The sequence below is a fragment of the Pongo pygmaeus genome, chromosome 1 (genome assembly GCF_028885625.2).
Source record: "Pongo pygmaeus isolate AG05252 chromosome 1, NHGRI_mPonPyg2-v2.0_pri, whole genome shotgun sequence".
Lineage (NCBI taxonomy): Eukaryota > Metazoa > Chordata > Mammalia > Primates > Hominidae > Pongo > Pongo pygmaeus.
Window position 1 is genome coordinate 211,291,819 of NC_072373.2, and position 207,348 is coordinate 211,499,166.

The window sequence follows — 207,348 nt, forward strand, 5'->3', positions numbered from 1 at the left end:
TAGTAATAACAGTGACAGTTATTATTACTGTTTTAATGATGGATTCCTGTTACCTAGCTGACGACTCTGAGGCTCAGAGAGCATGAGTGAATTGTCCAAGGTTGTTTTTGGCAGAGCCGAGCTGCAAAGCCAGGTCCCAAGAGTACCGAGTCTGTGCTCTTTCTTCTACACTTGCTTAAAATGGAATCCTTTTTGTCCTGCTTCCTGCAGAAACAGAGCTAAGATGGAAAAGGGCCCAGGAGACTGGGGAGGAGTGTGGGAAGGGGGGAAATTATTGCTGGTGCCTGGAAGTTTTCACAAGCATGGATTTCCCCTGGTTGGTTGAAGACTAGATCAGAATCTCTCCAGAGGCTGCTGTGAAGATGCTGTGGAATTCCTGGTGTGTCTGATGAGGTGTTGCTGCACTGAGGCTGTCAGACAGCTGGCTCTCTGAGAAAAGCTCCAGACCCTGTTGCTGCCCCAAGGAATGAGGTCAGATGTAGCTAAATGTTATGGAGCCTTTGCTGAGCGTCAGGCACGGGGTTTAGGTGTGCACATTTACTCAGCGTCTTCATGGCCATACACAAGTCAATACTTTTTATTATTCCCATCTTACAGAGGGGGAAACTGAGACACAAAAAGGACAACTTGGGCCAGGCGCAGTGGCTCACGCCTGTAATCCCAGCACTTTGGAAGGCTGAGGCGGGTGGATCACTTGAGATCAGGTGTGCGAGACCAGCCTGGCCAACATGGTGAAACCCCATCTCTACCAAAAATACAAATATTAGCTGGGCATGGTGGCGCATGCCTGTGATCCCAGCTATTCGGGAGGCTGAGTAGCTCCCGGGAGGAGCTACTCAGTAGATCTCTGGAGGAGAATCGCTTGCACCTGGGAGGCAGAGGTTGCAGTGAGTGGAGATCGCGTCACTGCACTCCAGCCTGGTCTCTGTCTCAAAAAAAAAAAAGAAAGAAAGAGAGAGAAAATACAAAAAGGACAACTTGTCTGGGTGCGCATAGATATATGGTCTTCAAGCAGGTTAGCTGGGGTGCGGAGAGCTGGTAAACTGTAACAGTTTAAGCCCGGGGCCTGCAGTGACAGGGCCTGATTTCATGGGCCCTAGGCAATCTTGCCTCTGTGGGCCCCTTCCCTCCATAAAAAAATTTAACTTTATATTTCATGACTATGTCGGAATGAAGTTAAATCTAATCCAGACTGAAGTCACTATTTTTAAAATGTATTTTTTAATTTTTTAATTAAAAAAATGTAATAATTAAAAAAAATGTAATAATAGAGATGAGGTTTCACTATGTTGCCCAGGCTGGTCTCAACCTCCTGGACTCAAGTGATCCTTCTGCTTTGGTTTCCCAAAGTGCTGGGATTACAGGTGTGAGCCATTGTGCCTGGCTGAATTCACTATTATATGCTCATTATTATTATACTTATGTTTTTCTTCCAAATTTAAAACAAATTAAAATAAAACAATGTTATTAGAATAAAATAAAGCCTCATGGGCCCTGTGCTTGCACTGTCTGATGGGGACGTTGGCCTTGTCGGGTGAGTCCTGATTCTTCCACGTGCTGACTGCGCGACCTTGGCCAGCTTCACCTCTCTGTGCCTCACTTTATGTAATGTGGGAATAAATGGTAGACTATATGGTATGGGGTGATTATGAGGATGAAATGAACTAATATATGTAAAATGCTCAGTACACTGCCTGCCATAAATGAAAATGCTCAATCAATTAATAAATGTTAGTTGATATTTTTTGTTTTTTAGTAACTTGTACTGGTCCCACAGCTAGCAAGTGGTAGAGCTAAGAGTGTACCCTAGGTTTAACTGACTGTCAAATCTCTGATCTAACCTCCTCAATGCGGTGAGAGAATAAGTGGCAGAACAGAGCTGAGAATTGCGCTATAGTGAATCTGTTCCCCAACTAAAATACAATCAACACATTGTAAATTTTCCAGCAGGGTCTTCATATATATATATATATATATATATATATAGCATACACATATGCACATACACATATACATCTCTCCCTATGAAGTAGACATTATTTATTTAAATTTTATGTAACATATATTTTACCACTATATATATGACCACTATTTTTTATATATATATATATATACACATATATATCCACTATATATATATTTTTTCTTTTTTTTTTTTTTTTTGTGACAGAGTCTTGCACTGTCGCCCAGGCTGGAGTCCAGTGGCGCAATCTCAGCTCACTGCAACCTCCGCCTCCCGGGTGCACGTGATTCTCCTGCCTCAGCCTCCCGAGTAGCTGAGATTATAGGTGCACACCACCAAACCTGGCTAATTTTTTGTATTTTTTTTTTTTTTTTAGTAGAGATGGGGTTTCACTATGTTGGCCAGACTGGTCTCAAACTCCTGATCTCAGGTGATCCACCCACCTTAGCCTCCCAAAGTACTGGGATTACAGGTGTGAGCCACTGTGCCCGCCCACTATATGTATTTTACCACTATATATATATACACCACATACACACACATATATCTCCCCATGAAGTAGACATTATTTATTTAAATTTTGTTATATTTATTTTATGACTCTATATATAGCCACTTTTTAATATATATAAGTATATATTTTACCACTATATATTTATATATAAACATATACATACCTAGTGGTAAGAATATAATAATATAATATATATAAATATATACATGTTATATATAATATGTATACATATATGTGTATATACATGTTATGTGTACATATAATATATAATACATAATACATAATACGTAGTCTGTATATATACATATTATATATACATATTAATTATATAATATTTATATAATTAATATAATATATATTTATCATTGTATAATATGTATTAATTTATGCTATGTACATATTAATTATTATGTATATTAATATGTATATACATTGCATAAATACATAATATGTATATATTATATGTGTATATTATATATACATATGTGTATATGTATTTACATATATGTGTAAAATATTTATATATCATGAATATTTTAATATGTATATATTATTATATGTATGCTATATATAAATATATACTAAAATTATTTATAAATATATATTTATATAATATATAACACAAAATTTACTATTTCAACCATTTTTTAGTGCATAATTCAGTGGTATTAAGTAGATTCACATTGCTTGCACTATTTGTCTCCAGAACTTTTTTATCTTTCGAAACTGAAACTCTGTACCCATTAAAAAATAATTCCTCATTCCATCCTCCCTTCAGCCCCTGGCAACTGCTCTTCTAGTTTGTCTCTATGAATTTGACAGAACCAAGTACATTATATAAGTTTCATCCTAAGTCATCAAAATCTGTTGTGTATTTTACACTTACAGCATATCTCAGTTTGGCCTCACCATATATTTTGAGTGCTCAGTAGCCACATGTAGCCACCATATTGGACAGCACAGGGCTATAGGTTGGGTGATCAGGACTCTGGGGACACTCCACATCCAGGATAACCTTTACTACTACAATTCTCTCCCATATTCCCCATGAATATATGAGTTGAGGTTAGAAAAATATACTCCCCCTGAGGTTATGGTGTAGGAGTAGAGTCAAAAGCCTGAAATAAGAGTCCATGGGTTTTAGTTGAAGTGGACTGGAGTGAGCTGCCTGGACTTAGACTTATCGAGGATCTGCAGAAGACATGCCCTCTCCATCGCTCTCCCTACCACCACTCTCACTTGCACCCATGCAAGTGAGTGTGGAGTGCTGGAGTGCTGGAGTGCTGGAGGCTGGACAGTGGGATTTCGATTGAGGATGTCTACTACACTGAAATAAACAAGCAACACACCAGACTATTGCTCGTAGGCTAACAGACTTGAAGACTGAAGGGTATCTTAAGCATCATCCAGCCGAGTGGCTTTGAGCTGGTTTGTGGAGTCACTGGGCTTTGAAAAGCTAGAAACGTGGATCCTGGAGTTGAATGTCTGGGTTTGAATCTTGGCTCTGTGACTTACGAGCTGTGTGACCTTCAGCAAGTTGCTCAACTCCATTGGGCTTCAACTGCCTCATGGAAATTGTGGATCAATTATAATGCCCACTTCACAGGGTTATTAAGAAGATTTAAGTGAAATATTAAATTAATGCATGTAATACACTTAGAGCTGAGCTTAAAGTAAATACAATTTAAGTGTTTGTTAAAGAATGATTCAGTGGCTCTACTGAGGGAAAGGCCAGGTCCCTGTTCTCACTACAAGCAGAGAAGCTTTGCTTTTATCTACTTTATATATTGGGCTTCCTTGTAAAATGCCATTGAAAGGAAGAACAACGGGTGAACACTCACTCGTGTTGTAATGTAAGCCTGTACTTTACAAATGGGAAACATAACCAGGACAGCTATGTGCTCTGCCTGAGGTCCCACAACTGAGAGTTGGGTAGAACAGGTGCAGAAGCCAGGGCAGGGCTGTTTCACTGCACTGTGCTGTCTATACTGTGCTGAAAGACTAGAATTTTGGGATCTTGTTTTCCTAGGGAAGTCTCATACATCACTGGTAACAGCTCAGCTCCATGCCGGCTTGAAAAAAAAATGGTATAAATGAGCTCTTTGGCTGGGTGCAGTGGCTCACATCTATAATCCCAGCATTTTGGGAGGTCAAGGCAGGCAGATCCTTTGAGTCCAGGAGTTTGAGATCAGCCTGGGCAACATGGTGAAACCCTATCTCTACACAAAAAAATACAAAAATTAGCCAGGCGTGATGATGTGCGCCTGTAGTTACAGCTACTCAGGAGGCTGAGGTGGAAGAATTGCTTGATCCCAGGAGGTCGGGGCTGCAGTGAGCTGTGATCGCACCACTGTGTTCCAGCTTGGGTGACAGAGGGAGAACCTCACAAAAAAAAAAAAAAGAAGGAAAAAAAAAAAAGAGCTCTTTGCTTCTTCATGGCAAAGGTCATTGAAGGTGGTCCCTGGAGAAGTTGTGCTTTCTTGTTCCATGAATGGTGGAGAAGTTTTCTTGTTTTGAGACAAGGCCTCGCTCTGTCACTCAGGCTGGAGTGCAATGGCATGACTACGGCTCACTGCAGCCTCAACCTCATGGGCTCAGGTCAAACCATCCTCCCACCACAGCATCCTGAATAGCTGGGAGTACAGGGGCGCACCACCACACCTGGCTGATTTTTTAAAATTTTTTTGTGGAGGTGGGGTCTTGCTGTGCTGCCCAGGCTGGTCTCAAACTCCTGGGCTCCAGTGATCCTCCCATTTCAACCTCCTAAGGTGCTGGGATTACAGGCGTGAGCCACTGCACCAAGCTGGTGGAGAAGATTTTGAGCCTGCTGGATGGTATTTCTGGGTGCTAGAACCTTCCCTAAAGTAGATGACTTTGGGCTTGGCGCTCAACATCCTCTCCATCTCTCCTCCACAGAATAATGGCTGAGAGGCTCAAAGAATTGATGCCACCTCTAGGCCTCTGTTTAGTCTAATCAATCACCCACCTTGTTTTTTTTTGTTGTTTTTTTTTTTTGGTTTTTTTTTTGCCAATCTTCAATCTTTGGTTCAGGGATGGCAGGTCGAGGCCAATGTGGGCCAAAGAGATACTGGAAAATTTTGCTAAGTTCTCAGTCTTTTGAATGTAAACTAGAAACACATTGTTCTAGTTTCTATGGGAAGTCCTTCTGCAGTCATGGAAAAGACACCCTGAGAACTAGACAATATTTGAAGTAAGATAGAGAATATCTGGCCTGGTGAAGTGACTGACACCTACAATCCCAGAGCTTTGAGAGACCGAGGCAGGAGGATCCTTTGGGGCTAGGTGTTCGAGACCAGCCTAGGCCAATAGAGCGATACCCCTATCTCTAAAAATAAAAATAAAAACAAAAAATTAGCTAGGAGTGATGGTGTGTGCCTGTAGTCCTAGCTACTCAGTAGGCTAAGGCAGGAAGATTGCTTGGAGCCCAGGAGTTTGAGGCTGTAGTGAGCTATAATTGTGTCACTGCACTCTAGCCTGGACAACAGAGCAAGACCCTGTCTCTAAAAAAAATTTTTTTTAAAAAGAGAAAATCCCCCAAAATAGTGTCTCCAGAGTCCCTATCAACCAACTGTAGCCCTGTGCTGTTCAATACAGTGGCCACATGTGGCTACTGAGCACTCAAAATATATGGTGAGGCCAAATTGAGATATGCTGTAAGTGTATAATACACAACAGATTTCAAAGACTTAGGATGAAAAAAGCCAAAATATTTCAATACTTTTTTATATTGATTACATATTGAAATAATCTTTTGAATATATTGGGTTAGAAAAATTTGTATTAGGCTGGGCACGGTGGCTCATGCCTGTAATCCCAGCACTTTGGGAGACTGAGGCGGGAGGATCACTTGAGGTCAGGAGTTCAAGACCAGCCTGGCCAATATGGCGAAACCCCGTCTCTACCAAAAATACAAAAATTAGCCGGGTGAGGTGGCAGGTGCCTGTAATCCCAGCCACTGGGGAGGCTGAGGCAGGAGAAGCGCTTGAACCCAGGAGGCAGAGGTTGCAGTGAGCCGATATCGTGCCATTGCACTCCAGCCTGGGCATCACAGTGAAACTCTGTGTCAAAAAGATAATAATAATAATTAATACTGATCACTAATTTTACTTGTTTCATTTCTTTTCTTCTTCTTTTTGTTATTATTTTTTTTATTTTTGAGACAGGGTCTCACTCTGTTGCCCAAGCTGGAGTGCAGTGGGGAGAACATGGCTCACTGCAGCCCTGACCTCCTGGGTTCAAGTGATCCTTCTGCCTCAGCCTCCTGAGTAGATGAGACCACAGGCGCACACCACTATACCTGGCTAATTTTTAAAATTTTGTAGAGATGGGTTCTTACCATGTTGCCCAGGCTGATCTCAAACTTCTGGTTCAAGCAATCCTCCAACCCTGGTCTCCCAAATGCTGGGATTACAGGCATGAGCCACCTCGCCCAGGCTGTTTCTTTTACTTTCATTAATGTGACCTAGAAAATTTTAAATTACATATGCTGCTTTCATTCCAGATTTATAGTTATGCAAAACAGGAGAACCCCACTGATTTGCTCTTTTACAGGTAAGTGTGACTTTGAGAATACAGAATTTCCATGCCCTGAAACCAATGTGCTTGGTTATACTAAAGCAAAGCTCAGACATCAAATCTTCCCATTTGCAAATGCATCACAATGTATTTTTGTGTGTATGTGAGACAGGGTCTCACTGTGTCACCCAGCCTGGAGTGCAGTGGCATGATCATAGCTTCACTGCAGCCTTGACCTCCCAGGCTCAAGCAATCCTCCCACCTCAGCCTCCCGAGTAGCTGGAACTACAGGCATGCACCACCACACCCAGCTAATTTTTGTATTTTTCATAGAGATGGGATTTTGCCATGTTGCCCAAGCTGGTCTTCAATTCCTGGGCTCAAGCTATCTGCCTCCCTCAGCCTCCCAAAGTATTGTGGTTGTAAGTGTGAGACACTGTGCCTGCCCTCTCACCATGCATTTTTAAGAAACAAGATCAGCCAGGCATGGTGGCTCATGCCTGTAATTCCAGCACTCTGGGAGGCCAAGGTGGGTGGATCACCTGAGGTCAGAAGTTCAAGATCAGCCTGGTCCACATGGTGAAACCCTGTCTCTACCAAAAATACAAAAATTAGCCAGGAGTCGTGGTGCACACCTGTAATCCCAGCTACTTTGGAGGCTCAGGCAGGAGAATCGCTTGAACCCAGGAAGCAGAGTTTGCAGTGAGTGAGACTGCACGACTGCACTCCAGCCTGTGCATCAGAGCAAGACTCCATCTCAAAAAAAAAGAAAAGAAAGGAAAAAAAAAAAAAGAAACAAGCTCTTTTGTTTTAAAAAATAAAAAATAAAACTATGATACCATTAACACATGAAAAAACTCTGAATATCCACTAATGTCTAGTTAGTGTTCAGATTTCTCTGATACTCTTATAAATGTCTCTTTAGGGTTGTTTTGTTCAAATCAGGATACAAACAAAGAATCACTCTTCATCTATCATGATTCCTCTATTTTTTTAATGCCATTCATTTATCATGTAGAGGCTTGACTAATCTCCTCCTCATGGTGTCTTTTTTTTTTTTTTGAGACAGAGTCTCACTCTGTCGCCCAGGCTGGAGTGCAGCGGCACGATCTCAGCTCACTGCAGGCTCCGCCTCCCAGGTTCACGCCATTCTCCTGCCTCAGCCTCCCAAGTAGCTGGGACTACAGGCACCCGCCACCACACCCAGCTAATTTTTTGTATTTTTAGTAGAGACCGGGTTCACCGTGTTAGCCAGGATGGTCTCAATCTCCTGATCTCGTGATCCGCCCGCCTCGGCCTCCCAAAGTGCTGGGATTACAGGCATGAGCCACTGCATCCGGCCTCTCATGGTGTCTTTTAACATGCTCCTCTATCCCCTGTTGTTCACCACATTATCTGATAATTAAATTGAGAAGATTAATGAGATTCAGCTAGATTTATATTTTTGGCAGAAATACTTTACTGGTGGTGCTGTGTGTAATGGTTAACATTATGTGTCAACTCAGAGGGTGTGTTTGGATGAGATCAACATTTAAATCTTTGAGTAAGCAGGCGGCCTTCCATAATGTGAGTGGGCCTCATCCAATTAGATGAAGGCCTGAATAGAACAAAAAGTCTGGCCTCTGTGAACAAGGAAGAATTTTCCAGAAGACTGCCTTTGTACTGAAACTATACCACCAGTTCTCTTAGGTCTACAGCCTGCCAGCTCACATTGCAGATTTGGGACTTGCCAGCCTCCATAATTGTATGAGCCAATTTCTTATAATGAATTTCTCTCTCACCCTCTCTTTCTCTCTCTGTTAACATTTGAGTATGTTTCCTTCCCACTTAAAAAAATTTTAACACGTTGAGATCACTTTACATAATTTGGTCTTCTGCCTTTTAAATTTAATATTATAACAAATTGCATTTCCTCATATTATAAACCTTGTAACCATTATTCCTCTTTTCTAATCATAAAAGTAGGATTATTGTAGGACATTTGACAAATACAAAAAATTGGCTGGATGCAGTGGCTCATGCCGGTAATCCCAGCACTTTAGGAGGCCAAGGTGGGAGGATCACTTGAGCCCGGCAGTTTGAGACCAGCCTGGGCAGCATAGTGAAACCCTGTCTCAATTTAAAAAAAAAAAAAGAAAAGAAAAAGGAAGAAAAATATTTAAAAATTTAAGAATGAATAAAAACTCTTCTATAATCCCATCATATATTAGTATGTTTTTGTAATACATTGTAGTCTGTGTTCTCTTTGTGGAAATTATATTATAGTATAGCTGGGCATGGTGGGTCATGCTTGTAACCCCAGCACCTCAGGAGACTGAGGTGGGCGGATTGCTTGAGTCCAGGAGGTTGAGGCTGCGTGAGCTAAGATTATGCCACTGTACTTCAGCCTGGGTAACAAAGCAAGATCTTTCTCAAAAAAAAAAAAAAATTAAAAAACAAAAATCGGCTGGGCGTAGTGGCTCACACCTGTAATCCCAGCACTTTGGGAGGCCAAAGCAGGCGGATCACCTGAGGTCAGGAGTTCGAGACCAACCTGGCTAACATGGTGAAACCCCATCTCTACTAAAAAATACAAAAAATTTAGCTGGGTGCAGTGGCGCGTGCCTGTAGCCCCAGCTACTTGGGAGGCTGAGTCACAAGAATTGCTTGAACTTGGGAGGCAGAGGTTGCAGTGAGCCAAGATTGTGCCACTGCACTCCAGCCTGGGTGGCAGAGGGAGATTCTGTCTCAAAAAAAAAAAAATGGTAGTATAATAATAAATTTATTCTACTTTTTTCACTGTAACATTATATTAATATGTTGAGCATTTTATACTCCCATATTTTTCCAATTTGATTTTTAGAAATCTTAATAATAAACTATTATATTAATATACCATGGATTCTATCAGTACACATATAACCCTATTTTTGAAGTGTGAATGCAATTTTTTAAAGGGTCTATAACATATCATAAGTAGTGGTTCCATAAATCACTTGACCATTCCCTTTAGGAAGACATAATAAATATTAGAAATACCAAATTATTTCTCTTTTCCACCAATTTCCTGCAAAACTGGCCCATTTATTCAGTTTACCCCCAACCTCTTTCCTTCTAACCCAACATTCCATACTTGCTTGGCTGCACTTGTCTTAGTGTATAGGATGTATGAACAATCATAGTGGAAGATAAATCGCAAGCTTGCCTAAGACTCTTGAATCTTGGATTTTATTTTATAGACAATGGAGAATGAGCAAAGACTTGAGTAGCAGAGGGCCTTAAGTAGATTAGATCGGTTTTATCAGAAATATCACTGTGGTAGGAACTGAACAGTAAGTGCAGATGGAGGGCAATAAAGGCAGGAAGTCTAGGTAAAAAGTTTTTCCAACAGTTCAATCAAGAGTTGATGAGGCAGGGCACAGTGGCTCACACTTGTAATCCCAGCACTTTGGTAGGCCAAGTTGGGAGGATTGCTTGATCCCAGGAGTTCGAGACCAGCCTGGGCAACAGAGCAGGACCCCATCTCAAAAAAAAAAGAAAAGAAAACAAAAAGAGTTGATAAGCAGGAGCATTGAAAATAAAAACGAGGAAGCAGATAAGAGAAAGACCTTGCTGAGAAAGAATGCACAAGGCTGGTCATTGCTATAGTCTGAATGTTGTGTCATCCCCAAATTAATAGATTGAAATCCTCAACCCCAAGGTGATGGTATTAGGAGGTAGAGCCTTTGGGAGGTGATTAGATCATGAGGGTGGGGGCGCTCATGAATGGGAATGGTATTCTTATAAAAGAGGCCCCAGAGAAACCCCTCACCCCTTCAACCATGTAAAGACACAGTGACAAGTTGCCCTCTATGAACCAGAAAGTGGGTGCTCACCAGACATTTTGGGATGACATAAACATTCAGATATAGCAATGACCAGCCTTGTGCATTCTTTCTCTGCCAAGATCTTTCTCTCATCTGCTTCCTCGTTTCTATTTTCAATCCTCCTGCTCATCAACTCTTTTTTTTTTTTTTTTTTTTTTTTTTTGAGATGGGTCCCACTATGTTGCCCAGGCTGGTCTCAAACTCCTGCACTAAAGCAATCCTCCCATCTCGGCCTCCCAAAGTGCTGGCATTAAAGGCATGAGCCACTGCACCCAGCCTCATCAACTCTTAATTGAACTGTTGGAAAAACTTCTTACCTAGACTTCCTGCCTTGATTGCCCTCCTACTGTTCAGTTCCTACCAGAGCGATGTTTCTGAATCTGTTGGTACTTTGATCTTCAACTTCCCAGCATCCAGAACTGTGAGAAACACTTTCTATTATAAGCCACCCAGTCTATGGTATTCTGTTATAGCAGCCCAAATAGACTAAGGCAGAAATCAACGAGAAGAGAGGAACGCAGTAGAGAGGTCAACAGTGATTGCGGATGGTTAGGTTATTTAAGAAAAACCCTGCCCTTATTCCCAGCAACCTCCAGAAAGGCAAACAGGCAGCATCCACTCCCAGGAAGGTTCCCATCTTATTACAACAACGGCGCAATCTCGGCTCACTGCAACCTCTGCCTCCCAGGTTCAAGTGATTCTCCTGCCTCAGCCTCCTGAGTAGCTAGGATTACAGCTGCCCAATCCTCCCACCTTGGCCTCCCAAAGTGCTGGGATTACAAGTAATCAATTTTTGTATTTTTAGCAGAGATGGGGTTTCACCAGGTTGGGCAGGCTGGTCTCAAACTTCTGACCCCAGGTGATCCACCCGCCTCGGCCTCCCAAAGCGCTGGGATTACAGGTGTGAGCCACCGTGCCTGCCTCTCAGCTAATTTCTTTTCTTTTTTTTTTTTTTTTTTTTTTTGAGATGGAGTTTCACTGTGTCCCCCAGGCTGGAGTGCAGTGGCGGGATCTCGGCTCACTGCAAGCTCCGCCTCCCAGGTTCACACCATTCTCCTGCCTCAGCCTCCCGAGTAGCTGGGACTACTGGCGCCCGCCACCACGCCTGGCTAATTTTTGTGTTTTAATAGAGGCGGGGTTTCACCTTGTTAGCCAGGATGGTCTTGATCTCCTGATCTTGTGATCTGCCCGCCTCGGCCTCCCAAAGCGCTGGGATTACAGGCGTGAGCCACCGCACCCGGCCTAATTTCCTTTTTTTTTTTTTTTTGAGACAGAGTATTGCTCTGTCGCCCAGGCTGGAGTGCAGTGGCGCGATCTCGGCTCACTGCAAGCTCCCCCTCCCGGGTTCACGCCATTCTCCTGCCTCAGCCTCCTGATGAGCTGGGACTACAGGCGCCCACCACCATGCCCGGCTAATTTTTTGTATTTTTAGTAGAGACGGGGTTTCACTGTGTTAGCCAGGATGGTCTTGATCTCCTGACCTCGTGATCCGCCCGCCTTGGCCTCCCAAAGTGCTGGGATTACAAGCGTGAGCCACCGTGCCCGGCCAATTTCTTACTTTTTTTATAGAGATGGCGTTTTGCCACGTTGCTCAGACTGGTCTCAAACTCCTAGGCTCAAGCAATCTGCCTGCCTTGGCCTGCCAAAGTGCTGGGATTACAGGCATGAGCCACCTTTCCTGGCCCCTCTTTCATTTTCTACCCTCCGGCAACCCTCCTCCAGAGTCTCTGGCTCCGTCCAACCACAACCTCAGCCTTTGTGATTGAGGCTAAAGAGATGTACTTCAGTCTTAGTAATAGGAATAGGTTCTTGTAGATCTTTGGGGAATTATTATGTTAAAAGATTCGCCCTCTCATCTCCTTCCAGGTTTGTGAATTGGAAGGTCCAGAGAGGGTAGAGGCACCAGAAAAACCCAATCTGCCGCATAACCAGAGAGGAAACATATAAAGAATCAGGTTTGAAATTCATGATGTTAATTTCCACCTGACTGGGGCACAGCCTGGTCTGCCCCAGTCACAAAGGGAGGCATGGTTGGACAGGGGGTGGAGTGTTCTTGGCAAAGGCAGATGATGTCAATTGTGGTGATTGGATCTGGAGGCAATACTCTCAGAGTCTGTCTTCCTACCTATAAAGGGGTCTGATATGGTTTGGCTGTGTCCCCACACAAATCTCATCTTGAATTGTAGCTCCCACAATTTCCATGTGTCTTGGGAAGGACCTGGTGGGAGGTATTTGAATGATGGGGCAGGTCTTTCCTGTGCTGTTCTCATGACAGTGAATAAGTCTCACGAGATCTGATAGTTTTATAAAGGGAAGTTTCCCTGCACAAGTTCTCTCTCTTGCCTACCTCTCTATAAGACGTCCCTTGCTCTTCTGCTATGATTGTGAGGCCTCCTCAGCCATGTGGAACTGTGAGTCAATTAAACCTCTTTCCTTTATAAATTACCAAGCCTTGGGTATGTCTCTATTAGCAGTGTGAGAACTGACTAATACAGGGTCTAAGTATTACCAGTATTGGAACTATTCCTGAAGGCAAACTTCCTTTTCAAGGTCAAGTTCTTCTTGGGTAGAGTGTAGTGGTATAATGATAGCTCACTCTACAGCCTTGACCTCCTGGGCTCAAGCACTTCTCCCACCTCAGCCTCCCAAGTAGATAGGACTACAGCTGTGCACTACCACATCTAGCTATATTTTTATTTTTTGTAGAGATGAGGTCTTGCTATGTTGCCCAGGCTGATGTTTAATTATTGGCCTCAAGCAATCCCTTGGCCTCCCAACATGTTGGGATTACAGATGTGAGCTACCACACCCAGCCTAGTTCTGCTTTCTGATTCAAGCAGGTGTCATCTTCTTTGCCAAGACGCTGTGTCTGGGTTCCTTGGCCAGGCCTCTCCTTTGCTTCATTCTTCATCAAGGTGTCTGTTGGTGGCAAACTTCCTTTGCTCTGGCTTCAAGTTTTCATGTGGTAGGAGGTCCATCAGAGTAACATCTTAGCTGCTCTTGGTCCCCTCCCTTATTGTTTCCCATGGGAGGAAGAATAACATTCTGGTAGGTGTGGGAGAAGGAACTGGGCATGCTCCACTTAGTTCCTTTTTTCTGTTCTTTTTGCCAACACACCTTCTCTTCTGTTCCCCCATGCCTTAAGTCCTACAGGACCAGGCTCTACCTCTGAGGCATGGGTCTGCTCACTTCAGTACTGGGTAGTAAAGTACTAAGAACTCAAACAGGGTGGCTAAGTCTGCTTAACTCTAGGGTGAGGAATTAGAAACTCCTTAGTTGACCGGATGCAGTGGCTGTAATCCCAGCATGTCGGGAGGCTGAGGTGACAGGATTGTTTGAGCCCAGGAGTTCAAGACCAGCCTGGGCAACATAGTGAGAGCCCACCTGATATGGTTTGGATTTGTGTCCCCACCCAAATCTCATGTGGAATTGTAATCCCCAGTGTTGGAGGGGGGGCCTGGTGGGAGGGTGAGTGGATCCTGGGGGCGAAGTTCCCCCTCGTTGTTCTTGTGATAGTGAGTGAGTTCTTATGAGATCTGGTTGTTTAAAAGGTGTGTAGCACCTCCTGCTTTGCCCTCTTCCTCCTACTCCAGCCATGTGAGACTTGCCTGCTTTCCCTCACCTTCTGCCATGATCCTAAGTTTCCTGAGGCCTCCCCAGCCATGCTTCCTGGTCAGCCTGTGGAACCATGAGCCAATTAAACCTCTTTTCTTAAGGCCAGGCACAGTGGCTCATGTCTGTAATCTCAACACTTTGGGAGGCCGAGGCGGGTGGATCACTTGAGGCCAGGAGTTCGAGCCAGCCTGGCCAACATGGTAAAACCCCATCTGTACTAAAAATACAAAGATTAGCCAGTTGTGGCAGTGCACACCTGTAGTCCCAGCTACTCAGGAGGCTGAGGCAGGAGAATCTCTTGAACCTGGGGTTGCAGTGAGCCGAGATCACGCCACTGCACTTCAGCCTGGGTGACAGAACGAGACTCCTCTCAAAATAAAATAAAATAAAATAAAATAAAACTTGTTAAAAAATAAATTATGCAGTCTCAAGTAGTTTTTGTTTGTTTGTTTGTTTGTTTGTTTTTGGAGATGGAGTGTTGCTCTGTCACCCAGGCTGGAGTGCAGTGGCACGATCTCAGCTCACTGCAACCTCCGCCTCCTGAGTTCAAGTGATTCTCCTGTCTCAGCCTCCCAAGTAGCTGGGACTACAGGCACCCACCCGGCTAATTTTTGTATTTTTAGTAGAGATGGGGTTTCACCATATTGGTCAGTCTGGTCTCGAATTCCTGACCTCAGGTGATCTGCCCACCTCAGCCTCCAAAAGTACTTGAATTACATGCGTGAGCCACCGCGCCCAGCCCAGTAGTTCTTTATAGCAGTGCAAGAACAAACTAATATGCCATCTCTACCAAGAATAATTTTTAAAATTAGCTGGGCATGGTGGCATGTGCTTGTGGTCCAAGCTACTTGGGAGGCTGAGATGGGAGGATTGCTTGAGCCTGGGAGGTCGAGGCTGCAGTGAGCCATTATCACACCACTGCACTCCAGCTTGGGCAACAGAGCCAGACTCTGTCTCAAAAAAAAAAAAAAAAAGAAGAGGAAGAAGCAGCAGCTCTTTAGCCACACACCTAAAACAAATCAAATATCTCCAAAATCAGTTCACTGGAAATCAAGTGATATTATCATTCCCACCTACTTGGTTCCTGTGTCTTCCTTTCATTTTGTGCCAAATTCAAGCAGGAAAAAGTGCCACATTCCTTTTTTTTTTTTTGAGACAAGTCTCGCTCTTATCCCCCAGGCTTGAGTGCAATGGCTCGATCTCAGCTCACTGCAACCTCCACCTTCCAGGTTCAAACAATTCTCCTGCCTCTGCCTCCCAAGTAGTTGGGATTAAGGTGCCTGCCACCACACCAAGCTAATTTTTGTATTAGAGACAGGGTTTCACCATGTTGGCCAGGCTGGTCTCGAACTCCTGACCTCAGGTGATCTGCCTGCCTTGGCCTTCCAAAGTGCTGGGATTACAGGAGTGAGCCACTGCGCCCGGCCAAAAGTGGCATGTTCTTTACTGTGCTTTCCCCAAACCCTAGCAGTCTCAGTAGAGGCACATCTAAGCAGCCTACAATTAAATTAGAGAACTGGACCTCCCAACAAATAGAAATAACACATAATTCATTTTAAGTCTAACAGCAAATAGAGGCAACACATAATTCATTATAAGTCTAGCAGTGAAGTGATGGGATTTCAAAAAAGGTTATGTTCTTTCCATCTGTAGCTAAAATATTTACACGGGGCCCTGGTCATAAGCAAGTGGTGGTTTACAGAGCACAGCTTGTTCAAACCAAACAGTTGCTCTGTTCCCGCTTTTGGAAACTTGTCAAGGAATCAGTGTTTACTTAGACAACTCGGGCCCAAGCGGCCCTTGTGTAGACTGAATTCAATCCAAGGAGAAACCAAGGCCCGGGAACATTCCTCCTTATCCCCTGACCATTGAACCGCAGACCTCTCAGTTCTCCAGGGCCCTCTCAAAGGCATCTGGTTCAGCCTCTGGTCAACTGTCCGGTGCCCAGGCTAGACAACGGAGACTAAGTCCTTTTTTAGAATTCCCAGGCTGGGTGCAGTGGCTCACACCTGTAATCCCAGCACTTTGGGAGGCCAAGGTGGATGAATCATGAGGTCCGGAGTTCAAGACCAGCCTGGCCAAGATGATGAAACCCTGTCTCTACCAAAAATACAAAAATTAGCCAGGCGTGGGGGTGGGCGCCTGTAATACCAGCTCCTCAGGAGACTGAGGCAGAGAATTGCTTGAACCCAGGAGGCAGAGGTTGCAGTGAGCCAAAATCGTGTCACTGCACTCCAGTCTGGGCGACAGAGCCAGACTCAGTCTCAAAAAACCAAAAAGAAAACAACAACAAAAAAACGCTGAGCATGGTGGCTAACGCCTGTAATCCCAGCACTTTGGGAGGCCGAGGCGGGCGGATCACGAGGTCAGGAGATCACCATCCTGGCTAACATGGTGAAACCCCATCTCTACTAAAAATACAAAAAATTAGCCGGGAGTCCCAGCTACTCAGGAGGCTGAGGCAGGAGAATAGCGTGAACCCGGGAGGCGGAGCTTGCAGTGAGATGAGATTGCGCCACTGCACTCCAGCCTGGGCGACAGAGTGAGACTCGGTCTCAACAACAACAACAACAACGACAACAAGAAGAATTGGCCCCTTCGCGCCCAATCTTTTGAGTAATTGTGTGCATGAACATCTCATTTATTTAACTCCCAAAGAGAGAGCTTTGGCTTCAGGGCAAAGGATTTGATGTTTAATATGTGGGTGACTTGAATTAGTCTAGAGCATAATTCAGGAGGTGGGCCCGCTGTGGGAAACTGGCCACAGAGAACCTAGGAAGGTCAAGTCTGAGTGTTCAGGAAACACGATCTGCTATTTCTACCCAAAGCAAGAAAACAAGCCCTATGTTATTGAAGTACAAGTGTGAATATCAACAATTGTGCACATAAAAAGCACATACGGCTGGGCACGGTGGCTCACGCCTGTAATCCCAGCACTTTAGGAGGCCAAGGCAGGTGGATCACTGGAGTCCAGGAGTTGAAGACCAGCCTGAGCAACAAGGTGAAACTGCATCTCTATAAAAAATACAAAAATTAGCCGGGCGTGGTGGCGTGATCCTGTAGTGCCAGCTACTCAGGAGGGAGGGTTGTTTGTGCCTGGTAGGTCAAGGCTGTAGTGAGCCATAATTGCACCACTGCACTCCAGCCTGGGTGACAGAGCAAGACCCTATTTCACAAGAAAAAAAAAAAAAAAAAAAAAGCACATGCCACAGTACCTAGGCTCTGAATAAAAGGTAGTAGTAATCATTATTATTGTTCTCGCTGAGATAACTTGGAAAATTAATGTGTTAGTCCATTTTCACACTGCTGTGAAGAACCACTTGAGACTGGGTAATTTATGAAGAAAAGGGGTTTAATTGACTCACAGTTCTGCAGGCTTAACAGGAATCATGGCTTGGAGGCCTCAGGAAACTTAGAATCATGGTGGAAGGTGAAGGGGAAGCAAGGACCCTCTTCGCATGATGGCAGAAGAGAGAGAACAAAGGGAAAAGGGCCACACACTTTTAAAAATCAGATCTCATAAGAATTCACCCACTATCACAAGAACAGCAAGGGGGAATTCCACCCCCATGATCCAATCACCTCCCACCGGGTCCTTCCCCTGACACGTGGGGATGACAATTCAATATGAGATTTGGGGGAGGACACAGCGCCAAACCATATCAACTAATGAGATCGGCATGTGGGTAGGCCCAGTGGGAATTATACTGACAGAATTAAAGCAGTTAATGGTTTCTGTCTGTCCTATCCTTTTACTTGATGACTGCCTTTCTCTGATCTTAGGTGGTTGTTTTTTTGTTTTGTTTTGTTTTGTTTTTGAGACAGAGCCTTGGTCTGTCATCCAGGCTGGAGTGCATGGCGTGATCTCGACTCACTGCAACCTCCGCCTCCTCGGTTCAAGCAATTCTCCTGCATCAGCCTCCCAAGGAGCTGGGATTACAGGAGCCTGCCACCATGCCCGGGTAATTTTTGTATTTTTAGTAGAGACGGGGTTTCACTATGTTGGCTAGGCTGGTCTCGAACTCCTGATCTCGTGATCTGCCCACCTCGGCCTCCCAAAGTGTTGGGATTACAGGCGTGAGCCAACATGCCTGGCCTGATCTTAGGTGGTTCTAAGGGGACCGAAATTTACAATCTTGAAGAACAATGGAGGTACAAGTGAGAACATCAACCAATAGTGCACATAAAAAGCACATGAGGCTGGGCTTGGTGGCTCACACCCATAATCCTAGCACTTTAGGAGGCCGAGGCAGGTGGATCGCTGGAGTCCATCCCCATCCAAATCTCATGTTGGTCTCCTGGACTCCAACAATCCACCTGCCTTGACCTCTCAAAGAATTACAGGCATCAGCCACCAAGCCCAGCTGTGTGTGCTTTTTATGCTATTGTTGATGTTCACACTTGTACCTCTATTGTTCTTCAAGATTGTAACTTTCCTGAGTCACTGTCTACCAGTACAGTGGTGGACAGTGACCTGGGACAGACCAATCATAATAGCCAAACTTTTCATCCAATATGGCTGGTCCTAGGGATAGGTTTGTTACTCAAGAAGGGCCAATCAGAATCCTTCTATGAGATTTGGAATCTCTCAGGAGGCAAGTTAGTATAATAGAGAAAGCATGAGCTTTGGTAACTGGAACTATGGATTCTGGCTTATGGAGCTGGGCAAGTTTGTTTACTTCTTTGAGGATTAACTGAGACAAAATGGAGTACCTGGCACAGAGTAGATATCAGTAAGTGGCTTCTGTTGATAACCTTTATAATAAAAAACACTACTCTAATTAACCTTCCTCACTGTTTCACCCTGCGTGATCAACCTTTGCTCTGTAAAGCTCTTCTAAAAAGCTATAATTGGGAGACCTGCCTTTTAGTGGGGAGGGCCATACTTAATTTTCCATGACCCTTGAGCTTTCCAGAGAGTAAAGAAGGGATGAGAGAGTAAAATCTCAGAATGGAAAGGTCATTGTCCAGTCCATCCACTGATTACAAGGAACTGGGGAATCTTTCATTCAGCTAGAGTTCTAAAGATGGTCTTCAGCCTAGATGCTAGATCACTGCTGCCTCACAGAACTTCCTTCTCTGATGGAAATATTTATATCTGTGCTGTCTACCAGAGTAACCACAAGCTACATGTGACTACTGAGCACTTGGAAAAGGACTAGTGGAACTGAGGCACTGAATTATTTATTTAAATTAATTTAAATTTGCATATTTTTAATATGCAATGGCTATTATGGGGCAATGGCTACCGTATTGAACAGAGCAGCTTCAGATTGGAGCATGGCCTTAGCAGACAGGCACAGAAGTAGATAAGAATAATAGCCAGTGCTTGCTTGGTCAGGAAAGGTTACTACGGCTTAGAAGCAGGTGAGTCTCCAGGTTTAGAGAGGTACTAAAGAAAAGCCATCCGGACAGGCGCAGTGACTCACGCCTGTAATCCCAACACTTTGGGAGGTCAAGGCAGGCCGATTATTTGAGGTCAGGAGTTTGAGACCAGCCTGGTCAACATAGTGAAACCCCATTTCTGCAAAAATACAAAAATTAGCCAGGCATGATGGCACGTGCCTATAATCCCAGCTGCTCAGGAGGCTGAGGCAGGAGAATCACTTGAACCACGAGGTGGAGGTTGCAGTGAGCCGGGTTTGCACCATTGCACTCCAGCCTGGGCAACAAGAGTGTAACTCTGTCTCAAAAAAAAAAAAAATGCCAATGCTGACTATGTTGCAAGTTGTCATGGCGGGGTATTGGGAAAAGTTTTTAATTAGCAATAATTGTGCCTTGGATAAACTTCATTGGCTATGATACTGCCACAGCACAAAACTTCTTGTTTTTTTGTTTGTTTGTTTGTTTTTGTTTTGTTTTGTTTTGAGACAGAGTCTTGCTCTGTTGCCCAGGCTGGAGTGCAGTAGCTCGATCTCGGCTCATTGCAACCTCCACCTCCCGGGTTCAAGCAATTCCCCTGCCTTGGCCTCCCGAATAGCTGGGATTACAGGCACCCACTACCATGCCTGGCTGATTTTTTTGAATTTTTGGTAGAGATGGGGTTTCACCATGTTGGCCAGGCTGGTCTTGAACTCCTGACCTCAGGTGATCCACCCACCTCGGCCTCTCAAAGTGCTAGAATTATAGGCATGAGCCACCATGCCTGGCCCCTTACATTGTTTTTAGTCATTGCAATAGTCTACTGACTACACTCACTATAAATCACATAACCATCCCCAATTTTTGTATTTTTTAGGATGTTTCCAATTTTTTTCAGAGTGACGCTAGGATGGGTGCCACATAACTTCCCCTGCACCCCCCACCGTTTTTGTAAGGCAGAAGGAGCATGAGTTTTGAGGGCAGATAGAGCAGGGTTTAAATCCTCGGCATTCATTAGTTGGTAGCCACATGACCTCTGACAAGATCATTCATTTTTCTTTCCTTCCTTCCTTCCTTCCTTCCTTCCTTCCTTTCTTTTTCTCTCATACTGTCGCCCAGTCTGGATTCCAGTGATATGATCTCGGCTCACTGCAATCTCCTCTTCATAGGTTCAAGCGATTCTCCTGCCTCAGCCTCCTGAGTAATTGGGACTACAGGCACATGCCACCATGCCCAACTGATTTTTATATTTTTAGTAGAGATGGGGTTTTACTATGTTGGCCGGGCTGGTGTGGAACTCCTGACCTCAAGTGATCTGCCTGCTTCAGCCTCCCAAAGTGCTGGGATTACAGGCATAAGCCACCATGCCTGGCCCACAAGATCATTCATTTTCCAGAGCCTCAACTTTTTCATCTATAAAATAGGAATAATACTACCTGCCTTTCCTGGTTGTTATCAGAGCTGGACATTTATAAATTGCCTCTCACACTACCCAGCACCATGGAAATATTTAATGAATTACAACTAACGCTATTATAGTTTTTGTTTTGTTTTGTTTTGTTTAGACACGCTGTCACCCAGGCTGGAGTGCAGTAGCGCCATCACAGCTAAGTGCAGCCTCAAACTCCTGGACTCAAGCAATCCTCCTGCCTCAGCCTCCCCAATGGCTGGGACTGTAGGCATGCCACCATGCCCAGCTGATCTTAAAATTTTTATTTTCTATGGATGGTGTCTCGCTATGTTGCCCAGGTTGGTCTTGAACTCCTAGTGTCAGAGGCATTTGAACAAGAGCAACTCCATCTTGAATAGGGGCTGGGTAAAATAAGGCTGAGACCTACTGGGCTGCGTTCCCAGAAGGTTAGGCATTCTCAGTCACAGGATGAGATAGGAGGTCAGCACAAGACACGGGTCACAAAGACCTTGCTGATAAAACAGGATGTGGTAAAGAAGCCGGCCAAAACCCACCAAAACCAAAATGGTGATGAAAGTGACCTCTTGTTGTCCTCACTGCTCATGATATGCTAATTATAATGCATTAGCATGCTAAAAGACACTCCCACCAGCTCCACGACAGTTTACAAATGCCGTGGCAATGTTCTGAAGTTATCCTTTATGGTCTAAAAAGCGAAGGAACACTCAATTCCTGGAAATCCCCATCCCTTTCCCAGAAAACTCATGAATAATCCACCCCTTGTTTAGCATATAGTCAAGAAATAACTATAAGTACACTCAGTTGGGCAGCACATGCCACTGCTCTGCCTATGGAGTAGCCATTCTTTTATTCTTTTACTTTCTTAATAAAGTTGCTTTCACTTCACTTTATGGACTTGCCCTGAATTCTTTATTGCACAAGATCCAAGAACCCTCTCTTGGGGTCTGGATTGGGACCCCTTTCCAGTAACACTGGCCTCAAGTGACCCTCCTGCCTCAACCTCCCAGTGTTGGGATTATAGGTGTGAGCCACTGCACCTGGCCTACTTTTTTAAAAAAATCGTAATCATTTTTGTCCAGGCGTGGTGGCTCATGCCTGTAATCCTAGCACTTTGGGAGGCCGAGGCGGGCGGATCACGAGGTCAGGAGATCAAGATCATCCTGGGTAACATGGTGAAACCCATCTCTACTAAAAAAAAATACAAAAAAATTAGCCGGGCATGGTGGCGGGCACCGGTAGTCCCAGCTACTCGGGAGGCTGAGGCAGGAGAATGGTGTGAACCCGGGAGGTGGAGCTTGCAGTGAGCCGAGATTGGCCACTGCACTCCAGCCTGGGTGACAGAGCGAGACTCTGTCTCAAAAAAATAATAATCATCATCATCATCACCATCATCATTCTTAGGAAGTTCAATTTCAAGGACCTCTCCGTTTCAAGATTTCCCGATCTGTTTATGCTAACAGGTCTCATGGCTCATCTCTTCTGATTGGATCAGAATCCCCGACAGCTTAGAGGCTGGCAGGCTGAGGGTCCCCAAGGCATGAGAGAAGAGGGGGCTGTGGGGAACTTGGAGGAAGCATCACAGGAAGCCGCAGGTGGGCGGGAGGGGGATTCGTCCTGATCCTACTAACCAAATGCACAGTCTTCCCCTCAAGCTTGCTTCTCCTCTGAGCTCTTTTGCACCCTTGGTGATGGGTGGGGGAGACTGAGAATGGAGAACGACACAATGGTAAGAGAGGATGGGGTGGTGGAGCCGGGGGTTGGAAGAATAAGGAGGCACCCTTGTGTTTTCCCTCCAGAGGTGGCACCCCTGGGGTGGTAGATAAGGCATTGTGTTTGGAATTCAGCCCCATGGGTGTATGTAGCTGGGGTTCTAGTCTCTCCTGAGCTACCCTCGGCAAATTACTATACCCTCCGTTAGTCCTGTTTTCCTTGTCAGTTAAATGGCAAAGCTAATAATAATGTCCACACAGAATTGGGAAGCTCAAATAATAAACAATAGCACTGTCCCCAGGCATGGAGCAAATACTGCTTGCCAGGTTCTGGGCTGAGTAATTCCCACGCATTACTTCATCCGTTCCTCACAACAGGCCCCAAAGGTAGGTGTTATTGTTTCTATTTTACAAGAAGGAACCCAGGACTCGGAGAGGTGAAGGCTCCTTCCCATGCACCTCCCTCCTTTGTAATCTGGAAAGTCCTGGGTAGTTGTAATTTGTAGTTATGAATTTCTGGAGTTCTCAGCTCATTCCCTGGAGATTTGTGCTAGAACGTTCTAGAAGATTGCAGAGTTTATTAAATAAATTGATTTGACAGGTATTTGTTGAACACTTTGCTATGGTCTGAATGTTTTTGTGTCCCTAATATTCATATGTTAAAATCTTCACTTCCAAGGTATTAGGAGGTGGGCATTTGGGGAAGTGATTAGGGCATGAGAGTAGAGACCTCAGGATTGGGATCAGTGTGCTTATGAAAGGGACCACAGGGCACTAGCCAGCCCCTTCCACCATGTGGGGACACAGTGAGAAGTCACCACCTGTGAACCAGGAATAGGGCGTTCACCAGACACCAGATCTGCTGGCGCCATGATCTTGGACTTGCCAGCCTCCGGAACGGTGAGAAGTAATTTTCTGCTGTTTATAAGATGCTCAGTCCATGGTAGTTTGTTGTAACAGCCCAAATAGACCAACACACCTGCTGTGTGCTAGAAGTGGTTCTAGGTGCTTGGGATTCAGCAATGAACATCATAAAGCACCCTCAAAGAGGATACATTTTTGCATGCAAAGACTGAAAGATCAGCAACAAAGAAATACAAAATAAGACAAGGTAAGGGGGGAGTGCAATTTTTTGTCCAATGGTCAGAGAAGTAGGCTGTGCTCACCACTGTGACAAGATGGAAGCTGTGCTCACCACTTGCATTACAGTGTACAGGAATGTAATCTCCATAAGGACAGGGCCCTGGGATCTTGTTTCCCTTACAGCTCCAGTCCCTAGCACAAGTTCTGGTTTCCAGTAGGTGCTCAATAAATATTTGTTGAATGAATGAATGAACAAATAGCCTCAGTCTCAGATCTGCCGGAGAGATGTCCATTTTAGGGTAGGCATGGGATTTTGAATTTACCTCCTTTGAGCTGACATTTATGGAGAAACTTGCGTGCCCCAGGCACTGTGCTAGCCTCCATGGCTGAGTACAGCCCTTCCCTTGAGCATCTTCACTAGAGAAGATAGTGGCGCTTGCAATTTAGTGGTCTAGAAGAGAAGGCAGCAAAGAGAATAAGGGAAGAACAGGAGTTAAGTGCAAAGAGGAAGCGTTTCAGGGTCAGCAAAAATTCGGCAAGTGTATTGCCTGACATTTTTTTTCTTGATGCAAAAAGTAGCTAGTTCTGCTTTTTGGACTGGGGCTCGCTGAGTCAGGGGTTCAAAGAGAATAGCATGAGGATAAGAGCAGTAAATGTCATCTGCAGCAGATGGTGATACCCCAGAGACAGACCGTGGCCTTGAAGATGCTTCCCTCCACCGACTCTGGCCCAAGAATCAAGGTCAAGGGCAGGCGACCAAGCTCAGCTCCCTGGGGTCCCGACCCCAGCCTCTCAACTGGGCCAACCTTTCCCAAGAACATCACCCTTGTTCCACCCACTTGGACTCCACACCAGGCTCAGTGGAGTCTCAAAGTCCAAGGGTGTGAGAAGAATAATTCCAGCATCTGTTATTAACCATCATTTCTATTTTTTTGGCTTCACTTTCTCTTTGGCCATGAGAACACTGGGTCAGTGCTTCTTTGAGCACAAAACGACTGATGTGCCAGGTCTTTGTTCAGCCTCACAAAAGAAGGGGATGATTATTACAAGAACAGATTTTGCATTCCATATTTACCCCAGATGACATTGTCTTGATCCCTAAAATAACTCCAGATCGCCTGGGTGGAACTTGCTTGTTCCTTTTCATCTTGCTATTTTGCAATTGTTTATGGAGAACATCACCATAGTGATATTATCAGAGCAGGGCAGAATGAAACTCCAAACTCTGGGTTGTTATTGGTTTTTCCTTTGTACCTCGGAACATGACTTTTTCACCTCAAACCTTCTCTATTATTTCATATAAGCATTACAGTTCTCAGTTCCAACTCAGCCAGCATCACTTTCTGACTCATCCCCAGCAGTTAAAACCACAGAGGTGGTCCACACTGGGATGAGGGATGGAAGTGCTTGAGTTGAGTTTCCAAATTGGAAACTATATTTACCAGAAATCCTCTTTCCTTCAGATAAGACTGGAGTCAAAGTACTAGAGTGTTGAAAGAGGCACTAAATAAACTAAGAATCTAAAGGACCTTTAGTGTTTGGGCCAAGGAACATGGTGATAGAGTTCAGCAAATAAACACAGCTGGCGTAGGGTGAGCCTTTAGCAAACACTTATCTTCTTGATTTTTTTTTTTTGGTCATAATTGTCAACTTGGCCCAAAGCCTTTTATTATAGCATTCTCATACACTGCTGCCAGGGGTGTGTATTCGTACAACTTTCTAATGAAATTTGGCAATGAATAGCAAAAGCCTTGACAATGTAGCTCTTCCTTAGATGCAAAATTCTACTTGTGGGTGCTAAAAAAATAATTAGGGATATGAGCAGAAGGATACATACAAAGATGTTTATTGCTAATGATGGTGAAAAATTGGAAACAACCAAACTGTACAACATTAGGGGGTTACTTTTAAAAAATCAAAATCCAGGCCTGGCGCAGTGGCTCATGCCTATAATCCCAGCACTTTGGGAGGCTGAGGTGGGAGGAGCACTTGAACCTAGCAGTTTGAGACCAGCCTAGGCAACACAGTGGGACGCTGTCTCTACAAACAATTTTTAAAAAGTAAAACAAAAAAAAAAATCATGACCCCCACTCCATGCAATGGATACTGAGCCACTATTAAAAATTATGCCGGTTGGGCGTGGTGGCTTATGCCTGTAATCCCAGCACTTTTGGAGGCCAAGGCGGGCAGATCACTTGAGATCAGGAGTTCAAGACTAGCCTGGCCTACATGGTGAAACTCTGTCTCTACTAAAAATACAAAAATTAGCCAGGTGCAGGGGTGGGCATCTGTAATCCCAGCTACTTGGGGGGCTGCAGCAGGGGAATCGCTTGAACCCAGGAGGCAGAGGTTGCAAAGAGCCGAGATCATACCACTGCACTCCCGCCTGGGTGATAAAGCGAGACTCCATCTCAAGAAAAAAAAAGACCAGGCGCGGTGGCTCATGCCTGCAATCCCAGCACTTTGGGAGGCCGAGACGGGCAGATCGTAAGGTCAGGAGTTTGAGACCAGCCTGGCCAATATGGTGAAACCCTGTCTCTACTAAAAATACAAAAATTAGCTGGGTGTGGTGGTGGGCGCCTGTAGTCCTAACTACTTGGGAGGCTAAGCCAGGAGAATTGCTTGAACCCGGGAGGTAGAGGTTGCAGTGAGCCAAGATGGTGCCACTGCACTCCAACCTGGTGACAATAAAAAAGATTAGGAGGATAAATTAAAAAAGATGAAAGTATTTCTTGGGAATTTTCTTTTTTGGCGCTTTTGTTTATAATTTTTCTACAATGAGCATGTATTTCTTTTCTTTTTTTTTGAAACGGAATCTTGCTCTATCACCTAGGCTGGAGTACAGTGGTGAGATCTTGGCTCACTGCAACCTCTGCCTCCTGAGTTCAAGCGATTTTCCCATCTCAGCCTCCTGAGTAGCTGGAATTACAGGTGCACACCACCACACCTGGCTAATTTTTGTATTTTTAGTAGAGATAGGGTTTCCCCATGTTGGCCGAGCTGGTCTTGATCTCCTGACCTCAGGTGATCACCTGCCTGCCTCAGCCTCCCAAAGTACTGAGATTACAGGCATGAGCCACCGTGCCCAGCATTTTTTTTTTTTTTTGAGACCGAGTTTCCCTCTGTTGCCCAGGCTGGAGCACAGGGCGCGATCTCAGCTCACTACAACCTCTGCCTCCTGGCTTCAAGCAATTCTCTGCCTCTGCTTCCTGAGTAGCTGGGACTACAGGCATGTGCCACCATGCCTGGCTAATTTTTGTATTTTTAGTAGAGACGGGGTTTCACCATGTTGACAAGGCTGGTCTCAAACTCCTGGCCTCAAGTAATCCACTACTTTGGCCTCCCAAAGTGCTGGGATTACAGGCATAAGCCACCACACCTGGCCACTACAATGAGCATGTATTTCTGTAGTCAGATGTTTAAAATGCTATTTTTTCAGAAAAATAATAAGCTGTCAAGCTTTTTTTTTTTTTTTTTTTCCCATAAAGAAAGAGCTTAACAGACACAAGGCTGACCACGCCATATGGGAGATGGAGTTAGCACTCATATCATCTCCTCCAAAGTTCCTAGGTTAGGAGTTTTTCAAAGGCAGTTTGGGGAAAGAGGGGAGAGGTCAGGTAACTGGGGCTTGCTGCTGATTGATCGGGGCGGATGAAATCATAGGGAGTCTAAACGGTCCTCCCGTGAGCTGAATTCCTTCTGGGTGGGGCCACAGGAGTGGGGTTGGCAGGTCCAGGTGGAGCCATGGGCATCAGACATGCAAAAACCCACAGGTCAGGAACCCTATACAGGGACTGGGTAGACAAGGTATAAGGCCAGCTTTCCTGAGGAGTTTCATTGGCTCTATAAGTCAACTTTGATTTCTTAGAACAGTCTATTTGTATTTGAAAGCATGCCATTCCAGTCAAAACCTTGATAAAATAACCCGTGTCTTCAATTGCATCAGTTCCACAGGCTTAACAGGAAGCATGACTAGGAGGCCTCAGGAAACTTACAATCATGGCGGAAGGTGAAGGGGAAGCAAGCACGTCTTACCATGGTGGAGCAGGAGAGACAGTGTGTCATGCCTTTTAATATAATCTTGGCCGGGGGCAGTGGCTCATGCCAGTAATCCCAGCACTTTGGGAGGCCAAGATGGGCGGATCACTTGAGGTCAGGAGTTTGAGACCAACCCGGCCAACATGGCAAAACCTTGTCTATACTAAAAATACAAAAATCAGCCAGGCATGGTGGCACATGCCTGTAGTCCTAGGTACTTGGGAGGCTGAGGCATGAGAATCACTTGAACCCGGGAGGTGGAGGTTACAGGGAGCTGAGATCGCACCATTGCACTCCAGCCCAGGCCAACAATAGTGAGACTCCGTCTCAAAAAAAAAAAAAAAAAGGCCTGGCGTGATGGCTCATGCCTGTAATCCCAGCACTTTGGGTGGCTGAGGCAGGTGGATCACCTGAGGTCAGGAGTTCGAGGCCAGCCTGGCCAACATGGTGAAGCCCTGTCTCTACTAAAAAATCCAAAAATTAGCCAGGCATGGTGGCGGGTGCCTGTAATCTCAGCTACTCGGGAGACTGAGGCAGAAGAATTACTGGCACTTGGGAGGCAGAGGTTGCAGTGAGCCGATATCGCACCATTGCACTCAGCCCTGGCCAACAACAGTGAGACTCCATCTCAAAACACACACACACACACACACACACACACAAAAACAAAAAAAAACAAAAAACCTCACAGCAATTGTATGAGATAGGTATCATGCTCTCCATTTATAGAAGGGAAAAGTAGGTATAGAAGGAGGTTTTAGTCACCTGCTCCTTCAACATTTCAGGGAGGAGGTAGATGCAGTTATACAGGTAAGAGAGGGATAGAGCTTCTGAGACTAAATAGTTAAGATAGGAAGGTATAAGTGATGGAGAACGAAGACCTACAAAAGCCTTTTACCTAGACTGGTAAACATTCAGGTTGCAAGCTGGAGAAAATAATAATTTTAACTACCCTGCTTTGAGCGCTTGGGGATGATGTTGACATAAAAATGAGGATTACAGGGTGTCATTATATTCAACCTCACTGGCTTGTGGGAAATGGTGGAAGTTCTGTAGGAATATATAGCACCGATGCGCCAGAGAGTAAATTACACAGAAGCCCAGAGTCTGTTATCATTATGATCATCACTCAAAACATATAAACACCTCTTTGTTTGGGATAAGGCAGAGGAGTGAAAGTGCATAGGCTGTGGGACCAAACAGACCTCCATTGAAATCTTGGCTTACCATCCATGTATTAATAGCTATGTGATATTTGTCCCGCTTCACCAGCTTGGCCTTGAGATCCCTGTGGCACCTTCACACTTTTATGGAAATCCTACTTTGATTTTTTTTTTTTTTTGAGACGGAGTCTCGCTCTGTCGCCCAGGCTGGAGTGCGGTGACATGATCTCGGCTCACTGCAAGCTCCGCCTCTCGGGTTCACGCCATTCTCCTGCCTAGCTGGGACTACAGGCGCCCGGCACCACACCCAGCTAATTTTTTTTTTTTTTTTTTTTAGTAGAAACGGGGTTTCACCATGTTAGCCAGGATGGTCTCGATCTCCTGACCTCATGATCTGCCCGCTTCGGCCTCCCAAAGTGTTGGGATTTCAGGCGTGAGCCACCGCACCCGGCTGGAAATCCTGCTTCGATTTATCATCCCAAACACTTCCTGCTATATTGAAAGCTATCATAGGAGCTCTTCAGACCTGAAGTCATTGGGGGTAATGCTACCTGATGGAACAAAGAACTCCCAACTTCGAGTGGCTTACTGCTACGATAAAGGTTTACTTGCCCCCAAAGGCACAGTCTGGTTGGGTGTTTTCAGTGACTATCATGGAAACAGATACAGGCTTCTTCCATCTTGGAGTCCTCCGTTAGGTCCTCTGCATTCAGTTTATTGATGAACAAAGAAAGAGTGTGTGACAGGACACAAGGGCCATTTTATCGCCATGCCTGGAGATGGCACATGTCACTTCCGCCCACATTCCATTAGTTAAAACACAGTCACATGACCATATGACTATGTTTGTGCCCAGAAAGAGGAAATGGAAAAGGTAATGATGCAGCTTATTAATGCTAGCATACCTGTATCAATTGTAGGTAATGTGGTGTAGAGAATGAAAGGTCATTAAGATTAAAGCTCTTGCTGTGCACAGTGGCTCATGCCTGTAATCCCAACACTTTAGGAGGCCGAGGTAGGAGGATTGCTTGAGTCCAGGAGTTTGAGACCAGCTTGGGCAACATAGGGAGATCCTGTCTCTAAAAAAAATTAAAAGATTAATGGGGTGTGGTGGTGCATGCCTGTCGTCCCAGCTACTCTGGAGGCTGAGGCAGGAGGATCGCTTCAGTTGGGAGGTCAAGGCTGCAGTGAGCTATGTTCATGCCACTGTACTCTAGCCTGGGCAACAGAGCAAGACCCTGTCTCAAAAAAAAAAAAAGAAAAAAAGAAAGAAAAGATTAAAGCCCAAGAGAACTGCAATGGCAGTTGTCCAAGCAATGGTGTGTGACAGACAGAAATCACTGGCAGTCAGTTTTTCTTGACAGATACAGATTTTAAGCTGAGCCAGATCTTATAGGATCTTAGATCACATATGTCTGATCCAGTTTGGCAGTTTTAAGCTGCAAAGAGGCAGCAGCTATGAAATAGACCCTATCACCATTGACATTGCTCTGGGACTCTCTGCTCAATCATCCTAACTCTGTGCCCCTCAGTTTCCCCCTTTACATTTTGTTCCCAATCTGCCAAGGCTTGGTGATTCATTTTCCCCACTTATAGTCTCACTTTACACAGCTGGACCAGATACTCAACATCGTTTCTCTGACCTCTGTTTTTCTTTCAGACCACAATCTGGAGTCTTTCTGACTACAATGGCATTGATTGCCTTATTGATTGCTTCAGATAAATAGGTCATCAGGTCTAGTCTGGTTTTGGGAGTTAAGAATCTCAACAAAGGTCCTTTTATGCTATACACTCCGTTTTTTCACTTAAACAAAAATATTAAGCTGATATGTATGTTTATTTACTTGGAAGGATTGAAACTTACAGACAGAATGCCTTTTCTTCCAAAAAATTTAATGTCCTGTGTATGTTTAAATAATGCTTTACATAGCTCTGAAATCTTTTTCTTAAATGGTATCTTTGGAAGAGCAGAATTTTCTTGTTTTCATCAAGTCCAATTTATCATTTTTTTCTTTTTTAGTTAGTGCTTTTTGTATCTTAAATCTTTGCCAACTCAATGTTGTGAAGATTTCTCATCTGTTTTCTTTTAGAAGTTTTAGCTCTTTATGTTTATGTCTATGATCCATTAAGTTAATGTTTATCTATGGTGTGAGGTAAGGGTCAAGATTCATTTTTTTCTAAATGGATCTTGGGAGGAGAAGGCAGAAGGATCCCTTGAGCCCAGGGGTTCAAAACCAGCATGGGCAACATAGTGAGACCTCGTCTCTATAAAAAATGCAAAAAAAAAAAAAAATAGTTAGGCACCGTGGTGGCTCATGCTTGTAATCCCAGAACTTTGGGAGGCCAAGGCAGACAGATTGCTTGAGTCCAGGAGTTTGAGACCAGCCTGGGCAATATGGCGAAACCCTGTCTCTACAAAAAATACAAAAATCAGCCAGGAGTGGTGGCATGCACCTGTAATCCCAGTGCTACTCAGGGGCTGAGGTGGGAGGACTGCTTGAGCCCAGGAGGTCAAGGCTGCAGTGAGCCAAGATCACACCACTGAACTCCAGCCTGGGTGACAAACTGAGATCCTGTCCCAAAAACAAACAAACAAACAAACAAAAATAGCCAGGCATGGTGGAGCACTCCTGTAGTTTCAGCAACTTGGGAGACTGAGGTGGGAGGATTGCTTGAGCCCAGTTGAGGTCAAGGTTGCAGCGAGCTGAGCTCATACCACTGCACTCCAATCTGGGTGACAGAGCAAGACCCTGTCTCTAAACAAGTAAACAAACAAACAAACAAACCATCTCCAGTTGTCCCAGAATTTTTGTTAAACACTGTTCTTCACCACATCGTTACATTGGTGCCTTTGTCAACAATTATTTTACTGTATATATGAGGGTCTATTTTTGGACAATTATGTTCCATTCATTTATGTGTCTATCCTTCTGTCAATGCCACACTGGGTTGACAGCTTTATAGTTACGTCTTGAAGTCAGGTAGTGTAGGCCCTCTAACTTTTTCCCTCTTTTTAAAGATTGTTCTAAATATTCTGGGATTTCCATATACCTTTTTAAAAGATTGTTCTTTTTTAAAGATTGCTCTTTTTTAAAAGGTTGTTGGCTGGGCACGGTGGCTCACGCCTGTAATCCCAGCACTTTGGGAGGCTGAGGTGGGTGGATCATGAGGTCAGGAGTTCAAGCCCAGCCTGGCCAAGATGATGAAACCCCGTGTCTACTAAAAATACAAAAATTAGCCAGGCGTGGTGGCAGGTGCCTGTAATCCCAGCTACTCAGGAGGCTGAGGCAGAGAATTGCTTGAACCCAGGAGGTGGAGGTTGCAGTGAGCCAAGATCGCACCACTGCACTCCAGCCTGGGCAACAGAGCGAGACTCCGTCCCAAAAAAAAAAAAAAAAAAAAAAAGATTGTTCTACTATCGTGGGATTTCCGTACACATTTTAGAATCAGGCCAGGCACAGTGGCTCATACCTGTAATCCCAGCACTTTGGGAGGCTGAGGATTGCTTTAGCTCAAGAGTTCAAGACCAGCCTGGGTAACATAGTGAGACCTCATCTTTACTAAAAAAAATTTAAAAATTAGCCACGTGTGGTGCCATGCACCTGTAGTCCCAGCTATTTGGGAGGCTGAGGTGAGAGGATTGCTTGAGCCTGGGAGGTCAAGGCTGTAGTGAGCAATGATTGCACCACTGCTCTCCAGCCTGGGTGACAGAGTGACACACTGACTCAAAAAAAAAAAAAGAAAAAGTATCAGCTTGTGAGTTTATATACAAAAACTTGCTGGGATTGTGATTTTAATTGCATTGAATTTATGGTACATTTTCAGGAGAATGAACATCTTGATGATATTGAATCTTCCAATCCATAAATAGGGTACATCTTATTGATCTAGATTTTTAATTTATCTTGGCAATGTTTTCTTGTTTTCAGGTCTTGTACATCTTTCATTAAATAGATCCTGAGTGGCTGGGCACAGTGGTTCATGCCTGTAATTCCAGCACTTTGGGAGGCCGAGGCGGGCGGATCACCTGAGGTCGGGAGTTCAAGACCAGCCTGACCAACATGGAGAAACCCCGTCTCCACTAAAAATACAAAATTAGCCGGGCGTGGTGGCACATGCCTATAATCCCAGCTACTAGGGAGGCTGAGGCAGCAGAATCGTTTGAACCTGGGAGGCGGAGGTTGCAGTGAGCCGAGATCGTGCCATTGCACTCCAGCCTGGGTAACGAGTGAAACTCCCTCTCAAAAAAAAAAAAAAAAAAAAATGTGTATATATGTATATATATACACACATATCTCCTGAGTATTTTATATTTTTTGATATTATTATAAAGATATTTAAATTTATTTTACAATTGTTCATTGCTCTGATCTTTTATTCCAGCCTTTCACTAGATTGTTCTCTAAGTCCTACCACTTTATCAGGTCCTATGTCAGTTCTGCATGTGGTTTAGTTTCACTTGGAACACTGCAATGTCTGATTGGAATGAGAGAAGAGGATTTCGGAGAAGTAGAGGATGGCTGAGGTTTGCATCCTGGATGACTGGAGGTTCTCTGGCTCACAATTTGACAGGCTTCATTCATATTGTGCCATATCCCAGGTTCCACGCTAATTGTTAGTAATATGACTCACAGTCCCTGCCTCAAGGAGCCATAGCGCAGTAGGGACCAACTGAAAAGTGATCTGATAAGGTACACAAAGTATAGGTTTCCATGGGAACACAGAACAGGGGGTCCCAAATCTAGCTTTTGAGGGGACTGTCAGAGACTATTACAAGGATAAGAGGGTGATTATGCTGAATCTAAAGGAAGAGTCAGCTTTAGACACGTTGTAGAGTCCAGCCCAACCCTGGTGGGTGACTGGCTGGCCAGCTTAATACACTAAACGTGAAGTCTCCCAAATATGCATATAAAAACTCCAACAGCTGGCCTGCATGTGAGAGGCCCTTCCATAACTCTGACCAAGACCCCGCAGATGGTCAGGATACAAATACTTCTGGTCCAGCAGAAAGCAGCTGTGAGTTCTCCCAGGTACCTATTAGAAAAGCAAAAGCAAAAACCCTGAGATGATTGTGTCTAACCTCAGAGTAAAGTATCCTCTTGGCACTGAAGACTTTGGGGATGCATTAAAAAGAAGTGGATTGCTAGTGGTCTGTCCACCCCCCTGCTCCCTGCTACATGTTCTTTCAAGATGCTGAAGGTTGGAAAAAGTTGATCTAAGCTGTCTAGCCGAGGCTGCCTCCTCTACAAACCACACAATTTTCTGTCTTCAAAGGAAATCAGCATTTTTTTTTTTTTTGGCCTGTACTCAGTCCTGCTTAAGGTTTCAATGACTAGAAATTTCTGAGACCACAAATAAGTCTGTTTCATTCACTTGCCAGAGCTTACTCAGGATGCCCGTAATGCCCATCTGTTTCTTTCTTTCCTTCTCTCTACTTTTCAGCAGCCCTTTCTCCTTCTTTTTGTAATAGTATCCTGATTTCCCCCATCATCAGGGAAACAGTTTCCCTCCCTGATCATCAGGTCCTCATCTGCCAGCTCGAGGGCTGAGGCCACTGGTAACTGAAGAAATGAACATGGCTGAAATTGTCTAAGGAAAAAGGGCAAAGTTAGAGAAGGAAAGAACCTGCTACCAAACCTCAAGGAACTCCATCGTTTAGTGGGTGTGTGGAGGAGAAGGTGTCTCCAGAGAACCCAGAGAAGGAGCGCAGAGGTAGGATTAAGACCAGGAGAGTCACATGATGTCATGGAAGCCAGCGGGAAACAGTGCTTCAAGGAGGGAGGACGTGGCCAAAGCACCAGAGGCTACTGGGAAGTTACAGGAGGTGAGGATTGAAAATCGTGCACGTGGCCAGGCAAGGTGGCTCTTGCCTGTGATCCCAGCATTATGGGAGGCAGGGAAGGGAGGAGTGCTTCATGCTACAGCCCAGGAGTTTGAGACCAGCCTGGGCAACAAAACGAGACCCTGTCTCAAAAAAAAAAAAAAAATTTTTTAAAGAAAGTTGTGCGTGTGACCTTCCACATGAAGGTTATGGGTGACCTCAGAGCTATTTCAGTGGAGGAGTTACGAAAGCGAATGGGAGGTTAGGAAGTGGAAGGAGGAAACACAGACAATTCTCCAGCTGGGAAAGGGAGGAGGTGGCGGTAAGCTGGAGATGAGGAATTCACGTAAGTTTCTTTCTTAAAAAAAAAAAAAAAAAAAATCAGAACACTTAGCCGTGTTTAAAACCAGAGTAATCATTAGTTGAACAATCTGGGGAGAGACAGGATAATTGAAATGTAAGGTTCTTGAGAAAATAAAATCCCCAAGAGGGAATATTGTTTACAGCATTTCCGAAACTTACTTGGTGAACTGCCCCTCTTCGGGCCAAGTTCGTTTTGATTACTGTTCCGCAGAAAGCACCCTGGCCCAAATTAGGTCAAGGGCTGATCCGCAAACCAATTAGCATGGCCAAGGCTGTACTTTGACTTTGGCCAATCAGAATCCTCTCCTCTAGAGCTGCGGGTGGGCTGAACTCCACCCAAACTAAATGTCTGAAAATGAGACAGGGTTAAGTTGTAGGAAAGAGAGGGTATTCACACCTGGGAGGTACCCCAGCAGTGACCTTGAAGCCAGCTGAACGATGGTGCAGATGGCCTTGCCATGTGGTGTTCCCTCCCTCTTGGAACTCTTGGTAACAAAGATTCTTTTTTTTTTTTGAGACAGAGTCTCTCTGGTCACCCAGGCTGGAGTGCAGTGGCGTGATCTCAGCTCACTGAAAACTCTGCCTCACAGGTTCAAGCAATTCTCATGCCTCGACCTCCTGAGTAGCTGAGATTACAGGTGCACACCACTACGCCCAGCTAGTTTAAGTATTTTAGTAGAGATGGGATTTCACCATGTTGGCCAGGCTTGTCTCGAACTCATGACCTTAGGTGATCCGCCCACCTAGGCCTTCCAAAGTTCTGGGATTACAGGCATGAGCCACCATGCCCGGCTGGTAACAAAGATTCTTAAATTGAATCCCACTGAAACTTCAGTATATGGAGTTAGGATGTTCAGGCAATATGGCTAGCTGTAGAATTCAGTATATTGAGGGGTTAAAATCTGGCTTATTCTAAGAGTTCTCGGGCATTTCTAAAGACACAGTAAAACACCTAAAACCGTTTTAGTAACTTGAGAAGATGCCCAACTTAGGAAGCAGGCCCAGACCTGTTAGACGGGAGGTAATTTAGGAGCTAGGCAATCCCCAGCTCCTGGGATAACTGTGCATTTATTAACCCAATTAATAGATGTAATTGAAGAAGGCAAGACAGATGTTGGGCAACTTCTGGGCAATGTCTGCTTTAATGGGTCCTGTATGAGCTGATCTGGCATCAGGTAGAAGGCTGTCTTTCAAGGACCTCAAGGTTGCTGCCTCCTTCCTCAGGTGATGGTATTATATGGCTTGGGGCTTCCTTTCCACCTCGCCTCAATTCAGAAAATGCTTATGGGCACCTACTATGTGTAACTGCCATTCTATGTGCTGGGATGTGGTAGCACTGCCTTTTGCAGCTTACAAAGCCCTTTCCTACCTATGATCTCAATCTGGTGATTCTGAGAACAGATTTTGAGTCAGAAAGACCAAAGTGAGAATAAATCCATCCACGTATTCTGTGTGACTTTAGGCAAGCCATTTCATCTAAGCCCCAACTTCTTCTATAAATTGGTAATAATAAAAGTTCTGGCCAGGCATGGTGGCTCACACCTATAATCCCAGCACTTTGGGAGGCTGAGGTGGGGGGATCGCTTGAACCCAGGAGTTTGAGACCAGCCTGGGCAACATGGCAAAAATTTGTCTCTACAAAAAATATAAAAATTAGCCAGCAGTGGTGGCTCACACCTGTGGTACCAGCTACATAGGTGGCTGAGTTGGGAGGATTGCTTGAGCCTGGGAGGTGGAGGTTGCAGTAAGTCGAGATTGTGCCATTGCATTCCAACCCGAGACCCTGTCTTAAAAAAAAAAAAAAAAAAGTTCCTAGCTCAAAGGATGGTTGGGAGGAGTCTATAATACATGAAAAGTGTTTAGCACATAGCAAGTACTCGTGAAAAAGTAGCTGTATTATTCATTCTTTGTCTGTTTATTCACACAATAATCTTATCCTGTTGATACTATTATCTTCGTTCACATACCTTCACTGAGCACTGATTATGTTCTAGGTGAACACCTAGGTCCGTAATGACCAAAAGAGGACTCAGATGCAGAAGAACAAGGGTCCCAGAACTAAGCCTTCAGGAAAGGAAGAACCATCAAAGGAAACTCAGGGGAAACTTGAGCACCAGGAGAAGGCTTCCTTTCCACCTTGCCTCCAATCAGGAAATGCTTATGGGCCCCTACTATGTGTAATTGCCATGCTATGTGCTGGGATGTGGTAGCCTTACTGATCTCAGGCAAGCCAAGAGAGGTACATGAAGGAGAAGCCAGGAGAAAGATGAGGCCCCAAAGTGAGCACTGGCTTCTGCAACATCGAGTTCCCAGGTCAGCTTGAGGACAGCAATGTCGCTTCCTGGGCAGGTGGGGGCAGAGGCCTGATCAGACTGACTGGAGGAGAAAATGGAGCAGGTGTGGAATCAACAACTGCAAAGAATTTACAAGGTTTTGGTGTGAATGGGAGCAGAAAAATGGGGTAAGTGGCTACAGGGAGACGCAGGATCCAGGAGTTTTGAGTGGTGGTTCTTAAAACTTTTTTTTTATGATAGGAGCTATTAGGGCATGTTTTCTGAAGCAGATGGGAAGGATCCAGTACTGAGGGAGAAACTGGTGACTAAGGAAGGAAGGATCCAGAGAACAAGTGGAGGAGTGACTCTGATAGGAACAAAAACACTTCATTTATTGTAAAATCTGGGGAGTCAAAGATTGCGGGGAAGGTGCAGAGATGCTGGTAGATGATAAGCTCCTGTCTGGTTCCATTACTTCTGTGAAGTGTGAGGCAAGACCATCTGCTTAGAGAGAAGGATGCAAAGGGGACAAAGGAAGCTTGAGGAGGAATAAGGATGAAAAATCATCATTTAAGAGTGTGAGCAGTGGGCTACAGCAGGGAAATACAGTAGAATTGCTAGGCAGGCTTGAGGGCTCGTTTGAAATTTGTGGACCTCACCTTAAAGGAAGAGCAATCACTTTCAACTTTCCAGCAATGTTCAGATGGTTTTTTGTTGTTGTTGTTGTTTTTTGAGACGGAGTTTCACTCTGTCACCCCGGCTGGAGTGCAGTGGCATGACATTGGCTCACTGCAACCTCTGCCTCCTGGGTTCAAGCGATTCTCCTGTCTCAGCTTCCTGAGTAGCTGAGATTACAGGCGCCCACCACCATGCCTGGATAATTTTGTATTTTTAGTAAAGATGGTGTTTCCCCATATTGGCCAGGCTGGTCTCAAACTCTTGGCCTCAAGTGATCTGCCCATCTCAGCCTCCCAAAGTGCTGGGATTACAGATATGAGCCACCTTGCCCAGCCAATGTTCAGATGTTCTGATGTAAAAAAGGTGGGGGTAAAAGGGTTATGGGCTTTTGTAAGGGAGTTAGTATAATACTCATTACTAAGCTGGGTCAGGTGGGATGTGAGCATGAGGGGGAAAGTGCTGAGATTACAGGTGTGAGCCACTGTGCCTGGCCTTGGACACTGTATTTGCCTGGTGGCCGACTGTCTCCCTGACAACAATCAAGCTCCACAACAATGTGGGTTGTTTTGCTCACTGCTGTATTTCCAGAGCCTAGCACAGTGCTTGGCACATAGCAGATGCTCAATAAATATCTACTGCGTGTGCCACTCTCTTCTTTGAATTTCTGTAATACTCATCCAATACCTTTCTTGTGAGACTTACCCGTATGCTTTTTCTGCCAGTAGCTACCTGTGAAAGCTTTGACTTGTCTATGAGCTCCCTGAGGACAGGGCCTGGCTCAGGAAAACAATTCCTGTCATCTGTGCAGTTTACCATCCCCTCACAGATCGCCTAATTTGATTTAACCAAAGCAAACAGGCCACGGAGGCAGATATTGTTAGCAATCCAGGTCTCTCCTGATACCTAGACTAAGCTCAACAAATATTTGATTGAGAGAGAGAGAGAGATTGGGAGAGAGAAACTTGAGTCACTTTGTGGAGCGAGGAAGCCCTTCTGGGCTAATGGAATGGTTCTCTGTGGCACATCCAACAGTACTCGTAACAGTCAGCATTTGTTGAAGTTAATTTTTTCTTTTCTTTTTTTTTTTTTTTGAGACAGAGTCTTGCTCTGTCGCCAGGCTGGGGTGCAGTGGCGCGATCTTGGCTCACTGCAACCTCTGCCCCCCCGTTCAAACGATTCTCCTGCCTCAGCCTCCCGAGTAGCTGGGACTATAGGTGCGAACCACCACGCCCAGCTAATTTTTGTATTTTTAGTAGAAACGGGGTTTCACCATGTTGGCCAGGATGGTCTCGATCTCTTGACCTTGGCCCGCCTCGGCCTGCCAAAGTGCTGGGATTACAGGCGTGAGCCACCGCGGCCGACCTGTTGAACTCAATTTTCTAATCTCTACCTGTGTCATCCTCACAGCTATTCTGTCTGCAGCTATACCGGCAGGGATCTTTATGTCTTATTCATCTGTTGTCTTCCGGTGCCTAAAGAAGGCCTGGTACATAGTAGGTGCTGAATAAATGGCGTCAGCCCGAGGCTCCTCAATTCGTGCTCGGGCTCAGGTGCAGCGCGGCGCTCCAGATCCCGCCGTAGCGAGCGGCAGCGCTGGGCTCCGGCCCCGCTCCCTGCGCGTTCCCCCAGTGCTGGGTTGGGCTGGGCCGGGCCGGTCCGCGCTCGGCGGTAGTTCCGGGTGCGCCGCAGGAGTGAGCGCGTGCACGGGGTGGGGCGCGGAGGGCCGGTCCCCTCCCAGCCCCGGTGCCTTCCGCATCCCCGCCCGCGGGGACTGTGGGGCGCGGTTCCCTCGCCGCCACTCGCTGCTGCAGGCCCAGAGTCGGGGAATGGACCTCAGACAGCGCGCATACCTTTCCGGCCCCGGCCCACACCCCATGGCCGGGACCCCCGGCAGCCGCGCCGCGCCGCGCCCCGCCCCGCCTCACAGGCCCCGCCCCCCGCACCCCGTCGGCGCCCGCCTCTCGCGCAGCTCTCCATACTTGGCGATCGCCGCAGCCCCGCGCGCTCATTGGCCGCGAGCTGGCGGCGTGGGGGGCGGGCCCGGGCCGGGCCGGGGCGGGGAAGGAAGGTGGCGGCGGCCTGGCGCTGGGGGAGGGGGGTGCTGACCCGGATGTTCACTCCTGGGCACCCGGGGAAGTGGAAGCGCCGGGCCCTGCTGCGGGGGGGACAGCCACTGACGCCGGGACCGGGACCGCCGCCGCCGCCGCCACCATGGTAAAGGCCGCACGGCCCCCTCCCCGACCCGGGGGCCCCTCCGGAGCTCGCGTCCCCCTCCCCCTGCCCATCCCTGGCCCGGGACGGGTGGCTTCCCGGGGTGGGGGAGGGGCGGGGTCCCGGACCCTGGGTGGACCCGGTCCCTCCCCGCCCAGGAGGGTTCCGCCGGCGCGGACGACTTGGGTGGCAATGACCCTGCCTCCGCTCCCAGCCCCCGCCCTTGGCGCAAGCTGGAGTCCCACTCACCACCTCTGTGTTCAGGCTGGTCTCTCCCATAGCCCAGGCTAGACCCTCCCTCCCGAACCGTGGCCCCAGCCAGGCACCCCCTCGGTGACCCTGGCGTGGGCCCCCTTCCTCCCCCGGTCTAGGGCTAGGTCTGCTTTCCCCCGTCTCTCCGGCCCAGGCTAGGCCGTCGTTTCTCCCTGCCATGGCCCAGGATAGGCCGCTGCCTCCCTCTCTCCCTCCCTCCCTTGCCTTCTCCATGGCCTCAGGCTGGACCCCGGTCAGCCCCTTCTGCAGCGGCCTAGGTTTGCTTCCCCTCTTCTCCGTGGCCTCAGCCTGAATCTCCTCTACACTCTGTGAACTTAAATCTGGACCTCCTCGCCCATGGCCCCCGTCTGGACATCACTGCCCCCTCCCCACCATGATCCCCCTCCCTGGACTTTTCGCCACTCCTAGCGTAACCTGCGTCAGCCCCGCTCGGTCCCCGCCCTGACCCTCTCATCAGGGTCCTGACCCCTGCCTGGTGCACGACCCAGGGTCCCCTTCCCTGTACCTGGGGCGCGCCTTCTTTGCAGCCTTTGGGAAGCGAGAGGAGCTCTCCATCAGGGATGGGGTGGTCCCGGTGCTGTGCCTTCTCAGTTGCCCGTTCTAGGGAGGCCGCCTAGGAGCCAGCGAGGGAAGGGCGGGCATCGGTGTGCCCAGAAGGCAGCGCGCTGCTCTGTGGGCCCTTCTCGAGGCCGCCGCCGTGGGTGCTGTGCGTGCGAAGCGTTCTGCAGGGCAGGCCGGGGTCCGCGGCGCCCGGGCCTGAGTGGGAGCCGAGGGGCGAGGGTGGGTGGTCCACAGGACAAGGATGAACGCACAATCGCTCTTGTGAGGCCGTGGCCTTGGGGGGCCACCAGGCCCTGGATCCAGCATATGGCCTGGACACGATGCAGCCAAGCAGGCGCAGCCTCCCCTTCCCTCTGAACTGTCAGCTTGTAAGGGTTGGAACTGCTGATTATGGAAGTCCCTCGGATCAGGTGAGCAGAACGCCTAGGGAGAGTGCTGGCTCCGCTCGTGGTGTTTGTTTTGGTAAAGAAGGCAGATGCTATGCAGACTTTTGAGGAACCTGGGGTTTCACATAGGCCCCCACAGATAGACCTGCCCTCCTGCCACTTGACCCTTCCGCAGGACAGGCCCAGCACTTAGGTTGGAAGGGCCAGAGAACTTCTTCCTGACAGGGTCAAGGGATTTTTGGAGCATGTTTGTATGTGGACTTTGGGCCTCAAAGTGTTTTGAGAACCATGGTTCCTTGTTTAGTCAAGGGATGTTGCTGCTGAACGAGGGTGAGTAGTTGAGATGGGTTAAGCTTTCTTTTGATGCCTTCCTGTATGCTGATTAAAAGCATGGGCAATGCCACTTTTAAGGCCTTCGGATTTGTCCAGTAACTTTGGCTGAAAACTCCTTGTTTGGGGAGGTGGGCCTGGCCCCAGGCCTTGATGGAGAACGACTTCTCCAGGGCAGTGGTGGGTGAGGACTTTGAAAGTGGGCTGAAGTTTCCTGAGTGTGCACTCAGGACAAAGTATAAGGCAGGAAGCAGCAATTCTCGCCAGGTGATGGGAAAGTGCCTCAGTCCCCCAGGAGGAGCACATGACACCTGATGCTTCTCAGGAGTCTTGTACTTAGCTCTCATCTGAAAAGGCTGGAAAGGGTGGAGGAACTGTCTGCCAGTCACTGTGGTGTGCTTCACCTGTACAAGCTGGTTTCATCCACACGAAGCCTTTCTGGGGCTGTCCCCATTTTATAGATGAGGCAGCTGAGGCTCAGGAGGTAGAGTGACTTATTCAGGGTGTTGCTCAGCCAGTGGAGGAACCACCGTTGGTCAGTGGAAGCCCATCTGACAGGCTCTAAACTGTTCTTCCGATTGTACCAAGCTGCTTATATGTCAGAAGGTTTAATGATACCGTTTGAAAAACATAAAATGGGATATTCAAACATGGCAAGGGGGGAGGAGCAGTATTTATTGCCCATGGATTGTATTTTAGATCCTTTGTATAGGAAATCATGTTTATAGTGAAATAGCTGTATGGTGGTACAGGCATATTTAGCATGGGTCAGAATGAGCTCTTGGAGAGCAGAGATTTGTGTCTTGTGTTTTCCGCAGCTGTATCCGTGGGGCCTAGAACAGCACCTGGCGTTGGAAGAAACCACTTGGAATGTTCTCTTTGGTATGTGTCTGTGTCCATGAACTTAACCTGCTTGGATTTCATATTCATTCTCTCAGTCACTTGTTCTTAGTATCCCTTAGGCTTGTAATTTCTGACTGCTTATTGTTACGTTTATCCCCTATTTGAATACTCTGACCATTAAGCCAGTGTAGATGGTTGGGGTAGGACAGAAGTGGTGGTGTGAGGTTGCATTGTAGGTAAATGAATTCAGATTGCCATGTTTTTCATTTTCAGTAGATTTGATGGTAGAGAATCAGCTAGATCTCTGTTATCCATTGAGGGAACTAGTGACTTGAGAATCTAAAATGCATTTGACTTTGGAATGAATTCCATGATTTTTGTTGGCATGAGTTTCTCCTTCCCAGTTAAAATGCATAGGCAAATGGAATTTATTTGCATTCCCTTAGCAGGTAATAATCTTACCACTGTTTGAGTGCTGTACAATTTCAGAGCACCGTTCCTTACGCAGCTCCAGTTTCTGACTTGGAAATTATTCTTAGTTATGATGGTGAGGCTTTAGCAGAACGGGGACTAGGAAGGGCCCCTCAGGAATTGCTGCTCCAGCTCACAGATGGTTTTGCCTGGCAGGAGCTGATGGGAACTTGGTATTGTTAAAGGCGAAACAACATAGTTGACATTAATGTCTCTTGGTGTGGATAAGATACATTGTTCAACTCACGTCCCTCTTGTCTGTCTATACTGCCCTGTTCATTTAAGCCCACCTGGCCTCTTTTTGGTGGCATGCTTATAAAATGTAGGGAGTGATCAGTGGCTTGAGATTAAGGAAATGATAAGCCGTGTCTTTGAAAGCAGATACTCCTATTTATAGCTCAGACATCCTATACTTTTACATTCCATGAGGTGGGGAACAGGACATATGACATATGACAGGGAAATGGTGGCAGGGCAGGTGGCTCGCCCATTAGAAGCCTGCCCTCCAGGCTGGGAAATGCTTATTGTTAGGCAAATACTGAGGCACGTTGTGGGGTACCTGAAGCTACAGGATAATGTTAATTCAGCTTTTTGTGTATTAAGTGCCTACTCTGTGCTGCTTATGTGCTGAGGATGCAAGACAGACAAGGATCTCTGCCCTCATGGCTCACATTGTTGAGGGGTGGGCATGTCACTGTTACCTAAAGCTTAAAGGGGAGAGAGCCTTGTTCAATGTAACTGCAGGCACATCTGCATGAGCTATGGCAGGAAACTGAAGAGAAAGCTGGGGCTTGTGCCAGGCTCCACTCCCAGGCCTTTTGGGGTATGTCTTCTCTTGTGTCTGCCATTGGGTGGAATTGGATTGTACGTGCACGCAGTCCGCTCCTCTGCACAGCCAAGGCTTTCTGGGGCCCCGAAGTGAAACCTTACGGTACCATGGAAGTTCAGCCTGGGTAGCTTTGTCCAGCCTGTCCAACCTGGGTACCCGAGCATCTGCTGTGACCCAGAAACATGACTTAGGTTATATCCCAGCCCCCATTTTACTCACAGGGAACCTGAAGCTTGAGAGCTTGAGTGACCGGTGTGAGCAGCAGGCCTGGGATTCGGATCCCTGTCAGCCTGAGTCATGCGCTGGACCCCACTCACTGTGTTTTCCAGAAGCAGTGAGCAGAGGGCCCCGTAAATACAGGATCTTGTCCCATTTCCCCTTGCAGCAGATCCACCAGTGAGGGTGCGGTGTGGAATTCCAGGGGATGCAACTGCAAGATCACCCATATTGGGACCAGCTAGAGCCATATGCCATTTCCAGACCTAGGCTTTCAAAGATTCATGTTTCAGTGGAAGGAAAGGGAGGCTTAATGGTTATGGAGCACCAGCCACGTGCTATGCACTCTGTTAGAACGGTCCTCACCACAGCCTGACAAGGTAGGTTCAACTTCAGGCTGGAGGCAGCATAGTACAAGAAAATAGAGTTAGCAGCCAGACTGCTTTAGGATAACAGTACCTCCGCATAAGGTCGTAATGAGGGTTAAGTAATATCTGTCAAGTGCATCCAGTAGCATCTGGCACATAATGATATAAACATTAACTATTGTTATTATCACCATTTTCCAAAAGTGTGCAAAGGGGTGTGTGGTTAGTCCCTGTCTAGCTACTAAGTGGAGGAATTGGGTTTTCTGACTCCAGAGCAAACCATTTTTCTCCACTCCGTACTGCCTGCCGATGGCTGCTTTGGAGTTTGCCTGGCTCTGGGTTGTGCCTTGAACGCACAACTTCCCTAATAGAGCCTGGGACTCTTTTCTCCACTAAAGACAAGCTCGCTGTGAGCTGGGCACCATGTGTTGCCAGAGCCTCATGCTATATGTCAGGCCTGCATTCCTTGTTTGTGCCAGTGGAACCCCTTGTGACTGGAGGGTTCTTGCCCTCTTCCAGGCTTGGAAGAAGAGAGACAGGGCTGGGGACAGAGCATATGAGCTCTGTGAGAGCAGGGAGATTGTCTGTTTGGTTCCCTCTGAGTACCCCACATCTTGCACTGGCTGCCTGGCACTTAGCGCCAGCTACATAAACACTGAGTGAGAGCTGAGAGGCGGCTGCCTGCTCCACAGAACATGGTCTCTGCAGTTGGGCACATCTGGATTTGAGTCCTGTCTGCCACTCAGCATGTGACTGTCAGTGAGGCGGCTAATTCTCTCAGTCTCAGTTTTCCTGGTCCGTAGCATGAGGATAACATTTTATAGGGATGGGGAGTAGGGGTGAAATTTGTAATGTACTTACTCTGGTGCTTGGCACACAGTAGCTGTGGTTGTTGCATGTCTTATTCTGCATACCACAGAGTAAGGGACACAAATAGAAGCCATCATCCCTGTCCTCTAATCTGGGAGGGGGAGGCAAGATGTGTCCAAAAAGCCAAGTGCAGCAGGAAGGAAGTAGTATTAGAAAAGACGTAGCCAGGGACCCATGGGTGCTGTGGTCTGCCCATCCCTGCAGGCCTGGCTTGCGTTTCCCTCTCCTCCATGCAGCCCTGCAGACCACTCCAGCCCACGGTCGGCTTGGGGGCTGGGCATGAAGCCCGGGAAGAGTGTGCTCAGGCAGAGAGGACCGGGTGGGGTATGGTCAAGGGGACTGGCACAAAAGCAGAGGTCAGGGGGTGTGGTCACACAAGCAGTAGATGCAAGCCCATGGGGTGCCTCAGTCTCAGGAGTGAGTTGTGGAGTGCCTGAGTTGCTAAGCTAAGGAGTTTGCATTAGATCTGGGACAGTGTGGAGCCAGTGAAATTTTTGACAGGGCAGATAGAAATTCGAGGAGGCTGGCAGAGCAGTGGTATTTTAGGAAGAGTCCTCTGGCTGTGCATGCAGGAGGCCTGGGAAGGTGAAAGAGATGGGAGAGAGGCCTCCACAAGCATCAGCTTGTGAGCTTATGAGGGTCCTGGCCACTGTGCAGCTGTGGGTGTGGAAAGGAAGGGATGGTGGAAGGAGATAAAGGCAGAGTGAGACGGAATGATTTACCACCTCTGGGGCTGAGGGGGTCTGCCCCAGAGCTGTCCCATGTAGGCGTTCTGATTGGACAGTTTATCATTGACACACAGCTATTTCAGGTCAGTTTAAATCCTAGATAGTGGTGTCTGCAAAGCCTTGAGATCCTATTAACAACTGAATGGGGATTTCAGTCTGGGTAGCCCAGTGATCCATCCAGCCAGTGACTCTGTGACTGCAGGTGGCACCAAGTTCAGCCTGATGCACATAGCATTAGGTTCTGGTGCCTGAGACACCAGTCTGCTGAGGGAGATGGTGGGGTGGCTCTGCATGGCAGCTGTAGGAATAACAGAAGCTAGTTTTGTTTGTTTGTTTGAGACAGAGTCTCGCTCTGTCACCTAGGCTGGAGTATAGTGGCATGATCTCGACTCCCTGCAACCTCCATCTCCTAGACTCAGGGAATTCTCCTGCCTCAGCCTCCCAAGTAGCTGGGACTACAGGTGCGTGCCACCGTGCCTAGCTAATTTTTGTATTTTTAGTAGAGACGGGGTTTCACCATGTTGGCCAGGCTGGTCTTGAACGCCTGGCTTCATGATCTGCCTGCCTCCACCTCCCAAGGTGCTGGGGATTACAGGCATGAGCCACTGTACTTGGCCAGGAGCTAGTTTTGACTGATGACTTTTTAATATTCCAGCCAGCCCTACGAGGCAGATTCTCATGTCATCCTCATTATGCAGGTGAGGAAACCGAGGACCACCTGGCAGTCCTGGCACTGCGCTATGCTCCCTTTAGTGATTTTTTCCATCGGGTCATTCATTCCGTGGATGTCTACTGAGCAGTCAGGTAGACCTAATAGAATATGCCATCTGAGTCTTAAGGTTAAATGGAGGAAGCGGGTGGAAGCAAGTATGTCCAAAGTTCTGAAAGACTCAGGAGTGAGTACAGAACCAGCCTGGGGAAGTCCACATCGTCAGACAGGCAGGGAGGCCGCTTGCCTGCGTTTTTCTGTGCTTCCTCCTGTGGTCACCCCACATGTTTCTGACATCTCTGGACGCCTGTGAACAGGAGCCTTTGCCTACAACTTTCTAGTGTTAGGTTTCCAGTCGTGTTGTTCTGTGTCTTGTAAGGCACCAACCCTGGTGGTTGCCATTCACCTGGCACGTAGTGATGATTGTGAGGACTGAGTGTATGTATGGAAAGTGTAGACGATGCCTGGCACATTGTAAGTGCAGTAGGAGTGTTATCTCTTATTATTGTGGTTATTCTATTAACACGGATGGATGATAGGTGGTGTTTCATTTAACTTACCAACCAGCCTGGAAGGCAGGTGCTAGTTCCTTCTTCTGAGACTCCAAGATGTAAAGTCCCTTGCCCAAGGAGAGCGGTCTTAAGGGGCTCAGTCTTTTTAAACACCAGACTGCTGAAAACAGCAGCCCAGGGTTTCTGGTCTCAAGAGCTCTTACCACATTGCAGCTTGCAAGCAGTTGTTACCACCGGCTGAGACCCCGCACTTCTCCACCCTCTGCTTCAATTGCTCTGTGCAGCTTCCTCTTCTAGTGCTGAACTCAGCATGGTGCTCCTGAGTTAGGCTTGGTATCTTATTCAACAGTGTTTGGGCTTGCTGTCTCAGAGCCCTATATAAGCGGATTCAGGCATCGTATTTACCAAGTGAAGTACTTTAACTTAAAATAGAAAGGTAAGCCAGGTGCTGTGGTGTGTGTCAGTGGTCCCAGCTACTCAGGAGGCTGAGGTGGGAGGATCGCTTGGGCCCAGGAGTTCAAGGCCAACCTGGGCAACATAGTAAGACCCCATCTTTCTTTCAAAAAAGTTATGAAAAGATGCTTTTGCATTGCACCCTATCTGCTGGAGCTTCCAATTAGAATTGAGCCAGTGGCATTTTCCGGTGGTACCGGTGCCCTTTTCCCTTCTCAGTGGCGGCAGTGATTGGCAGGTAGATTGTTGCTGCTGAAGGCTTCTCCGTCATGAGGCTTTGACCCTGATGGGCTGTCGTTGGTTTCACACGAGTGGGCTCCCTGCATTGCAGTTTTGTTGCTCGGACACTGGAAGGAGGAGCCTTAATCCACCACATCCTTCTGGTGTGAAAAGTCTAAGACACTGAAGAACTCAGACTCCAAAAGAGCAGCAGCCAGGCTTGGCTGTTAGTTCCTCTGCTGAGAATTTCCAGTGTGAGCTGTTGTCGTGTCCTCAGTGTATACCCTTCAGACACCTCCTATCCTGAAATCTCTTTTGGGCACAGGGTGGTGTGGACCCCTGGTTGTCCTGAGACTTGAGACCTTGTTCAGGCAGAGAGGATGGGCTAGGATGTGGTTAAGCAGAGTCCATTCTTGGTCTTGAGGAGTGCACTCATGGCGCGGGCATTAGAGGATGCCATGAAATGAAGGATGCCTTCAGTCTGTAGGCTGGTATTGAGTGTTCACTCACAGAGTGGCCCCTTCCTTCTGCCAGTATTTACCGGATGCCCACAGTCATTATCTGTAATTCTCTCAACACCAACCCTGTGAGGTCTGTTTCCTCATTTTGCAGATAAGGAAACTGGAGCTCAGAGAGGTGTAGTAACTTGCTGAAGGGCCCCCAGCTAGTTAATGGCAGTTGCCACGGAGGTCCAGGTCCACCGCACTCAGGAGCGCATGCTGATGGAATTCCCCTCTCCTGCCTCTCTGGCACCAGCCCATGGGGATGTTTATTTTATAGATGAGGAAACCGGGGCCGAGAGGTTTCCCTGTATGTCTAGCCACAGTGGCTGAAGAGGTCTGGGTTTTGTTTAGGAAGTTTTTTTGGTTCCACTTGTTGAAATGCAAGGAGATGGAACTTTGTGAACTGCAATCTGTTTTCCAAAAGATAGCCACTCAGCTGAAAGGGCGAGATAGTCTTAGCCTAGTGTCAGCCACTGTGTGGCTTGGCCTCCTGGACAGGATGGTTCTTTGTGCAGTAGTGTCAGTGTCTCTGGCTCTTTCTGCCTGTGACGTGAGTGGCAGCAGCACATCTTAATCATTGTGACAGCCCTCCATGGGGACTGTTGGTTGACAAAGCCTTGCAGGATCCTTTGGCTTTTTCCTATGAAGCCCCATCCCAGCCCTGGTCACCATATACAGTGTAAGATGCAGGGATTCTGAGGGGAAAGACAAAATTGGCCTGGCTGATTGATTGACTGAGACAGGGTCTCACTCTGTCGCCCAGGCTGGAGTGCAGTGGTTCCATCTTGGCTCACTGTAGCCTCAACCTCGTTGGCTCAAGCAGTCCTCCCCCTTCAGCCTCTCATGTAGCTGGGATCACAGGCATGTGCCACAGTGCCTGCCTATCTGTCTGTCTGTCTGTCTATCTATTTATCTATCTACTTATTTTTTAGAGACAGAGTCTTACTTTGTTGCCCAGGCTGGTCTCGAACTTGTGGGCTCAAGGGATCCTCCTGCCTTGACCTTCTAAAATGCTGAGATTATGGGCGTGAAGCCACCATGCCTGGCCAAAATTGGCCTGTTTTAGTAGTTACCTGAGCTCAGGCAGGTTGAGTTGGTTACCCTTGTTCTGCCTGGTAAGTTTGTTTCTTATCCTTAGGAGGGAAGGTGAAAAATCCTGGCTCTCAGTCTTGAGGGTGCTGAAGCAATGTTATACGCTGGCCCTGACACAGCCATTGCTCTACAGGTGTTAAATGAATGACTGAATGTCCAGTAGGTCCTTAATAAATGTAAGAATCCCTCCCTCCATTAGATTGAACCGTATGAAGTTGCCATTTTTCTAGGTAAAAAAGGGTTGAATTACCAGCCTTTCATGTGGTTCAACCTAATACAGACTAAACACTGGGGCTGGGCAATTCCACTGTGAGACTAGCCACGTCCAGATCTCTGGGCCTGAGCTCTCGGCCAAGCCTGGCTTCTCCTAGGGCCTACCCAGTTGTCAGTGTCAGGCTCTCAGTCGAGAACAGAGGAGCTGAGCGGCGTCTGCCCCCGAGATGGGGCAGCGCTCTCTTGAGCGGTTCTGCTGCTCAGGACTGCCCCAGTGGTGCTGGCCTTGTCAGGGTTTGGCCGTGGTGGGAGCCGTGATCCTAACAGCGGCTGACATTAACTGAAGGCTCTGCACATGGTGGGCGCTGAGCGCTTGGCCCGAAGTCACACGGGTGGCTTTCTTGGAGTTTCTATGTGATCCCAGGCAGTCATGATTCCTAGTCCAGGGGCAGTGAAGGGCAGACTCTGGAGCCAGAGAGCCTGGCTTCAGGTTCAAGCCGTATAGACCAGGGCAATTCCCTTCACTCTGTGCCTCCATCTCCTTGTCTAAGAAATGGTGAGCATAAAAGTAGATATTTCTGATGGATTTTATGAGGATTAAATGAGTTAATACGTGTAAAGCCAGGCAAGTGTTAACCATAATTATTAACATTAACCACAACACAATGTTATTATCAGTGACATGGACTCGTAGTGTGTTATTAGAGCCGGAAGGGTCTTCGCATGTGGACACTCCCTTTGCTTTGTGTGGGGAGCTTGGACTTAGTGTGGACACCTGATCTCCCGCCTCCTCCATAGCTCCCTGCGGGTCCTTGTCAGTTCTGGGCCTCACAGACCATGCACCTGCCTCTCCGTGAATAAGTTGTTTGAAATGGTGCTTTTGTTTCAGGTGATAATACAAGTCATTCTTCTGGAAAACAGCTTAATTTTTTTGTTTCTCTGGGTGTAAGTGGCCCACCCAGGCATGCCAGTTTGAGGCAGCCAAAGTATGGTGCCTTTAGATGCTCCTCGTCACCCCCACAACCCCCCAACAGGTACTGTGTTTATTTTCTGGTCCATTTTCTTCTGTTGTGAAGGTGGCAGGTCTTCATAGGCACTCTCAGCTTCTACTAACCCATTTGCATTGGTAAATTGCCCTGTACTTACAAGCTGCCCTGTCTCAGGGTTTGATATTTCATTTTAAGGGCAGGTGTTTGATTCTAAGGCATGCGAAGTGTCAGGGTTTAGGTTTAAGAAGGGGGCAAGATAAAGGAATGCAGGAAGAAAAATAGGGCTTGTTGGAAGGCGGCCTGGGGTAGTATAGTGAAAGGAGCCTCCCAGATCCACACCCCACTGTGGCTGCTTATGAACTGTGCGGGCTTAAACCTAGTCACTTCATGTCTCAGCCTCAACTTCCTGAGCAGCAAAATGGAAATACTATTGTCCTCTTCACAGGGTAGTCCAGAGGATTAAGTAAGAATACTGTAAATAGGGCCCGGTGCGGTAGTTCACACCTGTAATCCCAGCACTTTGGGAGGCTGAGGCGGGTGGATTGCTTGAGCCAGGAGTTCGAGACCAGCCTGGGCAACAGGGTGAAATCCTGTCTCTACAAAAAATACAAAAATTAGCCAAATGTGGTGCCACACACCTGTAGTCCTAGCTACTTGGGAGGCTGAGGTGGGAGGATCGTTTGAGCCTGGCGGGTAGAAGTTGCAGTGAGCCGAGATCACATCACTGCCCTCCAGTCTGGGTGACGGAGTGAGACCCTGTCTCAAAAAAAAAAAGGAATGTACATAAAATGCTATAGTTTAGTTCTCCTGTGTGGACATTTAATACAGGCTTGTGATTGTCCATAGGAATTCCATCATTTGTCATGCTATTAACACCATTGGATTGGGTCTAAAAATCTCTCTCTTTTTTTTAAGACAGAGTTTCATTCTCTTTGCCTAGGCTGGAGTGCAATGGCGCGGTCTCAGCTCACTGCAACCTCCGCCTTCCGGGTTCAAGTGATTGTCCTGCCTCAGCCTCCCGAGTAGCTGGGATTACAGGCACGTGCCACTATGCTCGGCTAATTTCTGTATTTTTAGTAGAGATGGGGTTTCGCCATGTTGGGTAGGCTGGTCTCGAACTCCTGACCTCAGGTGATCCACCTGCCTCCGCCTCCCAAAGTGCTGGGATTACGGGTGTGAGCCACCATGCCTAGCCAGATCTAAAAATCTCTGTGCTGAAGGATACTGTAAATCTAAAATGCAAGTAATAGTGATCACACTAAGGAGAGATTCTGACTTTCAGGCTCTAGGGTGCTTGCTCTTGGGCCGCTCCTTTAAGCTGATCAGGCCTTTGCACTTCTGCTTATGGGGTTTATCATGCAAGGGGACTTGGATTAGGTTGGCACCTGTGCTGAACCTTGTAGGTATTATTTTATGCAATCACTACCATAGCCTTGGCAAGCCCCCATTTTGCAGATGTGGATATGGAGGTCTTGAAAAGTTAAAAAAATACTTGTACATCACACAGCTAGGAAGGGGCAGAGATGGCCTTTCAAGCCATTCCTTTCAGATTCTAAAACTCGTCCCTCACAGGCACCCTGGAGTCTGGTCCAAGGATGTCATTTTCATGTACAGGGGAAAGTGCTTTATGTTGGTGATTGTAACATATGTTCTTTAGAGTTTTTTAAACTTCTGCAGCTGAAAGTGGAGTATTTCTTAGGTGACTGCCTCAGTTTTGCCTTGATGACCTGGAACCCATCTTAAAATGCAGGAAGAATGGGCCGGGCACTGTGGCTCACGCCTGTAATCCCAGCACTTTGGAAGGCCAAGGCGGGCAGATCATGAGGTCAGGAGATCAAGACCATCCTGGCTAACATGATGAAACCCCGTCTCTACTAAAAGTACAAAAAATTAGCCGGGCATGGTGGCGGGCGCCTGTAGTCCCAGCTACTCGGGAGGCTGAGGCAGGAGAATGGCGTGAACCCAGGAGGCAGAGCTTGCAGTGAGCCGAGATCGTGCCACTGCACTCCAGCCTGGGTGACAGAGCAAGACTCCAGCTCAAAAAAAAAAAAAAAAAAAAAAAATGCAGGAAGAATGAACTCACAACAGTTGCAGCTCTTCATCTAAAAGGGAACCTGATTCTCTGCATAGTAACTTCTAATCAGTAGATCAGTAGTCAGGGTCTGGAATCACCTTTGAGTCCCTGAGTACTGCATAGTCCTGCCCCTCACTTCTCTTCCTCCTCCTGTTCTCTGCACACATCCAGGCAGACTCTGGAATAAAGGAGCATAGTATGAGGATAAAGCTGTCATTGGCTAAGCTGGTGTTCACACTCAGGACCAGCTGGTTCCATGCCCTGGCTATGTTACACCTGCGGCCAGGGATGAGCAGAGGCCACAGTCTGCTGCCTGCCTACATAACCGACAGGTTATTAGTTCATGCCCCGAGGGTTTGAGCCACCCAGAGGTGTTGAAAGAGATCCCTAACCTCAGAGGGTTTAGAGCTCTAGGCTGTAGATGGCAACATCTGCCCACAAGATGAGTAGGGTCTCCATGTATGTCCTCAGTTCATGACAACCTCTTTTACTTTTTCATCCTACTTTGCACTAGGTGATATTCCTGGGAAACAGGCTTCGCATTTTCTTAAACACTGATTTCATCTGTCCTTCCTCTAATAACTTTATCCAGAGGTGTTTAGCAGCCTTCTAACTAGAATATCCTTGTCCTTTTGCCTGCCACAGAACTGGTTTTCCCTGTGTGCTGATGGCCCATGGTTTCTGAGCTTTCTGTATTCCAGATGGAGAGCACGTAGGAGAATCCTGGGAATTTCCTCCAGGATCCTGCTTTTATCTTGGTTACATACTATCTGTTAGATGCATATTGGTTGTTGAGGAAGCATTTCTTGACATAACAGACAAGAACTGGTTGCCATGGTTCCAACGAAGGGCCCTCCCATCATGTGACTAATTGTCAGAACGTGGACATGTAAATACTGTGAGTGTGGGATCCTCAGCCCTGCACCCTTGGGCGATGTGCTCCGAGTGCTTCAAGAGGCTTGACTCTTACTCCAGTGTCAGTTTGAGGCATTGGGTTAACTGATAAAATTCCCACTTGAATTTCATTACATGTCAGAATCTAAAGGGAAACAAATGGGGAAAGAGTGATTTCCAAGCCTTAGGTGATGGGCCTCGTTTTGGAAGAAGTATAATCATCCCCCCTTTTTCCATAGTTTCGATTTCTGCAATTTCAGTCACCCGCCATCAACCCCAGTCCAGTATTTTGAAAAGAATACCACATTCTCATAGCTTTTATTATGGTATATTGTTAGAATCGTTCTATGTTATCAGTTATTGATAATAACTGTGCCTGGTTTATGAATTACACATCATAGGTATGCATGTGTAGGAAAAAACAGTATATATAGGGTTTGGTACTATCCAAGGTTTCAGGCATCCACTGGGGGTCTTGGAAGGTATCCCCCGAGGATAAAGGGGGGCCACTGTACAAGCAGCTCACACCTCAGCCTTAGCATTCAGCAGGCCTCAGAGCTAGGAAGGCAGGCCAGGTGGTGGCATTGGTTCTTGTGCACTTCACCTGGTCCTCTGCATGCACCATTCTGTTTCCTTCCCAGAATCCTTCTAAGCATGGGATACTATGAATTTAGGCCTTTCTGTAAATTCAGAATGATACAAATTTAGACTTTATGTAAATTGCTAATAAGTGGCAGTCAGGACTTGCACTCAGCTGCTCTGACTTTAAAAGCCTTTGCCCTCAGCCTCTGCCGTGTCATGGAATTTTACTGCTTACAGGGGTTTGGGGCTTGACCAAGGTCCCACAGTAAACCACTGGAGCACTGGGATCAGGTACTATGTCTAACACTCTAGAATCTGGATTTTGCACTCTTGTGTGAGTCTTTTCTGCCACATAAACTTAGGCCTGTTTCAAAGCTCAAGTTTGAACATGCTTCTTCAGTGATGTGTGGAAAGACCACATTTTCCAAATAGGACATTGTGAGAGAGCTTCGTGGCAATTGGGTCGAACAGTCAGAATGCCAATGGCCTGAGTTCAAGAAGAAATCTAAGGAAAGGTCCAGGATCAAGCCCAAGTCCCTTTGATCTGTAGCTCATGTTGTGTTGTGGGGTACATAGGGACAGGAATTGTCATAACAAGACACTGGAGAAAGTGGTTGTCCAACAGTAGGTAAAAAATGGTGGCACATCTATGCAATGGACTATTTTTTTATTTTTTATTTTTTGGCGACAGTGTCTCATGCTGTTGCACAGGCTACAGTGCAGTGGTGTGATGACAGCACACTGCAGCTTCCACCTCCCGGGCTCAAGCAGTCCTCTCGCCTCAGTCTCCCGAGTAGCTGGGACTGCGGATGTGCTCTACCGCACCCAGCAATTTTTGTATTTTTTGTAGAGACAAAAAATACACTAGTTCTGTTTCACCATGTTGCCCAGTCTGGTCTCCAACTCTTGTGCTCAAGCCACAATGGAATGGAATGCAGCCATTAAAGTGTGACATGCAAAGACGGTGTTGTAGTTTGGAAGATGTGCTAGTGTTGAGTGAAGCACAGTAGTCTGTCTGTCCCGGGCTTGTGGTTCTGTGGAATACCCCCCGACCTGGGTGCTTGTGGGCGTTACAGAAGTGAACAATTTGCAAGCCCTTTACTGTGCTCTCTGTTGTTTGCAGTGGGCGGGCGTGTGTGTGTGTGTGTGTGTGTGTGTGTGTGTGTGTGTGTGTGTATTCTTTTCCTCCTTTTGAATATCTTCCTTCCTTGAGATAAGTCCCTAGGAGGGAGAGTGTAGAGTGTTTTTTCTCTCTGCACCTTCTTGAACCAGTCACTTTGCTCTGACAAATGCTCTCTCCGTGGCCGCCGCCTCACTGCCTGTCCCCAGAGCCCTCTGAGCTGACTCATCCTCTCTGCCTAGCAGGCTTCACTTCACTTCCTCAATCTCCTTGTTCTGGCCAAGTTGAGAGGACTCCCTTCCTGCAAAAATGTGTTGTTCTAAGGTTAGCTCATGGTTTTTGCCGTATTCATCTCAATGCCAGAACTGTTATTTATGAATTTTTTCTTTAAGTTTCCTCACTTTTTACCTTAAATTATTTAGGAAGGAAACTGTCCTTACCATGAATGGAAAACAATATCAATTGCTGTATATAGAAAGTACACACTGAAATAAACATATAGTCATCTACTGATATAAAAGATGTTCATCTGTAGACCACCCACAATCCTCTGGCCACCACCAGCTTGTGGCTCCCCCTTCCCTGCCTGTTCCCTCCTGCCTGTGTCTTTCTCTCTTGCCTTTCAGGGCTTGGCTCTATCCCGTCTTCACCGCCAAGCTTCCTTTGACTACTGCTGGCCTTCGTACCCGTCTCCTTGTCCGTTCATTCAAAGAGACATTGATTAATATTGTGTGCCCAGCTTGGGGGGTAGGCATGAAAAGGTACTTGCCATCGCTACAGGGAGACCGCCAGTCAGACAGATGGATGGACTTGAAGAATGGAAGATAATTGCTGTCAGGGGCTGTGTCTGAGCGCAGCCGTGCATTGAAGGAGGTGTCTCGCTGAGAGATTCAAGGCATGGGTCCCAGGGGACTGATTTTGTTGACGTGGAGGTGAGAGGGCTCATTTGCCGGGAGGAGGAGAGGTGGGCCCAGAGACATGGCAGGCAGAGAGACGGCATGTGCCGACTCAGTGGCCCAGGAGGGCATGGCGGGTGCTGGGGAAACGACTAATTTAAACTCAGAGGAGCCAGAAGAGTGAGGGGTAGGAGGCAGGGCCATGCTGAGAAGGAAGTCCTGGGTGGAAGGAGGCTCTGATTTACCCTCTTCTATTTCAGTACACTCTCCTGCCCTGCCCTGCCCTGCTCCACCCTGCCCCGCCCTGCCGCACAGCTGATACCTCAGAGTTTATCATTGACTTCCTTTTCACGACTCCACCCCCAACCCCTGTGTATCATCATTCCCTGAGTGCCTCCTATGTGCCAGGCCTTGGGGACCCCAAGCTAGTGAAAGGCCCACAGGCTAGTGGAGGGGAGTGGATCGGGGTTGGTTGAGTGTGAGCACCAGTGGCGAGGGACCCCTCTCCCCACCAGGAGGGAGCCCTTTGTAACCTGATAGTATCATTAAATAAAAGTTTATTGTGTTTTTTATTTTGTTATAAAAGCAATATGTTTATTATGGAAAAGTTTGAAAATATAGAAAAGAGGGAAGAAACAAAAATGATTCATAATCTTAGCTTACCAGCATCACTGTTAACCTTTTAATATATTGTTTCAGTGTCTTAGTCTATATGCATAGTTTGGAGTTCGTATTGTCAGTGCCTAGCCCCCTTTTTTAGGAGATGGGGTCTCACTCTGTCACCCAGGCTGGAGTGCAGTAGCTCAATCATAGCTCACAGCAGCCTTGAACTCCTGGGCTCAAGGGATCCTCCTGCCTCAGCCTCATAATGTTGGGATTACAGGCGTGAGCCACTGCGCCTGGTTGAGGGCTCCATTCTTAGGCCCTGCAAGGGTGGAATTGGGTACAGCTCTTGAGAGCTCTGCAGCCCTGCAGTGTTTTCAAGCTCTAGTTCCCAGTGTCTGATGCTGGTGTGGAAACAGATGTCGGGGAAGCATAATGAGGTGTTATGTGAACCCAAATTGTGCTTTAAACCAAAACAGCCTGGTCATTTGGGCTCTTGTGAATGGGGAGGCTTTCGGGGGCCCTCTGGCCTCTCTGCACTGAGAAACATGCAGCAGATGGAAGAGAGTTTAATGGGGACACCTGAATCACTCAGGCAAGAAAATGGATTAAATATCTGAGCTGATACCTGTCCCAGATACTGGAATAGAGGGAGGCCATTCTGATAGTCTCTGGGCGGGTGTTGAAGGGCCATTTGCTCTCCGTGACTGGGCTGATACACAGTGTTTGGACCTTTGGACCTTAGCACGTTTGGGGTGAGAAGAGCGGTGACTTAGGCTAGATAAGTTTGTAGGGAGAATAAGCGTGGCACATCTGTGTCCTCTGCTGTGGGGGCCTCACTTCTCAGCGCAAGAGTGGAGCCGCTGGAGGGGACTGTTCCTCTCTTTCTCTCCCTTCTCCCTTCTGTTTGCTTTATTTTTCCTTTTATTCTTTCTTGCTTTAGCCTGCTGCACTGCAGGAATGAGCCCAGTGTGGTTGTCTACCAGCACAATGTTTGCTGGATTTGTATGCTACTTTTATTATTATTTATTTAAGGCTTTCCTTAAAATTGGCTTGAGGGCTGGGCACAGTGCCCGTAGTTGCCAGGCATGGTGGATCTCAGCACTTTGGGAGGCCAAGGTGGGAGGATCACTTGGGACCAGCCTAGGCAACATAGTGAGACCCAATCTCTGCAAAAAAATAAAAATAAAAAAAAGCTGGGTGTGATGGTGCATCTGGAGTCCCAGCTACCTGGGAGGCTGAGGTGGGAAGATCCCTGGCTGGGTGTGATGGTGCATCTGCAGTCCCAGCTACTTGGGAGGCTGAGGCGGGAGGATCCCTGGAGCCTGTGTGTTAGGATTTTTCCTATGAATAACTCCTGCATTCCAGCCTGGGTGACAGAACAACACCCTCTCTCAAAAACAAAAAAAACTTTGGCCTGAGCCCAACACCACTATCTAGCCTCTTCGTAAGCAGAAACATCTACAAAATATGTTTGATGTGCTAGTTATATTTTTCCTATGAATATTAAATATAGGTAATTATTAAACTGCATTCATCCATACGCTCTCTAAAACCTCCCTTAAACCCCATTGGCCTGCACAGCACGCCGTGGGAAATGCTACAGGTGTGAAAAGAGCACTGTACCAGGAGTCTGGAGCGTGACTTGGGACTGCATCCTGGCCTCTGATGTGCTGGGTGATGTTGAGCTATTCCCCATCCCCCATGCCTCTCTTTCTTCTTTGCATATCAGACCACGTGAGCACCAGGGTCCCTCCAGGCTCACACGTTCTGAGTGACTGCAGGATGCCATCCAGTGGTACCTCGAGGTTACTCAGCCCCTCTCACATCACCTGCGCCATGAGGAAGCTCAGGACTCTGACCTAGACATGTGATCTATGAGCTCAAAAGATTGAAAAATGTTGCAGCTCAGGAACATTTTGTCTTCACATGTGCTGCTTGTTTTTGTGTGGGTTTCAGCTCTCACTGCTTATTAGCCAAGGAAGCAGCTTGGTCTAGTGCAAAGAGTAAGGGCTTTGGAGCTAGGCAGGACCTTGAATAGCTCCATGCATCTGGCTCCGCCTCCCCAGTGTGGGAGTGAAAGACCCTCCTGGCAGAGCTGTGGAGCTGGTGGAGGAGGCCAGGAGCACAGATTCACCTCTGTGTCTGATCCTCCACCCACCACACCTCAGCCTAAGTGGGTGCAGTGATTAGTGTCGCGTCTGTCCCAATAAAAGGGTTGTCCTTGGTCATGGATGGTAGCTGGGCTCCTGGGGCCAGACTGCCTGGGTTTAAATCCTTGTTCCCTTACACTTTTAGCTGTGTAGCCTTGGGCTTCACTTAACTCTCTGGGACTGGTTCCTTGTCGTAGGATAGATTTGAGGCTAATTAAATGAGGTCAAGCAGGTAAGAAGGCCTGTCATACCTAGCATATATAGGACTCCGTACATGTTGTTTGTCTTATCACTGTTAATGAGTTAATGCATGTCAAATCAGTTGTAGCACCTGGGACATAGTAAGTGCCCAATAAATGGTAGCTCTTGTCTTTATCACATGGAGCCCAGAGGCCCAGGACAGGAGGCACTGGCTTCTGGGAGGAGAGGAGATAGATGGTTTTCTACATTCAGCTCTGGTTAGATCCAGAGGCTTTTCATTCTCCCCATCCTCTAAGCTTTTGGTGCCTATATCCCTGACCAACAGGAGCCCAGCAATGGACCACACCACTTCTACCTGAACCACTGCACAGAGCCACCTCTGCAGTTGGCTTTGAAAGAATTAGAGCTCAAGTTTGGAACAGGCAATTCAGTCACAGTTTTCAAAAATAAAAATATATACATTGTCTTAGTCTGTTTGGGCTCCTGGAACAAATACCTTAAACTGAATAATTTGTACACAACAGAAATTGATTACTCACAGTTCTGAAGGCTGGGAAGTCCATAAGCAAGGCCTTGGCAGACTCAGTGTTTGGCAAAGGCTTGTTCTCTGCATCATAGACAGCGCCTCACATGGTGGAAGGGGCTGGCCAGCACCCCTGGGCCTCTTTATAGGGGCATTAATGTCATTCATGAAGGTGGGGCCCTCATGATCTGATCACCTCTTAAAGGCCTCACCTCTTAACTCTTGCATTGGGGATTATGTTTCAGCATATGAATTTTGAGGGGGTACCAGCATTCAGACCACAACACACATAAAACACTGCCTTCTCTTCTCATATGCCCAGTGTCTTCCACTCTCCCCTGCCAACCACAGCTAAGATTTCTAGGGTCTTCTTTTTTTTTTTTTTTTTTCTTCTTTTTTTAAATCAGGGTATTATTTGCAAGTAATAAAATTAACCAGCTTTAAGTGTACAGTTTGAGTTTTGGTACTAATCATGTTGCCACCACCACAATCGAGTTATAGAACAGTTTCCTTACCCTAAAAAGTCCCCTCATGCCCCTTTGGCCCTTTTCCCCCTCCTAGACAGCCTTGTTCCCCATCCCTAGACAACCACTGATCTGCTTTGTCACTGCGGTTTTGCCTTTTCTATAATTGTAAATAAATGGAAGCATATAGTATGGAGTCTTTTGTGTTTGACCTCTTTCGTGTAACATGATTTATTTGATTCATTCATGTTGCATGTATTAATAGTTCCTTTTCTTGCTGTAGAGCATTCCATAGTATTCCATGGTATGGGCATACCATTCAGCAGTTGATGAACATTTAGGTTGCCTCCAGTTTTTGGATGTTGAGAGTAAATCTGTTACAAATCTTCACAGATGTGGCCAGGCGCGGTGGCTCACGCCTGTAATCCCAGCACTTTGGGAGGCCGAGGCGGGTGGATCATGAGGTCAAGAGATCGAGACCATCCTGGCTAACACGGTGAAACCTCGTCTCTACTAAAAATACAAAAAATTAGCCGGGCGTGGTGGTGGGCACCTGTAGTCCCAGCTACTCAGGAGGCTGAGGCAGGAGAATGGTGTGAACCTGGGAGGTGGAGCTTGCAGTGAGCCGAGATTGCGCCACTGCACTCCAGCCTGGGCGACAGAGCGAGACTCCATCTCAAAAAAAAAATAAAAATAAAAATAAAAAAATAAAAAAATCTTCACAAATAAACTTTTATGTGGACTTTTTTTTTTTTTCGGTTTTCTTTCTTCCTTTCCTCCTTTCCTCCTCTCTTTCTTTTCTCTTTTCTTTCTTTCCTTTTTCGACAGAGTCTTGCTCTGTTGCCCAGGCTAGAGTGCAGTGGCATGATCTTGGTTCACTGCAACCTCTGCCTCCCAGGTTAAAGCAATTCTCCTGCCTCAGCCTCCTGAGTAGCTGGGATTACAGGTGTGCACCACCACATCCAGCTAATTTTTTTTTTTTTTTTTTTTTTTGTATTTTTAGTAGAGATAGGGGTTCACCATGTTGGCCCGGCTCAAACTCCTGGTCTCAAGTGATCTGCCCACCTCGACCTCCCAAAATATTGGGATTACAGGCATAAGCCACCGTGCCTGACCTGCTCTCCTCATTTCTTTGGGCATAACAAGCAATTACAAATGTATTTCATTTCTCCTCTTTTTAACATAGAGGGTGAAATATTATCCACATGTTTCTCCACCCTGTGTGCTTTGAAAGGGCCTCACCTCCAGATGAGAAGATGCATATGAAGTCTTTATAACGTGGCCATGTGTTCTAGTGTCCCAGGAGCTAAGGGTACCAAGTGGTCTTCCTGGCTCCTGGAGTGGGTACCAGCTCCTGGGGCCTCAAAGGAAAGTGGTGGAGGTGGGCATGGTGGCCACTGGCCCAGCAGCAAGGCTGGCACCCTGGGCAGTTCCATCTCACCGGGCCTTTTGCTCTCCCAACCATTTAAGGTGGGGAGTAAGGTTATGTGGGCTTAGGTGGGGTCATAGAGTATTTTGGTATTCTGATACCAAAATTTAACTGTAAAGGAAATGAGCCTGTTTACTGACTTCTAAGAAATCACATCCTTTTGCAAAACCACAGGTGCTTTGCAGAAGCAGCCGACCCAGTCTTTTATGGCACTCTGATGTAAGTGAGGCTTGGCCAGCGGTCGCTGAACTGTGTTAAACAATGCTCAGTTTGCTGGTGTGAAGGAGAGCGGCACAAGTGAGGTGTTTGCACAGAACACATTTTCATAACATCCTGTGTACTCTCACCTGCCCTCAGACCCCAGACATTGCCCTCTAGACCCCTGCAGCCACCTAATAATACTCTATTTGAACTTTCTGAGGGAGATTGGACTTCACAGGAATATGCAGATTTGCATAATAAAGCAAGGCTAACGAGGTCTTTCCCTTCCTGCCGCCTTGCAATAGGATTTAGGAAACTAAATCTGCTGGGTGAGAACAGAAATTACACATTAATGATATCTTCTCTTTGCAGCTGTGCTGTCCGCTGGAACTTTCTGTGATGATGGAAATGTTCTATATCTGGGCTGTTCCATAATATCTATTCACATAACAGCTCTTAAGCACTTGAAATGTGGCTAGTGTGATTGAGGAACTGAATATTCGGTTTTATTTCATTTTAGTGGACTGAAATTTCAATAACCACTGCCTTATCGAAGGCTAGTGGCTGCCTTAATGAACAGTGCAGGTGCTGATGAATGTTGACTCCCATTGAGGACTTTTCTTTAAAGAATTCTTCTGTATAGGAGCCAGAGGGAATGCCATTCAACTGGACCTGTTTTTAACTGTTTTGAAGCAGATTACGTGGATAGGTGAATATGTTGTTTCATATGTGGTTATTATTTATTCAATGTGCTTACTTCGTGCCTACTATTTTTTAAACACTGCAGTAAATGCTGTTGGACTATCAGGAGTTATCTAACATGCTTACCCTCCTTGGACCTCAGTTTCCCCACCTGTATTGAGGGTTTGGACCAGATGACTTTTTTTATTTTAATTACTATTTTTTTTTTTGAGACAGAGTCTCACTCTGTTGCCCAGGCCAGAGTGCAGTGGCAGGATCTCGGCTCACTGCAAGCTCTACCTCCCGGGTTCGCGCCATTCTCCTGCCTCAGCCTCCTGAGTAGCTGGGACTACAGGCGCCCACCACCACGCCCGGCTAATTTTTTTTTGTATTTTTAGTAGAGACGGGGTTTCACTGTGTTAGCCAGGATGGTCTCGATCTCCTGACCTCGTGATGCGCCCGCCTCAGCCTCCCAAAGTGCTGGGATTACAGGCATGAGCCACTGCGCCCGGCCTTAATTTTTTTTTTTTTTAAGAGATGGGGTATCTTGCCCAGGCGGAGTGCAGTGGCTCATTCACAGGTGTGATCACAGCTCACTGCAGCCTCAAAGCCCTGGGCTCAGGTGATCCTCCTTCCTCAGCCTCCTGAGTAGCCGGGACTGCAGGTCCCTTCTTGTGCAGTCATTTTTATGATTGTATCATTAATAGAATCAGTAATAGCACATACTTATTCATTGCTGTGTGCCAGAGACAGTATTCAAGACATTAAGTCAATGCATCATCTCATTTAAATGTAGTGATTTAATCTTCATTCATCCCAATGAGCTAGGTGTTATTATCCTAGTTTTATAGACAAGAAAACTGAGGCTCAGTGAGGGTAGGTAATTTGCCTGTTATGATGTTTCTGGTGATCCATAGCATTCGGATTCCTACTCAGGCTTGCCCCATTCCAAACTCTTCTTCAGTTAAGTATTTATGCAGTGGCTTCTAAAAGATCTCGTTTCCATAAACACTTAAAACTCTTAAGTAAAAGTTCAATCAGGTTTTTACAAAAATAGATGTTACCCTAGTGGTCAAGTCAAGGGGGCCTTGGCCCTGCGGGTTTAGGATTTAGGATGAGGTGAGCAGGAAGCATGCGTGGAGGCCAGCTGATGCCCTCATGCGTATTCACGAAGGGCCTGCTTCTGTGAAACACACCCCGACTTGAGTGCCTTTGGATGCCCATGCTCAGCTCAGGCTGGTTGAAGCTCCGCCTCAGCCAGGAGCTCCAAGGAGTGGCAGGTGGGTCAGGGGAGAGAGAAGGAGGCAGAGCCTGGTCCTACAACGTTCCACTTGTCCCTCTGCGTGACCTATGCTGAGGCTTGCCAGTTTGGACCTGAAAGTGGGCTCCACCCCCTGATTACTAGCTGGGTGACCTTGTGCAAGTCCCTTCACCTCTCTGAGCCCATATGAAGATCCATTCTCCCATCCACTAACAATACTTCTGGAGGCTCAGCCCATGAGCCACATGCTGTGCTGGGACCAACCCCCACTCCGCCCCCGCCCAGGGGTGAATAAGAGACAGCTGCTCTGCCTACTTGACACTTGCATCTGAGTGAAGATGAGCTTTCCTTTCCCAGCCTTGAGAGAGGGAGGCTGAGCTCAGTAACTCAGCTCCTGGGTTGATTTTGAACAGTAAATGATCTAGGTACCTGGCCAACACAGTTCCTGGTGCCCCTTTCCTCAAGGCTAACAATGCAGTTCAAATTATATGCTTATGCATGTTCAGAACACAGTAGACATCATGTGTCAGTGGGTGTTGAGCTGTAGTCCCTGCCTGCCCATTGCTCTTAAGGAGTGATACAGCCATCCTCCCTTATCCGTGGGGAATGTGTGCCAAGACCCCGAGTGGATGCCTGAAACTGTGGTTAGTACCGTTGATCAGAACTTGGTGGCTCATGCCCATAATCCCTGCACTCTGTGATGCTGAGGTGGGCAGATCACTTGAGCTTAGGAGCTTGAGGCCAGCCTGGGCAACATCTCCACCAAAAATACAAAAAAAAAAAAAGGCTGGGCGTAGTGGCTCATGCCTATAATCCCAGCACTTTGGGAGGCCGAGGCGGGTAGATCACGAGGTCAAGAGATTGAGACCATCCTGGCTAACATGGTGAAACCCTGTCTCTACTAAAAACACAAAAAATTAGCCGGGCATGGTGGTGGGCGCTTGTAGTCCCAGCTACTCAGGAGGCTGAGGCAGAAGAATGGCGTGAACCCGGGAGGCAGAGCTTGCGGTGAGCTGAGATCGCGCCACAGCGCTCTAGCCTGGGCGACAGCGAGATTCCGTCTCATAAAAACAAAAAACAAACAAACAAATCAATACTGTTCATGTCTTCCACTCACAAATTTAATGCCTTTTCCATCTTAACTAAGCACTTACTACACACTGTGGCTGTAACTTTCGCAGTTTGAGGTGTGACAGTAAAACTAGCATTTATTTTTCTTCTTCACAATTTTACAGATAGAAATTTTCTTCTTACTGTAGATCTTAGCAACCTCAGCATACAATTTTTTTTCGTTCCTTATTAGATCAAGAACTTTCACCTTTTCACTTAAAGGAAGCATTTGGCAACTTCTCTTTGGGATAATGGAATTGACAGCATCACTACTCTTGTGCTTTGGGGCCATTATTAAGTCAGATAAGGGCGACTTGAACACAAGCACTGCAACAGTGTGACTGATCACTAAGAAGGCAACTAAGTGACTACGGGGTGGGCAGTGTAGACAGTGGATTCACTGGATAAAGGGATGATTTACGTCTGGGGTGGTACAGCAGGATGTCATCATGCTACTCAGAGCCGTGGGAAATTTTGAACTTCTGAATTGTTCATTTCTAGAGTTTTTCACTTAATATTTTCAGACCACTGTTGACCATGGGTAATTGAAACTGCAGAAAGTGAAACTGCAGGTAAGGGGAACTATTGTACTCTTCTTCAGCCAAGTGGAAGGGTGAACGATGTGGCTAAAGCTCCCAGCACAGTGCTCGGCCCACAGTGGCTGTCCGGGTACTGGCATTTCTTTCTCCCAGCCCCTATCCCGTTTTTTGGATGAAGAAATTCTGCCCCAGGTGTGGGGGCTGGGAGGCTGAGCAAGGCGTGGTAGAAAGTTTTTAAAAAATCAATCAAAGCAGGTCTCCTGTTTTCTCTTTTTAAAAATATTTTAATCTCCGAATTGTTTTTCTGCCTACAAAAGTAATACTTATTTTATTTAAATAACATAGAACTTTAAGAACTTTAACGACTTTTCATTCTACCCCTGAGATACTGCTAAGACTTTGATAGACATTTGTTGAGGTGTTTTCTGTGCCTGTGTTTGTATGATTTTTAAGTGGCTCTACTCATACAGGTGGTTGTTCAGCCTGTTCTTTTCAGTGTGTTCTTTCCATCCTTTTTACTTTGTTGCGTAAAATTAGCCTTGTCCTCAGGCCAGCGAAGGGAAGCAAACATCCTTTAAGACTCTGGCCTGGAAAAATGGGACCTGGTTGAAGGTGGAGGAGGCCTTTGGAAGGGCAGGCAGGCGGGAGGGTCAGGCCCGTGGGGTGGCACTTGCCCTACCATACCTTCCTGCCAACAGTCTCCTGTGTTTGACTTTGCCTGCTGGCCTTCCTGACCTGGTGAGCTGTTTCTGCCCTTCGAATGTTCCGCATGGAGGTGCCCTCTCCACCTAGTAGTTAAAGAGGAGAAGCCTGCCTGCATTTTTCAGAATTGGGCTTAAATGTGGTGAAACTGACTTTGGTCATTTTGTTTCTGTCAGTTGCTTCACACCTTCTTAGAAGAATTTCTCTCCTTTTTGGATTACAGAATTCTGAGGACTGCTTTTAGACCACTCCACTTGTGTGTCACATGTGTTTACAGATCTGTCCTTAGATATTAAAGAGGGGTGGTAGCGCAGAGCAAGGGCAGATACTGTGAACATCTAAAGTTATTAAACCTTGCACAAGGCTGGGCGTGGTGGCTCACGCCTGTAATCCCAGCACTTTGGGAGGCTGAGGCGAGCGGATCACCTGAGGTCAGGAGTTCAAGACCAGCCTGCCCAACATGGCGAAACCCCGTCTCTACTTAAAGTACAAAAAATTAGCCAGGCTTGGTGGCAGGCGCCTGTAATCCCAGCTACTTGGGAGGCTGAGGCAGGAGAATCACTTGAACCCGGGAGGCGGAGGTTGCAGTGAGCTGAGATCACACCACTGCACTCCAGCCTGGGCGACAAGAGTGAATCTCCGTCTCAAAATCAAGCAAACAAACAAAACAAAACAAAACTTGGATAAATACTTTAATAAAAGTATTAAAGCTTTCATAAAAATACTTTCATAAAAGTATTAAAACTTTCAAAAAATATTATGTTGACCCATATGAAATTGCCACTTGTGTAGGTCAGAAATGGCTGTGTGTTGGCAGTTTCATATGGTTCAACTTAATAAAGCATCATTGTGGAAAGCTTAGATCACAGAAGGAAAAAAGTCACTTGTACCAGTTTAGTGTTTTTTTTTTTTTTTTGACAACTCCTTTTATTTCTTATATACATGAGGTTTTTGATTAGTTGTGGTCATAGGCTACATATAATTATTCATCTTCCTTTTTAAAAATTATTATGACCTAAGACTTTTCCCACATTATCAGGAAGTCCTTACAACCATCATTGCTTACTGGCTGCTCCCGTACTCCTTAAACATCAGATGGCAGGGGGGTAACTTCCCTGATGTTGCCCTTTAGGTTTTTTCCAGCTGTTGTTGTTGTTGTTTTTTTTTTTTCCTTATAAGCGATGTCACAGTGACTGGTCCTTCTGCAGTTGTTTTTGTGTTTGGATTCCCAGGAGTAACGTTATCGTGCCACAGTATGAACACTTTTACAGCTCTTGACAAATTCTGCCAAGTTGCTTTCCAAAGTGTCAGGCCGATTCATAACACCGTCCACAGTGTGAGCATGGGGTTATTGCTTCTTTGGTAACACTGGGCGCTTTTCTCCCTTAATTTCTAATTTAGTCAGCAGTACATCGTCCCTCATTTTTCACTTGTATGTCTTCACTTGGCAAAGTTGAATATTTTTGTGCATATGTGTTTGCGGGTTGCAATGTCATTTCTCCCCACCTTTGAGCCATGTACGTAAATATGCTTGTACCAAATTAGAGAATTATCAGTACGTAGTATTGTAAGAGCTCCCCAAGCATGCAATGGATCACACAGTGCCCTCTGAGCCAGCCTGTGCGCCATTGTTTGGGGAATTAAAGGTGCCTAATTAGTGCGATCAAGCCGGGAAGCGAGCACTGTGGACCTTGTCTGTAGTCTCTGGGGCCCACTGGTGATGTCTCTGTCATCTTCTACCTTCAACTGTGCTGTGAACCCAGTTGAAATTTGATCACATTACAGTATGGCTAGGGGGCCTAATTAGCCGTAAACCTCAGGAAATTCAAAAATTAGAGAGTCCATTAATCCCAAGGCCCCTCCCTTTGTGAATGTCTCTAATTCCCCTTTGGTTTGCTCGCTTTTCCCGCTGTGCTTTAGTTCCAACAAGACTTGGGTAGAATGACTGCCTTTTTTCTGGAACTTCCTGCCTTTCTGGGGTTAACCCTAACCCTTCGGGCTACCCTCCAACACACACAGAGCTAATCTCTAAGTAATAGTTTGGAATGCTGGTCCATTTCCTGGATGAAAATCTTCAAGAGTGCCCTGCTCAAATGAGTATAATGACCTTTATTCGTGCTCGTACCATCTTCCGTCCTGGAGGAACACAGATGACCCATGCAACAGTACCTTTTGCTGAAGTTGTGTTTGAGATTGAAGGATCATCTTCCCTTCTCCCTTTATAACATTATTAGATTTTTGTTAGGTTTGGGATTCCTGTGATCTGAGCAGCCCCTGTCATCGGCCGCTCTGTTTGCCTTTCCCAAATAGACTCCATGGGCAGCCCCAGTGAAATAGTCTGTTCGAGGATGTCACGTTGTGGGATGGTCTGATCCTTAAAGACAGGCTGGGCCTCTGGGCTGGAGTATGCCTTGCTCTGAATTTTTTTCTGTACAGGGGAATTGCGCATGGGTAGGGGGATAGTTCTGCATTCCATGTGAGGCAGTCGATGAACCAAGAACACCTCCGTTGAAGGGAACCCAAGACTGGGATATTGAGGCTAACGTTGGAAAGATGGTCCTGTTGTATACCAGTCTCTGTGTGAAACCAGAGATTATCTTGTGGGTTTTATTTTTTTTAAAAACTAGTTTTCAACGGAATACCTGATCCTGGCTTGGATTTGCACCTGACCCTCTTCTTAGAGGTGTCATTAGTATTCAGATTATTTTAAAATTTCTTTTGTTTACTTCTCAAAGCTCTTGCTTCTCTCTTCAATGTGTTCTGTTTACTATAGCAGCAGATTGTTGGTTGCCCTTAAAATTATGAGCCTTGTGGACCGGGCCTGGTGGTTCACACCTGTAATTTCAGCACTTTGGGAGGCCAAGGCAGGCACATCACTTGAGGCCAGGAGTTCAAGGCCAGCCTGGCCAACATGGCAAAACTCCATCTCTACCAAAAATACAAAAATTAGCCAGACATGATGGTGCGCGCCTGTAGTCCCAGCTACTTGGGAGGCTGAGGCAGGAGAACCGCTTGAACCCAGGAGGTAGAGGTTGCAGAGCTGAGATCGTGCCACTGCACTCCAGCCTGGGCAACATAGTGAGACTTGGTCTGAAAAACAAATAAACAAGAGCCTTGCATATAAGAATCTTATAAAATGTAGGAAACTGGCCCTTGTTTTTCCTGTGTATATAACTTGCTTGAGATTGTGACCTATTCATGGCTTAGAAAGGAAGTGTATGTGTTGTAGCCTGTGGTACTGGATGTGGCAGTGTCCATGGACCTCTGAGTCTGCCAGCCTTTTTGGAAGGACGTGAGATAAGTGACAATTGGCGTCAGGGCCAATCTCATCTCTTTGTAGCTCCTCAGTGATTTTTATCAAGCAGGATTGCAAATCCAAAGGCCCGCAGTGTGGCTGGTAGATAAGAGTAAATAGGCCAGGTCAAGAGACCCAAGATGCGTCAGGGACTGTGACGGATTGGAGGGCACTTGCTGTGGGCATCCCGCTTGTTGGAAACCACTAGCGTGTGACAGGACAGACCATGTGTGTTGAGAAATAATAGTCCCAGCCTTAATGAGGCCAGTGGGGACCAGCAAGGGAGGCCTGCGTGTCTGATCCATCACGTGGCCACCCAGCGATCCTCTCTCATCGTCCTCTTCTAGAAAGGAAAGTGTAATTTTATTTTTTGAGTTAAGAAATAAAAATGGAAATAGACTCTCACTATGGGATCCCAGGAGCCCTGTGTTAGCATTTGCTGATGTGGAATCGTTTTGTTAACCATACTCCACCTTATTCACACACACTCAGCACAGCCAGGCCTTTCATATTTTTTAGATGGACCCCTTTGTTTCCCCTTAACACAGGAACTCTTGCCTGCTCCCGGGACGGGAGGCATGAATTGTCTCTGTCTGCCGCTCCTGGGTGGGTCTCAGAGCTTGTCCTGCTCTGTCTCCACAGCCAGGCTGCCTGCAGGGTTCCAAGCCCTCAGGGCCCTCCGCATCCTGGGTGCTTGGACTGCAATTTGGCTTCCTCTTTGCGGACCGGTGTCCTGTGAATTCAGCTGTAACTCACCCACTCAGCCCCTCTTCCTTCCCTTTACCAAGAGTTTATCTTTCCTTTATGGCTCCTGCTGATGTCTGCAGTTTCTCACCAGAGGCGCTTTCATGCTGCAGTGGGCATTTTAAACATCATTTAGATGAATGGAACAGTAATTTTCTCAGATGTGTCACCCAGAAATGGTTCTGCCTTTGCCTCACAGCCTCTAAGCTCTACTCCTTGAATGAGTATTTGTAAGTATTAATAGTTTGGAGAAGATTGTGACAATTGCTTTCTGAAATGAATAAGTGAAGCTTTTGGCATTACAGTACGGACTGCAAGCTTGCACTCAGGCAGGCCTAGATTTCCTGCTTGGCAGCTCTGTGGCCCTAGGCAAGTCCCTCAGGTCACTGAGCCTCGGTTTCCACAGTTGTCATTTGGGATGATCGTGTGTGACTCAGAGGGTTGTTGTAAGGACCAAGTGAGGAATGTGCATAAATGTGCCACTACTGTAAGCGCTCAGGAGTGACTCTTAGGAATCTTATATAACTTTCCAAAATAAAAGCAGCAGGAAAGCCTCCGAATATCATTTGCTTGACTTTCTCTGGAAAAGAGTTTTAAAGATCAGGATGCAGATATTATGGGGTAAAATAGGGGACCTGATGGGACAAACTTGCTCTTTGGGGTTTACATCTTACGTGGCCAGCATTCCATTCTTCAGCCCACCTGAGGGACTGCCTTAGCCTACCTGTGAGTGCAGGTGTGAATTATCAGCACTGCAGGGATGGCGCTACTCATGGCCAGTCTTGCCTGCCTTTTATTGTAGGGTTTTCTAGCCAAGGCTTCCTTGAACTTCAGTTATTCCTGAGCTTTTATTCAGGACCTCCTGTTGGAGGGCCTGAGCCTGGAGAAACCTGACTAAGATGTGATGCCTGCCCTCCAGGAGCCCTGGCCACTCTGGGGGATGAGTCCGCAGCTCTCCACAGCTCCAGGAGGCAGCGCACTTAGGGGAGGGTTGAAATTGCAGGCCCTGCAGCTGGCTGCCTGGGTGTGAGTCCCAAGAGGCCACTGTCCTTAGCTTCTTTGTTCTTCATTTTCTTTATCTGTAAAATGGCAGTAGGGATGTCTACCAGGGGATGAGTGAATGCATCTAACCTGCATTTCACTGCCTAGCCCCCAGCAAGGGCTCAGTAATTGTTCACTATTCACATAATAAAAGGGATGGATTCAGCAAATATTCACAGGGATGGTGAACAAGACAAAGCCCCTGCTATCCTGGGCGGGACAGATCGTGATTGTGATACAAACACAGTCATTTTGAGTTGTGAGATGTGTTGTGAAGCCGGGTGACAGGGAAGACCTAGGAGGAGAGAGAGGCCTTCCAGGTGGGAGGAGAAGACAAGGAAGGGGCTGCGGGTACAAGGGTTCCCAGATTGAGGTATAGAAAGAGGCGCTGGTGGCCGGGGGCAGTGGCTCATGCCTGTAATCCCAGCACTTTGGGAGGCCGAAGCAGGTAGATCACCTGAGGTCAGGAGTTCGAGTCCAGCCTGGCCAACACGGTGAAACGCCGTTTCTACTAAAAATACAAAAATTAGCTGGCGTGGTGGTGTGCCCCTGTAATCCCAGCTACTCAGGAGGCTGAGGTGGGAGAACTGCTTTAACCTGGGAGGTGGAGGCTGCAGCGAGCCGAGATCGTGCCACTGCACTCCAGCCTAGGCGACAAAGCGAGACCCCATCTCAAAAAAAAAAATAAAAGAGGCGCTGCTAGTTATCAAGGGCGCAGGGGCCCGGTGACACTGGTCCTGTATGCCAGGTTGTAAGTCTAACAGTCACAAGAAGCTGGAAGGTGTCAGTCTGGGCGATGAATTTATTTATGTTAAAATAAATTATTCTGACTGCCAGTCAGGCATGGTGGCTCACGCCTCTAATCCCAGTGCTTTGGGAGGCCGAGGCAGGTGGATCACCTGAGGTCAGGAGTTTGAGACCAGCCTGGCCAACATGGTGAAACTGCATCTCTACTAAAAATAAAAAAATTAGTTGGGCATGGTGACAGGTGCCTATAATCCCAGCCATTCGGGAGACTGAGGCAGGCGAATCGCTTGAACTCGGGAGGCAGAGGTTGCAGTGAGCCAAGAGCGCACCACTGCACTCCAGCCTGGGCGACAGAGTGAGACTCCATCTCAAAAAAAGACCAAAAAAAAAAAAAAAAAAAGAAATTATTCTGACTGCCAAAGTGGGGGGCTTGGAGGGGAGTGGTGAGGGTCCAGTGGCAGGAGGGCAGTGTGGTGGAGAGGAGAGCAGAGGAACAGATGGGGAGTTTCTGCTGGAGTTGAGGACTTGGGCGTTGAGATGGATTCCAATGAGATCACACTTGGGGTTTTTCCGAGCTTGAGTGGTCACCATCAGGCCCCGCAGGATTTGGGTGTGCTGACTGCCTCCAGGGTGTGTACGTGGCAGTGGAAGGGCCTGCCTTGGCACCAGGATAGCTCAGCCCACAACTCAGACCTTGCTCCTCTTTTTGGTGCTCAGGCTAATTTGAGAGTCATAGAATTGTTTCGGGAATGTTTATTCATTGGCTTTGAGCCGAACACTGTGCCAGACTCGGGCAGTACAGAGGCGACCAAGAACAGCCTCTTCCTTTGCTCCCCTGGAGCCTGTGTCCCAGTGGGGGTAATGATCAACAACTACGGAGTCATGGCATCTGGAGGGAGATGTTGCCCTAGAGCCGTTGCGGGGGAGCAGGCTTGAGCTGAGGGGGTGGCAGTCCAGGCAGAAGGAATAGTACATGCAGAAGCCTGGCAGGAAGGAGCTGAGTCGGGGGCAGGAGAAGGCTGGGACATGGGATGGAGGGGGGTGGAGGGATGATCAGGTAAGAGGACTGCAGGGGGTAGGCAGTGAGGACTGGCCAGGTAAGCCTTGGAAAGCTTGCCCTGACCCAGATGTGCAGAGAGGACGGGTTGGGGCAGGTGTGGTCTCTTGGACACAGTGGGAGAGGGTTGGTACTTGGGTGGAGAGAAATAATAAAATAATAATTACAATACTAAAGAGTAAATTTGCTTCATAGCATTATTACTGGCACATAATAAATGCTCAATAAATGTTAGCTGTTATCTGCATGATAACTGCTAGGTTTTGGTGGGGCAAACCCAGTTTGGTTTCAGATATGTTGAGGGTGAGGCACTTTAAAGTCGTCAGAGAGGTGGAGGCCATAATAAATAGATTAGAGGACACATTATTGGCTGATATTTCCACACTGTCCATGTGGAAAGTGATCACCCCCTGGTCCTATCCTTGTCTCTGAGTAGTCACATGTTTCTGGGGACCACTCCTCAGAGCCTCTGTCTCCCATCTGCAGGGTGGGGATGGTGGCGTCTCCCTCACAGTTTTGTCTGAGGGTCAGATTACTAAGGTGGGACACTCAGTAGGCTCCTAGATGACACGTGCCTGTAGGGTGGTATTCATATTATTTTACCTATTACCGTCCTTTCCTCTCCATCCTTCTACCGCATGCCGGTGGGGAGCAGGAATAAAGAGCACATCATATGTTGCCAATTTCAGGATTGTTTATTTCCACTCTGAAAGGCCTCTTGCATGCCATCTGTGTCAGTGATTTCTTTTTATCTGTTGTTTCCCTTCCCTGTTTCTGTTCTCTGCCTCTACGATTCCCCTTTTTGTCCCATGACTCCAGTCCCCAGACCCATGGCGGGTTTCCCTGGGGAACTTATGTGGTGGACCCTGGGCATTTCCAAGCAACTCAACTGCCGAGGTTGATGAGTTCTTGGACTAAGATATGGTTAAGGTGTTAATGCGAAATAGCAACAGCTGGTCCTGAGGAGAGGTGCAATAACAACCCCTTAACATGGCTGATTTGGCGCATATCAGTTTGCCCTGCAGTGTTGTGAGTAACAGTCAGTGATAACGTTTGCAATTCCATAATTCAGCACTCTTTCCTTGGCACCAGATGAGAGCAGTCCTTGCATGCAGGAATGAGTCATGTAATAGCAGAGATCATTCTTACAAATAATACACATCTCTTTCCATTATTCCAAAGACAAACATTGGTGGTGGTGTCACTGGGGTTTTTCATAACCTTTTGTGGGCTCCTGACTGGTCTTTTCCAAAACAAACGTGGTATATGTGTCTGCATTTTATATACTTTTTCCCTCTTGCTGCTTTATCCTTCTTCAGAAGTATACAATTTTGCAATACAAGCCTAACATCAGCTGAGCCTGCACAAGTGTGAAAAGATAGTTTTTCAGGTTTTTGCTTCCCTGGGGCCTTGTGCCCAGCTTCTCTTTTTTGGGATTCACCTGGTCTCTGGAACCAGGCTTCCAGCTCTGCCACTTATTCCCTGTGTGATATTTGGTAAGCTCCTTAACCTCTCCCTACCTCAGTCCCCTCATCTGTGAAGTAGGATTAATAACATAAGCTGTCTTACAGGCATGCTATGAAGATGGAGTTGACACATTTTACATGCCTAAAACAGTGCCTGACACACTCTTACAGGCTGAGTATCCCTAATGTGAAAATTTAAAACCCAGAATGCTCCAAAACCCAAAACTTTGTGAGCACTGACATGAGGCTCAAAGGATATGTTCTTTGGGACATGGATTTTGGATTTTCTGATTTGGGATGCTCAACCAGTAAGTATAATGCAAGTATTTCAAAATTGGAAAAAATTCAAAATCCAAAACACTTCAGATCCCAAGCATTTCGGATAAGGAAAACTAATACTCAGCCTGCATTATCACTATTTCCATGTATTACTACATTTTTTCTTTTCTTTTTTTTTTTTTTTTTTTTTTTGGAGACAGGGTCTTGCTCTGTTGCCCAGGCTGGAGTGCAATGGTGCAATTCCTGCTCACTGCAGCCCCCACCTCCTGGGCTCAAGCAGTCCTCCCACCTCAGCCTCCTCTGAGTAAGTGGGACTGTAGGTGCACAACATCATGCCTGGCTAAGTTTTTAATTATTTGTAGAGACAGAGTCTCCTTATGTTGCCCAGGCTGATCTCAAACTCCTGGGCTCAAATCGATTCTCCTGACTCAGCCCCGCAAAGTGCTGGGATTACAGGCGTGAGCTACTGTGCCCAGCCTACATTTTTTTCTCTCTTTCTTTCGTTCTCTCTCTCTCTCTTTCTTTCTCTCTGTCTCTTTTTTTTTTTTTTTTTTTTTTGAGACAGACTCTTGCTCTGTCACCCAGGCTGGAGTGCAGTGACATGATCTTGGCTCACTGCAACCTCTGCCTCTTAGGTTCAAGGTTTCTCATGCCTCAGCCTCTCAAGTAGATGGGACTGTAGGCACACACCACGCCCAGCTAATTTTTGTATTTTTAGTAGAGACAGAGTTTTGCCGTGTCAGCCAGGCTGGTCTCAAACTCCTGACCTCAAGTGATCTGCCCGCCTCAGCTTCCTAAAGTGCCGAGATTACAGGCGCGGGCCACAGCCCCCAGCCAGTCCAGCCTACATTTTCTTTACGAACCTGGATTTAGCTGTTTCATGCTGTTCCACTGAGTGGACATACCATGGTTCACCCTGAGACCTGCTGGTTCTTTCCTCACCTTAAGGATGCTAGTGGATGGCATAGAGACAAGGTCTGATTCACTGGCAAAATCTTCCCCGTTCCTCAGCCTCATGTCTGACTGTGACTCGCATCTCGCCAGGCCAGTGCATTTCCTCTGGCTGTCATCGGAATTTTCAAGCGTCAGGACCCCACTTTGTTCCTGTTGTCCTGGTTCCGGCTTTGGGAAGCGTGACCTTTCAGATCTGCTCAGAGACACCGCAGTGCACTTTGTGCATTATCAGCCTTACAGAGACTCTACGGTCAGGAGTTTTTGTGGCAGTGGAACTGCTGGGGTTTCATCTGCAAATGAAAACCACCTGGCCAGCTGCTTGGGTCAGATGGAAACCAGATGGGAGCAGTCAGGAGCGGGCAGCGAGCAGCCTGGGGCAGCATCCCCAGTCACGTCATCTTTCCACTTCCTCTTGCCCCCTCGCCTCCCCTGCCTGCAAAACGATTGTTATTAACCCATCACCTCCTCCAATGCCCAGGCAGTTCCAGGATACGGGGTTCCGCCCAGGCCTTGTCCAGCCCAGAAGATGTGACCCAGAACCTAGAAAGGTGACACACACTTTAGATCTGAGGGGGGAGGAGGAGCAACAGGTGGCCGTGGCCATCAGGGTTGAAATGTTAACTGCCAGGGTGAAGGGAGAAGTAAATAGCAAAGCTGATGGAATCCACAAGGCACAGTCTACCCCCAGGAAATGTGTTGGCTAGGTGACAACTTTTTGCCAAAGTAGGGAGGAAAGTTAGTCTGGTCACCAGGCAGCTTCTAATGTGAATCATCTGCAGTTGAATAAGAAAAAACCCCTACAGCATTTATCATGGGTAGGTGATGATGAAACACTGCATCTTTCTCTGGTCCGCAGTGCCCCAACTGTAACCAGGTTTGTTTCTGCGGTTCAGAGAAGAAACAGCTTGTGAGTTTTTACCTCTGGGCTTTGTGGATTAAGGCGGTTGTCAGAGAGGGAAGTAATGTATTATTTTCCATCTCTAAACACTCCTCAACTTAGGGCAACAAAAGTAGAAAAATATTAATCAAATGCTCTCCTGAAAGGGTGGAAGGGGGGAGGAAAGGAGATGTCCCATTAACAGTGGTTGACAGCCAGGAGTGGAGCTCTGCCGCTTGGAAAAGGGAAAAGTCCCTCATGGGTGGGCAGTGCCTGGAGAGAAGCGGGCATTTGGGATGTGCGCAGCGGCGCACCACCCTTCTTGCTTGGAGATATTTTGGCTTCCTAGCCGATAGACTGTGGCCCCTTGATGCGCAGTTGGCTGATACGTTGACTGGCTACTACTTAATTTTCCTCCAAAAGAAAAGCCCCCCTGTGCCAGGCCTGAGAGGTGTCCTGAGCTCCACCCATTCCTGGTGGAGTGTGTTTCACAGTTCCCTCGAGTAAGCCCTCCCTCCGCCCTCTTTTCTTCACACTGACGGAAGCTTATTAGAGTGCAGGGGAGTGAGGGTGTCATTAGAGAGCAACGTTGAGCCTGTTCTAATTCTTAAACCTAAAATGAACTATGCTTTCACTACTGTTAGTTGCTGATTGCTTAGATGGCACCAGTGCATCAGAGAGGCCCAGCATTCTGGCAAGGCCACTGAGGTAGAGAGGAGCATTGTGGCCTGCGAGCTGCTGGGGCTGGGTCGGATGGCGCCAGTGAGCTGTGCCCTCCTCCACCGGCTCCCAGGGTGCTGCTGTGCCGCCCTGGCCCTGATCTTAGGCTGGCATCCCCCAGGTGTATCTGTGCAACTCACCATTTCGCTGGATTGCTGCATCCACAAGACACTTAGGAAGGCACAAAAAATAGATCTTGTGGTTTCAGCCTTCTATGATGATGCTGAGTTCCCTCAAAGATTAGGTCTGGGCCAGGTGCAGTGGTTCTCGCCTATAATCCCAGCACTTTAGGAGGCCGAGGTGGGCAGATCACCCGAGGTCAGGAGTTTGAGACCAGCCTGGCCAACATGATGAAACCTCATCTCTACTAAAAATACAAAAAAAAAAAAATTAGCTGGACGTGGTGGAGCGTGCCTGTAATCCCAGCTGCTCAGGAGGCTGAGACAGGAGAATTGCTTGAACACAGTGAGACTCCATCTCAAAAAAAAAAAAAAAAAAAAAAAAAAAAGATCAGGTCTGGTGCTGCCGAATGTCTCTGTCTAGGTCAGGTTTTAAATTCGTCAATATTTTTCTTTCCAACTTTAAAACAAATCAACAATAACTACAAAATCCTTCTCTGCAGAAGGATGATAGAAGAAAGAGAGGTTGCACCCAGTGAGGGCTGGGATGGGCACACCTCCTGGGGGCCACCATAATCTTGAGTGTGGCAGGTGTCATTTTTTGGGCAGTGGAGTGGTAATTTGAGAAAACATACTCAGTATTTTTTGTTTGGAAACTAAAGTGAAGCCTAGTTTTGCACAGTACAAACCATAGAGGGTAAAACTGACAAAATCCAGTTGGCATGATGGATCACGGATTTTTAGAGACTGAAATCATGTGATAGAAAAAACTTGGAGTTCACTAAATACATATAAAAGGAGGGGAAAAAAATCAATCTTTCCACCTAAAGAAAAACACTGTTAACGTTTTTATATATCATTTCCAGGATTTGGGCATTTTTTTACTCACTTGATAGTAAGTTTTTATATTCAGTTTTGCTAATTAAACATAAAACATTTTCCCACGTTTTTAACACTGTGCAATTGTAAGGGTTACACAGTAGATGATCACTTCCCTGTTGTTGGGGGAGATTATTTCCAGTTTTTTTTTTTGCCGTAGAGCAGTGGGCATCTTTGTTCATCAGCTTGAGTGGTTTCATTAGGGTAGATTCCTAGGAGGGTATGAATATTTTAAACGCTTTTGACATTTACTTGCCCATTACTTTCTAAGAGAATTGCACCCATTTGTACCTTTTCAGGCTTCCAGATTGCCTTTCTAGACTCAGATCATTGTGTCTTTTATGTAGTTCATAATCTTCCACTCGCCTTTACTTCTTTCATGGATCACTGTCATATTACTCACTTTAACTTTTGCCAATGTCTTTTCACCGTAATTGAGTACTTCCAGGGACTAACATGTTGTCAGGGGTGGTTTTCAAGTTTCTGTTGAAACAGAGAAAAATGGTCTCAGTTTTCCTGCACGCAGTGTATCCTGAACTTGGTAAAGTATTTGGACACTCCAGCCAGTGCTGTCTTCCTTTGGCCACCTGGCTTTAAAGCGAGCCTGGCAGTGCAGCCTGAGCCTCAGGAATGCATTTTCAGGGCTGGCGCTCTTTCTGCCTCCCATGTAGACTGGAACTGACCTCGCTGACCCTGCCACCCTCAGGTTATCTGTTGAGCCTCTCTGCCGAGGGCTGTTTGTCCAGGTGATGCTGAGAGGCCTCCAGCTTCCTCTGTTCCTGCTACAGGGTCTTACCATGTGCTCTTGAGGGCAGAGCATAAAGCCATGGACTGCCCTCCTGCACAGCCCAGCACTCCCTGCCTCTCATGGTTGTTTTGTTCTTTTTTCAGCTGCTTTATTGAGGTCTGATTTACATATAAGATTCCCCAGCTTTAAGTGTACAGTGCGGTTTTGTACATTTTTAGGAAATTTACAGAGTTGTGCATCCATAACCACAATCCAATTTTGGACCATTTCCATCACCCCCAGAACACCCCCTGCATCCATGTGCAGTTATTCTTCATGCCCACTCCTGCCCCAGCTCACCATTCACTTTCTGTCTAGCCATTTCATATGTATGGAATCATGCGGATTATTTTTTAGAGAAATTATTTGATTCTAAAAGTAATCCCTGTTGGAAAACATCTGGAAGAATGGGAACCAAGTTATTATTGGCAGTTATCTTTGGGGAGTCTCTAGGTGGTGAGATCACAGGGGGATGTTTCACTTTCTGTAATGCTTTGAATTTCCTACAGAGAGCCTATGTTACATTCATAATCAGAAGGAAAGGGCAAAGCGGGGAAAGTGCATGTTTTACTCTTGGAAAATGCCAAAATATATAAAGAGAATTTAAAAAGTCACTCAAAATTCCCCCTCATGGATAAAACCACTTTTGCTTTTTTGGTGGGTTTTTATTCGAGTCTTCTGAGCACATTTTTAAAATATGGCTCTCAAATTTGCATCCTGCTTTTTCCTATTGGGTCGCATAAGTCTTATTCGCACTTGCTTAAAACACCTTTGCAAACTTCCTGTTAGTGATCATACAGTGCTTCATCTTACAGTTGTACCTTAATTTACTCATGTTGGACATGAAGGCTGTTTTCACTTTTTGCTATCATAAATAATGCTGAAATGGATATCTTTGTGTCAAAGATCTTGTGGGTCAAAAAAATTTTAAAAAGGCCAGGCGTGGTGGCTCATGCCTATAAACCCAGCACTTTGGGAGGCCGAGGCGGGCAGATCACTGGAGATTAGGAGTTTGATACCAGCCTGGCCAACGTGGTGAGACCCCGTCTCTACTAAAAATACAAAAATTAGCTGGGTGTGGTGGCAGTCGCCTGTAGTCCCAGCTGCTCGGGAGGCTGAGGCAAGAGAATCGCTTGAACCTGGGAGGTGGAGGCTGCAGTGAGCCAGGATCGTGCCACTTCACTCCAGCCTGGGCAACGGAGTGAGATTCCATCTCAAAAATAAAAATAAAATAAAATAAAAAAATTTTTTTTCTTCCCAATTTGGAGCTATCTTACAAAATTGCTTTCTAGATCACCTCTCTGAATTTCACCTACACGTTGTAATTGCTTACTTTGGCTGGAGGATTGGCTCCTTTGTGTCAGTTTGAGGCATGAGGTGGGGAGTGGCAGAACAGCCAGGCCAGGGCCTGGGAAGATGGCAGGGTCCTTAGAGCCATTGTGCAGTTATGTTTATAATCTAGACGGGGCTAGGCACGCTGTGTTTTCTGTAAATAATCCCTTTGTGTTCATCATTAGTTTTCAGTAAAGGTTTGTTTATATGAGTGAGAAAATGTTTTCATTGTTTTAAGAGGGTTGGACCCTAGAGAGTTTTGATAAGATACAAGCCCAAGTTGTCACAGGGTAGGGAGGTGGCAGCTGGGTGTCTGAGACCTCAGGGCTGGGGGGCAAGCCCTGGGGCCATGTACACCTCAGGAGAGAGAGGGATTGAGGCCAGAGACACACCTGCCTCTTTCTATGGGAGACACTCCTACTGAAGGTCTTCATTGATGAAAATCTGAATAGAATTTTTTTTTTCTTGAGATGGAGTCTTGCTCTGTTGCCCCGGCTGGAGTGCAGTGGCGTTATCTCTGCTCACTGCAACCTCCACCTTCCAGGCTCAAGCAATTCTCCTGCCTCAGCCCCCTGAGTAGCTGGGATTACAGACGTGCTCCACTACGCCTGGCTAATTTTTGTATTTTTAGTAGAGACAGGGTTTCACCTGAATAGAGTTTTTTTAACCAGAGGGGACGTTTGGGGAACAGAGGGGCACTATGAACCCACCAGATATTTCATTCAGACTTTTGCGTGTGTGCACTCCTGGGGAGAGGGTCCATAGCTTTCATCACAGAGTGCCCCAGAAGGCTTTGAGTCCCTCCTGGGGAGGAAGGCTGAGTCTGGGACATGCTTCACTCTGCGGCCACACACAGCATCTGGCAGGCGGCCTTGCCCAGGTGACCTGGCCTCTGTGTGCCTTGCTCTCATTGTTTGTAAAGTACCTGACACAGTGCCTGGCACACCGGAGACACTCAGTGTCACATCAAAGCTGTTGTCTTTTTTTTTCTTTAAAACAACAACAACAACAATAACTTAAGCATACCCTGAGAGAAAGCTGTTGTTTTAATTTTGGCTCACGGAGGTTTCCAAGGCATCTGTGGACCAGAAACTGATGTCAACAGTCTGAGGTCTCCCTAAAGCCAGGCTGTAAGTCCAGTGGTGCTGCCGTGGCTATATTAATATTATACAGTGTCTTATTTTAAAAAAAGGAATAGATTTTTATCTTTTATTTTTATTTTTTTGAGATAGGGTCTTTCTCTGTTGCCCAGGCTAGAGTAGAGTGGTGTGATCATAGCTCACTGACGCTTTGACCTCCCAGGCTCAGGTGATCCTTCTGCCTCAGCCTCCAGAGTAGCTGGGACTACAGGCACGCGCTACCATGCCTGGCTAATTTTTTTGTATTTTTTTTGTAGAGATGGGATCTCAGTATGTTGCCCAGGCTGGTCTCGGAACTCCTGGGCTCAAGCCATCCTCCAAGCTTGGCCTGGCAAAGTGCTGTGATTACAGGCATGAACTACCACTCCTGGCCAGGAATGGATTTTTAAAATCCTATTATGAAAGTAAGAAAGGTCATTGTAGAGAAGGATGTAATTATGATTTTAAGGTTTTTTTGTTGGGGGAAGGGTATGAAGTCAGTGGTAGACATCTACGTGTTCACCCCTCTGGACGCTGATAGGATGGATGCAAGTAGCGAAGGCCTCCTTTAGCGCCACTGGCGTAGAGGTCGTTTGCGCTGCGCAGAGGAGCTGTATTTGTATAACGTGGAGTAGGCAGCCAAGCTGAAGGCGGGAGCAACGGAACTTTCCTAAAAACAAACCGGAGTTGGAGATTCTAGAGAGCCTGCGGCATCTTTACAGGAAGCCAGGGAAGGAAAAGCTGTCCAAGCCAAAGGGTTTTTGGTGATTTTTGAGGACCCTGTGTTTTTCAGTCCTTCAGAGCAGCTGGGCTGCTACAAAGCTGCATTTAGGGTTTCCTTTGGCCCCCTGCCCCAGGAGGGCTTTCCTGGACCGAGTGCGAGTGTGAGAAAATTGCCTAATGTCCAGTAAACATTCGACTCATACTGGCCTTAAAGCTTGGAAGAGCCTAGGAGTAGGTGGCAACTAGGCCTTACCATAAGGGAACTTTAAGTTAGTGTTGCCTGATTTAAATTCAAAGAAACTTTCTGTTACAGAGAATTTCAAGCACGTGATAGAATGAGCCCCCAGTTATCTGTCACCCAACTTCAGCAGTTATTCTCTGTGCCCAGCGTTGTTTCAGCTGCTCCCGCTCACTCCACACCCCCCCACTCCCCAGCTGGAATCAGTTTGAATCAGATCCTCTGGTGTAATTGTCATGAGCAGTCTGGGTCTCTCCATTCCGAGAGCCAAATTCTAACAGTGTACCCGATGTAAACAACAGGACTAAGCACTGACTTTTGTTTTTTTGAAAATTGTCAGTTAAAAAATTTGTGAGCCTTTTTTTTAGGATTACAGTAATAATGTAGGCTCATTGAAACTGGAAATCACAAACAGGGTTTTAAAGATGACAGAGCCCTTCATCTTTCAGCATTTGGAGCTATCACTGATGCTTTTTAAGGGCTGTGGATACCTCTCCTGTGCTTTTTTTTTTTTTTTTTTTTTTTTGAGATGGAGTCTTGCTCTGTCGCCCAGGCTGGAGTGCAGTGGCACAATCTCAGCTCACTGCAACCTCCGCCTCCCCGGTTCAAGCAATTCTCCTGCTTCAGCCTCCCAAGTAGCTGGGATTACAGGGCACCCACCACCACGCCCAGCTAATTTTTGTACTTTTGGTAGAGATGGGGTTTTGCCATGTTTGCCAGGCTGGTCTCTAACTCCTGACCTCAGGTGATCCGCCTGCCTCGGCCTCCCAAAGTGCTGGGATTATAGGCATGAGCCACTGCGCCCGGCCTCTCCTGAGCTTTTGAGCCACTTGGTGCTGCTGTTTTTTTTTTTCTCTCTGCCTTCTACACTGGGGACCCCACCCAGCATCACTTGGGAAAGATGTGATGTGATGCTGCTTCTTCAGTTCCGTAGTTCTGAGTGTACTGGAGCCACCCTGGGCGTATGTTGTGCAAAAAAAAAGGGGTGAACATGCCCTGCTCTGTATACTAGGTAGGTACTCAGTGAATGAAATTGAATGAATGTGCTATACCCCACTCCCCTGGGGCCAACAGGGTTTTCTCTTTCTTCCTCTGAAACACTTTAAAACTCCTCTTTCCCTGTGTTGGGCTGGGCAACAAAGCTGAGTCCCAGATAAAATGCAGTGTTCCTGAGTACACCCTTATACTTACTTTATTTCCAAGAAATGTCCCCAAGCAAACGGACTCCTTTTGTGCTCAGGCCAGCAGTGTGCCACGTGTCCCCATCCTCTGACTGCAGGGAGAGTACAGACCCAAGGCTGTAGCTGGGTCACAAGCTGCATGGGCAGGAATGCAGGGTGAGCTAACTGGGATTCACGCGTTTTCAGCCTTGCTTATGTTTATATGATGTATATTTTCAAATTTCGTGGACTTTCTGCATAAGGTTTTAGCAGCTATAACTGTTTTTTTTTTTTTTTGGTTGTTTGTTTGTTTGTTTATTTTTTGAGATGGAGTCGGCTCTGTCGCCCAGGCTGGAGTGCAGTGGCGCGATCTCAGCTCACTGCAAGCTCCACCTCCCGGGTTCACGCTATTCTCCTGCCTCAGCCTCGTGAGTAGCTGGGACCACAGGCGCCTGCCACCACGCCCGGCTAATTTTTAATATTTTTAGTAGAGATGGGGTTTCACTGTGTTAGCCAAGATGGTCTCCATCTCCTGACCTTGTGATCCTCCCTCCTTGGCCTCCCAAAGTGCTGGGATTACAGGCGTGAGCCACCATGCCTGGCCTAGCACCTATAACTTTTTTAAAACATGGTTTTACTGTAATAGTCTGTCTTCTGGATGAACTGGAGTAAGTCAGTAGTGTTGGGTGCACGGATGCCTATCCAGACACTAATTCTGAGTCACTCTGCCCAGGGGACCTCAGCTTGGATGTCTGCACAAGTCCCTTCCCCCCACATTGGTCATAGGAGCACAAACCAAACACCTAGCAACATCACAGCACCTTGCTTTGAATCTAGTGGTTGCCATTCAGAACGGTTGGCCTTAGGCTGGTCTGGAGTTCGCCTTTTCACGGTGAGGAAAAATTTGGACTGAGCTGTGAGGGTTGGATTTCAGGGGAAATGCTTAATCTGCATAAGAGAGATTAAATAAAAATAAAAATTGTTTTTACATCATCTCTTCCAGTATCTATTTCTCACATATTCATTACACAGGTATATTTTATGGGCTGGGTGCATGGCTCACACCTATAATCCCAGCACTTTGGAAGGCTGAGACAGGTGGATCGCTTGAGCCCAGGAGTTCAAGACCAGCCCGGGTAACATGGCGAAACCCCGTCTCTCCAAAAAGTACAAAAATTAACCAGACATGGTGGTATGCAAGCAAGACCCTGCTTCAGAAAAACAAAAAGAAAAGAAAAACAGAGGTATTTTGTATTAAGGTATTTCCTGAATGGTTCTGCCTTGAAGTGCTTTCTAAGCAGGTTATTAGATTTGCAGTGATGTATGTATTTTACGTCAGCTGTAGGGAAAACCGGTAGCACCCTCACCTGGCCATGCTGTGGTCCTGTCCCGCTCTCTTCGTGTCTGGGCAGATGATGTGGATGGCAGCCACAGAGACTGCTGAGGTTCTGGATGTTAGGGCCTTGATTCCTGCAAAAAGAAAAAGCACAAACAAAACCAAAACAGAATACTTGCAGGGGTTGCTCTCACGGGAATGAGGGGTGGTTTCTGAAATGGGTGGCACCTATTAAGCACCCAGTGATCCAGTGGCATGAACCCCTGGGGACAGCTGAGGGCGAGTGGTCTCAGAAGCGTGCCATGTGCAGGACACGGCAGAGCTGGGAGTGTCAGCTGGGAGGGAAGCTGCTTGGAAGGAGGCCGAGATGGCTCACTTCACGTGTCTGAGGGATGCCGTGTGGCAGAGAACTTGCGCATCCTTGAGGTGGTTCTGCACAGAGGACCCTCTGTGCTGGAGGCTGCAGTGTAAGGCAGAGCTGCCAAACAGCCAGCACCGCGTGACACAGGCTGCCCGGGGACATGGTGCATTTTCCCCATAGTCAAGATCAAGCAAGGGTCAAAACACCTAGTGCTTTAGGGATTTCATACGGGGGAAGTGGGACTCCAAAGCCACTGAAACTGAGATCCCGTGGTTCTTCAAGAACGAAAGATCTTTAATTCAAAGACTTTACTATTAATAATTGATACCATATTTTCCCATATGAGTACAAATGTACACGGGTATGTTCTACAGGAAGGAAGTTATAGTTGTCTAAGATGGTTTTAAAACTTTATTCCTGTAAATATAGAACATTTACAAGAGTGGGACAGTCTTGTGCTTTATCTCACCTTTCTGAGATGGGAGTTTTGGGGATAACTTCCAAGAGACATGTTGCTTCCTGTCCCTCAGATGGGCCAGCCCAAGCCGGGAGACTTCTTGGCCACAGGCAGTTGTCACCCAGGATGTGCCACCACGCTTCATACCTCCTGAATGCTTGTGGCCGTGGGTGGAGCTCCGTGATGTTTACAACATGTAAGAATGAATCCTAACTGATGAGGGAATCTGGTTTCCATCATTGATTGGAAACGGATTCCTACCCCTTTCCCTTGCTCTGGATTTAATCTTCCTATGAGAATGATCTAAGCCACTTTCCTCTGTCAGAGGACAGAAGGGAAACCAGGAGAAAGGGAGGGAGCGACCGTTCCTAATGATCTCTGAGGCCACCCAGTGCCCGTCGGGCCCGGTGGGGAGTCACACACAGTACCTGTGTCCTTGCCTTCGTTGCACCCCTCCCTGTGTTGGAGAGCTGAGATCCTGACGTGGGCATTTCATGTGGCCTCGTGTGTCCTCTGCTGAGTCTCACTGGGAAGCAGCACAAGAAATGGATGAGGCGGAGCAGACCTGGCCTTGGAATCTGGCCCCGCGCGTAAGCGAGGATGGTCTTCATGGCCTTTCTGAGCTTGGCTTCCTCTGAGTGGCGGGAAGCCTCATTGGTCATTTGAGCTTGGCTTCCTCTGAGTGGCGGGAAGCCTCATTGGTCATTTTTCAGAGCCCCTTGGTCCACTCCTCAGCACTAAGACACTTGAGAAAGGCTCCTCTCTTCACTCAGCATGCTCTGGGGTTACTTAAGTTTATTTCCTAATTGAATTTTCTCATTAAAACCTGCTTTCCCAGATCTGTTTGGCAGCAGGACAGTTTCGAGGTGGTAGAAGAGCGGCCCAGCTTCCTCTGTTTTTCCTTTCCCTGACTTTCTGGAGGCATTATTGAAGCACGCTAAGCCACACGTAGCTGAAGTGCACAACTGGATGGCTTGTGATTGTTTCAGTGATAACACACAACATCTGCCTCCCTGCTCTCCCCAGCCTCCCGTCTCTGATCGCGCACTCCCTAGTTTTCCAGCCTCTTCTTAAGCAGCGATTCCAACTGGCAGCGCCGTGACAAGTGTTTCCGTAAGCATTCCCACGATCCTCTAAGTGAGGAGCGTGACCTCGGAACCATGTGCCTGGTGGTGGTGGGAGGTAAGAACAATACTTGGATGGATGGATTCCCCGTCTGGGGCACTGCCGGAAAGCTGAGCATTCGTAGGCCATCCAAACACGATCGTTCTCCAGGGATTCGAGGGTTAGAAGGGGAAAGCGAATTGATTTCCACCTTCATGTTTAGAGAAAGGAGCCTAGGAAAACAACCCCCTCTGCTTTTCTGAGCTCTCCTTCCGAGCCTTCTATTAGTTTTGGTCACAGAACTTATGAGCTAAGTATTTAAAAATTGGCAAATGAAAGCAAAGATGTTTTCTCTTTGTGTCATGAAGTTCTCCCACTGGTGAGTTTTGAGGCTCGCTTTGCTGAGGTCCCTGGTAAACAGCTTATTCGGTTTCCCTGGGCTGGCAGGAGCAAGGGGAGGTGTGTTCCTAGCTTTGGAATACTAGAAGGGTGTCTTGCTGTGACAGTACCTGGAATGAGTCTCGTGCCCATGGTGTTCTGTTCCTGATTGCTTTTCCAGTTTCCCATCAAGTCTTTAAGACTGTGGAAGGTACACACGCTTTCGAGGCTGGCAGACTTAGCATTCTGTATTGGCAAGACCTGAAGACAGGAAGCAATTGATGATACCGTTTCTCTGCTTTATTGGAAATTAACAAGCAACCCACTCAAACACTTATTTGGGAAGGTGTGTCTCCTGGGACTCAGCGGTGTGTGGCCTTGCCTGTGATTTTCGTTTGTAGGTGAGGAACGTACTGACTGGATGTTGCTAGGGTTATGATATCCCAGTCTTTGAGCCGGTCAGCACCTTCTCCTCAAATTTCTCCCTCTCCCACTCTCAGACACAGGCTGTGAGGACTTGTGACATTTCATATATTCATGGAAGGCCTTCCTAGCTTACGGTTGCTTATTGCAAGACTGTTTGCTTTTAATGAAAGCTCTCAGTCAGCAGATTTATTTGTCTGGATGAGAAACCTTTTTATCTGTCATGAAACAGGAAAACACCCTTCTGAGAAGCTGAGCATTTGGCTTCCTAAAGAATCATCGTATCAGCCATCCCTGGGCTTCCACTTTGTAGAGGTATGTGCTGAAACTTGCTCAGCTTAGATCACTGAGCCTAATCCAGCCCTCCTTGGCTCAGACAACTGAACCATCCAGGCTCCACAGGTCCCAAGGTCTTCCTGGTGTCTGCAGTCCCAGCCACACTGTGGGTACACAGAGTCCGGCACTGTTTTCTAGAGGTTGGCAGAAGGCCAGCGAGGCCTTTGTTGTGAAATTGTTAGATTATATGCTTTTACTTTCTTGTTTCTTCCTCTTTTCTGTTGACTTAACATGTAGAATTTATGGAGCAGTGACTGTGTCCCAGGTATGTGCCAGATGCTGAATGAGGATTACCCCCACATAATCCTTAAAATAACAGTATAATGTATGTATAGCAGTTGTCCCTCCTTAGCTGTGGGGGATATACTCCAAGACCCCCATTGGATGCCTGAAACCACAGATAATATCAAACCCTATATGCTTTGCATTGAGGTGCGACAGCAAAACTAGCACAAATTTCTTTTCCTTCAAAATTTTACAGATAGAAGACTCATTCTTACCATAGATCTTAGTCTCTGCATATAGTTTTTCCCTTCCTTTATTAAATTGAAAAATTACACTTAAAGAAGCCCTTTGTCTTCACTTCGGCATACCTGAATTGCTGGCATCACTACTCTTGTGTTTTGGGGCCATTATGAAGCAAAATAAGGGTAACTTGAACGCAAGCGCTGTGACACCATGACAGTGGATCTGAGAACCGAGCCGTCTCCTGAGTGACTAACGGGTACATAGCTTGTACAGTGTGGATATGCGGGACAAAAAGATGATTCATGTCCCAGGCAGGACGGAGTGGGAAGGCATGAGATTTCATCACGCAGAACGGCGTGAAATTTAAAACTTCCAAATTGTTTGTGGAATTTTCCACTTAGTATTTTCAGACCATGGTTGACCACAGATAACTGAAACTGCCAAAAAACAAAACTGCAGATAAGGGGTGACTACTGTGTTACTACCCTCATTTATAGATGGGGAAACTCAAGGCTCAGAAGAGTTTAGTGACTTTTTCCAAGGTCACACAGCTGGGACCCGGTGGAGTCAGGATTTGAATGCAGACAATCTTGCTTTCAAACTTGTATCCTTAACTAGAGAGCTGTGCTGCCTTCCTCACTTGTAACTCAACTGTACAAAAGTAGGTGCTAAATAACCCGCTCCTCTTCTTTTGGAGACTTTAAAACAAAGAGATGGCAGTGGTTCTTAGCACAGGTGGCCTAGCTGCTGGGCTCTGTGGAGTATTGAGTAGGCACACAGGTTCTGGGGTCAGATGCACCTGCCTTTGGACCCCAGCTCTGCCATCCATTTAAATGTGTAAGCTCACCACTCTCTCCGTACCTCAGTTTCTGCATCTGAGACTGATACTGGCACTTAACTCCTTGGTTCATTTTTAAGATTAAATGAGATATTGGCATATAAAGCACTTAGAAGAATGGCTTAATAAGTTTTAGCTGTTACTTTTATCGCTGTGTTTTAAGCCCTAAGTCAGCGCCTGCTGTGCAGTACCTGCTTAGTGAGAGTTGTTAGTAGCAGTTGGTTGTTGTGCTGTGTTTGGCAGAGCCTGCTTTAGGTGGTGGTGAGAGTCAGTAATACTGTCCAGGGCTGGGCTTAGTTCCTAGTTATCAAAAAGCTATTTTGGAACTGGAACTTGTTGCTTCCCTTTCTTTAATTTTTTTTGCTCATGGAAGGATGTTAAGCTCCTTCCTCAGCCAGCTTTCTTCTTGAGACATAACACTCAGCGTTTGATTGGGGATGGAAAGAAAGAAGGTTTTGAGCTTGCGAAATATGTCTTGTTGGCAAGATGTTCACCAGCTCTCAGGAAACTTGTCTGTTGATGGAGGAATAATGTTTCCACTAGTAAAGATCATTTTGGCTTACCCAAAGGAACCAAAAAGGAGCGGCCTTGACTGATTCGATTTTCAGGCCCCTTGTTCCGTGGCTACCCACTCTTATGCCTTTAGGGAATGTTAACTTACATAAGTGAGAGTGTGTGTATGTTTAATTCCATATTATAATGAGTGGTTTTTTTTTTCCTTTGAGACAAAGGAAAAAAAAACTTTTTGACTGACTTGATTATCAGGCCCCTTGTTCTGTGGCTACCCACTCTCCTGCCTTTTGGGCGTTTTGTCCCCCAGGCTGGAGTGCAGTGGCACAATCGTGGCTCATTGCAGCCACGACCTCCCAGGCTCAATCTGTCCTCCCACCTCAGCCTCCCAAATAGCTGGGACTACAGGCATGCCCAGTTAATTTTTGTATTTTTTGTAGAGACGGGGTTTTACCGTGTTGCTCAAGCTGGTTTGAACTCCTAGGCTCAAGTGATCCTCCCATTTCGGCCTCCCAAAGTGCTGGGGTTCCAAGCATGAGCCACTGCACTTGGCTAGAAACATTATAATCTTATGTTTTCTGGAATTAAGTTCTGTATAAGAGGATGGTGATAATACCTGTTTTGTATTTTTTTAACCCTTAAAAGACAAAACAAAAAAAAGGCTTACTCTGTTGGTCAGGTTGGTCTCAAACTCCTGGCCTCAAGCTGTCCTCTTGCCTCAGCTTCCCAAAGTGCTAGGATTATAGATGTGAGCCACCATGCCCAGCCAATACCTGTTTTTTTATTTAATTGAATATTTGTTGTTTTAGGAATTCCACTAGTTTCTTTACACATATTTTGTGATATTGTTCTCAAAATAACCCTGTAAGATAGGTTTTATTATTATTCCCGCTGAACAGATGAAGGAATTGAGGCTCAGAGAGGTGAAGGAATTATTCAGACCTTAATTGCTAGGAAATGGCGAGTATGGGCTTTGAACTCTTGTGTGTCTTACTTCCAAGGTCTTTCTGCCAGCTGCAGACCAGCAAGGCCTCTGTCTTTGGTCTAGAAAATCAAAGCCCAAAGGATGTCATGTTTCAGGCATCTCCCTGCCCAGTGGGTCCTGACATTAATTGGAAGAGGGCAACATTATGACAGGTCTTGGGTTAAGTTTGCAAAGGTATCATGGGTGGGTAGAGTGTTGCATTGTACATTTCTGTCACTAAAATATGTTAAAAACTTTGGTGGTCTATTTAGGGGAGCCAGCGGGCCAGTTGTTGCAGAATTCTGTTGTGCTCTGCAGTGCTGGGCCCGTGGTTGTTAGTGTAGAGCGTGGTGCTGTAATAGAGAGTTACCCTTGAGCTGGATAGGGAAGGCCGACAGGGACAAGTAGAGATTGGATAGAGTCTTCCATATTGATTCACACACAGGCATCTGAAATTGGAGCCTAGGAGCCCAGGGAAGAAATAGCCCAAGTGCGTTTTTGGATCAATAAGCACTGTGTTCTTTTCCTCAAGCTTCCTTTTGGACATAAGTCAAAAAAGCAGCACCACCCCCTTCTAGATAAAATATTTGGATTGATGGAGCCTTCGTTTTTTCCAGATCCTTTAAACCTTTCTGCTTTCCCATCAAGACGTGCCCATTTGTGCTGTGTTTGCAGGTTGGACCGAAGCTTCTCCCCGATGTCTTTGGAAGCCATGTGCAGGGTTTTGTTGGAGTAAACCTGTGTCCAATATTATAGATTTCATCCAGGCCATCTTATAAATCTGTTTGGTTTATGTGAATTGGCTGCTTCTGCCATGAAAAAAGTAGTTTACTTTTCTTAGCCTTCGTCAGTGAACACGTGGTCGACATTTTTCTGAATTGTTTTTTCTTTTAACTGTTATTTGGAAGACAGGAACACCCTGCTTTACTCAGCTTCCACTTTTGTGAAAGACTTCTTGAATTTCTTGTGCCATCAAGGGGGAAATGAACAACATGTATGGCATCCCTTGAAGACGTCTCAGGATTGCCCATAATTATGTGTCTAACTGCCAGTTGACAAAGTGGAGGGATTAGTCGCTTGTTACATGAAACCAGCCAGGATCATGTGGAGGCAGCAGCTGTAGACATCTGTGAAACATTAATGATCAGACACAAGGTGATGGCGCCTTGCAGATCTTCTCAAGGGGTCCAGGAAACCGTCAACCAGAGAAACTGTGTGGGAAAGGCTTTCTTGTTTTTGACAAATCCACCTGCCAGGGATAGTGTTTGTGAGAATACAGCCTGTAATCCATGGTGACAGATTTCAGAATTTGGTAGTAGATGGCATTGTCCATAGTTTGTTCATCCCGGGAGAAGAGACTCATTGCCCCTATCTGATTTCGTGAGCTTGCAAGTTGTTCCCTACAAGTCATTAGAAATTAATTTTATTTCATTGGGATTGTTTAACATTCTTTGGAGAATGTTTGGGCATGGGAGGGGACTTGTGTTATGTCCTTCTGTGTCATTCAGTGCTCTGGGGCAAGTCACCTAACCCTTCAGGGCCTCACTTTACTTATCTGTGAAACTGGGGTACCCAAGAGCCACCTCCTGCAGCTGTTGCAGGCTCTCCTGAAACCCACAGGGTGCAGCGCCTGGCCCATGCCGGGCCACCCTTAGCTGTTGTTAGTTTCCTTCCCTTTTGCTTTTGAAATTGGTTTGCCTTTTGGATACCTAGTATTCTTAATAAAGATCAATTAACTTAAAAATAAAATTATCTGGACAATATATAAGTATTTTTTTTTTTTCAAATCTCTTTTGAGAGAGGGTCTCACCTTGTCACCCAGGCTGGAGTGCGGTGGTGCTATCTCAGCTCACTGCAAACTCGGCCACCCAGGTTCAAGTGATTCTCATACCTCAGCCTCCTGGGTAGCTAGGACTACAGGCATACACCACCACACCTGGCTAATTTTTATATTTTGGATGGAGATTGGGTTTTGCCATGTTCTCCAGGCTAGTCTCGAACTCCTGGCTTCAATGATCTGCCTACCTAGACCTCCCAAAGTGCTGGGATTACAAATGTGAGCCAATGTGCCCAGTCTGGACAATATATAAATATTCTTAATACTGCCATTGTTAATGCTAATAATGTAGAATTTTATTCAAAAGAGTCAAAGAGTATTTTCTTTTCTTTTCTTTTTTTTTTTTTTTTTTTTTTGAGACAGGATCTCATTCTGTTACGCAGACTGGGCAGCCTCAACCTCAGGTGATCTTTCCGCCCCAGCCTCCCGAGTAGCTGGGACTACAGGCATGCACCACCACACTTGGCTAATTTAAAAAGTTTTTTGTAGAGACAGGGTCTCGCTATGTTTCCCAGGCTGGTCTTGAACTCCTGGGGTCAAGCGATCTGCCCACTTCCGCCTTCCAAAGTGCTAGGATTATAGGTGTAAGCCACTGCTCCCAGCCCGAAGTAGTATTTTCTTGGATAAAATCAACTCTATTCTTTTTTTTTTTTGAGACGGAGTCTCACTCTGTCACCCAGGCTGGTGTGCAGTGGTGCAATCTCGGCTCACTGCAAGCTCCGCCTCCTGGGTTCATGCCATTCTCCTGCCTCAGCCTCCCGAGTAGTTGGGACTACAGGCGCCCGCCACCACCCCCAGCTGATTTTTTGTATTTTTAGTAGAGACGGGGTTTCACCATGTTAGCCAGGATGGTCTTGATCTCCTGACCTCGTGATCCACCCACCTCGGCCTCCCAAAGTGCTGGGATTACAGGCGTGAGCCACTGTGCCCGGCCCAAAATCAGCTCTATTCTTAAATTTTGACTGATGATTAAACTACAGGTTTCTTATCCAAAATGCTTGGGACCGGAAGCATTTTGGATTTGGGACTTCTTTGGATTCTTTTCAGATTTTGGAATATTTGCAGAACTTACTGGTCGACCACTCCTAATCCGAAAGTCCAATATGCTCATTGGAGCCTCATGTCTGCGCTCAAAAAGTTTGGGTTAGGGCTGCTCAACCTGTATAAGCAGAAGCACTAAACTGTGTACTAAAGAGATTTGTTTTCTGATCATGGTTCATTTGCTATTATGTGATGTCTCATTTGTTATGGGTCAGTCCAGGCCTCAATTTTCCACCGTTTAGATGGTTTCTAGGGTCCCCGTTAGTGTAACATCCCTGTGATTCTGTGTTTTAAAGTTGGACAGGTGGAGGGGTAGGCACACCCAAGAGAAAATGCTCCAGCTCACTCAGTTGGCCAGCAGAGCCAAGCACAGTGCCTGAGAAACATGGCAGAGAGTGATCCTGAGCAATGAGTTTGTCGGTCATCATGTGACCCAGGGTTTTTCTGTGCATCAGGTTAGCCCATTTGCTTTGTATGTGTTGTAAAAAGCAGGCAGTGATTGCCTTTAGGTAGAGCTGCTTGGAAGCTTCAGTGCACGGCTAAGGGATCAGCAAGCTCTCTGAGGTGCGGGTGCGGGTGGGTGGCCGCCAGCTATGTGCTGGGAGTGACTAGAGTTGGAGGGTGCAGGGGTAAGAGACATATGCCTTAAAGGGGAAATAGAAGAACAGCAGAATAAACCTCTGCATACTCTTCCTTGCTGGGCAGTGACTCTGCTTTGCCAATTAAAATGTGCTTGTACAGCCACCCTCCTCTGGCTCTCCGGATGGCTAACTCCTTTTTGAGAATTTTTGTCGTTTCGCCAGGTTCACCAGGTAAGCTTTGATCTCTGCAAAGGAACTGTTCTGTGTTCAGCAATTAGAGGTTTCGGAGTGTAAACAGTGAATTGGTTATCCAAAAAATCTACAGTGGAAGTATAGCTGCAACTCCTGAGTGTGACTCATTTCGGATATTTCACTTCCTGGAGGGATGTGTAAGGGAAAAATCAACTGATGGCTGTTGTAGAGTTTGACACAGAGCCTAGTGTGTAGTGTGTAGGTTGCTAAGTTTTCCTCTGGAATAAATATGCCAGGGAGAGGCGCGTGGAAATTTTCCTTGCCGGTGAGGGTGTCAGGGTGTTTGGGGACTCTGCTAGTGCTGCCACAGTTGTCTGGTTTCGATGGCCTCAGATGGGTTTGGGAGCACCAGTAAATAGGGAGAAGGTTCAAATAGATGAGATGGTGGAAATATTTCTTGATGCTGTCCTGGGCTGGGGAAATGGAGCAGAGGGCTTCAGAAAGCAAGCTGCATGAGGGGGTTACTAGAGTGCAGGAAAACAAAGGGAAGGTGATCTTCCGTGGACACATGTGGAATTCCTTCAGCTCTCACTGTCCCTGCCTCTCTTCTCCTTGTGGCTTTAGGGAAGCCATGTGCTCCATCGTACTCAGGGCAGGGGCGGTTGTGTGGAGTGAGTGCTGTGCAAGCCCTCCTTTGCGGGTGCTTAATGACTTGGAAACTGACATAACACTCTGCCTGCCTTTCTAGAGACTCCTGGCAGCCTGAATGGAAAACCTGTGTCAAGTGAGGGAAAAATCCAGGCAGAAAGGGCCCTCTAGCACCTAGAAAATGTTATGTAAAAGTCCTGGCAGATAAGCCATGTGCTTTACTCTCTGGGAGAGTTCCTACCCTTTATGGAGGATGCTCTGTGGGCGGTGCCCTTATGGCCCAGACATGGTACCTTGTTCCCAGTGGCCCGTGAGGTAGACAGTACCATCGGGCCCAGGTTTTAAAGAAGACTGAGGTTCCAAGGGATGAGGTGGTGACTTGCTTATGCAGGTTGTATGGGAAAGTAGGAATTATTAGTATATCGTATCTCTGCCTTTGGAGTCTTGAACTTCTTTAAGAAAAGGAAGAAGTAATCTTCATATAGTGTCAAGGTACTTACAAACTATTTGTGGCCTGTGACTCTGGACCCCAGGTTATCAACCTGATTTATTCCTTCTCTCAAAGTTTCTTTTTTTTTGTTTGAAATGAGAGCAGATTTCTAATTTTCTGGGTTCTCAACCCCATAGCAGATTAGAAGCAACATATTAGTTGAGGAAGTGTAGCTGACAGCCTGGCAGAAGAAGCAGATAAATGTAAAAAGCAGACACAGGGCGCCATTCCAAGAATGGCTACTCATACAGTGTCCTTAGGCTAATGAGAAATGGTTTAGTTGTGTTCATTGCATTGTCCTGTGATCATTTGCATTGTGTAAAAATGTAGAGCAGGTAATACATTTTAGAGAGATTGCTGTCTTCTAGAATTTTTTTTAAAAGTTGATACCTTGATGACCTGGACAAATCACCGGGAGGACCAGTCCTCGAAAATAATGGGGTAGCTGGGATGCTGGGTGTTGAATGTAGGAGGATGGTGTAATTCTTTCCTGCTGTTTTTTTCTGGCTGTCCTCTACCTAGGTCACAGCTCTTTGAGGGCGAGAATCTCATCTCACTGTTCAGCTGTGTTTGCCAGTCACTTACACAGTCCCTGGATGAAAGACTCATGGGGGAGAAGGGCTCGGGGCAGAGCCAGGCCTCAAAACACGAAGAAGATCCGGGTTTAGGTGCGGATTTTGCCTCTGTCTGTGCAGTCTGGCAAAACTTGCGCTGGACCTCATTATGCATCGTCAAATAAAGGAGCAGGACTCAGATGAAATTGAGATGTCAGTCCAGATCTAATTTCTGTGATCCCAACAGAATTTTTTAAAGGAGGGACTTGTTTATTAAAAAAAAAAAAAGAGACACATAAAGCAGTTATGTTTTCACGGTAATCCAAATGACCTTAACATAGCCACTGAATTGTTCATTTTAAAATGGCAATTTTTCTTTTTTTTTTTTTGGCAGGTGTGGGGAGGGTGTGGGGACAGTCTCCCTCTGTCACCCAGGCTGGAGTGCAGTATCATGATCTCAGCTCACTGCAACCTTCGCCTTCCAGTTTCAAGTGATTCTCCTGCCTCAGCCTCCCATGTAGCTGGGATTATAGGCATCTGCCACCATGCCCTGGCTAATTTTTGTATTTTTAGTAGAGATGGGGTTTCACCATGTTGGCCATGCTGGTCTTGAACTCCTGACCTCAAGTGATCCACCCGCCTCCACCTCCCAAAGTGCTGGGATTACAGGCGTGAGCCACTATGTCCAACCCTAAAATGGTTACATTTTATTCCTCAAATGAGATAGGAGTTTATTTCTCATATAACAACAGGTCACCCATTCTGGCTGGTGGGTCATCCACAGAGCCAGCCTCCTCCTTCATGTTGCCCTGCCATCTCCCAGGGTTTTGTGTTCGTCTGTTTGGTCAGAGTAGGACTAGAATGGTTACTTTTTTAAAAACAAAACAAACAAAAAAACCTCAATTTAAAAAGATGACATTGACTCAGCTATGATGGTAGACAGCAGACCCCAAAAGGTTGAAGAAGGCTTGGTCCGCCAAGTGGACTTCCGCCGTGTCTGTGATTCCCTTGACAGCGAGGGTATTGGATTTTCCCATGGGAACAGAAAGTCATCCAAGGAGTATTCGTGTGTTTGTGTTTGAGGCATCTCCCTCCTGCACAGCTATCGTCACATCCCAGAGGACACTCAGGCAGTGGAGGAAGCACTTTTCTTTTTATTAATCCAAAATGTGCAGTTTTCCAGAGTGACCTAAAGATGAGTGGTTGGCTGGGCTGGCCCAGGATTCCTTCTCCAAATTGCCCCCAGCACAAACTGTTCCCGGGCCACATGGCAGAAAACAGATTCGACGTTTAAACAAAGTTGTTTATTGGGTCACAGATTATACAAGACAAACCATGGTTAAGTGAGACTCCATAAATTTGTGGTAAGTCATTCTGGGCGCCAGCAGAGTTTACCTTTGTGCTGTCTATGAAGTTATTTGCTAAGCCTCTCGGGAATGTAAACGAGTGAAGGTCTTGATGAACTTAAGAACAAACTCTGAAGGCCTTGAAGCTTTGGTTGGTTGTTTATGTACAGACAGATGCTGTTAAGCACAAATCTGCCTTAACCAGCCACTACAGCAGGCCAAGCAGGACCTCTGCTTGCAAGCATTAGCAATTTGAGTTACTGCCTGTGCCTGTCTTTGAAATTAAAAACAGTGGGTTTTAAAAGCACACACAAAACATACACACTCTGGTGAGGCTGTGGCACCATCCTCTAGCAGTTGGCCCCAGCTAGGAAACATAGTCATCTCAGGCTCCTTGGGCTTCCTCCCATTTCCAGTAACTGACCTCGTCCTATCTGTTGTGACCTTAAAGTCTTTGGCTCTCCTCCTCTCCGGCCATCCAGCCAGAGACCTGGTTGCTGTAGAGGCTCCTCTGCTAGCTCTTCTGTCCCCAGTTTCGTCTCTGGTCAGGCTGTCTCCCCAAGGTCACCAGACAAATCCTTCTGTGTCAGTTACTATTGCTGTCTAACAAAACCACCCCGAAACCTAGTGACTTAAAGAAACAATTCATTTCATTGTCTCTGATGGTTTCTGTGGGTCAGGAGTTCAGGAGGGCCTTGGCTGGGTGGTTCTGGCTTGGGGTCTCATGCTGTTGCAGTCAGATAGCTAAAGCTGGAACAGTGGGAGCCTGGAGCACCTGGGGTCTCAGTGGGCCTCCCTCTGTCCATGGAGTCTCAGGGACTCTTCTGCACAGGGTGGCCTCGGGGCAGTCGAGTGGGCTCCAGGCCTGTGTGTTCAGCAGGCAGGGAGAAGCTGCGTTGTCTCTTGTGGGCTCACAAGTCATAGGGCATCATTTATGCTGGGCTCTGGTGATAAAAAGTTACAAAAGCTCCTCCGGTTCCAAGGTGGAGGGGACACAGCTCCCCCCGCCTCCGCTCCCCCCGCTGCAAGTGGGAAGAGTGTCACAGTCACGCTGCAAGAGGAGCATGTGGGGTGGGACCGCTTGTTACGGTGATTTTTGGAAAATATAATCTGCTTCGCCTTCTAAGTCACAACAGCAGTCGTCATTCCCCTGTGGAAAAATCTCTAGGGGCTCCAAAACCTTCACAGAAAAGTGGATTTTAAAGAATGTGGCACAGACGCCTTACCTATAAACTGGACAGGAGCAAGGAGCAAAAAACTGCGGGGAGAAGTGAGGTTCTGAGCCTAGCTCCTGGGGCCAGCTTAGCTGCCCCCTGAGTAGTTTGGGTGTGATCTGGCCCTTGTGACAAGGACCCAATCTCCTCCGCAGGCCATGCCCCATGGTTCCCCACCTCCTCCACACACCTGGCTCACCTCTCCTTAGCCTGCTGCACCTGCTGCCTGGAAAGGCACACCTCATCCAGGGCTAACCTGCTCCTGTGGCCCCATTCTGAGACATCTTCTGGGGCTCCCTGCCCTACTTAGTGGGCACCTCTACTCTGACATTGACATTGTTGTGGATGGTGTGTTTACTCTACCAAACTTGGAGTGTGGGGACTGGTTACATCTCACTTGATTATGGTTTCCAAATCAGACTTTGCCCTGGAGTTTGCCTAGTAGGCCAAGTTTTCCTATATGCAGATGATTTCACAATACCGTCAGATGTCTGAACACTGCAGCAGATATTTAGATGGTAGGGTTTTATTTGACTGATTTCTTATTCTGAAAAATTGTTTTAGTCCGTATTAATGGTGGTTTTATTTATTGCAGGGTGATTTAAGCAGTTTTATGCTTTTTCTTTAAATCATGTGAAAACAGGAAGTGAAATATTTCTTATCTCAGTTTATATACCAAAATAAGAAAGTAACACAAAAAACCCCCTAAACCTACCCCTTGGAGCCTTGCCAGCTTAAAATGGGATAACTGTCCCCTCCTTATTATTTGACATCCTAACAAGGACTCTTCCTTGATTTTTTTTTTCCATACTGATTTTGACTGCACCATAAGCTCCATGAAGAGCAGAGACTTTTATGTTCACCACTTAGCATCAAAAACAGTGCTTGTTACCTAGGAAACACTCACATAATGATCAGATGATTAACTGAATGGGCAGAGAATTCCGGAGGATAAGGAGGAATGGTCCTTCTTTTACTATTTACCTTTCCACCTGGAGCACACCATTGGGAGGTGGAACTGGTAAAGCTCATTGTATGAAGGAGGTGCCTGGACCAGTCAGAGTTTTGAAGGAGCTGGCCTGTGGAGAGCTCTTAGCCACGGGGTAACAGTTGACTTCCCCTGACTCGCCTTCTGTTGATTTTGTAGCCATGTGAGGGAGGGAAGTCTGAGGAAAATAATTGGCACAAAGAAGTACAAATCAGTGTGTTGTGAACTGTGCCTTGTCTCGTCTCTTTGTACCTTCTCTGTCTCATCATTGTACACACCACACGACCTTGTGGTTATTTGCTGTTTTATGGACAATTGGTTCCTTGAGGCTTGGGACTGGGTCTCATTTGTTGGGCCGGATTCAGGGCCTGGCCCAGGGTTGGCACTCAGTGCACAGTTGTTGAACTGTAGCCCAGTTGCTGGCCTGCAAGTGGCCAAATCCAGGATGATGGTCTTGTTTTGAAGGGTGTGGCGGTTGGGCATGTCTGCTCTCGCAGTAGGAGGGCACTCCATCTAGAAGGAGTCTTAGAGTTCATCTGGGCCAAATCCCAGGCCGCGAGGTTAAGTGAGCAGTCCAAAGCACACAGACATCTACATCTAGTGACAGGGCATACCTTGGACCCTGGACTCCTGAGTCCTAAGCCCTCTCTTTACTTGCTCTTCCTTGTATTTTTTGACCTGCTCCATTTCTGTCCTGGGCCGGTTCACCCCTCCTTAGGCAACCTGGTGGCTCCCTGCTCCCAGGAAGTCACCGTATTGATGCCAAACTTAGTGCGGACACCTGATGGGCATAGCACACTACAACCCAGAACTCCTGGGCTTGAACGATTCTCCTGCCTCAGCCTCCCGAGTAGCTGGAACTACAGGCACGCACCACTGCTCCCTGCATACTGGTAGTTTTTTCTGTTACCTTTAAAAAAAGTTTAGATATCTGATAATCATAACTTAAGCATCGCGATGATGATGAATACCTGTGAACCTGCCATTCCATGTGAGACCTAGACAGTATAGCTTTCATCTTCCCCTCGTGGCTTCCCTGGAACTGCTCTTCTACTCTTCTTAAATGTTGTATTTATCATTCCTTTGTCTTGGCTTAAAGAAAAAAAAAAGCCTTGTTATATTAGTCTAAAACACATGTCTAAATAATAAGAGTGTTCATGGCCAGGTGCAGTGGCTCACGCCTGTAATCCCAGCACTTTGGGAGGCTGAGGCAGGTGGATCGCTTGAGCTCAGGACTTTGAGACCAGCCTGGGCATGGTGGCTCATGCCTGTAATCCCAGCACTTTGGGAGGCCGAGGTGGGTGGATCGCTTGAGGTCAAGAGTTTGAGACCATCCTGGGCAGCATGGCGAAACCCCATCTCTACCAAACTACAAAAAATTAGCCAGGCATGGTGGCCCCCAGCTACTTGGAGGGCTGAGGTGGGAGGATGGCTTGAGCCTGGGAGGTCGAGGCTACAATGAGCTGACATTGCGCCACTATACTCCAGCCTGGGTAACAAAGTGAGACCCTGTCTCAAGAAAAACAAAAATTAACCAGGCATGGTGGCGTGTGCCTGTAATCCCAGCTACCTAGGAGGCTGAGATAGGAGGATAGCTTGAGCCCAGGAGATAGAGGTTGCAGTGAGCTGAGCTTGTGCCACTACACTCCAGCCTGGGCAACAGAGTGCGAGCGTATCTTTAAAAAAAAAAAAAAGAATGTTCACTATTGCTCGTTATTGAGCTTTATATAAAAGTGACAGCATCCTAGGAAGGCCCTTGGGATTGGCCCCCTCCCTCCGTCCCCATCGTTCCATTTCCTGGGTCACTTACGTTGTTGCTTGTAGCTGAAGGTCATCCACATCTGCTTCATTCTCCAGTACCATTTCCTGTTTGGACCCCTTAGGGTTTGGGATGACTCCCAAGTAAATGGCTCTAGTTAACTCTAATTTTAACGTCTTAAAAGCTGTCGTTAAGCTTTCCTATGTTGCTTCACCTATGGGAAGCATTTAGTCATTTCCTTATTGAATGATAGTTAAACATCCTTAGCTCTAGAAATTCGTAGTGAAACATTTCCAATTAAGATTAATTGGGATTAACGCAAAATATGAGTCAGATCTTTTCGTAGTAGTATTCTAGTGCTGTCAACTAGATACAGGCCTACAGAGGACTGTCCAGCCCCCTTGCGGGGTGGGGATGTGATCAGCATATTGGAACTGGACTTGTGAACAGGCACCGAAGAAGGGTTAAAACAGTGTCTTTCACCTTGAGCTTCTCTGGTCAACTTAGGTCTTTTCCTAGACCTAAGTTCCTGCTCAGTTTTCTAGTTAATCCCTTCTGTGTTCTGTCTGGATCACAGTTTCAAATTAGACAGGCTTACTTATATCTTAATTTGCTTTTCATTTATAAGGAGGATTGCTAATATCTAGTTGAGATACTTTCTGAAGACCAGAAATTTTTAGGGGTTATGTGTGGGTTTGTTGTTGTTGTTGTTGTTGTTTTTGAGACGGAGTCTCGCTCTGTCGCCCAGGCTGGAGTGATCTGGGCTCACTGCAAGCTCCGCCTCCCAGGTTCACGCCATTCTCCTGCCTCAGCCTCCCTAGTAGCTGGAACTACAGGCGCCCATCACCACGCCTGGCTAATTTTTTTGTGTTTTTAGTAGAGACGGGGTTTCACCACGTTAGCCAGGATGGTCTCGATCTCCTGACCTCGTGATCCGCCCGCCCTGGCCTCCGAAAGTGTATGTGTGGTCTTTAAATTAGAATTGTGTATAAAATGTTTCCTTGCATGTGCAGTCTTCCTGAGAGGGACTTTATCATCGATCAGATTCTGGGAATCTGCAGCCCCCAAAGCAATTATTTTTAGCCCAGGGCTTCTCAGCCTTAACTCTGTTAACGTTTGGGCCAGGTGATTCTTTGTTGTGGGGAGGCTGTGTATCGCGTTTTGGGATGTTTAGAAGCATCCCTGGCCCCTACCCGTTATATGTCAGTAGTTTCTTCTCTCCCAGTTGTGACAAAAATGTCTCCATACATTGCCAGATGTCTCCTGGCAGGGTTGTTGGAGGTATGTGTGTATGTGTGTGCACGTGTGCAAAATCATCCCTAGTTGAGAAATACTAGTTTATACCTTTTAACGAGTTTGACTTGAATCATTTAGGTTTTTCTGTTCTTGCTTGGCCAAGAGAATACACAGCTTTGTATTGAGTTTGAACATTGGCTCTAGTTTAAGGGGAGCAAGAGAGAGAGAGATCCAGGGCTGGGTTGAGGGGCAGGGAGGTTGGGCAGGGGAATCATTTAAAATTTTTAAAAATATTTAAAAGCTATATGTTTATTTGTATGCACTCAATATCCCCAATCATTAAACACATACTACTGTGTATTAAACATTTCACATGCATTACTAAATTATTGTAACTCTCTAAGGAAGATACTGTGTTCCCATTTTATGGATAAATAAATAGAGACTTCTAGAGATTAAGAAACCCGCCCAAGGCCATAAGTTAATGAATGGCAGTATTGGGAATTGAATATGTCTCTCTAGAGTCAAATCAGCTTATCTGTGTGTTCTGCCCGAGATGTGGTGTTAAAATTTCCTCTCATGCCAGTGGGCCAAACCCGTCACTGTGGCCTTGGCTGACACATGTTGGCATAGAAATGCGTGGCACAAGTAGGGAATTCATGGTTGCTGGCATTAAGCAAAACAAGTGGTAGAATTTCTGGTGTGGTGTTTTTCTTTTCTCTTTTCAGGGGAGCCAGTTCATTGTGTGTTCCAGGATGAACTGTCACTGATAGCCATCTTGAGCAAGGGACAGGCTTTTTCTTTTCTTTCATTCTTTTTTAAAACAGCCGGCTATATATGCCATGTCGATATCTTTTTGGAAAAAAAAAAATGAAATTGACTGTCCTTAGTAATGTGTTATGTCTTTGGTGACTATGAAGTGGGTCCTTGCCCCACGGCCTACTTGTGGTTAACAGACCTGGAGTATAACTGGTAATATTCAAAGTTGTATTTCATTAAGGCCAAATGTGGCATTTTGAGGATTACTTTGTGTATTTTATGAGACTATAGCTTGTTGATTTAGGCCTTCCAAAAATCCTGAAATTGGTCTGAGCAGAGCAGATTCCAGATACAAATCAGATAGTGGCTCTCTGCTTGGGTAGTGTTGGGGACTCCATCTGCCTTACTTGGAGTCACCTGTACTTCTTAGAGTTGCATACACAGGTCTTCACCATTGTACCTGGCCCACCTTTCTCACTTTATTTCTTGTCTCATCTCCTGAGGTCTAGCCTTCTGTGTTAGAACCCACTGTGCATTGAATTTACTTTGCATTTTACCAGCCTTGCCTGCACTCAGTTCCCTTCCTCTCCCCCTCCCTTTATTTATTTTTTTATATTTATGGTGACTGGTACACGGTGGCTCTTAGTAAATATTTGCAGCATATATACTGTGAGGAGAGTGTGGTGAAGCACAGGATGCATAGCTTTAAAAAGGTGCTTGGGCTGGGCACTTTGGGAGGCCAAGGCAGCTCGATTGCTTGAGCCCAGGAGTTCAAGACCAGCCTGGGCAATGTGGCAAAACCCCATGTTTCCCCCTCCCCCCCAAAAAAAATACAAAATTAGCCAGGTGTGGTGGCATGCACCTGTGGTCCCAACTACTCTGGAGGCTGAGGTGGGAGGATCACTTGAGCCTGGGAAGTGGGGGTTGTAGGGAGCCAAGATCATGCCACTACACTCCAGCCTGGGTGACACAGCAAGACCCTATCTTTAAAAAATTAAAAACATTTTTTAAAAGAGTGCTTGATAAACAAGAGTAATGGTTGTCTTTCCAGTCCTCTGCCGCTACAGTGACATAGTTTACTGCATTTGCAGTCCAGTTTGCTGGGTGGAGTGAGCTCTTGACTGTAGTGTGGTTCAGGTCTTAGTGTCCTAAGTTTCCATTGAATGAATGAAGCATTTTTAACCCCGTGTGCATCTTGCCACTTGTTCTTTGCCTGGCTTTTCCCGCTCGCTTGGAGCTCATCAAGGGACCTGGCCTGGGGATGTTATCTGATGTTTATACCCAGGTTACAACAAAGGGCAAAAGTAATCCGCTACTAGAGTGTGCTCACCATGGAACCAACTGGGAGGCACGACATCTGCAGCCGCCAAGGCCTGTTGAGCAGGAGCAGGGGTGCCGGTGAGGGAACTTTCTGACATCTCCAGCCTGCTTCCACTTCTTTCAGGGTCTTTTGGATGCCCCCACTTGAGACAGAGACTGCTGTCAAAGGGGAGCAGACAGCCTGCACAGTCGCCCCCCTCTCCAGGCTACCGGCACACAGAGACCTGGCAGAGGGCCCACCGCATGGCTCTTTGGGTTTTAGAATGCCTTGGGCAAGCATGCTTTTTAAAAGGAGTTTTTGATATTCCTTCTGGCAAAAATGACTGACGCACTTTTATTTCTCCCTCCACAGAGTGATCAGCAGCTGGACTGTGCCTTGGACCTAATGAGGCGCCTGCCTCCCCAGCAAATCGAGAAAAACCTCAGCGACCTGATCGACCTGGTATGTGCCTCCTTCATATGGTTCCATTTGAGACTGCGGCTAAGAGTTAGTTGTTTTTGTGTAGCTTTTTCCATGCAGAATTCACAACACAAGAAACCTTTTCTCTCCCTGGCAGACCATGCCACTGGACTATGAGATTCCTCCAGGCAGAGAGAAGATGAGTTTCATATGGTGGTCTGTCATTCAGAACCATCTGTGTTGATGAAGCCCAAGTTAGGAGTTCTAAAGTTAATGACAGTCTGCTCCCTCCGCAGCTGCCTTGTCTTCAGTTTCTAGAAGCTTGCATTTAGACATGGTGAGGAAGAGGCCATACCCATCCTGTAGGCATTCAGCAGTGCACGTAGGCCAGACACTATCAGTCTCTGCTATGGTGTGAGTTTCTCCAGCCAACATAGTACAAGGGTCTACCTGTAAGATGCTTCCGTGGCTTCATTTCTAGTTTGAAAAGGTATAACAAGCAAAAGTTGGCTTGTTAAAGGGCCCGTCACATCTAGTTTTTAAATATTCTATTCATTTTCATAGATTTTTATGCTCAGAATGATTGGTCTCAAGATGTTGCCTCAAATTCACTAGCACCATATTATTTGAGAGTGGTCAGAATATTCAAAAACATCTATAAAGCCATAGGAAATATTGGAAAGAAATAAAATCAGGTCCTAAGAGGCCAGTCGAATCACCCTGATCACTTGGCAGTGAGTTCTGGTGCTGGATTTGGACCAGTGAGTCCCTGAGTCTGGTCCTCTGTTTTTTCCACTGTCCTGTGTCTTCTTGGATGTAATTATCCATTGCCAAGCATGGCTCATCAGTGAGGTATCTTTTTAGAGTGGGTTGGGAACTTGTTCATATGCTGTAGTGATTTATTTAATTCCATTGTATGCATTCAGAACATTTTTACTAGGAAAAATATATGACTGCTAGGAGAGGCACGGATGTCATTCACAGAGAAAACTTTATACAGCAGCACGAAAGGTCTGTAGTGCGACTATTTGTATGTTTATAGGGATGCACACTCCCAGCTGAGAGGCAAGCGTGTGACACAGAGCAGAGCCTGTGGAAGGAGTTGGGAACCTGCTGTATCTCATTCGTAGTAATTCAGGAAGTAGGAAGAAAGAGGTTTCTTGAGGTCACTGGCTGCTCAGAGAGACAACTGCATGTGCTTGTGATATAAGTGGAGAGAAGGCAGGTATCAAAAAGAGAGGGTCCCGCCAGACAGTCGACGTTTCAGGGGGGTAGTAACATAGTTGTGATGCAAACGAACCCACTGTGTGCTCAGGATCAGGGGTCCCCGGCCGGGAGTCAGCGAGTGAGGAAGATCATTGAAGCGGGCCTGGTGGGATCTGGAGGCACAGGATCCTGCGGGAGAGCAGCTGCCCTCGTTACTCCTGGTGCTTGTTGCCCTGTTGGAAGTAGAGCCTCTGTTGCTCGTTTTCACATTTTTCTAGAGGAGCCATATATTTGGGGTTTTATGTAAAATTTCCTGGTTTGTGTGTGTGTGGTGGTTTTTGTTTTGTTTTGTTTTGAGACAGAGTCTCATTCTGTCACCCGGGCTGTAGTGCAGTGGGGCGACCCTGGTTCACTGCAATCTCCGCTTCCCCGGTTCAAGCAATCCTCCTGCCTCAGCCTCCCCAGTAGCTGGGATTACAGGCGTCCACCACCGTGCCCAACTAATTTTGTATTTTCATTAGAGACGGGATTTCACCATGTTGGTCAAGCTTGTCTCAAACTCTTGACCTCAAGTGATCTGCCTGTCTTGGCCTCCCAAAGTGCTGGGATTACAGGCATGAGCCACCGCGCCCAGCAGAATATCCTGATTTTTAAACAGTGGCCTGCACATTCGATTGGCTGGGTCCAGTTTTGTGTAGAACCTGGGCCTGAGCGTGTGAAATGTGAGCTGGGGGCGGTTGGGCAGTGTGGGCTGGAGGGGTTAGGGGAGATGTCCTTTGTTGAGAAATACTGAAGTGTAAAGTTGGATAGGTAGGAGGTATCCTTGAAGGTGAGGAGACCTTGGACTTGATGTGGTGAGAATGGTCACCATCATCAGCCCACTGACTGCTGAACTTGTATGCAGCACCTCATGCGCAGCCATATTTAAACTCTCATCAGTCCTATGAGGTAGGACTACAGAATGCGGTCTGGGAAGTGCTTTAATGGCTTTGCATTTTTCTTGGTCAGAAATCTATGATTGATCCTACGTGGAAGAGGTGGGCAAAAGTTGAAGGTGTGATCTGCCTTTAATTTGGTCAGCTGCAGGGGCTTGTTTTTCTTCTAAACTCAGCATGAAAGCATGCTTGGCTGAGTTTAAATTTAGTTTGCCAATTTAGTTATTACTGTATTTTAGAAATGAGCCAAACATGGAAGTAGGAAATGATGAGCACATTTTTCTCATTAGACTCTTCCTGGTGTTTAATAGGCTATTTTGTTCTTATGGCAACTGAAGTGTTTTACTACAGCTGTGTATTTTCTCCGGGACTCCCTCATCACTCTCTCTTTCAGGGATGTGCATGTAGCTGCTTTTATGAAAACCTGGTCAACTGGTTCCCTTGCTGCCCGTGTGGGTTTTCCCTGGGCTCAACAGGGAAATTGCAGCATTGATGGTGAATGAAGGAGAATATCAAGAGCTGTCTTTCGCCATAGCCAGATAATGAGAGAGATCACCTCTGAAGCTTAGTTGCAGGATGGTACTTGGACACAGGTTGAAGTGCCAGACCGTATCTACCACTGATATACGGTGTAGTGTGTGACATTCTATAGATTACTGTCAGAGCATCCTTTTTTTTTTTGAAACAGGGTCTTGCTCTGTCACCCAGGCTGGAGTGTAGTGGTGCAATCAAAGCTTAATGCAGCCTCCTAAACTCCTGGGCTCAAATGATCTTCTGCCTCAGCCTTGCAAGTAGCTAGGACTACAGGCGCCCACCACCACATCGGGCCAATTTTTTTAAATGTTTTATTTTGCATAGAAACTGGTTCTCCCTATGTTGCCCAGGCTGATCTTGAACTGCTGACCTCAGGCAATCTTACTTTTCTGTTTTTAACTTTGTTTTCTGTAGAATGTATGCTAGAGCTGGTGGAGGTGGGCTGAGGTTGAGGTGGACAGCTGACATGTATTGAATAACTGCCGTGTGCCCAGGACTAAGCTGGGGACTTCTGTTTGTGTTGTTTATTATTTCTTCAAAGTCATACAACACCCCTGTAAGGTACATATGGCCACCTCACCTCCTTTAGATGATTTAGCCTCTATGGGGAAGAAGCCAGGATAGGGATGTGGCTTGGGAGCGCCGGGAGGTCTGGTTTCTCCTGCTTGCCAGGTTCCTTTGGGTTAGTCACACTGAAAGCAACAGATTAAATGTGGCGTGTCTATGTGCTGTGTCAGTTTTGCCTGTTGGGAGAGAAACTGTTAATTAAATTCATTAGTAATCTAAAATGTTAACACATAGGTATATTATGGAGAATAATGTTAAATTCACATAATTTAAAAGCAAGAACTACACACGGGGCAAAAAAACCCTTCTCGGAACCAGGCCATTTATGATTAGTGGTTCTCTTTCCTCCACTGCCTCAGGGGGCGGCCTGAGAGGCGCCAGCTCCCCTCACCAGCTGTGTGGAGGCCACCTGGGGCCCTGTCTACTTCAGAGGCTGAACAAGAGGCCGGAGTGGATTCCCATCGTCCAGAGTGGGTTGGGGAAACGGTGTTCTCATTAATTTTTTAATTGAAGTATGAGGAATGTCAAAATGGAAATGGAGCATGACTTTTCAACAAATTAGGATCTGGTAATGCATGCCTCATTAAAACTATATTGATATGCATTGGCCAGGTGCGGTGGCCCATGCCTGTAATCCCAGCACTTTGGGAGGCCAAGGCAGGTGGATAACTTGAGGCCAGGAGTTCGAGACCAGCCTGGCCAACATGGCGAAAACCCATGTCTACTGAAAAAAAACTATATTGACATGCTTCAAAAGCCACTTTCTGATTGATGGCCTGGCTTTGAACTCCTTGCTACGTCTGTTGCTTATCTAAGGGGCAGTGTGCTGGCTTTGTACTGGATCCTGTGACTGATCCTGGAAGTTTCTTCTTTGAATGTTTTATTTTCATCACTGCCATTGTTCTCTGGGAATGACAGTTTTTCTTTTTTCCTGTTTAACTGAACTTACAAAATGCTTTTATTCTGTAAGGATTGGTCTGTGCTGAGTATACTGTTGTGTCGTGGAAGTTTACATGCAGTTTTAGTTTCTTCCCAAAGCGGTAATTTCAGAAAATTCACACTATTATGCACCTGTCTAAAGGCAAAGGATCCGGGCCTTTGTCTCGTGTAATCTGGGATCAGTCAGATGTTTTGAAAGTAGCTAATGCACTGCTGCTCCGTGCAAACAGCAGTCATTCCTCCCTGCTCACCTGCCCAAGATAATGAAGGGGGGGGAGATTGTTGTTTTCAAGAAGTCTCCAGTTTTAAGACAGACGAGAATGTTAGGATTTGCCAGCATTCCCCATGAAGGGAATGGCCTCGCTTAGATGTCAGGGCCAGGGAACTGTGGGGGAATGGATCCAGTCCACCGTGGTCTGATTACAGAGTGATATTAAAGAGAAATGTGAGGGATGCTTGGCAGCCAGGCCAAGGCAGCCCAATTTATCATGCCAGGTCAGCTTTCTTTTTTCTTCCCAGCATCAGAGTTTCTGCTGCCTTGGGATTATGAGGCCTGCTCTGATTGGTGGGAAATGACCTTCCTTTGCAGATGGCCAAAACATCATTTTATTACATATTAATCCCATTGTGCTAGAGTGAATCCAGCTGAAATCCGTTGTTAAGCTGTTTCAAAAATACCCACACATGCATGAGGGCCAAGAATCATATGATGTGAAGATGTTCCCTTGGCTTCATAAACTTGGCCCTTCTATGGCCTTACTCTGCACACTGGCAGCAAGAGCAGAAATGTCTCAGCTGGGGTGTATTTTGAGCCCTGAGCTGAGGAAGGAGTTTGTTTCTGCATATTGGCACCCAGCAGGCCTTCCGTCCTTTGCCTTTTTAAGAGCAAACCAAAAATAGCCATGAATCTGTTTAACTAGGCAAGAAAGTCTCTGCTTGCAAACATTGGTCACTTCATGTTTTTAGTTCCTTCATTTCTTTCTTTCTTATAGTCGCCCTAAGGCTCAGCTCTTGGGTGTCCCCAGACTTTACTCTATCAAGGGGAAGACATCAGGGCTGGGAAAGTATCCAGGCCAGTGAGGTAAAGGTGGAAGAGACATCCTGATTTTTTACCGGGGAGTTGATAACTTCATAGGTTAACTCGTTTCAGCATATTCTTCTTTTTAAGTAGCCAGAACAGCCCTCTAGAAATAGAAAGAGCCAGCTGGGCATAGGTGTTCACACTGCCAGCCTCAGCAGTAGCCATACTTTGAAATTATCCCTGTCACCCCCGCATTGCCACCCACATCAGGGCAGCATGATGTCTGCAGGGAGTGTGATTTGGCAGATGAGAAGGCTGAGTGCTTGGGGGACGTGTCCACATTCGGGCCTCAGTGAACGAGTGAGTGGAGACCTGCTGCTTACGTTTCCAGAAACCTGCTCTCCGTGAAGCAGCCCATGGAGCCAGCTCACACACATTTGTAATTGATTGGTGACGTTAAGGCTGATACTATTAGTCAATAGTTCATTAATACGATTGATTAGCAGAATATCTGATGTCGGCTAAGCAGTGCTGCTCAGTTTTCAGTCTTTAATAGTTAAAGCAATGAAATCTGGAAATCACTTTTCCAGGGACAGCTGTGTGGGGTGAAGCAAAACTCAGTTTTGTCCCCCAGGTGATGAAGGTGCACTGGGCCTGGGACCCAAGACGACTACCCCTGCCTTTGGGGATCTTGAAGGCCAGATAGGATCTGCTTTGTCTGTGTTAATAGAGTAAGCAGGCTTGCATTTTCTTCCTCCCTAGCTTCCCCTTTAGCCTTGTCATTCAAACAATCTCAGACCAGCATTTTTCGTCCTTTATTTCAAAGACAGCATTTAAAATGTCTTCACTTAGACTGGGCCTGGTGGCTCACACTTATAATGCCAGCACTTTGGGAGGCCAGGGTGGGAGGATCTCTTGAGCTCAGGAGTTTGAGACCAGCCTGGGCAACATAGGGAGACTGCATCTCTACTAAAAATTAAAAAATGTTTTGGGCATGGTGGCATGCGCCTGTGGTCCCAGCTACCCAGGAAGCTGAGGTGGGAGGATCACTTGAGCCCAGGAGGTCAAAGCTGCAGTGAGCTATGATCACCCCACTACACTCCAGTTTGGGTGGAATGAGACCCTGTTTTGTTTTTAAGTTTTTGCCTTTCTAAAAGGGTCTCAGCTGAAGTAAGTGAAAAGGTAATGGATTCAGTCGACATTTATTGAGCACCTCCTGGAAATCAGGCACTGTGTTTAATTCTGGGAAGAAGTGCAGCCTTTATTCCTTGCCTTCTCCTCCACAGGTCAAAATGCAAGGATTCTTCAGCTTGATCCCCGAAAAGAATGACCCTAGTTGGATTCTCTCAGGCCATTGGTCATTGACCAGTGCATAAACTCTGAGGATGAGTAGCAAGAGCTGCAGAACTGAGTTATTCTTTCTGCAAGCATTTATTAAATGCACCATCCATGCACCAGACACTATTCTAGGTGCCAGGGTTTTCGTAGAGAACCAGATGAAAGGCCTCGCTCTATGGAGCTGACATTTTGTGGGGAATTAATTTCTGGAAGGAGGACCTAGCTGTGGTCAGCTTTGCATGCTGTACATCTATTGAACAGGATAACTGGCAGCTGTGCTTATTTGTTTTTACTTACACATAAAGGTGTTAGAGGCTCTTTAATGGTCGTGCCCAGCTATCAGTAAATGTTTGTCCACTTCTGTAAGCCATTGCTCGCCACCTTTTAACTGGTTTCTCAGTGACTTGTGCCTTGGTGCTTCTCATTCTTTCCCCAAAGTACTCATGTCAATAGAGGAAAAAAGAAGAGCAAATACACATTTTTGGGGTTTTAGGGGAAAATCCACAGGTGCCTGCCTCAAGGAGAGCATTGTATGTTCTGTCTTATTTAAAAATTGTTTTCTCTCTGGGAGTGTGGCATTCACCTGAAGTTACAGCTACTTGGGAGGCTGAGGTGGAAGGATCGCTTGAACCCAGAGTTTAAGACCAGCCCGGGCAACATAACTAGACCCCATCTCATAAGAAAAAATTTAAAAAATAAATTGTATTCCAATCCATAACATGCCCACATGCAAGACATTTTAACATTAAAAAAATGCTTTTTCCACCATAGTTCCCCATGGGTTTATGTTAAGGGTGGGGAAACTTGGCTTCCTCTCTCCCACCCATCCTAGGGTCTGCCTGGAAGTTTTGTCCTCTGAGCCGAATGTTGTCTCTGGAGCAGGAGCCGCGGAATGGATGGAATCATGGGTAATATGCACCAGCCCCTACATAGTCTCTGTTGTGACTGATGTTTCTGAGCGTATTCTGAGCTTTCCTATAGACAACAACGCTATAGTTCCCGTTTTACAAGGAGAAAAAACATTCCAGCCAAAAGCCTCCAGCAGTATTTTAATGAACTCCATTCCTTGGAAAACTGTGGTGAATCTTTTCACGTGAGCCTTTTGCTCTGTGAATAGGCGGCAGCTGTGGGGACTGAGGCAGGGAGAGCAGGAGGCATGCTCTGGACGGTGGGTGCCAAGCTGGCCGTTTCCTGCCCATCCTGGCCTCTCTGGAGGATGGCGGCCCTTCATGACCCCGGACTGTTATCAACCTGAGGACCTGCCACCTAGTAGTGCAGCCTCTGATTTGTGTCCAGGTGGCAGCCAGGCAGCCCTTCTCCACCAGGAAGAAATGGCATGATTTGCTTAGAAAGAGGAAGTGGGGCTTCCTGGGGTGCTCTTACCTGACCATCTCCCTCATAGATTTGCCCAGAAGTGACTTCAGATTCTGATGAGTTCTGTTACATGCAGCATAATGGTTCCTCATTTTATCCAATTAAGAATGCGATTAATTGCCTCCTGTAAAGGCAATCCAGACAATTACGGTGGAATGAATGAAAGAGAGGAGTGCAAGAGAAAGGAAATGAACCAGAGATTAGTAGGGCCATTGGCTTTATTTTGTGTGTGTGTTCCTTGGGGAGCAAAGACTGTTTCCAGGAGACTGCAACGATATATCCACCAGTCCTGAGCTGTCCTAGAACAGTAACGATTGATTTTCCATTAGGGGAAGGGGCTTGAATTTCTCCAAAGCCAACTATTTTGAAAATTGATGTTCTCCCATCATCTTTAAGATAGCCACGCAGTAAGCTTTGGTTATTTTTCAGAGAATACACATTTCAAAATAGAAATTATTTTTTGTTTGGTCTCAGATTAACAATTTGACTCTTCCCTCTTTCATTCCCTATAACATACTTTTCAATTACATGGAAAAATTTTTTTTCATCTTTTTAAATTAAACATAGAAAATAGAGACAGGGTCTCACCATGTTGCCCAGGTTGGTCTCAAACTTCTGAACTCAAACAGTCCTTCCACCTTGGCCTCCCAAAGTTCTGGGATTATAGGTGTGAGCCACTGTGCCTGGCCAAAATAAGTAACTTTTAATGGATCTCCATCAGATGTCAGCAAGTACTGATAGATGGGTCTCATTATTAATATGCTTCATCCAGGACCTTATCTGTCTTCATAGCCATTCTGTGAAGTGAGTGGGAGGAAACCGAGGAATGGAGGAGGGCAGTGAGTCTCTGACCTGATAGGTGATGCGTGCTGTGGGGTTGGGGGGAAGAGGTGTCAAGCCCACCTCTTGATTCCAGTCAGTGTTTTCCACTGAATTACAGCCTTACAAATGAAAATATTACAGTGTGCCATTTCTTAAATGTCCTGCCAAAGCTAAATCATCTTTTAAAAGTGAAAATGTAAAGGAAATTTATAATGAGGGCCGGGGAAGAATGGTCACTATGGAAGTACCTAAGGGAAAAGGACTTAAACTTCTCTTCCTGCCACTGCTGCTGTGGAGCTCTGGGCAGGCGATGCTCCTCCAGAGCTTGACCAGCAGAGGAGCCGCCGCTCCCTTCAACCGGCTGGGCTGTGGGGAACCCGGGCTCAGTTGGAACAGTGGGGCAGAGGCAAAGCTTCCTATTGCAGCCCCCCACCGCACCCCACCCATACACACTTTGCATTGTGTGTGTTTGGGGGGAAAGTGCTATTTTGAAAGCATCCTGCCCAGACACAAGTAGTATATCACTATACTTTCAGTTAAAACAAATGTAAAAATTTTGGAAAAAGCAGTGCACTGCAAGAACCAAATGGGATGCTTCAGTAAGGGAGCTTATTTCTAGGTGGCATGTCCTTTTGCTGTTACAAATGGGCTCTTGTCCCCCCATCTCCCCTGGCATCTTATCTGTTCTAACTGGTTTATGCTGGAGCACAGGCTGATTTTGGTACATTTAATTTAAAGGCAGTCACCTAAGAGGCAAGCAGGCAGTGCGTGAAGACAGCTGCAGAGCTCCGGGCTGAGTGGCGGAAGCAAATGAGTCAGAATTCTCAGAAACAGACTCAGTAATGGAAGAACTTAGAACAATCACAAGTGGTATGCCTATTTGGGAGAAAAATAATTGTTCAATAAATGTGTTGAAACAGCTAATACTTTTGAAGGAAAACACACTAAAACTCTATTGCAACAGCGTGTAGTCATATTGCATATTTCTCATGGACTGGAGAATTAACTATTAAACGAACATGAAAGACCCAGAGAGCAAACATCAGTATTTGATCTTGAGATGGAAGAGGCCTTTAGAAGGTGCATAAGCCAGTGCCGAAATGATAGCTTTGACTGCATGCAAATTTAACTTAGAAGTTTACACAAAATTATAAAGCAAGGAACACACTCTGAAAAGCATTTGTACCTTTTGGCAAAACACTTCTCCCTTTAAATCTGAGAACACCTGCTGAGGCTATTACAGTTGTCGTCCCCATTGGACAGATGAAGAAGCAGGGCCTCCAGCAGTTTATCCAGGGTCACCAGGTATGATGGTGGAGCTAAGCTTTGAACCCAGACAACCTGACTCCGGGGCTCTTAACCACCACATGGCATTGCCTCCATCAATAGGAAAAGTAGGAATACTTTGTTAGAACAAAGAGCTGGCTACATAGGCAATTCACAGAGGAAGAAATGCAAACGCCTAATATGTGAAACTTTGGTCCTCACTAGTAGTTAGAAGTGCAAAATAAACCGAGATGGGATGGCTGGAAAAGGCTCCTTCACGGATGACTGTTCCTTCTGCTTGGTGGGTGGATTCATTTCTTGTTGGACTGTGACCTGCACATTTCGTGACTTTCTAATGAAGTGGATCCCCACACCTTGGCATTGAGTCTCTTGAGGGATAAAGGGCAGCGATTGACTGAGAGAAATCCAGAAATCTGGAGTCTGGATAATCAGACTCCATTATCCATTAAGAGCATCATCACCCATGTTGGCATATTAAAGGCTCTGAGAAGTCCCACAGTTAAAAAAAGAACTGAACCTGTTATCCCAACTCACTTTCAAGGAATGCACTTTGGGAAACATTGTTTTCCTGGGAAGGATCATAACCTACACACTAAATGGCCTGGATTCTACACCCTTTTTTGACAATGGCCCTAAGTGTGATATTAGCCAAAACTTTTATTTTCATAAGTGTTTGGTAAAATGGGGTAGAAGGAAACATAGCTTTTTTGGAGTTATTTATCTATTTGTGCAAATAGAGAACTGCTTCAGGAAACTTCCTGCTGCTTCAATAGGAGGGACAAAGGTAGATGAAAGCACTATGTCCATTAAGAAGGTGCCTTGGCAAATCTTACTGGAAGTCAGGAGACCTGGGCTGTGGCTTTGAGTCTGCCACCAACTTGCTTTGGGAATTGCAGATCTCCCTGGGTCTCGGGCCCCCACTCTGCGAAGTGTAGGCCTGATGGCCTCTCAGTCTCTCAGAACCGGAGGTCTGTTGCCTAGAACTAAAAGAACATCACCATGGATACCCTTCTGTTGATGTCACCACTTTCAGGCTCCCCTTTTGCTGGCAGAAGAGACCTCAGTTTCTCTCAGGCCTATGAGCTGCCCCATCTGGTAAATAGGTAGAGAGAACAGAGCCGGCAGGGGCCTCCAGCAGATGCTCCAGCCCACAGTCTTTGTCCCTGGGTGGCTCACTAGAGCCAGAAGAGAAGGCTCACTAGGACTTCAATCCTGGCCTGGCACCTTCCAGCTTTGAGACCTTGGGCAAGGCACTTCATCTCCCACAGTTTCCGAAAGCCGAATTCATGAGACGGTTGTGAGGATTCGGGGTGCGTGTAAACTGCAGATGTGAGTGGAAGACAGGCACTTAATTGATGCCAGCTGGTGCCTTTACTGCCTTTGTTGGCTTCCTAGGGCCGGCTGGCTCACTCCTGGGTTCCGCCAGCCTAGAGGCTGTGCCCTGATGCCCCGGGCAGCCTTTTGGGCTGAGTTTTCACCAGTGAACCCAGTCCCAGCCTTGGCTCCCACAGTGGGGCGTTTTATAACCCAGTGCACGTTTGCAAGGACTCGGCTTATATTTAACTGAGGAAGGAGATTAAGAGGCCCTCCATTGAGGCCTTGTAGATAGTCATGAGAACTTGTCAAGGTGAGGATCCCCGAATGGGAAGCTGAAAACGCCACGGCCCCCCACCCAAAGGCGAGTCATGGAGGTCAGAAGGTGAGCATCCAGACTGTGGCTGACTGGTTTCCATTCTGCAGAGATAAGGATCATCTGACACCAGCTGCACAGTCCACCCTGGTGGGGGTCTCTCCCCCTCCTCTTCCTGATTGCTTGCTAGGCACTTTTCTTCCTGCTTCTGCTCCCTGAATGAGGAGCTGACCCCGGTTATCATTGGGAAAGTCTTCGGAAGCCCTGGGAGAGAAAGCTAGACAAGAGCGTGGCTGGATGGTCTGAGGCGGCAGGAAGGAGTCTTAGGTTGATCTCAGTGTCCAAGGACAAGCCAGCCTTGCAGCCTCCCAGGTCATCAGACCCCTCAGTCCTCAGCCTTCCAGAAGTGCCAGGTCACCTGTGAAACCCGGGTCCTCAGGATCCTTTCTGTCGGGTTCCCAGCTTCCTTGCCGTTTACCCTCTTCCTTATCAGCGCTGCTCACCTCTTGCTCCTCTTTCCTCTGAATCTCTTGTCCCCTTCTTGAACCCACATCTCTAGTCTTCCCCCAGATACCCTTTTCCCCAGCTTGAGAGCCCCCCAGTCTATGTGTGAGGGTCCTACACAACCTCCCAGTGATGGGCATCTGTTCCGTATCTCTGGGTCTCTCTTGGGACTGCTTTCTGGTGGGGAGGCTATTTTAGCAGCTCACCTGCTGCTACCTGTTGATGACTCTGATGCAGAAAATGCTTGTGAGGTGCCACTAGCCAAGAAGCAGACCAAGGCTGGAAGTGGAGTCCTCATTTGTTTTGCAGACTTCCTTGGAAACAGATTGGCCATTTAGTTCCCCCTACCACGCCTTTATATGCCAGGCCAGAGAAGCCTGTTTTGGTGTATTTGGGAATTCAAGTTCTACAAAATTCTTGGTTAGGTGCTTCTAGGCTGTTAGTCTGAGGTTGCCTGAAATACTTGGTTAGGAGCATTGAAGTTGATAGTGGAGTGCGTTGAAATCGAAAGGCACAATCCTGTTCAGCTCTTGTCTTTACCACGTCTTAGCTGTGTGACCACTGAGCCTCAGTTTCCTCATCTGTGAGATGGGCATAATGACACTAACTTCAAGAATGAGAGATGGGGAGTGTAAAGCTTCTAGCATAGTACCTGGCTTGTAGTAGCTGTCTACATGGAGTTCTGAGGTCCCGTCAAACTTGCGCAAAATACTCTGCTGTTCTCCCGGGTTTTAAGAGATAACTATCGTGTGCCAGGTACTGTTCCAGACCCTTTGCTTATTTAAACTGCACACCACAAGGTTGATCTTTTATGCCCATTTTACAGATGAGGAAACCAAGTGAGGTTTCATGAGTTGGTCCAAGCCTCACAGCTAATTAGTAAGGAGCAGAGTTGGGATCTACCCCTGTGTGCAAAGCCTGTCTTCTCCGTCATGCTGTTTGTGCCCAAAGCTGCCCCAGGAGTAGCTTTCTCCTTGTCACTGCAGGTCACCAGAGGATGGCTGACTCTGAATGCAGCTGTCTTCACAATTCTTAGCACCGGCAAGAAGTTACTCAGTCTCCGTAGTGGGTAGCTTCCCCCTTCCCACGTTGAAAGGGTGTCCTGTTCTGGCCTCCTGTGGTTAAAGGTGCACTGCTGATGGAGACGGAAGCATCCGTGGTAACAAGCACAAGACCCTGACATCCCAGCTGCCAGCTGCCAAGCAGCAGTGCCGTGGTGGTGGGGGGGTGTTGGGTTCCAGTGCACCCAGAGGCTTTGCATTGCTTACATAAAGGAGCTTCAGAGCTTTAGAAGGGATGCGTTGGGGAGGAATAGTCCCGCCCTCCTCCTTTTTTGGGTCATTGGCCCTCATTGGGCTGGACACTTCTTATTCACTAATCAGACGGTTTGCGGTTGCCCTTTGCCACATCTGTGGCTGCCTTCCTGGGCCTGTTGAGCTCACAATTAAGGTTCATTAGAGACCCTGTCAGTCATAGCACGCACAGAGCCTGCCTGAGAGAGGCCTTGCCAAGGGGCTGGCCAGCCCCATGCCCCCACCAAAATGAGTCCCTTTGCAAATGACTGCCGACCAAATTCTAGAGGCTTTGTGTGCAGGAGAGGGGGTGTGAGCAGCGCTTGTGAAGCTCCAGACTCTTGGGTCCTAGTGGGCCCATTGCCTTTTATGTAATTGAAACCTTCAGGCGAGCTCTCGAATTGATGTTCCAGATGGTGGCGGCGGGAGTGCTGTCAGATGGACGCTTTGGAGGGAGCATCTGACAGCCTCCGAAAAGAGATTTGGAGCCAAATGCAGAAGAGATTTAATGATCGTTAATCTCCCTCTCCCTCTTTCCGGAATATATTGGGACTCTTAATTACTATTGACTGGAAGCTAAAACAACACTCCTAGTTCAGAACAAAACTCTTTAGGAGATTTGCCCCAGGCTGAAAGGATTATCCTTCATACAAGGAGTTTTTTTTTTTTTTTTTTTTTTTTTGCCTCTTTCTAACCATGTGTTGAACATCAGTTGGGAGTAGAGGAGATATGTACATCAGGTGTTTTTAAAGAGGCTTAATACTTCTTCACCCACATTGTTTTCCTGTCTGATGACCTTCCTAGTCCCAAACACTGCCTGTAGGGGCAGCCAAATCTCCACGTTGTATCTAACACACTGAAAGCACTGCTGTGTGCTGTAACGGTACTCTTAGCACTGGAGGGCCCTCTGGCTTCTGAGCACCTGCGGGATGCCATGATGCTCACCTCTATCCCCAGACCCTAACACAGTGCCTGGCCACATGTCAATGCCAAATAAATATGAGATAATGAACCAAAAACCCCGCTATCCCCAAATTCTGAGGGGAGTCCACATTAGACATTCTAGGCTGTGTGATCTGAGACCGAGAGATGAGAAGGGACAGGGATGCCTCGTGGAGCTGGGCTGTGACTCAGGAGACCTCAGCCCCTGGGACTTAAGGGCTGGTGGTCCCGGCAGGTGGCAGTATATGGACAGTCTTTAAGGTCACGGAGTCATGGGTCAGCTGGGGCTGGGAGCATGCACCCTGAATATCTAGGTGACCCTGAGTAAGCTACCTAGACTCCAGGCTTCAGTTTCCTCATCTGTGTAATGGAGAGAATTCTGGATTTGCCTCACTCTAAAAGAGGACAATTGTGAATATTAAAGGAAGTCATGTGGGGAAAATGCTTGGTGCAAATCATCCAAAGAAGGTATTGGAATGCCTGACAGGAGCGGCTGGAATCCATTGCTTTCCTTTTAAGGAGCTGTCCTTTTAAGGAGGAGAGTGCGTGCCCCTTGTCAAAAGCAGCCTGCGTTTCCCTATTTGGCCAGATAGGTGGGTGAATGCTGCTTGATCAGGCTCTGAAAGGTCCTGCCTTCTTCCAGGTGGGAGAGGGACTGTGAGGTGAGCTCAGATCTTGCAATGACAAGCGAGCATTATTCCCATTACCTCTTTTTTTTTTTTTTTGAGATGGAGTTTTGCTCTGTCACCCAGGCTGGAGTGCAGTGGTGTGATCTCGTCTCACTGCAGCCTCCGCCTCCGAGTTCAAGTGATTCTCCAGCCTCAGCGTCTGGAATAGCTGGAACTACTGGCCTGTACCACCGTGCCTGGCTAAGTTTTGTATTTTTAGTAGAGATGGGGTTTTACCGTTTTGGCCAGGCTGGTTTCAAACTCCTGACCTCAAGTGATCTGCCTGCCTCGGCCTCCCAAAGTGCTGGGATTACAGGCATGAGCCACCGCGCCCAGCCATATATATATATATATATATATATATATATATTTTTTTTTTTTTTTTTTTTTTGAGATGGAGTCTCACTCTGTCTCCCAGGCTAGAGTGCAGTGGTACGATCTCGGCTCGCTGCAACCTCTGCCTCCCCAATTCAAGCGATTCTCCTGCTTCAACCTCCCGAGTAGCTGGGACTACAGGTGCGTACCACTACAGCCAGCTAATTTTTGTATATTTAGTAGAGACGAGATTTCACCATGTTGGCCAGGCTAGTCTCAAACTCCCGACCTCAAGTGATGCCACTGTGCCTGGCCTACTGCTGTTACCTCTTGTACTTCACCTCTTGAGTCTTGACGCTGCAGGCGTTAAGCAGGGCATGTGACAGGGAGGAACTGCGGCTGGAGTCCAGGAGGGAGGCAGGCAGGAGGGGCACTGGGTGCAGCTAGAGGCCAGTGGAGATGTAGTTCCACCTGCCCAAAGCGGTCACTTTTTTATAGAGTGCCATCCACCTTATCCAGCCTGTTGGGTGAAGGTATGTCCCAATCCTCATTTTAGAGCATTTCAATGAATGTTCATTGCTACTGCTCCTCCCTGCATTACTGGAGTATCATAATAGCCTGTAAACAGGCCTTCCTGCCTGTCATCCTCTGCCTGCTCTGCATACGGAGTAGTCTTGCCAAAATGCACTTCAGATAATGTCTCTTAATGACTCCACATTGTCGAGATCAAGCCTGGAGAACACATCTAGGTGGAAGAGCTCTTGATCTGGCCCTGTCCCTTCCTCCTGTCGCCTTGTCTTGCACACTCCCAGGCCTGTGCCCTGTCTTATTGCATCTTTGGACATGCCGTTTCCTTGACTGGGACACATGTCCACACCAACTCTGCTCCCACTAACCGCTCATCTTCACACCTCCGCATGGGCCTCACTTCCCTCACCCTGCCCCCCAGCATGCCCCTTGCTTCTCCTGTCTCCTGGAGTTGCTCCATCCTAGGAGCTTTGGCTCTCGGAGGGCAGGGATCTTTTCTTTCGTTCACTTTTGTATCCCCACTGTCAAGCCTGAAGCGGACATTCAGTGAGTGCACGCCTCCTTCAGCCCCCATGAATGCAAGGCCCTGCCTAAGCTGAAGCACCAGGGTCAGAGTGACAAGAGAATAGTTGTGTCTTTAAAGAGCTCATAGCCACGGTGGGAGACAGATAACCCAGGATGGATAGAATGCAAGGCTTCTTTTTTTTTTTTTGGTGATGGAGTTTTGCTCTTGTTGCCCAGGCTGGAGTGTGATGGCGCAATCTTGGCTCACTGCAACCTCTGCCTCCCTGGTTCAAGCAATTCTCCTGCCTCAGCCTCCCAAGTAGCTGGGATTACAGGCGCCTGCCACCACGCCTGGCTAATTTTTTGTATTTTTAGTAGAGATGGGGTTTCACCATGTTGGCCATGCTGGTCTTGAACTCCTGAGCTCAGGTGATCTACCCGCCTCAGCCTCCCAAGTAGCTGGGATTACAGGCGCCTGCCACCACGCCTGGCTAATTTTTTGTATTTTTAGTAGAGATGGGGTTTCACCATGTTGGCCATGCTGGTCTTGAACTCCTGACTTCAGATGATCTACCCACCTCGGCCTTCCAAAGTGCTGGGATTACAGAGGTGAGCGACCGCTCCCAGCCAGAATGCAAGGCTTCTGATGTGAGGAACATGGGCACTGCGGAGCACCACAGAGGACACCATGGCCCACCCTTGGCAGGCAAATCCCAGGGAAAGCTTAGAGTGGGCAGAGCCTGAGATACAGCTGGTGCGTGGTGGGAAGGTACTAGCTGGGCAGGGACTGAGCAGGAGCAGGTGGGTTTCTGCCCGATTAGATAGAGCATGTGAATTGGTGTCTAGTGAGCTTTGAGTTTTGATTCAGGCCACATGGGTCCCTTACCAGAAAGCAGGTGATGGGCACACACTCTGGTTTTGCTGAGGATCAGCTGTTAGTTCCCACTCAGACTTTCTAGATGGGTAAGGGACAGAGATCAGCAAGTTCCCTGCAATTTTAAGATCATAACTGAGAAATGTGCCCTTGTAAACCTGTTGATCCAAGAGCCTGCCTGCCTCTAGAAAAGCCCACATCAGTCCTTTCCTGGGAGGCAGTGGCCTTGTTGCCTCTGTTGAGACAAAGTTCTTTATTGACCTCACAGGGAGCTGGGACTTTCTGAATCAGACCATTCAGGTGTTCTCTCAGTTCCTGTTGACTCCTTTGCAGCCCTGGTGGGAACAGCTGTTGCTCTTGAGGGAACCTGAAGTAAACTCCTGGCTTGCCATTTTCCTGAACTCATAGATTTGGCAGAGGAGAAGGGTGGAGAGTCCAGGCCTTTGTTCCTGATCCTGTCACCCTTATAAGTTAAGATTTGGCAACTCTTCTCATAACTGCTGGGGGCATAGGGTATCCTCAAAAGTAGAGTTAAATTACTGGTTTAAAGAGTCTGTGCTCCAAACTCCAGTGAACTTCATGACACAGAAAGCAAAGAATTGAAAGGGTATCAGCTGTTTGGGGAAAACCACTGCTCCCACCACCTGGAAGCCAAATAAGCAGATGTCCCCTCTGGGTGGAGTAGGGGGCCAACATCACTTTCTTATGTTATTATAGGTCGTCAGCCTATGTGCAGGCCATTTCAGTCTCATTGGAAATACCTGTAAAAATGCCTGGACTTGTAAAAATGCAAACAAAAAATACAGCACATAGCTCTAAAGGGGTTGTTTAGTCCTCCCCTGAATTCTGTTTCTGCCTTAAAACACAGAAGAGCTTTGGCTGTGTGCCATCTGCAGGAAGCACCCTAGGAAGGAGAGGATCTACCCTGGCTTCTCCCAGGCTAGGTGGTCCTTCCTTTTTCACCTTTTTAAGAGGCTCACCTGAGGCTTCTGAAAAGGTGGCAAAAGACAGGACTGCATGCTTCATTCCCAGCAAGAGTGTCAGGCGAAATTCGAACTCCTTGATCACCCATTGGTTTCCACATTCTTTCCATTCCGGAGACCAAGGAGAGATTTGCCGATGCTGATGCTCCCTGGGCTTTGCAAAGCTTTCCCTAATTAAAGGCCTCCCGGCTGTGTGCATAGCTCTTCTGCTGCAAATCTCTGCCCTTTTGTGTTTGTGTTTAAAATTCCATCTTTCCAAAATGTTTGCCCACTCAGCAAGTCTCCTCGAAAGCCCTCACTTTTGTTTGGGGGAAATTTTTTTTTTTTTTCCTTTTTGGTTTTTATTCTGCCTATGTGTAGGAAATTTAAGTCTCTTACGAATTGCTTGTGAAAATGCTCTCTGGTCTTTTTTTAAACCATGATGAGTGTCTCTCACCATGGCATTGGAAGCTGGCAAGGGATGCCCCTGGTGTCCGTGCTGTTAGCTGCCACTTGAGCTTTTAGACGGAGTTACTGGAGTATCATTTTGGTTCCATTCTAAGGAAAATGAACAAAAGAGCTTTTCCCTCCTGTTTAATGTGCAGCAGTGCTACAAGGTGAGAGAAGTACGTTAGCGACGAATCTGAACCAGGTCAGGATCGGGACAAGGTGGTAGGAGGCTGAGCTCTCCAGTGGTGAAAAAGATGGTTCTTGTCACCTAGAGCCAGGAGGCATAATTCAAGTGAAGTGCATACAGGCCCCTTCCTTGGCCTTGTCCTCATAGGATTTTTTTCCTACAAGATCTATCCAGGTCCTTCATTTGGGGAACCTTATGGACTCCTGTTGTTGTTGGAAGCCAGAGAACAGTGTTTGGAGAGCTTCCATTGAGGAGGGTCTGAAGACTCTCCGTTTAAGTTAGATCCTGCCCTCTGGTTGATGAGAAATGTGAGACGTAAAAGTGAATTGGAGAGAGATCCCACTTCCCCATCCAAAAAGGCAGACAGCACTCCCTCCCCAGAGCTGTTAGAAAGCCAACATCTCGCGGTTGGCGGGCACTGGCCCTGGATGAGGAATTCCTGGTTGCCCCCCTTAGAACATGTCTGGTTTTGGAAACAGGTTAAAAATACTTGAGGAGGGCATGGTATGCTCAGTCTGCTTCCCTGATGTTTGAAATAGGCCAGGAATGTGGGCCGGGAAGCCCAGAGGAGCCTGCGTGTCCCGCAGGGTTTTGTAGTTGGAGCCTGGGGTTTCTCCTCTCCATCATCACCCCCTTTAACTGCCAGTGACCACGTGCCAGATTCATGAAGGGCACACTGAAATTGATGAAGACCTGTGCCATGGGTAGCAGGAAAAACTAGGCTTCCTTTAGTAAGCAGGATGGTGCTGAGGTCTCGGAGGCAGGCAGGGGGTGGGCTCGGAATCTCTCCTGGAAGAGAAAAGAGAAAGGAATTTGGATTCTGTATACAGATATAGAAAGTCCCTGAGAGTTTTAAATTTGAACATGGCATTCAGGGGAGAAGATTATGGGTTCCAAGCCTTTTCCTTCTTCCCCTTCTTGTGAATAACTCACTCAGCTGCTTGCGTCTGTGTCCTAAGGCTGTGAACCGAAGAGCTGGGCAGTCCACAGTTGGTTTGAGCCTCAGAGTACCTTGCTCAGTAAAGGTTTGTTTTAGGAAGGATGACACAAACTTTTGATTAACTCTTAAGTCTTGAACTATGAAACTTTGTAGGATGTCAGTACTAAAATGAACCTTACTGATTATCTCATCTAGTGGTTTTCAAACATTTTGAACATTGGTACAGCCCTTTTTTTAAGCAAAATCTTAGAACTTGAATAAACCAGGTAGAAGGTGGTGGGCCCAGACTTCCTCTCCCACTCTTGACACCCTGAGCTCCTCCCTCCGTACTCACAGCCCTCAAGGCGCTCCTCTCTCAGAGAACCATCCATTGCAGAGACCAGGGAGCCGTGGCCCATGCCCCATGTAGCACCGTTTCATGGCAGAACCAGCTCTGACTTCCAGGCCAGTGGCGAGTCCCTGCATTACCTTGGTTTATTTTGATGTAGGAAAAGCTCCGGGTAGTAAGAGTGAAGAGTCAAACAGCTACAACTGAGAGTGAGGAGAAAGACAACACTGCCCATGGTTCCTGACACCCAGGGTCACTTTTTACCAACCTAACTCTGGGTCACATGACATACTCGTATTCTGAAACTGTTGGTTCCCTGGATGTCTGCCTGTGATGTCTTGGATCCATGTGGTTCTCGCTGCCTAAAATATCCTCTCTTGATTCACCTTTTCTTCTTAAACAACAGCTTTCTGGAGATATAATTCACATAACATAACATTTACACTTTTAAAGTGTACGGTCCAATGGTTTTTAGCGCACTCAAGAGTTGTGCAGCTAGCTGGGCATGGTGGCTCATGCCTGTAATCCCAGCACTTTGGGAGGGCGAGGCAGGAGGACCACTTGAGGCCAGGAGTTCAAGACCAGCCTGACCAACATGGTGAAACCCCTATCTCTACTAAAAAATAAAAAAAGTAGCCAGTCATGGTGGCGAGCGCCTGTAGTCCCAGCTACTCGGGAGGCTGAGGCAGGAGACTTGCTTGAACCTGGGAGGTGGAGGTTGTGGTGCTCAAGATCGCTCCATTGCACTGCAGTCTGGGTGACCAAAAAAAAAAAAAAAAAAAAATGGTGCAGCCGTCAGCATTCGGCATCCCACGCTGTCTGCCTTCGACGGACAGATGCTCTCCATCTGCACCTTAGTCCTTGGGCTGCTTTGTGACCTGCCCTAACTTGCCACGCCCCATCTCACTTTCTATAACTCAGCTCAGATGTGACCCCCTGGAGATGTCCCCTCCAGTCTCCCCAGCTTGGTCATTTCTGTGGGTGACTCAGTGAAATTACAGCAAAACCTGATGAGACATCCCTCCAGTGGAAGGAATCCAGTGTGAAACATTGTGGCCAGACAGCCTGGGTGACTTTTGTGCTGAGAACGGGGAAGCCACCCGACTTGTTGAGTCTACCTCAGCACCCGCCCCCCACTCAGACACGTAAACATGGCACAAACACTCCCACTTGAAGGGAAGCAGAAGTATTACTGGAATCATGGTAGGTCATTGAGGTTTAGAAGCTTGTGGTCGTGAGGATTTTTGGAGAATCTGTTGGAGGAAGCCAGACCTCCGCCCTCTGACTCAGTGGCTCCGTGCTCTGAGCTGGTCAGCCTCTGCTGTGGCTTCAAAGGTCATTCGCCTCCCAGGGGGCTATCAGGACCCCTGGGGCGGGGAGTACAGGGCTCAGCACCTCGCCTGGCTCATCGGGAGACTGAGCAGGTGTGGCAAGATGACTGTGGCTCATCTCCATGTGTGGGCCCTGGAGGTCACGGAGTTCCTCGTCGTGGAGCAGATCCTCTCGGACTTGAGGGTGTTTCACAGGCTTTCAGATTCTAAAGTATCCTCTGCATTGCCATTGCCCATGGTGGCCTGGCCGTGTGACTCCTTATCATCACTTTCTGCCTTGGGTGTCTCGTTTCTGCTAAACAGAACATGTGAGATTTCCCTGGCATCCCCACCAGTGTCGACGTGCAGATGAATACCAACCCACAGACCCCGATGCCATTGGTCTGTCCTCCTGGGCGATCATGAGCCCCCCAGATCAGTGGTAAAGAACAGCCCTTCCTATGCTGCCCCATCTGGCTCCTCCCGCATCCGGGTGGTGTGCGCCCTCAGGCTTCCCCCCTGCATTCTTATTTTGTAACTTCCATAGTAGCCCATTCATAGTTTTCACCCTAAACTCTAGGTTTAGACGTGGACATTTGGCACACATGTGGTTTATAAAGCCTGAGGCCACGCCTAACCCTTAGTATCCAGTGATGATGAAATGGATGGATTTCCCATTTCCCTCCCCGCAATTAGGTCTTGATGCTCTACCCTAGGAGGTGGTTGGTAGGAGAGGTTCCGTTCGCGTTGACCTCATTGTGTGAAAACCCAGTCTTGCCAAGTACTTCTCTCTGCCACCATCCAGCTGGTGACTCTTTCAGCCGAATTATTTTGCCTGCTAGGTTACTCACCAGGTATCATTCTAGAATCCACATGGCCTGAGGGTGGGATTGCATGGCTTTCATTGAATTACCTGCTGTGTGACCGTAGCCAAGTTGCTTAACGTACCTGTGCCTCTTTTTTTTCACCTGTAAACAGTAATGTGGGATAATAACACCCCTGTCTTCTACAGGGTTGCTGTGATGATAAAATGAGGATGTGTGTTACATGTCTTTTAAATGGTAAGACTTAAACACCTTTGCTGTTATTCCAGTCATAACTTTGATAGTTCAGTAAGTCCTCACTTAATGTTGTCCATAGGTTCTTGGGAATTATGACCTACAGCAGGCCCTTGAATAATGTTTCATTAAAATGTTGATGAGAACAAGAATTTGGTTTCACTATGTATCTTTTCACTTAAACCAGAGGACGGAGACCCTCTGTGAAATTACAGTGTCTTTGGAGAAAAATCATCTTATATATGAGTTATGTTTGTGTGTTTTTACCTGGTTTTTTCCCAAAAAGATTTCAGGTGACAGAAGAATACAAGCCAATACGATAATCTTTTTTTTTTTTTTAATTTGTTGAGACAGAGTCCTCTCTGTCACCCAGGCTGGAGTATAGTGGCACCATCTCGGCTCACTGCACCCTCCGCCTCCCAGGTTCAAGCGATTCTCCTCCCTTAGTCTCCTGAGTAGCTGGGATTACAGGTGCTCGCCACAGTGCCTGTCTAATTTTTTTTTTTTTTTTGTATTTTTATTAGAGATGGGGTTTCACCGTGTTGGTCAGGCTGGTCTCGAACTCCTGGCCTCAAGTGATCCTCCTGCCTCGGCCTCCCAAAGTGCTGGGATTACAGGCATGAGCCACTGCGTCCGGCCAATAATCCTTAATAAAAATATGGACTGAGAAAACCAGACCGAGGACCGTCCTGGAAGAGAACAGCAGCTACCCTGTGCTTGCCTTCATGCTGGGAAGGCTGCAGGTCTGGCTTTAGGAGGAGCCTGTGTAGAGTACGAGGGGCAGCGGCAGCCCCACAGCAGGCGGCAGCCCACGCCCCGTGGGTGCACACCTTCATCCAACTCAGGGCTGGCAGTCATGAGGATAAAATGCCATCCACGTCAAGGGTCGGTCTGTCTCCCACCCACCGAAGAATAGTCCCTCCTTTAAGGGAGGCGCTGGAGAGTGCTGAGAACTTGCTTCCCACCAAGGCAGGCTTGGGCTTCAAAAGATCAGAACCTGACCCAAGTGGCCCTGGTTTTCCGCCATCCCACACCATCCCACCAACGCTTCAGAAGTCCTGCCAGCATCAAGCCGGGCATGAAGCAGTCCAGACAGCTCATCCCTGCCCTGGGGAGACACATGCATGTCACAAACCTGTGAGGCTCAAGACCGCATCCTGCACAGGGTGCAGGAGCATAGGTGGGGCAAAGGCCTCTGCCGTCGCGGCTTTGGGAGGTTGCAGTGGAAGAGGCAGGCGTGGCCGAATCAGACCCTGAAGGATGACTTAGGTGGAGCACGGGGAAGGAAGGTGGTCTGGATAGACATGCAGGACGCTGGGTGGAGGGCAGGGGTGTGGGGCAGGGCTGAGTCAGGGGAGCCTCCGTGTGCTCCTTAGCCGGAGGCCATCTCCTGGCTGTAGGCGGCAGCTTCTGCTGCCGGCCGGCTGGCCGATGCAGGCAGTTCTCAGCATTAAGTCCAAGATGACTTCCATTCTGGTGACTCGAAGGTGGTTTTGTATATTGTGCTTCATCTCTCAGGGACGAGTCCTTAATTAAAAGCAGCCGGGGAGCTTAGAGAGACCCTGGCTTCTCTGCACACAGGTGATGGGTTGTGTGCCTGGCCAGGAAATGGTTAACTTAATTAGGCTCCGAGGGCCTGGTTCATCCCCTTCAGGGAAGCTTAAGGTTACATGTGGACAACAGGAGCCTTGTGTGTGCCTGTGGTTGACCCAAATGTAGTGATTTTCATTTCTCCTTTCCATTTGTCTTCTTTGTTCTGCCCCTTCCTGACCCTTTCTTTAGGAAACTGTTGTGGCCCCTTGTAGGCTGTGAGCTTCCAGAGGGCAAAGCTTTGGTGTCTGGAGTATGAATGGCTGAAAGCGAGCCCAGGAGGCCTGCTTTTGTTTATTATTTATCTCTGGATGGTCAGGGCACCTGTCTGAGAAAAAGAAAGAGGTGGAGGGGACTTACCATTTCCTGAAAAAGCTCTTTGTTGTTGATGGCATGTGGAAGACTCATTTCTAAGTAGAAGAAATCATTTGTTGGTCAAAAATGGCTTCCTAATGTTGGCCCTCTCGGCCAGCCTCAGTTGCATTAAACCCTAGGTAACCAACCACAACCCCCGCCTTGAGTCGTGTGCCTCATATGAGCGGGTCCAGATGCTGCTGCACCCTCGATGGGGTTACATGATGAAAAATCCACTGGAAGTAGAAAATGCTTTTAATCCCCCTAACCTGCCAAGCATCATGGCTTAGGCTGGCTGACCCTAAACGTGCTCAGAACATGCCTACAGTTTGGTGAAAGCACCTGGCGCGCAGTGGCTGCAGAGTGTCATCGCTCACCTTTGTGATCACAGGGCTTGTGGGGAGCTGTGGGAGCTGCTGTCTCCCTGCGTCATGAGGGAGGATCAGACCATGCATCGCTAGCCCAGGAAAAGATCAAAATTCAAACTACAGCTTCTACTGAATACTATCACAAAGTCAAAAAAAATCTTAAGTCAGAAACATCTGTGTTACTCTGCCAGATGTGCTGTATGTACCATTATCTCAAATCTATGTTGCGTGGCTTGCTCACTTTTTTTGTTTGTTTTGTTTTGTTTTGTATTTTGAGACAGAGTCTTGCTCTGTCACCCAGGCTGAAGTGCTGTGGCACGATCTCTGCTCACCGCAACCTCCGCCTCCCGGGTTCAAGCAATTCTGCCTCAGCCTCCCAAGTAGCTGAGATTACAGGCCTGCGCCACCATGCCTGGCTAATTTTTGTATTTTTAGTAGAAACACGGTTTCACTATGTTGGCCAGGTTGGTCTCAAACTCCTGACCTCAAGTGATCCACCCACCTCAGCCTCCCAAAGTCCTGGGATTACAGGCATGAGCCACTGTGCCCAGCCATCGCTCGCGTTTTAATGTTGCCAAAATTGGGAAATTGCTTCTTAACACTTAATGTGTACACTTAGCGATGTTATAATTACTGGTGCATCTTACAACTTACAACCTTCACAGGAAGAAAGCAGGCTGTGCTTGCACTTAAAGAATATGGCCCTTGGCCAGGCGTGGTGGCTCATGCCTGTTAATCCCAGCATTTTGAGAGGCCAAGGAGGACGGATCACCTGAGACCAGGCTGGCCAACATGGTGAAACCCCGTCTCTACTAAAAATATAAAAATTAGCTGGGCATGGTGGTGCACACTTATAATCCCAGCTACTCGTGAGGCTGGCAGGAGAATCGCTTGAACCTGGGAGGCAGAGGTTGCAGTGAGCCGAGATCGCGCCACTGCACTCCAGCCTGGGCAACAGAGCGAGACTTCATCTCAAAAACAAAACAAAACAAAAAAATATGGCCCTCAGCGCCAAGTGACTGCTTAAAGAGGAGAGAGGCTGGACCTGGAAGTGTCCTCTTGTGTGTGGCCCTGGCAGGCGAGGGGCCCGTTTCTCACCAGGCTCTGCTGGGCGGTAGGCACTGAGCCCCTGCCCACACGCCAGGAGTCCCCGAGGCCCAGAGTGGAAAGGTCACATGTCAGATCTGCTGTGGGCCGTGGTGAGGGGCAGGAGAGCCCAGCCCTGCAGCCCTTCCCAGGCGAACCCAGGCACCTTGGGTCTGCCGTGACTGGGCACTTGGGGGAGAAAGCTTTGGTCCTCACAGTCCCATAGTTCCTCCGATTCTATTCTTTTTTCCTCCCCTGTCCCCTGAGCCTGACTGGGGATGGGGGCAGCTCGCCTTGTTGACCCGGTGGGGCCTGGTCTTTGGAAGAGCTGAGTCAGTCTCAAATTGAGATTCTCGTTCCTCTCCACTTCGTGTTGGCTGGGACAGCCGGGGCCAGCAGCTTCCCCGTGCCTGGGTTTTCTCATCCACAGGTGGGTGGTGCCCTCAATCCTGCCTCCGAATAGATGCGCCATACCCTAGCTCACGTGGCTATTATCCTAAGGAGATATGTTTTGATGCTTCCTGGGGTGAGCAGGAGGCCCTGGGGCCCCCCTCTGGTTACTCAGGGGTACCACTTGCCTGAGTCTCTGGGAGCACAGCTGCTTCCCATCCAAAACAAGCTTGGCCACCCGGGTGTGACTTTCAGGCCCAGTGTGAAGCTGCCGCCTGTGCAGGTGTCTTCTCATTGCAGAGGTGGCCACACTCAGAGAGCCATTAGGCAAAATGGGTCGGAAGCTCCAGCCTTGGCTACATGAAGCTGTGCTTCCGTGGCTCAGTGTTCCTAATGACAAACTGAGGTCCCTGTAACGAAGCTGCCCTTGGGGAGTTGGGGAGCGGGCTTGTGTTTTCTCTACACTGAGTAGTGGTGGTGGGGTGGGGGTTCCTGCATCTCTCATAGGCAGGTGGAGGCCACGTGTCCACGTGGACAGACCGGTGAAGGGAGCCCCACTGAAGGGATCCTGACCTGGAGGCCATCTCCCTAGGCGAGGGCAGCCAGCTTGCAGGCCCTCACTAGGAGGCCTTTCCCAGCACGTGCTCTTGTACCTTTTCGAATTCTGACCTATGTGAATGTATTACCTATTATACATAAGTAAACACTTTTTTTTCTTAAGTCAGGTTCTTACTCTGTCACCCAGGCTGGAGTGCTGTGGTGCAAACACGGCTCACTGCAGCCTCGACTTCCCGGACTCAAACAATCCTCCCACCCTAGCCTCCTGAGTAGCTGGGACTACAGGCACATGCCACCATGCCTGGCTATTTTTATTATTATTTTAGTAGGGACGGAGTCTCGCTGTGTTGCCCAAGCTGGTCTCGAACTCCTGAGCTCAAGCGAGCCACCGCAGCTGGCCTTTTTTTTTTTTTTTTTTTAATTCTTAAGAAAAGCAGTGTGCCAGGGCCTGCCCTCACACTTGGAGTGACCCAGGAGGTGCTGCGTGCTGCCTCGCTGGGTCTCACTCCAGCTGCACTTTGCTCCTCTCTGTTCTTGCACTTGCCTCAGTGGCCTCTGCAGCAGAGCCTCATGCCAGTTCTTCCCTCTGCTTGGGATGCCCCTGTTATTTTTCCCTACAGTCTTGGAGGGCTGGCTCCTTGGTCATTATTCACATGTCATCTCTGTGCCACCTCCTAGACTGCTGACTCGCCCCCACAGCAACCCCCTTCTGTCATCTCCTGCAGGTTCGCTTCCTGCCTTTTTTTCTCCCCCCTTGAGACAGAGTCTCTGTGTCGCACAGGCTACAGTGCAGTGACACAATCTTGGCTTATTGCAACCTCCATTTCCCAGATTCAAGTGATTCTCCTGCCTCAGCCTCCTGACTAGCTGGGATTATAGGCGCGCACCACCACACCTGGCTAATTTTTGTATATTTTTAGTAGAGATGGGGTGTTGCCACATTGGCCAGGCTGGTCTCGAACTCCTGAACTCAAGTGATCCACCCTCCTCAGCCTCCCAAAGTGCTGGGTTTACAGGTGTGAGCCACCACGCCTGGCCTACCCTTGCCTCTTGGGGATGCCTCTGTGGCTGGACTTTGCTGTCAGAGCAGGGCCGCCCCATGTCTATCTCTTCCTGTGCTGAGCCCTTGCACCTGACACGGGCCTGGAGCGGGCATTCGGGGTTTATGGAACAGTATGAATTTCTCCTTGACATGGGTGTCGTAACCCCCAGTTCCAGAGACTTGGGAAGGTTACACTCAGCCAGCAAGTGACCGACCCAGGATTTGAACCTGTTTGGTTTCGAGGTTGGTGTTTTTACAGAATGCCACACTGTGTATTTTGTTTCTGACACGAGTGTATGTGCCACTCGAAATGCTCTTTTATCTTTTTAAGAAAGTTTTGAGCCTTCTGGAAAAATAAAAGGAACAAATTGTCACAGAGCCCTCTGCTGGACGTCGGCAGCTGCAGCATCCTGGCGTGGCGGTTTCCTCTAAGCGCGACCGAGTACGCAGAATCTGTTTTTGATTCCTATCTCGCTGGTGGTGGGCTCTCGGCCAACAGGCAGATCAAAAGATGGAATGTGTTCATTTGGCCATTTTTTAAAAAACCGAGGTACAAGGGTTCACTTCTTAAAGACAAGGGCGCCGTGGGTTAGACTCCGTGGGTCTGAGCTGGTCTGGCTTTTGTGCTTTTTTTAAGGGTTCATCTCAAGTTTCTTTTTCTGGTTGAACAATTTTTTTCAACATTAATAACTAATGGAGAAGAGGAAGAGGCAAAGTAGAACCATATGGCAGCACAAACACGAACCTCACTTGTGGCCGGAAACTTCTGATTTGTATCTCTTCGTGTGATCAGCTGTTGGGTTGGATGATTTAAGAAAAAAGGGTTCAGTTTGGGCAAAAGCAAGAATGTCTGTCGTTTCTTTTTGAACCTAGCTGTGCTGTATCTGCATGTCCTTCCTCAGACATTGGCCCGTAGCTGCGTGGCTCTGGTCAAGTTATTTCTCTAAGGCTCTGTTTCCCCTTCTTTAAAACAAGGACGGGAGTGCATGTCTGCATGGAGAGCCGTTTTCGGGATCATAGGGAAGGGCAGGGAGAGCTGCTAGCATAGTGCCCGCCACACAGGACAGGGCTATTACGATCTCCTGGTCCTTCCACGGATTACTATTCAGGTGTCACCTGAGGCCGTTGCCAATGGCATCCTAGTCTCTCCCTTACCTTCTACCTTCTGGGGGTTTTTCTTCTCCCTGCCTTAGTTCACTTTACCTACTCCCCACCTGTCTTCCCAGTGGCCCCCTGGGTACCACCGAGCCCGGCGAAAGTATTGGTGATGAAGGACTTGTGGCTCCTGCTCCCTGGGGTGGGCACACTCCTGTGGCGGCAGAGGAACTGGTGGAGCGCTGAACTCCCACCAGAAAGACGGCAGGCACTGTCCTGACCAGTGTAGTGTTTATTATTCCAAGTCACTGGGAATTATCTTTAAATCCTCCCAACAGCCTGGATTGGTCTGACACCTTCGGTGTTATCTGAACGTTCCCTCCAAGGCTGTTAGGCAGTTCAGATGGGTGGTTTAGACAGAAACCATGCGGCTGCCGTGTGTCGGCACCACTCCTCCTCCTCAGAGGCCCTCCCTGGCTTTGGAGGCGACAGAGCCAGTGCCACAAACACCCCAAAGTGAACTCTCAGCTTTGTTTGGACCTGTCGTTTCATTTAAATCACTGTACAAACCCATGGTCTGTGACACTTAATGTGATTTCTTCCACTGCTCTAAGCACTCGACATGAGTAGGGGGCGGGGGCCGGGGTTCAGATGAGTGTAGGGACTGGTTAGATTACAGAGATATACTGCCTTCATTCTGGTTCTGTAATATGACCTCAGACCACAGGATTAATATCCACTTACATGGAATCAGCATGCATTGACTGATCCGTGCTGCAGCGGGCGTGATGCTGCGCTGAGGCTGAAGGGCCTATCTTGGCCTCTGTAGGTGTGGAGTCAATTCACAATGAAAAATGCTAAGTGGTGAGGAAGGAGTAAGGTGAAAGCCATCGGCAGTATTAGAACAGCCATCCCCAAAGCATTTAAGATTCAGTTGATATTAGTGTTACTGCAGGAATTCTGAAGAATTTGACATCTTGATAAAGAAGTTGGAGTTTGGGCCAGGCCTTGAAGGATCTGTAAGATTTAAGAGAGCAGTGGGGATTGGCTGTCAGATTTAGCAAATAAAAATACATGACCTGGCCAGGCGCAGTGGCTCACGCCTGTAATCCTAGCACTTTGGGTGGCCGAGGTGGGTGGATCATGAGGTCAGGAGATAGAGACCATCCTGGCTAACATGGTGAAACGCTGTCTCTACTAAAAATACAAAAATTAGCTGGGCGTGGTGGCGCACGCCTGTAATCCCAGCTATTCGGGAGGCTGAGGCAGGAGAATGGCATGAACCTGGGAGGTAGAGCTTGCAGTGAGCCGAGATCGTGCCACTGCACTCCAGCCTGGGTGACAGAGCGAGACTCTGTCTCAAAAAATAAAAAAAAAATAAAAAAAATACATGACCTGGCCAGGCGCAGTGGCTCACGCTCGTAATCCCAGCACCTTGGGAGCCTGAGATGCGTAGATCACTTGAGGTCAGGAGTTCGAGACCAGCCTGGCCAACATGACGAAACTCCGTCTCTACTAAAAATACAAAAATTAGCCAGGCGTGGTGGCATGCATCTCTAGTCCCAGCTACTGGGGAGGCTGAGGCGAGAAGATCGCTTGAACTCGGGAAGTGGAGGTTGCAGTGAGCCGAGATCACACCGCTGCACTCCAGCCTGGGTGACAGAGCTGGACTCCATCTCATTGAGAAAAAAAAACACATGACCCATGTAACCTTTAGGAAGTATTCATACTAAAATGTTATTCATTGTGTATCTGAAATTCAGATTGAACTGGTCTTCCTCTATTTTATCCAGCAACCCTCAATGGGGAAGATGTGTAAGTGGAGGAATGCACATGCATGTTCAGGGAGTGGTGAATGGGACTGTGTGGTTGTTTGAGGAGTTTCGGGCAGAGATGGAGGGACGGCCTGGGTATGAGACGGGATCAGTGATGGTGCCAGGTCGTGACTAATGCACCTTTGGGCAGCTGCTGTGGTCCAAGTCTGTGAGCACACCATGTATTATTTCACACTTCTCATTCCCCATGACAACGAAAATGTTATTATTCCAGAGCAGATTATCTTTGATCAAAAGAAACAGGGCTGATGGAAATATGGCCAAAACTATGGCCCAACTTGAGAGTTGATCCAAAAGGCAAAAATCATGCCTTCTTGGGTGGAGTCAGTTGGCCATATCAAGTCCCAGAGGCTTTTCACTGTAGGACAAGCAGTGGCAGTTTTTGAGTCCAGTTTAAATGTATGTTTTTCTGGGGTTGGTTAGTACCTGGCATACCGGCTTTCAGAAATCCCGTCACAGATCTTCAAGGGTGGTCTGTCTCCGTGCAGCTCATCTACTGTGTTTGACAAATGAACAGTCTTGGGCTTTGCCTAAGGTTCCGTGGCCAGCTCACAGCAGAGCAGAGGCTAGAACCCAGGTCTCTTAGTTGTCACTCTTTCCACCATTGCTGTGGCTCCTTGAAGTCATATGTTAATTAAAAAATGCCAGGGCTTTCATGACAGCTCCGGTTCTCTTTGTTCAGTGCTTTCCCACCATACCATGGTTTGTATCTGAGAGTGCTGGGTTGGAACCACACGTGAAACTTGTCATCAGCATCCATTCAAATTTAGTTCTGGACAAGTGCTTTTGCTAAAGATTCCTATTACCTGCCAATTTATTAATTTTAAAATAAAGTTGATTGGAGTTTGGGAGGCTCCATGTTGTAAAACTCCTCCTTCCTCCCTCTTTTCCTCCTTTCTTTCCTTCCTCCCAAATATATTAAGCATTTGCTGTGTGTCAGGCACAGCCACAGGCACTGAGAATCCCGCAGTGAATAAGATCGAAGTCCTTGCCCCAGTAAAACTTACATTCTAGTGAGGGATACAGATAACTGATCAATGAAAAAATACTCCACCTGGTGTTAAGTGCTAGGAAGAAATTATTCAGATGCTTTCGATTCATAGATGAATCTCTTGGATAGGAGTACAGTCAAGCCTCTTTTATACCAAACCCCATTTTCTTGTGAGCTTTCCTGCATTGGGGGGACTTTGCTGCAAGCAGTGTGCCTGGCGGGAGAAGGGAAGCAGCTGGCTCCAGGCGGAACTGGGGTGAAGCACCGGATCCTCACAGGTACGTTTGTACCCCATGCCTGAAGCAGCACAGTGAATTCAGGTATGATCCAGGCTATTGTTGCCATCTGAGAGTAACAGGTGACAGCTGATATTGTCTAAAGGAAGGGAAAGGAACCTGAATATGTCAGGCAGTAACATATGTGCATTTCCCTGTGCCAGGCTCTGCCCTGAACACGGAATGCATTATCTCGTGGGGCCTCAAAATCACATGGGCGTGGGCACCCAGACGGGTTGGTATTATTATCCCCAATTTACAGGTACAGAAACGAAGTCTTAGTAGAGAAGTAAAATGACTTACCCAGGCCATAAGGCTGCTTGTACGCAGTGGAGTCAGGAAGTCTAACTTCAGACCCTGTTTGCTTAGTCTCTACTGTAATTGAGGAAAAACTGGGCTGATGGTGTCAGGACTCCAACCAGAGATAATGGGTTCCAGGCAAAAGTTGAGGCCCAACAGATAAGCCAAGGCAGCAGCCCAGCATTACAAACAGAGATGCTTAGGGACAGGCGTGATGTGTTAGGCAAGGTGGCTTCATTGGCTGTGGCAGCACAGCAAGGCCTCTTTCAGGTCCCAGATGGCCTTGGGTGGAAGCTGTTAGACCTTCCTTCCTCGGCCAGGACTTCCTTCCAGTTGAAGGGCTCTGTGGCCACAGCTAAGCAGGGCTGGGGCTAGGAGAGGGCTGTTTGCCACCAGAGAGTGCCTTTAGCATGCACTGTCCTTTCCCTTAGCTGGACATTAAACCAAAGTTAGAGTGGGAGGAGTAGGGACTTTGGACTCATCTGGCCCTGGTTTTGTTTTCTGTCTCCACTGCTTGCTTCTTGTGTGGCCCTTGGGTAACTTTATGGCTCTGGGCCTCAACTCTAATCTGTAAAATGGGGCTTTGCATACCCACTTTGTAGAATGCGTGTGAGCTTTCAAGTCAACAATATGCTCTATGTAAAGGGCCTACCATAGTGCGTGGCAGGCACATGAAAATGGTAAGGGGCATGATATTATCACCAAAACCAACTTTGAAAGTAGCCCCCATTTTTATTATCTTTGTTAGGAAAGGGCAGATACACATGGAGAAAGAATTCTGAAAACAAGCACAGGTACAGGCCAGGCCCGGGGGCTCACACCTGTAAGCCCAGCACATTGTACACAGGGGTTGGTGGTGTATGTCTGTCTCTTTGGGTACTGTCCCCTGTATAAGCAACAGATCATCTCACCAAGGCCAGAATTGCTATGAGTTACAAGGCAGGGTTACAGTCCTTTAGTTGTGCTGGGCATTGCTTTCCAAGCTGAGTTCTAAAGCACCCTGCAGGGGCAGCAGAGGAGCCCATGGAGGCTGGGTGGTCCCTGTGGTGGTGGGACTCCCTGTCCCTGCCTGTCTCTTGGATGGTGGCAAGGGTCTTCTGGAAGAACACAGGAACCACTGTCGCTGTCAGCCCATCTGCTGAGCTGCTCTGCTGGTGTCTTTGCCATACGATTGAATTTTTCCATTGGGAAGGGTTATTGGTGCAACTGGCAGGCGCTTTCCTGGTAAACAATATGGTGGGGCCCCCATAAACCCAGGCCCATGAAACAAGTAAGTCAGCACATTGAAAATATAGCGTGGAAGTGACTCAGGCCTGAAGGAATCCATTTCTGAAAGTGCTGCCATCCGTTTCTGGGATATTTTGGTAGAAATTGATGTTTGAGTTGGGAGGAGGAGGCCAGTGGCCTGGATACTTGCAGAGCCTTGTGTCAGAGTCACAAAATTGGCCCAGAGTTTGAGTCCTGCCAGCCCCCGACCGCGGGGTCATCCTTCTTGGTGAGGCGGCCCCCTGGCGGGCCAGCCGGAGATGAGCCCACTGGGGCTGTGTGCTGTGGGAGCCGGGGTGAAGCTCTCTTTGCAGCAGATAGAGTTGACTCTGCAAGCCAACTGGTAACACTTGGCTAGGGGCCTGGAAAGTACTGGAGACTCCACCCAGCATAAGAGCCTGTGGGAGTTCCCGGCACGGACGAGTTTTTCTACTCCGAGTTCTTTAGATTCCTGTGTATTTGAAATGTTTACCTTCTTCTCGGGACTTCAGCTTGTACTTTGCCCACCAGAGACCAATACCAAGCACATACACACTTAAATTTACTAGGCCACCCTGGTGACCAGGTAATTAAAGCTGCACACAGTTTTTGGAAGGAAGACTGTATTGGAAATCATGCTCCACTGTAATTCAAGAATGGGTTTCTTTATAGAGGGACACAGTTGGTGTCAGACACACGTGGAAAAGAAAAGAACAGGCCCATAATTTTGGCTCAGTACCCAGGGCCAGATGTTAAAGGTACTGACCATAATATGGCTGCAGTATTGTTAGCCACTGAGTTTGGTGTGCGTTTTAACCTCTGTTTCGACCTTGTCCTTTCTCTCTGCCAGGTTCCCAGTCTATGTGAGGATCTCCTGTCTTCTGTTGACCAGCCACTGAAAATTGCCAGAGACAAGGTGGTGGGAAAGGATTACCTTTTGTGTGACTACAACAGAGATGGGGACTCCTATAGGTGAGCTCATGCCCCGGGGATGCAGCAGGCACACCAGCCACACGCGGGCTGCCATAGGTGCCTGCTGCAGAGCACGGGGACCTTGGACTTGGGCAGCTGGCAGCCCATTCAGCTTTCCTTCCATTTGTTCCCTGCCCTCCTCTCCTTTCTTCTCTTGTCCTCCCCATTCTTCTCATCCTTCCATCTGTTATTCCAATCATGCAGCAGACGTTTGAGGAGTGCCACCCACAAGCATGAGAGATAGAGCAGTGGACCAAAGGCCCCCTACCTTCATGGATCTTCCAGTCTAACGGGAGAGGGATGTTGTTCCCAAAAACAACTGTTCTATTATAATTGCATTCAGTCCTGCGAAGGACAGTGTACAGGGTGTGCATATGATGGGGATCCTGAGGGCAGGGAGCGTCTCTGTGGTTAAGGGGTCTACGAACGCAGCTCTGTCAGATACACAACTCTCCTCTCTTTCCGTCACCTCGCCCAAGGCTGTAAATAACTAAGTTGACATTAGTCCCTGCCCTGGGTGTCTGATCACCAGGTCTAGCGTAGGAGACATTGGGTAACTGATAACTGTATGATGTGATTCATACAGCCAGTGCAAAGTCTGGTCAGGGTGTGAGGGTAACACAGAAGAGGCCATGGTCAACTCCAGGAGGACTTCCTGAAGGAGGTGATGTCTGAGCTGGATTTTAAGGGCATGTAGGAGTTATACCTCTATTTTTTAAGAGTGGGAATCCTTAAACTGGCCCAGTGTTTCCATGATGAATTGCAGTAGTCACTGCCTTGGAGAATGGTAGAGGAACACAGCCTGCTTTAGGTTTATTTGGAGACCACAGAACCAGGGCTGTCTTGAAGCTTCACCCTAATGCTCTCTTTGGAGATGGGGCAACAAGGCTTCTGGGAAGTCAAAGCAGGAAAAATGATCAGATCAGGAGTCAGCCAGTGTGGGCTTCAAACCAGCACAGCTCCCTGTGTCAGTGGGACTTTGACAAATCACTTAGTGTCACTGGTCTTTTAGTTTTGTCATCTGTAAAATGGAAATAATAGTATTTGTTTACTCCACAGAATGCTTCCTGAAGAAAATAAAGAGGACAGTGGGAGGGAGGGAGAGGACGGGCAGGCAGGGAAGGCTCTCCCACAGGTGGAAACTGGAGGATGAAAAGGTCCAAGTCTGGGGAAGAGCCTGCTGGGTGCTGAGGCCCTGGGTGATGAGCTCACCAGGATGGAGCTGGCAGAAGGCCAGAGGTGGAGAAGGCAGTGAGGGGAGGGCAGTGGGGGCGGAGATGAGGGAGGAGGCATGGCCAGGGCAGGTCTGGCAGGGTCTTGAAGGCCAGGCTGAGGGTAATAAAAGTTAGCACAGGGTTATTTATTGGGGGGATAAAAGAAGTAACACGTGAAATGTTGAATGGCACAGACATTGTCATATACTTAAAAAGTTTAATACTGACTTATAAGAGACTAGACAACAGTTTTGTAATCATGTCCCTTTCCTATCTTTAAATGGAAATTAGGTAGAGAATATATTTTGCCCTCCTTCAGACCACAGACTAGAGTTGAAATGGTGAGAAGTGGTGAGATTTGAGGTCACTTTTAAAGGTAGAGCCAGCGGCCTCTGCAGGTGGGTGGGGATGGAAGAAGAGGAGGTGGGGTGTGAAGGGTGATCACAAGGCTTCGGACCTGAGCCACTGTTGATTGAGGTGAGGAGGACTCGGGGAGGAGCTGGCATAGGGACACTTTAAGCTTGAGAGGCCCATTAGATCAAAGTGGAGATACCAGGTAGGCTGTGGATGTACCATGTGGAGTTCCAGGAGAGAGGTTTAGGCTGGGGATGTGGCTGCAGATGTCCCAGCATATAGATGGTGATACAGCCCTGAGGCTGATCAAGTTCATCCTTGAAGGGCTCATTCTGTGCCTGGAACTGCTGGTCACAGCATGGCGTGCAGGTGCTGTCCTTGGGAGCATCTTGCTCTGTCGCCCAGGCTGGAGTGCAGTGATGCGAACATGGCCCCCTGCACAGGACCATAGGCATGTATCACCATGCCCAGCTAATTTTTTTTTTTTTTTTTTTTTTTTTTGAGACAGAGTCTTACTCTGTTGCCCAGGTTGGAGTGCAATGGCACGATCTCAGCTCACTGCAACCTCTGTCTCCTGGGTTCAGGCAGATTCTCCTGCCTCAGCCTCCCAAGTAGCTGGGATTACGGGTGTACGCCATCACGCCCAGCTAGTTTTTGTATTTTCAGTGCAGACAGCGTTTCACCACGTTGGCCAGGCTGGTCTTGAACTCCTGACCTCAAATGATCCTCCTGCCTTGGCTTCCCAAAATGTTGGGATTATAGGCATGAGCCACTGCGCCCAGCCCCAGCTAGTTTTTTTTACTTTTTCTCTCTCTCTTTTTTTTTTGTAGAGATGGAGGCCTCACTTTGTTGCCCAGGCTGGCCTCGAACTCCTAGGTTCAAGCAGTCCTCCCACTTCAGCTTCCCAAATTGCTAGGATTACAGGTGTGAGCCACATTGCCCAGCCAGGAAGCCACTGATGAAGTGGGTGGACCAGCCCTTAGAGAGAGAAGTCCAGTGAAGATGGTGAGTGGTCTGAGACCAGGGAGCAGGCAGGGAGAAGTATTCTCACCCGGCATGCAGTTCAGGGAATGCTTCCTGGAGGAGGTGGTCCTTGAACTGGTCTTGCTTAATCAACATCATTATTATATTTATTATTTCCACCTGAAAACTCCAGTTGACTGTGTAAGGCAGCTCTTCTGTAGGAGCTGGTAGAAGGACGGGATCACGTGTAGGTCCGTGGCCAGGCCAGGCTCTGCGGGAGACTTGGTACTTGCAGCCCTTCCAGGTCACCCCTTTGTCCCCCACCTGCATTCCTGAGGCCCCACCACCAGCTCTGGGGGATCTCAGGCCTTTAGAGAGGAGCCCAGGGTGTGGAGGCAGAAAGTATGTCTTTCCTTTCTCCTCTTCTCGACATGAAACTCCAAGGTCTTCTGATTCTCTCCACAGATTTCCATCCTGTTTGATGGTTTGCTTAAATAAGATCCTTATGGTGTGACCGTTGCCAGCAGCACTGTTTGAAACCTGTTAGCTGAAACAAAAAGCCTTCTCGGAGGGAAATGAAAGGCCTGACTTTTGAAATCTAAGCATTCCTGTCCATCTGTCTTTTTTCAAATGGCCTCCATTTAAGCTCTTAAATGTGTTCTGAGTGCCCCTTCCACTAAGAATATTCTGGGTAATGTTATGATATTTCCCTCAGCTACAATTACCCTGGCTTCAGGACTAACAGCTTGAAATGCTATCGTCTGTGAGCCAGTAGAAATGTGAGTTACAGGCTTCTTGCAAATTGCAGGCCCCCAGTCTGCCCAAAAGATGGGCTCTTGTGTCTAATCAAGGTGCCTTGAAATGAACGCCACTTGGGTCGGGTCTTCCCGGCCTACAGGAAGGCGATGGCTGTCATCGAACTGTGGGAACGGTCCTGCGTGTGAGTGTGCTGCAGAGTCTCAAAGGGCCACCCAGGGGAAGGAGGGAATTCAGCTCCACACCCTCAGATTTTTATCCACTCCCCCGGTCAGCAGAAGAACCAAGCCTTGTTTATAGATAAATCATGGCGACAGCATCTTTTCACCTGGATCTTTGTCTCTGAGATCTGATGAGAGGCCTTTGTTGATTTGGTGTTTTTGTTTTTTTAGTGCTTAGGTGAGGCTGAGGCAGGAGGATCTGCTTGAACCCAGGAGACAGAGGTTGCAGTGAGCTGAGATCGTGCCATTGCACTCCAACCTGGGCAACAGAGTGAGACTCTGTCTCAAAAAAAAAAAAAAAAAAAATTAGCTGGGCATGGTAGTACATGCCTGTGGTCCTGTGCAGGGGGCCATGTTCACATCACTGCACTCCAGCCTGGGCGACAGAGCAAGATGCCCCCAAGAAGGACAGCACCTGGACGCCATGCCTGTGACTGCATAAAAAAGCCAGAAAGCTGCTCCATCTCTTGGTTTGGAGAAGTGGAACACCAGCAGAATTCCCCTTTCTTCCTCTCCTGGGCTGTGAGGCTTCGGTCCACCAGCAGCATCCGCTTGGCACTGACTCAGGGCCAGGTACTGGGGACAAGGGCAGGCAGCACAGGCTCTCTGCTCTCAAAGACCTCTTGCAGTCGAGGGTGAGGGAAGAAGGGCAAGAATATGACAGGCATGAGGACCAACATCTGTGTGAGAGGGAGGAGGGAGTGGTTGGTTCTGTTGTGGGGTGGGGGGTGCAAGAATTCATTCTTTTCAATTTTTATTTATTTACAACTGTGATTGGACAAGAATAATTCATTCATTTTTTTTTTTCTTTCCCCGAGATGGAGTCTTGCTCTGTTGCCCAGGCTGGAGTGCAATGGCGCGATCTCAGCTCACTGCAGCCTCTGCCTTCTGGGTTCAAGTGATTCTCCTGCCTCAGCCTCCTGAGTAGCTGGGATTACAGGTGCACACCACCACACCCAGCTAATTTTTTTGTATGTTTAGCAGAGATGGGGTTTCACCATGTTGGCCAGGCTGGTCTCAAACTCCTGACCTTGTGATCCTCCCGCCTCGGCCTCCCAAGGTGCTGGGATTGCAGGTGTGAGCCACCGCGCCTGGCCAAATTCATTCTTAAAAACATTTTTTTTTTAATGAGCGTGTGGTTGAGTGCCAGGCACTGTTCTAGGTGCTGAGCAACCCGAAGAGAAGATGACAGAAAAGGCTCTTGCCCCCTCCTAGCTGAGGTTCTAGAGTGAGCTATCTACATTCAAATTGATTCCCATTAAATAAAATTAAGAATTTAGTCTCTTGGTCGTACTGGTCACATTGTAAGTATGGAAGTAGCTACACATGGTTAGTGACTTGTTTTGGACAGCACAGATTTAGAACATCTCCATCGTCTCAGGAAGTTCTGTTGGGCAGCCCCGTTTCAGAGGGAGGAGCGACAGGCTACAAGAACTGACAGGTTAGCCCGTGCTTGGCTTCTCAGGAGAACTGAGGCATCGATTGTGGGCGGCACGCCTGTCTTCCCAGCCATCTGGGGTCCCAGCTTGTTGACAGTTTCCTTCCCATGGTGTGCTAATGGTCCAGTGTGACCATGAAAGCTGGCTGCTGGTCATGGGGCACCAGGGGGTGTCTCACCCCATTCTTGCAAAGTCTCTACCAAAACTGCGGTGAGCAGCAGAAAGTGGTCAGCTTGGAAACAAGGATTTCCAAAGGCTCCTTTTGCTTGGAGGTGATCAGGAGTGTAACGCCTGCCTGGAAACTCTTTGGGGACACCAAGCACAGCAACTCTTCCCCTACATACCGTTTGTGAACCAGCCTCTGAGAAAGCTGCCTGCGGGTGGCTGGTGCAAGAGGCCGCCCAGCTTATTCTGGTTCCATCCTCCATGATCTACTGATACAGGTGCCTGGTGGAGCATCACTTACCAAGAAGAAAGATGTCTGTGTGCAGAATTCGTTAAAACTGGGGTTTGAAAGATGATGAGCATACTTTTTTTTCCCTTAACATGCATTCCACATCACAATGATGTGGTCAGAAGGGGATGCGGAAAAGGCATTGTAGGTCTCTGACAGTGGAAACACTGAGGCGTATAGACCAAGAGTGTGAAGGACTTTTTCTGAATTCCATGTTGTCTTCTCTGTCTTTTCATTCCTCTCTCACCTTTTTAATGCTGCTACTTTCTCTGAACACTCGGCCCTCTGAACCCCACCTGCAGGAATTAATGAGTAGATCTTTCCCTTATAACCCCCTCTCCAGTTCTCTGTGTGATTAAATGCTTTCCTGATGTGGCAAAATACATTTCAAGAAATACAGCAAGTCTTTTGGGCTGCAAAAAGACTGGTTCTCATTACTTAGCAGTCTTCATATGTGTGCATAGCCCTTGGATGTTGGAAAAGCTATCCTGTGTTCACGTGGAGAACCTGATTGCTCAGGTTTTCTAATGTAATCAGCATTTCCCTGTGGAGCTGTGTCTCTTGCCCGCCTCTGCAACTGACAGCTCTCTTCTTAACGCTTACTATGTAAGAAGGTCTTAAAGTTTATCTAGAGCCTCCAGCAAATCAGGGAGGAGAGAGGGGCATCTGTTGAACTATAAGGTGGTGAACACATGGCCAGGCGCGGTGGCTCACTCCTATAATCCCAGCACTTTAGGAGGCTGAGGCAGGTAGATCACTTGAGGCCAGGAGTTTGAGACCAGCCTGGCCGACACGGCCAAACTCTGTCTCTACTAAAAATACAAAAATTAGCTGGGCCTGTTGGCTTGCACCTGTAATTCCAACTACTCAGAAGGCTGAGGCACGAGAATTGCTTGAACCCAGGAGGCGGAGGTTGTGGTGAGCCAAGATCGCACCACTGCACTCCAGCCTGGACGACGGAGCGAGACTCTGTCTAAAAAAAAAAGAAGAAAAGAAAAAAAATAGGTGGTGAACACAAAACTGAGAAAGCGGCTAAGAAAGAACTAGCATTTGTTGAACACTGACAGTCTGGCAAGCTCTGGGCTAGGCGCTTGATCTGCTTGTCTCATTTCTCATGACAGCCCTGTGTGCGGAGCAAGTAGCAGCCGCATTTTACACAGGAGAAAAGTGAGGCTCAGGGAGTTGGGACACTTGCTGAGCGTTCACAGCCAGTGAGAGGTGGAGCATGGGCGTGTGCCCCAGTCTGCCCGCATCAGAGCCCTTGTTCTCCAAACCTCCAGAAAGCCCTGTTTGTTGCCAGGACCCAGAAAAATCTTTGCTGGAGTTAGCGGCTTTGTCTCCGAGATTTCAGATAGCCAGGGCTCAGGCTGCGTGCTCACTGGCCATGTCTTCATGGAACGATTCATGGTATACACTTTTCCTTCCTTCCCTCCAGGTCACCATGGAGTAACAAGTATGACCCTCCCTTGGAGGATGGGGCCATGCCGTCCGCTCGGCTGAGAAAGCTGGAGGTGGAAGCCAACAATGCCTTTGACCAGTATCGAGACCTGTGAGTCACTTTCTCCTGTTGCACTTTAGCTCTTGTGATTTTTGAGAGTTAAATCCTAAGTGGCAGTGTTCTATCTGGAATCTGTTACCCGGCCAAGCATTCTCCCTGGAATCTGTTACCTGGCTCACCTAACTAAAGTTGGGAGCCGCCCATAGCAGGATGCAGGGCACTCGTTTGGTGGTTGGGTTGGTTATGAGATGACTCGGTCATAGAATGCTACCAGACTTCACTATGTGCTGTTCCCCTGCATTGTGATTCATAATAACAGCAGATGCCACTGGTACAGCGCCTACTGTGTGTAAGAAACAGTGCCAGGTATTTCTACATAGCATCTCAAATCCTCACAAACATAGCTAGTTTAGTCCTCGTTTCTCAGATTAAGAAATTAAGACACAGATTAAAGTATTTGTCCACAGCAAGGGGTAGAGCCAGGAATTAAAGTCAGGCCTGTTTATCTCCAAAGGCCCCTATGGATTTTTTTGCCATACCACACGCTCAGTTCTGACCTGGAGCTCAGGGGCCTCTGCCTCCAGCTGCTCCCAGGCCAAGATGAGTACAGTCCTTACAGAGCAGGAGCAGAGCAGCAAACATCGTCCTGAATCCTGAGTTGTTCGTGGCCTCGGCACCTGCCTTAAAAAACGTTTTGCTAGATCTGTTGAGATTTCTTCCTGCTCTGTCTAATCCTGCCTCCCAGCACCGCAGCATCAACATGTCACTTAATTGTTCAGGCTTACAAGGAAGGGCTCCAGAGAAAGTTAGCCATACTCAACAGAATCTCATTTATAATTAAGCTCTATACTGAAAATACAGCAAAACTATAAAATAGGCAATACTAATTCAAGTTGGCAGATTTTTTTCTGTCAAGAACCGGATCCTAAACGTTTTAGGCTTTGCAGGCCGCATAAGGTCTCTGTTGCTGCTTCTTGGTTTGTTTTCTGTTGAACCTTTAAAATGTAAAATTCACCTCTTGAGCTTTGAGGTGGGTGGCGCTTGGCCCGCAGTCTGTAGTTCGCCCACCCCTGGCCTAGGATGTAGGCAAGAAAATGGACATAAGAAAAGGAATCATCCAAACAGTGTCAAAAAGCTGGTGCTGCCCTACTTAGTGTATTTTCACTTTGCAAGTGTTTGGAGTGGCTGTGTAGTTCATAGCAGCTTGCTGTAACACATAAAGAATTTCTGGCAGGCACAGTGGCTCACACCTGTAATCCCAGCACTTTGGGAGGCCAAGGCAGGCAGATGGCTTGAGCCCAGGAGTTTGAGACCAGCCTGGGCAACATGGTGAAACCCCATCTCTTAAAAAAAAATAAAATAAAATAAAATAAATTCACTGGGTATAGTGGCAGGCAACTGTAATCCCAGCTACTTGGTAGGCTGAAGTGGGAGGACCACATGAGCCCAGGAGTTTGAGGCTGCAGTAGTAGCTATAAGGGCATCACTGCATTTCAGCCTGGGTGACAGAGTGAGATCCTGCCTCCAAAAATTAAAAAGTTTCTTTTAGAAGTTGATTTGGGAGGAAAAGTGATACTTCCAATATCTGACACACAAACAGAAAACCCATAGCACTTAGTAGAATGAAATACACAAGCACAGATCTAAGGAAATGGCCTTAAACATTTCAGTGTCCTTGAAATGCATCAATGTGTAATACAACCTTATCTTCAGTATCTATTATGTACAAATATTTTATATACATTATCTTTACTCCTTAACAAGAACCTCTGGGGAAGATGGTTTTGTTCCTCCTTTTACAAATGAGACCAAGGTTCCAAGAGGTTAAATGACTCACACAAGACCACAGGACATGGAGGTGAAAAGCTAGGATTTGAACCCATATTTGTCTGAAATTCCCACAAATTGTTGATTTTCACAGTTAAAATAGGCTTCAGTCTTTAAAGGTTCTTACATCTAGAACTTTGTCCTATTGTAGAATAGCTCCTTCCCTAGTGATACTGAAAAGCTGACTCATTGCTCTATGGTAGTCTACATGTAATTGTTTTTTACCTGCCCATATGGTAAGAAGCCAATCCAGCTGTTAAACAAGAATGCCCAAGTAGAATCAGTTTAATATTAAAGTGATAATACTGGTAATAAAATAACGATAGTGATGATAACAGTTACCAGTGGCCATGCAAGTGGGCCTCCAGCTGTTCTCTGTCTCATTCGGTCTTCACAAGAACCCATGAGAGAGGGTTATCCCCCTCTTACAAACGAGCTGACAGATCAGAAAGGTGATATAACTTACCCAGGTTCACAGAGCTAGTAAGTGGTGGAACTGGGATATCAAACCATCCTTATCCAGCTCCAGAGTCCAACATCGATTTATTTACTCAGCAGACATTTGAGTGCCTCCCATAAGCCAGGTGCTTACTGAATACCAGGGATGCACCTCGTACGTGGTAGATGAGGCCCCTGCCCTCACCACACTCCATTGTGGAAAAACAAACAGTGGACAAGCGGACAAGTCATTGCTGCTGGTGATAACAGGGAGCAGCTGATTTGTTATGTAGAGCAGCCCATGAGGCCTCTTGAGGAGACACTTGACTGAGGTCTGACATTGAGGAAGCCGGCCAGGCAGGGGGGGCTGGTTGTGCCAGGGTCTCCGAGGCAGGGGCAAACTCACCTGTCCAAGGCCCTGAGACTGGTGCCCCTTAATGTGCACACACAGCTGTCAACCAGCAAGTGCACACCCTCAGCCTCTTTTAAATTGGAAGTCAATTTGAAAGAGATTTGGGCAAAATTGGCCCCTTTTATATGTAAGCTTCTTGGGAGCCATCTCAGGATACTCCAGGAATACAGCCTGCCCTTTCAGCTAAGTTTGAAGGTGGAAGTGGAAAGTTCCCCCTTGAAAGTGTTTGCTAGATTTTCCCCCAGCTTGGGGAGCTAACGTGCCATGCATGCCATCCCCTAAGCCTGAGGAAGTTGCCTGGCCTCACCCCTTCTATTCTATGAGGAGGCTGTACTCTGGCTTATTACTGGGCTGCATGTTGAGATATGGAGGTGGGGGGATTCTGATTCTTTATGAGACTTAAGTATTTATGTTGTTACTCCCATAATAAAGTGATTCAGATGTGTTGCCTTACTTCGCCATTTAGGGCCAGCCTTGGGGAAGAGTCCAGTTTCATCTTGGACTTCTGCTTCCCTTGTTCTCCCTTCCTATGTCATCGTTCACATATGGAATGATACATGGTGTGTGGTTCTGCAGGGGCTTTTTTGGCCTGTTATCATGAGAATTTCCCTATTATCATTAAAACTCTTCAGAATAATCACTGAATCCTTACAGTGACTATAGGACAAGTGGGAGTTATTCCATTTGGCAGCTGATGAAGCTGAGGCTCAGATAAGTACTCAAGCTGGTTAACGCAGCTAGAAAACCACAGGAGCCGGGAGTCATAGCTAAGGCCTCACTTTTCACGCTGCCTCTGGTGAAGCCTTTCCCTTCCCTGGGAAATGTGTATTTGTAAGGTGGCTTTTGATTTCTGTGTGCCTTTGACTTGCCTACACACTCCTCTCTGAAGGTAAACTGACTCGGGGGAGTTGAAAGAGGGGTGACAAGACAGCATCCTGCCCCCTAGTTGGGGGTCGAACTGGATAACCCAGACCCCGAGGGTCTGCAACAGTGTGTAGTGGGATCCAGGCTGGTGCCGTTCTGTTCCCAGCACCTCGGGAGGAAGGAGGAGAGTGGCCCCGCAGGAGAGGCAGGAGGCCCTTCCTTCCCTTGCATGTGCAGGGCAGTGGGGCCAGGCTCTTCCTGGGTGACAGGGACCGCAGACCACCAAAGGGACAGCAGTTGGAGCTGCCATCCGGGATACCAGAGGCATGAATTTTGACCCACCCCGTGCCATTGGAGTGTGCTGAGGAGCTCTCTCTCCTGGGACCACATGCGAGGAACGTTTTCCCAGCTGAACCACATGTGACGAACCAACCCATTTATAGTCTAAAAATTATGAGAACAAGTCTCTTTTTTTTCTTTTTTAAAAACATCTTGGTACATTGTGGTACATTGCTCATCTCCAGAAGTTCCCATTCCCAGAGTGCCCCGCGAGGCTGTTGGTGGCCACATAAGTGACCACAGCAGGCCCTGGAATGCAAGCTCTTTTCCCCATGGCGTTGGTGCGGAGGGGAGTCAGCTGGGTGGCCTCGTCTCCTGAGGGACATTGGCCAGGGTCACACTCGGGTTTCTAGGGACCAGGCTGTTCCATGGGGTGGAGAGACAGTAGGCCATCCCTTCCTCTGCATCGTTTATCCAGCCCTTCCCCATACAAACACTTTCTCACACAAAGACTTGTTTGTTGTCCCCTGAGCAAGGCCGCAGCTCTCCCACCTGTCTTCTGTTCAGGTTGGCAGATGGGTTCAGGCAAGGGTCATTCTGAGAGGAGACCACCCAATGCTCCTGTCTGCTGGCTTGGTCACCCTGAGCTGCTGCCTGAGGGGCCAGGAAAGTGGCTGGTGTCCCTGGCCTGTGAGAGATGGCTGGAGCCTCAGCCAGACCCACCCTGCCAGGAGAAAAGGGGAGTGGCTGGAGAAGCCACCCCTTAAGAGCAGGCTGGGCTTGCCCTTGTGCCCAGGAGGGCTACACAGGTGCAGCTGCCACTTTCAGGCCACACACTTCAAGCTAGAGCTTGGTCTGCACCCCTGGTGGTTGGGGGTTGGAAGAGCAGACCGTGTTGACAGGGTCTTTAATTCACAACGATTCCAGCTGCTTCTGAATTCTTGGATCCTGATGAATTGCAGTTAGGACTATGTTTGGCTTGACTCCAGCCTCATGACCACCAACCCCATCGAATGACTGAGAGCTGCCAGGCTCCTGCCACGCTGGATCTCAGAATCCTCCCATGGGGACACCGTGCTGCAGCCAGCCTCCAGGGAGCCGCTTGTTTTATGGCCGGGAAGGTCACACTGGACTTTGCTCGCACAGAGATTTGACCCAAAAAAAGGAATAAAGAGGCCTCGGATACCCTGTCTTGCCCCTGCTCCTGCTCCCGCCGTACCCTGCTGGCTCATGCCAGAAGACTGGACTTGCTGTCTGTGGGCATGTTTGTTGTCGGCTGACGTAGCACCCACAGGCACTGGCCGTGTGTGTGCCACAGTCTGGAACAAGGTCCCTGCCCGCCACCCATTAGCCCATTAGCTTTGTCCTTACTCCTTGAGGCCCTGCTTAAAAAGATTAATGGTACTTTGGGAGGCCGAGGCAGGAGGATTGCTTGAGGCCGGGAGTTTGGAACCAGCCTGGGTGACATAGCAAGACCCTGTACCTCCAAAAAATAAAATATAAACATTAGGCATAGAGGCACACACACACATAGGCCTAGCTCCTCAGCTGAGGTAGAAGGATTGCTTGAGCCCAGGAGTTCAAGGCTACAGTGAGCTATAGTCATGCCATCATACACCCAGCCTGGGTGACAGAGTGAGTCCTTGTCTCTGGAAAAAAAAAAAACTAAAAAATAAAAAATATGTGAAAGGAGACATTGGTAAAGAGATAGGCTTGAGGGTCCAGAGACCTAGAGCATGATCCAGGCAGCCCATGGGCCACACCAGCCTCCTCAGATAGCAGAACTTACCGTCTCCCCAGAGGCTTCCTCTGTCACCGGAGAGAAAAATCTTCTTCACTGGATCCTGAGGGAAAGACGTAGATTCTGTCTTCAGGCTCTGGGCTTTGATCCCTGGCTCTGTAAAGGCTCTGACTTTGTAGAGAGTTGGATTTAATCATAAGCACATGGAATCAATGTCAGAATGAAGGAGCTGGGCCAGGGGACGGGTTGACCAGCAGGACTTTCTGGCTTGTAACTCCTTGGAGATGTGGCAGCCCCTCTCCCCTGTGGATTGAAAGGGCCAGCAGTTGGGAGCGTGACTCCTTAAGGTGGGCAAAAGGCGAGTAAGGGTGCAGGGGGCTGAGCCGTGTGTCCTCACGGCTCCCTCTCAAGTCCACTAGCTCCTGGCTTGCCCTGCCTCTGCTGGGTCCCTGCGGCACTCTCACGTCCAGGTCCGTTCCATAACTGATGATTCCCTTCTCTGCCATCCTCAGGGGCAGAAAGAGATCATAGTAGTACTTTCCCTAGGAGAGTAACTGTCAAGCCGCTGTTGATAGCACTACCCAAACAGCCTTGTTTTTAGATGAAAAGAGCCAGTTTGCGTAAATGCTTAGGAAATGACAAGCACATTTTGCTGGTGTGCTGGGGCCAGGTGAGGGTATTATCTGCTCGCAAGTCACCTTCATTTTCATCACTTCCCCTCCCAGCCAGCCCACCCACCTGGTCCCCAACATCTAGGCTATTCTCTCTACCAAGTCCCGAGATGGTTTTCCACCTGTAATTGATGGGCCTGGCTCATCCAGGGGATGTCACAAGAACTGAGCACCGAGGCAGAGGGAAAGACAGCGAAGCGGGCCGACTCCTGGGCAGCTGGCTCAGAGGATCATTTGACACTCTTTCTCGGCAGAGCCGACTCTGCTTTCTTAGGTCCAAGCCTGGTCTAGCTCATCAGTCACAAAACCTCATCTTTTGACCTAAGTGATCTTTCTTGGGAGAGACTTAGAAGTGGAGACTGCTGTAGGTTAGGCACCGGCAGCTGTCAGAGGAACATCTTGCTGGTGTGAGCGACCAGTGGGCTGCCATGAACCCCAAGATTAACACTTTGATTTTTCAGGTTCCTGGAGAAGACAGGAAACCTTTCCTGCTTGAGCTTTCACATCAAGTCTGGCCCTGGCCTGTGTCGGCCCCGGGTTCTGCCTGGGACCAGATGTTCTGACCAAAGGGCTGGCACTGCCTTCTTCCAAAGATGATTACTCCCATCTGCGCCAGACGTCTCACCCCATGCTCTGAAGTCCTCGGCTCTTGGCTTGGAGCAGATAATACCTTCAAACATGCGGTTGCAATTTATTGGCCTTATAAGTTAATTTTAGTGGGTGTGCAATTGATTGAAATCAAAGCCTAATGAAGGCCAGAGTCTGGGGGGGTGGAGGAGCAGGGTGGGAGGGTATTTTGTGTTCTTCCTTGCTTCAGTTCTGAGATAATCTTCAAAAGCTTTAATTAGCTTTTCCAATCAGCCCTCCTTTTCTGGAAGAAGTTTATAGAGTGAAACAAGGCTGGCGTCCCCATGGCAGTCCCAGGGCCCAAGGGTCTCTCCAGGAGTGGAGCAGCCAGGAGCTTGGTGGATGGGCCCCACACCCTGGCCGGGGCTCCCCAGCACCTGTCCCCTCTCTGGGCCATTTCAGAACTGCAGTTGTTCCTGCTCCTTCCCGCCATTTGATGTTTGAGGAACATTGGCCCAGGAAGGGCAGGATGTCCATGTTCACATGTGAGAAATGTTTGCACCTGATTTCCGGGGTCCTTGAAACGCAGGTTCCCAGCCCCGGACCCCTCAGGGCACCCCTTCCTCGGGATGTGAGTGTGGAGGAACTGCAGGTGACAAGGGGAGATTTTCCAGGGAAATAGTGCAGAAGTGTGAGCGGGCAACTGAGGTGCTGGGGGATTTCCCAGGCAGAAGGCACCACCACCTCCCGCCAAAAGCCTCTGACCCTCACCATGGCGTCTGAGGTCCGGCCACGGAATGGAGAGGAGGACCTTGGCTTTAAAGAGCTTTGGACTGGATTCTCTATTTGTCTTTTCTTGCTGACTGACTGTGGGCGAGTGTGTTAACCTCTCTGAGCCGCCGTTTCTTTACCCATCCTGCGGGCTGAGGCGTCACTTAGTGACACACTGTGCATCAGGCCCCTGCTGCACTCACGCCTTGCGTCCACCCAGCACCTTCCAGGCTGCTGGGTGACAGGGCTCTTTTAATTGTGCAGCAGGTATCTGTATGTGCATCTTACATTCTGTACCTGCATCTTACATTCTGTGCATTTATGATCATGGATATGGGGCCATTTGGGTGGCAGACCTGGTGGGGTAGCAGGCTTCGTGATCATGCGAGAAGGCTGTAGTTTCGGGATGGGGCTCTTCCACCACCTCCCACATCAAGGCCTCCAGAAAATCTCTGTCTCAAAAATGGAATTAATGATTCCTGCTCAATCCACATCATCAGGGTGTAGTGAGGCTGAACAGAGATGCTGGTAGTGCCTGTCTGCAGTGACTGGAGAGAGAATCCTTGGGATCGGTCACCAGGTCCTTACTGAGAACCTGCCGGGGATGGTGTCATGTGCCCAGGGTCAGTGGCAAATGCATCAGGCCCAGTCCCTCCCTCACGGGGCCCATGTTTCAACACAGGAACAAGTCAACAGATGAACACAGTACTTGCACAGTTTGATAAACGCTGCAAAGGAACGAGAGCTGGGTCCTGCAGTGGGGAAGAGCAAAGGGTGTGGATGTTAGGGAACGCTCTGAGGAAGGAACTGTGGGTCGGTTACAGGGGGGTTGCCCTTGAGTGGAAAGAGCTAACAGAGCTGGCCTGAGACTGCTGTCCCTCGGAGGCCTGCTTGCCACCTTGGCCCGCAGCTGGCATCTGGGAACTTGGGTTTCAGGAGGGCTCTCACCACTCCCTGATAAGAGTGACTTCTGACGCCTGAACTGTGTGCAAACAGCGTGGCTTCCTTCTCCTTTCCTTGTGGGCATCTGAAATTTCACCGTGTGTTAGGTAGAGGGTGCTTAGCAGTACAGCCCTGGGCACTGAGTCCCTGGTGTGCTTCCCCAGTAGACAGTACTTCACACATGCCGTCAAGCCCATCCCTGGGGGAGTGTATCACGTCCTGTGTGACATCATGGAGCAGGACGTTGAAAGCTGGTGCCTGGTTTCTCAGGACCCCAGCCCCTGCGCCTTCTCCCTCAGCCTCCTTTGCTCTGTTCCCTTCAATAACCCTTGGCCCCGAGGGCAACTTTGTGCCATGTTCCGTGAGTCCTTGCAGCGAATTATGGAGCCTCGGGTGGTCTGGGGATCCCAGGCACAGCCCTGTACTGTGATGGGAGAGGACAAGGACAGTGCCCCGAGCAGTGGGAACCGCCTGGGCCACGCCCTGAAGGGATTCCCAGTGGTCGTGGGCAGTGAGTGGAGGCCGGAACAGGACAGGGCAGTGGGGAGAGGCTCACAGGCCTGTGGGGCGTGGGCTCTGGGTGTCATTCTGGGAGCCTTGGGAAAGGTCTGGAAGGTTCCAAGGGTAGGACAGCTCTGATGTGCATCCAAAGAAGTTCCTCAGAAGTAGTGTGGAGGCTGGATTGGAGAGGCCAGGAGCGGGAAGGGCCTGACAGCTCAGCTAGAGTGGAGGTCTGCTTTCCTTGCTCTGGCTGAGTGAACTCTGCAGTTCCAGGTGCCCCGGGGGCTTTTTCCACCGCTGGAAACGGCCAGGCCTGCGGAGTCAGAGCCCCACTGGGTGGTGGGCGGAGTAAGGGAGTAACGGAGAATGCTTAAGAACATCCTGGAGCTGCAGGGACTGTTTGGTTGGGGGACATCCCCCTTCACTCCCTGTCCCTTCAGTGAGGTCTGTGTTCTCATTTCCTTGCCTAGAGGTAGGACCTTTCCCCAGATGTAAAGGCCTCCAGAGGGATCCTGTGACAGGCACCACTTGCCACTCATCTTGCACTCGGGACAGCAGGGTGGAGCCAGGCCATCTCTGGCTTCTGGCATGTCCACAGTGTAATTAGCACTTGGGTTTGAACATGTTTGTGTCTTCAGCCATGTGCGCACAGGGCCTCTGAGAACCCGCCCTGCCTGCTATGGGACACCGGCTTGCCACTGCCTAGGGCTTGTGAGAAAGTGCCAGAAGCACTTAATGGGGAAACCCAAGCCCACCTCTATTGTGTTGTTTTCACAGAGCAGAGAGAAAGGTCTGGAGAAACCTCACAGCTTTAGAGGGATAGAGCTGAGCCTGCTTCCTGTTCTCGCAGTGCGTTTCAGCTCTTTCGTGACCACTGCTCCTAGTGGGGGTGTCTGCTACAGTTATCAAGCCCCTGAAGAGTGGGTCTAGACAGGCTTGCATGTTGCCCCCTGTCCTGGGGTCCCCTTTCATCTGGCATCCTAAGGCTGCAGGCCAGTGTCTGGTTGCTTGGCATGTGCAGTCTGATTTTCATCTGCTGAAAGAAAGTTAAATGGAAAACAGGAGTGTGCAGAAAACAAGTTTGCTTATAAACATGATCCCTGCGTCAGCCTCAGGGACTCTGATGCCTCTAGAATTCTTGGGTTCCTCTAACCAGATGGCACACAGTCACTCTTTGGTTTGGGCCGTTGCACATGTTGGAGTGAAACTCTGCTGCTGGAAGCAGGGACCAGCTCCCTCCCTTGGTCAAGCTCCCCCATCCTGCCAGAGACCCTGCACTCACCTCACTGAGATGTTTCCCAGGCTTCTGTGATGGAAAACTGCTTTGTGCAAGTATCAAGAATAGGTGGGGTGGGGCACAATGGCTCACACCTGTAATATCAGTGTCTGGGGGCTGAGGTGGGAGCATCACTTGAGCCCAGAAGGTGGAGGCTGCAGTGAACTATGATCCCACCACCACACTCCTGCCTGGGTGACAGAGAGAGACCCCATGTCTAATTAAAAAAAAAAAAAAAAAAAAAAAAGGCATTCTTACAGTGACCCAGCCAGCAGCCCCAGCTGCCTCACTGAGGCAGAGAACCCTCCAAAATCCCCAGTACAGGGTGCTCAGGGAATGTCCCGGATTCCTGGTCACCCAGCGGGCTCCTTTTTTAACCCTGACTCCACATTTTTTTTTTTTTTAAAGAAAAACAAAAAATGGAGACGGGGGGTCTCACTCTGTTGCCCAGGCTGGTCTCAAACTCCTGGCCTCAAGTGATCCTCCCATCTTGGCCTCCCAAAGTGCTGGGATTACAGGCGTGAGCCACTGCACTTGGCCTGACTTTCTTCTCTTTGGGGCAGCTTTGTGTTCAGTGGTGTGGCTTCATACGTGCATCTAACCTACTGGCTGACTCTGTTCTGTCCGCCTGCACTCCATTCCCCCACAGCTGGCACGTCTCAGGATGGCCAGGCAGCCTGGCATGGGGCAGAATATGGGCACTGGGGCCAGCCAAGCCTGACATCTCCTCCCAGATTCCTACTTCTCATCCTGTGACTTGGGCACGTTCCTTATCTCTCTGGGTTACAGTTTTCTTAACTGTAAAAAAAAAAAAAAAAAGATATGCAAAGCCCCTGACACAGAATGAGTTGTCAACAGTGGCAGCTTTGGATGAGAGTGATGACTTGGAAGCGCAGAAAGCCCTGACTGTTGACGGCTCATGAGGTAGCTCCATGGGGCCAGCAGTGTTTTCACAAGTAGTCCAGAGGGCAGAAGATGGTCGCAGTGGTGCCAAGTGTGGACAGTTTGGCCAGGTCCCAAAACCAGATCCCGGCGCCAGATAGCCGGCCCCTGCAGCGGCGGCACCATTGTTTCCAGAGAGGCCTTCATTATTTCTCTTCAAGTAAAAAAAATAAAAGTCTCGTAAAAGAGAGGCTCTAAAGCGTGGCAGCCGCAGTCCAGATGTGCCTTCTAAGTGCAACTGGCATTAAAGTCGCACATGCCTAAGCTGATTGGTATGTTGACTCAGGGGATTGTTGCACCTGTGTGTACTGGAAGGAATTTCCGCTGAATACCTGTCCCATGTCCATGGGCGGCCTCTGGGCCGTGTTCCCTAAACCATGGTGAAAACAGCTGGTCTCAACACACAAACAAGGGTGGTCGAGTTTCAGCATCAGCTCTGGACACGGCCCGCCCAAAGCCAAGTGTTGATCTTTCTCCATTTTGCGTGGAGCCTGTGCCTGTGGGTACGGAACCGCTCCCAGTAAGCGGCATTTTGTGTTTCTGACGGACGCTTCCAGGGCAGCTCAGAACACGTCGAGATTGCCTTCTCCTCCCCTCTGCTCAGAAAGTAAGAGCCTGATGAAAACCAGCAGCCACCACTTGTTGAGTGCTTGCTCTGCCAGGTGCCTTGGCAAGTGCTGGCCCGTTCATTTTTTTCTTGTGATCTTCCTTATATCTCCTCATGCTTGTTTGCCAGATGCATCTTGAGTGCAGGCTGGTATGACCAGTGTAAGGGAGAGAACCCACACTCTCCAGCCCCTCGTGTGCCGTCTGCAGCTCTCTGGACTTTGCAGCGTTGTGCCCACTGGGCAGCGCCCACACCCATCCATTGGACAGGGGATGTGCTTAGCTTCTTTTCGAAGTTGGCTAGATGGCAGCCAGCAGAGCAAAAAGGACTGTTGGTCTACACCACGAGGAAGGGAGCCAGGTTTTAGGTGCCTCTCTCAGCAGAATGGACAGTTTTCTCTTTTTCCTGAGGTGGAGTTGAATTGTTCCCACCTGTGAAGACCAGGTGCCTGTTTTGTTGTAAGGATGTTAAGGATGATCAGAAAAACAAACTACTGCTGATAGCTGGGGATTTTAGTTTCTTTTTTACCCTAGGAGGGAACAAAAAGGCATTGTTTTGGGGCCAGAACCTCAGCTGCCGGGGAATGGCTCTGCCTCTGGGTTTTATTCTCTTCCTCTTTGCCATAAAATCAGTCATGGAGCTTGGGAGTTTCTGTTTGTTTGTTGTTGTTGTTTCTTTTGAGATGGAGTCTCGCTCTTGTTGCCCAGGCTGGAGTGCAGTGGCGCCATCTCAATGCACTATAACCTCTGCCTCCTGGGTTCAAGCAATTTTCCTGTCTCAGCCTCCTGAGTAACTGGGATTACAAGCACCTGCCACCATGCCTGGCTAATTTTTGTATTTTCAGTAGAAACGGGATTCACCATGCTGGCCAGGCTGGTCTCGAACTCCTGACCTCAGGTGATCTGCCGGCCTCAGCCTCCCAAAGTGCCGGGATTATAGGCATGAGCCACCACACCTGGCCGGGAGTTTGTTTGAACTCATGCCTGTATGACCTTGTCTTTGTCATGACCAAGCACCAGTTACAGCAAAAAGTGTCCCTCATGACCATTTATTTTATTTATATATATATATTTTTTGAGACAGGGTCTCACTATGTTGCCCAGGCTGGTCTTGAACTCCTGGAGTCAAGTGGTCCCCCCACCTTGGCCTCCCAAAGTGCTGGGATTATAGGCGTGAGCCACCATGCCTGGCCTAAGACCACTTATTTGTCCCAGGTCTTGCTGCTACTCCTTGGTGAGATCCCAGAAGCAGAACACACCATACATGTGACAGGAGAACATAGGGTAGGAGAAGGAAGACTCTTGTGGAATCTTACATGTTGGAGCTGTTTGAGGGCCCGGGTTCCTAGCTTAGCACCAGATCATAGAGGAATTCTGCTTTTTTCAGTTACATCAACATTTCAAAATTTTTAGCCTGTGCTCTTCAGCCGGCATTCCAGCCAGCCCCACCTCCTGTTTTCCCTTCTACTTCTGCTTTGTCAAGGCTGTGGGTGTTTCCATCTTCTCTTTTTTTTTTTTTTTTTTTTTTGAGACGGAGTTTCACTCTTGTTATTCAGGCTGGAGTGCAATGGCGTGATCTCGGCTCACTGCAACCTCTGCCTCGCGGGTTCAAGCGATTCTCCTGCCTCAGCCTCCCAAGTCACTGGGATTACAGGCATGCACCACCATGCCCGACTAATTTTGTGTGTTTTTTTAGTAGAGACGGGGCTTCTCCATGTTGGTCAGGGGGGTCTTGAACTCCTGACCTCAGGTGATCTACCCACCTCAGCCTCCCTAAGTGCTGGGATTACAGGCGTGAGCCACCGCGCCCAGCCTGGTTTCCATCTTTATACTGACTCCAACATGAAAAAAGTGCCCAGACCAGAGCCCTCCTTCCTAGTGGACCATCAGTTTCTCCACAGAAGCCTTCACTAGAGCTGCCGGTGCTCTTTCTGGAAATCCACACGATCTGGAACTCAGTGACATCCTCATTTGCACGGTCTCCTGCTTTCACGTATATTCCTGTGCATAAAGACTTCGGGAGAAGAGTGGCTTGGATAGAATACAGATCACAACAGACTTGGGATCCCAAAAGAGACGTTGAAATGTTGAAGCCATGTCTACGAGAGTGATCTGTAACAGATTTGAGTGGAAAGTGATATTCTTGGGTCCAGTCTACCAAGTTCTCAAGTCCAGGATGTGAGAGGCATTTTCATGGCAACACATAAGAAAAATATTCAGCTGTACACGGTGACTTATGCCTATAATCCCAGCACTTTGGGAGGCCGAGGTGGGAAGATTACTTGAGCCCAGGAGTTCAAGACCTGCCTGAGCATAGCCAGACCCTGTCTCTACAAAAAAATTTAAAATTACCCAGGTGTGGTGGCATGCACCTGTAGTCCCAGCTACTCAGGAGGCTGAGGTTGGGAGGATCACTTGAGCCCAGAACGTCGAGGCTGCAATGAGCCATGGTCATGCCATTGCACTCCAACCTAGGCAAGAGAACGAGACCCTGTCTCAAAAAAAGAGAGAAAAAAAAAGAAAAAATACTCCATTTGAGATGACTGCAAGTTCAGTATGTGTAGCATGAATTAGGTGTGATTGCTATGAAAGCTAATTTGGTCTTGAGTGCTAGAGGGAGGAGTAACCTGTTTGCCAAGAGATGTGCTAGTCCTTGCTATGCATTGGTTAACACGTAGTTGGGGCATTGTTTTCTGTTCCTTTAGGGACATTGACAAGCTGGAGTATGTTCAGAAGGATAAACACAAGGTATTGAGTCGTATGAGGAATTACAAGGAGGAGAAGGCCAGAAAAGAGAAATCTTGGTGTAAGCCAGTTTTAAATGTTTGAAAGGACTATGCAAGGAAAGGGCATTAAGTCCTTGTTTTTTTGTGATTCTGGAAGGCAGTAGTGAGAAGTCTTCACTCAAGTCCAGAGAGAACTGTCTGAGTTGTTCAGAACAGAAATGTTTGCCTCAGGAATGTAATGAGTTCACTGTCACTGGAGGTGTGTAAGCAGAGGTTTGACAGAGACTAAGATGTTAGGAACCTGCCCTGTGGTGCTCAGTCTGCCTCATACAGGCCCTGATGCAACCACCAAATCCTGGAATGTCAGAGCTGGGAGGACCCTCTACACTGGCCTCTGATCCAGCTCTTTGATTTTACAAATAAGAAAAAAGTCTTTTGCACTATGTTGGTGCCAAATATTGCCTTTCCCTTGGCTTTATTCAGTGAAGTTGACTGCGGGAGAAAGCCCTGTTCCAGCACCTGTGGAGCTCACCTTATAATACCCCTAATTTGGCTGCTGCTTGTGCCTCAGCGTCACAGATATCTCAGGCCAGAGGTCCAAGTCCTGTGAGTGTGGCCCAGCCCACTAATAGCCAGAAGGCCATGTCTCAGTGAACCCTAGAATCACAGAGTCTGTTTCTTGGCTCATGCTGGAAAGCCCTGCTCCCAGCAGGTCTGTCCTGGCCTTGGTTCTTGTGGCATATACTCATTACCTGTTGGGAGCCTTTGTATTCGAGCCACGAATCCAGCTCTTCTCCCAGGAGGTGATTTGAAAGGAAGGAGTAAATACCAGCTTCAAAGCCCCTTCTTCCCCTCCCATTTTCCTTGTTAGATTTGCAGCCCAGTGTTGGCCAGGCCTGGGAATTGGGTAATTCATAATTACAGCTCAGATTCCCCGAGCAAGTTTCCACCCCACGCACACCTCAGCTTCAGACACTCCATAAAGCTTTTGGAGCTGAAATATTTTCTTTTCTTTTTACTTTTGTGAAGTAGGTCATTTTGAGTGTGAAGTATTATGTTTTCCCTTTTTTCTCCTTTCCCCCAGAAGTCCTGTGGTTGAAAAGTTACGGATATAGAATCTATATCCATGACTATGACATTATTCAACTGGAAGAGTGATTTTCAGGGAGAAACGACCTAAAACTCTGAGAAGAAGAGAATTACTGACACATTAGGCTTTTAGCTGATCCACATTTAGGGACCAAGGTGACGATAGACAAAAACCCAACAAGATGTTTAATTGTAATTGGCTGTGCTGATAAACGTCTTGAGACCAGCCTGGGCAACATAGCAAGACCCTGTCTCTACCAAAAAAAAAAATTTTTTTTTTTAATTAGCCATGCATGGTGGTGCATGCCTGTGGTCCCAGCTGCTTGGGAGGCTGGGGAAGGAGGATCACTTGAACCCAGGAAGTCAAGGCTGCAGTGAGCTGTGATCGCACCACCACACTCCAGCCTGGGCATCAAAGCAAGACCCTGTCTCAAAAAACAAAACAAAAAATGTTAATCTGTGTTAGGAAAGTCTTAAAAGGCGCCGGGACCATTGGTAAAACTGATGGCACTCAGTTGAAGGAGTTAGCTCTTCAGTGGACACAAGCAAACAGGTGACTCCAGCACTTTGCTCCCAGTCATTCCCAAGTTGGTCTGTCATTTCACCCCTTCCTCATCTTCCTGGAGCTTCTGAGGCCCCCCCACTTCATGGTTCAACACTTGTCCAAGTTGACTTCTCCGCAGTCTTTGCAAGCTAGTCCCTGTGTTGTCGTGGCCACTGGGGAGCTCTGATTTGAGCATGTCATTCAGCCTCTTGACTGTGGGGATTGATTTTAGCCCTGTGCTGCCCGTGCTGCCTGGCTTTCCATTTAGGAAAGAAGCCTAGGAAAAGCCCATGCATTTCTCTTTGGGCCTCCACGGTTTTTTTTTTTCTTTCTTTTTTCTTTTTTTTATAGAGGCTGGCCTCGAACTCCTGGGCTCAAGCAGTCCTCCCACCTCAGCCTCCCAAAGTGCTAGGATTACAGGTGTGAGCCACTGCGCCTGGTCCTAGGCCTGCATATTTAAGAGAGGTTCTTGACCAGACGCGGTGGCTCATGCCTGTAATCCCAACACTGAGTAGAGACCGAGGCCAGGAGTTAAGAGACCAGCCTGGGCAACACGGTGAGACCCATTCTCTACTAAAAATACAGTAATTATCCAGGCATGGTGGCAGACCCCTGGAATCCCAGCTACTTGGGAAGCTGAAGCAGGAGAATCACTTGAACCCGGGAAGTGGAGGTCGCAGTGAGCTGAGGTTGTGCCACTGCACTCCAGCCTGGGCGACAGAGCGAGACTGTGTCTCAAAAAAATAAAATAAAGCACTCCAGCCTGGGCGACAGAGAGACTCTGTCTCAAAAAAATATAATAAAAAGTTCCCCTTCTACCTCCTTGACCAGAGACCTCACTGCAGGCACTCGCTGGGCTTTTCCTCTTGAGCCCAAATCAGCTGAGCTGTGGTAGTGAGTCCTGGGCCCATTCCCTCCCTGCAGAGTTGGGAGATTTTGAAATTATCAGGCATGGGCAGGGGCCAAGGCATGGCGGATTAATTCCTCTGCAGCCTGCTCTCAGCGCTTGGCCGCATTTGCTCATTCCCGCACATGGAAGTGTGAGGCCTGCGAGTGAGTCGCTGGCGATGGTAGAGCCACCTTATTGAAATAGCATGTTAGCATTTAAACAATATTAATACTATTTGACTCATTAAATATACAAAGGCCAGTTAAAGTGCTTCCATGTGTGTGCTGTTAGTTCTGCGGGCGACTCCTCAGATGGCTTTATGTGGTTTCAGACAACGTTTTAGCACATTCTTAAAATACCCACAAAAGCCTTTATGTAAAAACTCATAAATGCAAACCACATAAAAATTATTTTTTTTCCTTGTTTCATGTCATTATGATCAAAGTACAGTAGGTAAGAAATAAATTTTCAAAAACGTGTTGTGGTCCCTCTTTAATTAATGCTTCACGCGCAGAGCAAAGCCATAAACCATGTAGCGGGCGCGCTGTCTGTGCGCCCTGCAGTCACCTCCCACCTGAAGGTGCCGGAGCGCCCCGACAGCACTCGCAGGAGAGGCCGATGCTTCTGGGCGATTCTGAAACAGGCCTTTCTAACCGCGCAGTCCTCTGCTCCCTTTGTCTCGGAATGTCAGGCTGAGACTTGTGGCTGCTCCAGTCCCTGGAGATCCCTTTTGGTGAATGGAATGCAAGTCCATTCTTGAATTATTGTAGTGTTTGAGCTGTACCTGCAGAGGCCAGGTCTCAGCACGTCTGACTCACCTCAGTTGGAACACCCCGATTCAGAGAGGGAACAGATTCAAAGTGAGAGACTGACCACGCCGCCTCTAACTCTGTCGCCGTTGTTTCTTTATTAAAAGTCAGATTGATGGTAAATTAGGATACTACCCGACTGAATACTATCCTTGCTGTTAAAAATGATTATGGAGATCATGCGGCTCCATGGAAAAATGCTAATGATTCTGTGCCAAGTGTAAAAAGCCGAATTCAGCATGGTACTCTTGCTGTGCTTACGGTTATATAAAAGTCATGCATCTGGACTGGAAGGGAATTTGGAAAAATCAGATTTATGGGATAAGTTGATTTATGGCATTGTGGGCTAATTTTCAGATTTCCTTTTTTAAAAAATAATGTTCCTGCAGTAAGTTTTAAAATTGTGGATAAAAGAATAGTAACCCCACAAGGAGTGACAATTGAGCTTGCATTTTTACCTCCCCTGGGCTCCAGCATTTGAAACTTTAGACCTGGTCACTGTGGCCCGCCAAGGAGAAGCTGCCCATAGTGGGAGCCAGGCCATGGGGTGGGACGTTGGAGTGGAAACGGCCAGTTCCACCCTATAAAACTTTAATGCGGTTTTATTTTTCTGGAAGAAACGGAACGCTCAGGGATGGGACTGCGGGGAAGCAGCCGTGGGCCACCTGGTGCTTTTGAACTGGTCACCAGAGGGTGTCAACAAGGGCTGTCAGGCCATCGGGATTTCTCCTGGTTCCCCTCCAGGGCATCCTGACCTGCCTCTCCCCAGTGTCCCAGCACACAGAGGAGAGCAAGCCTTGGGCAGGCACAGCACCGCAGCTCTGCGTGGATCTGTGAAGGAGCGGAAGGATGAAATGCCCCTGGGCTGCAAGCCTTCTTTCCAGAATGGCCGAAGGAAAGAAGGAATTATTGGCCCATCCTTTTTGCCAGCAAAGTGGGGTTTTTTTGTTTGTTTTTTTTCCCCCTCTTTTGATGTGGGGCTGCTCTCCCTGTAAGCCGACTGAAAGGGAAAACCGTGTGCTAGAACCAAGCCATCTGTCGCCAACAGGAAGGGTATTAGCAGGTCTGTTACGAGTTGCTCTTCCGTCGGTAGTATTGATGTGCCTCATAAGTTAATTTGCGAGAATCCAGGAGAACAAGCCAGAAAGGCTCACGGAGCCCATGCTGCCAGTCATCTGAGCCCTGCCAAACCTCAGGTCCAGCAGGGGCAGTCCATCCCTCTCCAGGTGTTCCGGGAACATTCCAGAATGGCCTGATCTCTCCAACTTTGTGTGGGCCCAGTCTAGACCAGGAGGGCCCTATGGAGGCAGATGGGGTCTTGGGCCCTGGACCAAAACACTCATCTGCTTACCTCGCCTTGCCCCAAGAATGGGGACTTTGGAGCAGACTAGAATAAAGGAAATGATCTTCTGGAGTGGGATCTCTTAAGTGCCAGTGTTGGCCGGTTTCCTGGACATCACCTCTGCCAGCAGTAAGCTCTGGGCCCCACAGGTGTGTCTGTTCATCCAGTGGTCCTTTTCCTCTCGTAGGAAAGGATGCCTGTGCTGCACCTGGCCAGAGCCAGACCCTTCCCCACCCTGCGCAGTTTGACCAGCGATGAGCTCAGCATCTGACACTGACACCTCCATCCGACAGGTGTTCCCTGAGTGACACTTGTGTTAGCCAGACAGTCCTGCCCTCATCTTCCCTTCTGCAGACTTGCCCATGGACGCACCATGGTGTATTCGGTTTGAGAGCTTAATCATAGTGGGTAGTGCCGGAGAGGGGAATGGGACAGGATGTGGTCCTGCCGCAGGGGCTGGCCGCAGCCTGCCTGAGGGAGCCCTGGGCGGGGGGCCAAGGGTAGCCCACCTGAGTATCGGCCCCCTGGATGCTCCGCAGGTCTGCGGATTGGAGTGAGGGCAGACCAGCCAGGGCACCCTCATTCTCCTGGGAGGATGCCTTGCTTCCTTGGTCTGGTGGTCTCTTAGTTACATTACACTCTGGTGTATTCGTGTACTGATTTTTCACAAAAGCTTTTTAGTTTGGAATGGTATGACTTACTGTAAAATTGCAAAAAAAAAAAAAAAAAGTACAGAGAATTCTTGTATACCCATCACCCACATTCTGTAAATGTTAACATTTACCATGTGTATTTTTTGTTATATAATAGCTTTGGTGAGACATAATCTACAGATACATGTTAATTTCTAGTACTTAATTTTACATTAACCGTTTGGCAGGTGTCTACTTTTCCTAATTGTTTTTGTCTCTCAACAGCCGTAGAAAGTAGATTAAGTCCCTGAGGCCCATATTCACACCGCTAGTCCCTTAGTAAATAGTTGTTGGACGCATGCATGCATGAGCATAGCGCATAGCTGGGCGTGCTAGAGCTGCCATTGGGTCTGTCTGACTCCCAAGCCTGTACCCACCCAGTGCACTCTGCGCCCCACCTTCCCAGCTGTCCGGGGCTTAGGGCAGGGTGCTCCCAGAATGCACCTGCCGCACCGTGGCTTTGGGGCTTAATAGGGGTCAGAGAGGCCCCAGACTTTCTGATAAAGATGTGCTCACCACGAGAGATGAGATTGCTCATAGTTTCGTTGGTTATCAACAGAGATGAGATTTCTCTCTTTGGGGCTTAATTGGGGTCGGAGAGGCTACAGACTTTCGCCACAAGAAATGAGGTTTCGCATAGTTTTTGTTGGTTATCAACAGCATTTGCAGTTCCCATCAGCTGACTCCACCCCTCACCTCTGCTCACAGCAGTCCCAGTGAGCCACAGTAGTTGACCTGGGTCTGTTGGGTTTGGGATCCCAGACTGATTCCCATTTCTCATCTAACCTTTTCGTTCCCTCTTCCATTTGATCGTAATTAGAAATCCCTCTTCTATTTGATTATAATTGGAAATGTTTCTGGGCCAGGCGCAGTGGCTCATGCCTGTAATCCCAGCACTTTGGGAGGCCAAGGCGGGTGGATCACTTGAGGTCAGGGTTTTGAGACCAGCCTGGCCAACATGGCAAAACCTCATGTCTACTAAAAATACAGAAATTAGCCGGGTGCAGTGGTGCACGCCTGTAATCCCAGCTACTCAGGAGGTTGAGGCAGGAGAATCATTTGAACCTGGGAGGCGAAGGTTGCAGTGAGCTGAGATGGTGCCACTGCACTCCAGCCTGGGAGATGGTGAGACTTCATCTCAAAAACAGAAAAAAAGAAAAGATGTTTTTGTATTGAGTCGGATTTGAGGAGGAAGCACTGTCTCAAGCTGAGCCCTTCATTTCCGGCTAGCGCTTTGTAGGAAGTTGCTCCGAAAGACCAACTGGAGCCCTGGTCTGCCAGGCTCAGGAGGGATCAGGGTGTAGGGAGTTTGTTGCTGTATTTTCTCATCTGCCCTGTAAAATATCCCAAAAGACAGAAATATCGAACAACCGTGGTGACTCCAGTAGTCAATGGCTGCATGGATTGTCACTGGATGTCACTCGTGCTGCGTTCTTTATCTGGGAGGAGTGTGACGCCCAGAGAGGTTCAGTAAGCCAAAGACCACAAACCTAGAGGAGGTGACAGAGCCCAAACTCAAATTCATCTTTATGACGCCTAAACCTACTACACCCCCAGGAATGCTGCACCCCCTCCCCCAGCCAGAGAACGATCAGAATACACCCAAGGATCGACTCCCATAACTGTCATAGGGAGGGCCCCGAATCCCAGAATCTTTGCTGAGCAGCAGCCTGGGACCCAGGCTGATGATCTGTCCTTTAGCATCTAACAGGCACGTTGGCCTGTTTCCTGCAGGTATTTTGAAGGCGGCGTCTCATCTGTCTACCTCTGGGATCTGGATCATGGCTTTGCTGGAGTGATCCTCATAAAGAAGGCTGGAGATGGATCAAAGAAGATCAAAGGCTGCTGGGATTCCATCCACGTGGTAGAAGTGCAGGTACTGCCTCCCAGCAGCTGGTGGCCGGGGCCTCCAAGTACAGATGGCACACCAACCAGTGCCGCGCTGCTCTCTAGCAGATGCAGTAGGGGGATGCTGTGATCTCTGAACCCCTAATTCTGAGAAATGCCTCAAAGCCACTTGGATAAAGATAAGTCAAGATTGCAGTAGTCATTGATGATTAAGTTCCCAAAAGAAATACACAATTACACATTTACACAAAATACACAATTACAAATGTCCCTTTAAAAACCAGTTGGGATTTTATAAGAAAGATAATATTGTGAGGCCGGGTGCAGTGGCTCGGGCCTGTAATCCCAGCAGTTTGAGAGGCTGAGGTGGGCAGATCTCCGGAGGTCAGGAGTTCAAGACCAGCCTGGCCAATATGGCGAAACAGCATCTCTGCCAAAAACACAAAAAAAATTAGCCAGACATGGTGGCGGGCGCCTGTAATCCCAGCTACTTGGGAGGCTGAGGCAGGAGAATCGCTTGAACCTGGGAGGTAGAGGCTGCAGAGAGTTGAGATCACACCACTGCACTCCAGCCTGGGTGACAGAGTGAGACTTTGTCTCTAATTTAAAAAAAAAAATGTAATATTGTGATAATGACCTAGGAAGGGAGATGTTAAGATGATCCTGAATTCAAGGGGCCACTTCAGGCTCTCCCTCAGCTCAACAGATCTCTGTCTTGTCCTTCCAGGAGAAATCCAGCGGTCGCACCGCCCATTACAAGTTGACCTCCACGGTGATGCTGTGGCTGCAGACCAACAAATCTGGCTCTGGCACCATGAACCTCGGAGGCAGCCTTACCAGACAGGTAGAGTTACCCGCTCGTAGCCACTTGCCAGTGCCCACAGGTACTGGCCTCAGCGCTGACCTGCAGAGATGAGTGAGCAGGTGCCCCATTTAGGGTAAGCATGTTCAGCCATCTAAAATCCACCATCTAAGTAGGGCTTCGCATTTTCAAATAAAAGCTCTCTGGGCTGTGCAAGGTTGCCCACAGCTGCTGGCACTCTGCTGGCCTCCTGTTGAGGGAGGCCAGGTGCTGGCCGTGGCTCCTCCTCACCCCTCACGGCCCCGCACATCCCCATGCTTCAGCTCATGTTGTGCTGTGAGAAGTGGTGCTTGGCCCTGTTTGCCGTCTCTGTGGCCATGCCCAGCCCATCAGTCAGGCCAGCTCTCTGGGAGCAGCTTACCTGAGCTCAGAGTGTCTGCACCTTGCTGCCCTCAGTGTAGTCCAAGGACCAGCATCAGCATCACCAAAGAGCTTGTCAGAAAGGCAGAAATATCAGATCCCACCCAGACCTAGCATATCAGGATCTCTATTTTCACAAAATTGTCCAGGTAATGTGTGCACATTGAAATTTAAGAAGTGCCCTACTGGATACCTCTCTCTTATCCATCTTTTATTTGGGTATCACTAGCAATCCTTCTCCACGACGTTGTTCCCAGGTTCTGTCTAAGGCAAACTTGGGCTTGGACTGGAAGATACTGCCTCCCCTGAGCAAACTTGCCTGCTCTTCTACCTTAGATGCTCCCATAAGCATCTAGGTGGGTTTAAGAACCTTGTATAAAGGTCCATGTTCAGGACCCTTTACATTCCCATCCCAAGAGAAGGCCTTGATCTTGTGCCGGTGCAGTGCCACAAGATGCTTGGTGTAAAGGGGGAAGAGAAAGCATAGACCAAGCACAACTGGGTTTCACAAGGACCCCGCTTTGCCTTCGGAGAAGTCGGTATTGACAGAAATGGCACAGCCTTGAGAGCCTCAGCGGGGCGCCACTGTCTGCAAGGATGCCCTTCCATTCTCAGTTCCAGCAGTCCCTGACTGTCCACTGTGAGAATTCCTTTTAACATCAGAGATCTCTTTCGGTAAGATAATTATGCTCTCAATAGCTGTGGATAGAAAAAATATGACCGAAAGGATCAATGTAGTAAAGTTTTTTTTTTTTTTTTTTTTGAGACGGAGTCTCGCTCTGTCACCCAGGCTGGAGTACATTGGTGTGATCTCGGCTCACTGCAATCTCTGCCTCCTGGGTTCAAGCGATTCTCCTGCCTCAGCCTCCCGAGTAGCTGGGATTACAGGCATGCACCACCACGCCCAACTCTCATTTTTTGTATTTTTAGTAGAGATGGGATTTCACCATGTTGGCCAGGCTGGTCTCGAACTCCTGACCTCAAGTGATCTGCCCACCTCGGCCTCCCAAAGTGTTGGGATTACAGGCATAAGCCACCATGCCTGGCCCAGTGTAGTAAATCTTTTAAGTGAATTTGCATTCTACTAGTTAAAACAACGTCTACATGCATTTAAAAAATAGTGGCACAAGGTGAATGTCAGCCGTCATACATGGGACCCTCCCTCCACCTATAGAAGCTCCACTGCCACTCCTGTGTCAGAGGGGCTGGAGGCCAGAAGGGATGTTGGGGTCCTCTTCTTGGCCTCTGGGCAGGGATGTCGCAGTCCCATCCCAGGACTACTCACTAGTGCACACGGGGGGCACTTAACCTTTTTGCGTGGAAGTGGACTCCTATCTTCCAGGGGCCATTGGCTGGGGAGGAACAGCCAAACCCCCAGGCAGCCAGCTCCCCTGCAGCCTGACTCTCCCACATCCTGCCACCTGGGGAGGGGTGGAAAATCCTGAATCTGTATCCAGAGACTGCTTCCTGTATCACTTACCACTCCAGGCTGTTGATCATTCCACCCAGTTTACAGTGACCTGGACAAATCCTCAGCCCTCCTAATAGTTTAAATCAGAGCTGTCAGCCCATGGCCAGAGTCTGGTTCCGGCTTGCCGTGAGCAGTGTCTCCTGCCAAGCTAAACCCAGGCCTGATGAGGGCCTGTCCTCAGCACACCTTGGCCAGGGCTTCAGGCTTTGTTTGCATTGCCTTTTGCTCTGGGGGCTTTAATGAGGAAATTAATGCTCTGCCGTCATTCTAACGGCCGATCACCACATCATTCATTCGAGGTGCATTAAAGCTGGGACTGGGTTCCAACATAAGTAACTACAGAAGGGGGAGGGATTGCAATGAGGTAGACAAATCTAAGTTAATGATGCACAGCTTCTGAGCAAACAGGGGAAGTGAGGGTTGCAGGGCTTGGCTATGGGTCCCAGAGGAGCCTTGGAAAAAAACGCCTGTGCTTGCTTGGATGGGAGGCGAAGAGTTCCGGGAGAAGTGAGCAGATCAGTGGTAGCATGAACACGCATGGTTTGCAGGCTGTCCCCTTGGATTAGATTGTAACGAAGGTCAAGTTATTCTCATTTAACAGGTGAGGAAACTGAGGTTCAAACTTAAATAATTTGCCCATATAACTCAACCAGTAAGAAGCAAAGCCGGGATGTGAACCCAGATTTGCCTGGTGAGAAAAAAATATGCTACTTTCTACCACACCACAACTGTTTTGGTCTTAATTCGTCCTCTGTGCCTGCCATTTGGTAACTGCTAAATAGTCAGATGGAAGTGCATGGAGCAGTCAGCTCAGTGTAGACAGGACTCTGTCTCAGCAGCCGGCATGAGCAGCTGCAGTGGACCTGTGGCCTCAGGAGCAAGCAGGCCCCGCAAGTAGGATCAACCCCGCAGAGCCGCACACAGGGTCAGGGCTCCCCGGGTGTGTGCTGAGCAGCGCCGCCCTCTGGGCCCCTCCCGCAGGTGTGCCTTTGTCTTTCAAGATGATCTCCTGCTGGAAGCCACTTGGCCACTGGGGTGCGTTCACTACTAGAGGCTGTCAGGAGGGCTTTGAGGTTTCTAGGGAGTCCGGTGATCTGATTGGATCTGTGTTTTCAGAAGGTGGCTCTGCCAGTGGGCTTGGGGGATGGGTGGTCAGGGGGAAGCTGTTAGAGTCATCAAGGGGAGAGATGACAAGGGCCTGGATCAGGCAGCCCTGGGAGGGTCGGAGGGGACAGCCCTGCAGCAGAGAGGTCATTGAAGGAGCTAGTGTCAGTCTGAGGTAGGAGGTGGCAAGGGCAGAAACAGAAGGGCAGGCTGGGAGGCATTCTGGAGTGGAGTGGTCAGGGGCTGGACGACCAAGATGTGAGATGGGAGTCAGATGAGAGCCCCTCACTCGAGTTCCTCCTTACACAGTCCTCACAGCAACCTGGGCCTGGGTTTTTCCTCTGGAAACCTGGCCTCATCCAGGTCACCCACGCTCACATGCCCTTGCCCCACGTGTGTCAGGAAGGAAGGCTGCTTGGTTTTGGAGCTGTCTCCCCAGGCCCCCAGTGCCAGGCCCTAGCCCCAAGAGCCATCCCAGCCAGCATCAGCACCCTCAGCAAGGCCCCATGGGTCGTCAGCTTTCCCAGGGTCCTGTGACCCAGCCTGCCTCACCCCGGCAGCAGCGGCAGCTGCCCTTCTCTATGTATGGCCCCGGGCGCACCCTTGTCTTCCTGTTTCCCACGGCCCATCTGGAGAAGGCCGCCAGCTTTGGCTTGCTGGCACCTCGCAGGGGTCCCTTCCGTGGGCACATCAGGCTGTGCCCTGTGCCCACTCGTGTCCCAGTGTAGGCGGCTGGTGGTAGGCCAGTGGCTGGGGCAGAGCGCCACTCTCCTGGGCACGTGGCCTGCCAGCCAGCCAGAACACAGCCAGACCAGGCGACGCTCCCTTCACCCAGCCCTGCCTCCATCATTTTCGCCTTTTATTTCTCCCACCTCCAACCACCAAAAGATGTTTCTCAGGGACATCAACTAGAAGACAAGGTAAATAGCTAAAGTCTTCTGGCAAATTCCCGCAGCAGTGGGGCTGTTGGAGAGAAGGTGAGCCACAGGCCGGCCAGATCATACCTTCCTGCCAAGGCTTGTGGATGTGTGTGAGGAAAGGCGGGCAGAAGGTACCCTCTGGCACACTGCCACGTGGCCCCCCATGGGAGGGTTGTAGAGCAAGTGAAAAAAGGTTGCAAGCCCCAAGTTCCAAAATGTTGAAAAGGAAGTTGTACTGAGAGGTCACTTCTCCTATGTGACAGCAGAGACGTGGGAAAGAGGCGAGATTGTAAATCTCTGGAAAGAGATCCAAGGTTTCCCATCTGGGGAAGGGCCCTGCAGATGTTCGTTTGATATTTTCTCAGCTTCTAAATATTTAGAAATGAAGGTGGAATGTTTTGTTGAGTGGGGAGATCAGGCGGGTCATTGGCTAGTGAGCAGTCTCTCCCCACTCAGCAGTAGACACCCTCAATATATCTTCAGGCAGTAAATCCCCAGCAGAGGCACTTGCCTGTGTATCCTAGCAGGAACATCCTCTTTGACTTGCATTTGGCAGTTAGGCCAGGCAGTATATTTTTGTCACAGGGAAGAAGCCCATTGCCCTTCCAGATGCAGGGAACAAAGGGTGGGCCGGACCCAGCTTGGCAGTTCCAGGAGTGCACGCTCGCTGAGGAGGCCTGGCTGCAGCTGCACACACGCTCCTCGTGTCCTGTGGGGTTGCCTGGGTTCAGGGGTGGAGATGCTTGAGCAGCGCAGCTTCAAGGGGCGGCTGGGTTTTTGCCAGATGACCTGGGGTGGAGTGACCAGTGCCTGGCTGAGAAGGAAAGCTGGCCTGAGACAGGCTCCCCACAACCATCCCGTGCTGTGAAGGGTGGAAACAGGAGAGGAAGGGACTGGAGATCGCTGGCAGGAGGCGGCTGAGGCAGGGATGGACCCTGCTCAGGTCTTCTGAGCCCTGGATTGTGGTTTGTCCTTCAGTTTTCGGGTGAAGGATGTATATGAAATTGAGCCGGCAGAGAGAGCTCATAAAAGGAAGCAGCTTTCAGAATCACCCAGACCTTGATTCAGATCCTAGCCCAGGAACTTGCCAGCTGTGTGACCTAGACAGACCTCCACCTCTTTGAAACTCAGTGTTGATAATGCCCATTTTGAAAGATAATAGTTCCAGCACTTTGAGAGGCTGAGGCAAGAAGATTGCTTGGCCAGGGGTTCGAGACCAACCTGGGCAACAGTTGCACTGCCCCCTACCCCTTCACCCCTCCCAAGAAAACAAAAAGTTATCTGGGTAGGGTGGCATCTGTGGTCCTAGCTTCTTGGGAGGCTGAGATGGGAGGATCACTTGAGCCCAGGAGTTTGAGGTTATAGTGAGCTATGATTGCACTATTGCATTCCAGCCTGGGCAGCAGAGCAAGACCCTGTCTCTAAAAAACATAATAAACAAATTTTATTTAAAAAAAAGAAAATGGAAAGATCGGGCACAGTGGTTCATGCCTGTAATCCCAGCACTTGGGAGGCCGAGGCAGGTGGATCACAAGGTCAGAAGTTCGAGATCAGCCTGACCAACACGGTGAAACCCCGTCTCTACTAAAAATACAAAAGTTAACTGGGTGTGGTGGCACGCACCTGTAATCCCAGCTACTCAGGAGGCTGAGGCAGGAGAATCGCTTGAACCCGGGAGGCAGAGGTTGCAGTGAGCCAAGATCGTGCCATTGCACTCCAGCCTGGGCGACAGAGTGAGACTCCATCTAAAAAAAAAAAAGGAAAGATCATTGTAGAGTAGAAACAAAAAACTATTTTTACACACAGTTTTATGCTCAATAAATAATAACTTTTGTCAGGCGCGATGGCTCATGCCTGTAATCCCAATACTGGGAGGCCAAGGCGGGCAGATCACTTGAGCTCGAGAGTTTGAGAACAGCCTGGGCAACAAAGTAAGAGCCCATCTCTACAAAAATTAGCCAGGTGAGGCAGCATGTACCTGTAGTCCCAGCTACTCAGGAGGCTGAGGTAGGAGGATGGCCTGAACCTGGGAGGCAGAGGTTGCAGTGAGCCCTGATAACAACACTGTGCTCCAGCCTGGGCAACACAGCCAGACCCTGTCTCAAAAATAAAAATAAAAACAATAATTTTTACTGCTACTACCATATATCTTGCAAGGAGAGGCTTTCTGAATATGTACAACTCTAGATTCAAAATTTTCCTAAACTGGGCAACCTAACTTTCCCTGGGAAGCCGTCTGACCACCATCTTCTGGCCTGGCTGCACGCCGGGTCCTGACCTCCAAACCACAGCACAGTGTGGTGACCAGGAGGATGCCAGAGGCCAGAGAGTCTTGGGGATGGAGCTGTGCTTTGACAGTCGGTGAGAGCTGCCATTCTGGCAGGCCCCGCTCTAGGCCTTTTGTGTACGTTTGTTTATTTAGTGCCAGGTGAAGGCAAAGAAATGGAGGCCTAGACAAGCCTAGGCCCTTTCCTCTCGGGCTGTAGCACAGGAGCTGTGGGGCCTCAGAGCTGGTGAGTGGGGCCCATGCCTTAGGGCCACGCCCTCTGGGTCACACTAGAAGATGCCGCGTGGCAGTGGGAGGTGTAATATATCCCCTCTGCGGGAAAGGCTGCCAGCTTCCAAACGCTTGCCTGTGTTAGGGCCATGGGGAGGAGGAGAGGTGCCTGCTGGGGACACACGGGCCAGGCTCCGGCTTCAGACGCCATTGGAAGCACCTTGTGGAACATCTGTGCAGCCACAGCACATAAAAATGTTTTCCTTCTGGCAGCCACTTTTATAAGGATGTAATAATATATGCAGTGCACAAATGGTTCTAGTTTTGGTGGTTCGGTGTTGCCAGCGAGCTGACCCTGACCAGGTGTGGAGGGGAGTGAGCAGTGGCGGGCGAGGGGGCTGTGGAAATATGGCCGGGTGCGCGGAGCCCTGTGTCCCTCACTCCCCAAGCACCTTTCTCCTTCCCTCCCCAGCCACTGCGTGGCCATTTACGTAGGCTCACCTTCCCTACCACGGACTGAGGGGGGCCTGTGTTCTGGGGGATCAGTCTGCTCCTGGGGACAGTGCCGCACACTGCAAGACCCAGCCCTCTCCTCCACCCGACCTCTTCTACCTTTGGTGGCTGAGGGGTTTCGCCTGTTTGTTGTAAGATGGCTCCTGATTCTGAAACACAAAGATGGTAACCAAGAGGCGAAATTGCTGATGTGACTGGACTTACCCAGGTGACCCAGGACCTTTGTCGATGGCCGGGGCCTGTCTTTGGGCTGTTGGTGCCCATTTAAAATGGGGCCCACAGTGAGCTCAAAACCCTCATCCCTTCCCTAGGGTGGCCGGGAATCTGCCGTCCACATGGAGCTGGGGAGGAGGAGAGACTCTGATTTGCTGGAAGGACCTCATCCATTTCCGTCCAACCCCCAGGCTTCCCTGCCTGCAGAGCTGACGCCAGCCAGCCCTGAGCCTAGGCACAGTAACCACCTTCACGTCTGGGAGAACACACAGTCCCCGGGGGCCGGCATGCAAAAGTTCTTTTTGAAGCTGGGTGGATGGAGCCCCCTCCCTCCTGAGGGTGCTCCCCAGCTCCTGTTGAGCAGACAGCCCACCCCATCGTCTTGGCACCAGGGTTTTGCTAGTGGCAGATAAAGATGATGTTCCAGCAGACGCTCCAGTGCTGCCAAGGGTGGTGTGTTTATTAGACCTGAAATGAGAACTGTCACTCTCAAGTTCATGGGCACTCTCACTACTCCTGTTTTATGGAGACCCCCTGGAGTCTGAGGGTCAAGATTCCTCAGGATGACTCACCAGAGTGTGCCAAGACAGATGGGAGCAGAGAAGCCGGTCTTTCTAGCATTTCTCTCCCTCTTTTCCACTAGTCCTCAACAAAACAGTCTTGCCAGAACCAGATGTCTGTTTTCTGCAGATATTTACTGTTATGACTTGGGAGGCAGCAGGTTCTGGACTGTTGCCCTCACCTAGACCCCCTCCTTGTCAGATGCCACCCGTTTTCTCAGACCCGTCGGTCTCCCAGACCACATTGCTTTGTGAGCAGATGCTTGTCAGGGACAGCTGTGTCAGAACAGACCAAGTCCAGCCTGGTGAGCCATGATGTTCTCTCACTGCTCGGTCCCCCCTCTGCCATCTACAGCGACATAGGTTGGGTCTGTTCCCCTGGCAGACAGCAGGCCTTCAGATCCCTGCCAGAATCTCTTGTGTCTCCCCTAGCACACACACATCCCTCCCCACCCACCACCGCCAGGCCTGGATAGCGCTAGTTCTTTCCCATGTCTTGGTGTCAGGGCGTTCAGACCTTTTAAGCAGATGAACTCTAACTCATTCAAGGCTTTTAAAACCCAGTGCCTTAGCAGGGTACAGTGGCACGCACCTGTAGTTACAGCTGTGTGGGAGGATTGCAGGAGTTCCTGTCTAGCCTGGGCAACATAGCAAGACCTTGTCTCTTAAAAGAAAATTTAAAAAAAAAAAAAAGTGCCCTAAACTGAATCCAGCCCTGTAGATGTAGCTGGGCCAGGACAGAACAGAGGGGAACCACTGCCTTCCCAAGCAAGCGATGGAACCTGGCAGCTGCAGTGTCTTCATCATGTGATGGGGTGGGAATGCTGCACCTCATCTGGGCACAAGGAATAGTGTCATTTATGCACCTTAAAGTTGCACAAAAGCTTTCCTAGTAGTGACATCTCATCCTTGTCAAACTTGAAATTATCTAAAAACCACAAATCTCTTCGTAGGAACTGTTTGCAGGTCAGCAGTTCCCCATTTTGTACTGCATGAAATGCCCCCTTGAGCCTAAATATCTGGCTTGCATTTGCCCCGGTACATTGAACTGGTATGGTGGTGAAGTAGGAAGAGCAAAGGCGTCAGAATCTAACAGTGCTGTATGATTCTTGCTTCTTTAAGCTTTGGTTTCCTTGGGTTTAAAACAGGGTTGCTAGGAAGCTGAGATGGAAAAAGGTGGCTGCCGCCTGGCTCCACTCCAAGTTGCTGCTCTCGTTCTGTAGCTAGCCCAGGTTTCCGGGTTCCGTATTAACCTTGTGACCGTCTCAACCCTTGACAGAGTCGATAGGAAGCTGGTCGTTCTCTCAGCTGGGCCTTAAGTCCTGGACAAACAAGTTGACCAAGGGCAGGCAGAGACTGCTACAGGGTGCCACATAATGTATGCAGTGCACAAATGCTTCTATTTTTGGTGGGTCAGTATTGCCAGCGAGCTGACCCTGACCAGATGTGGAGGGGAGTGGGTGGGGGGCTGTGGAAATGTGGCCCGGTCCCTACCCCTATTGGCAGAGGCTCCATCCTGCCCTTCCTCTCAGCCACAGGTGCAGGATGGTAGACGGGAACTTGCCAGAAGGATGCGACCCTATTTAAGTAGTTGTGTTTTCTTCCAGCCCAGCATCCCCACCAAAACAGGAAAAGAAGTGTTCTCGTGCAGAGCTTGTTCACAGTGAGCCTGGCTGGCTCCTCATGATCTCTGACTTTAAAATGTGCCAGCAGATGATTTTAATGATCCCATCAAAAATTGTCTGGATCAGTTTTGAGCTAGCATTTCCTTGCAGAGGCCATTCTTCCTTTTTTGACAAAAGTTGGGTCGGCCAGGTGCAGTAGCTCATACCTGTAATCCCAGCACTTTGGGAGGCCAAGGCAGGTGGATCAACTGAGGTCAGAAGTTCAAGACCAGCCTGGCCAACATGACAAAACCCTGTCTCTACTAAAAATACAAAAAAAAAAAAAAAAAAAAAAAAAGCTGGGCGTGGTGGCAGGCACCTGTAATCCCAGCTACTAGGGAGGCTGAGGCAGGAGAATCACTTGAACCCAGGAGGCAGAGGTTGCAGTGAGCCAAGATTGTGCCATTGCACTCCAGCCTGGGCGACAAGAGCGAAACTCCATCTCAAAAAAAAAATAGACAAAAGTCGGGTCAGTGCTGCCGCCCCCCAGTGTCAAGGATTGCAATCACAGGTCGGGTTTGTCCGACCCTGGAAGCCTGGTCGTTTAAAGTGGCTTGATTCTCTCCTGCCTTCTGCTCACCCCCTCTTAACCAGGTTGGTTCCACCTTTCACAGCCTGAGAGTCAATCTCCCTGATGAGGAGATGTAGAAATAGGTGAGAAGCAACAGAGCCCGTACCCTCTGAGACAGTATCTACCCCCAGACTCCACCCTGTTCTCCTGGTTCCAAAGAGAGGAGCCCGCCCTTTGCTGGTTTTTCTTCTATGGGCCTGGACTCATTTTGAACTCTGCCCTTTCTATGCTGTTCTTTTCTTCCTCTTTCTTGATTATTTATTTCAGCTTCCACGTTTTATTTCAACATCAGTCATGGTAGCTGCGTATTCCTGTTTCCAGTGTAGTAACGTTGAGCATTTATGTTCCTAGCACTCTTCGGGTACCCGGTGCATTATGAGGCAGGCACATCTCTCCTGAAAGAATTTATATTCTTGTCAGGGAAATAAGGCTTCAGATAAGAAAAAATTCGGGGGAAAGTGCCGAATTCCTTCTTCCCTAACCTGCCTCCATTTCCTCCCTCCTCCGAGTTGAGATGATTGGGTCAGAGCCAGCTCTTCCTGGGCTTGGGAAGAGGAGATGGGGCTTGAGTGCTGCTGCCCTTCTCATAACCTCAGAGTCTGTATTGAGACTCTCTTGCTCAAACTCCCCTCGCAGAATAGAACAAACAAGCCCTGGCTTGAGGAAGGGTTTGACCCAGGCTCTGCCATTGCCACCTGCATGACTAGGGTGAGCCACTGAATCCCTCTGGCCCGAAGTCTCCGTCAGAGGTTGTCTGTCCCTCCCTGCGAGACCGCAGCAGATGGCACCCCAAAGCCACCATTTGGGAGCGCCAGGGCACAGCAGCAGCACAGAAGCTTCCCCTGCAGTGTCAGGCCCTGAACCTGGGGTGGATGGCCCAGCGTGGGCCTGGGCCTGGGCCTGCCAGTAGAGGCCTGAAGACAAACCGAGCGAGTCTTCTCCAGTTGGCTCGGGTGAGCTGGTGCCTGCCAAGGGCCGCTGCTGCGGCTCTGGGCATCTGCCTGCTCTACCATGGGCAGCAGCAAAATATTCTCCCTTGGAAGTGGGGACTCTGGGCTTCTGCCCTCTGGGCTCTTTATGGTCTGAAACTGAAGTCCGTTTGTGCTTCAGTTCCCAGGCTGCAAAAGTCGCCTTGTCATACCTGCAGCTGGCTCCACGGTGGGAACAATAGGCTCTTTGCAGACCGTGGAGGTGGGCTGGGCTGTCTGCCGTTCTCAGAAAGCTCTGGCTTTCTCTGACTTGGAATGTTTCTGTCTTTTGCAGATGGAGAAAGATGAAACTGTGAGTGACTGCTCCCCACACATAGCCAACATCGGGCGCCTGGTAGAGGTGAGTGGCCTGGGCTCTGGCTGGCTCCAGCACTGACCCACGGCAGTGACACTGTAGCCCCGGAGCCGCTGTGCTGGCCTCCTTCTCTGCTGCTTTCTCTCAGCTCCACAGAAGCCAGCAGAGCGCTTCTTGGATTTTGCCCTGGCCTCGTATTTTCAGAGCCTCTGATTTGGATGCCAGCAGGCTCCAGCTTCAGGGCCACCTTCTGCTCCACCCCCAGACCTGGACTCCCAGAAGACTCTGCTCAGGCGCTGGCTCTGGGGTGCACTAGGTCTTGTCTCCCCAGTCGCCTGGGTGTGAACAGGGCCCTGCGCTGGGAGAGGAAGCAGATCCCAGGAATGCCAGTGGGCCCTGGCGTGGCTTCAGTTGCGGCTGCCTTGGCCCTCCTGTCACCACGTTGTTTGGGGAGGCAGGGAGGTGCTCTCGGGTTTCACAGAATTGTTCACAAAATTAGTGGGGAGCCCAAGGGGTGGTGATGTGGTTTAGACCAGCTGTCAGACATGGGCAGAGTTGACCGCCAATCCCTGGGTACTGGCTTCCTCCCTGCCTGTGGACTGTGGACGGGAAGGCGCCTGGAGCACAGATGGCAGGTGGGGTCTTGGCAGCCTGGTGCTCGCTCACCCATGCCCCAGAGCAGGCGTGTGCCGCCCTCCAGTGGCCACAGTGGGGACTGCAGGGCTGGCTGGTGGAGGGAGGGCGTGGGCCTCAGGGTTCCTGACCGTTTGCCACTCCGCTGACCCGCCTCCCTTCCAGGACATGGAAAATAAAATCAGAAGTACACTGAACGAGATCTACTTTGGGAAAACAAAGGATATCGTCAATGGGCTGAGGTAATGTACCAGAAAGCACAAGTTTTAGAAGCAGACAGAGGGATTTGAACCCTGGCTCTGCCAGTTACTAGCTGTCTGGTGTTGGGCCTCGGTGTCCTCACTGGTAGGCTGCAGTGCCCCTCTTCTGGGATGACCATTATGCTGATTTTGGAAAGTAAAGTCCTGATGTGTCATCTGCACTCTCCGTAGCAGCTGTCGGTCCCTACCTGCACGTTTGTTTTCTGGGGCACGTTCACCCTAACAGCCATTGATGCCCTTGCCCCCAGAGCCTCTTCAGCCCTGCAGTTTGTCAGACCCCGCTCAAAAATCTCCCCACCCTCCAGCCTGGGCCTAGGGGAGCCATCACTCCACATTCAGGGAGCCGGGCCGCCTCTGGCTGGCCTGCTCTCCGAGACAGCAGAGCGCAACATGCAGGCAGGGCCCTCAGCCCGCGCCTTCTCAGGCCCCCAGCCTCTCTGACGCCACATGCAGGCAGGGCCCTCAGCCTGGGCGTTCTCAGGGGGCACCAGCCTCTCTGCCATCCTCTGCCAGGGCTCTGCTGCCAGTGGCCAGTGTCCTGCACCATCTCTCCCACCTCGTGCCCTCAGCTCTGCAGTGTCAGCCCGAACAAAAGCTGGGGGCTCTCTGGACCCTCCAGGTCCATGGTGGACAGAGCAGGAGGCAGGCCTCTGACATGAGGCCAGAGCCCAGCTGGGGGCAGTAGACGGCTGTGGAGTGAGCACTGGCCTTGGAGTCAGGAGGCCGGGATCTCCCCTAAGCTCTGTCATCCCGAGCTGCATGGCCTCTGGCACTCCTCGCAGAGGCCCTTGTCCAGTCGAGGAGGCAGGGTCGGCTGAGATGATGAATCTAGAACACGCTCTGCAGTCCAGCAGCACCGTGTGAGTCGGGCTGTTCTATGCCCTTAGCGGCCAGCCCTCTCACCCACTGCCGTGGCGTAGCTCTCACAGCCCAGCCCAGAGGAGAGGCAGGTTGCAGTCCTGGGGCTGCCCCAGCTCATGGACTGGGGTGGGTGACAGATTTCAGTCACCTGCTTTACAGTTTTAAAACAGAGGAGGAGTCCTCTTTGGACCCTTGTCTTCTGATCTCCTGCCCACCTGGGGGAGGCTTGGTCTTCATGACCTGTGACAGGGCCAGAGCCCAGTGGTCCCTGGCGTTAGGCCTGCCACCTACAGCCACTGCCCGATACACCAAACACACTTTCCCGCCCAGCCAACCTGCACAGTCCCCAGGCAGTGGCTGGGAAGTGGGGGAGAGAAGCAGAAGAGCCTGCGGGTGGTGGTGGCGAGCCCCTGAATACCACGACCACCGCCAGCGTGGACCTCTGCAGCCGCGATACCACTCCACAGCCCAGAGCCGCCGCGGCATCCCCCCTTCCGCCTCGTGGGTCTCCCTGAATTTCCTCCTCAGCTGTGGCCCCTGCGTTCCTGGCTTCTCGTGGTTCTCTTCCCTCCCACTCCACTCATCTTGAACACTCTCTGTAGATCTATTGATGCTATCCCTGACAACCAAAAGTTTAAGCAGTTGCAGAGGGAGCTCTCTCAAGTGCTGACCCAGCGCCAGATCTACATCCAGCCTGATAATTAAGCCGACCCAGGTACCCTGCCTGAGAGCCGCGAGACCCTCCCCACTAAAACAGGACTCACCAACCCGCCGAGACCCTGCCGGTCCGGCTGCTGCTGCGCGGCCATTTAAACCACCACTAACCCCCACGTGTGCTCCCGGCCGCTGCACAGCCACATTCCCGTGTAGCCTCGGCCCCATGTAACACGGCACCTATCACGTGTGTGCGCTTTCCACTCTGGGCGGAGGCTGGGTGTGGGGAAGACGGCTGATTTTTTGGCTTTTGCTTCTGAAGAAGCCCAGGCCAAGGGACGGATGCTGCCTTTCCAGCAGCAGCCACTTGTGTGCACCGGCCTGACTGTCCCCAGGGCAGGGGTCTGCCTGCCGTCCACCCCCCCATGCTTCAGAGGAGTCTCTGATGCTGGTGCGGGGATCCCAGAAGCCAAATAAGCTCCCCCCTGCTCAGCGGCACATTGGCTGTCCATGGCTAGCTGGCTTGGAAGGGGTGACCTCACTCTCTGATCTCTGAGTCTCTGGGGTTGGAGGGCAGAGTCAGGGCTGGACTCCACCCCGGCTGGCCCGGATGCTCTGCTGGAGCTGCCTGGACGCCCAGTGCCGACTCGGCCACAATCAGCATAACCTTCCGCCCCTAACGAGCTGCAGCTGTTCCTTTAAACAGGTTACGCTGATGGAAAGGAAAATAGTCTTGCTTGTTGGTAATGGCCAAGAACCATGACTTGAGCTTGTGACAGATCCAGATGTAGGGAAGGAGGCAGCATCCCTGGAGAGCAGGAGGGAAACTTGTTTGTAAAAAGAAGACATTTGGAACCCTGCCAGCTGGGGCTGCGGAGCCCAGGTCCAGGGGCTCCGCACTGAAGGCCCACCCCAGAAGGGGTGCAGCAGGCTTTCCAAGGTGGAGGTGGGGTCAGGCACTTAGAAAACCAGGCGGAGCTGCTTTTCCGAGGCCGTGGGACTTAAGTGCACCAGTCTGGTCTGTGTGTGCCAGCTTAAGGCCCAAGACTCCGCTCAGCCTCACAGTGTGGCCATCAGGCATTTCCATCACGGCGTTGAGAAGAAACCCTTTTTAAGATACACTGTGATGGTGCAGTTCCCTGGCCGCCCACTGGGGGCGTCCTGGCGTAGAAACCCTGGCAGCCAGGTCTGCTCAAGATGACTCCTCCCTCCCACAGAGTTGAACACTGTCTGCAAGCGCTGATTCGAGGTTGCTTGGCCGTGACCTTCCCAAGCATTGTCCCTTAAATAAGCCCCCTGCTCCTTCCGCCTTCCACCATTTCACTTCTAACTTCCTGTGTCTAACTTGATTCTGGCTCTGGAACTTTCTCCTTCGTGCGGTCCAGCCAAGACCTGGCGGGCTTGGCTCTTCCTTCCCAGAAGAGCCAGTGACCACCCAGGCTAGGGGTCCTGTGCGCTGCTGCTTTGCCCGCCGCATCTCCCGCTGGCCATGTTGACCTCCCGCTGTGAGCTTGGCAAGAAGCCCCTGGGGAATCGGCTGAGATTTGGAGCCTGAGGGCTGTGGGGGCTGATGCCTTTGGCCGCTGCAGAGCCAGGGACAGCCCCGGGAAGATATTCAGAAACGTGTATTTCCCCAGCATGAACCAAATGTCTGCGTTTCTCCTGGGAGTTTTTTCAGTTTGTATGCAGCTTGCTTCCAGGTCTTGTCTTATGGCACCTGCTGAGTATTTTGAGGGCTCTTCCTGTGACTTGCAGGGATTCGGTAGCCAGAACTCAGTCTGGATGCTGTTTCTTCTCCTGGGCCCTGCTTCACTTCCATTTGCCCATTTTTGCTTCTGGGGATTGATTTTTCTGATTCTTCCTTCCCATGGCTGGTGTGAATCAAACGTGAGAGTCCGGCTGAGTGCACTCTCCATAGCACTCTTCTTGAGCAGTCCTCTACCCACTCTTTCCACTGCTTCTAAACTCTTATAAAACCTACGTTTAGGAAGTGCTTGCCTAACCAATATGTTGGGTAAATTTGACAAAATGATTAAAGAATTGCTAGGGGGGGCATTCCTCTGAGCCTCAGTTTCCTCATCTGTAAATTGGGTTGATAGCTTTTTTTTTTTAAGCCTTGACTTCGCTTTTTGTTGTTGTCGTTGTAGAGATGGGGTCTCACTATGTTGCCCAGGCTGGTCTCGACCTCCTGGCGTTAAATGATCCTCCCGCCTTGGCCTCCCAAAGTGCTGGGATTACAGGCTTGAGCCACCACATCCGGCCGGGTTGATAGTTGAGACTTCCCCAGGATGTCCGTGAGAATTAAATGAGATAATATATGTGAAAGGCGTTTTGTAAACTGTGAAATCTCCATAAGCCTTCATTGTTTCTGGCTTTGTTGATGAGCGTCCCCACACATACGTGAATGCGGTCACCTTGAACGTTTCCCCACAAATCCAGAATTTGACAGCAGGGATCCCAGGGGCACTTGGCTCTCCTGTGCCGCCCTTTGCAATCCAGGCTGAGGGGTTTTCTGGGCCAAGTTAACAGCGGATGGTGCCTCACAGCAGAGGCCTGAAAGCACCTGCTGCGTGGGCCATGAACACTGTGCTCAGACACGCGGAGACACTGGTTCTTACCCACTCCCAGGGGTGGGATAACGCTGCACCTTGCACTTGTGGGGTGAGGAGTGAGGCTCTTCTGCTGGGCAGGGCCTGGGCAAGGGGGAAGCTTTTATAGAGGAACCCGCATGGCCCCAGAGTCCTCCCCTCTTAGCCCCTGGCCTGAGTCCCCAGCCATCAACCCAGGGTAGCTGTTCTGAAGCAGAGGGGCTTTGTTCCATTGTGTTTGGAAGCCCAGAAGCCACCTTGTGGCTTAGGGTGACATGGGGGCCTACACACAGAGGAGTGAACTTAGGGTTCTAGGGACTGTGGCCGGGTCACCAGTGGCCAGGGGCAGAGATGAGCACCTGTCCATGTAAGCCATATGCCACCCCCACAGGGCCTGGCAAGGTGCAGACGGTGCAGGTCTCGGCCATGTGCCCCTTTGCCCCTCTCTGAGAGGGGCAGATGCCCAGCCCAGTGACCCAGAGCCTCACCCCAGGAGGCGGGTCCATGCAGCAAATCAGCCAGGCGCTGGCATGGTGGCCCCCAGGCCTCCACCACCTCTCCAGTCCCTGTTCAATCTGCTGATAACGCCTTTCCTCCTTGCAGGTCTGTGCAGACTTTCGCAGACAAATCAAAACAAGAGGCTCTGAAGAATGACCTGGTGGAGGCTTTGAAGAGAAAGCAGCAATGCTAAACCTCTGCTTCATGCTAACCAGACACGCCGTGCACTCGTTAGATTCCTTTCTTCGAAAACTCGTTTTCTGCTCCTTCCCTCGTCCCTTCCCTCCCCGACAGGTCACATAACAGCTGCATCACTGACCGCACAGCGCCATCTCTCCCTGAGAATAAAGCCGATAGCCACCCTCCTCCGGCTCCGAGCCTGCTTCCGCCACACCTCGCTCTCAGTTCTCTCCACATTTCCATAGAGACCGTGTGGTTTTTGTTCACCCGGGCCCCCCGTTTTCCTCCCTGTCCCCCCATTTATAGGCATAAAATCCACTGTCTGCCAGCCTCCCTTCCCTCCCACCTTTTTGTTACATTGGTGTAAAAAATGTAAAACAAAAAAATTTTATGAACTAACTGTGGTGTGTGAAAGAGAGAAGAAAAACTGGAAATCTTATTCCGTGTGTGTTTGGGAGTTGCTTGGGGTTGGGGGTCGTGGGGAGAGGGGACAGCTCTGGGAGCAGAGGTGGCCCTCGGTGCCGTCCTGCGCAGACTCCCCCGTCCCACGGAGGCCGCTGGCGGGGGGCCGCCGACCGTTCCGCTCTTCCGGCCAGGTGCTTTTCTGTCAATTTCTATGGAATGCAAAAGGAGGTTTTTGTTTTATTTTGGTTTTTTGTAAAGCTTAAGAAAAAAATCTACATCTTATACTTGAGCCTCCATACTTAAAAAAAGAAAAAAGAAAAAAAAAATCAATAAAAAGAAACTGGGACGCAGTTAGCGCTGGCCTTCTGTGTTCCTTCTCGCCGGCCTCGCTTTCCAAGCGCGTGTGGCCGTGGCCGTGCGCTGGCTCCAAGCGGGGACGTGTGTGGGCCCCGCTCACGGCAGCAAGGAAGTGTCCGGTCCCCAGCCCCGCCGCCCTGAAAACACACCAGGTATGTGATGAGGTGCAGGGTCCCTGTCCCTCTCCGCTCTCCGCCGTTGGAGGGCAGAGGCACCAGTAAACACTGTGTTCTGGCGCCGCCGCATCCACCTCCCCATGCACCTCCCGCCGCCTTCCCACTGTGCCTAGTACAAATGTGAGGCAGCCGAGGCTCAGTTGCAGTAACTCAGCCAAGGCTGCACAGAGCTAGAGAGTCTGCCTTCTCCCCTCCAAAATGCCCCAGGGAAGATCTGAAGCAGATCTCAAAGTCCCTGCTGAGACCATCCCCCCATCTGTCCGTGGCCAGTCGGCGGACTCCACACCCTGGCCAGCCCATCTGTTTGAGGTCCCTGGGTCTGATGCAGCAGCAGCTTTTTTTTTTTTGAGACGGAGTTTCACTCTTGTTGCCCAGGCTGGAGTGCAATGGCACGATCTCGGCTCACCGTAACCTCCGCCTTCCAGGTTCAAGCGATTTTCCTGCCTCAGCCTCCTCAGTAGCCGGCATTACAGGCATGCGCCACCATGCCCAGCTAATGTTGTATTTTTAGTAGAGACGGGGTTTCTCCTTGTTGGTCAGGCTGGTCTCGAGCTCCCGATCTCAGGTGACCCACCCACCTCGGCCTCCCAAAGTACTGGGATTACAGGCGTGAGCCACTGCACCCGGCCGATGCAGTATCTTTATGGAGTGCAAGTGCCATGGCATACAGACAGCAGAGAAGCCCCTGCCCCGAGTTCCTAGTGCCAGGTGGAGAACGCAGGCACGCTCCAGCCGTGAGCCGTGAGGGGACGCACCCAGCGAGCCATTCCCCATGGGCACACGGGTGCTGCAGCCTCCCGGGGTCATGTTGGCAAGGTGCCTGGCACACAGAAGGGGCTGGAAAAACAAACGTTTTGCTTTTCATTTTCTTTCATGGTAAAGTTTTATCCAGGACCATCAAGGTAGGTACAGGGGCCACTGCAGTGGGGTCTTGTGGATGGGGAGAGAGAGATTAGGCTCAACTCAGTGCAGCAGCATGGACAGATGGGGATTAGAGCCAAGGAGCAGAGGGGAGCAGTGGGTGGAAAATGACTCAGAGGAAACCTCAGGGGTCAGGGGCCTTCTGGCCAAACACACCTAACAGGACTCTTGCTGAAGACAGGCCAGGATGACCAGAGATCACCTGGGGGTGGGGGTGGAGGATGAGGCCAGGTGTGGTGGCTCACGCCTACAATCCCAGCACTTTAGGAGACGAAGTTGGGAGGATGGCTTGATCCCAGGACTTCGAGACTAGCCTGGGCAACATAGACCCCACCTCTACAAAAAATACAAACCAGGCGTGGTGGTGTGCACCTGTGGTCCCAGCTACTTGGGAGGCTGAGTTGGGAGGATCACTTGAGCCTGGGAGGTTGAGGCTGCAGTGAGCCGAGATCGTACCACTGTACGCCAGCCTGGGAGACAGTGAGATCCTGTCTCAAAAAAAAAAAAAAAAAAAAAATCAAGGATGGCCGTTCTTGTAAAATTGACTTAGCAAGGGATTGCTGAAACTGGGTTTTACAAGGGCACACAGGTGAGCCAAGGGCAAGGTTCAGGAGCCTGACTAAAGTTTGGCCAAGCAAATAATCTCTGGCAGTTGTCACTTCAGGAAGAAACTGGACAAATGGAAAATGCCTTTCCTTGGACACATCAGAGGAACTGAGGTAGCAAGGGAAAAACAGTCACCCCTGAAGTCAGTGAGACAGGCACACCCGGAACGTCACAGCAGAGGCCTGCTGTCCTGCAGCAGAGGCTGCTAGGCTGGGAGCTGCTGTGCACGCCAGTGGTAATTCCACAGAACTGCGGAGGTGGAGTGGACTGACTCACCTGAGCGTCACCCCTGGAGGCTCAGGCCCGCTCTCCTCTCAGGGGGTTTCCCTTCAGGAAACCCACCAGCTGCTCCTTGAGCTGTCACTTTCATCAGCCGTACAATCCTGGGACCAAAAATAATGCTTGAAACCCAGAAATTGTGACTGTGATGTATGCCAGGACTGATCTTGCTCTGCTATCTAGAATCTTCCACAGGGACCCTCACTACCAGTTGGGTTTTTTTGCTTGTTTTTTTGTAGAGACCGGGATCTCACCCCGTTGCCCAGGCTGGTCTCAAACTCCTGGCTTCAAGCGATCCCCCACCTCGGTCTCCCAAAGTGCTAGGATTACAGGTGTAAGCCACCACGCCCAGCCCTCATTGCTAGTGTTGTGTTGTGTTGTTTTGTTTTGTTTTGTTTTATGATGGAGTCTTGCTCTGTCACCCAGGCTGGACTACAGTGGCGTGATCTCTGCTCACTGCAACCTCCACTTCCCAGGTTCAAGCGATTTTCCTGCCCCAGCCCCTCAAGTAGCTGGGACTACAGGTGCCCGCCACCATGCCCAGCTAATTTTTGTATTTTTAGTAGAGGCCGGGTTTCGCCATGTTGGCCAGACTGGTCTTGAACTCCTGGCTTCAAGTGATCCCCCCAACTTGGCCTCCCAAAATACTGGAATTACAGGTGTGAGCCACAGCACACAGCCCTCACTGCTAGTGTTTTAATGCTAAATTCAGCTGGTGACATTGGGGACAGTGGGCCTCGAGGGTGTGTTTGGGGGCCCTCTCCCACCTCCCAGCCATGCCTTTCCCTGCTTGTTCCTTGGCTGCCTGGTGAGGGAAGCTCTGGGGTCCAGCAGGGCACCTCGGGCATCCCTAAGAAGAGAACGAAGGCGTATGGGAGCCCCTGGGGTTCATGGGCTGCAGGCGACAGACTCCTGGGGTTTGGCAGCAGCAGAGAATGTCCCCCACCCCAAGAGCTCACTAGATGCTTCCTGGAGGTCCCCTTGGTGCCAACTAACAGAAGGAGTGGCAGCCTTGGTGAGGGTCTCTCCAGGGCTGAGGGCTTAAGTGGGTAATCCAGGGGGTTCCCTGTCTCTCTGAAGCCCTTTCATTCCTCCCTTGCTTGGCCTTAACAAATCAGCCTCCGGAGTCTTTTGTTGTTGTTGTCCGGAGCCGTTTTTTGTTGTTGTTGTTGTTGTTGTTTGTTTGAGGCGGAGTTTCGTTCTGTCACCCAGGCTGAGTGCAGTGGTGTAATCTCAGCTCGCTGCAACCTCTGCCTTCCGGATTCAAGCAATTCTTCTGCCTCAGCCTCCGAAGTAGCTGGGATTACAGGCATGCGCTACCACTCCCGACTAATTTTTGTATTTTTAGTAGAGACAGTGTTTCACCATATTGGCCAGGCTGGTCTCAAACTCCTGACCTCGTGATCCGCCCGCCTCAGCCTCCCAAAGTGCTGGGACTATAGGTGTGAGCCACCGTGCCTGGCCTTTTCTTTTGAGACAGGGTCTCGCTCTGTTGCTCAGGCTGGAGTGCAGTGGTCTTACTGCAGCCTTGAACTCCTGAGCTCAAGCACTCCTCCCGTCTTGGCCTCCCAAAGTGCTGGGATTGCAGGTGTGTGCCACTGCGTCCAGACTGAAGCCTTTCCTGAGGTTCTCCTGGGGCCCCAGGTTCAAGACTCCTAGTCTCCAAGATTTTCTTCTGCATTCAGATTACTTTCTAGGTAACTGCTTTGCGGCAGGCCCTGGGCTAGTCACGCCTGAGGGTGTGGCACTCTCTCAGCAGGTGGGGTGAAGTAGGCATTGTGGATTTTGCTAGGTGGGACAGCTCCTCTTTTTCTGGTGCCAAACCACCTCCATGCCACCTGGGCACAGTGCACTCAAGATGTTCCCTCCTCTCCTGTGCATGACCCACACTGGGACAATGAAGATGTTGTCTCTCTCGGCCGGGTGCGGTAGCTTATGCCTGGAATCCCAGCACTTTGGGAGGCCAAGGCAGGTGGATCACTTGAGCCCAGGAGTTCGAGACCAGCCTGGGCAACATAGCAAAACCCCATCTCTACTAAAAATACAAAAATTGGCCAGGTGTGGTGGTGCACCCTGTGATCCCAGCTACTCAGGAGGCTGAGGCACGACAATCACTTGAACCCAGGAGGCAGAGGTTGCAATGAGCCATGATTGTGCCACTGCACTCCAGCCTGGGCAACACATCACGGCTGTCTCAAAAAAAGAAAAAAAAAGTACGCCTCATTTCAAATACTATAAGTTAAATACTGTAAATTAAATATCATGTAAGTTAAATAAGATAAGACGTTTCAATTTATATTTTTCTCAATATAACGTTGCAAGATGTCATTATATTCTCATTACCCATAACTTCCCATCCAAATCTTAATACTCAGTGGCACATTTGATATTTTTTCAAATGGCTTTGAGATATAATTCACATACCACATAATTCATGTATCTAAAGTATACAATTCCGTAGTTCTATGGTTGTTGGTTACATCCACCAGACTGAGGGCACCCCGAGGGTTGGTGCCTCAGCTTTCCCTTCACTTACTCATTCACCAAACATTGAGCACCTACTGAGTACTGGGGTTATGATGGCAAACAGGAGAGACAGTCTCTGCCTACTGTTTGGTGGGGGTGGAGTACTTAGTACTTAGTGACGGTACTTACTAACCGTCGTCATTATTGAGTACTCACCTGTGCTGGGCACAGTGCTGCTACTGGGTGACTGTGTCCCCAGGGCGGTCCCAGGCTGGGGGCCTGGAGCAGTAGTTATCAGTTGAACTGAGTTAATCCACAGTGGAAGGTAACCCACTCCCTGCCCTAGGGCCAATGCTAAGCAGATCCAGGTTTTCCTGTGTTTTGTTTTGTTTTGAGACAAGGTGTCTGTCACCCAGGCTGGAGTGCAGTGGTGCTGTCTCAACTCACTGCAGCCTTGACCTCCAGGGCCCAAGCAATCCTCCCACCTTAACCTCCCAGGTAGCTGGGTCTACAGGTGCACACCACCACATTGCCCAGGCTGGTCTTGAACTCAGCTTACGCAATCCACCTGCCTCAGCCTCCCAAAGTGTTGGGATTCCAGGCATGAGTCGCCTCACCTGGCCAGTGGATCAGTTTAAAGCTTTACCATCTGGGGTAGTTGAGGCTCTGCACCTGGCTGTCACCTGGCACCTCTGGGGTCCTGCCATTCAGCTCCGATGAAAGCCAAGTCAGACAGACAGAAAGGGTGGAGAGTGGTGAAGGTTGTGGCTTTCTCACCTTCCTCAGCTTCAGGAATGGAAGGCCATGTCGTCTTGGCTGTGGCTTCAAAAACCCTGGAATCCCAACAAATTTGGGAGGCCGAGGTGGGAGGATTGCTTGAGCTTAGGAGTTTGAGAACAGCCTGCTGGGCAACATGGCGAAACCCCATCTCTACCAAAAATACAAAAATTAGCCGGGCGTGGTGGCACTCAAGTGGGAGGATCACTTGAGCCCAGGAGGTGGAGTCTGCAGTAAGCCAAGATCGCACCACTGCACTCCAGCCTGGGTGACGGAGTGACTCTGTCTCAAAACAAAAACAAAAAACCAGGTTTGATAACCAATGGGACCTTGGGGCTGAGAGAGCCCGGGAGGGCGTGGGGTCCAGTGCTCAGCACAGGGCTGCCAGGACCATCCCTTCTGCTTTGCTGCAGAATGCCACCAGCTAAGCAACCAGCTTTTCTGTCCCATCCCATCCCCGGAACCTGAGGAAGCAAAGCAGTGTGTGTGCACAGCACTGGGCCAGGCACTGCGCATGTCACTTCCCCATACAGTGTCTCGTTCAACAGGTAAAACAGAACCTGCCAAGGCAGGGACCTCTGGGGGTGCCTGGCCCAGCCTCATGCTCCATGTGGGCATCCTAAGGGAGCCAGCCCTTCCTGGACAAGGGCAACTGGTAAGCGTGGTTCCATTTCCTTGACCACACCAAAATGTCCACACTTTTCCCTTCAGGCCACACCTGGAGATGAGCATCCCGCCATCCCATGACCTGCAGGAAGGAGCAGGAGGTGTAAGCCAGGGAGAAGGGGAAGCCACCTGCGGAGGCGTTTAACTTGGTAACATGTTTGCCCACCATCAGCAAACATGGCCCCATCAGTATGGCAGAATCCCATCGATGAGATTCGCCTTTATTGTAATTTTTAAAATTTTTGTAGAGATGGGGTCTTGCTATGTTGCCCAAGCTGGTCTTGAACTCCTTGGCTCAAGTGATCCTCCTGCCTCAGCCTCCCAAAGTGCTGGGAATACAGGCGTGAACCACTGCACCCAGCCTTGGCCCTTCTCTTTGTGAGGAACCTGGGGGAGGTTCCAGGCATTGGTAAGCCCCGTGATGACAAGCAAATGTAGCCATTGTTTATTTACCAGGCACTTACTGTGTGCCAGGTGCCAGGACACGAGCCTCCGTGCTCATCTTGATCACGGCTATGTTCTGAGGCAGACGGTGTTATTGGTCTCATGGGATGAAGAAACGGCTTCGGATGTCTGCTCAAGTCACAAGGCTCACCGTGGCTGGGGTACACTTGGAGCTCAGTGTGCAGGACATAAAGTCTGTGCTCCCTGCCACCTACCTCCAGCATCTGAATGTCACCAGCTCCTTCAACAGGGCTCCAGGGACCCAGGCCACCAAGTTCTTCCAGCCCCAACAGTTTGAATCCTCCTTGGGGCGCTGGAATGAGGCCTCCAAGGGAGAGGAGACTCAGGTTTGGATGAGCTGCAGGCCAGGTGCTCTCTGAGGGTAGGGGCTGTATTGCCTCCATCACACAGGGCACTCCCCAGGGGGAGGGGCCATGTCTTCCCCATTAGATTGGAGGCCTCCTGAGGAAGGAACCATAGCTCCTGCCTGAAAGTGCTATCACCCCAAAAGCTGGTGTTTCCCAGGAGGAAGGGATTGTGTCACCCCATCAGAGAAGGGCCTCCAGGCAGGGGCTATGTTAACCCATCTCACTCTTCCCTACCCGGCCCCAGTTCAGGACTACACTTGGGGCTCATGTGGCTATACTGTGCCCCCAGATCTTCAGGCTGGAAGGGCACCTACTGGTCCCAGGTAACTGGTGTGGAGCCAGGTCCCAGACCCAGGTGGAGCGAGACATCTGGCTGGCACCTGAGGCAGGCACAGGCCAGGGCAAGCTGGGGCTTGGGGCCTGGGGGTAACTTATCCTGAAATCTCGGCAGGGCCAGAGGCTCAGGAAAGTCGCTATTCAGGATGGTGAGAAGGGAGCCTGGGTCCAGCAGGGTTCGGGCCACTCCTGAGGGTGAGGCTGAACTGCCACAAGCCATGGGCCCCCAGCAAGGATGGAGGAAGGGGACACGGGTCACCAACGCTGGCCAGGTGTGGGGTGGCCCCCGCAGCTAGAGGACCTTGTGTTGCTGCTGCTCCTAGCTGGGCAAGTTGCTCAGTTGCGCTGAGCCTGTTTTCCCATCTGTGAAATGGCCATAAGAATACCCCCATCTTGGCCGGGCGTGGTGGCTCACGCCTGTAATCCCAGCACTGTGGGAGGCTGACGCAAGCAGATCACCTGAGGTCAGGAGTTCGAGACCAGCCTGGCCAACATGGTGAAACCCCGTCTCTACTAAAAATACAAAAATTAGCTGAGTGTGGCGGCAGGCGCCTGTAATCCCAACTACTCGGGAGGTTGAGGCAGGAGAATCGCTTGAACCCGGGAGGCAGAGGTTGCAGTGAGCTGAGATCATGCCATTGCACTCCAGCCTGGGCGACAGAGCAAGACTCTGTCTCAAAAAAAAATAAAAACTCCCCCATCTCAGAGCTGGCTGTGAAGACAGGGAGATCTCATGCACTGATGGCAGGCGGTGCAGCCCACACATAGCAAGTGTGCAACTAACAGCTGCATGCCAGATGGCATCCTGGGCTCTGTGGGTGTCCCCTAGGAGGACGGGGCAGGGGAGACTGGCCCTTTCTGCCCACCTGGGTCTCACAGGTGTGTGCGCTTGCCTCTTTAGCAAAAGGCTCTTCCCCCGACCAAACCTCATCACCTGCTGCTGGGCTGCTGCTGGGTATGCCCCAGGACCTTGTCCTTGGCATTGGTGTGGCTTTCAAGGCTCCTTGTAAGCAGCCCCACCTTGGAAGCAGCCGAGACACCCACCTCCAGGCCTCTGTACCTGCCCCTCCCTTTTCCTGAACTGCCCTCCCCTCTGCCTTCAAGATCCAGCTCAAAGGCCACTCCTCTGAGAAGTCCTCCCTCATTGACCCTCCTGGGGCTGGTCTCATCTGCTCATTTCCTGACCTTTCCACCTTATGGTCATGGTAACCATCTCCTCTCCTGGAAGGCAGGGCCTTGGAGCTGGTTCACCACAGCCCCGGTGTCTGACACAGCAAAGGCCGAGGGGAGGGCTGCGCTCACCAAGGATCTGCGGCACCAGAATGGCCATGGCGCCGTTGCCCTTCTCCGGGGCTGGGAAGGGAAGATCCTAAAGGCAAGGCCCACTCTGGGATGCAGCGTCTCTCCCCGAGACTACCCCACCGGATGCCCCAAGTCCCTGGTTGTGGTTTTCCACAGCTAGGGTTGGGTGCGTGGGGTGAAATCAGGCCAGCAAAGTGGGGAGCTGGCGTCTCTGTGCTCCAGGCACCTGAGGGTCATGACCCCCAGGAAAGTGGAATCAGAACAGGGTCTGGAGCCAGGCGTGGTGGTGCGCATCTGTAGTCCCAGCTCCTCGGCAGGCTGAGCGGGAGGATCCCTGGAACCTAGGAGTTCGAGGCTGCAGTGAGCTATGATCGCACCACTGTACTCCGGCCTGGGCTAAAAAATTTTAAAAATAAAACAAACAGGGTCTGGACAACACTGAGTTTGCGGGTCCAGGAAGCACTCGGGGCTCAGCCCTGCCCTCCTCTCCACTCTCCCACCTTGCTCCTGTACCCGCCACTTCTTCCTCCTGCCTTCAATCCTCCCTCTTTCCCTCTGATATCTCCCGCTCATCCTTCTGAGCTATCACCTCCAGGAGGCTCTCCCTGATCTCCAAGATCTAGTTGCTCCTCTTCTCCAACGAAGTCCTCAAAACTAACCTTTATTGAGCCCTTACTATGCGCCAGATCTGGGGCTAAACTCCATAATGTCAGCATCTTATGTAATCCTTGAAAGGACACAGGAAATGACAGTACTGTCCATTTCACAGATGAGGTAAGCTAGGCACCAAGGAACTGCGATGCAGAACCCAGATCCGACAGAACCTTAACCATTCTGCTTCTTCCTGAGCACCGAGGGGCAGGCTCCCCATGGGGAGTCACTCTCCCTGCTATGTCCCCACAGTAAGGTGTGGGGCCTGTCAGGAAAGGGCCCAGAGAAGCAGGCTAAAGAAACCAGAGGCCCCAGGAGGCTGGGCCAGGGCTGCAGGCAGATGCGGTCCCCTCTGCTCAGCTCATCCTGAATCCCCATCCACATCCACCGCTGGTCCCCAAAGCAGCCCTGATCCCTCAGCACCTTGGGGAAGGAGCAACAGAAGCAGGTCTCGTGGGGAGGTACCGTTTCCTCGGTTATCTTTTTTATTTTTTTGAGACAGAGTCTCACTCTGTCACCCAGGCTGGAGTGCAGTGGCATGATCTCAGCTCACTGCAACCTCTGTCTCCCGGGTTCAAACAATTCTCCTGCCTCAGCCTCCCAAGTAGCTGGGACTACAGATGTGTGCCACCACACCTGGCTAATTTTTGTATTTTTAGTAGAGACGGGGTTTCACCATGTTGGCCAGGCTGGTCTCTAACTACGGACGTCAAGTGGTCCACCCGCTTCAGCCTCCCAAAGTGCTAGGATTACAGGTGTGTGCCACGGCACCCAGCCTGTTCACTCGGTTGTCTGGAGTTGACAGGACAGTCCTGAGTCCAGCAGGCCGCAGCTGTGGCCCCTGGGGTGAGTAGGCAGAATGAGGTAGGTGGTGGGAGGGGCAGCCTCGCTGTCTCCTGAGAGGCCCTGGGGTCTCCGCTTCAGCCCCGGCCTCGAGGCTTCAGGGTCTACCTGAAGGTGTGTTCCGGAGGGGACGGTTCAGTCCAGGGAGGATCCAGAGGCCACCCACAGGCTGATGCAGGGCCGTGGTACCATCACTGTCCACACCTCCCCCTGCCTGGTGTGGCATCTGGTGGTGCCTGTCCTCCTGCGCTCAGCCTGGCTCTGGTCAGCTGGGGAGGAGGAGGGGCTCAAGCTCCGAGGTGGCGGTGCTGCGCCTGTACACCAGGAACTGGATGGAGATCTGGGGGTGCCGCTGTTAAGGCCAAGCTGAACAGAGACTGGGTTGGACCTGCCCCTGGGGGCCTTCGACTCCTAGGAGCTGCCTCCCTCTCCCCTCCCTCCCGCCCCCACGCTGCAGGTGGGAAGGGCCAGCCATAACCTCCCAGCCTCTACCTTAGCTGTGCCCCTCCACTCAGCACGACTGCCCGGCTCCTCAAGCCCTAGCCAAGCTCCATCTATCTCCAAGCCTGGCACCGACTTCTCCCTCCCGTGGGCAGCCTCCCTTGACCCTGGCCCAGGATCTTCGCTTCCTCTCCCCTGTGGCATCCTGGAGGCTTCCAGGTGGCTGGGCCATTTTGGGGCTCAAGAGCCTAAACTGTCACCTCTCCCTGCACCCAGCAGGGACTTAGCAAATATTAAAACAAAGGCCATGTTTACTTTCTCCCAAGTGAGACCCAGGTAACGCTCTGTCCAGCCATTCAGCAGACACTTCCTGAGCCCTCACTGAAAACGGGGTCCTGTGGGGAGTGTTTCCAGATACCTCATCTTACACAATATCCTGACGAGACAGTGGCTGTTAACCGAGGTGAAGACACAGCAGCACAGAGAGGTTGACTGTGTGCTCTGCGTCACACAGCTAGGAAGCAGGGGAGGAGCCAGGATTTGAACCCAGGTTTGTCTGACCAACTCGTGTGTGTCTCCACACTCCAGCTCTCGTCTGTACAGCCTAGAACATTCTTCTCCTGCCTTCCCCTGACTAACTTCTTCTCTGTCAGGTCACAGGTTCAATGAGACAGGGGCCTTTGCTGCCCCTCTAACCAGGACAGTTCCTGGCTAGACGCTCTTGTCGTTTTTCTCTGCAGCACTTGGTGCCACTGCAATGAAGTAATTCTTTGATGATAATGTTGTGTCCTGTCTGCGCCCTGCTGGGCTGTAAGCCTCTGAGGCACTCATGGCTCCAGGGTCCAGCTGGGTGCACACAGGAGGTAGGCATGACTGGGTGAACGGATGGAGGGAGGGAGGGAAGGAGGGATGGATGGATGGACGGATGGATGAAGGGAGGAAGAGACAGATGAGTGCTGATGCTGTGTGCAGGCAGGGGCTTCCTTGCCCACACCCCACCACCTGCCTCACACGCCCTGAAGGATACGATGGTGTCGAGCAGCAGCACGCCCAGGCTGCCCACAAGCCAGGGCAGGTGGTGCATCAGGTAGCTGCCCTCGCTCTGGCCCTCCTCGGGGTTTTTGAGCAGCACGCTCAGCCCATACAGCGTGTTCCCCAGCATCACCAGCGCGAACAGCGAGTAGGAGATCCCCTGGGTGGACTTCCGGAGGAACTGGGGCAGGAGGAGGTCAGGTCAGAGATCTCGAACGGGCCTCTTGTCACTCTGGATTGTAACTGTCCCCATGTCCACCTGCCCCACCACAGTGCACCTGCTCTGAGCCAATCTTTCCCTGGGTGCCCAGTGTCTGACGTGGGCCCGACACACAGAAGAGCCTCCTCCCACCCACAGACAAGCCCTCCCAGGCCCCTGCCCAGGTCCACAGGAGACCATGGCTGTGCCAGGCCTGTGGCCCCACACCACCCTGCATTCCACCCCACACAGGCTCTAGCTGCCCAGCAAGCCTCCCCTCCTCGACTCCCCAGCTTCTCCTCTCCCCTCAGGCCTCCAAGCTCAGCCCCTCACCTCCCCCTGACCGCCCACTCCCCCAACACACACGGGTCTCTTGTAGCCTGGCTGGCAGGCCGCACCACGCCCATTTTCCAGAAGCAGAAATGGAGGCTCGGAGATTGGATTAACTTGCCCAAGCCAACAGTGGGAGTAACCCAGACTTTCTGAACCAAGGCTCCTATGCTGTGCTACTCCTTAGCCCAGAGGGCCCGGGTGGCCAGGTCGGCTCTACTTGGCCCCACCCAGCCCCTGCTGGAGGCTCACGTTGGTGCGGATCTGAGGCAGCCGGGAGAGCAGGTACAACACGCTGGAGATGGAGCCGATGACGAAACCAATGATTTCCTGCCGGGTGAAGGGCTGTGGGGCAGAAGGGGGTACTTGGTGTCTCGTAGGAGCCAGAGGTGATCCCCCACCCCATTTAGCACCCATGAGGCTGTGCAGGGGAGAGCCCTGGGGACGAGCCATTCTCCATCCCTTCGACCGCCACGCCCACGCCTCACCTTGCTGCCCGACTCCACGGACAGGAGCGCCCGCCCCCGGAAGGCTTCCCTAGGGGCAGCCACGGGCCCAGCAGCGCTCAGCAGCGGTGTGGCGCACGCCGTCCCCATTAGGAACAACAGCACGGAGTTAATGGGGGCAGACACTGCACACAAGGCAGGAGGGAAGCCGAGGTTAGATGGCTGAGTGGCAGCGGGGGGGTGCTAAGTCCTGGCCTTGCCCCTCAGGGGCTGTGTGACCTTGGGCAAGTGACCTAACCTCTCTGAGCTTTCATTCTTCATCTGTCGAACGGGTACAACAACAGTACCCTTCTCCTAGAGTTAGAAAGGTGAGACGCTGAGGGCAGGGAGGTCAGGAGGGGGTTACACGAAGCAGAAATGCTGATGAGACAACTTCCTCCCCAGGTCCCTCCCTGTGTCCGTGTAGCCTCAAGCTGACCTTGTTTCCTGCTCCTCCTGAAGGCTGGGGCAGAGGCAGCCTGTGTGACTTGCCCTCGTTTCCCCAGCTCCAAGCCCAGGGCCGGACACAGAGGAGGAGCTGGAGCTGTGTCTGCTGAATGAGCCCCTGGGCAAGAGGAACCAACCTGTGGTCTGGGCCAGGACGCGCTCACTGCCCTCAAGCCTCTATCTTGGCCAATTAAGGCTCAGGCTCTTAGATAAGGCCCGGGGAAGCCTTTCCGAGGTTTGGGTTATCACCCAGCCATGGGGAACCCGCTTCCTCCCACACTCCAGGCGCCCCCCCCGACTGCCCCCTGCTGCTGGTAGAGCATCTGACAGACAGCGGTCAGCATACTCACACAGAGAGGGGCGTGTCCTGAACTTGTAGTAAAAGTACAGCGTCAGCATCACCAGGTCTGCCAAGACGTAATACACAGCCGTGTAGGTCTGTAAGAGACGCAGGGGGCCCGGGGGTTGGCACAGTCCCAGGATCTGAGACCACGCCCCGGCAGCCCTCTGTCATATCCCAGCTAGGTGACCCTGACCAAGTCACTTTGCCTCTCTGAGCTTCTGTTTCCTTATCTGGCAAGCAAGAACTCCCAGTTCCCACCTGGCAGAATGACAGAACAGGTGGACGAAAGACCCAGGAAAGGATCTAGCCCAGGAGGGGCCAATGAGCTGGTGGTCAGCGCTAGCAGTCAGGACAAAGCAGGACTCCACGGTGAAGCAATGGCTCTGGTTTGGCCTGACACCAGGGCAGTCAGAATTTTCTGGTCCCACGTGGGAAGATAATGCCTTCCTGACTGGGAGCCCCAGCTCTGCCTGCCCACAGGAGCGGGATGGCATCTGGGCCTCCCACGGAAAAACTCCCTTTCTCCTCGAGGGGCCCACCCTTTGAAACCTTCGCCAGCACTCCAGTACCCTGGAGGTGGAAGACCCTGAAACCTTCCTGTTAGACATGCTCATATTGCAGATGGGGAAACTGAGGCCCAGAGAAGAGCAGTGACCTGCCCACAGTCACAGTTCGGCAGACAGAAGGATGGGGCCCTCACACAAGATGGAATGACGGGTCAGGGTTCTGGAGGCCAGGCGGGCCAAAGAGCCTGGCATCTCCTCAGGCAACCCTTCAGGGTGAGGCAGGGTTAGGGGTAGCGCCACCTTGCCCGGGTACCGGCCCACCTGCAGGGGCAGCTGGTCAGCAAGGAAGGAGCCAATGAGGTTGCAGGAGTCTCCACCAATCCAGCCCAGGAGGAACCACAGGGACAGCGCCTGGTCCATGTTGCCCGTCTTGTAGGCTTTGATGAACTGGCTGTGGAAGAGGAAGAGGAGGGGACGCATGCTCAGGCCACCTTACAGGGGATGCCGCCTTACAGGGGACACTGCCCAGAGGAGACGACCACAGAAGAGCGAGGCGGCAATGGAAAGGAAGTGGCCTGGGGGCCCATCCTCCCCACAGGCGGGATCCTCAGGAGCCTTCTCGGCCCTTTGGAGGAGTCCCCTGGGGAATCCCTTCTAAGCCGAGGGCTCTACGGCTGTGCATCTCTCCAGGGAAAGCCCCAGCCTTACTCAGATTCTCCTCCACCACACCCTGGGGTCTCCAGTGGGGATCTGGGGCTTATCTAGGGTCCTGAAGTTTTGTGTTGGGCCCTGAGAACTGCTGCATAGAACCCTGGATCCTTCCTCCTGTGGATGCAGGGAAGGGCATTGCAACAAGAACAGTGCTGGGGAAGGGATGCGCAGGCCGAAGGCCTGGGCACGCCGGGTCTCCAGGAGCAGCCGTAGCCAAGATAGGCAGAACCCCAGCCCGGTTCTCTTTAGAGGGCAACAGAGAAGGGGGGGGGCTGAGGCGCCTGGAGCTCCACTATCAAGGTGGTGGGCTTTTGGTCCCCTGGCTGTTTTCCCAAAGGTCCCTGGTGCTGGGACCCTCTTAGGACTTCTGGCCAGGTGTGGGTACGAGGCCAAAGCTAGCGGTGGCACTGAGGCCCAGGGCAGTTCTGAGCCCTCTGCATGTGTGTTGACTCATTCTGTCCTCAAGACACCTGTGCTGTCCAGTCTACCACGATGACCTCCTCACTGGGCCTGGAGGAAGCCGTGCCATACCGCTTGGATTCAACTCCTACCTGAGCCTCCGGTCTTGCTCTTAACCATTATACATACTGCCATTTACTGTTCCAGTTTCTCTTTAACCACCTGCATGCATGAAGGAAAACAGACAGATAGAAAGAAACTAAATGGTGGCCAGATACGGTGGCTCACACCTGCAATCCCAACACTTCGGGAGGTTGAGGAGGGTGGATCACTTGAGGCCAGAAGTTTGAGACCAGCCTGGCCAACATGGTGAAACCCCATCTCTACCAAAAATACAAAAATCAGCCAGGCATGGTGGCGCATGTCTGTAATCCCAGCTATTCGGGAGGCCAAGGGATAAGAATTGCTTGAACCCAGGAGGTGGAGGTTGCAGTAAGCCGAGATCACACCACTGCACTCCAGCCTGGGCAACAGAGCAAGACCCTGTCTCAAAAAAGAAAATAAAAAGAAACAAAGAAACTAACTAAATGGCAGCTCACCCTATCCATTATCCAAGCCAGAAACTAAGAAACGGGCATTGGCTGGGTTCTTCCCACAGCCAGTCCTTCCACCTGCCTCCCTCAGCCTCCTAACAAGCCTCCCTCCTTTCAGAAATCTTTCATCCTCCCTTTCAGAAATCTTTCTAAAACCCCCATCTCAGCCAGGAGCAGTGGCTCATGCCTATAATCCCAACACTTTGGAGGCTGGGCGTGGTAGCTCACACCTATAATCCCAGCACTTCAGGAGGCTGAGGCAAGAGAATCACTTGAGCCTAGAAGTTCAAGACCAGCCTGGGCAACACAGCAAGACCCCATCTCTACCAAAAAAAAAAAATTAGCCAAGTGTGGAGTGGGGACCTGCGGTCCCAGCTACTCAGGAGGTTGAGGTGGGAGGATCACTTGAGCCCAAGAAGTTGAGGCTGCAGTGAGTTATGAATGCAGCACTGCACTTCAGCCTGGATGACACAGTGAGACCCTGTCTCAAAAAAAAAAAAAAATTCTTTAATAACAAATAAAAAACTAAAACCCCAGTGTCACCAAAAACTGCCAGAGCCTTCCAGTGCTCTTCGACAAGGACCACCATTCTACGAGGGGACCCTTGCAAGGCCCCAGGCTCGCCGCCCCAGGATGGCTCTCTCTTCCTCCCATCTCTGGTCTCAGATGTCCCACCCACCCCTCCTCAGGCCCAGAGGCCTCAGAGTCATCTTTCTCGTCTCAGGAAATATCGGTTCCTCTGGGCCTCCCCTGACACGAGCTCCGCTGGCATCTTCTCCTTCCTCCTTTGTAACACTTGACATCCCCTTCCCTCCCAGATTCACTCAAGTTTCCTGAGGACGGGGGAGTGACTAGCATAGGCCCAGCACTGAGAAGGCCCTTAATCAAGGTTTATCCCTTACAGTAAAGCTCCTCCTAAGATGCTATGACTCAACTTGTCTTCATCAATTGCAGGAAAGTGATTCTGTCCCACTCAGAAGAGACTGAGTCCTAGGGAAGACCAGGGGGGCAGCCACCCTCCCTCCATCACTTAGGGCTCTCTCCCAGGCCTCCAATCCCCTCCTTGGTTAATCAACCAGCCCAGGCAGAAAGGGGGATCCTCAGCCAGCTCCTTGGATAGTCCTGAGGAAGCTCTCACCCCTGGACAGGGAGCCTCCCGCCCTTGGCCCCATCAGTCACCTACACCTGTCCAGTCTGCCTGGTGAGGGCCTCTCCAATCCCCCCACCATTGATGCCTGCTGAAGGCTTCCACAGCCTCCAAGGCGGCCTCCCTGCCTCCACTCTCTCTGTCACTCTGCTCCTTCCTCCCCATCACTCCAAGATTATCTTTTCAAGGGTACCAGAATGGAAGCTCTCCAAAGGCAAGGACAGTGTCTGTTTGGCTTACTTGCACCACACCCAACATGGCACCTGGAGCAAGGTAACTCAGTAAAAACATCAAACCTCTGATAGGGTGCCCAGAGAAATCCATGGGGAAGGACAGTCTTTTCAACACTTGGTGCTGGGACAACTGGATATCCACATGTGTGGTGGCTCACGCCTGTAATCCCAGCACTTTTGGAGGCTGAGGCAGGTAGACCACCTGAGGTCAGGAGTTCGAGACCAGCCTAGCCAACATGGTGAAACCCCATCTTTACTAAAAATGCAAAAATTTGCCAGGCATGGTGGCACATGCTTATAATCCAAGCTACTCAGGAGGCTGAGGTAGGAGAATCACTTGAGCACAAGAGGTGGAGGTTGCAGTGAGCTGAGATCGCACCACTGCACTCCAGCCTGAACAACAGAGCAAGACTCTGTCTCAAGAAAAAAAAAAAAAAAAATGAGGTTGGACTCCTACTTCACATCATTTACAAAATATAACACAAAATGGATCAAACACCTAAATGTAAGAGTTACATCTATATAACACTTAGAACAAGAGATGCTGGGCACGATGGCTCATGCCTCGAACCCCAACACTTTGGAGGCCGAGACAGGAGGATCGCTTAAATCTAGGAGTTTGAGACCAGCCTGGACAATACAGTGAGACCTTGTCTCTACCAAGAAAAAAAAAAAAAAAAAAAAAATTTCAATTAGCAAGGTTTAGTGGTGCACATCTGTGGTCCCAGTTACTCAAGAGGCTGAGGTGGGAGGACCGCTTGAGCACAGAAGGTCAAGGTTGCAATGAGCTATGTGATCACACTACTGCACTCCAGCCTGGGGGACAGAGCAAGACCGTGTCTCAAAAAAAAAAAAAAAAAAAAGAAGAGATAAGGATAAATCTTTGTTATCTGCATTTGGCAGTGGTTTCTCAGATATGACACCAAAACCACAAGAAACAAAAGAGAAAAAATAAACTGGACACCATCAAAATTTAAAATTTTTATGCTTCAAAGGACACCATCAAGAAAGTGAAAAGACAGTCGAGCGGGGTGGTTCATGGCTGTAATCTCAGCACTTTGGGAGGCTGAGGCGGGCAGATCACCTGAGATTAGGAGTTTGAAACCAGCCTGGCCAACATGGTAAAACCCTGTCTCTACTAAAAATATAAAAATTAGCTGGGTGTGGAGGGAGGCGCCTGTAGTCCCAGCTACTCAGGAGGCTGAGGCAGGAGAATCGCTAGAACCCGGGAGGTAGAGGTTACAGTGAGCCATGATTGCGCTGCTGCACTCCAGCCTAGGCAACAGAGCGAGACTACGTCTCAAAAAAAAAGAAGTGAGGCCAGGCGCAGTGGCTCAGGCCTGTAATCCCAGCACTTTGGGAGGCCAAGGCGGGTGGATCATGAGGTCAGGAAATCGAGACCATCCTGGCTAACACGGTGAAACCCCGTCTCTACTAAAAAATTACAAAAAATTAGCCGGGCGTGGTGGCGGGCGCCTGTAGTCCCAGAGTGAGACCTTGTCTCAAAAAGAAAAGAGATGGAGACTCTCTCTTGTCCCCCAGGCTGGAGTGCAGTAGTGTGATCCTGGCTCACTGCAGCCTCTGCCTGGTGGGCTCAAGCGATTCTCCTGCCTCAGCCTCCCGAGTAGTTGGGACCACAGGCACGCGCCACCACACCCCGCTAATTTTTGTATTTTTAGTAGAGATGGGGTTTCACCATGTTGGCCAGGCTGGTCTTGAACTCCTGCCCTCAGGCGATCTGCCCACCTTAGCCTCCCAAAGTGCTAGCATTACAGGCGTGAGCCATGGCACCCGGCAAAAAAAAAAAAAAAAAAAAAATACATGAATGTGCATAGCAACATTAATCATAATAGCTACAAAGTAGAAACAACCCAATGTCCATCAATGGATGAATGGATAACCAAACGTGCTATACACAGAATAAAACAGTATTCAGCCACAAAAAGGACTGAAGTACTGATCTGATACATGCTATGACATGGATGAATCTTGAAGACATTATGTTAAGTGAAAGAAGCCAATCACAACAGGTCCTGTGTGATTCCATTTATATGAATCATGAAATGTCCAGAAAAGGCAAATCAACAGAGACAGAAAGTAAACTAGTGGCTGGCAGGGACTGAGAGGTTCCGGGAGAAATGAAGAATGACTGCTGATGGGCATGGGTTTCCATTTGGGCTAACGAAAATGTCCTAAAATTAGTTGTGGTGACAGTTACATAACTCTGGCTATACTAAAACCAATGACTTGTACACTGAATGGGTTAATTGCATGAAATGCGAATTCTCTCCCAATAAAGCTGTTAAAACAATGTCAAGCCCCTGATCAAAGCCTTGTCATTATCCCTTAGGATAAAGAGCACATTTCTTAAGAGCAGAGCATGCCACTTAGGCCATAGGGCCTTTGATGACCCCGTGACCTCACCTCTCCCTTCCCTGACCCCCACACACTCTGTCCACCATATAATCGCAGCTGCCCCTTCTCTGTGCATCTGCTGCTTCCTCTACCTGAACTGCTCTTCCACACTCAGCCCCTGGCTCTCACCCCTCAATGCTGTCCCATCCTCGGCTTTTAGCCTAGAGGCCAACACCTCCAACTCCCTTCTTTTTTGTTTTTAATTTTAATTTTTTTTTTTTTTTTGGTAGAGATGGGGGTCTCACTGTGTTGGCCAGGCTGGTCTCGAACTCCCGACCTCAAGTGATCCTCCTGCCTCGGCCTCCCAAAGTGCTGGGATTATAGGCGTGAGCCACGGTGCCTGGCCTCCAGGTCCTTCCTGACTGTAATCTTCTTCCACCTCTGCAGATCAGGTGGGTGTCCCTCTTCTGTGCTTCATGTAATGAAATAATAGTGTCACCACTGACAGCTTTCAGGCTTGTGCAAACATTGTGTGAAGGCCCTGAGTGGGCAGCTCTCCCTACACACCCTCATGCCATCCTCATAGCAACTGTCTAGTTAGGTAACAATATTTCCATGACACAAGCAAGGAAACTGAGGCTCAGAGCAGTGAGGTGACACACCCAGGTCAGGATGCTCTTGACCCCTGTGCAGCATGTCCTCAATCCCTGATCATGGCAGCGGCTACGCAATGTTGTGTTCACTGCTGCTATCTCCACCACCAGACTGTCAAAGTCTGGAAGACAGAGGTTGTGTTTGATGCATCCCAGCCCTCCCACTCTCCAGCCCCATCTCTGACCAGCTGTGTGACCTAAAGCAAATTGCTTA

At 48.9% G+C, this 207,348-nt stretch overlaps 2 protein-coding genes, 1 non-coding gene and 2 pseudogenes across 15 annotated transcripts in view; 3 read left to right on the forward strand and 2 right to left on the reverse strand.

Annotated features, from left to right (window-relative positions):
- Positions 1 to 20,159: 20,159 nt before the first annotated feature.
- LOC129022885 (U4 spliceosomal RNA) lies at positions 20,160 to 20,295 on the reverse strand. Its single transcript, XR_008496589.1, has one exon. It is a non-coding gene; the product is annotated as a U4 spliceosomal RNA (small nuclear RNA).
- A 20,140-nt stretch (positions 20,296 to 40,435) lies between these two features.
- Positions 40,436 to 187,418, forward strand: CAPZB (capping actin protein of muscle Z-line subunit beta). 8 transcript variants are annotated; one of them, XM_054503596.2, is made up of 11 exons: positions 40,524 to 40,608; positions 42,974 to 43,037; positions 105,632 to 105,721; positions 140,174 to 140,295; positions 147,132 to 147,245; positions 168,857 to 168,998; positions 169,698 to 169,814; positions 180,969 to 181,034; positions 181,788 to 181,864; positions 183,346 to 183,458; positions 186,589 to 186,603. In XM_054503596.2, the coding sequence occupies exons 2-10, from the start codon at positions 43,026 to 43,028 to the stop codon at positions 183,446 to 183,448; spliced, it is 843 nt and encodes a 280-aa protein (XP_054359571.1). In that variant the 5' UTR covers positions 40,524 to 40,608; positions 42,974 to 43,025; the 3' UTR covers positions 183,449 to 183,458; positions 186,589 to 186,603. The 8 variants fall into 8 exon arrangements, 7 of the variants coding, with proteins under 7 accessions (XP_054359590.1, XP_054359582.1, XP_054359571.1 ...); XM_054503588.2 differs by lacking the exon at positions 40,524 to 40,608 and adding an exon at positions 41,762 to 41,849; XM_063667808.1 differs by lacking the exon at positions 183,346 to 183,458 and having other exon boundaries at positions 40,530 to 40,608; positions 186,589 to 187,418.
- Positions 133,136 to 136,357, forward strand: LOC129045207 (protein GVQW1-like; annotated as a pseudogene).
- Positions 171,097 to 173,745, forward strand: LOC129045179 (uncharacterized; annotated as a pseudogene).
- A 9,450-nt stretch (positions 187,419 to 196,868) lies between the features above and the next one.
- Positions 196,869 to 207,348, reverse strand: part of SLC66A1 (solute carrier family 66 member 1) — a 17,042-nt gene continuing 6,562 nt past the window's right edge. For 3 of the 6 annotated variants that reach the window (XM_054503666.2, XM_054503646.2, XM_063667853.1), the window contains 6 exons: positions 201,365 to 201,494; positions 200,545 to 200,632; positions 199,751 to 199,893; positions 199,515 to 199,607; positions 198,729 to 198,914; positions 196,869 to 197,600 (listed from right to left, as the gene is read on the reverse strand). In XM_054503666.2, the coding sequence (XP_054359641.1) occupies positions 197,526 to 197,600; positions 198,729 to 198,914; positions 199,515 to 199,607; positions 199,751 to 199,893; positions 200,545 to 200,632; positions 201,365 to 201,494 (715 nt within the window). In that variant the 3' untranslated portion in view covers positions 196,869 to 197,525. Of the gene's footprint in view, positions 198,915 to 199,514; positions 199,608 to 199,750; positions 199,894 to 200,544; positions 200,633 to 201,364; positions 201,495 to 202,305; positions 202,376 to 207,348 lie in introns of all 6 variants that reach the window. The other 3 variants (XM_054503690.2, XM_063667856.1, XM_063667838.1) reach the window with 3 other exon arrangements.

Bases quoted from the DNA above. Each gene is read 5' to 3' on its own strand.
- CAPZB (XM_054503572.2), top strand. From the start codon at position 41,760: ATGCAGCCAAGCAGGCGCAGCCTCCCCTTCCCTCTGAACTGTCAGCTT. The intron at 41,850-105,631 runs GTGAGCAGAACG...CTCCCTCCACAG, and splicing joins ATGGAAGTCCCTCGGATCAG to AGTGATCAGCAGCTGGACTG. The intron at 147,246-168,856 runs GTGAGTCACTTT...TGTTTCCTGCAG, and splicing joins TTTGACCAGTATCGAGACCT to GTATTTTGAAGGCGGCGTCT.